The sequence below is a fragment of the Ranitomeya imitator genome, chromosome 2 (genome assembly GCF_032444005.1).
Source record: "Ranitomeya imitator isolate aRanImi1 chromosome 2, aRanImi1.pri, whole genome shotgun sequence".
NCBI lineage: Eukaryota > Metazoa > Chordata > Amphibia > Anura > Dendrobatidae > Ranitomeya > Ranitomeya imitator.
This window is the reverse complement of record NC_091283.1, coordinates 756,226,481-756,514,838: the sequence shown is the minus strand read 5'-3', so window position 1 is coordinate 756,514,838 and position 288,358 is coordinate 756,226,481. Positions and strand designations below refer to the sequence as shown.

The window sequence follows — 288,358 nt, the reverse complement described above, 5'->3', positions numbered from 1 at the left end:
ATCCAGCGGAAAAAAACGGATCCGTTTTCTTCAAAACTTGCCGGATTGTGCCTGACGGCAAAAACCTGATGTGTGAAAGCAGCCAGATATATGGATAGATACATTTATCTACTATATAATTGTCTAAGGGTCACTTCCGTCTTTCTGTCTGTCCTTCTGTCTTTCTGTCTGTCTGTCACGGATATTCATTGGTCGCGGCCTCTGTCTGTCATGGAATCCACGACCATTGCCACGACCAATCAGCGGCGGCCAGTCCGGTGGCAATATGGCCGCTCTTTCCTCCTCGCAGTCAGTGCCCGCACCATACTCCCCTCCAGTCATCCAGTCAGCCCTCACACAGGGTTAATGCCAGCATTACCGGAGCGCGGTGTAGCACACTCCGGTTACACAGCTATTAACCCTGTGTGACCAACTTTTTACTATTGATGCTGCATCAATAGTAAAAAGATCTAATGTTAAAAATAAGAATAATTAAACAAAAGGTTATTCTCATCCTCCGACGTCGCGTCCCGTCCTCGGCAGTGCAAGCGGCAGGTTCCGGTGCTAAGGATGCTATGCGAGAAGGACCTGCCATGACGTCATGGTCATGTGACCGCGATGTCATCACAGGTCCTGCGCTCATACCAACCCTGGGACTGGAAGCTGCCGCGTGCACCGCACACAGGCGACAGGACTACAAGGGGCCCTCGGAAGGTGAGTATATGTTTATTTTTTATTTTTGAACCTGTTACATACGTGGCTGGGCAATATACTACGTGGCTGGGCAATATATTACGTGACTGGCCAATATACTACGTGACGGGGCAGTATACTACGTGTCTGTGCTGTATACTACGTGGATCTGTGCTGTATACTAGGTCACTGTGCAATATACTACGTGGCTGGGCAATATACTACGTGACTGGGCAATATACTACGTGGACATGCATATTCTAGAATACCCGATGCGTTAGAATCGGGCCACCCTTTAGTAGATATATAATAGAAAGGCCGATGTTTCTAAGTCTACTTTCACACTTGCGTTTTTAGCAATCCGTCGTTTTGGAAAAAAACGGATCCTGCAAATGTGCTCGCAGGATACTTTTTTTACCCATAGACTTGTATTAGCGACGGATCGCGACGGATGGCCACACGTCGCGTCCGTCATGCAACGTATCCCTCGTGTTTTGGTGGACCGTCGGCACGTAAAAACGTTCAAGTGAACGTTTTTTTTGTCTGTCGCATCCGCCATTTTCTACCGCGCATACGCGGCCGAGCCTCCGCCCCCTCCTCCCCGGACTTCAGAATGGGCAGCGGATGCGTTGAAAAACTCCATCCGCTGCCCACGTCATGCACAAATTTCACAACGTGCGTCAGTACGTCGGCCCGACGCATAGCAACGGACCCGTCCTGACGCAAGTATGAAAGAGGCCTTAATGTGCATTTAAAAAAAAACAGAAAAAAATGGCCTGGGCTCCTGCAGGTAGGAATAGGCAGTGGGGTGGCCCATAGGGAAAAGGGTGGCATCTGTTCCCCACATCACTGACAAGCGTCAGGTTCCTAGGCCAAGAGTTTGGTGATCCCCAATCTGGCGCTTTTTTAAAGAAAGTGTGGATGATAAAAGAATGGTCATTTGGAACCTGTGCCATATGAAGGTGAGAACGGGCCTGACCACTGCCAGCTTGACCACCACCAGCATGCTCAAGCACATGTCATCAAAGCATCCAACTAGGTAGACCGAACACCTGGGTCCACGATCAATGTCTGTGGGTGACACCACTACCTCTTTCACTGCCTTGGAAATGATGCCGTTTAGGCTTGTGAACGCCAAGGCTTTCCATAACGTCATGGCGGCGGTCCCCAGCTGCCACTATTATTTTTGCCGTCCCCACCTTACACCAGCACATATCCCATATCATCACACATGCCCTGACCAACGCAGTTACTGTAAAGGTCCATTTAACATATGAAGCTTTCCTTCATAATATTTACAGGATGTGTATGAGGCCTACCTCTACAATTCTCTTACATATATATATTCCCCAAGGAGTAAATCTTTCAGCAATTGCACTTAGTGCATAAGCTTTACCAGTCTAGGAGTCCCACTTCTTAAAAATGGGAGAAAAAATGTTTTCTGAGGCCCTCCTCTATGCATCTTCCAGGGTGTATTGCAGTCCCTCCTTCTAATTTTTGGCAGCTCTTGTACTTAAAACATATGCACTATGAGTCTAGGACTACCACTACCTAACAATTTTAAGAGAATGTGTATGGGGCCCCCTTTATGTCTAAACCAGGGTGTATCGGAGTCCCTCTTGCTTTTAATTTTTGGCAGTTCTTGAATTTTCCGCCTAGCCTTTGTGAGTTTCAGAATCCCTCCTTCATAAATGAAACAGGATGTGTCTGACCATGTCACACACCCCACATGCCCAGGTAAGGTAGTAAAATGTTAAAATTACATTTACCGATGACTACTGGTAGGTGTATTTTTATTTCCCCCTCTACTATTGTACCTACTGAAGTCATAGCCAATGGGAAAATAAGGTGAGAGATGGTCTGGCTATTAACCCCTTTACGACCTATGACATGCCTATATGTCATAGGTCCCCTCCCCCTGTTTGATGTGGGCTCCTGCACTGAGCCCGCATCTTTCCAGGCACATGTCAGCTGATCTGAAGGAAAGCAAAAAAACAAAATGCAAAACCGGAAAATCTCAATGTGGTAAAGGGGTTAAGGCGTGGAGGAGGCTTTATTTTTCTCTTTTTAATTTTTCATTATATACAAGTCATTATACAGGAAATAATGCTTCCTTACATTTTTTCCTGTAAAATCCATTTTATCTTTTGCTTTTGGATTTTTTATTGTCAGTCCATTAAAGTGGAGTAACACTCTGTCACCATTGTTCCCAGCAGTCAGAGTCAGGGAGTCAGAGATGTGTCCAGGCGTCATCCCCATACTGTTCCCATTCCATGTGAGCACTCTTTCCATCCCTTTCAGTGGTTTTCATGCCTCCCCCAAACCACTTCCATTATACTCGTTACTTTGGTTGAGCCCATCCCAGAGTAATGAGCACTTGAGCATTTTATTACTTGATCAATTCATCACTAGTTCTGACGTATATCTCTGACATATAGTTTGACAGATTTTGTCATATAGATGACATAAATACAGATCTTCAGCATTTGAAATTTACATAGCTGCCAACAAATGTGCAATGAATTTCACAATTCCCTGCCGCATAAACATGGTATTGCAACCAATGACCTTTGAACCAGATACAATCCTTAGCCCTTTTCATTCCCCCTCTATCTTGCCTGAACAATATGATGTTGATGTTCTTTGTGCATGTCTGACTGTGGAATGGCGACCATTTATATTCATCTGTTTCTATGCTTCTTTTTCCAATCTTTATACTAGACACGGAAATTCAATTTTTGTGTTATGTTATGTATGAAAATTATGGTAATTTTGTATTTTGATGGAAGACGTCAGGGTGAGCTTAAAGGCCTGTGTCGAGTCAATATATATATATATATATATATATATATATATATATATATATATATATATATATTTCTATATTAACCCTTCATACAACATTTAAAAATAGAAAGTGTGCCTTTGAAGAATTTAAATAAACTACACTAACATCAACACATATCAAGGGCAAATTAAACCATATTAGCATAGAAGGTAATTAGCACATAATGAAACAGTTCACGCTGGTAAATTAATGGCTGGGTTAAATTAATTATCTGTACATTAATTAGAAGCATCAAAATGCTTGTAGAATAAAGAAATAATGAAATCTCATTGTTGTAATCCTTTTTGCGCTTTGGTAGGATGTATCATGTCGCACACTACCAGAAGGTGTAGGGTTTAAACACAACCCCTTTCATAATCTTGTTCTGATATGTAGTATTACCAGTGGCGTAACTAGAGTTTTTATAGGCCCCGATGCAAAATTTGGACCAGGCCCCCCATCCTGGTATTTATATGCCCTCCATCGTGATATTTACAGTATATCCCTCGTTCTGGCCCCATCCTGGTATATATATCCCAATACTGGTATATGTCCCCTGTTCTGCCACTGTTCTTCGCTGGTCTTTAATGTATAGAAAAGTGTAAACCATCATACTTACCAGGGGCGAATACAGAAGTCATGGTGAGCCATAGCAGAAGTATAATGTACTCCCCATAGTCCTCCCTATAGTATAATGCAAGCCCATAGTCCTCCATGTAGTATAATGCACAGCACATAGTAATACATGGAATATAATGCACACAAAAAAACTGCAAAATCCCCAAAGAGTATATAAAGCCTCATAAAAATACTTTTTTATTTAAATATAATTAAAATTGATCATGCACAATAAGAAATGATACAAAGGCTGCTGACCTCATAGCAGGGATATGCAAACATATATACACAGAGTGATACATGTCCATCACTGTGTCCTGTCAAAACAACCTTGTTGGTGACAAAAGGGCATGGGAAATTAACAGTATGGTCATAAAAGAGGATGGAAATGGAACATACCCCTGTACTTTATGTCTTGGGTGGAAAAATCCAAAACTTTAATTGAGGTACTTCTATTCTTATATGTGATTAAAGCTGACTTCTGAGGGTCTTCAGTCGCAGGACCCCTTGTAATCATCATTGTCTGGTGGCCACCTGAATAAAAGGGATTGTTTAAGTGGACATTTACATTTTAAACATCTAAGTCTCATTCTGTATTGGAAAAAAAACCATAAAGAGATGACAGCACATGGTGTACTTCGCTTGGTATGAGGACCCTCTAACCAACCTACATGGTAACATAACGCCCATTACTGAAATTAACATGAATAACAAACCTTCTACATTGTAAATGAAGACAATGCACTGTTATTTGCAATGTTTATTAACCCTTTCATGATGTATGATGTAAACTTACGTCATATGCAGGGCCGGACTGGCCATCTGGCAATTCTGGCAAATGCCAGAAGGACCTGTTTGGTCATGGGCTGCCTTGTCTACTGCGTTGTTAACAGAATCCGTTTTCTCAAGATACCCATACTGTTAACAATTGTGATGGAGCACAAAGTCGCTGACTCCATCACTTATCCCAGCAGGCCACAGGTATCATTAGAAATATTGGTCTTGTAGAAAATCTTCCTTTCCTCCATCCAGGGTCATATTAGTAATATATCTCATCTGTTTCATGGGGACGGGGACAACATGGGCCTGTGTGATTTCAAATGCCAGGACTGAATTTCAGCCACTGTCCGTACCTGGCCATATGTCTCGTCCTTGCCTTTGATATGAGCCCGTAAGTCGAGCCCGCATCTTTCCCACCAGATGATGATCATCTGCCTTTGACAGCTACTGGTGGAGCAGACCTCTGCACACAGCTGTTAACCTGTTAAGTGCCGCTGTCAATCTCTAAAAGTGGCATTTAACACGCATGGCAGTAGATGAACATGGAACGCCTATGGGTTGCCATGACAGTCGGACGTCTGCTGAAGACCTCCATGCCTGTCATTACGATCCTCCTGTGAAAGCAGGAGTTTTGCTGGCGTTCATAGGAGACCATGATTTTAGCAATACATAGCAGTGGTGAAGCTCGGTTAGACATAGCACAAGCGATTGGATGATTGCAGCTTCAAGTCCTCTAAGAGGACTAACAAATACATTATACACAGCAACTAACATAGGATGTGACTCTCACTAGTTCACAATAGTACAGCAATTATGTGAGAATTGTAAAAACTACTTTTTTTGGTTATTCCTTTAAAAAGTGTGTGACCAATATCAACAAAGAGAGGACAATAGAGTCTTAAAATAATTGTCATGTCCAAAAAAATACGACAAACAAACAATACTTAGTGCCGTCTGTAGTATCCAAAGCACTGACAAAATGTATAAAACAATGTAGGAATCTACAATGACCATTATCCTTTTTTTAGTCATTATTGTGAGGTATCACTCTGCAATCTTAATTTATATAAAAGATATATTACAATTTATAAGTATAATCTGCTATATCTATATATACCTGAGAGCTCTCCTACACAATATATCTAAGAGAAAACTGGCTTTAGCATCTGAGTATACATATCAGCAGTGGTTAATCCAAAAAAGTCTGGATTATTACTGTTAGACGTCTTTATATCAACCAACAGTGGATGGCAATCAATATACAGTGCCTTGCGAAAGTATTCGGCTCCCTGGAACTTTTCAACCTTTTCCCACATATCATGCTTCAAACATAAAGATACCAAATGTAAATTTTTGGTGAAGAATCAACAACAAGTGGAACACAATTGTGAAAAAGAACAAAATTTATTGGTTATTTAAAATTTTTGTGGAAAATCAAAAACTGAAAAGTGGGGCATGCAATATTATTCGGCCCGTTTAACTTAATACTTTGTTGCGCCACCTTTTGATGCAATTACAGCTGCAAGTCGCTTGGGGTCTGAAATTCTTGCCCATTCTTCCTTGGCAAACAGCTCGAGCTCAGTGAGGTTTGATGGAGATCGTTTGTGAACAGCAGTTTTCAGCTCTTTCCACAGATTCTCGATTGGATTGAGGTCTGGACTTTGACTTGGCCATTCAAACACCTGGATACGTTTATTTGTGAAACATTCCATCGTAGATTTTGCTTTATGTTTGGGATCATTGTCTTGTTGGAAGACAAATCTCCGTCCCAGTCTCAGGTCTTTTGCAGACTCCAACAGATTTTCTTCAAGAATGGTCCTGTATTTGGTTCCATCCATCTTTCCATCAATTTTAACCATCTTCCCTGTCCCTGCTGAAGAAAATCAGGTCCAAACCATGATGCTGCCACCACAATTTTTGATAGTGGGGATGGTGTGTTCAGGGTGATGAGCTGTGTTGCCTTTATGCCAAACATATCATTTGGCATTGTTGCCAAAAAGTTCGATTTTGGTTTCATCTGACCAGAGCAACTTCGTCGTTTAAACTCGTGTTTGGTTTTCCTGATGTATTCTAATCCACAGGTGCATGTGCAATTGCCACATCTGTAGCACCCTTTGGTGTTTGATGTCAACCATGCTGAATGTATTGGTGGGCTCTAGTGACTGTGAACCAATCTATCCTTTACCATTAGGGTATGTTCCCATGGTCATTAAACGCTGCAGGTTGGACTCTGCGTACATCAGAAGTGTCCAACCTGTAGTGTCCAGATGTTACAGCATAGTGGATGGGATTTCAAGAAATCCCATGCCACTATGCGTGCACCGGCATCCGCAGCTTACCTGCGGTGATAGACATGCGGCGCGTCTTCTCAGACCACAGTATGTCAATTTATCTTGTGGAAACGCGAGTCTCCGCAGGATAAATCTCACCCATACATGTATTGGATGTGATCATTCCACACGGTTCAATGAACACATGCAGAATCACCTGTGTTCAAAAGCCGGCAGCGCTTTGGATGCAGCAGACATGTGCTGCGTCCAAAGCGCTGCCTAATACTGAACGTCTGCACATACCCTTATGTATGTGATTTGAGGTCTTGAGGACAATTTTCCATTACTATCATCAGTAATATCGGCCAATTTCTATTGAGGATGTCTCTCACTTTACTCGTGACAGTACTACTGCTTTACTATTGACTAACAAATACAGTATAAAGTAAAAAATAGAAAAACATTTTTTATAAATGAATCCGATCGGTAAATGGCGCAACAAGATAGAAAATCAAAAAGCCAGAATTAGTTTTTCGTCCACCGTATAATTGAAATAAAATACAATAGAAAATTATCAAAATATCATATCTATCCCAAAATGGTATCAATAGAAACATCAGGGCAAAGGGCAAAAATATGCCTTCAAACAGCCCCATATCCCTAAACATGAAAACATTATAGGTCTTGGAAAATGGTGACACAAGTAAACATTTTTTATATATATATTTCCAATTTTTTTTTACCACGTAAAAAAATATATACATGTTTTGTTATCTGCTTACTCGTCCTGACATGGAAAATCATATCGCCAGGTCAATTTTACCATATAGTGAACAAGGCATAGACAAAAAGCCCAAATAACAATTGTGGATTTTTTTGGGAATTTCAACACTCAATTTTTTTTCCCCTTTCCCAGTTCATTATGTGGTAGATTGAAAGTACAACTTGTCCTGGAAAAAAAAAAGCTTTGATGAGAGCTAAAATAGAAAAATAAAAAAGTTATAGCTCTTGGAAGAAGGGAACAAATAATGAAAACGCACCCCCCCCCTTTCCCCCGGAAAATAGCCCAGTCATGACAGGGTAAAAAGGTTACTAAAAATAATATAATAAATTCTGAAATAATCACCATAAGTTTTAATCATTAAATAAACCAAGTCTAATCAGCATTAGCAAGGTGACTATGCCTAGCTTAATAAACACCGTGACGATTTAAAGTAACAGTTAATGGGGTTTCATCTCTTTGTCTTCCTGCAACTACCGGGAACGACCCGAACTCGCCTTTTTTTTACAGTAAACATCCTTCCTGCCAACGGGCCACTGACCAATAAGATTGAAGAACATCATCCCACTCAAAGGGAAGATTCTAAAACTGGTCGGTACCATTAAAAATAAATGGTGGGGGATAAAATAGTGGAATAATGTTATATTAAAGGGAACTTGTCACCAGGCTTTCCCCATATAAAGTAGGGCCAGCACCTGTAAGCCTTTACATATAGTATTTTAGTGTGCTATAAGTCACCAATCACCATTGTAAAGGACAAAAAAGAGCTTTTATTATGCTCAGAGACACCGCAGTCTGGTCCAATGGGCGTCTCTGGTCTTGATCCGGCGCCTCCTCTCCTCTTACTATCGCCGTCATCCTGCACGGCTTCCTGTGGATATTCAATGAGACAAGTTCCCTATATCAGTAATATGATTAGTTATTAGGAGAATGCATTTGAATTGATAAATCTAATGTTCATAGGCTGAATAGTTGATGTTGGTGGGTTGCATATTTGTATTAGTATTCCTCTCACATAAGATTTGGTTTCTTGATGTCGCTGCTTTATTTGCATATAATGGAGCTGACACAGAAAATTCAGCAGCCGGAATTTCTTTCTATTTACAAGATCTAGACATGCTTTTTCTCTGTGCATCGTTTATATTGTATGTCACTGGAATCCTTGACTACATATGGTATAGTCAGCAAGAGACCCAATGCCGCCACACTCAGCAGCTTTAGGCAGATCTAGTGAAGTATAGTGCAGCTTGATTATATACTTGCTAATGTATCTTTGGCACAGAAAGCTACAACTCAACAATGCCGCTGACAGAGGGAGGACAGCTTTGCTTTCACAGTCTACATTGATTGTTTAGCATATTCTGGTAGTCATCATTGTGTAGATTTCTCATGAAGATTTCATTTTAGTTGACTTTCAGAATAAGCCATTACAAGAAGTAACACTGTATCTGGTAAATAAACTGTACCCAGGGAGGTAGCTAGGGTTTTGGTTCTGGAGGGGGGCCAAACATCTGAGTGGGCCCCTAACCAGGTAACCTTGATCATAACTCAGTGACACACCTTAATAGTGGAGGAGAACCTCTGCAGATGACCGCGCTGCTACTGAAAATAATCTCTATACAAAGACCAGCTTAGATATTACCGCCATATGGTCAGTGGTAGATACCAGCCCTTACAGAACATATAAGAGATCACAGCACAGTTATAGATGGTGACTTACTGCTGATGTTCTTTGTAATGGAATCGTTCACTTTTCCCATCTTTTCCATCTGGCCCAGACCGACATGACAACTTCTTCCAGCCAGGACTCAGCAGCAGAGATTACAACAAAGACACATTTCATGTCTCATATTTTCAGCACTGTCCCCAATGGGACTATTCCCAACCTGCACAAACTCTTTATCCTGCTGATACCCCAATGCTGAGTCGCTGATGCCGTATGTGTCTATTACTGCACTTGCTGTGTGGTTCTGTGTGACTCTATAGTATAATGCACTCCCCATAGGCAGACTCTATTTAGTATAATGCACCTCCCATAGGCAGACTCTAGATGGCATAATGCACCCTCCATAGGCAGACTCTGTATGGTATAATGCAGCCCCCATAGGCAGACTCTATAATATAATGCAGCCTTCATAGGCAGATTCTATATAGTATAATGCACTCCCTGTAGGCAGACTCTATATAGTATAATGCAGCCCCCCACAGGCAGACTCTATATAGTATAATGCACCTTCATAGGCGGACTCTATAGTATAATGCTGCCCCCGCATAGTCAGACTTTATAGTATAATGCACCACCCATAGGCAGACTCTATAGTATAATGCACTCTCCATAGGCAAACTCTATAGCATAATTCATTCCCCATAGGCAGACTCTATAGTATAATTCAACCCCCCATAGGAAGACTCTCTAGTATAATGCACCCCCCACAGGCAGACTCTATAATATAATGCAGCCCCTTAGGCCTCTATAGTATAATGCACCACAATAAATAAATAAATACAATACTCACCTCTCTTCCTCCTGGCTCCCCCTCTGCTCCGAGCACCCGCACATCTCCGGACAGCGGACGCCGAGTACTGAAGTCGTTGCACCGGCTGTCAGTGTCTTCATCAGGGACATCAGACACTGAGAGGGGGATATGGGAGAGGGAGCATAGCGCTCCTTGTCTCATCAATGCGGTCAGCTGTATCATTATCCAGCCGATACAGTTGAACTTGCAATGGCAAGTGGGGTCCCACTGCTAGCACCAGACCCTCCTCCTGCTCAGGGGCCCAATAGCGGCCGAGTGGCAAAGCAGGGAGATCGATTCTTCCTGCTCTGCCACAGAACATAACTGTATGGGCGCACTGCACATGCTGACACAGTTACCGTAGCCGAGCTTGGGGTGGGCCCCCTCAGACCTCGGGGGCCGGGGCGACTGCCCCCTCTGCCCCTGGTAGCTACGCTACTGACTGTACTGTTATATAATTTTCATCTTGCATTTTCTATAGTTTTTCCCATTGCAGACGTATATTTAATTTTCAGTTTCGTCTACTGGCTGGGGACTAGTTGCTCTTATTTTCCCTATTTTTGGTATACAGATTTATACTCTCCTGTATCTATGTAGCACATGTTCAAAAGCAGCAGCAGAATGGAAGACATTATTCAGCAACATTGAGCAGTGTAGCTGTGAATTCATCCCTGAGGTGAGAAAAACACTTACTAAAAAGCTATAAACTTGTCTGTGTGAGTCTGAACCTCTCTTACTGTTTATCACGCTGCTCTTCTGACATGCAACTCCCTTTACTGTCACAAGATTACAATAGGCAGCTGTAATCTGATACCTCAGTGAGCTGGCAATGTGTCTTCACTTGGGCATGTGTAGGAGTGGTGGAGCTGATGGTTTGCTCCCTGACACTCTAGAAGGGAGCAAAAACTCCTGACTTCTATGGAACTTGGAAGTTACCTTGGGAAGATAAACCGATTTCAGAACTACTCTTCTAGGATCTGTGTAAACAGGATTAACAGACAAAGCTTGAATGTCACTAACTCTCTAAACCAAAGTCACAGACCTTCTCCCCCAGCACATGCGTAGGCCTGGAACAACTCGGCAGCCGGCAAACAAGTCAGTTACTATGTCCAGCGATCACTCACCTGCTAGTCGATGCTGACAACTTCCTGTTCCATTATTGTGTTCAACATTATATCCATCTGGGAAGCAAATAGTATTGAATGTGTGCCACCAGGCGGGGTAAGGACTGGTGCCAGCATCAGCACTCGGTCTTCCTGACTCAACTATGTTTTTAAGGAGTTTATTTCATCACTCCATGAATGAATCTATGAATTTATCCAGGGCAATATCCATTGGTTCATGGACTACAGAGGTAGCCTTTGCAGTAGCTATTGCATTTTTTGAGAGAAGAGAGACATTCTTGATGGGTTTCATTTCCATTTTAGTAGGCACTGAGAATCTGTATGAGAAGCTGAAGAAAGGAAATATGGAAAATGTACTTGTGTCCTCAAAATTATATTGTGAAAGTAAGACCTGTTACAGATGGTTAGGCATATGGTAGTGGCATATAATACCTGAAAGGGGCCTAAGTTTATCTTTTTTCATGGGGCCCTCTAATTATATGTTCACACTGCTGGTGATCTGTAAGGATTTTGTATATTCTCCATGTGTATGATTTAGATTCCTGCAGCACTTCTAAATTGAAACAACCATTGATATTCCACAGTATTGCACACAGAATGAATTTATACACATGTGGTCAAAATTGTTGGTACCCCTCGTTTAATGACAGAAAAACCCACAAGAATAATAACTTGAATCTGACTAAAGTAATAATAAATGAAGAATCTATGAAAATGAACAAATGAAAGTCAGACATTGCTTTTCAATCATGCTTCCACAGAATTAAAAAAAAAAATAAAACTCATGAAATAGGTCTGGACAGAAATGATGGTACCCTTAACTTAATATTTTGTTGCACAGCCTTTTGAGGCAATCACTGCAATCAAACGAATCCTGTAACTGTCAATGAGACTTCTGCACCTCCCGACAGGTATTTTGTCCCACTCCTCAAGAGTAGGGTTGAGCGACCTTGACTTTTTTAGGGTCGAGCCGGGTTTTGCGAAACCCGACTATCTCAAAAGTCGAGTCGAGTGAAATCGGCCGATTATGGCGAAAAGTCGAGGATCGACCGAAACACGAAACCCAATGCAAAGTCAATGGGAATTTTTTTTTTTCTCTCTCTTTTTCTCTCTCTCTCTCTCTCTCTCTCTCTCTCCGTCCCTGAACTGAAAAGCTGGTGTTACACAGTGCAAATCGCTACAGCGCACAAGCGACAACATGACGATAGGCGTCCACGCCCCTAAGACCTCTGTCATCACTCTGCCCATGCTCCTTCATTGGCTGAAAAAAATGGCGCCGAGCGCGTCATACGAAACGCGACTTTGGCACGAAAGTCGCGTACCGCATGGCCGACCCCACACAGGGATCGGGTCGGGTTTCATGAAACCCGACTTTGCCAAAAGTCGGCGACTTTTGAAAATGAACGATCCGTTTCGCTCAACCCTACTCAAGAGCAAACTGCTCCAGTTGTCTCGTGTTTGAAGGTTGCCTTTTCCAGATGACATGTTTCAGCTCTTTCCAAAGATACTCAATGGAATTTAGGTCAGAGCTCATAGAAGGCCACTTCAGAATAGTCCAATCTTTTCCATTCATGGGTGTTTTTAGCTGTGTGTTTTGGGTCATTATCATGTTGCAAGACCCATGACCTGCGACTGAGACCAAACTTTCAGACACTGGGCAGCACATTTCTCTCTAGAATCCCTTGATTGTCTTGAGATTTCATTGTACCCTGCACAGATTCTAGACACCCTGTGCCAGATACAGCAAAGCAGCCCCAGAATATCACAGAGCCTCCTCCATGTTTCACAGTAGGGACAGTATTCTTTTCTTGATATGCTTCATTTTTCCGCCTGTGAACATAGAGCTGATGTGTCTTGCCAAAAAGTGCTATTTTTGTCTCAGCTGTCCATAGAACATTCTCCCAGATGCTTTGTGGCTTGTCAACATCTAGTTTGGCAAATTGCAGTCTGGCTTTTTTATGATTTTTTTTTTCAACAATGGTGTCCTCCTTAGTCGTCTCCCATGAAGTCCACTTTGGTTCATACAACGACGGATGGTGCGATCTGACACTGATGTTCCCTGGGCTTGATGTTCACCTTTAATCTGTTTAGACGTTTTTCTGGGCTCTTTTGTCACCATTCGTATTATCTGTCTCTTTGATTTGTCATCAATTTTCCTCCTGCAGCCACGTCCAGGGAGGTTGGCTACAATCCCATGGATCTTACATTTCTGATTAATATGTGCAACTGTAGACACTGGAACATTAAGCTGCTTGGAGATGGTCTTATAACTTTTACCTTTAACATGTTTGACTATAATTTTCTTTCTAATCTCCTGAGACAACTCCTTCGCTTCCTCTGGTCCATGTTGAGTGTGATACACACCATGTCACCAACAGCACAGTGAGTATCTGTAGCCCTATATACAGGCCCACTCACTGTTTCCAAGACTGTAGACACCTGTGATGCTAGTTAGTGGACACACCTTGATTTTACATGTCATTTTTGTCACATTATTTTCAGGGGTACCATCATTTCTGTCCAGGCCTATTTCATGAGTTTAATTTTTTTTTTAAATTCTGTGGAAGCATGGTTGAAAAACAATGTCTGACTTTCATTTGTTCATTTTCATAGATCTTTTATTTGTTATTTCTTTTGTCAGATTCAAGTTATTTCTGTGACCATTGTGGGTTGTTCTGTCATTAACCCCTTCCCGACCTTTGACGCCACGTAGGCGTCATGAAAGTCGGTGCCAATCCGACCCATGACGCCTATGCGGCGTCATGGAAAGATCGCGTCCCTGCAGATCGGGTGAAAGGGTTAACTCCCATTTCACCCGATCTGCAGGGACAGGGGGAGTGGTAGTTTAGCCCAGGGGGGGTGGCTTCACCCCCTCGTGGCTACGATCGCTCTGATTGGCTGTTGAAAGTGAAACTGCCAATCAGAGCGATTTGTAATATTTCACCCATTATAACGGGTGAAATATTACAATCCAGCCATGGCCGATGCTGAAATATCATCGGCCATGGCTGGAAATACTAGTGTGCCCCCACCCCACCCCTCCGATCGCCCCCCCACCCCCCCGATCTGGCCGGTACACTGCTCCGGCTCCCCTCCGCCCTGTGCTCCGCTCCCCCCCGTGCTCGTGTCCGCTCCCCCCGTGCTCCAATCACCCCCCCGTGCTCCAATCACCCCCCCTGCACTCCGATCCACCCCCCCCGTGCTCCGTTCCACCCCCCCGTGCTCCATTCCAGCCCCCCCGTGCTCCGTTCCACGCCCCCCGCGCTCCGTTCCACCCCTCCCGCGCTCCGATTCCCCCCCCCCGTGCTCCGATCCCCCCCCCCGTGCTCCGATCCCCCCCCCCGTGGTCCCCCCCCACCCTATCATACTTACCGATCCAGCCGTGGTCCCGTCCGTCTTCTCCCGGGCGCCGCCATCTTCCAAAATGGCGGGCGCATGTGCAGTGCGCCCGCCGAATCTGCCGGCCGGCAGATTCGTTCCAAAGTGCATTTTGATCACTGAGATATAATCTATCTCAGTGATCAAAATAAAAAAAATAATAAATGACCCCCCCCCTTTGTCACCCCCATAGGTAGGGACAATAAAAAAATAAAGAAATTTTTTTTTTTCCACTAATGTTAGAATAGGGTTAGGGTTAGGGGTAGGGTTAGGGTTAGGGGTAGGGTTAGGGGTAGGGTTAGGGTTAGGGGTAGGGGTAGGGTTAGGGGTAGGGGTAGGGTTAGGGGTAGGGTTAGGGTTAGGGCTAGGGTTAGGGGTAGGGTTAGGGGTAGGGTTAGGGTTAGGAATGTGCACACGTATTCTGGTCCTCTGCGGATTTTTCCGCTGCGGATTTGATAAATCCGCAGTGCTAAACCGCTGCGGATTTATGGCGGATTTACCGCGTTTTTTTCTGCGCATTTCACTGCGGTTTTACAATTGCGATTTTCTATTGGAGCAGTTGTAAAACCGCTGCGGAATCCGCACAAAGAAGTGACATGCTGCGGAATGTAAACCGCTGCGTTTCCGTGCAGTTTTTCCGCAGCATGTGTACAGCGATTTTTGTTTCCCATAGGTTTACATTGAACTGTACACTCATGGGAAACTGCTGCGGATCCGCAGCGTTTTCCGCAGCGTGTGCACATACCTTTAGAATTAGGCTATGTGCACACGGTGCGGATTTGGCTGCGGATTCGCAGCAGTGTTCCATCAGGTTTACAGTACCATGTAAACATATGAAAAACCAAATCCGCTGTGCCCGTGATGCGGAAAATACCGCGCGGGAACGCTGCGTTGTATTTTCCGCAGCATGTGAATTCTTTGTGCGGATTCCGCAGCGTTTTACACCTGTTCCTCAATAGGAATCCGCAGGTGAAATCCGCACAAAAAACACTGGAAATCCGCGGAAAATCCGCAGGTAAAACACAGTGCCTTTTACCCGCAGATTTTTCAAAAATGGTGCGGAAATATCTCACACGAATCCGCAACGTGGGCACATAGCCTTAGGGTTAGGGTTGGAATTAGTGTTGTGGTTAGGGGTGTGTTGGGGTTAGGGTTGTGATTAGGATTATGGCTACAGTTGGGATTAGGGTTAGGGGTGTGTTGGGGTTAGTGTTGGAGTTAGAATTGAGGGGTTACCACTGTTTAGGCACATCAGGGGTCTCCAAACGCAACATGGCGCCACCATTGATTCCAGCCAATCTCGTATTCAAAAAGTCAAATGGTGCTCCCTCACTTCCGAGCCCTGACGTGTGCCCAAACAGTGGTTTACCCCCACATATGGGGTACCAGCATACTCAGGACAAACTGCGCAACAATTACTGGGGTCCAATTTCTCCTGTTACCCTTGTGAATCTAAAAAAATGCTTGCTAAAACATAATTTTTGAGGAAAGAAAAATGATTTTTTATTTTCACGGATCTGTGTTGTAAACGTCTGTGAAGCACTTGGGGGTTCAAAGTGCTCACCACATATCTAGATAAGTTCCTTGGGGGTCTAGTTTCTAAAATGGGGTCACTTGTGGGGGGTTTCTACTGTTTAGGCACACCAGGGGCTCTGCAAACGCAACGTGACACCCGCAGACCATTCCATCAAAGTCTGCATTTCAAAAGTCACTACTTCCCTTCTGAGCCCCGACGTGTGCCCAAACAGTGGTTTACCCCCACATATGGGGTATCAGCGTACTCAGGAGAAACTGGACAACAACTTTTGGGGTCCAATTTCTCCTGTAACCCTTGGGAAAATAAAAAATTCTGGGCTAAATAATTATTTTTGAGGAAAGAAAACGTATTTATTATTTTCACGGCTCTGCATTATAAACTTCTATGAAGCACTTGGGGGTTCAAAGTGCTCACCACACATCTAGATAAGTTCCTTTCAGGGTCTAGTTTCCAAAATGGGGTCACTTGTGGGGGGTTTCTACTGTTTAGGCACATCAGGGGCTCTGCAAACGCAACGTGACGCCCGCAGAGCATTCCATCAAAGTCTGCATTTCAAAACGTCACTACTTCAATTCCAAGCCCCGGCATGTGCCCAAACAGTAGTTTACCCCCACATATGGGGTATCACCGTACTCAGGAGAAACTGGACAACAAATATTGGGGTCAAATTTCTCCTGTTACCCTTGGGAAAAATAAAAAACTCTGGGCTAAATAATTATTTTTGAGGAAAGAAAACGTATTTATTATTTTCACGGCTCTGCATTATAAACTTCTATGAAGCACTTGGGGGTTCAAAGTGCTCACCACACATCTAGATAAGTTCCTTTGGGGGTCTAGTTTCCAAAATGGGGTCACTTGTGGGGGGTTTCTACTGTTAAGCCACATCAGGGGCTCTGCAAACGCAACGTGACGCCCACAGAGCATTCCATCAAAGTCTGCATTTCAAAACGTCACTACTTCACTTCCGAGCCCCGGCATGTGCCCAAACAGTGATTTACCCCCACATATGGGGTATCAGCGTACTCAGGAGAAACTGGACAACAACTTTTGGGGTCAAATTTCTCCTGTTACCCTTGGGAAAATAAAAAATTGCAGGCTAAAAGATCATTTTTGAGAAAATAATTTTTTTTTTTTTTTTCATGGCTCTGCGTTATAAACTTCTGTGAAGCACTTGGGGGTTCAAAGTCCTCACCACACATCTAGATTAGTTCCTTTGGGGGTCTAGTTTCTAAAATGGTGTCATTTCTGGGGGATCTCCAATGTTTAGGCACACAGGGGCTCTCCAAACGTGACATGGTGTCCGCTAATGATTGGAGCTAATTTTCCATTTAAAAAGCCAAATGGCGTGCCATCCCTTCCGAGCCCTGCCGTGCGCCCAAACAGTGGTTTACCCCCACATATGGGGTATCAGCGTACTCAGGACAAACTGGACAACAATATTTGGGGTCCAATTTCTCCTATTATCCTTGGCAAAATAGGAAATTCCAGGCTAAAAAATCATTTTTGAGGAAAGAAAAATTATTTTTTATTTTCATGGCTCTGCGTTATAAACTTCTGTGAAGCACCTGGGGGTTTAAAGTGCTCAATATGCATCTAGATAAGTTCCTTGGGGGGTCTAGTTTCCAAAATGGGGTCACTTGTGCGGGAGCTCCAATGTTTAGGCACACAGGGGCTCTCCAAACGCGACATGGTGTCCGCTAACAATTGGAGCTAATTTTCCATTCAAAAAGTCAAATGGCGCGCCTTCTCTTCCGAGCCCTGCCGAGTGCCCAAACAGTGGTTTACCCCCACATATGAGGTATCGGCGTACTCGGGAGAAATTGCCCAACAAATTTTATGATCCATTTTATCCTACTGCCCATGTGAAAATGAAAAAATTGAGGCGAAAAGAATTTTTTTGTGAAAAAAAAGTACTTTTTCATTTTTACAGATCAATTTGTGAAGCACCTGAGGGTTTAAAGTGCTCACTAGGCAACTAAATTAGTTCCTTGGGGGGTCTAGTTTCCAAAATGGGGTCACTTGTGGGGGAGCGCCAATGTTTAGGCACACAGGAGCTATCCAAACGCGACATGGTGTCCGCTAACGATGGAAATAATTTTTCATTCAAAAAGTCAAATGGCGCTCCTTCCCTTCCGAGCCTTACCATGTGCCCAAACAGTGGTTTACCTCCACATGTGAGGTATTGGTGTACTCAGGAGAAATTGCCCAACACATTTTAGGATCCATTTTATCCTGTTGCCCATGTGAAAATGAAAAAATTGAGGCTAAAAGAATTTTTTTGTGAAAAAAAAGTACTTTTTCATTTTTACGGATCAATTTGTGAAGCACCTGGGGGTTCAAAGTGCTCACTATGCATCTAGATAAGTTCCTTGGGGCGTCTAGTTTCCAAAATGGGGTCACTTGTGGGGGAGCTCCAATTTTTAGGCACACGGGGGCTCTCCAAACGTGACATGGTGTCCGCTAAAGAGTGGAGCCAATTTTTGATTCAAAAAGTCAAATGGCGCTCCTTCCCTTCCAAGCCCTGCCGTGCGCCAAAACAGTGGTTTACCCCCACATATGAGGTATCAGCGTACTCAGGACAAATTGGACAACAACTTTCGTGGTTCAGTTTCTCCTTTTACCATTGGGAAAATAAAAAAATTGTTGCTAAAAGATAATTTTTGTGACTAAAAAGTTAAATGTTCATTTTTTCCTTCCATGTTGCTTCTGCTGCTGTGAAGCACCTGAAGGGTTAATAAACTTCTTGAATGTGGTTTTGAGTACCTTGAGGGGTGCAGTTTTTAGAATGGTGTCACTTTTGGGTATTTTCAGCCATATAGACCCCTCAAACTGACTTCAAATGTGAGGTGGTCCCTAAAAAAAATGGTTTTGTAAATTTCGTTGTAAAAATGACAAATCGCTGGTCGAATTTTAACCCTTATAACTTCCTAACAAAAAAAAATTTTGTTTCCAAAATTGTGCTGATGTAAAGTAAACATGTGGGAAATGTTATTTATTAACTATTTTGTGTCACATATCTCTCTGGTTTAACAGAATAAAAATTCAAAATGTGAAAATTGCGAAATTTTCAAAATTTTCGCCAAATTTCCGTGTTTATCACAAATAAATGCAGAATTTATTGACCTAAATTTACCACTAACATGAAGCCCAATATGTCACGAAAAAACAATCTCAGAACCGCTAGGATCCGTTGAAGCGTTCCTGAGTTATTACCTCATAAAGGGACACTGGTCAGAATTGCAAAAAACGGCAAGGTCTTTAAGGTCAAAATAGGCTGGGTCTTGAAGGGGTTAAACGAGGGATACCAACAGTTTTGACCACGTGTGTATGTTCATACTTATAAGAATAAATCATAAAAGATGAAATATGTGACATAATAGTTACATTGTGTCTTTATTGTATCCTGAAACTAAGAGATCATCAGCCACTTTTCCACTGTCAGCATTTCCTAAGCTGTTCATTTTCGGTGCGGGGGCACTTTTTAATGACAGTCTACAGGAGAAGCTTAATATTTCGAGTGCAGGTATGTCATACTAACCGTTCCTGTAATTAATGAGTGTCACTCACTGTATTATTAGGAATGACAGACTGTACTCTCTGTTCATTACTCTACGTATACTTGGCAAAGGATCTAAAGCTATATATGACTGTGATTGTTACAATAACACTTACCTACATATTTCCTTTGGCCCTAAAAATCTAATTTAGCAGATTTAATATGACAGTTCTCCATTATTTTTTTTCCAAAACATTGAAACACTTTAAAATACATTTGGAAAACGCCGAACATTGCAGATAGAGAATACACAATACATCATTTTTCATGCTGTGCTTGTGAGCCAAGTAATTTAATGGATTTATAATTAGTGAAGTGAATAGACATAAAGAGAAGCGAGTGAAATGATATTCTCATTAGTATAACCCATCATGCACAGTTCTTGGGCTTCACATATACAGCCCTGCTGCATTTAGTAAGATACATGTTTCATTCATTACAACTGAATATAAAAGAAATATAATATGTGTCCATGTAATGATTTGGGTAAATATTGCCTATATGGGTTGATATATTGGGATATTACACAGTTACCTGCCATTGATATTAACAACATTCTTAGATCAGACATACGGTGGAACACAAGGTATTCTTTGGCATGCTTTGATAATAGAAGTTAACACTGCATCTACCTGCAATGCTAATCACAAAGGGAAAGTTATCATATCTTCATAAACACCTATGGAAACTCCACATAAACTCTATGTTCACAAATGCAAAAATGAGGCATACAAAGAAAAGAACATTGTACCAACTGTGAAACACGGTGGAGGCTTGATTATATTTTGGGACTGCTTTGCTGCATTGGCACATGGTATCTTGAACTTGAGCAGAGTACAATAAAATCCTCAAGACTAAGGCATTCTGGAGCAAATTGGGCTGCCCAGTGTCAGTGACCTTGGTCTAAGTTGCAGAATATGGGTCCTCCAACAGGATAAGGACTCAAAACACAGCTAAGAACATCCAAGAACAGCTAAGAACTGGATGATTCTGAAGTGTCTTCAGTGAGCCATTATCTAAAACCTATTGAACATCTGTGGAAGGAGCTGAAACCTACAGTCTTGAGAAGGCACCATCCAAAACTGAGACAGCTGGAGCAGTTTGCTCATGAGGACTGAGACAAAATACCCGTGGACAGGTGCCGAAGTCTCCCTCAGAGTTATAGAAATAGTTTGCTTACAGTGATTGCTCCAAAATGTTTTACAGCAAAATATTAAGTTGAGGGTACCATAATGTTTGATGAAGCCATTTTCATTAGATTCTAATTATATTCTGTTGAACCACAATGTAATAACAACGTCTAATTGTCATTAGTTGATATTCAGTAAATTTAATTTGAAATTTCTTTTGTCAATTTCAAGTTATTTCAGTGACTATTGTGGGTTTTTCTCTCTTTAACTGAAGGGTACCAATATTTTTTTTGCCCACATCTGTACTTTTAGCAGTCTTTTTACAACCCTGCACTAACTAGTATTACTAAAGAACATTTAAACAAAAATATTCAACAAGGGTATGTGCACTTTTCCATCTATTTATAAATATCAAGAGAAATAATTTTGCAAATAATATTAACGCCTTTACAACCTTGGACATATAGGTACTTCCAAAGTTGCCTCCCTGTTTGCTGCGGGCTCTGGTGATAAGCCCGCAACTTTTCAGGCACATGTCAGCTGATTCTGATCCTGATATACTGTATTAATATATAAAAAGAATTAATCCAATCGGTAAATGGCGTCACGAGAAAAAAAACAAAATGTCAGAATTACATTTTTTTAGTCACCACAACATTGCATTAAAATGCAATAACATGCGATGAAAAGATTGTATCTACACCAAACATTAAAAATGTCAGCTCGGCACGCAAAAATTAAGCCGTCACCCAGACCCAGATCCCAAAAAATGGAGACGTTACTAGTCTCGGAATTTTTTTTGTTTTTTACAAACTTTGTATTTCTTTTCACCTCTTAAATAGAAAAGAACCTATACATGTTTGATATCTACAAACTCGTAATGACCTGGAGAATCATAATGGCAGGTCAGTTTTAGCAGTTAGTAAACATGATTAAAAAAAAAACACAAAAAGCAAATGGGGTTATTGCACTTTTTTTGAAATTTCACAGCACTTTGATTTTTTTCCCCATTTTCCAGTACGCTATATGGTAAAACCAATGGTGTTTTCAAAAGTACAACTTGTCCCACAAAAAAATAAGTGCTCACATGGCCATATTGATGGAAAAATCAAAAAAGCTATGGCTCTGGGAAGAAGGGAAGCACAAAATGAAAACTCAAAAACTTTTCTGCCCAAGGTGGTGAAGGTGTTAAAGGGTAACTTTACTTTCAAGTTACTTTTTCAGAATTAGTTGGCATAGGTGGGCACATGAGGAATAACGCTATATCTGGCCAGTATATGAGTTGTCATGCATTTTCACCAGTTTTCCCTTCTGCAGGCGCTGTTTCTGGTTGGTGGGAGGACACTAGCTGCTATGATGTCTGCCATACACTACCCAACACACAGAGAGTGGTTCCTGGATTTATTTTTTATCACACAGAGATATGCAGCACAGTCATGGAGGATATGATACAGCAATGCTCACCTGTCATAATGTGAATCAGCTGCAGGGTGAGGTAAAAGTCTTGATAGAAAGCTCAGCGTGTCTCCCTCTACCTGTTTCCTCACTCTGCTCCCCTCTCTCTTTCCCCATTTCCTCTCCATAGAGTATAATCATGTGTTACATGTGAGCCTGCAGTATATCTTGTCTGAGCAAGATAAATTTGAGTTTGTTTTTTATTCAGAATGCATGAAAAGTTCAAGAGAGAGGGTGGAGTAAAAGAGGGGAAGGAAGCAGATTTCTCTGATAAGATATATTACAGAGTGTCTTATATTTGCTTGTGTAAAGTTTGTTGAACACACATTTCCCATTTAAATAAAAATCTCCTGTTCAGATCTATCTTGCTATCTTCCCTGAAAATCTTGGTGCAGTCAGTGATAAGCGAGATGACCGATTCCACCAAGAGTTGAAGGTCATGGAGGGAAGGTATCTGGGTATGTGAGATGTACATAACTGACTATTGTTGGAGCATCAGGTGAGATTGTCAACATATTGAACACTTCAAGAAAATCTATAGGCGTACATTTTTACCCTACTGCTACCTAACTTCACTAATTGCACACAATTTGACTTACAGTAACAATATATCCTTTGAACAAAATAGCTTTAAATAAATATTATATTCAGGCTATTTTTTGCACTGAAGCCGGCACCCAGAGGAGGGAAGGACTATGGGCGTGGGGAATATTCATCTTCTTTAATAGCAGGCACACTGTTAGCCGCAGCCGTCAGCTTCCTGAATCAGCTGGGCAAACATTTGTGCCCGTGTAAGGGGTGTACCAGGACTGACATGTACCTCTTCCCCTTTTCAAGTTACTGCAATGTATAAATGTGAATTGTTATGCATGTTTTACTCTGTATATATTGTTATGTGCCTGTATGCTGCTATATGTATATGCTGTCTATTGTACAGGTAGGGAAAGTGCAGTATGTAAGACAGTCCACTAGATGGGGACGCATTAGTATACAGGGTAGAGTAAATAGTTAAAGGGACTCTGTCACCTGAATTTGGAGGGAACAATTTTCAGCCATAGAGGCGGGGTTTTCGGGTGTTTGATTCACCCTTTCCTTACCCTCTGGCTGCATGCTGGCTGCAATATTGGATTGAAGTTCATTCTCTGTCCTCCATAGTACACGCCTGCGCAAGGCAATCTTGCCTTGTGCAGGCATGTACTACGGAGGACAGAGAATGAACTTCAATCCAATATTGCAGCCAGCATGCAGCCAGCGGGTAAGGAAAGGGTGAATCAAACACCCGAAAACCCACCCCTATGGCTGAAGATTGTTCCCTCCAAATTCAGGTGACAGAATCCCTTTAATATAGGAGGGGCCAACTGTGGGATAAGATAGGGAGCATTATCTGTTTTGAGGCAGTGAAGCCAGGGAGCTGAAACAGCTCAGGAGGGCCACAGAGACCAGACAGTCCCAAAGGGCTCTAGAGCCCGGGGCTGCACAGTAGGCCTCGCAACATTTAAGGCAAGGAACCCAGCCATCCAGGGCCCAGTGGGCCAGAAGTACAGCATAGCAGCAGCGTGACAACAGTGGTGGAGTGGAAGCTACAGTGAAGGTCACAACAGTACGGGGACGCAGGTGGCTCTATGATGTGGCAGCTCACCGCATGGGCTGTTGCCCTCAGATCCAGTGCGAAACAGATAAGGGAACTCCTAGGTGCAATGAGTCTGAACAGGGAGGATGCTGCATTACCGCTAGAGGCGGTACGACCCGGGCACATAATTGTGGCCGTAGGAAGAAGTGCAGGGAAAGTGGAAAAAGAGGTCTGTATGGAACCCTATGCTTAGGGTGTATTTAATAAGGATGTGCTGTGAAGAGAAGAAAGTAAAGTTATCTGTTTAAAGTTGAACATGAACTCTGCCTCTATTTGTGCAACAACACCAGCAGCAGAATTTCGGCCACTCAGATGGGACCCAGACAGTGCAGATGATGTAACTGAAGGTATGCTAAAAAGTGGACATTGTTTGTATGTGGCGGGAGGCCAGGGTGCGAGTAAACAGATATGCTCAGCCACGACTACGGCCATGGCGCTCCTTCACATTTGGCATAGTCGGCAGGATCCCGCAGCCTTGCTAGGTGGGGATGCCGTGAAAAAAGATGCTGATATTCCAGAAGTGACTAATGTATTGGACGTGACTGAAACTTTGGATGTGACCGATCCTTTATTCGTGACCAAGATGGCGGCCCTAATGATGACGAAGAATGGTGCCAAAGAGGAGAATGACGGCCAAGATGTAAGCTTTCGTGGGCGTCCCGACTCAGAGATGGCGCAAAAATCTTGCTGGTGACATCCCCCGGTCCGCTCATTATGGGTGCATCTAAGCAGAAGAAGGCCTCACCCCTGCCTACAGGATACAGAGAAATGGGTGGAGCGGCCAGAGGGGACCCCACCTTGGAACAGGTGAGATCCAGAAGAAAACTCTGTGTGCAGCATGTCATCGCATGCCGGAGGAGGTCAGCGATCCGGAAGAATGTGAATTGGAGAAAGAAAAGGCCCGACCCAGATAGCAGAGGAGAGTTGCCGACAAATTGGAGACGTACTGATTCCCTGTATCTGGGGAGGAGAGCTACCGGCGGCCGCCGGAGCCAGAACACTGACCTTGGGAGCCGGGACTTCTTCGTCCGGAGCCAGGGTTATCACACCATCGGGGACCGGAGATAACGACAGCCCCGGAGGAGCTCGCGCCAGAAGTAAAGACAGAATAAATGTAAATGTAAAGTAAAGGCAGAGCTGGAACTTCATCATTGGGCGCCGTAGTGCGCAGCAGCGTCAATGGAAGAATCCAGCGGTCGCGGGATGGGTGCGACCAGGATGCTGGTACAGGAGCAGTGCAGCTCAACCCCTCATCCCAGAAGCCCCACCCATCCCTCATCCTCCCATCCCAAGGAGCGAGCCCCTGTGCAGAAGACTGCGCTCGGCAGCATTTCAACCCTCGGTCAGTCCCATTCCCATCCGCAGATGGAGGGCCCATTTCCATCTCCCAGGCAGGCCGCCTGGATTGCGGGAGTAATTGTCCAGAAGAAACAACATGAGAAGGAGGTCTGGGTGGAACTGCGCCAAATTAGAGGGGGCATTAAGGCCGGATAGCGCACCAGTGGGCAGCTGGTGTACACGGACATAGTCTGGGGCTACGTTTTCATACATGAGAAAGAGAACACTGCGAAAGTCTATGTAAATGCCACCTCTGTGAAATTTGGCAGACCCTTACAGGAGGGAAACTGGGTCAATTTTTACAGGGAAGTTGGCTCTCGTGGATATTATGCTGTGGCTGTAAGTCTGCGGTCAGACACCGATTTAGAACTGTATGCAGGCCCGGAACAGGCTCAGTCGCCTCCCTGTTCCCTGGCCACTGCCTAGCCAGGCCCTGCCTCTGTCATGTCCTGGCAGCTCATGACATCTGCGACTGCAGAGTCATCGGCCCGAACTTAAGCCCGGGATCCAGAAGCTGACAAAGGGACACGAGACGCGTGTCATTGAACTGGTATAGTGATTTGCTGATTTAAGGACGCTGTGCTCATTGCACTAAAATAATGTACGGGACTGTTCCGGGTCCCTGCGGGCAAAGGAGCCCTGGAGCACTCCCAAAGATGGGTGCAGTGTAGCCGGCGTGGGCCATAATGTTTAGTTAAAAGTTTTATCCTACTCACCCTAATTTTGTTGCGCCTGTTGAACCTCTTCTGCGGGATGGCCGAACTGTGCCCTTAAGGAGAAACATAGTAACATAGTAACATAGTTATTAAGGAAGAAGGAAGACTTTAAGTCCATCTAGTTCAACCCATAGCCTAACCTAACATGCCCTAAAATGTTGATCCAGAGGAAGGCAAAAAAAACCTATGTGGCAAAGAGTAAGCTCCACAGTGGGGAAAAAAATTCCTTCCCGACTCCACATACGGCAATCAGACTAGTTCCCTGGATCAACACCCTAACAAGGAATCTAGTATATATACCCTGTAACATTATACTATTCAAGAAAGGCATCCAGTCCTCTCTTAAATTTAAGTAATGAATCACTCATTACAACATCATACGGCAGAGAGTTCCATAGTCTCACTGCTCTTACAGTAAAGAATCCGCGTCTGTTATTATGCTTAAACCTTCTTTCCTCCAGACGTAGAGGATGCCCCCTTGTCCCTGTCTCAGGTCTATGATTAAAAAGATCATCAGAAAGGTCTTTGTACTGTCCCCTCATATATTTATACATTAACATAAGATCACCCCTTAGCCTTCGTTTTTCCAAACTAAATAGCCCCAAGTGTAATAACCTATCTTGGTATTGCAAACCCCCCAGTCCTCTAATAACCTTGGTAACTCTTCTCTGCACCCGCTCCAGTTTAGCTATGTCTTTCTTATACACCGGAGACCAGAACTGTGCACAGTATTCTAAGTGTGGTCGAACAAGTGACTTGTATAGAGGTAAAATCATGTTCTCCTCATGAGCATCTATGCCTCTTTTAATGCATCCCATTATTTTATTTGCCTTTGTAGCAGCTGCCTGACACTGGCCACTAAATGTGAGTTTGTCATCCACCCATACTCCCAGATCTTTTTCATTGACGGTTTTGCCCAGAGTTTTAGAATTAAGCACATAGTTATACATCTTATTACTTCTACCCAAGTGCATGACCTTACATTTATCCCCATTAAAACTCATTTGCCATTTATCAGCCCAAGCTTCTAGTTTACATAAATCATCCTGTAATATAAAATTGTCCTCCTTTGTATTGATTACCCTGCAGAGTTTAGTGTCATCTGCAAATATTGAAATTCCACTCTGTATGCCCCCTACAAGATCATTAATAAATATGTTAAAAAGAAGAGGGCCCAATACTGACCCCTGTGGTACCCCACTGCTAACAGCGACCCAGTCCGAGTGTGCTCCATTATTAACCACCCTTTGTTTCCTATCCCTGAGCCAGCTCTTCGCCCACTTACACATATTTTCCCCTATCCCCATTATTCTCATTTTATGTATCAACCTTTTGTGTGGCACCGTATCAAAAGCTTTTGAAAAGTCCATATACAGTTAGGGCCAGAAATATTTGGACAGTGACACAAGTTTTGTTATTTTAGCTGTTTACAAAAACATGTTCAGAAATACAATTATATATATAATATGGGCTGAAAGTGCACACTCCCAGCTGCAATATGATAGTTTCCACATCCAAATCGGAGAAAGGGTTTAGGAATCATAGCTCTGTAATGCATAGCGTCCTCTTTTTCAAGGGACCAAAAGTAATTGGACAATGGACTCTAAGGGCTGCAATTAACTCTGAAGGCGTCTCCCTCGTTAACCTGTAATCAATGAAGTAGTTAAAAGGTCAGGGGTGGATTCCAGGTGTGTGGTTTTGCATTTGGAAGCTGTTGCTGTGAGCAGACAACATGCGGTCAAAGGAACTCTCAATTGAGGTGAAGCAGAACATCCTGAGGCTGAAAAAAAAGAAAAAATCCATCAGAGAGATAGCAGACATGCTTGGAGTAGCAAAATCAACAGTTGGGTACATTCTGAGAAAAAAGGAATTGACTGGTGAGCTTGGGAACTCAAAAAGGCCTGGGTGTCCACGGATGACAACAGTGGTGGATGATCGCCGCATACTTAATTTGGTGAAGAAGAACCCGTTCACAACATCAACTGAAGTCCAGAACACTCTCAGTGAAGTAGGTGTATCTGTCTCTAAGTCAACAGTAAAGAGAAGACTCCATGACAGTAAATACAAAGGGTTCACATCTAGATGCAAACCATTCATCAATACCAAAAATAGACAGGCCAGAGTTAAATTTACAGAAAAACACCTCAAGAAGCCAGGTCAGTTCTGGAAAAGTATTCTATGGACAGATGAGACAAAGATCAACCTGTACCAGAATGATGGGAAGAAAAAAGTTTGGAGAAGAAAGGGAACGGCACATGATCCAAGGCACACCACATCCTCTGTAAAACATGGTGGAGGCAACGTGATGGCATGGGCATGCATGGCTTTCAATGGCACTGGGTCACTTGTGTTTATTGATGACATAAGAGCAGACAAGAGTAGCCGGATGAATTCTGAAGTGTACCGGGATATACTTTCAGCCCAGATTCAGCCAAATGCTGCAAAGTTGATTGGACGGCGCTTCATAGTACAGATGGACAATGACCCCAAGCATACAGCCAAAGCTACCCAGGAGTTCATGAGTGCCAAAAAGTGGAACATTCTGCAATGGCCAAGTCAATCTCCAGATCTAAACCCAATTGAGCATGCATTTCACTTGCTCAAATCCAGACTTAAGACGGAAAGACCCACAAACAAGCAAGACCTGAAGGCTGCGGCTGTAAAGGCCTGGCAAAGCATTAAGAAGGAGGAAACCCAGCGTTTGGTGATGTCCATGGGTTCCAGACTTAAGGCAGTGATTGCCTCCAAAGGATTTGCAACAAAATATTGAAAATAAAAATATTTTGTTTGGGTTATGTTTATTTGTCCAATTACTTTTGACCTGCTAAAATGTGGAGTGTTTGTAAAGAAATGTGTACAATTCCTACATTTTCTATCAGATATTTTTGTTCAACCCTTCAAATTAAACGTTACAATCTGCACTTGAATTCTGTTGTAGAGGTTTCATTTCAAATCCAATGTGGTGGCATGCAGAGCCCAACTCGCGAAAATTGTGTCACTGTCCAAATATTTCTGGCCCTAACTGTACACTAGGTTCCCTTGGTCCAGTCCATAACTTACCTCTTCATAGAAATTGATGAGCTTAGTCTGACAGGAACTGTCCCTAGTAAACCCATGTTGGTATAGGGTCATGATGTTACTCCTCTTCAGATACTCCAGTATAGCATCCCTTAGAATGCCCTCCAGGTTTTTATCCACAGTAGAGGTTAAGCTTACTGGCTTATAATTACCGAGTTCAATTTTGGCCCCTTTTTGAATATTGGCACCACATTTGCTGTACGCCAGTCCTGTGGTACAGACCCTGTTATTATGGACTCTTTAAAGATTAAAAATAATGGTCTATCAATGACTGTACTTACTTCCTGCAGTACTCGGGGGTGTATCCCATCTGGGCCTGGAGATTTGTCAATTTTAGTGATTTTTAGACGCCGGCGTACTTCCTGCTGGGTTAAGCAGGTGACACTTAATGGGGAATTTTTGTTATCACTGATCATATTGTCTGCCATGGAATTTTCTTGTGTAAATACTGATGAAAAAAAGTCAATTAGCATATTGGCTTTTTCCTCATCCTCATCCACCATTTCACCCAGACTATTTTTAAGGGGGCCAACACTATCATTTTTTAGTTTCTTACTATTTACGTAGTTAAAGAATATTTTGGGATTATTTTTACTCTCTCTGGCAATGAGTCTCTCTGTCTCAATCTTAGCTGCCTTGATTTGCTTTTTACAGAATTTATTTAATTTTCTGTATTTATTTAATGCCTCATCACTACCTACTTCCTTTAATTCTCTAAATGCTTTCTTTTTGCCCCTTACAGCTCTATTTAGCCATATTGGTTTCCTCCTATTTCTAGTATGTTTATTCCCATACGGTATATACTGTGCACAGGTCCTATCCAGGATGCTAATAAACGTCTCCCATTTTCTTTGTGTATTTTTATGTCTCAGGATTATCGTCCCAGTTAATTGCATCATCTCTCATCCGTTGGAAATTTGCCCTCCTGAAGTTTAGTGTCCTTGTAACCCCTCTACTACACATCTTATTAAAGGATACATGAAAACTTATTATTTTGTGATCACTATTCCCCAAGTGACCCCCAACCCTTATATTTGCTATGCGGTCTTGCCTGTTGGTTAATATTAGGTCTAGCAGTGCCTCCCTTTTTGTTGGGTCCTGAACCAATTGTGAAAGGTAATTGTCTCTCATAGTTGTCAAAAACCGATTACCTTTGCTGGAACTGCAGATTTCCGTTCCCCAATCTATTTCAGTGTAGTTGAAGTCCCCCATAATAATAACTTCTCCTTGAGTCACAGCTTCATCGATTTGCGTTATGAGGATATTCTCCGTTGCTTCCATTATTTTTGGAGACTTATAACAAACCCCTATCAGTAATTTATTATTTTTTTCCCCTCCCCTTATCTCCACCCACAGGGACTCTATATTTTCATTAGATTCACCTATATTATCACGCAGGATGGGTTTTAAGGATGATTTTACAAATAGACACACACCTCCCTCTCGCTTATCCGTTCGGTCATTTCTGAACAGACTATAACCCTGCAAGTTAACAGCCCAGTCATGGCTCTCATCCAGCCACGTTTCAGATATCCCCACCCTGTCATAATTATGCTCCAAAACCATTAATTCTAATTTGTCCATTTTGTTGGCAAGGCTTCTAGCATTAGTATACATACATTTTATGTATCTCTCTGCACCTCTATTCTTTCTTAAATTATTAATTGATCTAACCCCACCCCCCATGCCACCGCCACCTTCAGCTTCCTTATTTATGCCCAGGTCTCTATCCGCACTATCTTCCCCTCCTATAAAATGAATACCCTCCCCCCCATTCCCTAGTTTAAACACTCCTCCAACCTTCTAGCCATTTTCTCCCCCAGCACAGCTGCACCTTCCCCATTTGGGTGCAGCCCATCCCCAGCGTAGAACCTGTAGCCAACTGAGAAGTCGGCCCAGTTCTGCAGGAGCCCAAACCCCTCCTTCCTACACCAATTCTTGAGCCACTTATTAACCTCCCTAATCTCCTGTTGCCTCTCTGGCGTGGCACGTGGTAAAGGCAGTATTTTGGGAAAAACCACGTTGGAGGTCCTTGCTTTCAGCTTGCAGCCTAATTCCCTGAAATCGTTTTTAAGGACCTTCCACCTACCTCTAACTTTGTCATTTGTGCCAATGTGCACCATGACCGCTGGGTCCTCATCAGCCAGTCCCAGTAATCTGTCCACCTGATCAACGATGTGTCGGACTCGAGCGCCAGGTTGGCAGCACACCGTTTGACGATCCCTGTCTTTGTGACGGATTGCCCTATCTGTTCAACTAATAATTGAGTCCCCCACTACCAGCACCTGTCTGGCCTGCAATGCTCTCCTATTTCCCTCCTTACTGGAGCAGTCACTCCTCCGGCTTTCAGAGGACTTGCCTGGCTGCAGCAGTGCTACCCCTGTTCTGGCATCCCCCTCATCTGCCAACGGTCACCCAGCTTGCTTCACTGTCCTGCAGCTCCATCCTACCATCCCCGCCTCATCTATCCAGTTGAGCGTCTGCTCAGTGAGCAGAAGACTCCTTTCCATATTGTCTATGGATCTCAGTGTTGCCAGCTGCACATTTAGATTTAGAATTTGGGCTTTCAAATGCACAATATGCTCACATCTCGCACAGCAGTATGCACCCTCGACCGGCTGCTCAAGGACTGCATACATGTGGCAAGATGTGCACTGGATGGCATTAACAATAGTGGAGCACATTTCCTAATGGGGATTGCACCAGACAGAAACATTAAATAAGAAATAAATGCAAAGTATCAATAAAATACAAACAGCAATTCAGTAATTCCTCCCTTGGAAACTCCCTGAATCCAAAGTCACTGAATCACAAGTCACACTTACCGCTGTTCACACTTACGCTCAGGTCACACTCAGCTCGTTCACACTCGCTAAGCTGAAGATTTAAAGAATTTTTTTTTCTCTTTCTCCTCAATCCACCTTGCTGTTCAATGCACTTCCAAAAAAAAAGAAAGGGGCCTTGGACTAATGGACCATGTGCGACTGTGGCAACAGACTGTGTTTCAGGACCAGGCAGCCCACGCTCACGGAACCGTACTCTGTACAAAGGGAGGAGGAGGAAAAACTCCCAAGGACTACGGATCTAATGGACAGGTCCCGTCTGTTACTCTTTGCACACTCGAGTCCTGCATGTGGACAGGACCGATGCATATAGGACACGCATTTGAAGTTGTTTAACAAGAAACAGAAGGAAAAAAGTGTGTCTTATAGTCCAAAAAATACGGTACCTGTTTTATGTTTTGGTGCTTTTACACAATAAAAACTATAAAATGGAAAAAATAAATATTTTTGCATCACTTTATTCTGAGAGCTATAACTTTCATATTTTTCCGCTGATGGAGCTGTATGGTGGCTTCTTTTTTGCAAGACAAGATGAAGCTTTCAGAGGTGCTATTCTTATTTACATTTGTCTTTTTGACTGCCTTTTATTCGACTTTTTGTTCGGCAGTATGATGAAAAAGCATGTTTTTGACACTTTTTTTGTTCATTTTTTTACGGTGTTCACTGAAGGGGTTAACTACTGAGACAGTTTTATGTAGCAGGTCGTTCCGGATGCAGCAATACAAAATGTGTACTTTTTTAACATTTTTATGCATAAAAATACCATTTTATAAGTACAATGTATTTATATTTTTTATTAAAATAAAAAATTTTTATAAAAATTTTTTTTTTTACTTTTTTTTAATCTTTTTTACTTAGTTACTCCATGGGACTTTTAGCAATCTGTTTGCAGTTAAAAAGCATAGCAAGGCAGGAGCATTGTCAATTGTCAGTTCTGCACTGACACAAGTTAGTTAGCTCATGCACTGTGCGTGATCTAACTATCTTGCTAGAGCCTGGCGACCCAGATGTAATCATGATTATATCGGGTAGCCATGGCAACAATCGGGCTCCCGTGATGACGTTGCACGGGTTCCGATATGAGTGCAGAGGGGGCCACATCCCTCTGCCTGTCTTTAGGGGATTAATTTGTCACCATTGCTCCTGAAAGTGAGTGTGGGGTGTCAGCTGTGAGAATTGCATAACGAACGGCGGCACAAAATCACCTGTACATAGTCAGTACGTCCAAGGTCGGGAAACACTACCCAACTGAAGTACTGAGTGCGTCCAGGGTCTGGAAGGGGTTAAGCCTTCTCTGATTCGATAAAATCTGTGTGTTATTGTACAATACAGAAAAAGTCACAGAGGCTGAATATAAAGTGTTTATTGTTTCATATCATCTATATACACTACTAGCTGAAGAGCCCGGCATTGCCCAGGAATAGTAACTAACTGTGGTTAGTTCTAACAAATTATAATGCTTATATTGCACATACAAAACATTTCACATCATATATTCAACACTACAGATTTGCAACACAAATTAACTAAATGATTACCCAAGTATTGATGGTATTTTATTTTCAACTCATTCAAGAGCCTTATCTACTATTTTGGTTTTTCCTTCCTGTGCAAAGATGCTTTTGGCAGTTCCAACTCTTGAACAGGCCACATAAAGTTGACCATGAGAAAAGCATGGAGATAGCAAATCGATCCCTACTACTTTCAAGGACTGTCCCTGAGCCTTGTTAATGGACATTGCAAATGCCAGTCGAACTGGAAGCTGGAGGCATTTAACCCCTTTCTGACATCCAATGTACTATCCCGTCCATGTGCCCTGGGCCCGTCTGACCATGGATGGAATAGTATGTCATGGCTGATCAGCCACGCACACGGATGGTGTGCGGCCGATGGGGGCCGGGTGTCAGCTGATTGTCACAGCTGACACCCGGCACTAAGTGCCAGGAGCGGTCACGGTCTGCTCCCGACACTTTGACCCCCAGAACACTGCGATCAAACATGATCGCAGCGCTCCAGAGCTGGCACAGGGGCTGACAGCCCCTCTGTCTTTGGATCGGAGACCCTGCAGCACGCCGCGGGGTCCCGATCACTGCCAATGTCATCATGATGACATCCGGGTCTCCAGAGTTGAGAGACTTCCTGTAATGCGTAGTGCATGTCAGGAAGTCTCTAGGGTTAGTGTACAGAGTCTGCAGCGCTGACAGCTTCTATAGCATGCAGATCTGCAGAAGCGATCAGCCTGCACAAAATGATTGTCCCTTAGTGGGAAAAAGCGTAAAACTAAGAATGAAATAAAAATTTTTTTTTTAAATAATTGTAAAAATATTCAAAAAACTAATAAAAAATAATGATAAAAAAATCAATATTTTTTCCATCAATAAATTAATATTTGAATGAAAAAAATCTAAACAATAAAAGTACACATATTTCGTATCACTGTATCCGTAACGACCAGATCTTTAAAACTGTCCCACTAGTTAACCCCTTTAGTGAACACATAAAAAAATAAAAAAAACAATGCTTTATCATCATACCGCCAAACCAAAAGTGGAATAACACGCGATCAAAAAGACAGATATAAATAAACGTGGTACCTCTTAATGTTTTATCTTGTCCTGCAAAAAACAAGTTGCCATATAGCTCCATCACTGGAAAAATAAAAAAGTTATAGCTCTTAGAATGAAGGGATGCAAAAATAATTATTTTTTATATAAAATAGTTTTTATTGTTTAAAAGCGCTAAAACATAAAAAAATGATATAAATGAGCTATTGCTGTCATCGTACTGACCCGAATAATAAAACTGTTTTATCAATTTTAACACACGCAGATCGGTGTAAATGCCCCCCCAAAAGAGATTCATGAATTGCTGGTTTTTGTTCATTCTGCCTCCCAAAAATTGGAATAAAAAGCGATAAAAAAAGTCATGTGCCCGAAAATGGTACCAATAAAAACGTCAACTCGTCCCGCAAATAACAAGACCTCACAAAACTCTGTGGGCCAACATATGGAAAAATTATAGCTTTCAAAATGTGGTGATGCATAAACTATTTTTTGCAATAAAAAGCGTCTTTTAGTGTGTGACAGCTGTCAAACATAAAAACCCGCTATAAATAGTAAATCAAACCCCCCTTTATCACCCCCTAGTTAAGAAAAAATAATAAAATTAAAAAAATGTATTTATTTCCATTTTCCCATTAGGGTTGGGGTTAGGGTTGGGGTTAGGGTTAGGATTGGGGCTGGGTTTAGGATTGGGGCTGGGGTTAGGGTGGGGGCTAAAGTTAGTGTTAGGGCTGGGGCTAAAGTCAGGGATAGGGTTGGGGCTAAAGTTAGAGTTAGGGTTGGGGCTAAAATTAGGGTTGTGGATAAAGTAAGGGTTAGGGTTAGGGTTACGATTGGGATTAGGGTTAGGGTTGGAATTAGGGTTAGGGTTGGGATTAGGGGAAGGGGTGTGTTGAGATTAGGGTTGGAGTTAGAATTGTGGGGTTTCCACTGTTTAGGCACATCAGGGGCTCTCCAAACGTGACATGGTGTCCGATCTCAATTCCAGTCAATTTTGCATTGAAAAGTCAAACATCACTCCATCCCTTCCAAGCTCTGCCATGCGCCCAAACAGTGGTTTACTGTTGTGAATTCTGTGGCAGAGTTCACTCCTGTGGTCACAAGTGGTACTTCGGCTGATTCTCTCTGGGAGCTTCCGTTTGTGGAGGAAAGTGGTACTGCAGCTTCTGAGTTTCCTCCCTCAGGTGATCTGGTGAGGTCGTTAGCTGCTTCTCTACTTAACTCCACCTAATGCTTTGATTCATGCTTCCTGTCAATGTTCCAGTGTTGGACTTGTGTTTCTCTGGATCATTCCTGTGGCCTGCTGCTCTGCATAGCTAAGTGCTTCTTTGTTATTTGTTGCTATTTTTTCTGTCCAGCTTGTCTATTTGTTTTGCTGGAAGCTCTGGGACGCAAGGGGTGTACCTCCGTGCCGTTAGTTCGGTACGGAGGGTCTTTTTGCCCCCTTTGCGTGGTTTTCTTTAGGGTTTTGTGTAGACCGCAAAGTTATCTTTCCTATCCTCGTTCTGTCTAGAATATCGGGCCTCACTTTGCTGAATCTATTTCATCCCTACGTTTGTCTTTTCATCTTACTCACAGTCATTATATGTGGGGGGCTGCCTTTTCCTTTGGGGTATTTCTCTGAGGCAAGGTAGGCTTATTTTTCTATCTTCAGGCTAGTTAGTTTCTCAGGCTGTGCCGAGTTGCATAGGGAGCGTTAGGCGCAATCCACAGCTGCCTCTAGTTGTGTTTGGAGAGGATTAGGAATTGCGGTCTACAGAGTTCCCACGTCTCAGAGCTCGTTCTGTTATTTTGGGTTGTTGTCAGATCACTGTGTGTGCTCTGATCGCTATGTACATTGTGTTCCTGAATTGCCTATCACAACAGTACAGGAAGCCAAAAGTACTAATGTTTCTCAATAGAGGGAAAAAAAGTTCTGAGACCATTTTTTTTCCTTTGCACTGTGTTTTGTCTTTTTTTTCCCCTAGACATTTGGGTGGTTCAGGACACAGGTGTGGACATGGATATTCAGGGTCTGTGCTCTTCAATGGATAATCTCGTTATAAATGTACAAAAGATTCAAGACTTGGTGGTTCAGAAGCCTATGTTAGGGTACCGTCACACTATAACATTTCGATCGCTACGACGGTACGATTCGTGACGTTCCAGCGATATCGTTACGATATCGCTGTGTCTGACACGCAGCAGCGATCAGGGATCCTGCTGAGAATCGTACGTCGTAGCAGATCGTTTAGAACTTTCTTTCATTGCTGGATCTCCCGCTGTCATCGCTAGATCGGTGTGTGTGACACCGATCTAGCGATCTAGCGATGCGATCCAGCGATGCGTTCGCTTGTAACCAGGGTAAACATCGGGTAACTAAGCGCAGGACCGCGCTTAGTTACCCGATGTTTACCCTGGTTACAAGCGTTAAACTAAAAAAAAACAAACAGCACATACTTACATTCTGGTGTCCGTCAGGTCCCTTGCAGTCTGCTTCCAGCACTGTGACTGCCGGCCGTAAAGTGAAAGCAGAGCACAGCGGCTGTGCTTTCACTTTCACTTTACGGCCGGCAGTCACTGAGTGCGGGAAGCAGACTGCAAGGGACCTGACGGACACCAGAATGTAAGTATGTGCTGTTTGTTTTTTTTTAGTTTAACGCTTGTAACCAGGGTAAACATCGGGTAACTAAGCGCGGTCCTGCGCTTAGTTACCCGATGTTTACCCTGGTTACCCAGGGACCTCGGCATCTTGGTCGCTGGAGAGCGGTCTGTGTGACAGCTCCCCAGCGACCACACTACGATTTACCTACGATCACGGCCAGGTCATATCGCTGGTCGTGATCGTAGGTAAATCGTATAGTGTGACGGTACCCTTAGAACCTAAAATTCCTATTCCTGATTTGTTTTTTGGTGATAGAGTCAAGTTTATGAATTTCAAAAATAATTGCAAGCTGTTTTTGGCCTTGAAACCTCACTCCTCTGGTGATCCAGCTCAACAAGTGAGAATTATTATTTCTTTTTTGCGTGGGGACCCTCAAGACTGGGCATTTTCCCTTGTGCCGGGAGATCCTGCATTGGGTAATATTGATGCGTTTTTCCTGGCGCTCGGATTGCTGTACGATGAGCCTAATTCAGTGGATCAGGCAGAGAAAAATTTGCTGGCTTTGTGTCAGGGTCAGGATGAGATAGAGGTATACTGTCAGAAATTTAGAAAGTGGTCTGTACTCACTCAATGGAATGAAGCTGCGCTCGCAGCGATTTTCAGAAAGGGTCTCTCTGAAGCCCTTAAAGATGTCATGGTGGGATTTCCTATGCCTGATGGTCTGAATGAATCTATGTCTTTGGCCATTCAGATCGGTCGACGCTTGCGTGAGCGTAAAGCTGTGCACCATTTGGCGGTATTACCTAAGATTAAACCTAAGCCTATGCAGTGCGATAGGACTTTGTCCAGAGTTGAACGGCATGAACACAGACGTCTGAATGGTCTGTGTTTCTACTGTGGTGATTCCACTCATGCCATTTCTGATTGTCCTAAGCGCTCTAAGCGGTTCGCTAGGTTTGCCACCATTGGTACAGTACAGTCAAAATTTCTTCTGTCCGTTACCTTGATATGCTCTTTGTCATCATATTCTGTCATGGCGTTTGTGGATTCGGGCGCTGCCCTGAATTTGATGGACTTGGATTATGCTAAGCGTTGTGGGTTTTTCTTGGAGCCCTTGCAGTGTCCTATTCCATTAAGAGGAATTGATGCTACGCCTTTGGCCAAGAATAAGCCTCAGTACTGGACCCAGCTGACCATGTGCATGGCTCCTGCACATCAGGAGGATATTCGCTTTCTGGTGTTGCATAATCTGCATGATGTGGTCGTGTTGGGGTTGCCATGGCTACAAGTCCATAATCCAGTATTAGATTGGAAATCCATGTCGGTGTCCAGCTGGGGTTGTCAGGGGGTACATGGTGATGTTCCATTTCTGTCAATTTCGTCATCCACCCCTTCTGAGGTCCCAGAGTTCTTGTCTGATTACCGGGATGTATTTGATGAGCCCAAGTCCGATACCCTACCTCCGCATAGGGATTGTAATTGTGCTATCAATTTGATTCCTGGTAGTAAATTCCCAAAAGGTCGATTGTTTAATTTATCCGTACCTGAGCACACCGCTATGCGCAGTTATGTGAAGGAATCCCTGGAGAAGGGGCATATTCGCCCGTCATCGTCGCCATTAGGAGCAGGGTTCTTTTTTGTAGCCAAGAAGGATGGTTCGCTGAGACCTTGTATAGATTACCGCCTTCTTAATAAGATCACGGTTAAATTTCAGTACCCCTTGCCATTGTTATCTGACCTGTTTGCTCGGATTAAGGGGGCTAGTTGGTTCACAAAGATAGATCTTCGTGGTGCGTATAATCTGGTGCGAATTAAGCAAGGCGATGAATGGAAAACTGCATTTAATACGCCCGAGGGTCATTTTGAGTATCTAGTGATGCCGTTCGGACTTGCCAATGCTCCATCAGTGTTTCAGTCCTTTATGCATGACATCTTCCGAGAGTACCTGGATAAATTCCTGTTTGTGTACTTGGATGACATTTTGATCTTCTCGGATGATTGGGAGTCTCATGTGAAGCAGGTCAGAACGGTTTTTCAGGTCCTGCATGCTAATTCTTTGTTTGTGAAGGGATCAAAGTGTCTCTTTGGTGTGCAGAAGGTTTCATTTTTGGGGTTCATCTTTTCCACTTCTACTATCGAGATGGATCCTGTTAAGGTCCAGGCCATCCATGATTGGACTCAGCCGACATCTCTGAAAAGTCTGCAAAAGTTCCTGGGCTTTGCTAATTTTTATCGTCGCTTCATCTGCAATTTCTCTAGTATTGCTAAACCATTGACCGATTTGACCAAGAAGGGTGCTGATTTGGTCAATTGGTCTTCTGCTGCTGTGGAAGCTTTTCAAGAGTTGAAGCGTCGTTTTTCTTCTGCCCCTGTGTTGTGTCAACCAGATGTTTCTCTTCCGTTCCAGGTCGAGGTTGATGCTTCTGAGATTGGAGCAGGGGCTGTTTTGTCGCAGAGAGGTTCTGATTGCTCAGTGATGAAACCATGCGCTTTCTTTTCCAGGAAGTTTTCGCCTGCTGAGCGAAATTATGATGTGGGCAACCGAGAGTTGCTGGCCATGAAGTGGGCATTCGAGGAGTGGCGTCATTGGCTTGAAGGAGCTAAGCATCGCGTGGTGGTATTGACTGATCATAAGAACTTGACTTATCTCGAGTCTGCCAAGCGCTTGAATCCTAGACAAGCTCGTTGGTCGTTGTTTTTTGCCCGTTTTGACTTTGTGATTTCGTACCTTTCGGGCTCTAAAAATGTGAAGGCGGATGCTCTGTCTAGGAGTTTTGTGCCCGACTCTCCGGGTTTATCTGAGCCGGCGGGTATCCTCAAGGAAGGAGTAATTGTGTCTGCCATCTCCCCTGATTTGCGGCGGGTGCTGCAAAAATTTCAGGCTAATAAACCTGATCGTTGTCCAGCGGAGAAACTGTTTGTCCCTGATAGGTGGACGAATAGAGTTATCTCTGAACTTCATTGTTCGGTGTTGGCTGGTCATCCTGGAATCTTTGGTACCAGAGAGTTAGTGGCTAGATCCTTTTGGTGGCCGTCTCTGTCGCGGGATGTGCGTACTTTTGTGCAGTCCTGTGGGATTTGTGCTCGGGCTAAGCCCTGCTGTTCTCATGCCAGTGGGTTGCTTTTGCCCTTGCCGGTCCCGAAGAGGCCTTGGACACATATCTCTATGGATTTTATTTCTGACCTTCCCGTTTCTCAAAAGATGTCAGTCATTTGGGTGGTCTGTGATCGCTTTTCTAAGATGGTCCATCTGGTACCCTTGTCTAAATTGCCTTCCTCCTCTGATTTGGTGCCTTTGTTCTTCCAGCATGTGGTTCATTTGCATGGCATTCCAGAGAATATTGTTTCTGACAGAGGTTCCCAGTTTGTTTCGAGGTTTTGGCGAGCCTTTTGTGGTAGGATGGGCATTGACTTGTCTTTTTCCTTGGCTTTCCATCCTCAGACTAATGGCCAGACCGAACGAACCAATCAGACCTTGGAAACATATCTGAGATGCTTTGTTTCTGCTGATCAGGATGACTGGGTGTCCTTTTTGCCTTTGGCTGAGTTCGCCCTTAATAATCGGGCCAGCTCGGCTACCCTGGTTTCACCGTTTTTCTGCAATTCTGGGTTCCATCCTCGTTTCTATTCAGGACAGGTTGAGTCTTCGGACTGTCCTGGTGTGGATACTGTGGTGGACAGGTTGCAGCAGATTTGGACTCAGGTAGTGGACAATTTGACCTTGTCCCAGGAGAAGGCTCAACTTTTCGCTAATCGCAGACGCCGTATGGGTCCCCGACTTCGTGTTGGGGATCTGGTTTGGTTATCTTCTCGTCATATTCCTATGAAGGTTTCCTCTCCTAAGTTTAAACCTCGTTTTATTGGTCCGTATAGGATTTCTGAGGTTCTTAATCCTGTGTCTTTTCGTCTGACCCTCCCAGATTCTTTTTCCATACATAACGTATTCCATAGGTCATTGTTGCGGAGATACGTGGCACCTATGGTTCCATCTGTTGACCCTCCTGCCCCGGTTTTGGTGGAGGGGGAGTTGGAGTATATTGTGGAGAAGATTTTGGATTCTCGTGTTTCAAGACGGAAACTCCAGTATCTGGTTAAATGGAAGGGTTATGCTCAGGAAGATAATTCCTGGGTTTTTGCCTCTGATGTCCATGCTCCCGATCTTGTTCGTGCCTTTCATGTGGCTCATCCTGGTCGGCCTGGGGGCTCTGGTGAGGGTTCGGTGACCCCTCAAGGGGGGGGTACTGTTGTGAATTCTGTGGCAGAGTTCACTCCTGTGGTCACAAGTGGTACTTCGGCTGATTCTCTCTGGGAGCTTCCGTTTGTGGAGGAAAGTGGTACTGCAGCTTCTGAGTTTCCTCCCTCAGGTGATCTGGTGAGGTCGTTAGCTGCTTCTCTACTTAACTCCACCTAATGCTTTGATTCATGCTTCCTGTCAATGTTCCAGTGTTGGACTTGTGTTTCTCTGGATCATTCCTGTGGCCTGCTGCTCTGCATAGCTAAGTGCTTCTTTGTTATTTGTTGCTATTTTTTCTGTCCAGCTTGTCTATTTGTTTTGCTGGAAGCTCTGGGACGCAAGGGGTGTACCTCCGTGCCGTTAGTTCGGTACGGAGGGTCTTTTTGCCCCCTTTGCGTGGTTTTCTTTAGGGTTTTGTGTAGGCCGCAAAGTTATCTTTCCTATCCTCGTTCTGTCTAGAATATCGGGCCTCACTTTGCTGAATCTATTTCATCCCTACGTTTGTCTTTTCATCTTACTCACAGTCATTATATGTGGGGGGCTGCCTTTTCCTTTGGGGTATTTCTCTGAGGCAAGGTTACCTTATTTTTCTATCTTCAGGCTAGTTAGTTTCTCAGGCTGTGCCGAGTTGCATAGGGAGCGTTAGGCGCAATCCACAGCTGCCTCTAGTTGTGTTTGGAGAGGATTAGGAATTGCGGTCTACAGAGTTCCCACGTCTCAGAGCTCGTTCTGTTATTTTGGGTTGTTGTCAGATCACTGTGTGTGCTCTGATCGCTATGTACATTGTGTTCCTGAATTGCCTATCACAACAGTTTACCTGCATATATGGGGTATCAGCGTACTCAGAACAAATTGTACAACAACTTTTGGGGTCCAATTTCTCTTGTTACCCTTGGTAAAATAAAACAAATTGGACCTGAATTTAATTTTTTGTGAAAAAAAGTTAAATGTTCATTTTTTTTAAACATTCAAAAAATTCCTGTGAAGCATCTGAAGGGTTAATAAACTTTTTGAATGTGTTTTTGAGTACCTTGAGGGGTGCAGTTTTTTAAATGGTGTCACTTTTGGGTATTTTCTATCATATAGACCCCTCAAAGAAACTTCAAATGTGATGTGGTCCCTAAAAAAAAAATGGTGTTGTAAAAATGAGAAATCGCTGGTCAACTTTTAACCCTTATAACTCCCTAACAAAAAAAATGTTGGTTCCAAAATTGTGCTGATGTAAAGTAGACATGTGGGAAATGTTACTTATTAAGTATTTTGTGTGACATATCTGTGTGATTTAAGGTCATGAAAATTCAAAATTGGAAAATTGCAAAATGTTTGCCAAATTTCCATTTTTTTCACAAATAAATTCAAGTCATATCAAAGAATTGTTACCACTATTATGAAGTACAATATGCCACGAGAAAACATTGTCCGAATCACCAAGATCTGTTGAAGCGTTCCAGAGTTATAACCTCATAAAGGGACAGTGGTCAGAATTATAAAAATTGGCCCAGTCATTAACATGCAAACCACCCTTGGGGGTAAGGGTTTAAAATTAAAAGGCAAATTAGATGGAAATAATGGAATTCTTGGAATGAAAATGTCCTCTCCTTTGGCACATCCTGTCAAAATGGTTGCTTCAATTACATGTGTAAACATGTTCTTAATGAAGAGTCTTGTTCCATTACACAGCTTTGGTGGATCTAAATTTCTCAATTTTAGAAAGAGTTTATGTGGAGGATGCGCCTCACTCTACTCTATAAATAGCCTCATACTGCAGCAGCACCTCACTTCTCTCATTTACCCTCACTCCTCTCATTTTCACCTCACTCCTCTCATTTTCCACCCCACTCCTCTCATTTTCCACCTCATTCCTCTCATTTTCCACCTCACTCCTCTCATTTTCCACCTTACTACGCTCATTTTCCACCTTACTTCTCTCATTTTCACCTCACTCCTCTTTTCCCCTCATATTTGCACAGCAACTTCCCCTCATACGTGCACAGCGGTGTAATCCATGAGGCTCCTCCCTTTCCCTTGACTTCATGCTTCACAGGAGCAACTTCATCCTAAACACGATGAAGCTAGATGTGGCTTGTGCCTGCCGTGCACTGATACTCTGAAGGCGGCAGCCCTGATTGTAGCTCGCAGCGGCTGGGACGTCACAGCCGGTGAGTTTTTCAGGGTGGCTTTCGAGGTGAATGTGTCTCCGCCCATGAACGCTAACAAAGTGGGCCGTGTGGAAGAGGCTTTGTGTGTGGATTGAGTGTGGCTATGCGGATTGGGCGGGGCTATGTGGAGTGGGCGTGGCTTGATACATACACACACACATATACACACTCAGCTTTATATACAGTATATAGATTTGTGTATCTTGTATGTATTATAGTTGCTATTGAACCAACAGAAAAACCAACCCTTTAAAATATACCTTTTAGTAATTCTAAAGAAGCATTTCTATAGATACATCCTGATAGGGATCTCTTAAAAAAAAGCTACCACCAACACCCGTTTAAAGTGCTTACGTGCTATACCAAAATTTCCTGAAACCTGTCGCTATATGTAGCTGTGTGAGTGCTCGTTCTTGAGATGCATGAATATCAGTCTACCGGACACATGCGTTCTATCTGGCAGGAGCCGCTTTTGAGCCCCTCATTCCTTCCCCTGATGAATCCCTCACGGCATTGAGGAGGGGAGAAACGTGTCGGGTGGGGTATTCTGCTGAGACAAAATATCAGTGACAAGAACATTATATATGAGGAATTTTCCTATATGCCCTTTATGCTTTTAGTCTTTATTCTATGAAGCCTGCTGTGACTATATATTGATTTAGGCTGTGTGAGGGGGTTTCTTACAATGCTTTATATGCCCTAAAGGTGACCTGGCTCACTATATATTTCCACCTTCTAACATGAGGAATATTATCATAAGATATTAAGGGGCTTTCAACCCCCCTCATATTATAATTAAAATGAGTGTTATCTCTGAGCGGTTGGTCACACATAGGTGCCTATTAAAGAGAGGGTTACACGTGTGAGGATAAGTCAAGCAAAACCCACTATCGTATGGTCATATCTGTGAGCAGAACATCTTAATTATCCATTACATGTTTAATTGCCACAGTGTAAGTAAGCCTATTAAAAAGAGATTCATCTAGTACACCAAGTGAGCACATATGTATTATTGTACTAAGCGCGAGCACTCACACAGCTACACACAGCGACAGGTTTCAGGAAAGTTTGGTATATCACTTTAAACGGGTGTTGGTGGGAGTTTTTTTTAAGGGATCCCTATCAAGGTCAGTCAGGGCGTGCCGAGGAGGAGCGGGGGCGCCACAGCAATTTCCCTTAGGATGTTAACCTCAGGTAGGAAACGGAGAATCAGCCTCTTTTGCCTAGACTTTTCTATTGTGAATACTGACCAATTCTAAATAAGAGCAGAGTTTATTATTTGCTACCTGACCTGGATGTATCTATAGGATGTATCTATAGAAACAGATGCTTTTTTAGAATTAATTAATAAAAAGAATATTTTAAAGAGTTGTTTTTTCTTTTGGCTCAATATTTATAATTAGACCCTAGCTATTATTTTTGGTTGTTCTATGTATTATAGTATTATAGTTGTTGACTACATCTTTTGATATGTTACATCGTATATTACACTAATATGAGCTTTTATGACATCCCATTCTAAATTTTAGTCTATATTTGCATCTAAAACAGCTTCAAATCTCTTGGGAAGGCTTTTTACGTGGTTTTGGAGTGTCTGTGAGAATTTTTGCACATTCATCCAGAAGAGCATTTGCAAGATCAGACACTAGTATTACATGAGAGGTCCTAGCATGAAATATCTGTTTCTACTTCATTCCAGAGGTGTTTTGATGGGATTGAGGACATATCAAGTTCTTCCACACAAAACGTATCTAATCATGTTCTTATAGACCTTGCTTTATCAGAAAAAGGCCTTCCTCAAACTGTTTCCACTGATACTAAGGGACCTATGCCAAAGCCTGAGAGACAACCCCATTACCTCTCCACCAGTGGGCCCGAAAGTGTCAGTCAGATAACGTCCTCCTGGCATTTGCCAAACTCATTATTCCAGTTATAGAATTCTGGTTCATCACTGCCCGGTTTCCATTGCTCCAGAGTCCTGTGGCCTGGTCATTTTGACCACTCTGATACTTGACATTGTGTTTGGTGAAGGTTTGTAGCTGGTTGGCCAGGATAACCCCCACCCTGAAGCTCTTGTTGCACAGCTTTAGTGTTGCTGTTAAAGTTGGAAAAGGTATGGACTGTTTTATGATATTTTTTTGCACATTGTATGCACCCCAGCTCTTGGCCACCCTGTTCTGTAGCTTTACATGATTTGTACTTTGTGGCTGGGTTGCTTTGGTTGCTAGATGTTTCTACTTTCAGTAATATCACTCACAGTTGACTGTGGAATATTTAGGAGGGAAGAAACCTCACAAACTGTTAAAACAGTGGCATCTTATCACAGTATCAAATTCAGAATGAGCCATTCAGAATGAGCCATTATACAACTATAGTAATGGACTGAATTATAAGCCCGAATTCAATTATTAAGATGTGGGTCCTGATAAAGTGTAAAAGTGTATGTTACGATACTGGTGGAACAGTGGAAATCCAATGGCTGGAGGAACATGAACAGGGTACTTCAAGCGGTGGTAGAAGTTCTTGGATGTAGCAATGGGAGTTGTAGACACAATCTGGGTAAGACAGTTTAGCAGCTGGAGACTGGAACTAGACAACAGCTAGACACAATACTCAAGCAATGGGTGAATGTTCCATGTGGCTTTAAGTAGGCCCAAACAGGAAACAAGATTGCTTGCATAGGTTCAATATAGGCCATATTGGTAAAGGGCAATTGTAGAAACACAATAACAGCCTCCAATGGTATGGAGTGGAATTGCAGCACAATTTAGCAAAGTAAATAATAGCAACCATTAGTGGTCAATCTACAGAAGGACAACAGAATCCTGACAGTGTATCTTGAATATATTTGCCTTTTTTTGCCCTACTTAATTAATAATTATAATAGTTTAATTGTGACACTATATGTAAAACTGCCGTTCTTCCTGAGAGATCAAGTTATGACAGACGGTTATTATATAAAATATGTTATAGGCTGTAATGAAATATGAAGTTTACTGTTTTGGTAGCAACTTAGACTAAACTAAATGAAACTAATGGTATTATATTTTTCACACAAAGTTTGTTTCTTTTTATAACATACAACTAAGTAGAAAAGTGAGAAGACAATTTTCTATCGTCTTTTTGTCAGAATATTCTCCAGAGACATGATGGGCATGATGTATCTTTCATGACAACACATCTTTACATCTACACAGTCTTAGATTAAATCGGCAGACAACATTCCTTTTTCTTCACGTTGTTGTCTAAGTATTAATATAACTGCAAAGCGGACATTTTTTGGCTCCCAGTACACAGAAGATTTTTTTTCCCAGAAATATTTAGAAAAATTGCCAGTTGTGTACTTTTTGAACTACATGCTGACTGCACTACATAAAAAGAAAAGAAATGAAGTATTGATTGTGTGAAGGTGGAAATAAACTAGTTTCTGGAGAGGCCGAGAGTGATGCTCATAATATCTTACTTATGCTACCTGCCTCTAGCATCCTTGTCATTTTTCTCTTAGCCAGAACCAGCAATATGTGATATGTGGCTTAGAAACGTGAATGCAACATAATGATGATGACACTGCCAAAATTTCATGAATATCTTGCTTTTGCTATTAAGGGTTTGTGCACGTGACATCTTTTTCAAGCTGATTCTGCCAGGATCTCACCTGAAAAATCGCAAAGAAAAGTGCCAAAAATAACGAGAACATATGCAAAAATGACTTGCTGTGCATGTGATCCATGTTATTTTTTAACTGCTTCAGCTCTCGAAGCAGCTACAAGAACTGACCTTACCATTCTTCAAGCAACTTCCACTTGGAAGTCGCCACTATACTATATTTAGAGTGTAAAAAAGGACGATGGTGGCAAAGTCACCTAAAAAATGATGCAAAAAAAAGTCAAACAAGACCCTTCAGGTAGAAACACTGCTAGCGTTTTCCTAAAGCTTTAAAAGCGATGTGGGTACACAGGTATCTAAAAAACGTCATGTGCATATAACCTAAGACTTCCATTTTTCCCATAAAGAGGACCTTTCACTGGCACTGGCACTTTACATTAGGATATCTCAGTAAAGTGCCAGTGCAATATTATCATATAGATGGTAAGAATGCCCCTCAAATAACATATAAGGTGACGTTAGTGAGCAAGAAAATCATAAGAAGGGCCAAACTTACCAAAGTCCGAGCAAGAAGGCACCCTGGGCCAGGTGTGGAAAGACCCCGATGCACGTTTCGTGTGTCAAATGCACCACTTTATCAAGGGGAGTGTAAGTATGAAGCATACAGGACCTTTTATGGCCATGTGATAGAACATGTGATATCCGACTGGCCAATGATGGTGGTTATCGCAGCGCATGTACACCGCCCAACTCCAGCTCCAGCAAATACACCGGAGCGTCAAGCATTCCTGCGCACGCGAGGGGAGAGCAAAGATCCCCCGGGACGATTTCAGGGTATGTGGGGGCACATTTTATAAGTGTTTATTTCAGCGTATGCAGGCATCATAACTAAAAGAGCCACCTTGTCAGAATGCAGCATTAGTGCTGCACAAGGTGGCTCTTTTAGTTACAAACGCCTGAGGGGGGTGACAGGTTCCCTTTAAAGATAATCTTTAGGTTTTAAAGGGGTTTTTCCATGAACAAAGTTAATTTCAATCAACATTTTAATCAGAAGATCTTTGAATAATAATACTTTCCACAATCAGATGTGTTTAAATAAAATGTTCCTGTGCTGAGATAATCTTATAAATGTGTCCCTGCTGTGTACTGTGTAATGGCTGTGTCTGACTGCACACAGCTCCTGGGCAGGGGGGAAGCAAAAGAATATACAGACATTACAGCATGGGTTCACAGCTGATTCTTTCTTTGAGGTAAAACATTTAAAAAAAAGATGTTTTACCTCACAAAATGTATCTCTATATAGTATACCAGTACATAATACCTGTAATGAAGAGCATTAGGCAGAGAAGTCCTCCTCTATTCAACGTGTGCTGCCAGCTATGCTGGAGGTTCTGAGCTTGAATGGCAGGGAGCACCTCTCTACAAGAAAAGAAGAGGTGGCCTATTCCTCGATATCCCAAATCCATGTCCGTAGTTGGAGGACGGTAGAAAGCAGAAAAAGCACATGAGTGTCCTGACTGAGCAACATGCCATGTGAGTGGACTCTTCTCCACCACAGGCTCATGTGTTCACCCCTGTGACAAAGTGATAACAGCTGGTTCGAAGTCCAGTGGTATGGATATATTTCTGCCAAAGCATTACACTAGACTATTTCCTATGTTTCAGTATATTTATACCAACAATAATTCTTTAAAAATCTTTATTTAATATGACTATAATTACATATTGTCTCTAGCCTTGATAATAGGGTTGCTCACCTCCGCAGCTTTGCCACTGAAACCTTCAGTTCTGTAATAGGTGGACACTTGATTTTATGAAATAGCACTAGACTTCACATTCTGAGACAAATGTGTTTGCAAAAGGAATGCAGTTAATAATTATTTTTATTCTTAAGAAAAATTATAATGACTAGTCCAAGCAATTGGATTTATTGAATTGAGTGAAACCTAATGGAAAAGGCTTTTTATTCAGTGTAGTTGCTCTTTGCTTTCAATAAACTGGTTATAAAGGAGAAGCTGTGAACGTTTGATCTTTAAGGAATGGCTGCTTTTGTATGAATGCACTGTATATTTATGACTAGAAATAATTTTGGCAATGCGATTTTATTACATATTTTGGAATTTGTGGTTTCTACATACCTTTATGAATCATTGTACATAGCAAACTGCTGAATGAGTTAACAGCCAAAGTTGTCCAATGCTTCTCACTTCCACAATGGGAGGTGACATTTTGTCGAAATGTGTCTGCCTTGGCACATGCGTGGCTGTCAGTTATTGTGCATGATACCTGACAGCCAACCATGCATCTTGGGCGACACCTGTAAGGGCATTGGAGAAACCACTTCAACTTTTATTTGGTCATGTATAAGCTTAGAAAATAGTTCAAGAGCAGAAAGATAAGGGGTACAAACCATGACATCAGATGGCCTCACTGGCAGATTTGATTGTTAACACATTCTGCATTTGCTATGTACAGTAATAGATTGAGGCTGAAGAAGCCAAACTATTCGGAATTTTTAATAAAACCATACTACAAATATCATTGTTCTTCAAAAATATTTTAGTACAGAAGACTGCATTCATATGTATGTATAGAAACAACAGTTTCTATACATCCTCGGTTTGGGTAAGTGACAATCCATGTATGTATAGTCTAAGGAGCTGTCATGGCACACGTACATACATATATGTATGCAGCCCCCTCTACAGCACCACATTGCCTCCCACAGCCCCCTCTACAGCGCCATACAGCCTCCCGCAGCCTCCTCTACAGCACCACACAGTCTCCCACAACCCTCTCTACAGCGCCACACAGCCTCGCGAAGCCCCCTGCCAGGCCCACACAGCCTTCCACAGCCACCTCTACAGCACCACACAGCCTTTCGTAACACCCTCTACAGCACCACACGACCTCCCGCAACCACCTACCAGGCCCACGGACTCCCACAGCCCCCCTGCACTGATGCCTGCAGCCCACCACAGGCTCTGACAGGCTCCCACAGCCCCACACAGGTCCTGACAGACTCCCACAGGCCCTAACAGGCACCCACAGACCCTGAAAGGCCCTCCACAGGCCCTGATAGGCCTCCCACAGTTCCCGACTGGCCTCCCCCCACAGGCTCTGACTGGCCCCTCCAGCCTCCCACAGGCTCTGACTGGCCCCACCATCCTCCTGCAGGCTCTGACTAGCCCCACCAGCCTCCCACAGGCTCTGACTGGCCCCTACAGCCTCCCACAGGCTCTGACTGGCTTCCCACAGGCTCTGACTGGCCCCTCCAGCCTTCCCCAGGCTCTGATTGGCCCCTCCAGCCTTCCACGGCATCCCACAGGTGAGAGCACAGACTCTCCCACAAATTTTAAGACCCACCTCGACCAGCTGATACTTGGGATTCAAGAGATATTGGCCCCAAACAGGGACACCCCCAACCGCATACAAGACTTCTCCTGTGCTTGCCCTATACTCTGGAACTCTCTACCCCAACACATCAGACTCTCGTCTGCCACGGAAACCTTCAAAAGGAACATGAAGACCCATCTCTTCTGACAAGCCTACAACCTGCAGCGAACCTCTGTCTGCTGAACTGCCGCATGACCAACTCTACCCTCTCCTAGTGTATTCTCACCCATCCCTTGTAGACTGTGAGCCCTCATGGGCAGGGTCCTCCCTCCTCCTGTACTTGTGTGTGCCTTGTATTGCTCATGTTTATTGTACTTGTCTATAGATGCCCCGTTCACATGTAAAGCGCCATGGAATAAATGGCGCTATAAAAATGTATAATAATAATAATAATTATTATTGTGTGCAATGTCTGAGCTATTTTATGACCGAGAAAAGTAAATCTGCGACTTTTGTAACAATCAGATGAATCATGATAAAAAGAGATAACTCACGGTGAGAGAAATCAAATGACATGATATTGAAGGACATTGGCATCCATGGTCACTAGTGTTGAGCGATACCGTCCGATATTTGAAAGTATCGGTATCGGATGGTATCGGCCGATATCCAAAAAATATCGGATATCGCCGATACCGATATCCGATACCAATACAAGTCAATGGGACACAAATATCGGAAGGTATCCGTAATGGTTCCCAGGGTCTGAAGGAGAGGAAACTCTCCTTCAGGCCTTGGGATCCATATTAATGTGTAAAATAAAGAGTAAAAAAAAAAATATTGATATACTTACCCTCGGACGGGCCCTGGTTGTCACCGCTGCAATCGCCATGCTTTTCTTCCTAAGAATGAGCGCTTTATTGACCTTCGATGACGTCGCGGCTTGTGATTGGTCGCTGAGCGGTCATGTGACCGCTCACGCGACCAATCACAAGCCGCGATGTCATCGAAGGTCCTTAACGCCTCATTCTTAGGAATGAGCGCGTTAAGTACTTTCGATGACGTCACGGCTTGTGATTGGTCGGGTGAGCGGTCACATGACCGCTCAGTGACCAATCACAAGCCGCGACGTCATCGAAGGTACTTAACAAGCTCATTCATAGGAAGGAAAACATGGCGATTGCAGCGGTGAGAACCAGGGCCCGTCCGAGGGTAAGTATATCAATATTTTTCATTTTTATGCTTTATTTTACACATTAATCTAAATCCCGATACCGATTCCCGATATCACAAAAATATCGGAACTCGGTATCGGAATTCCGATATCGCAAATATCGGCCGATACCCGATACTTGCGGTATCGGAATGCTCAACACTAATGGTCACTAAGACTAGCTTTAAGCAGGACATATTGGGATACAATTGTATTTACCTTATTTATCTGGTGTTCACTGGGTTTTTCAATAGTCAATGACAGACATATTTGACATCTAGCTACCCTCCCGCTATCTTTCCACATGTAATCTCCGGTCCTTCCAAGACTTCGTTCTCACCTCCACACTCATACGTTCCTCATCCAATCGCCTCCAAGGCTTCTCCTGAGTATCCCCCATCCTCTGAAATTCTGTGCCCCAACACGTCAGATTATCCACTACATTCGGAACCTTCAGATGGAATTTGAAAACTCATCTCTTCAAGGAAGATTACAGCCTGTAATCAACCCACTGCCATCTCAACACCACCCAAGCTGAAAAATCCGCCAAGTCACTGTCTCTTTCCCCATTATCCCGTAGAATGTAAGCCCGCAAGGGCAGGGCCCTCTCCTTTCTATTCCAGTCTGTCATTGTTAGTTTATCGTAATTTATATCTTGTATGTAACCTATTTTCACATATAAAGCACTATGGATTAAATTGTGATCTAAAAATAAATAATAACCTTATGGGAGTATTGGAGTATTGTTGCATGCGTCATATAGAAAATTGTCCTGCTGAACATGTTGTTAACCTCTACACTCTGGTGCTGGCAGAGGTAATGTCTCATGTGCCTGAGTGCAAAGTTACATTTCTAACAACTGTTTTATTTGTCCACTCCACAATGCAACGACTGCTCAATAATTACTAGAGGTTTATATATGTATTTAAGAGAATAGAAGGACTCTATCTGATAATTATTTTTACAATCTATTACTTAATAACATCTTTTTTTGTGCTAAATGATGTCCATGTTCAAGGCCATAGTCTCCAATATAACTTAGCACTTGTCATTTATGGTAACAAATAATACAGTCTATCCTTTTATTTCCGCACGTTCATCATTTCTTTCAATGTCTTGTATACTTGACCTTGAAACCTACATATATTCATTTAGTTATCTCCAAAATAACAGTTCCAATGCATTTTGCAAATATGAGAAAAATTCTAGATTTTGTTTGTTTTTTCTTTTCTTTTTTTGTTATTTGTGTTTCCAACTCGATCAGCTTCCATCTGACGTTCTGTTGCTGCCACAGTACCGATTACATTGAGCAGGAGGCTGCCACTAACTGCCTCTCTATCTCTTGCTCAGCAGGACCCAGAAAATGTGATTGCTCCAAAATAGAAAAAAATGATTGATGAAAATGCCAGAAGTTTGAAGAACCCATCACGTGGGCGCAAGTAAGTGACCTGCCATTGTAATTTCAAACTTTCTAAATTCTGAACTTCGCATTATCTATATCTATGTTGTCAAATGCATGGACTTTCTCATGCAGTGAGCTACCGGTCAAATGTGATTTTCCTTTCTGCTATGAGAACTAGGACAGTATTTCTCAAAAGTGATTGGAAGTGTTGTATTTAATCATTTCTAGATGTCCTCATTAATTACAATTGTGTCATAGCAGCCTAAGTAGATACTTTTTGAGGGCGGTAAGAAGATATAAGGATTTTTTTTCCAACCATTTTACACTATTAAAAAAGTAAAGCTGGCCAAACATAGTAATTTAATATGGCCATTTTCAGAAAGATTTGTTGTGAAAGTTGTTATTTTGGATGCTACAAGTTAAAATGATTTACTTACCAGTAAATCTCTTCCGTAATCTGTGACCTGGTCTGGATCATCCTTTGATAGGATGCAGAAATGTCATTTAGCATTAGTGACACTTAAACTAATCTACAGAACCTGAAAATGACAAAAAAAAAGTCAAACGTGAGATATAAACTTTAATATCTGAAAGATATTACACTTATTCGTGTGACAAAATAATCTTACTGGCCATTAGAAAATGGTTCAAATTGGCATTTTCGCCACACAATGAGCTTGGCCATATTAAAAACTAACTATCGTTTGTCTGACTGTCTGACTAATGGGCAATCGCAGGCAGATGATTTTACTAAGTGACATATACTAGGAAAAAGATCAATTTTGTAGCAAAAATCTGTTCTGAACGTCTGGTTGTAGGATCCAACATCCCTCCATAGTCAACCAATTTTTGAAAACTAAATAGTAATGTTTTAGCTGATTAAAGACAACACGGCTTAAAAGGGTTTTCCATCCCAGGCCAAACCTTAGGCAAGCAGCTCAGCTTGCTAAATACTAGCAATGTGTAATAGACATTCTGCTGGGATTTGGCTCTGCTAGCAGGTTAGAGTGGTTGTCACATAACAGAAAGTGAATTGCATACTGATGGTCACATGCTGACTAGCTTCTTATCTGCTTCTCTCAGTTTTGCATTGAGACAAGAAAATGACAAGTATGCAAATGACACACTTACCGTTATGTGACAACCGCTCAAACTCGCTAGCAAAGCTGAATCCCAACAGTGTGTATATTACACACTATTAGGCTACTTTCACACTAGCATCGGACTCGGCCTATCGCAGTGCTTCGGGACGAGGTTCCGACGCTAGCAGTGAATGCGCCACACAATGGAGGCAGCGGATGCATTTTTCCTGCGCATCCGCTGCCCCATTGTAAGGTGCGGGGAGGTGGGGGCGGAGATCCGGCAGCGCATGCGCGGTCGGAAAAAGCAGTCCGTCGGCAGCAAAAAACGTTACATGTAACGTTTTTTGCTCCCGGCGGTCCGCTACAACACAGCGCAACCGTCGCACGACGGTTGCGAAGTGTGTCAATGCGTCGCAATGTGTCGCTAATGTTAATCTATGGGGCAAAAACGCATCCTGCAAACAACTTTGCAGGATGCATTTTTTCCCATAAACGACGCATTGCGACGTATTGCAAAAAACGCTAGTGTGAAAGTAGCCTTAGTGTACAGCGAACAGCTAACAGATTTAAAGAGTAGGCTAGACACAATTTAACAGATGGGATACAATTGCATCCACTTATCAGCTGAGAGTAGGACTAGCTATACACAGGCTTGCAGCATCTTAACATGAGTGTCCTAACGCAAATGTTTTGTTTGTATATAGTGATTCATTTTCATTTATGTAAAGGTGAAAAATACATTTACTAATCACTTGAGCTCTTGAAAATTCCGTTTATCGGAGATCATCTATTCTCACATTTCTCTGAAACGTCCTTTCTGTTGGATGTCCGGCACAATGAACATGCTCACTCTTTGGGTCAACGCGTTGTGTAGTGACAGTTCCAAGAACATACAAACATTCTTGTCTCTTGACTTTCCAGAAGGTACTTCCATAGATAAGTCCAAATATGAGCAGATCTGGATATAACCCAAGCCGAGTTTGGCCTCTGATCTTTTTTTTCTATAATTTACTGATTGAAAACTCCCCAAACTTTAAATTGTGATACTTTAGTGACTTACTTAGTACCTATGATTCTGGTGGTCTTGTTATTAATGGATCTTATGTCTAATTCTAATTCTGTCAAGGTATCCGGGAAATGAGCCCCATGGATATCAATAATTTCTCTAGAGGTGGGCTCTGATGCTTCAGTCCTACGTGCATCTCACTCAGCATGACGACAAGTGATGACAAGAGAAAAATGTCTACACTTCATTATTGCTGGATTCTGTCCCTTCGAAGGTTGTTTACTAAAGCAGGAAAACCATCAGATTAGTGTATCTGTCACTGCACGCAGAGAGAGGACAAGCTTAGTCATGATCTTACACCAAAGCAAAAAGTCAATGATTTTTTATTAAAAGATTATGAAAAATTCTACTCAACACTTGAATATCTGCTGATTTCTCTCTGTTTACTGCTAGGCTTGCTCATTTTTTTCTTCAAATATAAATTGTATGAAATCACCAGTACACAGAGGTACATTATTAACTCTGACTGGGTTCTGAGAGCAAGGCTGCTCTTATGTTGCATGTTTTTTTACACTACTTTCTTTTAGTACACTTCCCATAAGATGCAAACAATCATACCACACAATACCTAATTGTAAACTCTACAGACACCCGCCCCACTGGGCATATTCCTGGTGGGCTGTTTCTTGACCACACAGTTGACCACCTCCCACTGGTGGCTAGTGTTCAAAATGACATCTCCAGGAGATGCTTTGCTGTAGACTTGCAATGTACCTGTCAGTCCATGAATGCACCCAGTTAATTCCAGCACCGCAGGGAAGGAGGACAAGTCATGAAGCCTAGTGCTTTAACACTTATGCCCAATTCCTGACTTTGTTGACAAGACAATAAATCTTTTGTCCTAGTTAAATATGAGTAGAGTTAGGTGCCTAGTCCGGGGTCTGTATTTTTGGAGGTCTGAGGGCTAAATTAATTTGAAGGTCTGTTCTAGGGCATTAATTTATCTGTGCATTTGTACACCAGAATTGCGATTTCATGGGTAATACAAGTATTTACTATAACAGGCATGTCAGCAAAAGTCCCTGGAACGTACAAGAAACTGCATGCACCTTTCTGCTGTTTGTTGGCATATGTCCACTGCATAAACCTAGCGTGCATACTATATATCTGGGGAAAATGCACTTTATTGGTCAGAGATAAAGAGGCCTATTTACCAATACCAGGTCACAATACTAATGTACTTACCCCAATGATAAAGGCAGATGCAGAAACAGCCACTCACACACCGACCATTCATGGAGGAGGTGACTGCATAGTATTATAAGGCTTGTATAGGGTGGCAGTCACAGAGATACAGTGGGGCAAAAAAGTATTTAGTCAGTCAGCAATAGTGCAAGTTCCACCACTTAAAAAGATGAGAGGCGTCTGTAATTTACATCATAGGTAGACCTCAACCATGGGAGACAAACTGAGAAAAAGAAATCCAGAAAATCACATTGTTTGTTTTTTTAACATTTTATTTGCATATGATGGTGGAAAATAAGTATTTGGTCAGAAACAAAATTTCATCTCAATACTTTGTAATATATCCTTTGTTGGCAATGACAGAGGTCAAACGTTTTCTGTAAGTCTTCACAAGGTTGCCACACACTGTTGTTGGTATGTTGGCCCATTCCTCCATGCAGATCTCCTCTAGAGCAGTGATGTTTTTGACTTTTCGCTTGGCAACACAGACTTTCAACTCCCTCCAAAGGTTTTCCATAGGGTTGAGATCTGGAGACTGGCTAGGCCACTCCAGGACCTTGAAATGCTTCTTACGAAGCCACTCCTTCGTTGCCCTGGCGGTGTGCTTTGGATCATTGTCATGTTGAAAGACCCAGCCACGTTTCATCTTCAATGCCCTTGCTGATGGAAGGAGGTTTGCACTCAAAATCTCACGATACATGGCCCCATTCATTCTTTCATGTACCCGGATCAGTCGTCCTGGCCCCTTTGCAGAGAAACAGCCCCAAAGCATGATGTTTCCACCACCATGCTTTACAGTAGGTATGGTGTTTGATGGATGCAACTCAGTATTCTTTTTCCTCCAAACACGACAAGTTGTGTTTCTACCAAACAGTTCCAGTTTGGTTTCATCAGACCATAGGACATTCTCCCAAAACTCCTCTGGATCATCCAAATGCTCTCTAGCAAACTTCAGACGGGCCCGGACATGTACTGGCTTAAGCATTGGAACACGTCTGGCACTGCAGGATCTGAGTCCATGGTGGCATAGTGTGTTACTTATGGTAGGCCTTGTTACATTGGTCTCAGCTCTCTGCAGTTCATTCACTAGGTCCCCCCGCGTGGTTCTGGGATTTTTGCTCACCGTTCTTGTGATCATTCTGACCCCACGGGGTGGGATTTTGCGTGGAGCCCCAGATCGAGGGAGATTATCAGTGGTCTTGTATGTCTTCCATTTTCTAATTATTGCTCCCACTGTTGATTTCTTCACTCCAAGCTGGTTGGCTATTGCAGATTCAGTCTTCCCAGCCTGGTGCAGGGCTACAATTTTGTTTCTGGTGTCCTTTGACAGCTCTTTGGTCTTCACCATAGTGGAGTTTGGAGTCAGACTGTTTGAGGGTGTGCACGGGTTTCTTTTTATACTGATAACAAGTTTAAACAGGTGCCATTACTACAGGTAATGAGTGGAGGAAAGAGGAGACTCTTAAAGAAGAAGTTACAGGTCTGTGAGAGCCAGAAATCTTGATTGTTTGTTTCTGACCAAATACTTATTTTCCACCATAATATGCAAATAAAATGTTAAAAAAACAGACAATGTGATTTTCTGGATTTTTATTTCTCAGTTTGTCTCCCATAGTTGAGGTCTACCTATGATGTAAATTACAGACGCCTCTCATCTTTTTAAGTGGTGGAACTTGCACTATTGCTGACTGACTAAATACTTTTTTGCCCCACTGTACATATAGTGCATAGCCTATTAGTGATGCCAAGGGTCGGCATCAGGGCATTACTGCCTTTACTGGTGTATGGGACCCTGTGAGCAGAAGCAAAGAGGGGGGCTCAGACTGGGTGAGACACACAGCGCAGCCTGTAGTGAACCAGCAGAGCCGAGCCACTGTAAAAATGGCCTGGCAGACTGTGCGACATGCTGGGGCGCAGGCTAGTTACTTTACTTTGCTTTATTAATTCCTGGGGCCCCAGTCACTCGCAGCCCCAGCAACTTACATTGTATGGCAGAGGAGCCCCGCTGCATCTGACATCAGTGACGTCAGACACTGCCATCCCGCTCTCTGTTCCTAAACTGCTGGCACCCTGGGCCCTTGCGGCACATTATATGAAGGAGTTGAGGGCTCGAAATTGATGAGCCTGCCCACTCGCCTGGCAACTCGCCCGTCCAACCTCCCATTCCCCTATCCTGCCTCCAATTCGCCCACCAGCTGCTCTTCTTGTGCTCCCCTCCCTGTTTGTGCGGTGTGAAATTGGAGGCCATCTCTGTCTGCTGCCTGAAAACTACTAAGTTCTACTAAGTTCCACCCTATTGACTGCTGCCTGTCTGTCTGCTATAAGGTACAGTTACCTTTCTCAGCTGCTCCATTTATTTCAGGGGGCAATGAGTTTTATGGGAAGAGATTTTTATCAGTAGGAGGGTCCCAGAAGTAGAACTCCCACTAATCCCAAGAACCACCCCTGAAATGAATAGATCAGCTGGTAAGACATGCGTACTGCCACTCCTTTCATTTGACTGTGAGTTCCGGAAATAGCTGGGACTCCCACTGAAATTAATGTAGCGACTGCACACATGTCTGACTAGCTGCTCCGCTCATTTCAGGGATCGGTCGAGTATTTTTTTTGTAATTTGTTTATCATCATAATTCAATAGCTATAACTTTTTTGCCATTGATGTAGCTGTATGTGCATTGTAAGTTGTAGCTTTTGACATCACTATTTTAAAGTACACATAAATTACAGATTCATTTATTAACTATTTCTGAGGGCTTGGGTTTGGGAAAAAAAGTAATACCATCACTGATTTTTCACATTGTAAGTTTAGCAATGTTACTTTATTCTCTGGGCCAAAAGAGTTCTCCTCGTTGTGGTGGCAGTCATAAAAAATCTTTTGGCCAAAACAAAAGCTGATGGCTATGTATGTGAACAGGTGTTCGATGGAAACTGTTAATGTGTGCTTGGTGAGGACATGGTGGAGAAGTGGAGTTTTCCAAGAGCGGGAGGTGGGACTTTGGAGAGTTCGATGGGTGGAGGTGGAGCCTGGGCAGAGTACCAAGGGGTCCCAAAAATTATGCCAGTAGGGGACACTGAATTTCCTGGTGGCTGCCTTGGTGACACCCATACTATTAGATCAGGTGATCTGCACCCTACAGGAACAGACTCCCTATTTCTCCAACTAACATTATAAAACCTGGCTGCATCCTGCAAAGATGAAAAAATAAATGAGACAAAAGTTGGTATTTTAGACAAAATATGTTAGCCCACAACCCACCTGAACGCTCCTCATTGTCTGTATGTTCTTTCCAATGAATTGATTTTAATTTTAGCGTAGGGACTCACAAGACAATGATGGCCCTAAACGTGGGTTGCAAGAGTGCATATTTTAACCCAAATGTCAACCACTAATACCGAATGTATTTTGTCATCTTTTAGGGTGTAACCCAGTACTGTAATGTTGGTGGCGAAATAAGATGTTTGTCCTTTTGGGGTGCACTTATACAGCGATGGGCACTAACAGTATGTATGTGACCAATAGACTATAAGCTGGTGTGATGCATCACACGTATCTGTGTGACTTGTGCCCTATATATGCCTCATCTGTCTACATTTATAATACTAAACAGATGCTCTTGATGAATGGTCGTTGTGTGAGTTGTTGTTCATCATCAGTATTTTGTCCCTCTGCTGCTTCTGTGTTTTCTCAGGGTGGGTCTGCAGTGCATTAGTATTATGATACTCGTATCCATTCTGCCCATGCCCAGTCTTGCTCCTGATCTGCCTGAACTTGCACCTATGTACCTGCATCTGTGATCCCAAACCTGTGGCCATCCTTGTGTTTCTGTTCCTGTCTTGCCTGAGCCTGATTCCTCAACTGCCTACCAGCCTTATCTCTCCCGTGTAACCAGTTACTGGCCCGTCATGCTTCCCTTCCCCTTTGGGGTCAGATATCACGGCTCCAGGGTTCATCCTGGAGAATCACCTGGCGTCCATCTGGAGCCAAGTATAACCCCGCCATCAGAGGCTCTAGTTAAGAGTCAGATGTTTGCCTAGTTATGCCCCTCCAGGCTCTACTCGGACCTTGGCACAGTAGTTCTTCAATCAAAAGCGTAACACAAAGAACATTTTAATTAATAGATCTTGGAATAAAAATAAGTTCCACAGTTGGATGTGTTCATTAAAAATGTTCCTGTGCTGAGATAATCTTATAAATGTGCCCCTGACTGTGTCTGGCCATGGGAGAACATGGTCTGATCATACCACATCTCCCGAGCAAGGTAGAATGTAAAACAGTATACACACAGAACAGCACGAGATCACAGCTGATTCTTTCTGTGAGGTAAAACAAGTTTTTAAACAGGCAGGGAAACGTTTTCCTTACAGAAACCAGCAGCTGAGATTCCGTGCTGTCCTGTCTGTATACAATTTTTGCTTCCTCCCCTGCCCAAGAGCGTCTGATACATTCTTGTCACTCTTCTTTCCACTGCCATTTGCTGCTGCCATCCTCTTCCTGACCTCCATTGATCCTCTGCTGCTGTTGATCCATATATTGGCTTCTAACCTCCTAAATGTTTAATTGAAACAATTGTCTCTCCTTATCAGACAATGCCTGAGTGGAAAAGGCTTTTTTTTGTAGTGTGTAAAGGTGTTCCTGAGCTTGCCCTGTCTGACTGTGCTTTCTGTCTTCTGCTTTGCTACCATGCATTTCAGTCTTCTATAGATTAGTCACGGAGACTACTCTGGGAGCAGCGATCTAAGGAGTCCCCAAAGGGAAATCCACATCAACATATGGAGGTTACAGGGTGAAAACCAGGGAATGTCTTAGACATCACTACTCAGTTTAGTCTAACAGAAGCCTCGTAGTAATCCAGTGGATCCACATCATCCCAGCTAGGTCTTCCCAGCTACCCTTAGATCGGCTCCCTTTATGGGAGCTGTACTCTGGATTTGTACAACATGGCACACAAGAAATGAGTGGCATCTATGGAGCTACAAGAAAAATGTTATATTGTGAAGATTATCTCATAATTGCATTTTCCTAATGTCTGTACTGTACGAATCCAGAAGCTCAAAAAATCTCCAAAGGAGGATTATAAATATCACCGTGTTTGCGATTGTAATTGTAAAATAATGGATTCTACCATTCTACAATGTTTGCTTGACTTTACCTTCAACAGATACATAACATTCATCTAAGAGTGAAAATTGTTGTCTATGATCGCTGCTTGGATACCAGCTTGTGCTATGAGCCTGAAAGTGCCTTTTGACAATTTGACATTGTTATAAGACTGAGACTTACATAGAACACGTCTTCCATAAATGTTTAGTGTTATATAGGCTGGAGCTGTAAGGGGTTGTCTCACCATGACCGACAAGATCTGCAAATGAAGATGACATGGGCCGGAAAAGTTGTGGGCTCATCGCTACAGCCATAAACAGCGGGAGGCCATCTTAGCCGTAATTATACATCTAAGGAGGGAAAGGGGTAAATGGAGGGGTTGGTTGCCTAGTGTTAAAAATGCACTTAGATGAAACTTGCATAGGACGTCAGTCGCACAGATATGTGTTGTGAGTTCTGTTTTTGGGCTCCCTCTGGTGGTTACTGATGGTACTGGGTGACTTGTGTTCTCTGCGGTCTCTGGTGTCCACCTGTTCCATCAGGTTATGGGAGTTTCCTATTTAACCTGGCTTTTTTGTCATTTCCTCGCCGGCTATCAATGTAATCAGCGTGTCTTTTTACCTCTGCTCCCTGCGTCTGTTATCTTCAGGACAAGCTAAGTTTTGATTTTCCTGTTCCACGTTTTGCTTTATTTTTGTCTTTGTCCAGCTTGCAGATATCTGATTCCTTGCTGCTGGTTGCTCTAGTGGGCTGAAATTACTCCTCATGTTCCATGAGTTGGCACATGAGTTCAAGTAATTTCAGGATGGTTTTTTGAAGGGTTTTTCGCTGACCGCGCAGTTCACTTTTGTATCCTCTGCTATCTAGCTTTAGCGGGCCTCATTTTTGCTGATTCTATTTTCATAACTACGTATGTGCTTTCCTCTCATTTCACCGTTATTACATGTGGGGGGCTGCAATTTCTGTGGGGTGTTTCTCTGGAGGCAAGTGAGGTCTGTGTTTCTTCTAATAGGGGAAGTTAATCCTTCGGCTGGCGCGAGACGTCTAGGAATCATCGTAGGCACGTTCCCCGGCTACTGCTAGTTGTGTGTTTAGGTTCAGGATCGCGGTCAGCTCAGGTTCCATCACCCTAGAGCTTGTTTTGTTTTTGTGCTTGTCCTTTTGTGATTCCCTGCCATTGGGATCATGACAGATATGTGTGATGCACAGTGTCTGGATAACAGCCCTATTGATGACACCCATACTATCAGATCAGGTTAGCTTCCCAGCACTACAGCTCTGACAAAAATTAAGAGACAACTGCATCAAAACCCTGTCGTGGGCAGCCCAATCTCCAGACCTGAACCCCATTGAAACCCTCTGGAATGTAATCAAGAGGATGATGGATAGTCACAAGCCATCAAGCAAAGAACTGCTTAAATTTTTGCGCCAGAAGCAGTGTGAAAGACTGGTGGAAAGCATGCCAAGACGCATGAAAGCTGTGATTAAAAATCATGGTTATTCCATAAAATATTGATTTCTGAACTCTTCCTGAGTTAAAACATTAGTATCGTTGATTCTAAATGATTATGAACGTGTTTTCTTTGCATTAGTTGAGGTCTGAAAGCCCTGTTTTTTTTTAAAATTTTGACCATTTTCTTTGTCAGAAAAAAATACAAAAATTATTGCTTGGAAATTTGGAGACATGTTGTCAGAGGTTTATAAAATAAAAGAACAATTTACATTTCACTCAAAAATATAGCTGTAAAGAGAAAAGTCAGACAAACTGAACATTTTGCAGTGGCCTCTTAAATTTTGCCAGAGCTGTATATACAGTGGGGAAATTAAGTGTTTAGTACACTGCTGATTTTGCAAGTTCTCCCACCTACAAAGAATGGAGAGGTCTGTAATTTTTATCTTATGTACACTTCAACTATGAGAGACAGAATCTTTAAAAAAAAATCCCGAAAATCACATTTTATAATGTTTACATTATTAATGTGCATTAATGTGCATTCTATTGCATGAAATAAGTATTTGATACAATAGAAAAAAAGAACTTAATATTTGGTACAGAAATCATTGTTTGCAATTACAGAGGTCAGATGTTTACTTTAGTTCTTGACCAGGTTTGCACACACTGCAGCTGGGATTTTGGTCCCCTCCTCCATACACATCTTAGAATCATAGAATGGTAGAGTTGGAAGAGACCTCTAGGGTCATTGTGTCCAATCGCCTGCTCAATGCAAGATTCACCAAACCATCTCCGACAGATGTCAGTCCCACTTCTGTTTGAAGACTTCCACTGAAGGAGAACTCACCCCTTCTCATGGCAGCATGTCCCACTCATTGATCACCCTCACTGTTAAAATGTTTTTTCTAATATCTAATCTGTATCTTGTCTCTTTCATTTTCATTCTTCTTGTGTTTCCATGTGCAAATGACAATAAGGATGATCCCTCTACCCTGTGATATCTCTACAGATATTTGTAGACAGCTATTAAGTCTCCTCTTAGCCTTCTTTTTTGCAAGCTAAACATTCCCAGATCCTTTAACCATTCCTGATAGGACATAGTTTGCAGTCCGCTCACTATCCTCGTAGCTCTTCTCTGAACTTACTCCATATTAGAAAAGAAGATAAGAATTTTCTGGACCCATTATACTTTTGCCTGAGAGTGATTCTGAACAAATATCTGGATAGTTAAAATCTCTCAAGATCACTATGTCATACTTTTTTGAGAACAGAGACATCTGATGTAAAAAGAGTTCATCCATATCTTCAGTCTGTCTAGGTGGCTATAATAAACACCTACTATAGTGGCCTTTCTGTTCTCTCTCCAGCATTGTGACCCAAACAGTTTGTGCAGAGTTACCATTCTCTGAAGCTTGGATCTCTGTGGAGATATACATTTTCCTAACATACAATGCAACACCTCCTCCCCTCTTGTTAATCCCGTTTCTAATAAATAAGTGATAGCATTCAAAGTTTGTGTTCCAATCATGTGTATCATCCCAGCAAGTTTCAATGTTGCCTATCTAACTATATAATCGTCTAAGGGTCACTTCCGTCTGTTTGTCTGTCTGTCACGGAAATTATATATTCTTTCCTGGCAGTACATTTCGCATTCAATATTGCTCTAATTTAAAGCTCTCCTAATGAGAGTAGCAGGGCATCTGCCAAATATGTGTTTTCTTGTTTTGTAAGATGCCCATCTCTAGAAAGGAGTTCATAATACAGGTAATTCACTCCATGGTCAAGAAACCCAAAACACTGCTCACGGCAACAATTTTGTAGCCAGTTGTTCACCTGTAAAATCCTGTTCAATCTCTTTGCTCTATGTACATCCACTGGGAGGAAGATTTTCTACAGGTCTTTCAGGTTTCGGGGCTGTTGTTGGACAACAAAATACTCAAGATCGCAATCCTCATCAAAGGTCCCCATACTTGTGAGTCCTTATAGTAAAAATAAAAACGGCTCACCGAAAAGGACAAAAAATATCACAAAATCGAAACCAGCCTGACCAACACAAGGTCAGATTACCAATGCACTAACAGGATGCATCAAAACCCCAGGATAAAGGCGGAGGCAGCACAGGTGCAAAATACTGATGGAAACAGCCACTCATAAACCTGCCAGTTCATGGAGGGGGTGGCTGTGTAATATTAAAAATGCAATCAGATGAATATGTCCCTCATCCTTGCCCCTTCCTGATGTACATCTATGTCCCTAGTCTTGGGTCACATCCTGGTATATATGTCCCACATCCTGGTATATATGTCCCTTGTTCTGGGCCCTATCCTGGTATATACAGTACATCTTCATCCTGGTATATTTCCATTGTTCTGCTGCTCTTTAATGCAAGGAGAAAAAAAGATCATGCTCCCCTGCTGCACGACATCCTCGCGGCTGACTTCAGCTTGAAAATGACGGAATTGCATGACGTCAGTGCCATGCGCCCCAAATCCCGTGCACTCTGACATAAGCAGCTTTCCTCTGCTTGGATGGCAGCTTGTATTGCAGTGCATGGCCCCGGCGAGTCCCCTGAGATTCCTTACACTTCAGCTGCATGAACCTCCAAGGCTTCTCAACACCCGCACGGGCCCAGCTGTGATGTCTGCAACACGGTCGTTACGCCTCTGGGTTTAAGGTATGTCAAATCTGGTCATAATTTTCAAAGGTGGACTTTGCTACACTCTTTTCCTTCCTATGATCCACTCATTTTGGCGAAGCTGGCTATAACTGGGTGAAAATGGAGAAAGTAGCAAAATGTTGTGTATTTACAGAATGCTTTGTGCCAATTTTCTGGCGTAAACACATTGATGTATCTGCCTCATACTTCCTGTTTTGATAACTTTTCAGTCTAATTAGCCCCCTTATTTACAGACGATAACACAGGATCCACTATTCACAATAGGTGATCTCAAAGATCGCTTCTGACTTGTTTCTCAATTACCTTTGCCCAGATTAGTAGGTAATAGTATATGGTAGTCTGAAGAGATGGGTAGGTGCTTGGTTATGGTTCCAATCGGTGACAGTAGGTGGATGAAAACTCGGCACTAAAATGGATGAAATTAAAAAATAAATATTTATTTATTCATTCATGCAATCCAATAAATCCAGAATATTAACATTTTATACCTATATCCAAACGTTCATCAGAATGATCTGGATTGTGTGGCGTAAAGAGGAGGAACCATGCGCAGCGATGTGGAGAGTGTCACTAACCTTGTCAGCTCTCATTGCAGGGGAATGATAGAATACAGAAAAAGTCAATTGCAAACTTGCTTATTTTCATGCTGTCTAGCTAAAGAAATGTAATAACATGAGAATACCTCTTTAAGAATCCAATGTCATTTTTGTGGCAGGGAGCTAGTAAGAAAATACAGTGCCTTGCGAAAGTATTCGGCTCCCTGGAACTTTTCAACCTTTTCCCACATATCATGCTTCAAACATAAAGATACCAAATGTACATTTTTGGTGAAGAATCAACAACAAGTGTAAGTGGACCCGTGGAAGTGCGGTAGTGCGAAACGGCCATTGTCCGTCTTTTTTTCACATTCTCCCTGGCTAAAGCTATACATGTCCCAATAAAGGACTGATTTTATCAGGAGCGGTGAGTGCGTTCCATTTTTTTCTTTTGTGTTTGGACAACAAGTGTAACACAATAGTGAAGTTGAACGAAATTTATTGGTTATTTTAAATTTTTGTGGAAATTCAAAAACTGAAAAGTGGGGTGTGAAATATTATTCGACCCCTTTAACTTAATACTTTGTTGCGCCACCTTTTGATGCAATTACAGCTGCTAGTCGCTTGGGGTGTGTCTCTATTAGTTTTGTACATTGAGAGACTGAAATTCTTGCCCATTCTTCCTTGGCAAACAGCTCGAGCTCAGTGAGGTTTGATGGAGATCGTTTGTGAACAGCAGTTTTCAGCTCTTTCCGCAGATTCTCGATTGGATTGAGGTCTGGACTTTGACTTGGCCATTCTAACACCTGGATACGTTTATTTGTGAACCATTCCATTGTAGATTTTTCTTTATGTTTGGGATCATTGTCTTGTTGGAAGACAAATCTCCGTCCCAGTCTCAGGTATTTTGCAGACTCCAACAGGTTTTCTCCAAGAATGGTCTTGTATTTGGCTCCATCCATCTTCCTATCAATTTTAACCATCTTCCCTGTCAGTGCTGAAGAAAAGCAGGCCCAAACCATGATGCTGCCACCACCATGTTTGACAGTGGGGATGGTGTGTTCAGGGTGATGAGCTGTGTTGCCTTAACACCAAACATATCGCTTGGCATTGTTGCCAAAAAGTTCGATTTTGGTTTCATCTGACCAGAGTACCTTCCTCCACATGTTTGGTGTGTCTCCCAGGTGGCTTGTTGCAAATTTTAAACAACACTTTTTATGGATATCTTTGAGAAATGGCTTTCTTCTTGCCACTCTTCCATAAAGGCCAGATTTGTGCAGTGTACGACTGATTGTTGTCCTATGGACAGACTGTCCCACCTCAGCTGTAGATCTCTGCAGTTCATCCAGAGTGATCATGGGCCTCTTGGCTGCATCTCTGATCAGTCTTCTCCTTGTTTGGGATGAAAGTTTAGAGGGACGGCCAGGTCTTGGTAGATTTGCAATGGTATGATACTCCTTCCATTTCAATATGATCGCTTGCACAGTGCTCCTTGGGATGTTTAAAGTTTTGGAAATCATTTTGAATCCAAATCCAGCTTTCAACTTCTCCACTACTGTATCACAGACCTGCCTGTTGTGTTCCTTGATCTTAATGCTGCTCTCTGTGCTTCAAACAGAACCCTGAGACAATCACAGAGCAAGTGCATTTATACAGAGACTTGATTACATACAGGTGGATTATATTTATCATCATTAGGCATTTAGGACAACATTGGATCATTCAGAGATCCACAATGAACTTCTGCAGTGAGTTTGCTGCACTGAAAGGAAAGGGGCCAAATAATATTGCACGCCCCACTTTTCAGTTTTTGAATTTCCACAAAAATTTATAATAACCAATACATTTTGTTCAACTTCACAATTGTGTTCCACCTGTTGTTGATTCTTCACCAAAAATTTACATTTGGTATCTTTATGTTGGAAGCATGATATGTGAGAAAAGGTTGAAAAGTTCCAGGGGGCCGAATACTTTCGCAAGGCACTGTATGCAATTCTGTACCTTTAAGCAAAGTGCACTCCGAGTTTTTGATGCAGCCAAAAACTACAAGTTTTCAAGTGAAAAAGCTTTTTAAGGGAAGTGCACATGAAGCACTAAAATAGGCAAAGATAATGAAAATATGCATTGGAATGTAAGAATGACTTGATGTCAGGTATGTTCAGACTTCTCTGGAATCCAAAGCTGGGAAGTGGTTAATAGAAGCTGATCACTATTAATATGTAGAACTAGGCCAGGGCCGTAGTCGTGGCTGAGCTACTCAGGCTTCGCATGCCGTGGCCTCCCTCAACATAAAAATCATGTTCCCTTGTCAGCTTACCTGCTACTCCACTCGGTGCGCTGGCAGGTCTTCTACTCTGCTCCAGTCGGACTGCTCCAGTCCCTTTGGAAATAATTGAGACACAGTCCAAGTACAACTTCAAACACAACACTTTACTTTCTTTTCTTCGCAGCTTATCCAGTTCCATTACAGCAGTTACATCAAGTTTCACAGTGTACGTCATATCAGCTTTCAATTTAATCCTTTCCTCCTCACATGGCTCGTGCCTGGGTCCTACGATCTCATATGGCATTTCAGTATCCTACCTGTCTAGATTCCTTGCCTTATGTAGGGGTTGTCAGCCGTTTCGCCCCAGTTCTGAGGGAATCAACCCACGCAAACATCTGCCACATGGCGAGCGACCTGCCCGTCGTTCCTGCTGTGTCTACTTTTAAATTAAGCTGCCATCCAGAAGCTGGTGACGCTTGCATGGCTTTGGGCCAAGCTGGTAATGTGGGTGCTGGATGGCTGGGCACTATGCTTAGGCCCAAACGTGGGGTATTTATATTGTTCCTGGTCACTTAAGCCCTTCTGAGCTTTATGGGCGCCCAGGCCCTTCTGACTACAACCAGAAAGCTCTCCTACCCTTATCACAGTGACCCCTCCTACAGTAAACTATTAACAATAAAATGCCCCATCTAGTGGTCTATTCCCAACACTGCACTTTCCCTACGTACATTGCAGTCACAGGAATAATAAATACATTACTTATGTACATTCAGCAACATTAAAATATACATTACACATATGTTAAACTGGGAACGGCACAGGGGTTCAGAGGAATTCCCGCAACCCCCTTAGGCTGGTTTCAGACTTTTGTACGGGAGAGCTGCAGATGGCAGCATACTTCCTCCCTTCTTCCTCCCTGAAACCCTGCCTACTGTCCACCTACTTCTCCTTGTGTCCTGCGGTGCCCTGCGTACCTATATTTGTATTGTATGCATGGATCTTTTTCTCCTCTCCACCTGCGTACCTATCGTTAACATTGGGTACGCAGGCACGTACGCTGTATACGGATGTCTCCGCATGTGCCATATGGACGCTGCGCCGACCGCAACAAAATGCAACATGTTGCGTTCGGTGCAGTTCGGTGCAGCGTCCAAACATACGTCCCTGCATACCCAATGTTAAAGATAGGTACGCAGGGCACCGCAGGACGTAAGGAGAAGTAGGCAGAGCGTTGGTGTGGTTTCAGGGAGGAAGTACGCTGCCATCCGCAGCACTCCTGTATGCAAGTCTGAAACCAACCTTACATTTACATACAATTTAAAAAAAGTGTTAAAGATACCACAGAAGACTTCATAGAGATGTAAAAAAGACTCTTCAGGGAAAACACTGCAGTTTTCCAGCATTTTCCCGAAGCGTCTTTTGGAGAAAAAACTCAGCAAGTAAGGCTGCAGCTAAAAGACACTGTGTGCACTTACCCTTTGTGAGTTGTTTCTTGCTGCATCATTGTTGCAGTGTGACGCATATATGAAGTTGCGTTAATCAAAAGGAGGGTGCCAGGAGGAAAGAGGCAGTACTGGTGATTAGCCAGGAGGAAAGAGGCAGTACTGGTGATTAGCCAGGAGGTAAGAGGCAGTACTGGTGACTAGCCAGGAGGAAAGAGGCAGTACTGGTGATTAGCCAGGAGGAAAGAGGCAGTACTGGTGATTAGCCAGGAGGAAAGAGGCAGTACTGGTGATTAGCCAGGAGGAAAGAGGCAGTACTGGTGATTAGCCAGGAAGAAAGAGGCAATACTGGTGATTAGCCAGGAGGAAAGAGGTAGTACTGGTGATTAGCCAGGAGCTAAGAGGCAGTACTGGTGATTAGCCAGGAGGAAAGAGGCAATACTGGTGATTAGCCAGGAGGAAAGAGGTAGTACTGGTGATTAGCCAGGAGGTAAGAGGCAGTACTGGTGATTAGCCAGGAGGTAAGAGGCAGTACTGGTGATTAGCCAGGAGGTAAGAGGCAGTACTGGTGACTAGCCAGGAGGTAAGAGGCAGTACTGGTGATTAGCCAGGAGGAAAGAGGCAGTACTGGTGATTAGCCAGGAGGAAAGAGGTAGTACTGGTGATTAGCCAGGAGGTAAGAGGCAGTTGTGGTGACTAGCCAGGAGGTAAGAGGCAGTACTGGTGATTAGCCAGGAGGTAAGAGGCAGTACTGGTGACTAGCCAGGAGGTAAGAGGCAGTACTGGTGATTAGCCAGGAGGTAAGAGGCAGTACTGGTGATTAGCCAGGAGGAAAGAGGCAGTACTGGTGATTAGCCAGGAGCTAAGAGGCAGTACTGGTGATTAGCCAGGAGGAAAGAACCAGTACTGGTGATTAGCCAGGAGGAAAGAGGTAGTACTGGTGATTAGCCAGGAGGTAAGAGGCAGTTGTGGTGACTAGCCAGGAGGTAAGAGGCAGTACTGGTGATTAGCCAGGAGGTAAGAGGCAGTACTGGTGATTAGCCAGGAGGTAAGAGGCAGTACTGGTGATTAGCCAGGAGGTAAGAGGCAGTACTGGTGACTAGCCAGGAGGTAAGAGGCAGTATTGGTGATTAGCCAGGAGGTAAGAGACAGTACTGGTGATTAGCCAGGAGGTAAGAGGCAGTACTGGTGACTAGCCAGGAGGTAAGAGGCAGTACTGGTGATTAGCCAGGAGGTAAGAGGCAGTACTGGTGATTAGCCAGGAGGTAAGAGGCAGTACTGGTGATTAGCCAGGAGGTAAGAAGCAGTACTGGTGACTAGCCAGGAGGTAAGAGGCAGTACTGGTGATTAGCCAGGAGGTAAGGGGCAGTACTGGTGATTAGCCAGGAGGTAAGAGGCAGTACTGGTGACTAGCCAGGAGGTAAGAGGCAGTACTGGTGATTAGCCAGGAGGTAAGAGGCAGTACTGGTGATTAGCCAGGAGGTAAGAGGCAGTACTGGTGACTAGCCAGGAGGTAAGAGGCAGTATTGGTGATTAGCCAGGAGGTAAGAGGCAGTACTGGTGATTAGCCAGGAGGTAAGAGGCAGTACTAGTGACTAGCCAGGAGGTAAGAGGCAGTACTGGTGATTAGCCAGGAGGTAAGAGGCAGTACTGGTGATTAGCCAGTAGGTAAGAGGCAGTACTTGTGATTAGCCAGGAGGTAAGAGGCAGTACTGGTGATTAGCCAGGAGGTAAGAAGCAGTACTGGTGACTAGCCAGGAGGTAAGAGGCAGTACTGGTGATTAGCCAGGAGGTACGGAGGAGGACTGGTGATTAGCCAGGAGGTAAGAGGCAGTACTGGTGATTAGCCAGGAGGTAAGAGGCAGTACTGGTGACTAGCCAGGAGGTAAGAGGCAGTACTGGTGATTAGCCAGGAGGTAAGAGGCAGTACTGGTGATTAGCCAGGAGGTAAGAGGCAGTACTGGTGATTAGCCAGGAGGTAAGAGGCAGTACTGGTGACTAGCCAGGAGGTAAGAGGCAGTATTGGTGATTAGCCAGGAGGTAAGAGGCAGTACTGGTGATTAGCCAGGAGGTAAGAGGCAGTACTGGTGACTAGCCAGGAGGTAAGAGGCAGTACTGGTGATTAGCCAGGAGGTAAGAGGGAGTACTGCTGATTAGCCAGGAGGTAAGAAGTAGTACTGGTGATTAGCCAGGAGGTAAGAGGCAGTACTGGTGACTAGCCAGGAGGTAAGAGGCAGTACTGGTGATTAGCCAGGAGGTAAGAGGCAGTACTGGTGATTAGCCAGGAGGTAAGAGGCAGTACTGGTGATTAGCCAGGAGGTAAGAGGCAGTACTGGTGATTAGCCAGGAGAAAAGAGGTAGTACTGGTGATTAGCCAGGAGGTAAGAGGCAGTACTGTGGTGATTAGCCAGGAGGTAAGGCTACGTTCACATTTGCGTTGTGCGATGTTGCGTCAGAGACGCAACGCACAACGCAAAAACGCAACAAAACGCACGCTAAAACGCAGCGTTTTGCGACACATGCGTCCTTTTTTGCCGAAATTTGGATGCAAAAAAAATGCAACTTGCTGCGTTTTCTGCGCCCCACGCTTGCGGCAAAAAACCCCGCATGCGTCGCAAAATGCAGCACAACGCATGTCCATGAGCCCCCCATGTTAAATATAGGGGAGCATAATGCATGCGTCGCCGCGGCTGCGCCCGACGCAACAGCGCAAAACGCTAATGTGAACGTAGCCTAAGCGGCAGTACTGGTGATTAGCCAGGAGGTAAGAGGCAGTACTGGTGATTAGCCAGGAGGTAAGAGGCAGTACTGGTGACTAGCCAGGAGGTAAGAGGCAGTACTGGTGATTAGCCAGGAGGTAAGAGGCAGTACTGGTGATTAGCCAGGAGGTAAGAGACAGTACTGGTGACTAGCCAGGAGGTAAGAGGCAGTACTGGTGATTAGCCAGGAGGTAAGAGACAGTACTGGTGATTAGCCAGGAGGTAAGAGGCAGTACTGGTGATTAGCCAGGAGGTAAGAGGCAGTATTGGTGATTAGCCAGGAGGTAAGAGGCAGTACTGGTGATTAGCCAGGAGGTAAGAGGCAGTACTGGTGACTAGCCAGGAGGTAAGAGGCAGTACTGGTGATTAGCCAGGAGGTAAGAGGCAGTACTGGTGATTAGCCAGGAGGTAAGAGGCAGTACTGGTGACTAGCCAGGAGGTAAGAGGCAGTACTGGTGACTAGCCAGGAGGTAAGGGGCAGTACTGGTGATTAGCCAGGAGGTAAGGGGCAGTACTGGTGATTAGCCAGGAGGTAAGAGGCAGTACTGGTGACTAGCCAGGAGGTAAGAGGCAGTACTGGTGATTAGCCAGGAGGTAAGGGGCAGTACTGGTGATTAGCCAGGAGGTAAGAGGCAGTACTGGTGATTAGCCAGGAGGTAAGAGGCAGTACTGGTGATTAGCCAGGAGGTAAGGGGCAGTACTGGTGATTAGCCAGGAGGTAAGAGGCAGTACTGGTGATTAGCCAGGAGGTAAGAGGCAGTACTGGTGATTAGCCAGGAGGTAAGAGGCAGTACTGGTGATTAGCCAGGAGGTAAGGGGCAGTACTGGTGATTAGCCAGGAGGTAAGAGGCAGTACTGGTGATTAGCCAGGAGGTAAGAGGCAGTACTGGTGATTAGCCAGGAGGTAAGGGGCAGTACTGGTGATTAGCCAGGAGGTAAGAGGCAGTACTGGTGATTAGCCAGGAGGTAAGAGGCAGTACTGGTGATTAGCCAGGAGGTAAGAGGCAGTACTCCTGCTCCTGTGCAATGGCCACAGATAATTGTCGTGGCTGATGGAATTAGACAGTGCAAGTCCTTTCACACCAACCCTAGACGCATTGCCTAGAAATATTAATGCTTAGTTTACCTTTATAGCCATTTTGTTTCCATTTCCCCAGTGCATCTAAAATGAAAAATTAAAGGGAGTGTCACCCCCAAAATGTCTTAGCCTGCCAATCTAAACATTCATTTTTGGGGCCTAGCCCCTATTTAAATCACGCTAGGCAAGAATGGCTTAACTTTATAATTAAAAATCAACTTTGATTTGCTATGTAGATTAGGGCTGTTTGGTGCACCCTTGGCTTTGGCCTATGCCTTGGAGCACCATCACGCCCTCTTATTTGCATAATAATGCCGATACCTCACATTAATTTGTCTATACAGTAGCCAGTGGAGGAATTGGCTTCATTATGCAAATAGGATTATTATAAAAATGAACATGCATCAACTCATAGGCCCCACCAAGGAGTCCCAGTGCACCCTCCTTTGCATATCAAATAACAGTTGATTTTAATGTTAGGCTAAACTATGGTTCAAATAGGGGCTAGGTCCCCTATAAAAATGTTCAGGAAGTTTAAATGCCATTTTGGGAGTGACAGACTAATTTTAAACAACTTTTAATCCACAAAATAGTCTGTTTCTGCAGCTCCTATACGCATCTATGCGTTTCTACTGTAACAGACTACAAACCAACCCATTCACACTCACCTCCATCTGTCACCTAACTGACAAAGGAAAGGTACATTAATGCAGCATTAGGCTTCTCAGAATTGTTTATAATCTGTAACCATGGAGATATATAGGTCTCCACAGGAGCTGTATACCTAAACCAAGTGACTTTTATATTAACACTATTTTAAGTTGTTTCTTTTCAAATGCACTCCTAACCTCTGTCACGTATGAGAAACAATTAGGCTATGTGCACACGATGCGGATTTGCTGTGGATCCGCAGCGGATTTTTCCGCGCAGAAACGCTGCAGATCCGCACTGTGATGTACAATACAATGTTATTCAATGGGAAAAAAAAAAGATCTGCAGATGGTGCGAAAAAATCAGTGCGGAATTGCTGCGGATTTCAAAGAAGCGCATGTGCACTTCTTTTGTGCGGATCTGCAGCGTTTCTGCACCCCTCCATGTTAAAAATCCGCAGTGGCAAAAACTGCAGAAAATCCGCACAAAATCTGCAGCAATTCCGCATAAAAACCGCACAAAAACAGCACAAAAACCACATAAAAACCGCGGCAAATTCGCGGCTGCGGATTCTGCCAGGAGATGCGGATTTTGTGCAGAACGTTCGGCACCTCTTTTCTTACGTGTGCACATAGTCTTAGGGTTTACGCTGGGATCCCTTCCTGCCTACGACAACACTTGTAAATCATATCACATCGATCGGAAATGCACAACAGATATTTCACTGATTGAAAACGTGTCATCCTGCAAAAATGTATAAAACCCCCCCTCACTAGTGTTTGTCTTTCCCCAAACACATGGATGACACTTGTCATATAGCAGTAGTGGAGGCATCTGAGGGGTTCCCAGTATCTGAGAACAGGGATGTGCCCCATTGATTTCCCGGAGACCTATGTGGTCCATCATGGCTCAGGATGGATGTGGGGAGGCACCTGCTCTGGGCACATGATGTGGAGACAATGGCGATGATGTGCAGCCAGTGCTAGGAGCACACTGTCACCCAGTGTCGTCAGGCAGGTGTGGACCCACAGCACCCACTCCCATCCCCCTCCTTCCTGTGCTGTGGCGCAGGCTCCGTGCTCCCCTCCATCCATCCATCCTGTGCAGTCTCTCTCCAGACGGTGCCTGTGCTGTCTGCTCCGGGGCTCTCTCCAGTCTCCAGCCCAGCTCCTCCATCCTGCAGCCTGCCAGCATGAGGCACCCCTGCCTGCTCCTGCTGCCCCTGCTCCTGCCCCTAGTCTGCACCCAGGGAGACGGCAAGGAGCTGGAGAACGCCGGCAATTTCATGGAAGATGAGCAATGGCTGTCCTCCATCAACCAGTACAGCGGCAAGATCAAGCACTGGAACCGCTTCAGAGATGTGAGTCCTGCGGACGGGGGCGCGGAAAGGGTTAAATGGAGGCGATTGCAGAAATGATGGAGGATGCAAGGGCTGCATCATGTGTCTGTGGTGCTCCGTGAGAGGGCATGAGGGTCTGTAGGGGTCTGCAATGTCAGTCTGCTCTGCCCCCGGGGGCAAGTGGCCCAGATACCTGGGCAGGAAGCAGGAGCTTGGTGCATAAGGGAGGGGGGTAAGGGGTTAATTAGGTAATTTGAAGGGTTTGAGACATTAACAGTGGTATATAGTGTGTATAGCAGCAGTGCTGAGATCTGGAGCAGGAGGGGTTGATGAAAGGGTCTGAGAACAGGTCAGCACATGAGAAATAATGGGGTTTCATAGAAGAGGTTGTGGTGCAAGGCTGTGCTGGGGGGTATGGGGGCTGAAGCCGGGGGGCTAGTGCTGGGGGTTAGACAAGAAAGTTGTTTCTCTACATTATCTATCTATCTACCTACAGTATCTATCTATCTATCTGATATATATACTGTATATATGTTTGTGTCACTGACATCTATATTTATATATATATTCTATGTGTATATAGCTATTCTATCCTATTCTAAGTTGTCAGTCTGTGATTTTACTGTACGCGGCACATGAATTGCTGGCTTTTATTCTACATATATCTATCTATCGATCTATCTATCTATCTATTATGTATATATCAATCATCTATCTATCAATCATCTATCTATCTATTATCTATCTATCTATCTATCAATCATCTATCTATCTATTATCTATCTATCTATCATCTATCTATCTATCTATCTATCTATCACCTATCTATCACCTATCTATCTATTATCTATCTGTCTATTATGTATATGTCTATCTATTATCTATCTATCTATCTATCTATCTATTATCTATCCATCTATAGATCTATCTATCTATTATCTATCCATCCATCCAGCCATCAATCCATCCATTAATCCATCCATCCATTTCCAAGAAAATATAAGTGTTGTATTCCACAGAGATAGGACAAGTTGAGACAGAATCTAGCTGGTACATTTCGTATAAAAATGCATGAAATATTAATGTCACTGATATAGTTGTACACATTAATTGTAACTGTGTAACATGGCTGGTGCAGATAAATGTCTAGAGCCAGCACCAGGGAGAAATGTGCATAGGCTGGACATGATGCCAAACTTAATAGAAAAATAGCGAGAGATTTGTTAGAAGAAGCAGCAGGGCTCCTGCGTGATGTAGTGTGTGATGTGGGTTGTATAAGGTAAGGCAGTGAGCTGAATACATCAGCTGTGGTGTAGGACAGATGGGTGTTGTCATCATAAAGCTGATGGATGTAAGATAAGTGGTTCAGGGGCCTTTGATGAAGGAGGACGGTGGTGCTGATGTAAGGGGAGTGCAGGGCTGCTAGTAGTATATGTAGAGCTGGAGGATATGAAGGAAGAACACAAGTGATACTTTGTACTATGGTGGTGATGACCTGCTGTACTCTGCTCTTCAGCCAGGACTGACTCGTATAAGGTGAAAGTCGTAGTCGGTTTGCCACGTAGCACTATACACTGTGTTAGGGGAGCAATATGAAGCCCAATGGGGCAAAAGGAGAAGGCCGGGCCTGGGGCATGGTGTCCTAGGGACATTACATCAGAACTGTTTCCTACCTACATTTGCTATGGAGTGGAATACCATTTTATAATTGTTCTTTGTTATCTGTCACATTGGCAGAGGAAAGGTCTGGTGTGCAAGAACTGCAGTCTGAGAGCTCATCATAATGCTTTGTAGGTAAAGGTGGACCCACTTATTGCTCGGACCCCTGTGCGGCTGCACGGGTGGCATCAATGATATGTCTGCCCCTGACCTGTCATTTCAGGCTGGGTGAGCCTGGTCGTAGAGTTCTTGTAAAGGGCCACCGACACTCACAAAAAATCTGCCTTCATGATCACTACTTTTTCTCACATCTCTACAGTTCTGGGAACCTTGTAAAAAATGGCTATATCTATATAGGAATGCCAGCAGCTGGATATGCAAGCTGTAGTTTGGGTTTCACTGTTATTTTCTTATTTAAACGCAGGCAGAGTAATGGGATTCATTAATTTAAAGAGAGACAGAAAAGTGATACGGCACAAGTGTGTGTGATACTGAGTGTGCGGAGGTGTGGACACTTGGAGATGAGTTTTAGAACTAAAGCAGAAGAAGTAAAGTCCTCCCGGAGACAGTATGTCTATGATGTATTCATAGGCAATCAATATATCTGAAAAGTGCCATCAGGGGTTAATATGGATACATTCTCAGTGCAGCTGACATGGGTGGCCTATAACAGTATTTCCAAGAAATGAGTTTGATTATTCCTGCAGCAGTTGTGTTATTCTATAAAACTCTACTGTTGCATTATTTCATTGGAGCTATTCCCGTATACCTATATAATTAGCGTTATTGTAGCATGCGCATTTGTGGATGGATAATGATAATGAACGGTCTCACAACGTTGGGTAAGGATGCTCTACAGATCACCGCTGCGGATGGGGTTAATGGATAAACTAACACCTCATTCCGTAAATATCACTAATGAGAGAACAAGAAAAGATGCAGATTTGTTGTTGTTCGTAGAGAAATCTGAAAGGGGTCAAACAGCAGGATGAATCTGAAGCTATTCCCCAGCCGGTGCCTCCCGGAAACCTCTACAAGGAGAGCCTTCGTTCTGTGTCCAGTGTGTCAGTCAGATCTGCTGCTTCTCCGTAGAGGATGCATGTATCCGTGGAACGTGTCCGTCTCTCTGCACATAGGCCGCCTGGCATTATTGACAGCCTTTCTGAACATATAATGCTGCATCTACTCTCAGGGGATCTTTGATTTCAGTCTAAGCAGCTGGCGCCGCATCATCACATATCATTATAATATTACATTGTTTCTCATCATCTTCTAGAGTAAAACAGACGAGAAAATTGGAAATCAGTGGTAGTGCCATTGCAGACGATGCAAGTGCATTCATTAGGCATCATGGTTTTTTTTTATAATGTATGCTAATGAAAAAAATAAGTCATTTCTGTGATATTGTTGAATCACCAGGAGTAAGTAAATGCACCCATTCCACCATTACTGGAATCCCTGCCCCCACCCCGATTAGCTTATTGGTACGGCACATTAGTCATATAGTTGGCTTTGTAAATAAGACTGCTGGTATGGCCATACACAGGATGGGGCTCTGGGGGGAGCATTGGTGTCCGCTAATGATCCTCCCACCCATCCGCAGAACTGGGAAGAAGCTTGTTAGTGGAAAAGACCCTGCATATTGTATGAGGGGCTTCGGTTGTTTGAATAGGCAATAAATTGGGCCTTCTGTTTCTTCCCTCTGCAATTCCAGGACTGCGGTATAGCTGATCCGCCCCTCCCTTCAGCACCTCGCCACGCACTGCACTGTATAATAAAGGAGATTGCCTTCTGCCTACTTTATTGAGCGGCACAATTAAGAAAAAAGTCAATAAATCTGAAGGAGGAGTTTCTGCTTTCTGCATGCTGTAGTGGTTATGCAGATCTCCAGCCCCATTCCTCCTGTAATTTATTCCGAAGGGTAAGAATAAAATGATATAACATAAGACAACAGCCAATGTATCACCATCGCATTTGGATTTATCCAAACTAAGGAACATCCAAAAGTACAACTTTGAAATTATATGTCATAATGAATCTTAAAGGAAACTTGGAATGTTAAAATGTTATCTGATCTTCAGGCAGGATCTTGTAGAGCAGGAGGAGCTGATCAGATTGATATACATTGTTGTGGGAGACGCTTTAGCATAACTTGTATTTTATTCGTTGAAGTCCCTGGTGAGTCCAGCGGGCGGTCCTATTCAGTGACTGACAGTTTTCTCCGTATGTCTGTGCATGCAGAGATATCACTAGTAGGATACAAACGCCAGGGGTTTCAATAAATAAAATACAAGTTCTTAATAAATCTTTTTCTTAAAACCTACAGGTGCATCTCACAAAATTAGAATATCTTCAAAAATTTAATTTATTTCTGTTCTTCAATACAAGGGTGAAGCTCATATATTATATAGAATCATTACAGAGTGATCTGTTTAAAGCATTTGTTTCTGTTAATGTTGATGATTCTGGCTTACAGCCAGTGAAAACCCAAAAGTCATTATCTCTGTAAATTAGAATACTTTATAACACCAGCTTGAAAAAATGATTTTAAAATCCGAAATGTTAGCCTACTGAAAAGTATGTTCAGTAAATGCACTCAATTCTTGGTCAGGGCTCCTTTTGCATCAATTACTGCATCAACGCGGCGTGGCATTGGAGGGGGGGGATCAGCCTGTGGCACTGCTGAGGTGTTATGGAAGCCCAGGTTGCTTTGATAGCAGCCTTCAGCTCCTCTGTATTGTTGGGTCTGGTGTCTATCATCTTCCTCTTGACAATACCTCATAGATTCTCTATGTGGGTAAGGTCAGGTGAGTTTGCTGGCCAATCAAGCACAATGATACTGTTGTTTTTAGGCCAGGTATTGGTACTTTTGGCAGTGTGAACAGGTGCCAAGTCCTGCTCGATAATGAAATTTTTATCTCCAATAAGCTTGTCAGCAGAGGGAAGCATGAAGTGCTCTAAAATTTCCAGGTAGACGGCTGCACTGACTTTGGTGTTCATAAAACACAGTGGACCTACACCAGCTCCCCAAACCATCACCGATTGTGGAAACGTCACACTAGGCCTTGGAAATCAAGGTCCCAGAGTCTGGAGGAAGAGTGGAGAGGCCACAATCCAAGCTGCTTGAGGTCTAGTGTGAAGTTTCCACAATCAGTGATGGTTTGGAGAGCCATGTCATCTACTGGTGTAGGTCCACTGTGTTTTATCAAGACCAAAGTCAGCGCAGTCGTCTACCAGGAAATTTTAGAGCACTTCATACTTCCCTCTGTTTGTAATCTGTTTGTAATGACTCTATATAATATATGAGTTTCACTTTTGTATTGAAGAACTTAGTTCAGTTAATTTATTTCAATTAACATTTCGATGATATTCTAATTTTGTGAGATGCACCTGTATATATCATTCTGCTCGGTTTCTCCTGCTCTATACCGTGGTGTCCACAGATCGGACTGCATATACAAAATGACAGGTTCCCTTTAAATATGTACAAAAAGTGCAAAAACATACTCTGATCCCATTGTATGAAATGCAGCATGTATTGGGTAACTCTCATGCCACATAATCAAGCTTTATCCTTATTTGTCGGTATGGAAAAGTGGGAAATCTTTGTTGTAGCAATGTGCTCAGCTCTTTCCAGACGCTCTGCGTCTATCACAGCTCCAAGCATGAAGCCATGGTGGGGGTACAATGATAAAGAGCTAACTTAAAGAAGATCAAAAGTGGCAAGTTTATCCTCTTATTTTATTCCTGCTTTTTCCTAGACTATTTTTTTTTCCAACAGTTCAAAAAATATTGTCTTTTTTATTTATTGAGCCAAATATGGAAAATATGGCTCACATGATTCTCAGAGGTTGGGGCTTTAGGCTGCTTTGCATATTTACCTTGAGAGCAATGTCCCCTTGGTAAAGGATAAAAACTAGCGTATTGGATTCACAAAATAGAAGGCCATATTTCTTGAACATTTCTACTGAGCTTCTCTAATTGTTTTATATATACAGTACATATATTTATGTGTATTTATATATTTATATAGACAATGGTAGATCAATTGCTGAAAAGGCAGAATGCTTTCAATAATAGACGTGTTAATAGTTTATGTTTTATGAATTAGCAATATGCAAAGTGAATGAACAAAAGGGAAATCTAAATCAAATTCATCTTTGGTGTGAACACCCTTGGCCTTCTGAAAATGATACATTTTTCTTGATACATTTGTACTTAGGTTTTGGCAAAATTTGACAGAGAAGATGTTCTAAACATCTTGGAGAACTAACCACAGATCTTTTGTGGATGTTGTGTTAGTAAATCCTGTCTCTTCCTGTGATCCCAGACCGTCTTGATGTTGAGATCAGGACTCTGTGGGGCCATGTCATCACTTCCAGAACTCCTTGTTCTTCTTTACATGATAATTCTTAATAACATTAGCTGTCTGTTTTGGGGTCTTTGTCCTGCTGCAGAATACATTTGGAGCCAATCAGATGCCTCCCTAATGATATTGCTTAATGAATAAGTATCTACCTGTATTTCTCAGCATTAAGGACACAATTAATTCTGACCAAATCATCATCTTCATTTACTAATATTGGCTCCCAACTTGCGAAGAACCTGCTCTACACTTCCCTCTTACCCACAGAAACTCATTACTGTTCTGCTCTCTGGCCTGTCTGCAAACAACCTTCCTTGTGTTATAGCCAAATATTTCAAAAGTTGTTTAGCCTTGTTTCCAAATTGAAGGTATGTCTTTTGATTACTTCTGGTCAGGCATCTTGAATCAGTAGATGGGTGTGCCTGGGTCCCACTGGTTGTCTGCCAGTTCAGAGCTGATAGCACTGATGGACACTTTTGTTGGATTGTAATCATGATGTGTCTTTCTTTTCCTTGGTCGTCCACTGCATCTGTAGTTCTGAATGTTGCCCATTTCTTCTTTCTTTTTTTTAAATAAGCTTCACTATCACATCTTGAATTCCCAGTCTGCTTTGAAATTTTTGCTTGGCAGAGACCTTGCTGATGCATTATAATTACCTTGTGTCTTGTTGCTGTGCTCAGTTTTGCCATGGTGCATGTGCTGAGATATGACACTGTCTTTCATATCCTCACCTTTATAGCAGAGATTGTCTGTTCCTCACCAAGTTTTAAGCCTCCTGCACTGCTGTGTCAGCTCCAGTTAATGACTCTTCTTCAACCTACATATGAAATGGTGATCATTATCACCTGTTTGGTATAATTGGTTATTCATATGTCTGAATATAAACCTAGAAAATCCCTGACTTTTTGCATGTGTACTGAGAAGAACTGATGCTGTTTTGAAGGCATTGGGCAGTCACTCAAAATATTGATTTTATTTAGATTTCTCTTTTATTCTTTAAGTTTGCATTCAATTAATTTACTTAATTGATATAAATGAATTATTAGGACTTCTATTTTGTAAAGCATTCTGATTTTGCAGCATTTTCAGAACACCTGCCTAAAACTTTTGCACAGTGCTGTAAATAGATGAGTCACCAGCCAGGGCCGTGGGGTACTCTGTACCGGGTCCGGTGTTCACAGGGGAATGTCACGGTAGCGACCCGGTCCGTGGCACAGGGTGCCCATGTAAAAGGGAAAGGTCTTTAAAGGGAATAAAGTTTATGTTTGTGACGCAACCTGTGGTATTCGTTCAGGGTGACCGACGCTGCTTTAAGGGGTCCTCTGGGCTGATGTTATGGCAGCTAGATGGTATACCTTCCCACAGGTGAAGTATGTCCCCAGGGCTTCCCAGTGTGTAGATGGTAGAATGGTTAGAGGTGCAGTAAGGAACGAGGACACAGGTTTGCAGTCTCTTTACCTCATTTACTGAAGACTTCAGCAGCCACAGTCCAGGGCACTGGATCACAGGGCAGGTAGAGTCCGGCCAGTTTGGAGGCAAGTCCATAGTCCCAGTCCCCTTATACAGGTGGAAAATAGAAGCCTTCCTTTGCGCTGTAGTGGTGTAGTCCCTTACTGCTAGAAGCTTCACATAAGGTCCTCACAGATGTTATCTCTTTCTCTCTGTCCCCCGGATAGGACATAACCCGTATGACTGGTGACTTGAGCCTGTTTATAGGGTCTCTTAGATGACCCGGCTCTGAAGGGTGTCACCGTGCCTCCTGGGCGTTGGGTCGGACAGGGAACTTGAAGTTCAGCTGTCCTGCCGGTCTCTGATGTAAGGCATGGAGGTCCTTACAACCTCTGTGTTCCGGCTACCGGATTTCTGCGCCTCAGAAGTAGACAGCCTGCTCAGGGCTGGTCTCCCTCTGGTATCCTTTCCTGTGCTTCCTCTCCTGCACGCTCACTGCAATCAATTTGCCTTTTAAATGTCTCTTTCCGGGAGCTGCAGCTCTGTGGCATTCACAGCTCCGTAAACCCTCTGTCCTCCTCAGACTGCTGTCTGGAACTGACTGACTTTCCCTACAGACTACCAGTTATATATATATGGGGAGTCACTTAGTAAATAGGATCAAAAGCTCCCCTTGGTGGCCTGGAGTATGAATGTGTTGCATGTTTGTGGTACCTGGTTACAGTTATCCTTTCTTGCCTCCAAACGTAGCATCACTCTCCCCATGAGGAAAGCGACATTACTGTGACGACCAGGACCCTGGAGTGCCACATTCCCCCCCCCCATCCCCATTAAATCCAGTACTCCCAGACTGGGAAAAGAATAACAACAATACATGTTAATGCAAGGAGACATACAATTTTTTAAATGCTATAAAAATAAGTATACAAGTTAATGCAAACTGGTGCTTCCCTCTATGGGAGGTAAGGACGCTTGAACGTTGCAAAACATACTTACATTGAGGGCCCATTTTGATAAGAATAGAAAACATATAACAACTACTAAATGCAAGTACCCTCTAAGGGTATACTATCTTTTAAGTGCTACATAAACATTTTCTTTATCTTCTAAGTGCAAAACTTTCGACTAACCCCCACGGGTTTACTGCATCTCGTTCATTTTATTCAAAAGTGGATGATCATGATTTATCTTTATAACTATCTGTCTAAATTCAAGTCTTTCAATGCTGAGATAGTGCAATTAATACTCAAGTCAATCATTAACTTTAGAACAGCAGTAACGATGCGAGGGACCCGTAATTAACCCCCAACGTTGGCTTGGGCGGGCTACAAGGCGTGTATCCAGACCTGGAATCCTGCCGCACCAAACGGGTTTTTCTTCAGGTCTCTGGAAAGCAAACAACTTTCAAAGCAATATTAGACGCAGTCTCTTTAAAAGCTTCTTTGGAAAACCAGTAGGAAGCACCTTTAAGATGGTGCAAACTATTTACATTTGAGAGTTTTTGAGCCATTCACTGTCCATAACTTGAGTGTCTTTAAACGAAATGCAACTTGTGCAAAACATAGGATCCTTTTTAAACGTGGGACCCCTTTAAGTGTAAACCTGGTCAGGTTTAATAAAGTTCTAAACAGCAACAGTCATTTTAGTAACTTGTAGCAAAAAAGTTAACTTAACTATTTACAGTCATTTTCAAATTGGTTTTGTTTTACTCTAGTAATTTCCAAGGTACCAATCGGCATCGAACACTTCCTGGCCCGAAAAGATTGGTATCTGAATTCACGTCTGGTACCAGATCGACGTCATAGGTTTGTTCCTCATGAACAGTCAAGTCATTAGCTGCTTTCAAAGTTTGTGTGTCATGAGTACGTATGTCAGCTAGTGCAGTTGCCACAGCAGTTGTCTCACTGGTGGTGGTTATGCACACAGTGGTACTGGTAAGGGTCTGAGGGGTTGTTTGCTATTCAGCTGGGGTAGTAGTGGTGGTAGTTTCTTTGGTGCTAGGTGGTACTGCTGTGGATACGCATTTCCTAATGTTCATGGCGTACCAGCCTTTTTCACTCCAGTGATGGGTGTAGGTCACATGATCCCCTCGGCACAGATCCCGGTCAGGAGGTCCCTCCTGGAGATGAGATTCCACATCACGGCGGGTGACATAGACCTCCACCAGCAGTCCCGATTCCTTAATGAAATCCAAGCCCCTTTTTGGGTGGAAGGCCACTACCACACCCCGTTTTGCTGAGCTCTTGTTACATCGTTTGCTTTTATGGGCCTGCGCTTTGTGTTGGGCCTCACTCCCTTTTTCCTCCTTCCTTTTTAGCACCAGACATTGGTTATATTCCTCCCAGGTGAGAGCTTCAACATGGGACCCTTCCGGTTGGGCCTCCCCATGGGACCCGATGGGTTCTGCTCTCGGATTGTCCCATTGGAAAACCACCCCCTTGGGGCTCACCTCCAGCGGTGTGCCTATGGGTGTTGGAAGCAGGCCCGTCAATGTCTCGTCGGTGGTGGTAATACTAGCTGGAGCAGGGCCTTCATTTGGGGCAGGAGCTGTTACTGGAGCAAGGTCAGTGACTGGGGGAAGAGCGGTCGCTGGAGCAGGATCGGTCACCGGGGCAGGGTCGTTTTCTGTACCTGCGTCTGATGTGGTTCCATTGATGCCGGTCTGCTCTGCTGATGAGGCTGCTGGAGTCGGCTGCTTCACGGACCGCGACTCCTCCAGTGCATTCTTCCTACACAGGGCTGACTTCCATTTCTTCACCGCTGTCAGCTCGGTGTCCAGGAGCTGGCGACTCCGCCTCCACCTGCGGTTCCAGGAAGTCCGGATCCTCCAGTAGCGGTGAGTTCGGGTCCTCCTCTGGTGGCTTGGGATAGTCCCGGGTCACTTCGTCGTCTTTCGGGTACCCGCTGGTCGCCATCTCTTTTTCCGGATCTGCAGTCACACACGCTCGCTGCTCCTCCATCTCTCGGAGGCAGGGCTCCTTCTCCTTGTTCCCCCCATTGCAGATCAGGAGGCGGACTTCCTTGGCTGATGGGCACGTCCTCATCATGTAATAGCATTCGTAAGGGGCGTTCATCACTGTTCGCACCACTCCGATAGTCTCCTCCCATGATGGCACACCCTTCTTCTCCGGCGCTCCTCCTTGCGCTGTAATGGCGGCGGTTTTGGCTGTATTTTACGATACACAGTCTCTCAGCACAAAACAGGCACATTCTTTTAGGCGCACATGACCCAGTTTTCATGGTCGGTCCATCCTGTTTGTGACGTCAAGATAAGTCGCCCGCCAGGGCCGTGGGGTACTCAGTACCGGGTCCGATGTTCACAGGGGGATGTCATGGTGGCGACCCAGTCCATGGCCCAGGGCGCCCATGTAAAAGGGAAAGGTTTTTAAAGGGAATAAAGTTTATGTTTGTGACGCCACCTGTGGTATTCGGTCAGGGTGACCGACGCTGCTTTAAGGGGTCCTCTGGGCTGATGTTATGGCAGCTAGATGGTATAACTTCTCACAGGTGAAGTATGTCCCCAGGGCTTCCCAGTGTGTAGATGGTAGAATGGTGAGAGGTGCAGTAAGGAACGAGGACACAGGTTTGCAGTCTCTTTATCTCGTTTACTGAAGACTTCAGCAGCTACAATCCAGGGCACTAGATCACAGGGCAGGTAGGGTCCGGCCGGTTTGGATGCAAGTCCAGTCCCCTTATCCAGGTGGAAAATAGAAGCCTTCCTTTGCGCTGTAGTGGTGTAGTCCCTTACTGCTAGAAGCTTCACATAAGGTCCTCACAGATGTTATCTCTTTCTCTCTGTCCCCCGGATAGGATAGGACATAACCCATATGACTGGTGACTTGAGCCTGTTTATAGGGTCTCTTAGATGACCCGGCTCTGAAGGGTGTCACCGTGCCTCCTGGGCGTTGGGTCGGACAGGGAACTTGATGTTCAGCTGTCCTGCCGGTCTCTGATGTAAGGCGTGGAGGTCCTTACAACCTTGGTATTCCGGCTACCGGATTTCTGCACCTCAGAAGGAGGCAGCCTGCTCGGGGCTGGTCTCCCTCTGGTATCTTCACTTGTGCTTCCTCTCCTGCACACTCACTGCAATCAATTCTGCCTTCTAAATGTCTTTCTGGGAGCTGCAGCTCTGTGGCATGCACAGCTCCATAAAACCCTCTGTCCTCCTCAGACTGCTCTCTGGAACTGACTGACTTTCCCTACAGACTTTCCGTACAGACTACCAGTTATATATATATATATATATATATATACATACATACATACATATATATAGCGAGTCACCTAGTAAAGAGGATCAAAAGCTCCCCGGTGGCCTGGAGTATGAATGTGTTGCATGTTTGTGGTACCTGCTTAGAATTATATCCTTTCTTGCCTCCAAACATAGCATCACTCTCCCCGTAGGGAAAGCGACATTACTGTAACGACCAGGACCCTGGGGCACCACATATACACTCCTCAACATTGAAAGTACAGGTATTTCTACGTGTGCCATTCAAACTTGATATTGAATAATATGTCTATCCATCGTGTGATTGTTTAGCTTATGTGCTGAGATATGAGCTTCTGTACAAAAACACAAGGTTGCATAACTGGTAGAAATGGGTTACATCATTTCTTGCTTTGCTTTTAGTAATGTGTAGTAATGTCATAGGGGCCTTGTGTGGATGCCTTGTCCTTTCATGTATGAAAATGGCTGCAAATTCTTATGGAGATGCCTTTCTGTATCCTGTATTAGATGACTAAAATAAAAAAAACTTTAAGGGGGTTTATAACTTTTTATTAAAGTGGTCCCTAAATGATGAGACTCAATTAAATAACAATAGCAGATAGTCCTCCCCCTCCATGGTTTAAGGACTGGGAACTGCTTCTGTTTGTGTTTTGGCTGCATTAGTGAAGTCACATTGGCAGTACACATCACCACTGCAGCCAATCACTGAGTGCACATCACCACTGCAGCCAATCACTGAGCACATATCACCACTGCAGCCATTCACTGAGCTCAATGGCTTGTGTCATCTAAATTAGCAGAGAGGAACTGAGTGAGTTATCTGATTTTGTTTTTACATGAATTCTGTCGTTTGAGCGCCACTTTTTTTATAAGTGGAAAACACCATTAATCATAAAGAACTCACGTAGATAACAATGCATTGAACTTGTAAAAAAAAGGGAGTGCTGTGTAGTGAGCAGAACGGAGGAGGCAGGGGAAGCACAAACCATTCTGTATATCTCTGAAACCTTTGTAATCCTGTGAAAAAATGACTGATCTAAAAATGTGCAAAATGAACCTACAAGTAAACTACATTCACCCAGTTAAGTAAGAAGAGATATGGAAACATAAGTGCGAGCAGCTAGAAGAAAATGTATCACAGTAAAAGAACAAAAAAACTCAGCATTGCAGAATGTAGGTTTTTAAGAATTTCTTTTCTATGTAATTTATTAGATGGTAGCTTTTAATTGTTTAAAGAAATTTTTTAAAAATGATTAAACGGGTTGTCCAGGATTAAATAACTATTAATCTATCCTAAAGGGTAAAGGTACCTGTGCTTTCAAGTAACTTTTCAAAATAAGGTGCCCTATGTGAGTATATGAGAATTAACATGATTTGACCATTATACAGCAGAGCTCAGCTGTGTTGATCTGAATGAAGCTCAGCTCTACACTTGTTACAGAGCTCTGCACACTATTTTTCTGTCTACCTCTGCCTGTTCCTTTCTTTGTTGCTCACCCTTCTTTCCTTCCCCACTCCATGGAAGATAATGGACTGTTTCCCGTTTCCTCTGAGCAAGAAAAGTAGAAAAATAACTGATTTCTATGATAAGATATATTACAAAGTTTCCTACAATTGCCTCTAACATTGATTTATAGAAAATTGGTTGAAAGTACAGTTTCTATTTTAAAATAGGAACACAATATGAGATCAGTATAGTCTGACAATCAGCACCCCCACAATCAACTGAAATCTGCTAGGGCAGTTGCCAGATGTAAGCAATTTATGGGGCGGACTATAACAGCCCTGTACATTGTTGATGACATCTGCCTGGTATGGTGCCTCATCTTCTATCATTTGTTTAGTCCCAGACAACCCCTTTAATCTGATCACTGACACAGAGAGCAAAGACAGTCTATGAATTGGAGCCACCTATTGCTTCAACTCTGGCGGTGAGTAGAAATCGCAGAAATATGAGTGCCATAGGTTCCCTTCCAAAATATTATTTTCTGACAGTTATTAAAAATGTATAAAAGGTTAGCTAAATATTGATGCTAACTGATGATTTGGGGATACAGTCAATTCTCTAAAAACTGTATAGTACATAAAAGATGAGGATCGCATTAAACTGCAACCCATTACATTCTAATTTCCAACTTAAATGGCTTGGCCCTGCAGTAGCAAACACAGGGCAAGGTCAGACATGGTGCTATTTGGAGAAAGAAGCGCCTTTTTATTCTACTCACCTACCCATTTTACATTTTTTCATCATGTAAATGATTTTTCCATAAGAATGAAAAACTTGAGTCTTTCTTTCTTGAAGTTATATCTTATATGGCATCCATTTTTATTAGCCGGCAGATCAGTCTATATTTCATTTGCACACTAGATTTTGTAACATTTTGCATGGAGAAGCTTCAGCAATTTGGAGCTTGAAGGAGGTGGATCGTCAATAACAAGCAAAAAGAAATGCATTATCTGATCAATGGAATTTATATTTCCACTTGGTGTTCAGATAATGGGTTATGGATTTACTGGCTAGTTGTATGGTAATCTGTGCGAATAACGCATTGATTTAGAAACGCTATTTCACCTCAAATGTAGCCTCAAGGTATGTTTACTCTTGAGAAACAAAATGGCCATTCATGTAAAAGCCATCGTTAAAAGTGATAAAGTCACATATAAATGTAGAAAATAGAAAATGATTGCCCGTTATACATCGGCTGGCTAATAAAAGTTGTAGCTATGGCTTCCTTCACCAAATATAATTTTCTGGCCTATCTCTGTATCTAACTTCCTCTTCCAAGTCAGTGTACATTGCTGGTGCACCCTAGCACTTAGGCTATGTACCATATTTTGCTGACTATAAGACGCACCAGAACATAAGACGTACCCCAAATTTTGTGGCGGAAAATAAGAAAAACATTTTTTTTAATGTGTCAAATGTGGGTTCGAATTTAGCTTACCAGGGGTGGGGGAGGGTGGCGCTCATAGCAATCCGGCAGTGACAACCATAGAGATCTGCTGGAGACCTCTGGTTGTCATGCTAACCCATCGGTGACCCGCGATCACGTGACAGGGTCACCGATGGGTGAGATTTTGGGTGCACTTGCTGGAAGCGCGCGTTAAATGCCGCTGTCAGAGATTGACACTGCGAATCCACCCGCGGTTGTTAGAGGCACATGTCAGCTGTTCAAAACAGCTGACATGCGCCAGAAAAGATGTGGGCTCAGTACCTGAGCCCACATCAAAGGAAGGGAGTCCGACATCGGCGTCTAGAAAAGCCCAAAGTGGACAGTGTGAATTTTGAAAACATTTATTTTTTTTCTTCAAAACATATTATAATATGAAAAATAGAAAAAAAACATTTTTTAAATTGCATTTAACACAAAAACCTAATTTAAACAGCAGGTCATGCTCTGCATATATACACAGTATATTAATTGATCATATACAAATGGGACCGCAGTCTCTAAATTTGTGTGAAGCAGTGGTGGGATTCCTAGTAGTTATAAAGATGTCACCTATTCAGCTGATAGATGATAACTTGTTAACTTCGTAAAACCCCATGGTACTGTTACCTATTCAGCGTTTTTTCTCTTTATCCCTGTTCATGTTGATTTTTCCTAGATCCCTAGAACATCCAACTTGACTTCTTTAGTTGTCTAACCACCTTTTTGACTCTCCAAATTCATCATTCCATTAAATGACTTGTACGCTACTCGGACAATCCCTGCTAAAATACTGTATTCTAGAGTATAAAAACACAGAAAAGTTAAACCCCTCCCCCACTGGTATTGTACCTGTAGTATCAGCACTGGATCTCCCAGGGCTCGCGTGACATTGTTATCCCACAGCCGCTAATGGGTTGCAGTTGTCACGCTTCGTTCTGATGAACCTGAGTGCAGCAGATTAGCGACCTCTGATTGACTGCAGTCCACATGTGCTATAACATTGTCACAGAGACCCAGCGCCAACATTGCTGGAACAGCGCCAGTAAAGGACATACCATAAGTATCTGTTATTTTTATTTTACAGCCCCTTATAATAATAGCTCAATTCCGTGGGAACTTGCAGAAGAACAATTGGGTCTAGGATAAAATTTTGCGACTTATGGATTTCTCACAGGATTTTCGCCCAACTCCGACAAAGTGGACATGACTTTGGCAGGATAACCCCATACTCAAGTTCATGGGGCGGCATTCCTTATGCCACAAATCTCACCCCAGTCCTCGACAGGAGAACAATTAATGGTGAGGTGCATATGGAGGCACACACCCCTTACCAGATGCTCCTGGTTCATTAAGAGGCATACGGCTCTTAAAGGGGATATTCAGGACTTTTAAAAAAAGGAATGTATTTTCTAACAGAGGCAACTACCTGCCTGTTTTACCCAGTGCCGATCATTGACCGCTCCTACCAGAGATTCATCTACTCCCTGTCAACAGAGCAGCAGTTTTTCTTCCTGTTGACAGGGCGAGACTACTGGTGTCATGCTGATTGACAGCCGGCTTCTGCTGCCTAATTGGGGGAAGATGGCTGTCAACCAGCATGACACCAGTAGTCCCACCCTGTCAACTGGAAGAAAAACTGCTGCTCTGATGACAGGGAGAAGCTGAATCTCTGGCAGGAGCGGTCAATGACTGGCGCAGGGTACAACAGGCAAGTAGTTGTCTCTGTTAGCAAATACAAGCTTTTTTTTCTAAAGTCCCGGATATCCTTTTTAATGAAATAGGAACATCTGACTCCAGCATGGCTCCTCATCACGACCAGCATAAGCAATGCTAGTCTTGATGAATCGTGTCCTTTTTCTTTTTGCATATACAGTTAAGACGTTTTAATATCCGTTAAAAAAACCCACACTGTTAGCTGATATGTTGACATATACAGTATTATCGGTGTAATTATTTCTGGCTGAAAAAGTAATACAGTATAAAATACCCTAAACATTTTTAGTTATGTTCATACTGTAAAAAAAAAAGAGGACACATATGTCTAAAACATGTGTCTGAATGGGGCCTTAGTTTAAAGCCAGTTAATATGTGAACAAGTCTAAGTTTACTTTCAAGCAAGTAGTCTCAGCTGTTCCTTGAAACTGTCTTCCTTCCTGCTCATTCTTCAGCAGACACGGATAATTTAATCTGCACGGATGCTGAGTCTGAAATATTGACTTCAAATAATTTCTCTCTACCAAATTGTATGTGACACTCATTTAAAGTTTATTGTCACTCACATAGTCTCACATGCAACCATCAAACATAAAGTTCTCAGCTGTTTCTAAGACGTAAGTGCGGGGCCTATAATTTAAACTGCATCATCTGCACTTTGTGCCTCTCAATGGATTTTCTGCAGGGTCCTGTCTAGCATAGTTTACTGCACAAGTCGTTCAGACTTCAAAAAGGTATTATGTTTTTTTATGTGCTCATTTTTTTAGTGGTTACATTGAGTCCAGAGCTCATGGTAGTTTTTTCGCCTGTCCATGCATTCATAGGCTTAAAGTGAAGTGATGTAATGACATAAAATGAAGCTCTGTATTCTTGAATCCGATGGTTGAAAAGTAATGAAAACTGAATATTGACTCATACAGACTTCAGTGAAACTTGGTCCATGCACGACCACAATGCATCGGCTGTCTGCGGGTTTCCTGCCTTATGTATGCCTATGAGGCTGTCGATCTTGGGTTTGCAGAGAATCCATACATTGTGGGTCGTGCTTGGACCGAGTTTTAGAGATATCTGCATGAGCCCAAAACAGAAATTTGATCTGCCACAGAATTTAGCTCAAATGTGTTTTGTTGAACTAGTTACAAATGAAGCAAATTCTCAGCTGTGAACCGGTCTCTGAGTGTAGAACAGAATGCATCTTTTTATCTATGTTGCACACCTATCCTGGGTATACTGGGCTTTGCTCCCTTCTAATAGGTCTGTTGAAGCGCCAGGAGGGCGCGAAACGGCCGTCGTTCGCCTGCTGCTCTTTTTGTATACACCCCCGTGCCGTGAAGTTACGAAATAAATACCTGTTTGAAGACCGGTGAGTGCCGCCAAGTTTCTTCTTCGTTGCTGTATCGTTGATGGTCGTTGTTCTGGCTGTAGCACCTAAGGTCTGCCGGCTGGCTGAAAGCTGTGAGTTCTATGCACTCTGGTCGGAGTAGCGGTGGTGCGGTCAGCTGTTCTCTTCCCCGCACGTAGCTTCTAATAGGTCTGCTTCCCTTTGTTGTGCTCCACGTCGGTTTTACAGGTTGCCCGGCATGGATCACTGACGTCATCTCCCGAGACCTATTTAAAGCCCATTTACACACTAATGTCTTGGGTTTGAGCTTGTAGACTTCTATTTGGTGTGCTCCACCTTCTGTGCATTGTGTACTTTACTTTCATCCCTGTTGGATTCCACTTCATCCGTTCTGTTGCTCCTGAGACTCCACAGTGTGCTAACTCCTCGCTGCCACGTGACTTCCAGCTTCCTATATCAACGCCCGGGGTCCATGTGCCCACCCAGACTTGAGGCTTAGAGTATCCACCTCACCTGATGAGCCTGACTATTTAGAGCAAACAGACATTGCACAAATATTAAGCTACTAGATGGTAGCCCGATTCTAACGCATCGGGTATTCTAGAATATGTATGTAGTTTATTTATGAAGATTTTAGAATAATACATTGAATACACAGGATTTGGCCGGCCGCGACATAGTTTATTGCACAGCCCACGTAGTATATATTGCACAGCCCACACAGTATATTGCACAGCCCACGCAGTATATTGCACTGCCCACGTAGTTCATTGCACAGCCCACGTAGTACATTGCACAGCCCACGTAGTACATTGCACAGCCCACATTGTATATTGTACAGCCCACGTAGTACATTGCACAGCCCACGTAGTATATTACACAGCCCAGGTAGTATATTGCACAGCCCACGTAGTATATTGCACAGCCCACGCAGTATATAGTACCGCCCACACAGTATATTGCACAGCCCATGCAGTATATTGCACAGCCCATGCAATATATTGCACAGCCCACATAGTATATTGCACAGCCCACGTAGTAAATTGCACAGCCCACGCAGTATATAGCACAGCCCACACAGTATATTCCACAGCCCATGCAGTATATTGCACAGCCCGTGCAGTATATTGCATAGCCCCCATAGTATATTGCACAGCCCCCGTAGTATATTGCACAGCCCCCGTAGTATATTGCACAGCCCACGTAGTATATTGCACAGCCCACGTATTATATTGCACAGCCCATGCAGTATATTGCACAGCCCACGCAGTATATTGCACAGCCCATGCAGTATATTGCACAGCCCATGTAGTATATTGCACAGCCCAGGAAGTATATTGCACAGCCCACGTAGTATATAGCAATGTGGGCAAAATATCCCTGTTTAAAAAAAGAATTAAAATAAAAAATAGTTATATACTCACCTTCCGTTGGCCCCTGATTTGCACCAATGCTCCTCGCGCGCTTCGGTCTAAAGAGTGCATTGCGGTCTCGCGAGACCACTACGTCATCATCTCACGAGATTGCAATGCATGGAGCGGTTACCGTCCCAGGGTTGGTATGAGCGCAGGACCTGTGATAACGTCGCGGTCACATAACCTGACATCATGGCAGGTCCTTCTCGCATAGCATCCTTTGCACTGGAACCTGCCGCTTGCACTGCCGAGGACAGCCGGCGACGTTGGAGGGTGAGAATAACCTTTTTTTAAAATTATTTTTATTTGTAACAGATCTTTTTACTATTGATGCTGCATAGGCAGCATCAATAGTAAAAAGTTGGTCACACAGGGTTAATAGCTGCGTTACCGGAGTGCGTTGCATAACACCGCGCTCCGGTAACGCTGGCATTAACCCTATGTGAGGGCTGACTGGAGGGGAGTATGGAGCGGGCACTGACTGCGGGGAGGAAAGAGCGACCATTTTGCCGCCGGACTGTGCTCGTCGCTGATTGGTCGTGGCAATGGTTGTGGGCGTTTTGCCAATCAGTGACTTGGATTTCCATGACAGACAGAGGCCGCGACCAATGAATATCCGTTACAGACAGACAGACAGAAAGGCAGACGGAAGTGACCCTTAGACAATTATATAGTAGATTGAGGCACAAAATGTCTTAGAAATATGCAGAAAATTTCACTATAGATTTATTGAGCTCTAATTAAGACTATAGATCACATTTAAAGAGAACAATATGCCAATATTGCCCTAAACATAAGAAGCATGATTTAATGGCAGATGACCTCATTATATTAAACGTTGTACTCCTAAAGCACAGTTATTTAGGAGGTCAACATTTTAGTAAGTACCAGACTCTGGGAGAAATGTCTGCTGCATTGCTTCCCTCTGGCTCCTTCTTACATTGCTCAGTTTGATTGATAAGCCTTATCCTACACAGCCAACAATCCGTCACTTAAGCTGAGCCAGGCAGGAAAAATTCAGAAGGGAAGCCTCCAAGCTGTCATTGTTTCCAGATCCATGATTTTCCTAAAATGTTGTAGAATTTCATGGTATAAAATACCTTAAAGATAACTTATCAGGGGACAGGTGATAAGTTATAGATCGGAGGGGGTCTGGCGACCTGCATCTGGAACCTGCACCGATGGGGAACTTTCATCCCTATTAGAATGAAGCAGCAGTTTGCATACTGCATATACAGACATTCATTCTGTGCGGGACTGCTGGAAAAAGCTAAGTGAAGCTCTTGGCAGTCCCTTCAGGAATGAATGGCAGCATTTGGATACGCACGTTGCCGCTCTATTCTAATACGGTAAAAATGTCCCCTTCTGCAGATCAATGTAGGTCCCAGGGATCTATAAGTTATCACCTATCCTGTTTTTCATTTAATTATTGATAATCAATTGCGGGGTTATACAGTTTTTTTTAAAAAACATCATAACCTTATTTTGACATCTTCTCTCCCAAACACCATGTTTCAGAGTTGTTTTAAATGCTTAGTTTAAGCTCCTTAAGAATTTGCTTTTAACCGCTGCTCAGCAAAAATACATTGCTTATTTACAGTCTATGTAAGGGACTTTCTGTCTGAGCCTTTCTGCTCCCATCAACCTAGCTAGACAGGGAAAATCTCTTACATAGTTTGTGTATATGTAGAGTGCTGCATTCTTACTGAGCAGCAGTTAAAAGGAGATTCTCTTATGGAGCTAGAACTAGCCAGCTAAAGCAGCACTGCAGCATGTTTGTGAGAGAAGGTGTCAAAATAAGGTAATGAAGTTGTGAAGATCTGAGGTTGTGGGTTTTAATAATAACCTAGGCAGGTTAACAATGTAACTATTTTTATTCCTTATATCCACAGTATTATAGCGATTCCAGGTAGATGGTCACAATGCAATGTCCCCTAGACAGTGTCCCTTAGAGCCATGGATTCCATTCTATTCATATTGGTCCAAAAGTCTTTAGAACAAGGCCAGCTGCTCACAGAAATATTACAAAAATTCATACATTTGGAAAGGTTGATATAATAATAAAAAAGTTTAGTTATTCTTTACTGAAATTAGTTCACATATCACAAACTTACCGTAGATTCTTACATGTTTGCCACTTCATTAAGACTGGCATTGCATACTGCAGTCTGTAACGCTATTTTCCAGGCCTCTGCATGGTTCCCCTATCTCCTCCATGCTGAGATACTGGCATACTCTCTGTCTCCTGGTGTTGTGCAAGGCACAGATCCCTGCACCACGCTTAGTATGTGTGCATTTAAAGGGGCAGCACATGCACATAGTGAAATGCCCCCAGCCAATGGCTGGGAAACATTTAGTATTAGAGTGCATCTGCAAGATGGCTCCCAGCTAATAGCTGGGAGGTATCTTGTTTAACAGGCACCCTCCCCAATAGGGAAGTGTCAAGCAACCCAATTATCATTAGGTAGTGTGGTAAACCACTAATGAGTTGTGAAGCCTCCTGGTCCTGGTGTGGCAAATGTCCTTGACCTTGTAGTTCCTGGTCCTTGTGCGGCCTGTTCTTAACCCGTAGTCTCTGGTCCTTGTATGGCCAGTCCTGAATCTGAAGTCCCTAGTCCATATGTATGCATGTAGAAAAGCCGCGGAAACACCATCACGTGTTTCTCAACGCAAGCAATAAATAGCCAGGTCTTTCACCGGGAAGGAACATATTTATTGCATATTTCCCATAAGGGATGGGGGCAAATGCATGTAGAAAAGCCGCGGAGACACCATCACGTGTTTCTCAACGCAGTGATCCAGAACACTGCTCCCATCCCTTATGGGAAATATGCAAATGCATGTAGAAAAGTCGCGGAGACACCATCACGTGTTTCTCAACGCAAGCAATAAATAGCCAGGTCTTTCACTGGGAAGGAACAACCACGGGAAGGGCAGCATCCAAAAAGGAAAACCACCTATGCCAAAACATGGTATCCATCCACAGACAGCTGTTTCTGGGTATTTGCCCTTCATCAGTGTGGAGTAGGAAACTGGCTATTGGGAGTGAAAGACCTGGCTATTTATTGCTTGCGTTGAGAAAAACGTGATGGTGTCTCCGCGGCTTTTCTACATGCATTTGCATATTTCCCATAAGGGATGGGGGCAGTGTGCTGGATCACTGCGTTGAGAAACACGTGATGGTGTCTCCGCGGTGTTGGATGTTTTGATCTCCCCGAGGTCATTCATCCTTATGTTTATGCTCCTAGTCCATGTGTGGCCAGTCCTGGACCCTGAAGCCGCTCTGTCAGTACCTGAATCTATATCCGAGACCCGAGTCTGAATATGTGCCTATACAAGTATTACGTGTATCTTGATTGCTAAAACCAGTCTCTGAATCAGCCCTGTCTGAGACTCCATGTCAGTAACCGTTCTACCCATGGATCCTGAACCTAGTTGTCTGAACGAAGCCCAAGTCTGTGTCTGTGTCAGTAACCATTCTGCAGGGTATCCAATACCTATTAGTCTGAATGGAGCTCTAGTCCTTTTCATGTATGCACGCCTGACCCCTGGGGTCAGCAGCTACAGTACTAGGGACTGCCTTGGAGTGATACCTGGTGGCTACCTGCAGCTCAAGCCTGACACCACCACCAGGAGCTCCAGTGAACACCAGGTAGCCGCTTAGCTATGCCCCTCCAAGGTAAGCCTGGCCCCATGGCACAGTGGGTCCACGAACCATGTGTGCAATCTATTTGTGTAACACAGTCATAATGAAGTGACAGTGTAAGAGGAGCCAGCTTCATTAGCAGGTTCAAATTACCTAATGAATTAGGCACATCTTCTCAGTGGTATGGTTCTCCATGAACCTTGCAAGAAATCTTTCTTCAGACATGGAATGGAATAAGACTAATCTAGTAATGAATTACACATCCAGATTATTCCATTCCCACGTTCCTCCTGAACTCTGCTCATTGTGCAGAGCTTGCTAGGACTGGCATTAAAGGAGTTATCAAGGCCTATATTATTTTTTAGCATGGGCATAAGAACTAACAGGCAGATAGTTGCTAAGTACCTGCCTGTTGTACGCAGTGCCGATCTCTGCCGGTGCAGAGGGGCCACAGACTACTCCTCCTGGCTATTCAGCGGCTTCTCTTCTGCTCAGCTTTGTTGATATGGTGTGACTGCTGACTTCATGCTGCAGGGTGCTGGCTTTCAGTCAGCATGACATCAGCAGTCACGCCGTGTCGACAGAGCAGCCCGAAAGAAGAAAGCTGCTGTTATCATGAACAAAACCCAAAATAAATTAACTGGAGTATAAGTTGGTAGACATGCAACAAGCAGGAGCATGTTCACACTGGCAACCAGTTCATTTCTTCCGGTTTTACAGCAAGGGTGTAGAATCCATTTGTCACGGGGCTACCGCGACAGAGCGGTTCAAGAGAATCGCAGCGAGCTGGGCCTCGTTCACACACAGTGAACAGAAGCTCTTCTCCTGTATTCTGACCTGGCTGCTTTGTGCCAGCAGTGCAGGAGTTAATCTTGTTGCTGAGTTGCTGTGAGCTGGGTCTCTCAGCTGAAGGTGATTTTGTAATCTCCTCCTCTATATAGACCCAGCCTTGACTTAAGCTATTGTCAGTGATCAGTTCAGCTGCCTGGCTTGGAGGTTGAAGGAGCGTGGTGTATTAGGAGCTTGGAGGTTTATTTACAGAGATTGGTGTCTGCTGTTTTGGTTGCATGTTAAACCTGTTTTCCTTCCTAGTTTTTTCCTTCTCTTTCCTCCTATGTGTGACCTCTGTGGTTGTGTGAGCATTTGGTGAGTTTGAGACTTTGTTACCTTGTCTGTGTTCCCTGGTTATTGTTGTATTTATACACTGGTGCAGTCCACCTCCTTTGGGGGGTGAGGGGGCCATTGATAGGGCCTGCACAGGAGACAGGGATACGCTGGCAGCTCATGCCTCCTAACCATCATAGGTACCCCTGAGATAGGGGAAAGTCAGGGCCCCATTTAGTGGCAGGGACAGGTGCGGGTCCCAGTACGCTGTCCTGCCCCTTTATCGCCGTTTACGGCGTGACACCCTTTCTTTGAGCTGGACACTATATTGCTTCCTATTGCTAGGTGTCAGTAGTTGGGCCCCAGTCCTGCTTGTCCATTATTTCACATTGTCATCACCTTAACACATGGTATGGTTTCAATACTAGAGTTTAGGACCGTCCCGAATGGGTAAACCTTGGCACTGGTGGAATGGCTTTTACACTTTTTTCCATCAACAACAGTGTTTACTAAGTATTCTATGTTATTTATATGCACTATTGATTTTTACTTATTGCTAGCAGGGTATATTTCATTTTGTTTCTATCTTGGGTTTTGTCTGTTGACATGAAGCAGCTGAATCGCCGGCAGGAGCGGTTGGTGACCACTCTGAGCTGGCATTGGGTAGAACAGGCAGGTAGTTGCCTTTGTTAGTATCTACCTGTTTGTTAGTTTGTAGGCCTATATTAAAAATGTAGTAGTCTTGGACAACCCCTTTAAAACCTTTCTAAAGTGTTTTATGCCAGAAAACTGATGTAAACACTTTGAGGTATAGATTGCTTAGGTGGAGAGAGAATTTATAGCATGTCCACAACCAATTTTATATAAAACTACAGGGCTGCTGATTACAGGCTTTCTTTATCCTGTTAGTTTATTGATGGGATTATACAAGCATTTGTAGTCTCCCTTTATCTTTGCAGACTATTACTGGAATGTAGTGATAATATAATATTAGTGACTATATATTCAGGCTCACTTGGAACATCCCTTAGAGTAATCATATCTACATGACTACATATCTGACAGTGCCGCTCAGTATAAGTTTTACCGCTGTTTATTCAGTGCTGCTCAACCAAGATTTTGCAGAGACTTATTCCATTTTATGTAATGATCTCTCAGAGTTTGAATTGCAAATGATTAGATCCTGTCGTGCAGACATGCAAATAGGATTTCCTGCTTTCAAATCTCCATAAAAGTATTAGTAGAATATCACAATTTCCACTTTAAATAGAATTTGCAGAAACTAATTGTGGTCTAATGAGTTTAAAAATCTTGAAACTGAATACTTGAGCAGATTACTGACTTGGTAACTTTGCGGCTCACACTGTTGCAGGTTGCGAATTGAAGCAGTGTGGGGAATTCCTTGTAAAATATTCACTTCAAAAATTAGGCATTTTCTTTGATTTAGAAAGTTAAAATTTTCCAGTAGGTGAAACTTTCTTTTCACGAAGGCATAATGAGCTGCCAGACATTTTGTGCTTCTTCTTATAGTTTTAGAAATTAGATAATTCCACCGATTTCCAATAAAGGCTGAAAGATTTATAATCAATAATCAGAGAATTATAGTCGATCAATGGACATCCTGTTGTCTGGATTAATATATGTAATATCTATTACATTCTGGTTCCGTCAAACGGACTGAATTTTTCTTGGTGAAATATCTTTGTTGTTTTATTATAATGTTCTTATAAAATGTAATCTGTATCAGTCATAGAAAGAGCAATGAAATGTTAGGTTTGGCGGTCTTCTTTATCTCATCCAGTTTTCATGCTTTATCTAAGCATGGAAAGAATGTCCTTAAAATGCACATATTTATATTTCAATCTTGGCAGGAATTGACTTTTACTTATAAAAAATCTTCAAGGCGGTAGGCTTTAGATCTGAATGTCTGATAGAAGCAGTGACCTTGGAAGCACCTTAAGGTTTACTTAAACTTTACAAATAATGTTTACCATGGAATTGTTTATTCTGTTACCTGCCACTGCAATTCTTTAATTAAAAGCAGTAACTTAGTGTTTCATATGGAATCCATAAGTGTGGCCAATTTCTTTTTCATCAGACATTCTACAATATTGGTCAGATGAAGACAAGTAAGCAAAAATTATGTTTAGAGCCAATTTCCCCAAAGATCTTCTAAAGACTGGTCCTGTGTAAAACTGGTACGTGTATAAAATATAATCAAAGTCGTACACCGATTAGGCCAAAAAATTTGTATTTTTGAGCAATTTATTCCTTTCCGCATGTAAAGGTAAGACTCTTAAAATGAACTAATCTTAAGAGAAGTGGTTTTCAGATTACTCTTTTTTTCCACTGTTACAAAGATTGTGTGAGAAGATCTCATGGACATTAGATATAAATCACTTGACAGGTTACAAATTGGAGAAATTACAGTATGAATAATAAAGCAATGGAGAAGCAAACGACAAACTCTAAACTTCTGTAGAGAAAATAGCTTTTTTTATCAAAGGGCAAGAAGACTTGGAAACTGTTGTGAAAGCTATTGCAAAGCTAAAATAACAACAAAAAAAACACGTCTAGATGAAAAACAAAAATATATGGAAATGATAACTGAGTCACAGTTCAATCACAACAGAAGATAACTAGGATGTGTTAGATGTTAAAAGAATTTATATCACGGAAATTGACAGCAGATATAGAAATACCCAACACTTTCAGAGTTAAAATATTGAGTCCTTCAAAAATGTTACGATCTTGGGCTTTAAGCCTATAGACCAGGGGTCCCCAACTCCAGTCCTCAAGGCCCACCAACATGTCATGTTTTCAGGATTTCCTTAGTCTTGCCCAGGTAATAATTGCATCACCTGTGCAATGCAAAGGAAATCCTGAAAACATGACCTGTTGGTGGGCCTTGAGGACTGGAGTTGGGGACCTCTGCTATAGACAATGGTGGACCTCAATTGGCTGCTTTATAAAATCATATTTATACCACAACCATATAAGATTCAGTGACTCTTAAAGCCTGATAGGAATTGTTGGAAAGCTCATTCCTGATTATCATCTCATCTAAACAGACTGGCAAGCAGTTGATAATCAAACATAACATGATATCCTAGGCACACTGAATGGTTATATTGATGATTGTTCTGTAGACATAGAATTCTACCCAATCTATTTAAACAGCCAAGTAAATGGCCACAGATAAGCTTGCGCGTGGCCGATCAGCAATTAACGACCGTGGCCAGCTTGTGCAAATGGGTCATTTATTACCTCTCTGACCACCTAACAGTCCAAGCACTCTTGCTACATGTCAGATTGACTGTATTTCAGAAGCATGGCAGAATATAATGGCTGCTACAGTCATATAAAGGGTCTTTTTCAGACTGGCCATATGAACAAGAATGATTGAAAATCCTCAGCCACCATTCCATCTAACATTGCGGATGATGTGAACTAATGAAAAGCAGAAAATAAATTTTGCAAAGAGTAATTTAGCAGTTTTCTGTCTGGTATTTATGGATGTTTTGGTCCCAATCATTTTATGTAATCAATCTTAGAAATCATAAATGTCAAGAAGGTTCATTAAGAAATCAGCTGCAAGTACTGTCGTCCTATGTGCTGCCCTTTATTCTGGTTCCCTGATGAGTCCTTTGTGAATTCCTTGTGCAAGTGGAACATCCCCCTTCTCTCTGAGAGTTATTAGAGTACCCCAAGGAATAAGGGTCTTTTCTGTCCTCTAATGGCTTAATACCACAGATGTTCTTCTCTATCCATATATGATGGTAACATTTATACATTTTATAATTTTCTTACCGAGATTGTTTTCTAATTACCCAATCGTTCCTTGGATTTTAGATGAAGCGCTAATGCAAGATTTTGAATTTCTTTCCGACCTGTGATCTTGGGTTTGCGAATCTTCTGATTGTTCTTTTGCTTATATCGTTTATATTCTCTTCAATGTGTGATAATTCTATATAGCATCATTTATAATCACTCGATGGATATCCTAAATTTGTTTCTTCGAACAGATTTTTCTCTATTACAGCGTTTGTTGTCATTCCAATTTTAGTATATAGAGTAAAAGGAATAAAAATGGTGGGGGCAGTATCCATTTAATGTATAAGGAACTGTACACTAGTACTATATGGAATTTGAGAGACTGAGATAATAATGTAAGACAATTACCTGTCAGATCATATCTTCCTTTGTGAACTCCTTCCTGTATTATGTCCATAGACGTTCTGTCCACTGTCATTTTTGACCTTTTGGCAGCTCTTTAGAAATTGCTTGTTGTAAAACCAAGCTGAATGGTTCTGGTAACTGATTCAAATTGGTAATATGCGAAGAGTTGAATTGATATAATTGGCAGATTATTGCCTGTCTACATATTTAGTGCTGAAAACTGTTTGCTTGTTACAGGGGTTTTTCAGTACTTTGATATTGATCAATATAAGACCGGTGTATACCCAACAACCAGTTATCTCCTCTAATATGCTATTTGCAGCACTGAAGCTGGATGTAAGTGTATGGAGCTAAACAGTACAGCCCCATCACGGTTTAGGGACCGCTGCCAGGTACTGCACATCATCTCCTGTTATTTGAATAGAAGCTGATCTGGGTACTTGTCAACAGTCACTAAATAGTGTGAGAGAACTGTGCTGTTTCACTCCATACACTGTTTACAGCAGCCCGATGCAATAATCTGTAGATTAGTGGAGGAGCAGTGTGCTGGACCTCCGCAGATCTAATTCTTGTCTAAAGTCCACTTTAAGGGAGGATATTAGCGAAGGGAATGAGGATGTCGAGTCCATATGGGTCGAAATTCATGGAGGGAAAAATGGTAACAAAATTCTCATTGGGGTCTGTTACAAACCCCCAAATATAACAGAAATCATGGAAAGTCTACTTCTAAAGCAGATAGATGAAGCTGCAACCCATAATGAGGTCCTGGTTATGGGGGACTTTAACTACCCGGATATTAACTGGGAAACAGAAACCTGTGAAACCCATAAAGGCAACAGGTTTCTGCTAATAACCAAGAAAAATTATCTTTCACAATTGGTGCAGAATCCAACCAGAGGAGCAGCACTTTTAGACCTAATACTATCTAATAGACCTGACAGAATAACAAATCTGCAGGTGGTCGGGCATCTAGGAAATAGCGACCACAATATTGTGCAGTTTCACCTGTCTTTCACTAGGGGGACTTGTCAGGGAGTCACAAAAACAGTGAACTTTAGGAAGGCAAAGTTTGACCAGCTTAGAGATGCCCTTAATCTGGTAGACTGGGACAATATCCTCAGAAATAAGAATACAGAAATAAGAATACAGATAATAAATGGAAAATGTTTAAGAAGATCCTAAATAGGCACTGTAAGCGGTTTATACCTTGTGGGAATAAAAGGACTAGAAATAGGAAAAACCCAATGTGGCTAAATAAAGAAGTAAGACAGGCAAATAACAGTAAAAAGAAAGCATTTGCACTACTAAAGCAGGATGGCACCATTGAAGCTCTAAAAAACTATAGGGAGAAAAATACTTTATCTAAAAAACTAATTAAAGCTGCCAAAAAGGAAACAGAGAAGCCCATTGCTAAGGAGAGTAAAACTAATCCCAAACTGTTCTTCAACTATATCAATAGTAAAAGAATAAAAACTGAAAATATAGGCCCCTTAAAAAATAGTGAGGAAAGAATGGTTGTAGATGACAAGGAAAAAGCTAACATATTAAACACCTTCTTCTCCACAGTATTCACGGTGGAAAATGAAATGCTAGGTGAAATCCCAAGAAACAATGAAAACCCTATATTAAGGGTCACCAATCTAACCCAAGAAGAGGTGCGAAACCGGCTAAATAAGATTAAAATAGATAAATCTCCGGGTCCGGATGGCATACACCCACGAGTACTAAGAGAACTAAGTAATGTAATAGATAAACCATTATTTCTTATTTTTAGGGACTCTATAGCGATGGGGTCTGTTCCGCAGAACTGGCGCATAGCAAATGTGGTGCCAATATTCAAAAAGGGCTCTAAAAGTGAACCTGGAAATTATAGGCCAGTAAGTCTAACCTCTGTTGTTGGTAAAATATTTGAAGGGTTTCTGAGGGATGTTATTCTGGATTATCTCAATGGGAATAACTATTTAACTCCATATCAGCATGGGTTTATGAGAAATCGCTCCTGTCAAACCAATATAATCAGGTTTTATGAAGAGGTAAGCTATAGGCTGGACCACGGTGAGTCATTGGACGTGGTATATCTCAATTTTTCCAAAGCGTTTGATACCGTGCCGCACGAGAGGTTGGTACACAAAATGAGAATGCTTGGTCTGGGGGAAAATGTGTGTAAATGGGTTAGTAACTGGCTTAGTGATAGAAAGCAGAGGGTGGTTATAAATGGTATAGTCTCTAACTGGGTCGCTGTGACCAGTGGGGTACCGCAGGGGTCAGTATTGGAACCTGTTCTCTTCAACATATTCATTAATGATCTAATAAAATGTTTACACAGTAAAATATTGATATTTGCAGATGGTACAAAACTATGTAAAGCAGTTATTACAAGAGAAGATAGTATTCTGCTACAGATGGATCTGGATAAGTTGGAAACTTGGCTGAAAGGTGGCAGATGAGGTTTAACAATGATAAATGTAAGGTTATACACATGGGAAGAAGGAATCAATATCACCATTACACACTGAACGGGAAACCACTGGGTAAATCTGACAGGAAGAAGGACTTGGGGATCCCAGTTAATGATAAACTTACCTGGAGCAGCCAGTGCCAGGCAGCAGCTGCCAAGGCAAACAGGGTCATGGGGTGCATTAAAAGAGGTATGGATACACATGATGAGAGCATTATACTGCCTCTGTACAAATCCCTAGTTAGACCGCACATGGAGTACTGTGTCCAGTTTTTTTTTTGTAAATATATTTTTATTAAAGAGAAGAGAATTTTACAAGAAAAACAGTAGTTAAAAACTACGACAATGAGCAAAGTACTTTTCCTTATAATATACAATTCGAGAAGAGTAACACAAAAAACACTCATTCACAAACCTTGTATAAATCTTACATAAAAGAGAGAAAATAAAAAAAAATTAGAGGGAGTAAACCCTCCAGAATGACTACGGTAACTTTAATTTATAAGCAAAAACTCCTTGCCCCCGCAACAGGCGAGGACTTTCAAAACCGTAACTAAAAGAAAGCATACCTAAAATCAGATCGCCCATGTCCCCAAGAGGGAGACATGTACGCAAATAGTATTATTATAATTATAAAAGTAACTGGTAAATCATGGTACAGACCTATCACACCGAACTGGTGGAAGGAGAACAGCTCACCCAGGGGGGAGATAGAAAGAGGAGGAAATAGAGGGGGGAGCCCAAGTAGGTGGGGCTCAGGAAAAGAAATATAAAATGAGAATAAGAAAAGAAAAGAAAAATAGCTTAGTAATCAACTGTAGAATAGACAGGCGTATCAGGTAAACAGGTCAGGGAAACGAGCAGAATCTTTAAATAAAATCCATTCAGTCCAGATACCTAAAAAGGAGACCCTTGTCTGTGAAATGTCTGCATCAATTTCCTCCAACCTAAAGATGGTTTCAAATTCTGAAAACCACTCCACAACATTGGGGGGAACCGGGTCTCGCCATCGGCAGGGGGATCACTGTCCTAGCAGCCGGTAGGCAAAACTTGAGGATATCCTTTTTTTGGGATCCCACCGAACCGGGAATCATGGAGAGCAATGCTATCTCCGGAGTACCGGTGATGTGCTTGCCTGTGATCAAACCATAATTTCGGAACACTTGGTCCCAGAATGTTCTAATCAAGGGGCAGTCCCACCAGATATGCAAAAGGGAGCCAATGCCATTTCCACACCTCCAGCAGCAGTTTGAAATTGAGGGAGAAAATTTGTGTAACCTGTCAGGAGTGTGGTACCACCTATATTGCAGTTTATAGCCCTTCTCCGAGGCCTCACTGGAACTCGGTAGTTTATGGTTCATCAGGAAGCAACGCTCCCATTCCTCATCCGACAAAGTCCGCCCCAAATCCTTCTCCCAAGCAGACTGGAAATAGAGCCTTGTGTCAGAGTCAGGTGTTGAAAGAATTGAGTAGAGGGAAGAGATTCCCCTGCTCGGGGCGTCTCCACCGGCAAACAACAGTTCCAAGGGAGAGAGTCTACAGTGCGAACCCCTTGGCAAATTCAAAGAGGCCAGGAAGGACCGGACCTGCAAGTACTCCCACCAAAGAAGTTTAGTGGAGGGAGATTGGGTTTGGAGGGAACAGAGGGTGGGAATCTCGCCACGCTGTAAGATATCACCAACCCGTATGTCATCCTTGTATTTCCAACCCATGAAGGCTTTCCTGTGAATGCTACTGTGTCCAGTTTTGGGCACCGGTGCTCAGGAAGGATATAATGGAACTAGAGAGAGTACAAAGGAGGGCAGCAAAATTAATAAAGGGGATGGGAGAACTACAATACCAAGATAGATTAGCGAAATTAGGATTATTTAGTCTAGAAAAAAGACGACTGAGGGGCGATCTAATAACCATGTATACGTATATAAGGGGACAATACAAATATCTCGCTGAGGATCTGTTTATACCAAGGAAGGTGACGGGCACAAGGGGGCATTCTTTGCGTCTGGAGGAGAGAAGGTTTTTCCACCAACATAGAAGAGGATTCTTTACTGTTAGGGCAGTGAGAATCTGGAATTGCTTGCCTGAGGAGGTGGTGATGGCGAACTTAGTCGAGGGGTTCAAGAGAGGCCTGGATGTCTTCCTGGAGCAGAACAATATTGTATCATACAATTATTAGGTTCTGTAGAAGGACATAGATCTGGGGATTTATTATGATGGAATATAGGCTGAACTGGATGGACAAATGTCTTTTTTCAGCCTTACTAACTATGTTACTATGTTATCTGTAACCATGTATGTAACCCCTTTTCTCATGTACAGCACCATGGAATTAATGGTGCTATATAAACAAATAATAATAATAATTATAAATGAAAGTCGTCTGCAAAATACTTTTGAACAATTGCTTTTGCTACTGACATTGATGCACGTGTATGTAGTGTCTTGGACATTATAATGTAGACTATACACTGTGGTTTCTTAACCCCTTATGTACTATTCCATCAGTTGGCAGTATTCCCCGCTTTGAGGTGGGCACCGGCGGTGAACCTCAAGGCCGCGACATATCAGCTGTTTTTAACAGCTGACATGTGCCTGCAATAGGCACAAGCAGAATCGCAATCTGCCCGTGCCTATTAAGTAGTTAAATGCCGCTGTCAAACTTTGACAGCGGGCATTTAAATGCACTTCTGGAAATACGCGCAGCGACGACCCCCGTCACGTGACTGGGGGTCATCGCTGCATTGCCATCATAACCAGAGGTCTCCTTGAGACCTCTATGGTTGTTGATGGCAGATTGCTGTGAGTGCCACCCTGTGGTCTGCGCACATATCAAGCTTGTTATTCTGCTGCATAGAGGTAATCTGAGCATCACCTCTATGTAGCAAAGGCGATCGTGCTATGGCAGCTTCTAGCCTCTTATGGAGGCTATTGAAGCATGCCAAAAGTAAAAAAAAGTGTTTAAAAATATAAAAAATAAAAAAACATAACATTTCAAATGACCCCCCTTTCGCCACAATCAAAATAAAACAAAAAAGCAAACCTATTGAAGCATGCCAAGCGTAAAAAAGTTTTTAAAAATATAAAAAAAAATTAAAGTTCAAATCACCCCCCTTTTGCCCCATTCAAAATAAAACAATTAAAAAAATCAAACAGACACATATTTGGTATCTCCGCATTCAGAATCGTCCGATCTATCAATAAAAAAGAATTAACATGATCGCTAAATGGGTAGCAATAAAAAAAAATCAAAATGCCAGAATTACGTTTTTTTGGTCTCTGCGCATTGCATTAAAATGCAATAACGGGCAATCAAAAGAATGTATCTGCACAAAAGTGGTATCATTAAAACGTCAGCTAGTCCCGCAAAAAATAAGCCCTTACAAGGCCATATTGACGGAAAAATAAAGTTATGGCTCTGGATAGAAGGAAAGAGAAAAACGAAATTGAAAAACGGAAAAATGTGGTCATGAAGGGGTTAAAAACCTTACGTGATACAGACTTTTGGAGCACAAATTCCTGTTCAGCATATGAAAATCTATAAGATACAATAACATTTTCTCAGGGGACAAGAACTTCCCTGAAATTTGTTGCGCAGTGTAATCCGTGTTTTTAGAATTATAACACAATATTATAATGTTTCTTATCATTTCCCGAAAACCTTACGTGATAGGAAAAATCTGAAGTCATTTCTGAAATCAGCATGGAAAAATCTATCAGGAACACTCAAAATTGTTCGAGGGACAAAACCTTTGTAACACAGTGTATCGATTAGCTGGATGATGCTGTTTCTCTTTTCTTGAGAAACCTTCATGGCTGCTCCTCTATTTGAACCAGTGATCTTGTAAAGGGAAGTGCCCCAGGTTGTACATGTATATATGTATTTGCATGCTAGCTATGCATGCAAATACATATATTGGTGTATAAAATGTGCATCCACATCTCCCCATGTGTTCCTCCATACATTAATATATGCCAACATATGATTATTATTATTATTATTTATTTATATAGCACCATTGATTACATGGTGCTGTACATGAGAAATACAAATCACAGATATCACTTACAGTAAGCAAACTAACAATTACAGACTGATACAGAGGGGCGAGGACCCTGCCCTTGCGGGCTTACATTCTACAAGATGGTGGGGAAGGAGACAGTAGGTCAAGGGTTGCAGGAGCTCCGCTGTTGGTGAGGCGGTAGCTCCGGTAGTGGTGAGGAGGCAGCGGGGTCAGTGCAAGCTGTAAGCTTTCCTCAAGAGGTGGGTTTTCAGGTTCCGTCTGAAGGATTCGAAGGATCCGAATGTGGTTGACAGTCGAACGTGTTGGGGCAAAGAATTCCAGAGGATGGGGGATATTCAGGAGATGTCTTGGAGGCAGTTGAGTGAGGATCGAATAAGTGTGAAGGAGAGGAGGTCTTGGGAGGTCCGGAGATTACGTGAGGGAAGATATTGAGAGATTAGTTCGGAGATATATGGAGGAGACAGGTTATGAATAGCTTTGTAGGCCACTATTAGTAATTTGAACTGGATACGCTGAGGCAATGGGAGCCAGTGAAGAGATTTGCAGAGGGGGGAAGTGGAGGAGTAGAAAGGATAGAGATGAATTAGTCAGGCAGCAGAGTTAAGGATGGACTGGACAGGTGCAAGGGTGTTAGCAGGGAGGCCACAGAAAAGGATGTTGCAGTAGTTGAGGCTGGAGATGATGAGGGCATGCACAAGCATTTTAGTAGATTGAAGGTTGAGGAAAGGATGGATTCTGGAGATATTTTTGAGTTGGAGGCGACAGGAGGTGGAAAGAGCTTGGATGTGCCGTTTGAAGGACATGGCAGAGTCAAGGGTTACTCCGAGGCAGAAAACTTCCGGTACAAGGGAAAGCATGATGTCGTTAATTGCGATAGATAGGTTAGGTAAGGAAGATCTATGAGATGGAGGAAAGATGATGAGTTCAGATTTGTACACATTGAGTTTGAGGAAGTGAGAGGAGGATGTGGCTGATAAACACTCTGGGATTCTGGACAGCAGAGAGGTGATGTCTGGGTCAGAGAGGTAGTTCTGAGTGTCATCAGCATAAAGGTGGTACTGGAATCCATGGGACTCTATGAGTTGTCCCAGGCCAAGTGTATAGATTGAGAAGAGTAGGGGTCTTAGAATAGAGCCTTTGGGGACACAAACAGAGAGTGGGTGGGATGAGGAGGGAGTGGGAGACCCTGAGTGTGCGGTTGGAAAAGTATGAGGAGATCCAGGATAGGGCGAGGTCTTTGATGCCAAAGGAGGAGAGGATCCGAATAATATACAGTTGAAACTAGAAGTTTACATACACTATATAAAATGACACATCTGCATGTTTTTCTCAATATCTGACATGAAATAAGAATAAACCTTTCCCGTTTTAGGACAATTAGGATTACCATAATTATTAATGTTTGCCAAATGCCAGAATAATGAGAGAGAGAATGTTTTAGTTTCTCAAACTACAGACTCTAATGTGCTTGTCTTGTTGCTCAGTTGTGCAGCGGGGCCTTCCACTTTTCTTTCTACTCTGCTTAGAGCCTGTTTGTGCTCTCCTCTGAAAGGATTAGTACACACCGTTATAGGAAATCTTCAGTTTCTTGGCAATTTCTCGCATGGAATAGCCTTCATTTCTAAGAAGAAGAATAGACTGTCATGTTTCACATAAAAGTTATTTTTTTCTGGCCATTTTTAGAGTTTAATGGAACCAACAAATGTAATGTTCCAGATTCTCAGCTAGCTCAAAGTTTGGTCAGGTTTATAGCTTCTCTAATCAGCCAAACTGTTTTCAGCTGTGCTAACATACTTGCACAGTGTTTTCAAGGGTATTCTAACCATCCATTAGCCTTCTAAGGCTGGTTTCACATTTGCGTTTTTTGCCGCTGCGTTTTTCCGCAAAAAAACGCATGCGTTTTTTTTCCTATGCTTAACATTAAAAATGCATGCGTTTTTTGCATGCGTTTTGCAGCGTTTTGCCACCGCATGTGTCTTTTGCATGCATGCGTTGTGTTGCAGAAATGCAACATGTAGCATTTTTTTAGCCGCGTTTTTTTTGCCGCAAAAAAAATGCATGCTTTTTTTGCGGCAAAAAAACCTATTGATGTCTATGTAAACGCAAGCGTTTGTTTGCGTTAAAAACGCATGCGTTTTTATAAAAAAAAAACAGAAAACACACTATTATGCCACCCCCCACCATAAAGGTGATAAAGGGATCCTAACCCTAACCCTAAGGCCACATTCACACGTTCCTTTTTTATCCTGCGGGTTCTCCCGCAGCGGATTTGATAAATCTGCAGGGCAAACCCGCTGCAGTTATCCCTGCAGATTTATCGCGGTTTGTCCTGCGGGTACCGCTGCGGGTTCCGCTGCGGGATTTACCCCTACTATTGATGCTGCATATGCAGCAATATGCAGCATCAATAGTAGTGTTAAAAATAATAAAATCATGATGATATACTCACCCTCTGACGTCCCGATCTCCTCGGCGCTGCAGGCAGTGGTCAGGTTCCAAAGATGCTGTGCGACCAGGACCTTCGGTGACGTCACGGTCATGTGACCGCGACGTCACCGAAGGTCCTGGTCGCATAGCAAACCTGAGACCGGACGGCCGCGTGCAGCGCTGAGACTTCAGACGTGAGTATATCATGATTTTTTATTTAAAATTCTTTTTTTTTAATACAAATATGGTTCCCGGGGCCTGGAGGAGAGTCTCCTCTCCTCCACCCCGGGTATAACCCGCACATTATCCGCATTACTTCCCGCATGGTGGGCACAGCCCCATGCGGGAAGTAAGCGGATCAATGCATTTCTATGTGTGCAGAATCGCTGCGATTCTGCACAAAGAAATGACATGGTCCTTCTTTTTTTCCGCAGCAATTCTGCGCGGTTTTTGGGGGTTTTTCCACATCATGTGCACTGCGGTTTCTGTTTTCCATAGGGTAACATTGTACTGTACCCTGCATGGAAAACAGCTGCGGACCCGCAGCGGCAAAATTGCCGCGGTTCCGCAGTAAAAACCGCATAGTGTGAACATGGCCTAAAGCAGGGGTCCCCAACCTTTCTTACCTTGAGAGCCACATTCCGCTATGAAAGTTGGTCGAGAGCCACAATGCAGATAAAGACGTAGTCAAACCAATTTACTAGTAAAAAACAAGAAACAAATGGAAGCTAACATGTAGTAGAACTTCAACAGTGCTATGAAACTTGAAAATGTCCAACTTAATAGTTCAGTGTGAAATCTGGCACTGCATGTTTTCTGCCAGTGTTTCAAAATCTGGGTTGTAATTAGTGAGAGCCATGCGCATGCAGTCATCCAGGTGTTCATCAGTCAAGCGAGATCTGTATTTAGATTTTAATATTTTCAGAGCTGAAAAACCTGATTCACAAAGATATGTTGATCCAAAGCAGGCATGCAGTCGTTTCGAAACAGATTTCAGAAGAGGGTACTTGCAGCGTTCAACTAATCTCCAGAAGTTATCCTCCTGAGACCTGGATTTGAGCAACAGATCAGTGTTCAATGTTATAATCTCATTTTCAAGTTGAGAGGTGTCCATTTGAAAAGCAGTTGCAATTTCTGATGAAATTACAGAAATATCAGTGGTCATAAATGGATTGGACATAAATAAAGCTATGGCTTCAACACAATGAAACTCTGAAAAACGTTTCTCAAATTCTTTGTTAAGTTTTTCACAACTTTCAAGGTAGACATTTTTATCAAATGGGGTGTTCTCCTTTAACAAATGTTGCAAACTTGGGAAATGATGAAACACACCTTTTTGTAGCTGAGTTTGGCACAATTTTAGCTTTTGTGTAAAAGCGTTTACTGCCCCAATCATTTCAGTTATTGTTTTGTCTTTACCCTGAAGCTCACGGTTGAGGTCATTTAATTTTGATGTTATATCAGTTAAAAATGCCAGGTCTGCCTGCCACTGGGAGTCTGAGATTTCAGCACAGAGGTCATCTTTCAGTTCTAAAAACTGAATGATTTCTGGTAAAAGGCTCTGAAAACGTTCTAACAGTTTCCCTCTGCTTAGCCAACGTACTTCAGTGTACAAAAGAAGGTCTTTGTATTGGCTATCAAGCTCTTCAAGAAAAGACTTAAAGAGTCTATGCTGAAGTGGTCTAGCTCGTATAGAGTTCACAATCTTCACAACTACTTTCATAACATGCTGGAAGTTAATGACTTTGGTACATAGAGACTCCTGGTGAATAATGCAATGATAATTAAGAAAGTGAGGAAAGTCATGGTCATTCCTGCATAATGTGACAAAACCAATTTTAGACCCAATCATTGCAGGTGCACCATCAGTTGTAATGGATACTAGCTTCTGGAGAGGTATGTTGTGCTCTTGTACATAAGTCTTGAAAGCAGTGTAAATATCTTCCCCTCTGGTTTTCTCCTTTAATGATATTACTGCTAGCAAATCTTCTTTTACACTCAGGTCTTCAAACACCATTCGTATATAAATGTTAAGTTGAGCTGTGTCGACTACATCCAAGGATTCGTCAAACTGCAAGCTGATGAAGTCACACTTTTCTAAGTCTCTCTTCAGCTGGTGACGTATATCTTCAGACATAGATTCAATTCTCCGAGTTATAGTGTTTCCAGATAGTTGAAGGCTTTTTATAGCAGAAATAATATCGGAGTTTTTCTTAAAATCTTGGAATAGTGAATCTGCGGCTGCAAGCATGGCATCTTTAACTATTTCTCCATCCTCAAATGGTTTTTTCCTTTGGGCAAGAATATGTGCAACTTTAAAGGATGCAATTGTAGCTGCTTTAGATTTATTGCGTGGCTTTCTAAATACAGCTTGTTGGGCAGTCAAAGCACACTTCAAATCTTCGACTTTTATCTTTCTTAGATTAGTGCCCTTTGGATATTCCTGGTCAAACTTCTTGTGTGTTGTTGTGTAATGACGCTCGACATTGCACTTTTTCCCAATGGATACAGTGGCCTGACATATAAGGCAGATACACTTGTCCCTAAAATGAGTAAAAAGATATTGTTCTTCCCATTCTTCATGAAAACTGTATGAGTATGAGCGCTTCTTTTTTTGTGAAGGACCTTCGTTAACAGAAGCCATGATTTGGATGGGTTCTGAACCTGAAATGTGGATGATAAATACTATCACAATGTGTAAGTCTCTGGTTAACCTATAAATATAGCTTTATAGCACATACTTTTGGTTCGGGTAAGGATCATTATTTCTTACCTCTGTAGAGCTGTTCTTTGCACGTTTCTATGCAGGAACTCTAGTCTTCTTTTGTAAGTGCTGCTGTTCACTGCCTCTTCCCCCAGATGCAGACCTTAAAAAAATTTGGATCCTGTAGCAGAGAGACAAGAATTTGTGTTATGAGTGTCCAAAACTGCACATTTAGATGAGCACTTCCCACTGCAATTAATACTTACCTCTGTAGTGCTTATTGCTGTCCTCTAATTTCCCAGTAATGGAGGGAAGTTGTTTCGACAATGGCGTCATTTTTTTTTTGTGCTTTTCATATTCCACGGCCATAGGAAAACCTAGAGAAGGCACAAATAATAACATGCAGATTTTCACTTTCACTCTGGTAACCAGGGTAAACATCGGGTTACTAAGCGCGGCCCTGCGCTTAGTTACCCGATGTTTACCCTGGTTACCAGTGAAGACATCTCTGGATCGGTGTCACACACGCCGATCCAGCGATGTCAGCGGGAGATCCAGCGACGAAATAAAGTTCTGGACTTTCCTCAGCGATCAACGATCTCCCAGCAGGGGCCTGATCGTTGGTCGCTGTCACACATAACGATTTCCTTAACGATATCGTTGCTACGTCACAAAAAGCAACGATATCGGTAACGATATCGTTATGTGTGACTGTACCTTAAGGCTGCATTCTATGAAGGTGGCTGTTATGTTTTTTTATCCCTATTACCCCAGAAATACTGACTTTTATAAATTTCGCGCCATACCTGTTTTGAGTCAGGGAGGTGTTTTCTCTCCGACTCAAGCACCTTGCATCCATTCATCATGCCCCTCTGGCCCCCGGGAGCCTCTGTGTCTCCTCAAGTCAGCGGCGCCTGTACTGTACAATCATTATTCAGGCATGCGCCATCCACGCTGCCCTGGAACTTACATCCACTGATGTACTGATATCGCACCTGCGTGTAGCAGAGACCCCAGATCCCACCCTGCAGTGTGTTATGATTTTTTCACACTGCGGGGCTGGAAATCTGGTGCCTGCACAGCGAGTCTCTGCGCCTGTCCCCATCTCCATCCGCCTATTTCCGACGTATTACAGGTGCAGAGATCTGCACTAGACAGGCAACAGATTCAGCCCCGCAGGAGGCAGATGAGGACAGCCGCAAAGAGACTTACTGCGCAAGCGCCAGATTCCCAGCCCCATAGTGTGCATAAATCATAACCCACTGTGGGGTGGGATCTGGGGCCTCAGCTACATGCAGGCCTGATCTCCATACATCAGTGGATGTAAGTTCCAGGGCAGCGCGCACGGCGCATGCCCGAAAAATGATTGCACAGCGTAGGTGCCGGTGACGTGAGGAGACAGAGGAGGCGGCGCCCGGGGGACTGAGGGGGATGATGGATGGCAGCGAGGCGCTTGAGTCAGGGGGAGAAAACTTACCTCCCTGACTCAATACAGGTATGGCGCGCAATTATATTTGTATTTCTGCATTACTCGTGATAAAAAAACATAAGAGCCACCTTCAGAGAATGCAGCCTTAGGGTACCGTCACACAGTGGCATTTTGATCGCTACGATGGTACGATCCGTGACGCTCCAGCATCGTAACAATATCGCTCCAGCGTCGTAGACTGCTGTCACACTTTGCAATGTACGACGCTGGAGCGATAATTTCATGACGTATGTGCGATGTAGAAGCCGTTGGTTACTATGCGCACATCGTATACGATATCTGTTACAGTCGGAAATGGCGGACACAACACTGCAAAAAACGTTACATGTAACGTTTTTTGCAGCCGACGGTCCACCGCAACACGACGCAACCGTCGCACAACGGTTGCGAAGTGTGGCAAAGCGTCGCAATGCGTCGCTAATGTTAGTCAATGGAGAAAAAACGCATCCTGCTAGCAATTTTGCAGGATGCGTTTTTTCACCTAAACGACGCATAGCGACGTGCAGTGCACAACGCAAGTGTGAAAGTAGCATAATACGCGATTCAGCACTTGATATTGGGGGGTGATGTCTGTTTCGGTGTCTGCCCGCACTATCTTCCCCTCAAATAGAATCAGCGCCCCTGGGGAATGAGATTATATGAAATGCAGACGTCTGTGATCCCGGAATCCTACAGGACAGGTAATGTCATTATATTGACATCCAACGAAACTACTGGTGACCCTGTGCCATAAACTAATATTGTGCGGTCATGTGACAGGCTCCAGAGATAATGAGGCTCCCTGCACATTTGGAGGCCAGCGCACATAATATGGGGGCCAGGAGCATGTGAAGTACCTGTATCAGAATGTCACACAGACCCGGACATTGCAGCGATTAATGGTGCAGTACAAAGTCTTGCGAGATTTGTGAAGTCTCGCGAGACTTTGTGCGACTTTAACAGATCACAGTGACCTGCTTCACTGCCCAGGAGTGAATGCAGTTGCTGACGCAGGACAGGGCAGGTATTGCAAGCGGCGGGGCGGCTCCTTTCTCACATAGCAGGAGCAGGTGGCGGGGCGGGTATTATACACAGCGGGGCGGGTATTACAGCCGGCGGGGCGGCTCCTTTCCCCACATACCAGGAGCAGGTGGCGGGCGGGTATTAACGCAGCGGGGCAGGTATTAAAGCCGGCGGGGCGGCTCCTTTCCCCACATACCAGGAGCAGGTGGCGGGCGGGTATTAACGCAGCGGGGCAGGTATTAAAGCCGGCGGGGCGGCTCCTTTCCCCACATACCAGGAGCAGGTGGCGGGCGGGTATTAACGCAGCGGGGCGGGTATTACAGCCGGCGGGGCGGCTCTTTGGGGACCTTTTTTTCAGTGACCATCGGCGAGCCACATGCCTGGAGCAGGCGAGCCACATGTGGCTCGCGAGCTACGGGTTGGGGACCCCTGGCCTAAAGGGATCCTAACCCTAACCCTAAAGGGATCCTAACCCTAACCCTAAGCCTAAAGGGATCCTAACCCTGACCCTAACCCTGAAGGGGTTAGGGGTAGGGTTAGGATCCCTTTAGGGGTAGGGTTAGGGTTAGGATCCCTTTAGAGTTAGGGTTAGGATCCCTACCCTTAACCCTACCCCTAACCCTAATCCTACCTATTTCTGTTTATAGTGGGTTTTTTACTTTATTTTGATGATTGCCAGCTGTCACACATTTCTCAGCATGCATTTAAAAAATGCAAACGCATGAAAAAAACGCATGTAAATGCATCAAAACGCCGCGTTTTTTTCACCACATGCAAAAACGCATGCGTCTAAAAAACGCAGCATTTGCACGCATTTACATGCGTTTTTTCACCATGCATTTTTTTTAAAAAACGCATGCGTTTTAAAACGCAAGTGTGAAACCAGCCTTGCACAGTTAGTAAATGCAAAGTACCATAAGAACACTGGAGTGATGGTTGTTGGAAATGGTCCTCTATACACCTATGAAGATATTGCATTACAAACCAGATGTTTGCAGCTAGAATAGTCATTTACCACATTAACAATGTATAGAGTGTATTTCTGAATCATTTAATGTTAGCTTCATTGGAAACAACTGTGCATTTCTTTCAAAATAAGGAAATTTCTAAGTGACCCTAAACTTTTACACGGTAGTTTAAATGTTTCATATCACCAAACATATTTAAATATTAGGCAAAGATAACACAAGTAAACACAAAATGCACTTTATAAACTAAGGTCTTTACTATTAAGGGAAAAAGAAATCCAAACCTACAGGGCCCTATGTGACAAAGTCCCTGTGTGATTGATTATTGTCACACCTATTCTCAATCTAAAAAATACCTAAATAGGACCTGTAGACAAAAAGTTCCTGAAAAGCTTGATATCATGCCACGATCCAAAGAAATTCTGAAACAAGTGAGAAAAGTTATAAGTCATTTTTTAAGCTTTGGGACGCCAGCAAAACACAGTGAGAGCCATTATCCACAAATGGCGACCACATAGAACAGTGATGAACATTACCAGGAGTGGCCGGCCGACCACAATTACCTCAAGACCACATCGACCACTCATCTAAAAGGTCACAAAAGACCCCACAATAACATGCAAAGAGCTGCAGGCTTCACTTGCCTGAGTTAAGGTCAGTGTTCATAACTCCACCATAAGAGAGACTGGACAAAAATGGCCTGAATGGCAGTTTCAGAAAGAAAACCACTGCTGAGCAATAAGAACATAAAGGCTTGTTTCAGTTTTGCAAGAAAACATCTTGATGATCCCCAAAACTTTTGAGAGAATATTCTGTGGACTGACGAGACGAAAACTGAACTTTTTGGTAAGTGTGTGTACCATTACATCTGGCATAGAAGTAATACAGCATTTAAGAAAAGAATCATCATACCAACAGCAAAAAATGGTGTTGGTAGTGGGATGATCTGGGGCTGTTTTGCTGCCTCAGGATGACTTGCTGTGGTAAATGGAACCATTAATTTTGTTGTCTACCAAAATATTCTGAAGGAAAATGTCGGCCCATCAGTTTGTGATCTCAAACTGAAGCACACCTGGGTTATGCAGCAGGACAATGATCCAAAACACACCAGCAGTCCACCTCTAAATGGCTTAAGAAAAACAAAATTAAAACTTTGGAGTGGCCTAGTAAAATTCCTGACCTTAATATGATTGAGATGCTGTGACATGACCTTAAAAAGACATTTCATGCTAGGAAAACCTCCTATGTGGCTGAATTACAACAATTCTGCAAAGCTGAGTTGGTAAAAATTCCTCCAGCGTGTTATAAAAGAATCATTGCCAGTTACCGCAAACGCTTGATTGCAGTTGTTACTGCTAAAGGTGGCCCAACCATTTAATAGATATAGGGGGCAATTACTTTTTCACACAGGACCGTGTAGGGTTGGATTTCTTTTTCCCTTAATAATAAAGACCTTTATTTAAAAACTGCATTTTGTGTTTACTTGTGTTATATTTGTCTGATATTTAAATTTGTTTGGTGATCTGAAACATTGACAAACATGCAAATGAATAGGAAGGAGGCAAACACTTTTGCTGTATATAGAATATGTACATATGGTATAGTACTACACAGTAAATATATATATGTATATACATATATATATATGTAGATAAATAAATTTATATACTGTACATTACTACTTCTGGTTTCCTGTATAATGGATGTTGTTCTCAGTATCTGATCTTATTATGTTTATAGACAGTATATGTGTAAGATAGGGGAGCCAGGATTGTAGTAATGGCCGATAGCAATCCCTTTATCACTCTCTGGCCTTCCCCCTCCATACAAACATGTGTACCTCTCTGAGTACCTCGGTGCTGCTCCTCTGCGACATCACAGTTTTCCCAACACGGGAAGTTACCTCTGCAGACGATTCCAAGAATAAAGAGTCACAGTCCGGTTTTGCTTCAACATCAACTTGTTTACTCAGCAACTTGTCATCCAGGGCACACACTGTTACATCATCAGGCACCGATATCTCTGACCCTTGCCTGTCGCTAAGCCTGCGTTCGGGACGGTCCGTACTATACGGTAACACAGTGTCCTCAATGTCCAGTATTTCAGCCTTTTGTGGGGGCATTCCCTGCTGTTTTGCCCTGGTCCTGAGAATAGCGGCCCACGCAAAAACCTGAAGCATCTTGGTGCACTTTCTCCCAGTTTGCACAGCCTTCTTCTGTCCAGCAGCCAGGGCTGGACTGGGACTAAAATTCATCCCTGGCATTTGAAGTTACACAGGCCCACTTGTCACATGGTGACTGTATAATATCTTTGTAAACTTGTAGGCAGGGCTGGTTTTAGGCAAAGTGGGGCCCCAGGCAAAGTTTAAAATGGGGCCCCAAATGCTAACATATTGCACATCACACAAAAGCATTTCGGTTGTATTTACATGCGCTGATCTCAGGCCGCTAAATGAGTTTGATCGACAATACTGAAGTTGTTCAACACTTGTTTCCCGGCCTCTTTCCACCAGCTGAGGAATAATGATGGGACAGAACCATCACTAACAGATCACCATACAGGATCATGTTATCAGCAGCACATCTACAGTTTACACCGGCGATGTGCTGCTGAGAACAAGGATTTTTGTTCTGGCAAAAACAATCTGAATATGCAGCATTTTACTTGTTTAGTAAAATATACCCCATAATCCTCCATATATTATAATGCGCACCACAGTCCTCCATATAGTATAATACACTCCCTATAGTCCTCCATATATTAAAATACACTGCTCAGTCCTCCACATAGTATATTACACTCCTCATAGTCCTTCATACAGCATAATATACTCCTCATAGTGCTCCATATACTATAATGCTCCGCCATAGTCATCCATGTAGTACAATTCACTTTCCATAGTATAATGCACCCCATAGTTCTTCATATAGTATAACGTATTCCCCATAATCCTCAATACAGTATAATGCAGCCCACATACAGTATAATGCAGCCACCACCCTACAGAGTATAATGCAGCCACCCCAGAGTATAATGCAGCCACCCAAGAGTATAATGTAACCCCCCCCAAAGAATATAATGCAGCCCCCCCATAGAGTATGATGTAATCACCCCTCATAGAATATAAATATAATACAGCCCCCCATAGAATATAATGTAGCCCCGAATAGAACAGAATACAGCTCACCTCCCCATAGAATATAATGCAGCCCCATCAAAGAGTATGATGCAATTATCCCTCATAAAATCTAATACAGCCCCCCCATAGAATATAATGCAGCCCATCTCCCCATAATATATAATGTAGCCCCCCTTAGAATATAATGCAGCCCCCCATAGTATATAAGACAGCCTCCCCCATAGAATATAATATACCCCCCATAGTATATAAGACAGCCTCCCCCATAGAATAGAATATACCCCTGCAATAGTATATAACACAGCCACATAGTATATAACACGCCCCCCCATAGAATATAATATACCTCCCATAGTATATATCAAAGCCCGCATATAATATAGCACAACTTGCATAGTAAATAGCACAGCCTGCATAATATAGCACAGCCCGCGTAGTAGTATACAGCACAGCCCGCGTAGTAGTATATACAGCACAACCTGCGTAATAGTATATACAGCACAGCCCGCGTAGTAGTATATACAGCACAGCCCGCCTAGTAGTATATACAGCACAGCCCACACAGTGGTATATACACAGCACAGCCCACACAGTGGTATATACACAGCACAGCCCACACAGTGGTATATACAGCACAGCCCACACAGTGGTATATACACAGCACAGCCCACACAGTGGTATATACACAGCACAGCCCACACAGTGGTATATACACAGCACAGCCCACACAGTGATATATACAGCACAACCCACATCTCATCCCCCCGATAATGGCTCCACAGTCCAGTTAAAAAAACAAACACTCCTCACCTTTCCTCTTGCCCGCGCTGCTCCTGGCTCCTGTCTCTTGTCTCGGCGGCTGCAGTCTGCCCGGGACACAGCAGGTACGCGATGATATGACGTCATCGCGCACCCGCAGTGTCAGAGGCAGAGCGGGGAATGATGGGAGAGGGAGCGTCAGCGGACGCTCTCTCCTCCATCATTGCATTGAACTATACCGGCGTCATAGATGCCGGTATAGTTGAATGCGGCGGCGGCACTGGCAGGGGGAGGGGGGGAAAGAGTGCAGCGGCCCTTCTGGCATTTGCCAGAAGTGCCTGATGGCCAGTCCGGCCCTGCCAGCAGCTGTAGTCCCACTATTACTGCACTGCTGATCCTGTAGTTGCTGTACTTTCTGTTCTTAATTCTGGCCCCCTGGATACTACTGCTGGGTCCACTCTTAGAAGAATGTTACGGGATACGAAGTGACCCAGGTTAGCTAGCCCTCTATGAGCTGTACGGCTGCCCAGGCCCCAACTGAACTAAACCAGGAAGCTCTCACTAACTTATTTCCACCGTGCCCCTCCTATTTACTATAATATACCCAATTTCTATGATGCCCCCGTCTAGTGACAAACTTGGGGTACCGCTCCCCTAACACTATACGTGCCCGGGGCACTTACTTTCCCTAACCAACATTGGTGTACATGAGACAAATATATCATGAGTAATACGCTTTATGCGTAGCAGTACTCAATATAAGCAGTGATAATACATTCATATGATGTAGCAGTATCAATGATTATATGCGGTAATACATTTTTCATGTAGCAGTACCGCAATATATCAGTAAATACATAACAACTAACACTATATTATTAACAGATGGTACGGGACTAGGGCATTATACCATGTCCCCTACATATGGATACTGTATTTAAAGAGAACCTGTCACTTGCCATAATTGTTTTTGGGTGTTTTTTCCTCTTGTCTACATTGTGCTGCACTCCTGAATCTAGCATTGTGTTTATTTTGTTCCTGCCCCTTTTTAGCCAAGGGGGCATGGTCATTAACTTTTCTCTATGGGAGTCCATGTCAGCACCATGCCGAGTTGGTTGAAAAATTTAGAATTTTATATAGGGAAGAGAGGGCTTCATCTTAGGAATGAAGAGGCACAGCAGCAAAAAATATACAATGCAATTAATAATTCTCATGCAGATCAATGTCTGGTCTATAGCCCTGAACAGCTCATTTACATATAAGAAAAAAATGGATTTCTCTGGAATAAAACATCGGATCACAGATATAAATATATCACTTTATTCAACTTCCTATGACGTGCGTGCCCATATAGACGGTTTAGGAGGGTTGATTCTACTGACAGATTCCGTCTGAAGGAGGAAACCTTTCAATACCCAGTGATGACATGACCTTTATATAGAAAGACAAATGAGGACTATAAAATGCACTTTATAATGGACACTTTTATTATGCTTTGCTGTGGAGCATCAGAAAAATTTTCATTGATGGCCTCAGGTCAGTGACGGATCAATGTTTATAACATTATGCATCATGAAGAATATTTGATGTTGATTCTATTATTTAATCCTAGGGTATGTATAATCTCACATTTTCAGTCTTAGTTATGTGCCAGTTTCATTTTGTAGCCTGCCAGTGATGTAATCAAATGTATCTATCATAACAAAAAGCAAATATGGATAAATATGGTTTAGTAAACTGGTGGCCAAGGTATAGTTCTATATCTGATGTATGGCATTTTGTTAGCACCACTGTAGTGATTCATGAGTGTTATAAGATACATAATATTTTGTGAGCCTTCTAAATGATCAGCAATAAATACATGTATACTTTTAAAAACACCAAGTGAGATTTCTATCTGTACAAACTATTGAGCCAGTTAAAATAATAGACTTAAAGACCAATTATGATATGAGTTCAATTATGGTGTATATCAGCACGGAAGCAGAACTGAGCCAGATAATTGTGGAATTCACGAAGGCTTGCCAGGATAGCCATTTCAGAAATATGAGGAACATCTCCTCCATGGCTGTCATACAGAGTGCCGCTTCCTAGCTTCAGAATCCATTGTGAAGTAATGTCTATTGTCTACATATCGCATAGTAAAAGGAGATTTGGGAACCAAGAGACCACTGAGATGGCATAATATTGAGCATTATGGAGTAATAAATGTTTTAAAGAAAACCTGTCCCCAGATAAAAAAATAAAATAAAAAATCCCGGTTTTTACCCTTACTTGATTCCCTCTGGTCCATTTTTTTTTTTTTTTCAAATCTGCCATACGGCTCCAGAGATACTGCCTTTTATATAGTGCTAATTTTCATTTTTTTTATTGTGTATTTTGAAATAAGTCAACCATAGCATGCAATTGTTACATTTTAACAGGTGTCCTAAATTATTTCCATTCACAGAATATTGTTTGCCTTTTTAGATAGATGTTTTACTCAAGGGCGTAATTATAGTAAGTGCAAGGGTTACAATCGCATCCAAGCCCTGGAGTGTTGGGGGCTCAAAAGGATCTATTGGCAACTATGAAAACAAACTATTAGTATTAAAGACCTGTGATAGTTTGGGGCCCTGATGTAGATTTTTTAATGAGGCCTATGAGCTTCAAATTACGCCACTTGTTCCATGTCTTAAAGGGAATTTGTCAGCAGGAGTTTACACTATAAAGTAAAAATATGGCCATAATGGCACTACTACACTGATTAAATTCATACCTTTGTTGAAGGAATCTGATCAGTGGTTCTTTTTTAATCGGGGTTTTAAGTTTTATCCTGATGATGTCTTCTGTGCATCAAGGGAAGCCTGGTGGGGTTGAGTCTTCTGCTCTGGCGCCTCCAACTGCCTCCTGTCTTTCTACAGGTCACTGATTACTCAGTGACCAGCCTCTGTTTTGAAATTTTGTGCCGCCGTAATTGGGTGGGTGGCGTATGCACAGTATGAGATTCCACTTCTGGTCTTCAATCAAATTGGTGCAGGCGCAGATCGAGATCTCAGCTTAGATCTCAATCTGTGCAATCGTCAACTTCAGCCCCATTTTATTGAAGACCCAAACGCCAGAAGTGGAATCTCACTCGGAGCAGCACACGCTCACCCAATTTCAAAACGCAGGCCGGTCAGTAAATCATCATTGACCTGTAGAAAGACAGGAGGGAGACAGAGGGTCCAGAGCGGAAGAAGACCCAATCCCCCCAGGCCCGTCCCGATGCAAAGAAGACATCATCACAAGAAATTTTAAAACCATGAATAAAAAAGAACCACTAATTGCATTCCTTCAGCAATGGTATCAATTTAATCAGTTTAATAGCGCCATTATAGTCATACCTTACTTTGTAGTGATAAATCCTGCTGACAGGTTCTCTTTAAACAAGGGTCCCCATTTTGCCATGCTTCCTTGGCTCCTACCGTACCTCTAGTAGGCTTAAATGCCTACTATTCAAATGCCTCTCTATTCAATTAACGAATGCTTCACCTAGAATAATGGAGATGAGGGGACCCTTGTTTTGCTGATAAGTGTTGGGTTAGGAGTGACCCACCTATCATACATATATGGTATATCTGGTGGATGATGACAATCCCTGTTTTAAGTATTGTACCCCTTTATAGCTCCATTGCAGAGAATGAGGATGAATCTATAAGTGAGTGTCTCTGTTTAAAGAAGTAGCAATATTTTTTAAAACCTTTAGAACCCTTTTAAATGAATTAAACAGGACTAACAAATGTATGGTGCTGTGCCTGGTAAATCATAAATGGAAACCTGTGAGAGTTGTACCCCCACTAAAGGGAAATCCATCAATTTTGCCGTCTTGGAGAACCCCTTGAAGTCCAAAATAGTATGCAGTAATAGCTTAAGCTTGATTAGTTGCCAAAATCTTAAAATGCCAAAAATATTAGATTGTCACCTACCATACCATGTGTAGGTTAAACGATGACCAAAATTACCACCCAAAAATGTCATGTCCAATAGAATGAACTCATCACGAATCACGAATCTTCTGTATGGGTAATTCTTTTTGTTATTCCAAGACAGACATATGGCTTTTAGTTTTCTATCACGCTGCATGAAATCTTTTACATTCAGGCAGAAATACTATATCCAGGATTAGCGGTTTAAGGCAGACGGGTGAAGCTAGATTTTAAATATGCGCTGAATAGAGGATTGATATTATTTCATTAAGTGAATGCAGTCTTGGTGAGCGCTAGGTATGGATAAAAAAGCACTCAGTAGACAGCTGTTATTATTATCAGTGGGGTTTTTCCTCCTGTTTTTCTTGGCATAGCCTAGTAATATAGTGCCCACTGTATAAGAGTGGAAGGAGGTTGTCATCTGCTAGCAAACGACAGAATGTCTGCTAGAAATATGGATCTCGTATGCAATAGCTTCCCATAAAGAGAAGCCATATTTCCCAGTGAACTGTGGAGCTAACAGTCTAGCCAGGGAAGCAGGTGAAGGCAATTTGTGCTGATTCTGTAATTTTTGGCAATTTAATTAATTCAGTGGCAATGACAGAATCCTCCAAACTACAGCTGGAATATTCTCACAGGAGGGATAAATGTGATATACTCAAAATGACGGAGGGCTTCCTCCGAGACATAGAGACATAGGGAACTGGCGAGATAACAAAAGGGATAAGTAAACCTCATTGCTTGAAGTGAAAACGTGTGATAACATATTAGAACACGTTAGGTTATTTATCATGTGCCGGTGATGACTCCTGTGAAATCAGTCTTCTCAGTGTTGTATCTGTATACCACAGGGATCGAAGATATTCCAAAGACTTTAGTGATTACTAAAGGTACCATCACACATAACGATATCGTTAACGATATCGTTGCTTTTTGTGACGTAGCAACGATATCGTTAACGAAATCGTTATGCGTGACAGCGACCAACGATCAGGCCCCTGCTGGGAGATCGGGGAATGATCAGGACTTTATTTCGTCGCTGGATCACCCGCTGACATCGCTGAATCGGCGTGTGTGATGCCGATTAAGTGATGTCTTCACTGGTAACCAGGGTAAACATCGGGTTACTAAGCGCAGGACCACGCTTAGTAACCCGATGTTTACCCTTGTTACCATTGTAAAAGTAAAAAAAAAAACACTACATACTTACATTCCTGTCACGTCCTTCAGCGTCAGCTTCCCTGCGTCCCCCAGTGTCAGCGCCGGCCGGCCATAAAGCAGAGCACAGCGGTGACGTCACCGCTCTGCTTTCCGGCCAGCGCTTACACAGTGCAGGGAAGCTGACGCCGGGGATGCGACAGGAATGTAAGTATGTAGTGTTTGTTTTTTTTTTACAATGGTAACCAGGGTAAACATCGGGTTACTAAGCGCAGCCCTGCGCTTAGTAACCCGATGTTTAACCTGGTTACCCGGGGACTTCGGCATCGTTGGTCGCTGGAGAGCTGTCTGTGTGACAGCTCTCCAGCGACCACACAACGACTTACCAACGATCACGGCCAGGTCGTATCGCTGGTCGTGATCGTTGGTAAATCGTTAAGTGTAACGGTACCTTAACAGATCCAATATTGTAGTAATTAAAAGGTTTGACCACCAATATGTTCCCCAGGAGAGTTAGAGCTCTTGGGATATGTTCACATATTGATATGTCCCAAAATCCCATAATAAAATGCTTCAAGAAGCTTCCAAATTCATTTGCATGAGAAAATGCTTCTAAAGTGCTTGTCGCTTTTTTCTGCATTTTTCATAAGGGTAAGTTCACGCAAGGCTTTTCTTTCAGTGTTTGTTTATTCTGCAGCAAAACCTGATCTCTTGGCAGAAGAGAAACTGCACAAAAAAGTACCGTATGTTTTCCTTGGTTTTTCTTGTGTTTTTGTGTGCTTTTTGCATGCATTTGTCTCTTGTGCATGCCGATAAAGTTAAGTGTTGAAAAAAAAATTCCGATTGCATAGAATCAGGTGTTGGCACAAAAAACGCAGCAAAACCTGATACCTGCGTTTTTGGTGCCTTTTTTCAGCGTTTTTTTCACCACCCATTCAAGTCAATGGGTGAAAAAGCTGAAAAATGCTCCTACAAAATACGTCTTTTGCAAGAGTTTTTGTGTGTGGAATTATCAGCTATACATTCACATGGTGATGTGGATGACAAGTTTGCTTTAAAATCCACATAAAAAGCACTTTGATTATCCTTTGATGGGGATTTTAAGCATGTCCACGTTAAAATCTCTGTGTGAACATGCCCTTCCTTGAACAACCAATCAGTACTGAGCTGCTTAAAGCTCCAAACGCCCGCTGTTGACTGATGAGAAATGCAAGTCAGTACTCAGTGACTAATCACAAATTAAAGGTAATATGTCAGCAGGATTTACATGCTCATGTAGCTCATTCAAAGACATTTGCATGGTCAGTCCATTCCTCCGTTACTGAGGAATCAATGTTTGAATTGATATGTATAAATTAGACTGTAGATCTGAATCCTCTGTCACTCCAGCTCTATTCCCTTCCCAGCACTGCCTCCGTCTCCTTGACTGATAGAAAATATGCTGTATGACTCCAGGAGAAGAAATCCTCCCTCAGGAAAGCAGGAGGAGATGGTGCTGGGTAGGGAATAGAGCTGGAGTGAGAGAGGATTTAGGTCTAAAAATAGATCTACAATCTCATTTGCATATCAATTCAAATGCTGATTTCTCAGTAATGGAAAAACAGACCGGCCATGTAAAGGTTTTGCTGGACTTGTTTTTAAAAGAGTGACATACACATATAAATAGTCTTGGGGGTAAAATCCTGCTGACGGATTCCTTTTAAAGAGCTTATCCAGTTGAAAATATTACAAATGTGTTTTAAATAGCAAGATAAGCGGCTTTCTAATAAACATCAAGGGTTCCCGACCTATATATATATATATATATATATATATATATATATGTATATTAGTATATATGGTATATAGTATGTACCATGACTGTCTGCTGTGGTCATGGTATATGGCTAAGGGCGATGTTTGCTATGTCACCACATCATCAGTGCAGTGGGTGAAGGGACAGGCCAGTTGGCTCATCTCGGAAAAGTCAGTCCCTTTCTCTATCCTGCCAAAAAAAAGACAACGGAAGGGGCTGGCTTAGCCAGGAAGGAGGAGCTGGTCAGTCAGCCCCTCATAAAGAACCCTGATGATGTGCCAGCACAGTAATTGCTCCATTGCGGCTACCACAAACCAGAAGAACTGTCAGTTCCAGAACACACATGTTGGAAGATTGAAGCAGTATAAATTCCTATTTGAGGCATATTTAAATATATGTTTTAACTGAAAAAATGTGGCTTCGGTCATTTAGATAATTGTGGGGAATTCTCATACGCAATAAAAGGGGAGAAGCCAGTTCTGCTTATGGTCAGAACGCAATAGAAAAAGTGCACATGCATATATTAATTTCTAACTGTATATCAAAATGAGACATTTAGCAAACAATTGATCAATTCTTTGAGCCACCCCGCCACGCCAAGGCATTCTCATAATGGGGCAGTCCTACTCTACGATATTTATATTCACTGTGCCATTCCGGCCTCCTAAATGTGTTGGAAGCAAGGACCACATTAATCCCACTTTACGTTTTTTTATATTCGCTGTGCCATTACAACTCCTGAATGTATTAAAAGTGAGACCATATTGAATGCAAACTGTACCTGTAGCGTTTCAGAATCACTCCCATGGCGCCAGAAAGGGTACGCGCAGATAAAGGTCGACCAGGTCCAAACATAGACATTTCAGATCTGACCTCCACACTGCCTGACCAGCACCACAGATAAAGAGCGAGACAGGCCCAGGCACTGGTGCCTCATACGCACCTATGGGCATTAGCAAACCTCTTTAACCACCTTTTCTTTTTCTCATGAAATTCTATAAAACAACTGAACCTTCAATTTGATTTATTTTGTATATTCTTCATAAGGGATTACGTTTCCATTGCGAGTAGCCTTCCACAGTTGTATTTATGATCCTGATTTTGTCCTGGCTGGACTTGGGTTTTTAGTTAACCGCTCTGAGGCAAAGATGTATGATGGTGACCTCCTTATGGCTGTATGTGCCATAAAACTTCAGTCTGTCCCCTGACGTCGTGCTCTGAAATGATGCGGAGCACACGCTGTGTTGCATCAACATATTTGGCTCTCTTGATTCATGATATGTAGTATTTTTTGCTGTTTAATAATAGATCTGAAAATGTCAAGTACTTTTGTTAAGCAAGTTCTAAAGGAGAAGTAAGAGAACATAAGTTTGCAAGAATTTCTAAATCATCCAACTTGTAAGGAATTCTAGTCTGAATGTCATGTTATCCTGCCCAGATTGATATGCTTTCTTCTAGAAGTGATGCAGCTCTATATTAACTTGTGCATTGTTAGCAATTCGTAGATTTAATAAAATGCACATAAAGGGAATCTGTCTGTAGGGTTAAGCTTTCCAAGCCTTCTATATGGGCATGTAGGTCATGGGAACCTGAATAATATGATACATTGATAACTGATATCTTATTCCAAAGAAATCCATGTTTTTCTTATATGTAAATAAGCAGTTAAGATCTATGGGCCGGACATAGATCTCCCTGAGAATCTGCCTCCAGAGCTTATTTCAAATTAAAAGGGGCATTACCATACAGATCTGTGTCCGACCTATAGATCTTAATAGCTCATTTAAATATTAAGAAAAACGTGGATTGCTCGGGAATAATATGTATGTATCTGTTTTTGCTCACAAACGGGAATTTGGAGCTCTCCCTTTATTATATCCATATGCCTTAATCAAGTTTTTGTAAAAAGAAAATGTTTTTTGAGACAACCCAGCTTCAAATTCCTTTACACTTTAGGTGCTGCAATAACTGATGTTAAGAAAAAAAAAACTGGAAACACTTTGGTCCATAGGCACCTATACATATTAGATTAAATTTGGCTAAACCAACGGGACTAGCCGACCATCTATTACGGGGACTTCTGACTCTTTCTTGATAGGAAATGTCCCGAGAGAGAAGAATTGGCTGCTGCCAGATGTATCTGTAAGGCCTCTTTCACATGTCAGTGTCTCCGGTACGTGTACTGACAGTTTTATCATGTACCGGAGACACTGACACACGTAGACCCATTCAAATGAATGGGTCTATGCACATGTCTCCGTGTTTTCATGGACCGTGTGTCCGTGTTGAAAAAACGGAGACATGTCCGTTTTTCGCCGGCAGCACGTACCGCAATACGTCCTGCACACGTGCACACGGAGAACAGTGTGCACTCTCCTTCGTGTGCACATACCGCCCGCAGGAGAGACAGCGCTACACTAAGCGCTGTCCCCCCGTGTGGTGCTGAAGCCAGCATTCATCTCTTATCCCCCCGCAGGAGAGAAGAGATGAAAGATCAAGTTTTTGTTATTTTTTGTTAAAAATAAAGTTTGCTGGTGAGCTCCCGCCTCCCATCCCCCGTGCGCCGCCCGACCCCTTGCATAGAAATACTCACCCAGCTCCCGCGATGTCTCCTCTCTCCTCTCAGCGCTTCAGCACCACACAGGGGGGACAGCGCTTAGTGTAGCGCTGTCTCTCCTGCACGGTCCGTGTGGTCCTCAGGCGGCACACGGATGCGGCACGTGTGCCACACTGATGTGCTACGTGAGCACACGGACACACGGACACGGATAATTCCGGTACCGATTTCTCCGGTACCGGAATTATCTGGACGTCTGAAAGAGGCCTTATATGGAATCTGACACTGCAGTACTTTGGGAAAAAAACATTGATATCAGCATGGCTGTGCTGTGTATGCGATCAGAATTAGTGCACTGAATTCATTTGAACTGGAATATCACATTGACTGCCATTATAATTTGGTAGATCATGTTTACTACTAGTGACTTCATCTCATTCCATAGCTTAGTGGATAAATGTGCAATTAGATTATTTTCTGGTCATATTTTAGAGATGGACCGTACTCTATATCAAATTGTGAAAAAAGTATCATCTCTCTCGAATATTTGCCAAAGGGACTCTTACAGGCCATTATTGTGTATTTTTTTTATTTATTCAGATTCATCCAGTGTAAACTAAAACAGTTTGGATACTGACAAAAGCCCACAATTTTATTAGAGATGTGACTAATTCAATGTAAATGTGTCTAATTATTAAGAACTCACTGAATCCGGCGAATTCAAATAATGTTATGTATAAAAGCAAAGGCTGGGAATGCAGCAGCCATTTTGGGGTGAATCTGAATAGTGAGAGGTTGTCACAGCTTACAGCAGCTTAACATTTGAGACAGGAAAAAAATCTTTTACATTTCTACAGATAGTGTTTATCTGAGAGCATAGAAGTGAAGAACGGTTACCATTCGTTTACTCATAGCAATATACGTTCAGATGACTTCGACATTGCTAATGCTGTGTTTGCATTAATGAGACCTCAGAGTACTTCAATCAATTTGCCACAAATATCTTTTTTTTATAAATGTGCTGAAGCTAGCAAATTTTACTTTTAAAAGATTTACATACCTCTAAATGTAATATATCCAAAAAGCAACATTTCAGTAAAAATGAGGTTTAGTGACTGAGATAAAGCGTCTTTTCTTGCAGATCCTCGTGCTCTGTCTGCACGTCTCTTTTTTTATATGAATAAATATCACAGATGAATTCTCATTTTTTATCCCGTCTTCTTCTCCTAGCGACGCACCTGCCCACCGGCTCTGTCTGCTGCAGTCTTAGCAAGCATGACACAGGATGGGCGGTTATTGATTGTAATGAAAATGCCACTACAGACAGATAATTCATTGTTGTATTCTTAGCACAGGACTCGGGCCGCAGTGCTTGCCTATCATTTGTCTTTCCCCAGATGGACGGACATAGCAAAAGTACTAACAAGAGCCAATGAGATCGTACCCTGAAAGGCACAGGAGACAATTGAGCTTGAATATGTTGAATATACACAGGCCATGTTTTTAATAGTAAAATGCAAATTGTTCTTTTAGTCTATAAACTACTGACAACATGTTTCCGAATTTCCAAGCAATACATTTTGTATTTATTTTCTGAAAAGGAGAAATGGTCAAAATTTAAAAAAAACAGTGCTTTCAGACCTCAAGTAATGCAAAGAAAGCAAGTTCATAATCAGTTAGAAACAACAATACTAATGTTTTAACCCAGGAAGAGTTCAGAAATCAATATTTTGTGGAATTACCATGATTTTTAATCACAGCTTTCATGCGTCTTGGTATGCTTTCCACCAGTCTTTCGCACTGCTTGTATACGCTTATGTATACAGTATATATCGAGCTTGTGTGATGTGCATAATTGCAGCAGCAAGAAGAAAAAAAAGTGGAACTATGGAAATCACTAGATGGATAGACATGACAATAATCTGCAAATGATGAAAAAATGGAAATACAATTTTTAAAACATGTTCATTTATTCAGTATCAAGTAGTAGTGTCATGCACAGAAATCCCCGCACTTAGATGCCTTGGCTGATATCAATAATGTTATTAATGTTTGAGGAGTATTATACTATGTCATGCTAAATGCACTGAGGCAAATCATCAAGATCCTCTGCTGGCAGCTCACTTTGCAATTGCTGACCAGTGATGTCACAAATGTGCTTGATTGGAGACAAGTCCAAAGGCGCTGCAGGTTACGGTGGCCTGTTTAGGCCATGCAGCCTGCTCACTTCACCACTGGTTCCACAACAGAATCAATGTAATACAAAGTTATTAGTGTACTTGAAATGAAGAGAGTAATGGGATCCTGCTATCATACATTATGGCATCCCACACCATAAATCCCAGGAGTAGTTCTTTTCCTGTTAATACCCACATGGTTTCTAGATATTGTTGCAGCTAAGTCTACTTTCACACTAGCGTTGGTGCGGGGCTGTCGCCATGCGTCGGCCCGACGTACTGACGCACGTTGTGAAAAAAATTAACAACGGGGGCAGCGGATGCAGTTTTTCAACGCAAATGGGAGGAGGGGCGAAGCTCTGGCCGCGCATGCGCAGTCGGAAATGGGGGACTCGACGCACAAAAAAATGTTACATGTAACTTTTTTTGTGCCGAGTGTCCGCCAAAACAAGACACATCCGTCGCACGACGGATGCGACGTGTGGCCATACGTCGCAATGCGTCGGCTAATGCAAGTCTATGGAGAAAAAACGCATCCTGCGGGCAACTTTGCAGGATGCGTTTTTTCACCAAAACGACACATTGCGACGTACGTCACACAACGCAAGTGAGAAAGTAGCCTAAGATAAAAGCACGACTCATCGCTGAAGCATATAGACCTGCATTAGAGGCCTCCATTGATCCAGCCTCCTGTCACAATCTGGAGACAACGTGGGCAACGTAATGAAGAGGCCTCCACTAGGTAATGCCACACTGATCCTACTTCTGGGAGGGATTATGGTGTAGAGTAGCATAGTGTACATTTTCCAGATCTTTCTAGCCTTCACACCTTCTTTATTTGGTCATGGACCATTTCTTCAAAGTGTCCCAGGAGTTGTTTTTTCAACACAGCAACACCAAGCTGCATGTTTCTCATGCTACAGTGACAGCCTGCATGTTCTAAGTGTGCTAACATGACCTACTACAAGTCCTGATTTGTCTCCTATCAAGCACATTCGAGAGGTCTTTGGTCAACAGTTGCACAGGAAGCTGCCAGCAGCGGATCTTGATAATTTACTCAAGTGCATTTACCATGGCAGAACATTCCTCAGAGAATCATTAAATAACATGCAACACAAAAAACCCACTTGAAATAAATCTTGGGTAGGTAAACTCATATAGATTAACACTAAGCCCAAAAAACAGTTAAATAGATAACCAGAGAGTATATACCCATTATACCAAAACATCTTTTTTATTTAATGCAACATATTTAAAAGCAGAATAGAAACAAACAAGCAAACCACTGGACAGTAAATGTTGGGGACGCTAAATAGTGCAAATAGAGCATAGTAAAGTGCTAGTCATGTAAATCGACAAGGGTAATAAGACCATTACTGCAGGGGGGGGCGCTTTTATAATCTAAATTCTATGTAAGTAATGCTCTCATGCGGTAATCTATCTGGCTAAATTGTGGTGAATGTTTTACCCCATGTACTATTGCCCTTGTTGAATTACAGAGAGACCCAGTGCCTGCGCACTGCAGTACTTTGCTCTGCCCTCAACAGGGCAGATAAGAACACCTGAGCAGGAGCGTGATGCCGGGGAGCCTGCCTGTGTGGATGATGCAGGAGGGCGGCATCGCAAGAAGATGAGAGGTGCCGGACCAGGATCTGCGACACCCATCGGACCACCCCACAGGTGAGTATAATAAAAGTTATTTTTCTTCTCTTGCAGGTCGGATCAGGGGCTTATCTACAGCATTATTGAATGCTGCAGATAAGCCCTGAAAGGCGGTGGCCGTAACAAGCATCGACCAAACCTGGTGACAGGTTCCCTTTAAAGGTAATCTGTCACCTCATTTTGGCCCTATAAGCTGCGGCAATCGCCATTAGGGGCTTATCTACAGCATTCTGTAATGCTGTAGATAAGCCCCTGATGTAACCTGAAAGATATGAAAAACAAGTTAGATTATACTCACCCAGGGGCGGTCCGGGTCCGATGGGTGTCACAGGTCCGGGTCATCTTCATGCGATGACGTCCTCTTCCTTGCTTCTGTCGTGGCTCCTGCGCAGGCATAATTCTCTGCCCTGTTGAGGGCAGAGCAAAGTACTGCAGTGCGCAGGCATCGGGAAAGGATAGAGAGGCCCGGAGCCTGCGCACTGCAGTACTTTATGCTGCTCTCAATGGCAAATCAGTACGCCTGCGCAGGAGCCGCAACAGAAGCAAGGGGGATGACGACATCATATGAAGATGGGAGGCGCCGGTCCCGGACTTGCGATGCCCATCGGACCCAAACCGGGACCGTTCCTGGGTGAGTATAATCTAACTTGTTTTTCTTATCGTTCAGGTTACATCAGGGGCTTATCTACAGCATTACAGAATGCTGTAGATAAGCCCCTGATGGCGGTGGCCGCAGTTTATAGGGCCAAAATGAGGTGACGGATTCCCTTTAAGGTAGTAAAGCTACATAAGTCTCGTCTTAACATTGGAGCACAAATCAATAGTTGGTGACCACTTCTTTGCCTTGTGCTAGCAGCTTTAAACTCTTCTTATCAATTCTATCTATAGTTTTAACATTTCCGAAGGAGAAAGAATAATGGCGTTTGCAATGTAAGAAATTGCTGTTTCTTTTGCTGAATGTGAAATCCTCAGAGAAGTGAAGAGGGCATCTATAGTTGAATTATTATTTTTTTCACTGTTTTCTTCACATTTAGATGGTGCTATCAAGCGACGCTAAGGAATTCTACTTCTAGGTTGTACCCAAACAATTTTATGCCTGAATAAAAGTAAATCTATTTAATAACTATCACTTCATATCAAACATTTGATAACTTGAATTCCAAGAAAAAAAACATTGTGACTGAGATCAAGTAAGGAATGTTCTGAAAAGGAATGAAAATGCTGCAGGCGACTGAATCAAACATGCATTTTCTAGGATTCCGAGCTTAAAATCTCATTTCCTTGTGAAGCCAGGCTGATTGTTGAGTTCTTTTATGATAGGAAATTCTAAAATATCCCCGTTGGCATAATCACGTCTCCATACTAAAGAAGCACTCACATCAAAGGTTTTATCCTCTTAATATATCACAGTCATCATATTATATAGCGCTGTATACTTACAATTGCTCATTTTGCCTTTCCACCCAGTTACTTCTTCTCTTTTCCATTAAGTCTATGACATCATGTGATAACTGACTAGCTGAATCCTTCTAAGCTCTATATAGAGACAGGAATTAGCTTTTTCCCTGCATGAGTCATAATTAGAACTAACATTCAGCAGATCTCCACCTCCTCTTTAACTTCTGACCCAACTGCTTACTCCCACCTTGCTATTATCTCTGTTCCTTGTTTCATTTTGCCAGTGATTTGTAGTTCTAATGATGACTCATGCAGCGAAAAGAGACTTCTCGTTTCTACGTTGTTTAAAAGGATTCCTCTAGTCTGTTTTTATTCACGCGATGTCATAGACCTAATGGAAAGACAAAACAAGCAATTGTAAGTAAACAGTGGTATATAATATGATGACTACAGTATATTAGGAGGATAAAAACTTTGAAGGGACTACTTCTTTAAGCTGGCCATAGACATACCGGTCATCATTAACAAAACAATAATTACTAAATGTTAAGTACTAAAATGTTATGTTTTCAACCAATGGGAATTTACTTTATTGGTTGGAATATATGAGTCATGCTTCGATGATGTAGTCAGCTTTTAAAGCAAAATGTTTAATGGCTCCTTTTATTAGCTGACTTAATGGGTAAGAATTTTCTAAATATTTTCCAGCAATATTTGCTTATTTTAAAGTCTTGAAGATTTCAGAATTCAGTTACATTGCCACGACATACAAGGAGGGAAGAGAACCAATTTAAATGACCTCTCCGCCATTTTTTTTCTAATTTCACCACCACAGTGGTATCACAAATGTAAGTTCCCTGCCCCTAGTAAAATATGTACCAACCACCTTCTTCTTGGTGCTGCCCCAGTTGTCTTCTGAAGTTTGTGACCTACCAAATCACTCCAGTGTTTGGTGGGCGAGCTGTAAGTCACTTCTCCAAGTCTATGAGAGTCAGAACTAGGCCAGAACGAAGCTCTCACGTCCATGTGGTGCTTTGATGTATCTGTCTCACCCCTGTGAAAGCAGAGGGGAGACATGCAGTAACAGTAGCCTGCACCATAGAGGAGCTATAAACTTACACTAATCACTAAAAAAATAAGTTAGTAATTTGTAGTGATAACGTATAGTCACCTCTGTGTGTGCCACTATCTCTCATGCTTGTCAGATTTCCCATTTAGAGAGGACCTGTCACATTTACGTTACTGTGAAATAACAACTCTAGATCATATTTTTAGATCTGTGCTGTTCTTCTGCTATTCCTAGAAATTTATGAACAAAATTCACAACTGTGTGTCAAAGGGGTGTGGCCCTTCCCAGTCTGATACTGACATCACTGACTGGACAGTGTCATACCCCCGGCCCTTAAAACCCAATTTATACATACATTTCAAGCAGGAATAACAGGGGTAATCACAAGTTACCCATAGATGATCCAGAGAAATGGTAGATAATCCAGAATTGATGTATTATATGGAATATTATTTACTAAGAGCAGGGTTCTCCAACTGCGGTCCTCAAGAGTCACCAACCGGTCAGGTTTTCAGGATTTCCTTAGTATTTCCCAAGTGATAATTGCAATGCGTCGGCTAATGCAAGTCTATGGAGAAAAAACGCATCCTGCGGGCAACTTTGCAGGATGCGTTTTTTCACCAAAACGACACATTGCGACGTACGTCACACAACGCAAGTGAGAAAGTAGCCTAAGATAAAAGCACGACTCATCGCTGAAGCATATAGACCTGCATTAGAGGCCTCCATTGATCCAGCCTCCTGTCACAATCTGGAGACAACGTGGGCAACGTAATGAAGAGGCCTCCACTAGGTAATGCCACACTGATCCTACTTCTGGGAGGGATTATGGTGTAGAGTAGCATAGTGTACATTTTCCAGATCTTTCTAGCCTTCACACCTTCTTTATTTGGTCATGGACCATTTCTTCAAAGTGTCCCAGGAGTTGTTTTTTCAACACAGCAACACCAAGCTGCATGTTTCTCATGCTACAGTGACAGCCTGCATGTTCTAAGTGTGCTAACATGACCTACTACAAGTCCTGATTTGTCTCCTATCAAGCACATTCGAGAGGTCTTTGGTCAACAGTTGCACAGGAAGCTGCCAGCAGCGGATCTTGATAATTTACTCAAGTGCATTTACCATGGCAGAACATTCCTCAGAGAATCATTAAATAACATGCAACACAAAAAACCCACTTGAAATAAATCTTGGGTAGGTAAACTCATATAGATTAACACTAAGCCCAAAAAACAGTTAAATAGATAACCAGAGAGTATATACCCATTATACCAAAACATCTTTTTTATTTAATGCAGGGGTCCCCAACCTTTCTTACCTTGAGAGCCACATTCCGCTATGAAAGTTGGTCGAGAGCCACAATGCAGATAAAGACGTAGTCAAACCAATTTACTAGTAAAAAACAAGAAACAAATGGAAGCTAACATGTAGTAGAACTTCAACAGTGCTATGAAACTTGAAAATGTCCAACTTAATAGTTCAGTGTGAAATCTGGCACTGCATGTTTTCTGCCAGTGTTTCAAAATCTGGGTTGTAATTAGTGAGAGCCATGCGCATGCAGTCATCCAGGTGTTCATCAGTCAAGCGAGATCTGTATTTAGATTTTAATATTTTCAGAGCTGAAAAACCTGATTCACAAAGATATGTTGATCCAAAGCAGGCATGCAGTCGTTTCGAAACAGATTTCAGAAGAGGGTACTTGCAGCGTTCAACTAATCTCCAGAAGTTATCCTCCTGAGACCTGGATTTGAGCAACAGATCAGTGTTCAATGTTATAATCTCATTTTCAAGTTGAGAGGTGTCCATTTGAAAAGCAGTTGCAATTTCTGATGAAATTACAGAAATATCAGTGGTCATAAATGGATTGGACATAAATAAAGCTATGGCTTCAACACAATGAAACTCTGAAAAACGTTTCTCAAATTCTTTGTTAAGTTTTTCACAACTTTCAAGGTAGACATTTTTATCAAATGGGGTGTTCTCCTTTAACAAATGTTGCAAACTTGGGAAATGATGAAACACACCTTTTTGTAGCTGAGTTTGGCACAATTTTAGCTTTTGTGTAAAAGCGTTTACTGCCCCAATCATTTCAGTTATTGTTTTGTCTTTACCCTGAAGCTCACGGTTGAGGTCATTTAATTTTGATGTTATATCAGTTAAAAATGCCAGGTCTGCCTGCCACTGGGAGTCTGAGATTTCAGCACAGAGGTCATCTTTCAGTTCTAAAAACTGAATGATTTCTGGTAAAAGGCTCTGAAAACGTTCTAACAGTTTCCCTCTGCTTAGCCAACGTACTTCAGTGTACAAAAGAAGGTCTTTGTATTGGCTATCAAGCTCTTCAAGAAAAGACTTAAAGAGTCTATGCTGAAGTGGTCTAGCTCGTATAGAGTTCACAATCTTCACAACTACTTTCATAACATGCTGGAAGTTAATGACTTTGGTACATAGAGACTCCTGGTGAATAATGCAATGATAATTAAGAAAGTGAGGAAAGTCATGGTCATTCCTGCATAATGTGACAAAACCAATTTTAGACCCAATCATTGCAGGTGCACCATCAGTTGTAATGGATACTAGCTTCTGGAGAGGTATGTTGTGCTCTTGTACATAAGTCTTGAAAGCAGTGTAAATATCTTCCCCTCTGGTTTTCTCCTTTAATGATATTACTGCTAGCAAATCTTCTTTTACACTCAGGTCTTCAAACACCATTCGTATATAAATGTTAAGTTGAGCTGTGTCGACTACATCCAAGGATTCGTCAAACTGCAAGCTGATGAAGTCACACTTTTCTAAGTCTCTCTTCAGCTGGTGACGTATATCTTCAGACATAGATTCAATTCTCCGAGTTATAGTGTTTCCAGATAGTTGAAGGCTTTTTATAGCAGAAATAATATCGGAGTTTTTCTTAAAATCTTGGAATAGTGAATCTGCGGCTGCAAGCATGGCATCTTTAACTATTTCTCCATCCTCAAATGGTTTTTTCCTTTGGGCAAGAATATGTGCAACTTTAAAGGATGCAATTGTAGCTGCTTTAGATTTATTGCGTGGCTTTCTAAATACAGCTTGTTGGGCAGTCAAAGCACACTTCAAATCTTCGACTTTTATCTTTCTTAGATTAGTGCCCTTTGGATATTCCTGGTCAAACTTCTTGTGTGTTGTTGTGTAATGACGCTCGACATTGCACTTTTTCCCAATGGATACAGTGGCCTGACATATAAGGCAGATACACTTGTCCCTAAAATGAGTAAAAAGATATTGTTCTTCCCATTCTTCATGAAAACTGTATGAGTATGAGCGCTTCTTTTTTTGTGAAGGACCTTCGTTAACAGAAGCCATGATTTGGATGGGTTCTGAACCTGAAATGTGGATGATAAATACTATCACAATGTGTAAGTCTCTGGTTAACCTATAAATATAGCTTTATAGCACATACTTTTGGTTCGGGTAAGGATCATTATTTCTTACCTCTGTAGAGCTGTTCTTTGCACGTTTCTATGCAGGAACTCTAGTCTTCTTTTGTAAGTGCTGCTGTTCACTGCCTCTTCCCCCAGATGCAGACCTTAAAAAAATTTGGATCCTGTAGCAGAGAGACAAGAATTTGTGTTATGAGTGTCCAAAACTGCACATTTAGATGAGCACTTCCCACTGCAATTAATACTTACCTCTGTAGTGCTTATTGCTGTCCTCTAATTTCCCAGTAATGGAGGGAAGTTGTTTCGACAATGGCGTCATTTTTTTTTTGTGCTTTTCATATTCCACGGCCATAGGAAAACCTAGAGAAGGCACAAATAATAACATGCAGATTTTCACTTTCACTCTGGTAACCAGGGTAAACATCGGGTTACTAAGCGCGGCCCTGCGCTTAGTTACCCGATGTTTACCCTGGTTACCAGTGAAGACATCTCTGGATCGGTGTCACACACGCCGATCCAGCGATGTCAGCGGGAGATCCAGCGACGAAATAAAGTTCTGGACTTTCCTCAGCGATCAACGATCTCCCAGCAGGGGCCTGATCGTTGGTCGCTGTCACACATAACGATTTCCTTAACGATATCGTTGCTACGTCACAAAAAGCAACGATATCGGTAACGATATCGTTATGTGTGACTGTACCTTAAGGCTGCATTCTATGAAGGTGGCTGTTATGTTTTTTTATCCCTATTACCCCAGAAATACTGACTTTTATAAATTTCGCGCCATACCTGTTTTGAGTCAGGGAGGTGTTTTCTCTCCGACTCAAGCACCTTGCATCCATTCATCATGCCCCTCTGGCCCCCGGGAGCCTCTGTGTCTCCTCAAGTCAGCGGCGCCTGTACTGTACAATCATTATTCAGGCATGCGCCATCCACGCTGCCCTGGAACTTACATCCACTGATGTACTGATATCGCACCTGCGTGTAGCAGAGACCCCAGATCCCACCCTGCAGTGTGTTATGATTTTTTCACACTGCGGGGCTGGAAATCTGGTGCCTGCACAGCGAGTCTCTGCGCCTGTCCCCATCTCCATCCGCCTATTTCCGACGTATTACAGGTGCAGAGATCTGCACTAGACAGGCAACAGATTCAGCCCCGCAGGAGGCAGATGAGGACAGCCGCAAAGAGACTTACTGCGCAAGCGCCAGATTCCCAGCCCCATAGTGTGCATAAATCATAACCCACTGTGGGGTGGGATCTGGGGCCTCAGCTACATGCAGGCCTGATCTCCATACATCAGTGGATGTAAGTTCCAGGGCAGCGCGCACGGCGCATGCCCGAAAAATGATTGCACAGCGTAGGTGCCGGTGACGTGAGGAGACAGAGGAGGCGGCGCCCGGGGGACTGAGGGGGATGATGGATGGCAGCGAGGCGCTTGAGTCAGGGGGAGAAAACTTACCTCCCTGACTCAATACAGGTATGGCGCGCAATTATATTTGTATTTCTGCATTACTCGTGATAAAAAAACATAAGAGCCACCTTCAGAGAATGCAGCCTTAGGGTACCGTCACACAGTGGCATTTTGATCGCTACGATGGTACGATCCGTGACGCTCCAGCATCGTAACAATATCGCTCCAGCGTCGTAGACTGCTGTCACACTTTGCAATGTACGACGCTGGAGCGATAATTTCATGACGTATGTGCGATGTAGAAGCCGTTGGTTACTATGCGCACATCGTATACGATATCTGTTACAGTCGGAAATGGCGGACACAACACTGCAAAAAACGTTACATGTAACGTTTTTTGCAGCCGACGGTCCACCGCAACACGACGCAACCGTCGCACAACGGTTGCGAAGTGTGGCAAAGCGTCGCAATGCGTCGCTAATGTTAGTCAATGGAGAAAAAACGCATCCTGCTAGCAATTTTGCAGGATGCGTTTTTTCACCTAAACGACGCATAGCGACGTGCAGTGCACAACGCAAGTGTGAAAGTAGCATAATACGCGATTCAGCACTTGATATTGGGGGGTGATGTCTGTTTCGGTGTCTGCCCGCACTATCTTCCCCTCAAATAGAATCAGCGCCCCTGGGGAATGAGATTATATGAAATGCAGACGTCTGTGATCCCGGAATCCTACAGGACAGGTAATGTCATTATATTGACATCCAACGAAACTACTGGTGACCCTGTGCCATAAACTAATATTGTGCGGTCATGTGACAGGCTCCAGAGATAATGAGGCTCCCTGCACATTTGGAGGCCAGCGCACATAATATGGGGGCCAGGAGCATGTGAAGTACCTGTATCAGAATGTCACACAGACCCGGACATTGCAGCGATTAATGGTGCAGTACAAAGTCTTGCGAGATTTGTGAAGTCTCGCGAGACTTTGTGCGACTTTAACAGATCACAGTGACCTGCTTCACTGCCCAGGAGTGAATGCAGTTGCTGACGCAGGACAGGGCAGGTATTGCAAGCGGCGGGGCGGCTCCTTTCTCACATAGCAGGAGCAGGTGGCGGGGCGGGTATTATACACAGCGGGGCGGGTATTACAGCCGGCGGGGCGGCTCCTTTCCCCACATACCAGGAGCAGGTGGCGGGCGGGTATTAACGCAGCGGGGCAGGTATTAAAGCCGGCGGGGCGGCTCCTTTCCCCACATACCAGGAGCAGGTGGCGGGCGGGTATTAACGCAGCGGGGCAGGTATTAAAACCGGCGGGGCGGCTCCTTTCCCCACATACCAGGAGCAGGTGGCGGGCGGGTATTAACGCAGCGGGGCGGGTATTACAGCCGGCGGGGCGGCTCTTTGGGGACCTTTTTTTCAGTGACCATCGGCGAGCCACATGCCTGGAGCAGGCGAGCCACATGTGGCTCGCGAGCTACGGGTTGGGGACCCCTGATTTAATGCAACATATTTAAAAGCAGAATAGAAACAAACAAGCAAACCACTGGACAGTAAATGTTGGGGACGCTAAATAGTGCAAATAGAGCATAGTAAAGTGCTAGTCATGTAAATCGACAAGGGTAATAAGACCATTACTGCAGGGGAGGGCGCTTTTATAATCTAAATTCTATGTAAGTAATGCTCTCATGCGGTAATCTATCTGGCTAAATTGTGGTGAATGTTTTACCCCATGTACTATTGCCCTTGTTGAATTACAGTGAGACCCAGTGCCTGCGCACTGCAGTACTTTGCTCTGCCCTCAACAGGGCAGATAAGAACACCTGAGCAGGAGTGTGATGCCGGGGAGCCTGCCTGTGTGGATGATGCAGGAGGGCGGCATCGCAAGAAGATGAGAGGTGCCGGACCAGGATCTGCGACACCCATCGGACCACCCCACAGGTGAGTATAATAAAAGTTATTTTTCTTCTCTTGCAGGTCGGATCAGGGGCTTATCTACAGCATTATTGAATGCTGCAGATAAGCCCTGAAAGGCGGTGGCCGTAACAAGCATCGACCAAACCTGGTGACAGGTTCCCTTTAAAGGTAATCTGTCACCTCATTTTGGCCCTATAAGCTGCGGCAATCGCCATTAGGGGCTTATCTACAGCATTCTGTAATGCTGTAGATAAGCCCCTGATGTAACCTGAAAGATATGAAAAACAAGTTAGATTATACTCACCCAGGGGCGGTCCGGGTCCGATGGGTGTCACAGGTCCGGGTCATCTTCATGCGATGACGTCCTCTTCCTTGCTTCTGTCGTGGCTCCTGCGCAGGCATAATTCTCTGCCCTGTTGAGGGCAGAGCAAAGTACTGCAGTGCGCAGGCATCGGGAAAGGATAGAGAGGCCCGGAGCCTGCGCACTGCAGTACTTTATGCTGCTCTCAATGGCAAATCAGTACGCCTGCGCAGGAGCCGCAACAGAAGCAAGGGGGATGACGACATCATATGAAGATGGGAGGCGCCGGTCCCGGACTTGCGATGCCCATCGGACCCAAACCGGGACCGTTCCTGGGTGAGTATAATCTAACTTGTTTTTCTTATCGTTCAGGTTACATCAGGGGCTTATCTACAGCATTACAGAATGCTGTAGATAAGCCCCTGATGGCGGTGGCCGCAGTTTATAGGGCCAAAATGAGGTGACTTCTCCAAGTCTATGAGAGTCAGAACTAGGCCAGAACGAAGCTCTCACGTCCATGTGGTGCTTTGATGTATCTGTCTCACCCCTGTGAAAGCAGAGGGGAGACATGCAGTAACAGTAGCCTGCACCATGGAGGAGCTATAAACTTACACTAATCACTAAAAAAATAAGTTAGTAATTTGTAGTGATAACGTATAGTCACCTCTGTGTGTGCCACTATCTCTCATGCTTGTCAGATTTCCCATTTAGAGAGGACCTGTCACATTTACGTTACTGTGAAATAACAACTCTAGATCATATTTTTAGATCTGTGCTGTTCTTCTGCTATTCCTAGAAATTTATGAACAAAATTCACAACTGTGTGTCAAAGGGGTGTGGCCCTTCCCAGTCTGATACTGACATCACTGACTGGACAGTGTCATACCCCCGGCCCTTAAAACCCAATTTATACATACATTTCAAGCAGGAATAACAGGGGTAATCACAAGTTACCCATAGATGATCCAGAGAAATGGTAGATAATCCAGAATTGATGTATTATATGGAATATTATTTACTAAGAGCAGGGTTCTCCAACTGCGGTCCTCAAGAGTCACCAACCGGTCAGGTTTTCAGGATTTCCTTAGTATTTCCCAAGTGATAATTGCATCACCTGCACAGGCAATAATTCCATCATCTGTGCAATACTACGGAAATCCTGAACACATGACCTGTTGGTGGCTCTTGGAAACTGGAGTTAGGGATCGATGCTGTAGAACATACAGTAAAGGTGGCCAGGCCGAGTAGGGCACATATACTGGACACTCCGCTGATGTGCGCTTACATGGGATGTTACACACCAACACACTTTGCGTGTTGCCCTTGTATTACATGCCAGTTTTATATTACTATTTTGTTGTGCTCATTATGCCATTGACATGTTCGTTTTGTAGTTAAAGGTGATTTCTATTTACAAGTGGGCCATGTAGGCAAAAAGGTGTACTTGGTAGTGGGCGGTGGTGTGGCATTGCGCAGGCTGTGTTATGGAATTAGGCGGTATGCTGGTGGGATTATAGTATTGTGTGAGTGATATTAATGCTTGTAAGGCCAAGAGAGAATGATACTGTGTGCGGAATCAGTGTTCGCTGGAGAGTTCTTGGATCTGCCAGATTTTGTCGTTGAAAAAGCAGCATGTACTAATTGGGTTGCTGGGATTTTCTTGGTAATTGTCATGCATCTGTGCTAGTAGATCGTAGAGTTGAGCAAAAAGAGTCACAGGACCCTGGTCAAGTGGACACATCAGTAGCCCGAGGCTGCTGAACCAAAGCCTCCTATTATCTGCACCATCCCTGTCGTCATTTTTTAATAATAGGCCCAGATATGACACCATGCTGGCTACCGATTAGACGAGGGGATGCTGCATGAGATTCTAGGTGCTCTTGTTTGGCGGCAATGGACTACAGAGGTGGCTGCTACACTGGGTACTGCAAATACTTTAGCTCAACTTTAGTAGATTGTAACCATTCAGTATTTGTACCATAGACTGTAACCACCAAGCATTCTACCAAACTTTGAGTCTTATCTTTTGTAAAATTATTTTTTTGTACAAGAATTGAAAGCACCACTCCAGTTTTTTTCTATTGGAGTGGTGCCCCTAATCTAAGGTCCCTGCCCCTGGTCTCATACTTACCAGCACGCATCTTCTTCATCTTTTATCAGCGTCGCTCTGTTCATTTTCTGCAGGTTTTGACCTACCGGATTGCTCCAGTGTTGGCTGGGTGACCCGGAAGTCAGAAATCAATGTAAGTCTATGAAAGCCAGAACGAGGTTCTAATAGACTTAGGCTAGGGTCAGACCGCCGTAGATTTTATCATACGAAAGAATCGTGGCGATTATGCAAATGTCAGTGTGATCAAACTCTGAGTGTCAGCATAATGTGAAACTATTTTTTCAGATCAAAGAATCTGACCAGACTGTGAGAAGAAGATGGCGAACAAAATTTCTTCATCTTCTCCAGAGTGTAGTCTGATGATTTCCACGCACTCATTGAGTTGGATGGCCAAGTGAGATATGAATACCAGCTCAGCAGAATGAAAATAATCAGACTTGTTCGCGACCCCATACAATAATGTTGGACTGACTGCTATCCGATGTTTTGCCAGATTAGAGTGCTGTGATGAGCCTTTACATTCAGATCTTCTGACCATTACCACTTACTTCTAGTCAGTCAGAAGTTGCAGTCACAAGATGACGGCGCGGGGAGTTGCGGAAAACAGTGGCTAGTAAGTATAATACTTGGGCAGGGAACCCAGATTAGTGACACCACTCCATTGCTGAAATAATAAAAAAAACTGGAGTGGCGCTTAAGGCGGCCATTGGGTACAGCACCATCTTTGAGCAGGTACCTTGGTAAAGTTCAGGAGCCTAGTTATATTGTTTTGTGATACAAAATCTTTGTGTTTATCTGGTCAGAACAATCATTGGTTTGTCAGAGTATAAATGTAGCAGTAATAAAATATAAGTCATGATACATAATTGGGCGTGGTAATTATCTTTCTATTACTTGCAGTCTCCTTACGAGATACCATTGGTCGCCATGATATTTGACTCGTGTTTGTGTAAAATGAATTCATGCTTAATGACTGACAATACGTCATTAAGGCTCATACAGGACTGCAGACAAATGGTTTCGCAGGTACCTGACCAAGTGGCAGGGCAGTTTGCGCTAACCTTCAAATCGGCTTCATTTTAATGTGAAATCTTCATCCAGCCGTCAAAAAACATGAATCAAACATGATGAAATACTCAGGATTCATTGATCTGAGGAGCGAGATGAGTAATAAGAACAAAATCAGAACAAGCACAGTAAACTTTGATTTTTTTCTGACATTTTTATTTGGAGTGCTGCCCAAGACGAGACATCAAGGTTAGAAATAAAGGAAAATACGTTTAATTGCTTGATAGCACCAGACCTTCACCAGAGAAGATTGAAGTAAGGAAATGTGATATATTGTTATTTCATCTCACTCCTCCATAAGTGAAATACTCCTTGTTGCACCACGGCAATGTGATTTCACAAAATTCCAGCTGATAATATTCAGCAAATTAAAGAGGCCGCAACTTCTAACCGAATACAACATCTAAATTGATTGTCTGAGCTATTCATCAATAAAAGGTGGTTGCTGCTAAGGCGAATCAGGTGGTATAAAAATTGCAATTCTTCTGTATTGACACCGTCTGTTTATACCCAGTTATTCTGAAAGTCACTTTGTATATTAATTTGAAAGGCCGGGTCGTGACTTATAGATCATTGATTATTCTAAGGCAGGAGCAGATGACCGTATTATCGAATCATACTCGTACCACTGTTATGAAATGGGGACGTGCTGATATGTCCGAGGAAAAATATCACTGCTTGTCCGAGTTTGACTCAATATTCGGAACGCATTCGGGCCATGCACGTCAATGAGTGTGTGAAAACCATCAGACTGCACTCACATGACATGAACGCGTGCTCTGACGTGCATCATGTTTCGACGTCTACGCCTACTAGAGACAAACATCCAGACGCAATCAGTGTCCGCCTCCAGTAGGTGTATATGCCTGAATATGATGCAAGACAGATTACACATTCACTCTGTCGGCACCATTATAGTCTTTGGCCCCGTCGGCAGATACCATACTTCCGAATCCTGTTTTGTGAAGATTCCAGATACAAACCCCGACGGGACCACTGAGAGTACGCAAGAACGCAATGTGAAGGGAGCTTAATAGGTAATTGGAAATTAATAGATTGAGTCCCCTATTCAGGACAGGATACTAATTTACAATCTAGCATGGAGAGCAGCTACATTTGCAGTACTTCATTTCTCCAGTGGTGGCACTGTAGGGAATCTGAATACTTGCTGCCCTGTTTTACACCATAATCCAGCTGTTTTCTAGCATCACCAGCAATGGCCGTCTTCCAGTGCCTTTCTGCTCCATTATGTACCCGTTTTTGGCTGCAGTTAGGTGCTGATGACACAAAAGTGTATAGGAGAATAGAAAGATAGGTAAATTATAGACCTGACATGAATTCATGGTGCTCTGGTATTTTCTAATCTATGTGATACATACACACGTGGTCAAAATTGTTGTTTCCCCTCATTTAAGGACAGAAAATCCCACATTGGTCATAGAAATAGCTTGAATCTGACAAATGTAGTAATAAAAGATCTATGAAAATGAACAAATGAAAGTCAGACATTACTTTTCAACCATGCTTCTACCCATTGTGGGTCTTTCTGTCATTAAACGAGGGGTACCAACAATTTTGACCACGTGTGTATATATATATATATATGTATATATATATATAATTTTTCGACTACGCTATAAAGTGTGTATTGCTCATTGACGACACGTAGAGGTTTATTAAAATTAGGAATATAATTGTCTATATGGCATAATTATATAAAGAGTGCTCTACACTCTATATCATCCTCTGCTTATCAAGTACTGATTTATATGACATTTTGTTTCCAGTCTCATAGCAGCCAAATTTAAGAATGCAGATCCATCAATTAACTGTAAATTATCTAATCAGAACTGCATGGAAACACAAAGGCATGAATCTGAAAATATTAACCAGGGCACACAGCATTTCCTGCATATTGATTATGTTTTCGCACCGTACCTTACTTAAGAGTCCTTGGAGAATAGTTGTTAGAATTATGTTCCTGAATTCCAGCTGAGTTATATCTAACACGTTAGTGATTCTGTACATCTATGATTATTAGCACAGTGGCAGATGACAGTGGCAGATTATATGAGTCAAGGAAAAAACTCCAGAGTGCAAAGAGAACAGAATAAATAGTTTATTCAAATCGCATCATGGTCATAAATGCCCGAAAAGCAAATCAAATATGCAAAATGGGAGAAAAAGTAATAGAAAATAGGAGAAATCCAAATAATAGAAAATGATTCACTATTCTTAAGACTTCAGCTTGCTGTGAGTAGGTGGAAACCCTGGCATTATGAGTGCCATGAAGAGAAAAAGGTTAAATAGTCCAGCTACCTCCCAAACATTTTTTTTAGAAAAACAAGAAAAAACATAGCTTTAGGTCTACACGTTTCGAGCGCTACCATGCTCTTAATTATATCTGATCTGATATGATTGAGTGATAGCACTCAAAATGCGTAGGTCTAAAGCTATCTGTTTTCTTGTTTTCAGAGCATTTAAGTAAATTATCTTTTTAACAATATTTTTTCATAACATTTTTTTTTGAGCAGTAGCTGGACCTTTTTTGCTTTTTTTTATTTTCACGTCTACTTACATGAGTCAGGATTTGGGCATGCACCGCACCCTCTGTGGATCATTGCCTACACTGGTGAAATGATGTTAAATTTATATCTTACTTTTACTATTACGGAGTGCCGCCTTCTTGAGTTATTTTTTACCTTTAGAGCTATTCACTCACAATCCGCAGAGATTGGAAATTTGCATAACTGTTATCATCTAATATGTAAGCTTTAGACCTCATTCAGACAACCATTGTTTTTCTGGTTTGCAAAAACCTGTCTGAGTTTCAAAGTTTTGGATCCGATTTTGTCATTTTTTACTCTCCTCGTTAGCCAAGGAGGGTCTTCATTTGGCCACCAGCAGATGATGGATCGGCTCATCCGTAGATTAATCTCTGCAAAATTTCTGCAAGATTGAATATTTGAGAATCACACAGAAAATGCGGAAAATTAGCAAAGAGTGTTTCATTTCTAGGTTAAAGGAGTATTGTCATCCCATCTCCAACATCCTATCTCAATATGTAGTAGGTGTAATAATAATATTAGCAAATGTCTCCAATTAGAAATGTAGTACAGTTTTTCTGATTCACTGTCCCTTTCCTCATGTGCAGGCATTGCAGGAACTTAAATATCCATGGGTACGACCACGGATACAGTGACCATTACTTAGCTAGTTGCTAATGGTCATAACCATGGATACTTAAGGTCCTGCAATGCCTGCATAGAAAAACTATACAACATGTCTAATTGGGGGTATTTGCTAATATTATTATTACACCTACTACATATTGGGATAGGATCTTGGAGATGGGAATACCCTTAACTGCTTTTTTGGGAGTCAGTGAGCCTATTATGGTCATAAAAAGTTATAAGAAAATCACAGTTGCAGAACTGTCATGATCCCAATGGCAGGGGATCACAAAAGGACAAGTACAAAAAACAAAACAAGCTCTAGGGTGATGGAAACTGAGCTGACCGCGATCCTGAACCTAACACACAACTAGCTGTAGCCGGGGAACGTGCCTACGATGATTCCTAGACGTCTCGCGCCAGCCGAAGGACTAACTTCCCCTATTAGAAGAAACACAGACCTCTCTTGCCTCCAGAGAAACACCCCACAGAAATAGCAGCCCCCCACATGTAATGACGGTGAAATGAGAGGAAAGCACATACGTAGTTATGAAAACAGATTCAGCAAAATGAGGCCCGCTAAAGCTAGATAGCAGAGGATACAAAAGTGAACTGCACGGTCAGCGAAAAACCCTACAAAAAAACCATCCTGAAATTACTTGAACTCATGTGCCAACTCATGGAACATGAGGAGTAATATCAGCCCACTAGAGCAACCAGCAAAAAGGAATCACATATCTGCAAGCTGGACTAAGACAAAAATTAAGCAAAACGTGGAACAGGAAAATCAAAAACTTAGCTTGTCCTGAAGATTACAGAAGCGGGAAGCAGAGGTAACAAGACACACTGATTACATTGATAGCCGGCGAGGAAATGACAAGAAAGCCAGGTTAAATAGGAAACTCCCATATCCTGATAGAACAGGTGGACACCAGAGACCGCAGAAAACACAAGTCACCCAGTACCGTCTGTAACCACCAGAGGGAGCCCAAAAACAGAATCCACAACAGTACCCCCCCCTTGAGGAGGGGTCACCGAACCCTCACGAGAACCACCAGGGCGACCAGGATGAGCCCTATGAAATGCACGGACCAAATCAGCAGCATGAACATCAGCGGCAACCACCGAAGAATTATCCTCCTGACCATAACCCTTCCACTTGACCAAATATTGGAGTTTCCGTCTGGAAACACGAGAATCCAAGATCTTCTCCACAACATACTCCAATTCTCCCTCCACCAGCACCGGAGCAGGAGGTTCAAGCGAAGGAACAACAGGTACCTCATACCTCCGCAACAACGACCGATGGAACACATTATGAATAGCAAACGATGCCGGGAGATCCAAACGAAACGACACAGGGTTAAGAATTTCCAAGATCCTATAGGGACCGATGAACCGAGGCTTGAACTTAGGAGAAGAGACCTTCATAGGAACAAAACGAGAAGACAACCACACCAAGTCCCCAACATGAAGTCGAGGACCCACGCGGCGACGGCGATTAGCAAACTGCTGAGCCCTCTCCTGGGACAACTTCAAATTGTCCACCACATGACTCCAAATCTGATGCAACCTATCCACCACCATGTCCACTCCAGGACAATCAGAAGGCTCCACCTGACCAGAGGAAAAACGAGGATGAAACTCCGAATTACAAAAGAAAGGAGAAACCAAGGTAGCAGAACTAGCCCGATTATTAAGGGCAAACTCGGCAAGTGGCAAAAAGGTAACCCAGTCATCTTGATCAGCAGAAACAAAACACCTTAAATAAGTTTCCAAGGTCTGATTAGTTCGTTCCGTCTGGCCATTCGTCTGAGGATGGAATGCAGACGAAAAGGACAAATCAATGCCCATCTTAGCACAGAACGTCCGCCAAAATCTAGACACAAACTGGGATCCCCTGTCAGAAACGATGTTCTCCGGAATCCCATGCAAACGAACCACGTTCTGAAAAAACAGAGGGACCAACTCAGAGGAGGAAGGTAACTTAGGCAAGGGTACCAGATGAACCATCTTAGAAAAGCGGTCACACACAACCCAGATGACGGACATTTTTTGAGAGACAGGGAGATCCGAAATAAAGTCCATGGAAATGTGCGTCCAAGGCCTCTTCGGGATAGGCAAAGGTGACAACAATCCACTGGCCCGAGAACAGCAAGGCTTAGCCCGAGCGCAAACTTCACAAGACTGCACAAAAGAACGCACATCCCTCGACAAGGAAGGCCACCAAAAAGACCTGGCCACCAAGTCTCTAGTACCAAATATTCCAGGATGACCTGCCAACACAGAAGAATGGACCTCGTAGATTACTCTACTGGTCCAATTATCCGGAACAAACAGTCTATCAGGCGGACAACGATCAGGTTTATCCGCCTGAAACTCCTGCAAAGCACGTCGCAAGTCTGGGGAGACAGCCGACAAAATCACCCCATCCCTAAGGATACCAGTGGGCTCAGAATTTCCAGGGGAGTCAGGCACAAAACTCCTAGAAAGAGCATCCGCCTTCACATTCTTTGAACCTGGCAGGTATGAAACCACAAAATCGAAACGGGAGAAAAACAGTGACCAACGAGCCTGTCTAGGATTCAGACGCTTGGCAGACTCAAGGTAAATCAGATTTTTGTGATCAGTCAAGACCACCACACGATGTCTAGCACCCTCAAGCCAATGACGCCACTCCTCAAATGCCCACTTCATGGCCAAAAGCTCCCGATTACCAACATCATAATTCCGCTCAGTGGGCGAAAACTTTCTAGAAAAGAACGCACATGGCTTCATCACTGAGCAATCGGAGCTTCTCTGTGACAAAACCGCCCCCGCTCCAATCTCAAAAGCATCAACCTCAACCTGAAAAGGAAGCGAAACATCTGGCTGACGCAACACAGGAGCAGAAGAAAACCGGCGCTTAAGTTCCTGAAAGGCCTCCACAGCCGCAGGAGACCAATCAGCAACATCAGCACCCTTCTTAGTCAAATCCGTCAAAGGCTTAACAACACTAGAAAAATTAGTTATGAAACGACGATAAAAATTAGCAAAGCCCAAGAACTTCTGTAGACTCTTAAGAGATGTAGGCTGCGTCCAGTCACAAATAGCCTGAACCTTGACGGGATCCATCTCAATAGTAGAAGGGGAAAAAATATACCCCAAAAAAGAAATCTTCTGGACTCCAAAGAGACACTTTGAACCTTTTACAAACAAAGAATTGGCCCGCAGGACCTGAAACACCTTCCTGACCTGCTGAACATGGGACTCCCAGTCATCAGAAAAAACCAAAACATCATCCAAATACACAATCATAAATTTATCCAGATATTCACGGAAAATATCGTGCATAAAGGACTGGAAGACAGAAGGAGCATTAGAAAGTCCAAAAGGCATCACCAAATACTCAAAATGGCCCTCAGGCGTATTAAATGCGGTTTTCCACTCATCACCCTGCTTTATCCGCACAAGATTATACGCACCCCGAAGATCAATCTTAGAGAACCATTTAGCCCCCTTAATGCGAGCGAACAAATCAGTCAACAATGGCAAAGGATACTGATATTTGACTGTAATCTTATTCAAAAGACGGTAATCTATACAAGGCCTCAAGGAACCATCTTTTTTGGCCACGAAAAAAAAACCTGCTCCCAAAGGGGACGAAGATGGACGGATATGTCCCTTTTCCAAGGACTCCTTAACATAATCCCGCATAGCAGTATGCTCTGGCACTGACAGATTGAACAAACGTCTTTTAGGAAATTTACTGCCAGGAATCAAATCTATAGCACAATCGCAATCCCTGTGAGGAGGAAGCGAATTGAGCTTAGGCTCCTCAAAAACATCCCGATAATCAGACAAAAATACAGGAACCTCAGAAGGACTAGATGAAGCGATAGAAATCGGAGGTGCATCATCATGAACCCCCTGACATCCCCAGCTTAACACAGACATCGTTTTCCAGTCCAAGACTGGGTTATGAGTTTGTAACCATGGCAGACCAAGCACTAAGACATCATGTAAATTATACAGTACCAGGAAGCGAATCACCTCCTGATGAACGGGAGTCATACGCATGGTCACTTGTGTCCAGTACTGAGGTTTGTTCATAGCCATAGGTGTAGAGTCAATTCCTTTCAAAGGAATAGGGACTTCCAGAGGCTCCAGACTAAACCCACAGCGGTTGGCAAATGACCAATCCATAAGACTCAGGGCAGCGCCTGAATCCACATAGGCATCGACGGAAATGGCTGATAATGAACAAATCAGAGTCACAGACAGAATGAACTTAGACTGTAAAGTACTAATGGCAACAGACTTATCAACCTTTTTTGTGCATTTAGAGCATGCTGATATAACATGAGCTGAATCACCACAATAAAAACACAACCTATTTTTCCGCCTATAGTTTTGCCGTTCACTTCTGGACTGAATTCTATCACATTGCATTGTCTCAGGTGCCTGTTCAGAAGACACCGCCAAATGGTGCACAGGTTTGCGCTCCCGTAAACGCCGATCAATCTGAATAGCCATAGTCATAGACTCATTCAGACCTGTAGGCGCAGGGAACCCCACCATAACATCTTTAATGGCCTCAGAAAGGCCATCTCTGAATCTTGCAGCCAGGGCGCACTCATTCCACTGAGTAAGCACCGACCATTTCCGAAATTTCTGACAATATATTTCTGCTTCATCTTGCCCCTGAGAGAGAGCCAATAAAGCTTTTTCAGCCTGAATCTCTAGGTTAGGTTCCTCATAGAGCAAACCCAATGCCAGAAAAAACGCATCCACATTGAGCAACGCAGGATCCCCTGGTGCCAATGCAAATGCCCAATTCTGAGGGTCACCCCGCAGGAAAGATATAACGATTTTGACTTGCTGAGCAGGGTCTCCAGAGGAGCGAGATTTTAAAGAAAGAAACAACTTGCAATTGTTCCTAAAATTCAGAAAACTAGATCTATCTCCAGAAAAAACTCTGGGATAGGAATTCTAGGTTCAGACATAGGAGCATGTACAACAAAATCTTGTATATTTTGAACCTTAGCAGCAAGATTATTCAGGCTGGAAGCCAAACTCTGGACGTCCATGATAAACAGCTGAGGTCAGAGCCATTCAGGGATTAAGAGGAGGTAAGACGCAGCCAGGCTGCAATTAAGGCTAGGCAGCAAACTCTGAGGGGTAAAAAAAAAAAAAAAAACTTCCTCAGACTACTTTTCCTCCTACTTCAGCCAATACGATTACCACTTTTTGGCCGGCTATACTGTCATGATCCCAATGGCAGGGGATCACAAAAGGACAAGCACAAAAAACAAAACAAGCTCTAGGGTGATGGAAACTGAGCTGACCGCGATCCTGAACCTAACACACAACTAGCTGTAGCCGGGGAACGTGCCTACGATGATTCCTAGACGTCTCGCGCCAGCCGAAGGACTAACTTCCCCTATTAGAAGAAACACAGACCTCTCTTGCCTCCAGAGAAACACCCCACAGAAATAGCAGCCCCCCACATGTAATGACGGTGAAATGAGAGGAAAGCACATACGTAGTTATGAAAACAGATTCAGCAAAATGAGGCCCGCTAAAGCTAGATAGCAGAGGATACAAAAGTGAACTGCGCGGTCAGTGAAAAACCCTACAAAAAAACCATCCTGAAATTACTTGAACTCATGTGCCAACTCATGGAACATGAGGAGTAATATCAGCCCACTAGAGCAACCAGCAAAAAGGAATCACATATCTGCAAGCTGGACTAAGACAAAAATTAAGCAAAACGTGGAACAGGAAAATCAAAAACTTAGCTTGTCCTGAAGATTACAGAAGCGGGAAGCAGAGGTAACAAGACACACTGATTACATTGATAGCCGGCGAGGAAATGACAAGAAAGCCAGGTTAAATAGGAAACTCCCATATCCTGATAGAACAGGTGGACACCAGAGACCGCAGAAAACACAAGTCACCCAGTACCATCTGTAACCACCAGAGGGAGCCCAAAAACAGAATCCACAACACAGAACTATGCCTACAAGAATAAAAAAGGTTTGGTTTGAGAACAGATAATAGAAGTTTTGCATGACAAAGAATAGTAGAAAATAAAATGAATCCATTCTTTATGTCTTAATTAGTGATGAGCGAGTTTGCTCGTTACTCGAGTTTCTCCGAGCAGGCTTGGGTGGTCTCTGAGTATTTCAGCGTGCTCGGAGATTTAGTATATGTCAACGCAGTGCATGATTTGCGGCTGCTAGACAGCTTGAATATATGTGGGGATTGCCTGTTCAAGCACGCTGAAATACTCGGAGACCACCCGAGTATGCTTGGAGAAACTCGAGTAACGAGCATACTCGCTCATCACTAGTCATAATAGATTTTCTAGAATTGTCTGATGAGCTGATATGGTGACTACAACCCTGGTACACCATGTAGCCATGTATTCAGCCTTGAACAAGCCCTGCTCAGTCTCTGATTCGTATTCTTGCAACCATTTCTAATATGAAGCTGCCAGACTTATCATATGCTGCTCTTCAGTTTTTGTTGCAGCTCCATTCACAAGCCTTGGCTCGTCAGGTTTTATATGTCTGTGAAGGACAGCTACATTAGCTCATAATCCCAGACAAGCCCCTGACATTTACAGCACAGATGCTATCAACCATTGTGCTTCATGAGACATTTCTTCTGACTCTCGCTTTAATTTTTTTCTGCTTTATCCAACCCTTTCTTTTTCACAAGACCCTTGTTCAATTCTAGAGGAATAGGTCTTATAGATATCATATCATTCCAGGCTTGTATACAGTATATATACTGCTTGGTGCTGGGTACCAGAGGGAAAGCTCAGTTGTGCCTTAGGCCGAATTCACACATCCGTGTGTCACTGTCCATGTGTGGTAGGGAGGACAGGTCAGCCATGGGTCTCCTGACCCAAATTTGAGTCTATTATTATAATTATTATTATTTATTGTTATAGCGCCATTTATTCCATGGCGCTTTACATGTGGGGAGGGGTATACATAATAAAAACAAGTACAATAATCTTAAACAATACAAGTCATAACTGGTACAGGAGGAGAGAGGACCCTGCCCGCAAGGGCTCACAATCTACAAGGGATGGGTGAGAATACAGTAGGTGAGGATAGAGCTGGTCATGCAGCGGTTTGGTCGATCGGTGGTTACTGCAGGTTGTAGGCTTGTCGGAAGAGGTGGGTCTTCAGGTTCTTTTTGCCTATGTCTCATAGGCATATATAATGATGCTGTCAATTTGGGGTTAGAAGATCTGCAGCCAACCCGTGCATCAGGTGTCATACGCCGACGGTATATACATATACTGTTCAGGTGCTTCTCACAAAATTAGAATATCATCAAAAAGTTAATTTATTTCAGTTCTTCAATAGAAAAAGTGAAAGCCGTATATTATATAGAGTCATTACAATCACAGTGATGTATTTCAATTGTTTACTTCTGTTAATGTTGATGATTCTGGCTTACAGCCAAAGAAAACCCAAAAGTCTTTACTTTATAACACCAGCTTGAAAAATGATTTTAAAACCCCAAAAGTTGGCCTACTGAAATGTTTGTTCAGTAAATGCACTCAGTACTTCGTCGGGGCTCCTTTTGCATCAATTAATGCATCAATGTGGCGTGGCATGGAGCCGATCAGCCTGTGGCACTGCTGAGGTGTTATGGAAGCCCAGGTTGCTTTGATAGCAGCCTTCAGGTCTGGTGTCTCTCATCTTCCTCTTGACAATACCCCATAGATTCTCTATGGGGTAAACTTCAGGCGAGTTTTCTGGCCAATCAATCACAGTGATACTGTTGTTTTTAAACCAGGTATTGGTAATTTTAGCAGTGTGGACATGTGCCAAGTCCTGCTGGAGAATGACATTTCCATCTTCAAAAAGCTTGTCGGCAGAGAGAAGCATGAAGTGCTCTAAAATTTCCTGGTAGAAGGCTGCGCTGACTTTAGTCTTGATAAAACACAGTGGACCTACACCAGCAGATGACATGGCTTCTCAAACCATCACTGATTGTGGAAACTTCACACTAGACCTCAAGCAGCTTGGATTGTGGCCTCTCCACTCTTCCTAAAGACTCTGGGACCTTGATTTCCAAATGAAATGCAAAATTTACTTTCATCTGAAAACAACAACTTGGACAACAGACCAACAGTCCAGTTCTTTTTCTCCTTGGACCTTGGTAACACATTTCTGGTGTTGTCTTTTGGTCATGAGTGGCTTGACACAAGGAATGCGACACTTGTAGCCCATGTCCTGGATACATCTTTGTGTGGTGCTTTTGAAGCAATGACTCCAGCTGCAGTCCTTGTGAATCTCCCCTAAATTTTTGAATGGCCTTTTCTTAACAATCCTTTCAGGGCTGCAGTTATCCCGGTTGCTAGTGCACCTTTTTCTACCACACTTTTTCCTTCCACTCAACTTTCCATTGATATATGATTGGATACAGCACTCTATTTACAGCCAGCTTCTTTAGCAATTACCTTTTGTGGCTTACACTCTTTGTGGAGTGTCTCAATGACTACATTCTGGACATCTGTTATATCAGTAGTCTTCCCCATGATTGTGGAGCCTACTGAAACTGACTTTTTTAAACACTTAGGAAGCCTTTACAGGTGTTTTTTGTTAATTGAGAAAATGTGGAAGTGGCGCAAGGTGTCAAGAAAAGCTATGTCCTGCAGCGAATAAAACAATCACCACAAAAATTGTCACAAGGTATCAAATAAAGGAAAATATATATTCGTGCTGAAAAAAGCAAATAGAATAAAAGATAAATATGACCACAAAAAGCACCCAACTATGTATATAGGTACAGTCAGCCGGTGAGATCTGTTAGATAAAATGAGTATTCTAATTTTGTGAGAAGCACCTGTATATGAATGTCGCCTTTATAGGGGAATATAAAAATATATGTTCGAGAGAAATGGGAAGCAGGAGAGTGATTGATATGCACGTATATCTAATCTCCTGATCCCAGATATCTTTCAGTCTGGTTATTTACAAGGCAGCCAGAATGTCAGTTGTAATGGGTTTCCTGTCCTCACTAGTAAAGTGTGACAGCGTATCTCATAGGCCCTCCGCATAAAATGCCAGCACCAGTCAGACCTGAAATTGCATTAGCTGTGGGTACCTGGCATTCTCCCAGGCTGCGTCGTCCTGTAAAGCATTAATCCAGTGCACTGTGAACCTTTATGATGCTAAGATTGTAATAGCCCTTGCAGCAGTTTAGATTGTTTGTTATGTCATGCTCACCTAGCCATCCCAAATTAAATGTGTTAACGTGAGTGATGCGGGCATGCTGAGGCGCTCGTTTGTTAAAGAAATCACTGGTGCTTGGGAATCCTCTGAGGACAATTCTGACAGTTTTAAGTTTTTGGAAAAGATAAAATGTGTTTTTTTAAGTACCGTATATTATTGACTGTGTGTTTTCCATCACATTCAATTACATTTGATCTGATCACTGAACATGTGTGTTAAAATAAAAAAAAAGCTGCTCCATGCCTTTCACTTATAGATTAACTAATATTTACAGAACTGAGTTAATTATAAATCTTGTAAAGCTGTTCAGGTTTTATACACTTTGGAGGTGCAAAAGTGATGAGATGCAAATCAGCGGAGGCTTGGAAATTCTAGCATACTTGTGGTTGCCCTTAAATCATGAAAGTTGCCCATGTTGTCACGAGTGTGTCATGTTCTCATTTGAGAACTGGGGTTAGAAGACCGCTACATATTGTGAATTGTAGACCTTCCATTTAGCCTGTGTTTTTGTGTCCCATGTTAAATGGATTTGGTTTCCTATGGTGCTGAAGTGGTTAACAACTCTTTCTATGCTGGTCTGAAACTTGCGGCTGCATTTTCATCTGCTTTTGTTCTGGTCATTACCTCTTCCTATAAAACCCAGCCAGACCATCTCTGTCTTGACAGAGAAAGCTTTGCTTCCTAGCTCCTTGGAGACGCTGTGCTGAATAGGAGTTCATTGTTGCTACTGGAGATTGTTGCGTGCTCTTTTTGGGTGTATGCTTTCCTCATTATCCTATTCCCATTTGGTTGGTTCATTCCTATCCTTCCCTATATACCTCCTTACCTTTGGTGAGTGTTTGTATGCTTGTTGCTTTCTGTTATCCATGTTTTGCCTTTCTGTCTTGTTTACCTTATATTTCTGTCCCAGACTGTTGTGAATTCTGCTCTTGGGCTCCCTCCGGTGGTTATGAGTGGTAGTGCTGCTGTCTTTGGATCGCAGCATTTATCAGGTGTGTCCACTTATTGCAATTTGGACTGGGCTATATAGTCTTGCTTGATCCTTTAGTCAGTGCCAGTTGTCCATTGTTTTTGGAGGATTCACATCCATACCTGGTCTCTCCTGTTTTGCTGTTCATTTCAACAAAGATAAGTTCTGGCTTTGTTTTTGCTGTCCACATGCTGTGGATCTTATAGTTCAGTCCATTTTCATGTTTTGTCTTGTCCAGCTTTGTCTGTGAAGGATTTTTTGCAGCCAAGCTGTGTCTCTGGAGATGCAGATATACCCTCCGTGTCTTTAGTCAGATGTGGAGATTTGTATTTTCTGTGGTGGATATTTTCTAGTGTTTTAATACTGACTGCATAGTACTCTGTCCTATTCTTTCTTTTTAGCTAGAATGGCCTCCTTTGCTAGATCCTGATTTCAGTCTGCGTATGTCATTTCCCTCTCCTCTCACAGTCAATATTTGTGGGGGGCTGTCTATCCTTTGGGGATTTTCTCTGAGGCAATATAGTTTTCCCGTTTCTATCTTTAGGGGAAGTTAGTTCTAAGGCTGTGTCGAGGTGTCTAGGGAGCATTAGGTACATCCCACGGCTACTTCTAGTTGCGATGCTAAGTTCAGGTTTGCGGTCAGTACAGGTACCACCTTCTCCAGAGTACGTCTCATGCTGCTCCTCGGCCACCAGATCATAACACCAGGCCTCATGGGGTGTGGGAGGGGACAAATCAGGGGTTAACAGGAGTGCGGTAAGGTCAGAGACTCGGGCCTCTCTACTTTCAAGAGTATCCCCAGGACAGGGATAGTTAGGGTCTTAGGGACAGTTTGAGGACCCCCTTCATTACTGAAGACAGTCACAGCATGATAGTTGCCATCTATCTTCCCCAGTTCCAATACCCATGAATGCCATGTCAATGTTTTTTCAGTGGAAAGAAGGAGAAAGCCGATGCCAGACAACCCTAGTGGTAACTTATCTCCAAGAAGACCAAAAGGATCAGGTGTTTAGGTTCATGTCCCATCATTCTCTCCCCAGACATCATCTTCCAGGAAAGAGTCGGGAAGCCTTGAAATATATCAGATGCTCGTCAGGTCCCATCAAAATGAACCAGCTTGGCTGACTTTATTCTATTGTGTATGGCGGTCTTAAGTTATAAACCATTTATGGCATCTATATACTACCAATAGAGAAGCCTTAGAGGAGCGTATTTTGTATAAGGTGGTGTTAAGATCCTAAATAGGGAAAATGGTATCATTCCCGTAGCCTATAATTACTTTTCTACATCAAGGAGAATTGACTACAATGGTTTTTTGTACTTTTGAGTCCACTATAGTCATAACATTTATTGCATGCTAAAAGTTTTCTTAAAAGGAATATTCAGTCTTTTGGGTAACCACTTTACTAAATGATGACCAGCTGGCAATCAGCAGCTACAGCTCTTTTCTGCAGCAGCTTTACCAGAAGTATACCGTAATATTACATGCAGCATTTATATTATTAGGGACCGACCATGAAATACAAGATTGTGCTAAGTTCTTCAAACAGAGCTGTTTTTAGCTACAGATCGTCTCTCTGTTTAAGGCCTCTTTCACACGTCCAGATAATTCCGGTAGCGGAGAAATCGGTACCGGAATTATCCGTGTCCGTGTGCTCACGTAGCACATCAGTGTGGCACACGTGCGGCAGCCGTGTGCCGACTGAGGACCACACACGGACTGTGCAGGAGACAGCGCTACAGTTAAGCGCTGTCCCCTGCGTGTGGTGCTGAAGCCGGTATTCATCCCTTCTCCCCAGCAGTTCGCTGGAGAGAAGGAATGAAAAATCCATGCTTTTTTATTTATTTTCCCTTAAAAATATAGTTTGTGCGTCCCCTCCCGCCTCCCATCCCCTGTGCGCCCCCCCCCCCCCCCCCCCGCTTGCCTGCCGGGAAAGGTCTTAAATGAGGGAAGCATCTCTATGACATCCACATCATCTGAGTCTTGAAATATGGGATCTCCTGTTTACACAACCCATGCAACTTCTTAAAGTGTAACAGATTTTCATTAGTAAGATAGGAGATGACAGTTGGTGCTTCTAAAATTCAATTAAGAGGGAGGAGCAGGTTCTGCTGGAATTACAGTTGCAGTTCTCCATAGAACATTATCAGCACCAACTGTCATTTCCTATTTCAGTCATGGGAAAATCTGTATTCACTGAAGACAGATTTTACCCATGAATTGAGAATTTTGAGAAAGAATGATCAGTCCAAGAGAAGAAAGAAGCCAATTTCTCTGAAAAGATATATCATAAAGCTTCTTATATTCATGTCTTAGTTTCATAGATTTAGAACAAAAAATAAAACAATGGTTACTCTTTCAGGACTTGTCCTTCATATACATAGGCGTGGTTTAAACTGACATCCCAATTGATCCGGCAGCTGAATGTCAGGTGCTTGAAGACCCTAGAGATAGGACAAAAGTGGTTTTTAATAACCTTTAATTACAAATTCACTTTCAGGTTGAGGGTGATACTCACTGAATGTGCTAGAAATGCTGACATTAGCTTTTCACCAGGGAAACCACTAAGTTACTAAATTACCGTAACTTCTTTCATTTTCTGAGTTGAAAATAAAAGAAGGCAGAAAGTTATTAAAATCTTCAACTATATTAGTTGAAGATTAGTTAGATATATTAGGAAGTGTTCTATGCCCCGTCAGTTGTCATGGGGACAATACAGAAATTGGAATTGTTGGCTATGCTGATTGCAGACTGTCTGCGATCTCAGGGATCTTGTACAACGCAATGGGCAGAGACAGCCTCGGGCAAAGCTACGGGCACATTCGGTGTCAGGGTCAGAAAAGAGACTGGCACGCAAATCATAGGTAGGCATTAAGTTGCCGAGTGCTTTGTCTGTGTTCTAAGTAACAGCTAACAAGTAATATCAAACTAAAATAACGAATGAGAGAGACAGAAAAGAGACAACAAACAATCTGAGGGTCGTCTGATAGTCAAATATAGAAAATCATATTTCTGTTAATAAGATGAATATCAGGTATATCAAACAGAAAATGGTTAGATTGAATATTTGTAGTTCATAATTTTAATTTTTAGTTAATAAATGAATAGTATACGTGAAAACAAGAAACTTTGTAACATATCTTATCAGAGAAATCTGCTTCTTTCTCCTCCCGGACTGATCATTCATTCTCAAAATTCTTAATTTATGGGTAAAATCTTAAATCAGATTTTTACATTAATGAAACAAGAGATGGCAGCTGCTACTGATGGGATTCTTTGTATAGGAGAGAGAGGAGGAGCTACAGGCAGAGCTCCTCCCTCCTCCTAACCCCTCCTATTTACATAGAATCTTATCAGCACTAATTGTCATCTCCTATCTCAGTAATGTCGTAATCTGTCTTTACTTTACCCATAAAATGAGAATTTTGAGAATGAATGATCAGTCCAGGAGGAGAAAGAAGCAGAATTCTCTGATAAGACATATTTCAAAGTCTCTTATTTTCATAAATACTATTTATTTCTGAAATAAAAATTAAGATGATAATTACACTTTAAGAGTCTCCAATTTGGGGATTGCAGAAACATATTTTCACCTACATTAACTGGTCTGATATAATTAGTGCAATATTCCAAGTCAGACGTATACGTGTAACATATCTATAAGACTTCGGCAAATATTATTTTTCAATTCTGGAAAAATAACGTAAAAGTCAGGACGCATGGACTCTTTGTGGGCTTTGTACTGTGGGAATATAGTGGCTCTTAGTCTCTTTTTTAGGTTCCTATCGTTACTGTGACATTTGATCCACACACATTAGGTAGCTGTCGGCTAAATAACCCTCCCATACACAAACCCACTTGGCTTGACTGATCTTGCTTATGTGCTCAGTACCTGAGGGGTGTAAGCCATCAACAGACTCCTCTTACAGAAGCTTATTTCTCTGAAAAAGAAAAAAAATAGTAATTTTGGGTCCAACTGCTGGATCTTTATCTTTTCTGACACCTGCGCTAGTCGGCTCTCATACATTCCTGCCAATCACATTGAAATTAACAGGTTCGGCTGATGTACATTTCCATCAGTCTTTCACCAGAACACAGGTCGCGCAGGCAATGATTGCTCTGCGCTGCTCTTACAGCATGATGTAGGTGATTGGGGCTGCATTGTGACTTACTATATACTGTGACATGCAAGTCACAAAAAGTCAGAACCATTTTGATTTGTTGTGACTTGTTTGGCATGGTTGCTTTATCTTCTGTGTTGCAATGCAACCCTATTCTTCATTATGTTGTGTGATGTATTGTGACTAAAGTTGTCCTTAGGATAGGTCCTCAATGTCTGACCAGTAGAGGTGCAACACCCAACAACCCCGCTGATCAGCCATTCTTGGTGTTGGTGGCAGGAGGAACTGCTTAATTCCGGAGCTTCACAGCGTACAGTTGCACACAATCATCGTAACTGAGCATTTCCTGCCACCGCTAACACTAGGAACAGATCGGCGGGGGTGCCGGGTGTCCCACTCCCACTGATCAGGTATTGATGATCTATCCTTAGGATAGGCCATCAATGTTAAAAGTATCGGACAACCTCTTTAGCGATACAAGAAGTACGCAGTATAGGATAGGTAAGAAACTTTAACAAAGCTATTGTATTTTTGGATCTTGGAAGTATTTTGGTGAAGGTGATTCACAATATTGGTAACACAGTCTCTTGTAGATGATCAGAGTCAACGGTACAAATGAAAGTATACGTAAAGTTCTTTAAAATGAACCAAAATTTGGTTTTCTAGCGATGACCTTCTTTAAAAAGAGGGTCAAGACACATATTATGGAAAGGAATTGTAGATCCATAGCAGAAGTTTTTGCTTTCTCAAAAAGGTTATACCTTGGAAATGTCTCGCTATTTAGATTTCAACATCTGGACCTCAATGTAATTTTCCCACTAAAATGATAATTCTGTGATATTTGGAGATTGGACCATCAGAACAAACCGAAGTTGTCTATCTTTTGGTGTAACGCATTTGCCTTGGGTTGGCAGGGCTTCATCATCTTCGCCTATAGTCACTGCCCTCTGCTGTGCTCCACACCAGGTTTTACAAGTGTCCCAGCATGCTCCCATGTCATCATCACCCTATGCCTGTATAAGGCCCACTAACGCACACAACTGTGTCTTGGTATTAAGACTCTTGGTTCTGATTGCTTTTCTGTGCATCACTACCTTGTCCTGGTCTGCTGCAGCATGCATTGTCTTAGGCTTTCAAGTGTGCTATCTGCCTTCGGCCTCCAGTACTTCTTTCTCTTGTTCCATACCTGATTTTATTGTGCCCTGTCTGCCTACGGTCTCCAGTGCTCCGAGTCCCTGCTCCATACCTGCTTTCCTGTGTCCTGTCTGCCTGAGGCCCCCATCCTTCTAGTTCTTTCTCCATACCTGTTTTTATTGTGTCCTGTCTGTCTGTGGCCTCCAGTGCTCCAAGTCCTTGCTCCATACCTGCTTTCCCATATCCTGTCTGCCTGTGGCCTTCAGTGCTTCTAGCTCTTGATCCATACCTGCTTTCCTATGTCCTGTCTGCCTGAGGCCTCCAGTGCTTCTAGTTCTTAGACTATACCTGTTTTTATTGTGTCCTGTCTGCCTGAGGTCACCAGTGCTTTTAGTTCTTGCTCCATACCTGTTTTTATTGTGTCCTGTCTGCCGCTCCTAGTGCTTCTAGTTCTTGCTCCATACCTGTTTTTATTGTGTCCGCCTGTGGCCTCCAGTGCTTCTAGTCATCACTCAATCAATACATGCCTTCCTGCTGTTGTATCATTGACCAGATCCATGTGCTCACCTGGACTTAGATGTAGAGGATCTGCATCACTAATTGAGCCCTGAACATTGGGTTTGTCCTTTATTTCAGTGATAACAATTCTGAAATGTTGGAAAGAAGTAAGACTAGTTGACACACTCATTGCATTGGTGCAATCATAGCCTCAATTATCTTGCTCCCACAGCCTCCTGCCAAGCACAGTGATTTACTCAGTAACATCAGGCACATTGGCACGGTTATACCACCCATTTTAGACAGTCTCAACGTCTTGTATGTCTTTGAATCAGGTATGCTACCATATTAAAAAAGAAAACTGTAAGGGACGTGTAGGGGTGGCATATGTATGGTCTGAAATGTATCATTCATGTACGGTATATAACTGACTTTCTGCATATCTAGTAAAGCTTCTCCCAGGAGGCCAACGTTTAGCAGCTTCACAGCAGCATTACTGCGGTGTAGAAATTTTAGAACTGCAGGAGTCACTTAAAAATAAAAGCAATGTGAAAATGTAAGCACTTGTATTAAAGTTTTCTATTTCTTCTTGTGTGATGGGAGTATATAAAAAAATATCCTTTTAACTACTAATTGGAATATCTACTTGGTTGGCATAATTTCTGACAAATTATTAACTCTTCCCTTTCCTATGAAAGGCAAGATAAACCAAAAATGGTTCAATTTCATGGTGCAGAAATGTACAAAGACTCTTCAGAGAATAGTCCGAGAAAAGCATGAGAAAATAAAGTTACAGATGTGAATCCAATTTTACGGGAAATCCAAATACTTTGTTAAAAGAAAAGAAATAGCTTTTGAAGATCAGTGATTCTGAAAATTAGCTTTTTGTGTTGAAAAATTACTGACAAGAAAAAAAAATCTTTGTAAACCATGAAGATAATTTATTTCCAAATAGGGAACGATTTAACTTTTAACTAGCGCGGTTTATGAGCTGTTGATGTACTATATGGAGCTTACGTCAGAGCCAGTATTTAATTGGATGTCTTCTTTTTCACTATCCTTCACTATCCTTTATGATTTATCTCCATGGTTACTTCGTTTACTTTATGCTAATGATGGAATCTGTGCACATTTTTACCCTTTGTTTATACTATATTGATTGTTATAATTTAATATCTTTTTGCAGGTTTTGCATTATTACAATTCTGTGATTAAGCACCTAAGAGCTTAGAAGATCGTGACAAAACTTAGATATCACCTTTAATTAAAAAATCTTTATCTTTTCACCGCCTGTTTTCTTGGTCTGATACAATTTTTCCCTACATGGACCATTGTCAGTGTAAAAGTTTATCCCATCTATGTGCTTTGCATTTACTCATTTTGCTTCATCAATATCTGCACCTCGTCTTTAATCAAGCACTCCTCCCATCAAAGTTTAGATCCTCTTAATTTATTGCAATCATCATATTATATAGCACTGTGCCCTTACAATTGCTTCTTTCGCCTTTCTACCCAATGAATTCTTTTCTTTTCTCTGCTCTAGGTAGAAACAGGAAGTCTCTTTTCCCTGCAAAAATCATTCCCCTCTTCAACTCCTGACCAATCTTCTGCCTCCTCCCCCCCCGCCACAGATGTTTGCAGTGACTGATGAGTTATACAGTGAAAATTGACCTTCTATTTCTACATAGAGCTTAGAAGGATTCAGCTAGTCACTTTTTAATCATGTGATGTCATAGACCTAATTGAAAAGAGAAGAATTAACTGGGTAGAAAGGCAAAATTAGCAATTGTAAGTACACAGTGCTATATAATATAATGATTACAACACATTAAGAGGATACAAATTTTGATGGGAGATGTGACTGGGTCTGCTACTTTAGCATTTATTGGCTATGTTTTTTTAGGTGGGGAATATTGAGAGTTTCTAATATTCAAAAATTCTAATATTGCAAGCAGTACTTAAAGAGGTTGGCCACTACTTTTTAATGATTACCTATCCTTAGGATCGGCCATCCATATCTGATCAGTGGATGTGTGACACCAGGCACCTCTGCCGATGAGCTGTTACCACTGGCAGCCAGAAATTCTCGGATACTGCCAGTAAACAGCAAATTCGTCATTTTTATAGTGGCCGTTAGCAGGTATTGTAGATGAATAGGGAGTGGATATATAGTACCTGGCCATGTCAGCTATAGTTTTGATGGAGCTGCTGTGCTGTGGCAGCATCTGTGAACTTTCAACTGCTACTAGCATCAGATATAGCTGATCGGCGAAGTACCCACACCTGTCAGATATTGATAGGCCATCAATAAAAAAAGTAGTTGCCAGCCCCTTTAACTTGGTTGTGTATGGGTTTTTGCCATTGAAGACATATCTTTTGACCGGTCAAACATTGATTGGTCTGTGACTTCAAATATTTGCAAGAAAGGAGTGGTTGTAGTCGCATTCACAGTAGGAGTGTAGATCACATATAAGCCGCCTCTCATATTTTGAATAAATGGGAATTACGGGAGCTACTAAAGACTCATTTAATTGATCATACATTTACTGGGGGGAGACCTATGATTAAAGGGTCTTCTCTGATTTTTAAAAGTTTGCAGAGATTATTGAATGTTATAAAACTAGGAAATATGCATTATATATCTCTTGAGTCCACTGCCTCTTCGACACTTATTCACTGATTATTCCTCAGGCCCTTCAGTGTACGCATCCATATATCAATTACTTGATTTCTGCTGCCAATTCCTTTCCTTAGATAGTGATGTTTGAAGGTAAGGCAAGTGACTGTGAAGCCAGTGATTAGCTGCAGCAGTCTCATGAAGAAGGGGACAAGATATTATCACTGCAGTTTTTCGCTGTGCAGGGAGAGGCACTCGTCTCCGCCTTTTATATTCCGATGCACCACATGAAAGTATGGGTCATGGCTGGGTGTTGATGTTAGTGCTGTGAAGGTCTTAGGCTCATGCAGGCCACCTGTAGGCCGTGATGTTGGCTGGCCAGGACCATAGGTTCCGCAGTTCAATATAGGCTCCCATTCTAAAACACAGTATTTACTGAACGGTAACTTGTTAAGGGTTTTGTGCAAGGGATAAAGATTTTAAAGTCTTATAGACGTTTCCTTTGCAGCATAAGACATTTTCATACACACAGTATCCTTCAACTGTAGTCTACTCCAGGGCCTGTGAAGCACACTGTTTAGCCTTACTTTGTCATAGCCTAACTTATCACCACAGTTCTGATCAGCAAGTCTCTAGACTTGCTTAGCGGTTCCACATACTATTTCCTCTACTACTGGTGCCCCGGATCTACCACTTGGGAACCCCACTAGTCCTGTTTAGATCTATTACGTTTGTAGTTTTGCAAGCTCAGGGTTTCTTGTCACACGTCGTCCTATCCAAAGGCCACTTTTCTGGAAGGTCACTCTGTCTCGTCGGTCACTTTAGGATCTCACTATAACCTTGTCCCTTAGTCTCCTTTTACTGTAGTTCACCCAATATGGAAGCACTGCTCACAGAACACTACTTTTAATTGACTTCAATCTATCTTAACTATCTACAGGAAGCAGTTACTTGCCCCAACACCAATCACATCCCACTATGGGCTAGTCCCAAACATTAACTCTATCTTGCCATAATGTCACTACTTAAACTACAGTCAACTATCTTATACTACTTACCTTATGTACTAAGTCCCAAACTATAAGTCCCTACCTTACCTATACACTATACATATTACACTTCACATGACGCAATATATATAAAGATGCAAGACATTATACACACGTAGCGATTGGTGTCTTCTGCGGCAGGGACACAACAGTCATTGCCCACCACCCTTACAGCAGGACCACAGATGAGGTGCAGTTCTTGATAACTGTTGATGATGAAAAGTTAATGAATGCAAATCACATAGAAAGGATAAAAATTCACTGGAGCGGCAGTTCTAAAGTGACAAAGGACTCAATGGGTGTGGCAGCACTAACGTGACAATTTAAGGGGAGTGACAGGGCAACGTTGGCAAAAAAGTTAATGGATAAGTAATAGACATGAGCGAATGTGTTCTAGTGGAATTGAATTTTCCTTAAGTCTTACAAAAAATTTTTGTATTCTCCAGAGTACAGATTTTTTTTCCAATTTGCTTTGTGCTAATGCAGAAAAATGGTGGTCAATGGCATCCACCATTTTGCTGAACCAGAGACAATGGCATAATGGTTAAAAAACAATAATACCTCATCAGTCATCTGTGCTGTAGTCCCCAGAGCCTGATATCTGTCCTTGGCATCACTCCTTTTCTGTTTTTCCCCATAGTGCACACTCTTTTTCCTTCTTCCCTCTGGTTTTCGACACCAACAATGTCTATGACTGGCATAAAAAAAACCTTTAAAACAGATTTCTCCGGTGAAGCAGCAGTGGGCATGTGACTGCAAGTATTACATTTGAATACAGATGGAGAAGGAGAGTGATGGGGTGCTATGCCAGATGACCTGGCCTCCACAGTCACCAGACCTGAACCCAATCGAGATGGTTTGGGGTGAGCTGGACTGCAGAGTGAAGGCAAAAGGGCCAACAAGTGCTAAGCATCTCTGGGAACTCCTTCAAGATTGTTGGAAGACCATTCAAGGTGACTACCTCTTGAAGCTCATCAAGAGAATGCCAAGTGTGTGCAAAGGAGTTATCAAAGCAAAAGGTGGCTACTTTGAAGAACCTAGAATATAAGACAAAATTTCAGTTGTTTCACACATTTTTGCTAAGTATATAATTCCACATGTGTTAATTCATAGTTTTGATGCCTTCAGTGTGAATGTACAATTTCCATAGTCATGAAAATACAGAAAAATCTTTAAATGAGAAGGTGTGTCCAAACTTTTGGTCTGTACTGTACATGCGATCACTTGCTGACTAGACATGTGCAGTCTCTGTCAATGCAAGTGCATTGAGTGCAGCCGGACACATCTAGTTGGAATGTGGCCGGAAGTATGCAAATCACATACTGGCAATCACATGACCTGACGCCGGCACCGGAGAAATCCTCAAAGCAGCGCAAGATGTGAGGATTCACAAGTCTGCAGTCACATAGACAGTACCCCCTTTAAGTTATCAAACCTCCATTGTCAGCATTGGAAATGTCTTGCTACTAGCTCATAAAATTATAAAATTCTTGTTTTTGTTGTCAAATAAAGTCCTCCATGTTTTCATGAATAGTTGTCATTCAAGATTTAATGGTGACTGTAGCCAGCTCCCTTATTCTTTCAGTCTTGTATTCTTATGCCACGACCCAAGAAAGTGCTGTTTTATCGTATTTTAAAATATCAAAATTGCCAATTGTTATTCATACCATGAAAATAATATTTTCTACTGCATAGTCCTTCATTCTTACTGGCTAGGTCTCAGGTTTGGCAAGACTCCCAACTATCAAACTATCACTAATAACCTAATGTGTCATAAATCATTATAGGAAAATTCCTTCAGATTATTTTATTAAAACAGCTCTGTGTAAAGATGAATGAACAGTAACAATTTTATGATTCCCTGGAAAGTGTGAAGGAATGGAGGCTCGAGACCGCTCCTTTTTTTTCAGTGATCAATGTGGGTCCCTGCAGTATAGAGCTCTAATGATCATTTATTTATCACCCATCCTCTGGATCAATGGCTATTGCTGTGCTGTTCCGGCTCCTTATACTGTTAACATCTGGCTTCCCCTTCCACTGCAAACAGCTGTTTGCCCGGTGTTGGACTCTCAGCGATCTGATATTGATGAACTATCTCCGAGATTGGTCATCAAAATGTAACTAGTGGACAACCTCATTATCAATTCTGTCTGCCTACTGTCACCACTAGGGGGAGCTTACTGAAGATCGAATTAGGCACTTTTCATTTACCCCAACAATTAATCCGTGTGCAGTAAACTCCTAAAATTCCCTGAGTGGCTGCAGCTGGTGGCCTAAATTTTAATATATACCTGTGTGTACCCTTGAAGGGAAGCATGGGTTCACACCTGTCTTATGTATTGCGAAATTAATCCGCCTTGATTTTGCATAGTTTTAATAGTTTTAAGATAAAATAAAGATTCCATTTTCTGAATACTTCAAAGTTCTAAGGAAATTAATGTTTCACAAGTGCTATAGCATTTGGTACCAACAGGGTTGGCTGTATTACAATGGCCGAACTGTTTGTTTTAAATTAACATTTTAGCTCCTCTTGTTGGGAAACAACAGACTATACAGAATTTTAGACATTTTATTTGGAAACTTAACAATGTAATCCTCTCAACCCATGTTGTTATTCTGCTGCTGATTGAATGAAGTGTTTTCTAGTACACATGTAGCATGCCTGCACTCAATGTGAGCAACTTAGTTCAGAACAAAAAATAATTGCAGCAGGGAATTTGACGGCGTTATTCCATCCTAATCCTTATCCTTTCATTACTTCACTGCTCAGTCTGTTGCATGCAGATTTAATTGGATATGTATCTGCCAACTGTTTAATCATCAAGGTTTGGTGTTCTAAATGGGTCAGCGTATATTTTGTTTTTTTGCTACATATTTTCAACAAATGGGTCTTGAATTTTCAATTCCTAAATTATAGCTTGAGGCTTACCCGTGACCAAGAATAGTTAGATTTTGCCCAAGTTATGGCATTTTTGTGAGTAGCTATTTGTACAGAACGTAGGCGTTATGGAACCTTAGAAGCTGAATGTATGAAATACTTGCTGCTGCTTTTCTTATATGGGAATTAGGGGAGAATTACGGAGTCTTTGTATCAACGTATTGGAAAAATTGCTGACATTTTACATCTCTATTGGAGACGTTGTTTCTCCATGTTTCGTTAACTCTAAGTTGCGTTTATTTTTTTCATTAATAAAATGTAGGACTGTTGCACATATTAGGCTATTTCTTCTACCCCATAAAGTTTTCCACAGAACATTTTTTAGTATGTTCTCTAGCTTTATATGATCGTTTCTTACAATTTTCAAACTCTGTCAATGAATGCTCTTGCAGAATAACCAAGGTGGAGTACGAGGGTCGACAGACCACCAGCAACTTGCCAGAACTTGTCATTAGTGTGGATACAGCTATAGCTGGGGAATATATTTAGGTTTGTACCCTGCCACCCTTCGGTTCTGGAAGCCGGATATCATTTTAGCAACTTCTTTTGAGAGAACCAGCTACATTCCACCCCTGCTCTAAGACCTAAACACATCTGCAACAAAACTTCCATTATGACTGTTTGCGTAACAGCTTCTGGAAATTAAGAAATCCCAAGAACACGTAGGTGCTACCAAGGGTTGGTACATCTGTACTAGCTGTGAATTCTTGTACAAGTGGATTGTCTAGGCTCACCATAAAGTGTTGTTCTGTATAATGCCATGGGGGACAGAGAAAACAAAGGCACTCACCATAAATGTCTTGTGTCTTGATTTTGTATAAAATATGTGGCAGCTATTGTACAGAGGGAGGAAGCTGCCATGTAGGTGACAACCGTTTTGCATTGCTCTGTGCGTCTGTCCGCCCTATGATACCAAGATTTTTTAGCTGTCAGACCAAATATAAAGTCAAATTTAAAGGTCATGCTGTTGGACATGAATTTTTTTATCAATTATGATGTTTTAAAGTCTAAACCCCAGTCAGTTCTTACTAGGTACACTCGTCTAGACCACAGATGACATGTGGACAGATCTGCGGTTCCCAAGAATGGACTCTTTCCAATATATGGAGCTGTGGAGTACAGTAAAAGCTATTGGACCTACCAACAGCTCATCAAATTATATATCCGTAAATGATATTCTTTCTGAAACACCGGAGCGTTTTAGAAAAAAATAAAAATATACCTGGGTGCATTCATGCCACCTGGCACTGATGCATACTGCGCACAATTTGGGCAGCAAAAGTCAGGTGACAGGTACCTTTTAAGCACTAACTCCGCTAAAGCCCGCTTTACTTCTGGAAATTTACAGCATTCTTTACACATTATTACAGTAATGATTGATTGTTTTGATTGTACATACAAGTATATGTTTTGTTTGGTAGCAATGATATTTTGTACCCAGGCCTGCAGGAACTGGCACCCCTGATACTTTTTTTCTTTTTTTAAATTAGTTATTGATTTGCATGCTCTTTCATACTTTAAGAATGGGACTTACATTACCCAAAGCTCATTGTACTATTGAGACTAATAAATTACTAAAAACTCTTTAATCATTGCCTTTTTGGTCTGAAATTTCGCACCAAATGGTCTCCAGAGGTGGTCTCCATGTATTCCTAGTTTTCAACTTCTGGATATAAAAAGTATCTCCTTTAATAAATGTCTTTATGGCCCTAATGTGCCTCTGTATGTCATGGATTAGTGACATAGTCCACTAGATGCTATATCATTAAGATGTCCTCTTTGTTTTATGAGGCCACCACAGATCTATGAGGCTTTGAACCAGAAAAGAAAAATGGACCACCGTTGTTTTTAATAAGATTCTTCTTTTTCTATATTGGATAGTGTATGTGGCTAACAAAATGGAAACCCGATGGACTGAAAGATGCCTGAAGCCAATGATGGCATCTTACATTAAAAAAAAACTAAAAACTTAAATTAAAGATGGATGTTAAAGAGGAACTTTAACTGGAATTTTTTAATTTTAACTTTTCCATTTGTGGCTTTTGTACTGCTTCTGGAACAGCTTTTCTTTCCCCTCTATGCCCCTCTGTTCTAAATTTATTCTCCCTGGTAATAACACTCAACTTCTCTGTGGGTTTAGCCATGTTTTGTTTGACCAGCATCAGAGGAGAAGAAGCAAACGCCCCCAAAGAATCTCTGTAGGATATTGCCCAGATGGTTGAAGGGAGAACTGGAAATAGAGGCGCACAGAAGAAAAAGGAAAACATGTTACGGAATCAATGGAGCCTCACAAATTGGAGGAGGTAATCAGTTTAAAAAATAATCCAGACAAAGGTCCTCTTTAATGTAATTTAATTTAAAAGTAGACTCAAGCAGAATCCAGTGTGAATAGAGAGTTTATATGTTTTGATGAATCACATGCACTTTAGTGTGTGGAGACATAAATGGGCCTTGTAGGTTTCGAAACAAGATGTTAAAAGATTATTTTACTGCTTTTACAAGAAACTGCAGCTTTATCTCTAGGGAAGAATTATTCTATAATTTTTTGTAATTCCCGGTGGGTTAAATTCTATCCCCAGAAGCAAGTCTGTGGGGTTTTTTCTAGCGAATGAAAAGTTGCCTGTTAAATTAGCTTAACACTTTTCTTTTATTTATGTTGGATAATTATTTCTATAAGGAGACAGTGAAAGTGTTTTTTCAAAAAGTAGAGTTACACATGAAATGCTCTCGACGTAAAGGAATACCGGTAATTGAAAATAGGAGTTATTCCATTGCACATGATGAAATATTCCATTTTTTTTTTACAGATAATATCATATTGAAGTAGCGCTGGTAAATAAATGTGTTGGCTACTTGTTATTTCCCTGTACAAACACATCCCAGAGTCCCGAGAGGCAGTGAAGCATTGTTCCCGGCAATGACTTCTGCTGGGTCTCTGTAGGTCATTAATGTCTTTCTGCCTCTATCTCGTCTACCAGAAGGACGTGCTGGATAGAATACTGTCCTTTACTGTCAGAATATTCCTTGTGGCATTTTCCATTTTTGTAGACACAATTATTTTATGTGTATGTTTTTCCACTTCACCTCTGTAATAACCACTTGCATAATTTTTGTCCTCTATCATATTTGCTTAGCTGTTCAAGCAAAGATTTAAATCGGTTTTATGAACTGCGTTCAGTGACACATAGGAGTAAAATGTGAAGCAAATAAAAAAATAATTGCGTAATTCTAATTTTATTGAGTGAAACTTCATTACTCCCTGTGTGTCTATTGGTGCATGCTGGGAGCAGGCTTGTGCTTCGCTGTCATTGAGGAAGAATCATTAGAGATTGGTTCATGGCAGAAAGATGTAAATGAAATCCATTATATCTCTCTAGTGTTCCTGCATCTTGTTTCCTGTGTTACTTAATTTTTACTGCTGTAGACACAGCACTGCATGCTTCAACAATTTTCTTTTCTGAAGAAATTAGGTGAATACTGTATATTTATATATTTTTGCAAATAAATAATATACTTTGTGTCCATGGTGTGTATCTGATATTGCGTCTGAGCTCCAAATGGAAGAAGATTCAATAAATATTAAAATACTAAAAAACTTATTGTACTAAAAACTTGAGTGTCACGGGGACACCGTAACAGAAAGGGGCCAGGAAATCCTGGCATCAGGTTACCCGTACTCCTGCACTTATTAAAAATGATTCACCATCTTACTAAACAGTGCAGGTTTCTTTGCTCTGGCATTGCTAGGGTTAACCAGTTCATTTTATCTCCTGGAGCTCTCTATCATGAATTGCCTCAGCAATTCTGTGTTGGACATACCCTTTGGTATATATGCTTGCCACTGGCATTTGGAAATTGCCAGTGATAGGGTTCATTCTGCCTGGTTTGGAGTTGGTTGTTTGTAGTTGGCATTTGGAGAGATGTTCCAGAGATTTCTGCTTGGAGTTTGTTTGCATGTTCAGCCTCATCCTCTTCTATTTGGTTTCACCTACCATAGCTTCCCCGTGTTCCACTCTATTGTTTGGGGAATGTATTTTGTATGATTGCAGTTTTCATTTATCCCTATTTATCTTCTCTTGTTTGTCTGGTTAATGTAATACTATACACTTTCGCCTCACACCATCCTAGGTTGGGGAGGTAACAGATAAGGGTAAGTCAGGAGCATAGCAAGGCATGTTACCCCGATGTCTCCACCTTCCGGGTTACTCCTGGGGACAGGGATAGACTAGGGTGCCCCCTAGCATGAGTGACAAGGAAGGAGCCACTTTTCCCAAGATATCCTACAACAGTATTGTGACATTGTGATTATTGAACCATTGTAAGTTTTTAGCTAATCAATAGCAGATGCATATCTATATATTAGTGCTGTGAAAATGTATCTGTAACCTTCTAGTAATCGTCCAATATTGCATATGTATCATAATGAATGGTTCATTATCTGTAAATTATACTTGTTAGCAGATTCATGTTGCTTGAACCACAGGTAGTATGAAGGATGAGTTAGACACAGATTGCGTGATTACAGCCATGTATATTTTACTCTGGTGACAATGGGCACAATTCATCCTTTGTGGGGGGGTTTAAGTCACTTTTCTTTTTTTTATGTTTTTTCTGCTGCCTTTTTTTGCTCCAAATTCAGCAAAATGGGGCAGCGATTCATGATTTTTGTGTAAAACCTTAAGTTGTCTATTTTTTTTGTCTTTGTTATTGTGACTTTCTAGCAGGAAGTGTGGCATATTTCACAGAATGTTGCATAAAATATTCTAGAATACATCAAATCACTCATTCATTAAGAGGTCCACATCAGTTAATTAATTTGGCACATCTTCAGTATGGCAAGCGTTTCCGTGCTCCACGCCAGAGACTGGAGTAACACTTCTAGCGCACAAAACGCTACGATGGCACTTTTAATGAATTGGATAGGCAGGCATGGCTACGCATCGATCGACCCCAATTCCATCCCCAGTTATGCCCATTTTGATTGAGCTGACTCGTCATGATCTGAAGATGCCAAAAGTAACAATTCTTTGTGGAATTCCACATTGTGCAAAAAAAAAAAAAAATGCGACTTTTCAAAGCATTTAAGCCAGTTTGCTGGTGAAAAGCATTGGTGAAATGGACCCATAGTCCCCAGACGGCTTTTTAAATTATGTATACTCTGAAATGCTGCAGCGTTTCAGAATCAAACATACCCGGCTGAAATCTCTCAGCCAGTGCCTGAGCCATGTTAATTAAAAATCGAATTCCCGCTAAACAAATCGTAATAATAGCAAAGAGAACTTCTATAACTGAATAACTCCGTGTTACCGTAATTAGTTATTACACCTAGTCTCCATCACTATTTGGGGATTTTAGGCTGCTCTTGTTCACAGAACTACATTACTTGTGACACCGTTGTTGGTTTTCCTTCATGATCTGCTCATTTTTGTCCTTGCCCCAATAATATTGGGTTTTTCATGGCTTTATCTTAGCTGATCCAACTCTTCATCTTTCCTCTGCCATTCGGAAGATTGATCTTTCTGCATAGCCCAATTGCACTTGAATTTTAGTTTATAGACCGATGACTGTGAATTCTAAAAGGAGACAACCCCTTCTAAATACCCACAGGGAATATGAAAGTGACAGACAGAAGCTTCTGCTTGGAGCACATAGCTATTTGTCAGAGCAGGGTACTACTGTAAGTGCTTAAAAGAGTTTTTCCATGACGGCCATTTGTCAGCTATTCATAGGATAAGTGATACATATATTTGTGGTTCAGTCTCATAGACTTCATTCCATCCCAACCTCAGCTAGAAGACGTGCAAGCTCAGGACTCCTGTTCTAGTTATAGATGGTGGGACCTCCAGTGATGAGCTATTTGATAAGGAATAGGGAATAAATGAAATGTTGGGAAATCTCTAATTTCTCCTACAAGGTTTCTGAGAGGAAAAGTAAACTAATCTACCTTTTCCTAAAAAATATATTGCGAATACTTTCAGTTATAGCTAAAACCAGCTAAAATTTAGCTTCATAAGCAAATAAAATCACACTTTTTTTGTCTTAGCAATTAAAGGGAACCTATCATCAGATTTATGGTGTCTGAACCACGGGCAGCATGAACCAGAGCCTGATCGCACAACTGCATCTAGGTAAATTTTACTGTGAAACGTGTGGCGTTACACAGAGAATGGAGTTTGAAAGACCGGCTTGGGACTATGTGCCTTGGCTGACCTGTCTGACTTCTTCCTAAGGCTGGGGTCACATTGCGTTATGTGACCCCGTTTAACAGACTACGTTACACTGCGGCATAACACGGTGTAACGTAGTCCGTTAACGCCGCCATTGCTAGTAATGGCGAACGCATCGCTAGCGCACGCCCACATTGTGCCATCATTTGAGTGACGATGTGCCGTGATTTGAGTGCAAGCAGCGTTCGCGGTCCGTTCCTCGCTAGCGCAGATCGGGGATCTACGCTAGCAGGATCGGCTAACACGATCCCTTTTGGGACATTGCGTTAGCGCAGTCTGTAGCGCTATGCGCTAAACGGACTGCCCTAACGCAATGTGACCCTAGCCTAACCTGTTCCAGTTGATTTACAGGTCTCTTCCTATAGACATAGTCAGATCTCTCCTTACAGTCCCCACCCAGCTTCTCAAACTATATTTTCTATGAAACACTGCAGCAACATACTTTTTTGTGCAGCCAGCCTCCAATTCATGCTGTCTGAGGTTTGGGCAGAATTAATCTACTACTAAACTGTTTATAAAATGGGCCTATATAGTTTTACCTGTATAAAAGAAATTACACTGGCAAAATACAGCTTGGACAAAAAAAATCATAAAGGGATAAAATCTTTGGCTTTGGGAACCTGTCATGTAAAAAAAAATGCTATCAGTCTGCAGCTATAGGCTTAATTTGCAGTTTAATAGCATTCTGAAGCTGCCCAATGCCTGCACTGAGAGCCCCGCTGCGGGGAGCAAATTAACTTTATTCCTTCCAGTAGCATTTGGCTTTCAGTCATAGGTGAGCCGGTTGTCAGTCAGTGCTGGAACGTAGTTATACTCGCCACTCACTATACACAGCATGGAAACTGAGGCTGCAATGGCCCATCTCTGTGACTGCCTGGAGGAATAACGTTTATTTCTTCCTGGCAGTGGGGCTCTCAGTTCAGGCTCAGGGCAGGTTCAGAATGCTAGTAACCTGCATATTAACCCCATATCTGCAGGTTTATGGTGTTATTTTAATTGACAGGTTCCTGTAAAAAAATTAGCTCTGTACATTTGCTCATATCAGCCGAACCAGAGACTTTTACAGAAGGAAGAGATTAGTACTCAGCAATGTTTTAGGGCACGGAGCTGGGTACATGGTTGGCTGGATGAGATGCTTTAAGCGTAGCTCAGGGACATTCTGGCTATCGTTAAGGAGATGCAGTTCTGAATGGAGACTTATTGAAAAGCAATGCTCTGTGGGAAAAAGTAGGCAAGATTGCGACTAACTCATAAACCAAGGATTGTCCCCAAAGGAAGAAAAAACCATATGGTGGGAGAAAAAAACCAAAACAACTATCCTTGCCCTCTATAACCTTTCAGTACTGGATGACTGAGCTATTCAATTACATGTTACTTCGGTCATCAAATTTCTCTTTGACAAAATATGTTTTGAGTTTCTATATGTAGTAAATAATACAGTAGTAATAATAATATTATAGATATAATTAAGGATACATATGTTTGTTCATTATTGTCTTTCTTCAGTGAACACTGCCATACTATCTCTACTGGAAAGGTTTCCCCACATTGTTACATTGTTTTCTTGACCATGCCACTTGCCGCTTTCCTACAGAGATTTATTTTGAAAAAATAGTTACAAGAACAAAAAGAGGGTCTACATATCATTCAATCAGGAAGCTGCTTCAATTGTTCAGCTTGGACTATTGGTGTATGTGCAGATGATCAGTAAAAGCTGCGGATTGGATGCCGCGTACTTATACAGCATCCAACCTGCAGCAGCCAGATGTTACAGCATAGTGGATGGGATTTCAAGAAATTTCATGCCCACTATGTGTGCACAGATGCCCGCTGAGACAGACATGTGGCACATCTCTCCTGACCACAGCATGTCAATTTTTTTTTGCAGAAACGCGAGTCTCCACAAGAGAAATTTTATCCACAGAATGTATCGGACACGGTGAGTCTGCACAGTTCAATGAACACATGCGGATTCACCTGCGTTCTATAGCCGGCAGCACTTTGGAGGCAGCGGACATGTGCTGCATCTATAGCGCTGCCTGTTCCGGATCGTCTGCACATACGTTTGGGCGCCATGAAGATGATGACGGTTTATATAAATGTCCTCCTCTTTTTAAAGGCCGTATTTTAGTTGTGGCAAACTTTAAATCTGTATCCTGCTTTGTAAATGGTCGGATACTCGTCTAGAAAACGATAGTTATATAACAAACAGTGTTCATGAAGAGAAGGAGCTGAGAACTAAACAACTGTCAATGTGTAGGTGGGGAAAAGAAATGACTTTTACAAAGTGTATATTCAGAACTGGGAGACAGAAAATATATTGTTATATCAGTAATTCAATTTTACAACAATAATCTGTATTCCCCATTGCTAGACCTAACAAGTTTACTAGCTGTATTATGTTCTATTCTAAGGTGGCAGTGATTACTGAGAGACTGTGCAGATATAATGGCCACAAATATCATGTTGTCTATAAATGTCATCACTTATGTAAAAGGGAATGGGATTAAGATCCCTTATGAGCCACAATATTAAAAAGCAATAGTTGGTTCGTAGTGAATGATTTGGTATTGCTAGGATTTAATAAAATTTTACTTATCCTTGCCTAACCTACTGAATGTGTGTGAGCGTGATGTAGAGGACATAAGAAATGGAGCATGCCATGTGATTAGACTACGAAGTGTTGGTTTGTAGTCTGTTACCATAGAGACGCATAGATCTGCAAAGGATCTGCAGGAAAAAAATAGTAGATTTTAAACCACGACTCTGCAGAGCCATTTCTTGTTTTGTTTTAGTTGCGTTGTAATGATGGAGATAAAGGTGCTGAATAAACAAGCTAAAGTCTGTATTTAGTAATATCCAATTTGTTGAGAGATTTTAGGTCAGATGATGTATTTTCTTACCTGCTTCTAGAGCTGCAGACTCTGTTCCCACCGGTGACGTCCGTCCTGGGAGAGACGTTGTGTGGCTGTGGTCCTCTGGATGCTACGTTCTAGACTCTTGGTGATGGGCACCAAATTGTTGAAGAGGTTATCACACTAGGGTGTGAATCTTCTTAATTGTCTGTGGCCAAATTGTATCTCTGAGAGGGTTTTTATTAATATTCATTAGCTTTTATGATTGTGTTTTTCTCTTAAGTATTATTTCATTCTTTATTAGCTGAGTGGATGCGTTGTCATATCAGAGTCCACTTGAGTGTTGTATAATATGTTGACAGTTATGACTTAGATCACATATACACACATTAATATCTGTGATTCTTATAGACATTCAGCAAACCGTCCATTTTATCTGTAGGCATCCATTTTGAATATCTTCATAATCAAATACATATCCTTAACAGGGGCATCCCGACTCTCCACCAACAGCACATCAGGGAAAGTAGGATTGGGCATGATGGACATTAACATGCCAGGTTTCCATTGGAGATACGTAGAGAAATCTGGTCATGGCTTGTTTCCATTTTGCCTTTCAAGACACATGCAAGATGGGCCAAGAGTATGTGACTAATGAAATAGCTGACAGCTAATGGGTTGGTCTGGTACCCAAAATGTTCTTCCTACATTTCTACCTTCATACCTTAAGCACTTATATAACCATCTTTGGCTTCTTTTACACTTGCCGTGTTTTTGCAGGCCGTTTTTGCAGCCAATAGGTTGCTATGGGGCCACAAAAACGGGCCGTAAGAATTTGTTGGAACGCCGTATGGCCGTGAGGGCCATATTTATGGCTGTGAAAAAATACTGAGCCTGCTTGATATTTTTCATGGCTCATGGACATGGCCCCATTGAAATCAATGGAGCCACAAAAACAACGGAAGCTTGCCCAGCGTGTTGTTTTTGCGGTACACCGTGAAGACCGTATTTGCAGAATGCCGTATTTTTACTAGGACACCCCCATGTACTTCCTTTTTATCACTTCGAAGGCCTGCAGAGACAAGAGATGGACCTATTCCAAACCAGAAAAATGGCGATCCGAGAAGATTTTTGCGGTCCGCAAAAATGGGCCTCAAAAAACACGGCAAGTGTAAAAGAAGCAGGAAGAATCAAGAAAATAGTAGCACATTGGATGGCAGGCTGCAACGGTGGGACCGATCTGGCTCTATACAAGTTAGAAAAGTTTTCTGAAATTTTGTTAAATTTGCGTCAAGTGAATCTAAAAAAAACTCAGATGTAGGAAAATATGTTTTTTGTAAAATTGGAGGCGAATCCTATTTGCTTCAAACAAATACATTCATCCCTAACATTGATGTTCATGCTGATTACTTTGTGGTGTGGATATCAATGTGCCTGAGCTCCCTTGGCCCTTCTGAATTTAACCAAATTCTGTATTTCACCTTTAGTATTCACCAGCACTGCCTGTTTACAGCGAGAAAGTTATGTTCTATTATTAAACTAGAAAACAGTAAACTGTCAGGTTATTTCCCTCAAATGTACCTTCACAGATTATCCCATAATAGCTAATGTATGTGGCATTTTATAAATCTCAGCCATTTCTGTGCATCACAAGTTTTAATTACTTCTGCCTGTGGAGAGCAGACTCTTTAGCTGAAGAGTCAAAGTTCTTCTTCATTTTCTGCCACCATCAGGATTGAAGCAGAGCCATTGGTGTGATCGGGCCTTCTGCAGAGCATCTGGACACAATGTGGGAAATGTCGATAAGGACTTAATGCATCAACTTGAATAACCACAGGCATTTTATATGTAGAGCAGTAGAATATTAAGCTGTGGTCACAATCTGCAACCCCCCAAACAAGGCAAAGCAGAATTAAATTAACATATTCTCATTACACAAGGTGAAAAGCAAGAAATATTAACTCATCTGAATGCTAATATTGTAATAGGTGGCACAGACACCACCTGTGTCTATGCAGGATCTTGCTTTCTCTCATTGAAATCACTTGGCTGAATGACTTACGTCATTGGAATTTGCCTTGTTTTAAAGGCAAACGTATAGCTGAGAAAAATTCTGTCCTCACATTGTGTATGAAATGCAAGAGCAGCAGACATTGTATGAGTCTATGTTTAGTCATCACCAGGGGAGAAGGAGAACCTAAGCTTTCTGCAGCGATTAGTTGTGCAGTCCATCAAGGCCTGTCATTCATAGTTAAAGGTAAAAAAAGTAATTTGGAAAATTGTGTTTGCATGTTATATTACAATTCTTACAGTCCGAAAGCAAATTTTGTACCAGAGAAGCAACTTTAAAAAAGCCATCACACATGATAGATAGCTATCTACCAAATGACAGCTATGTCTCCAGAGCCCTCTAAACACAGGAAATCTCAACTTGGCCAAGCGCTCCTGTGTTCTCTAAGAGAGGACCACTGTCTGACTCCTCTAGAAGCAGCGTATCTCTGGAGAAGAAAAGAATCGGTTATCGTAATTTTGATGTGCTGAATTTTTTTCTTCCCTAACATCATCTGCCAGGGGAGAGTCCTGAAGTCCATTGTTGGACTACAATGTCAAAGCCCTACCAGTAACTGGACTCTGGGGGGCCACTGTTCAGCTGCATGCAATTATTACATGACCCACATTCACAAATGTACCTTTATTCCATATAATAATAAAGTGAGTAGCTTGTTAAATAAATAATGAGGTGTTGGCTTTATCTCTATATAGTGAATCAAATGTCAACTTACGGTCATGTAGAGGGTAGGGGGCTCCCTCCAGCACAGGGGCTTACCGTGAGACGCTCCTGTTCCTCTGTGGACCAGTTCGAGCCTGGGAAGGCCCAAATACCCCTTACAGTATACTGGTTGTTGATGCCGTCGATGTTGGTAGACTGCCAACGTTACTCTAATGTGCATGTAGGATGCTAGCAGGTGTGTAGGATGCAGTGACACACAGGACACAGAGCAAGGGTTAACAGGTTCTATATATCAAGCAGTGATTGTACAAGCAGGGGGGTAAAGGTAGTGAACTTGCGGATGGGGAAAGTCAAATGCAGAGGATAATAACAGGTTAACTTATCAGTCTCTGTGCACTGGAGGCAGGTGGCTGGAAGATCCCTTGGTGGCGCCGCGAACAGGGCGCGAGATGCCTCAGATCCGGTCCTGCAGAAGGGCAATGCATTGCCTCCTTACAATGACAAATCCTCCGGGTCATTTGGCATGTGATCTCCTGATCCGGGCACACGGTGGGGTAGAGATGAAGGTCGGTGGCACAGTGGAAGAAGCAGAAAGTTCAGTAGACAAGGCAGCAGTAGAAGCACACAGTCCAGCGGACACAGCCACAGGCACGGGCCAGTCCTTAGCAGGCACCGCAAGGATGGGACTAAGCGGTGCCTCCACGGTGGTGAGTGGTCCGTCGAGAGGGAGTCAACCGTCTCACTGCTCACAAGCTCGTTCTCCGCCAAGTGTGTCGTCTTCCCATTCACACCGCTATTTATATCGAACCCACCCCACCAGTCAGGTGTTCAGAACTGTCGCAGTGAGGAACCTCTTGCTCCTGGAATATTGGTGACAGTCCCGACCGTTCCGGCCCAGACATGCCGTTGACTCTGTACACCTCCCTACATGCATAGGAACTTTAAGGACAAGATAACAAAATAAAGCTATCATAGTGGGTGGGATTGTGCCTAAAACTGCTTATCTTGTAGTTTAAAGCATTTCTTGTGCAGCTTCTAAGTTTTCGCTTCTTAACAAGATTTTCTGTTTTTTCTATATCTCTAAAGGTGTCCATACTAGAGTTGTGTCAATCTATGATACCCATCACTTTAGTAGGGATTTGATGACCATCCAATGTGTCTGACAGATACAGATGATATTTAACATGCTCAATCGCTTTTCCCGACATAGATTAAATGAATATAAACATGCTCATTCCTTTGTTTTCAGGGAAGATAAGCTTCTGCCACTGCTTCCAGTGGCTTATACCTTCCCTCCATTTAGAATAACATAATGACTTACACTTGGATGAACCTGGCAAACATGTTTATGTGTTAGGATTAGTTGTTCAGTTGTTTGCTCGTCATTTATAGAATGTGTATGACCAGACTTGGACTGGCCCACAGCAGAACAGGAGAATCCTCCGGTAGGCCTCTGTGAAGGAGTGCTAATAAGTAATGCTATTATACTTGATTCATAATTTGCAGAAAAAGTGTAATCTAACCATTAATGAAACAAGCCGGGCAAATTCATATTACATCGCAGCAAAACTAAATATGTGCACTAGAGTCATGCAACTTTTGGATGTGGCTGAACAGTGGACCCAAAAATCAAAGTTACTGGTAGGTCATTGCCAACCCAGTCCGACACTGTGTATGACCACCTTTGGGATGGTAACAGCAGGTACAAAGTGAGATCTTGTGAAAGTTGCAATCAAGACTCTTCAATGAGAATGGTCTTTTAAGCTTTGTTTGCAGTTGTAATACTGCGCATTATTATATCATGCAATATAAAATACTTTAATTCTGTAACTTGACTAACACACATTATTTTCTTTCTTTTCATGCTTCTGTATTATCTGCACAAAGGAGGTGGAGGTTAGTAATAATTGTCCATTATTTGTCATTTTTGGTTAAAATTCTAATTAATTTTGCTTCCTTTTAACGCTTGGTAGTAATACATTGAACTTTTAGAACTGATGTTTTATTTAGTGTATAACTGACATACTATTTTGTATTAAGCTATGGTACAGTAGTAGAACGTTCACCAATGGTAGATACACATTGAAAGTCAACAAATGGCATTATTATGCAGGGATGCAATGTGATGTAGGTTATTTGCCACCTGAATAACCCTGGCACATGAACTGGTTTCACTGATGATTTAAGCCCTGAGTGTGTGGAGAAATATATCAATTGCTACTCTATGGCTTTCATTATCAGTGCTGATCCTAGGTCTTTTTCCCCTCTTCCATTCTGTTGGGGAAACATTGTAGGCGATTGACAACACATGACATGATTCCTGCGTGCCCAGCATGTCATCCTTGACTTTTTATGTTAGCGCTTATGACATTAATTTTCCAGAAACTGGTCACCCTCTTTAATATATTAAAATATTCACTTTGTAACCGATAGCTATGTGATCATGCATTCATTCGTCCCATAGTATGTCTTTGGCGCTGTCCGTTCAGCACCACACAGTCAGGCCCTGAATACATGTAATATTATGTGCTGCATATTTGTCCTGTGGATGAATGGTTCTTATCGGCAGCAATAAATATGATAATTTATCAGTATACCCGCTACTGTCTTTGCTGTGTGTGAGATAATTTGCTTGAAATTCAGATGCAGACGGGACTATATTCTGCAAAGATTGCATTTTATTGTAATATCTTGCTGTGTTTGCAGTCTGACTTTCATCTGTGAAACCAGTTGTGTTTCCCTATAACATCCATTGAACTTTCACCTGCTGAATTTATTTCTGGGTGAATAAAAGATGAAAAAAGTGGTGACTATAAAAGATATTGATTCATAAGCATTATACAAAAATATCAATAACTATTTATTATGCATTGCTTATATAGCACCAACATATTCAATAGCGCCTCACTTTACGGATATTATTCTCACTGTCCTCTTTGGGGCTCACAATCTAGATTCCTTATCAGTTTGTCTTTGGAATGTGGAAGGAAACCAGAGAACCCAGAAAATCCACGCAAACACGGGGAGAACATACAAACTCCTGGCAGATGTTGTCCTTGGTGGGATTTGAACCCAGGAACCCAGCACTGCAAGGCTGCAGTGATAACCATTTAAATGCTGGTGCCTGCAATGTGTAAATCCTTTCTTTAAAGCACCACTCCAGCATTTTTTTATTTTAGTGATGAAGTGGTACTACAATCCCTGGCAAAAATTATCGAATCACTGGCCTTGGAGGATGTTGATTCAGTGCAGATCACAGACATGGCACAAAACTAAAGTAATTTCAAATGGCGACTTTCTGGCTTTAAGAAACACTAAACGAAATCAACAAAAAAAATGTGGAAGTCAGTAATGGTTACTTTTTTTTAACCAAGCATAGGGTAAAAATTATGGAGTCACTCAATTCTGAGGGAAAAATTATGGAATCATGAAAAAAAAAAAAACAAAAAAAAACGCTCACACATCACTAGTATTTTGTTGCACCACCTCTGGCTTTTATAACAGCTTGCAGTCTCTGAGGCATGGACTTAATGAGTGTCAAACAGTACTCTTCATCAATCTGGCTCCAACTTTCTCTGATTGCTGTTGCCAGATCAGCTTTGCAGGTTGCAGTCTTGTCATGGACCATTTTCTTCAACTTCCACCAAACATTTTCAATTGGATTGAGATCCGGACTATTTGCAGGCCACGACATTGACCATATGTGTCTTTTTTCAAGAAATGTTTTCACAGTTTTTGCTCTATGGCAGGATGCATTATCATCTTGAAAAATGATTTCATCATCCCCAAGCATCCTTTCAATTGATGGGATAAGAAAAGTGTCCAAAATATCAACATAAACTTGTGCATTTATTGAAGACTAGCTGTTTCCAGCCAGCTAACGCTCGGCCCGCTCATTGCTATCTAATTAACGCTGCTGGTGATTAAGCTAAAGTAAATAATAACAACATTCAATTTCAATAGCGCTTATGCAGGTGGTAAATTAACTTAAAATGAAGTTAATAACAATAATAATCATTAAGAATCTGAATAATACTAATAATACATTTTATTCACAGTGTTAAATAAAAAAAACTGGATTCAGTAAGATGTGCGTTTTTTATTCATTCCAGCATCTAAACAAATTTCATAACGAAACATAAATTAAGTTAAAATTTCTCTGTAAACACAATCACATGTGCGGGGACGGAGCCTTGTGTGGTAATGTGTGGGGACGGAGCCTCGTGTGGTAATGTGTGGGGATGGAGCCTCGTGTGGTAATGTGTGGGGACGGAGCCTCATGTGGTAATGTGTGGGGATGGAGCCTCGTGTGGTAATGTGTGGGGACGGAGCCTCGTGTGGTAATGTGTGGGGATGGAGCCTCGTGTGGTAATGTTTGGGGACGGAGCCTCATGTGATAATGTATGGGGATGGAGCCTCGTGTGGTAATGTGTGGGGACAGAGCCTCATGTGGTAATGTGTGGGGATGGAGCCTCGTGTGGTAATGTGGGGGGACGGAGCATTGTGTGGTAATGTGTGGGGACGGAGCCTCGTGCGGTAATGTGTGGGGACGGAGCCTCGTGTGGTAATGTGTGAGGACGGAGCCTCGTGTGGTAATGTGTGGGGACGGAGCCTCGTGTGGTAACTTGTGGGGACAGAGCCTTGTGTGGTAATATGTGGGGACAGAGCCTCGTGTGGTAATGTGGGGGGGGCCGGATTATGTGTGGTAATGTGGTGGGGGGCGGGATTATGTGTGGTGATGTGGTGGGGGGTGGGATTATGTGTGGTAATGGGGTGGGGGGCGGGATTATGTGTGGTGATGTGGTGGGCAGGCGGGATTGTGTGGTGATATGGTGGGGGGGCAGGATTATGTGTGGTGATGTGGTGCGGATTGTGTGTGGTAATGTGGTGGGGGACAGGATTGTGTGTGGTAATGTGGTGGTGGCGGGATTGTGTGTAGTAATGGGGTGGAGGAGGGATTATGTGTGATGATGTGGTGGGGCGGAGCTACTGTGCAGGGGGCGGGATTAGCGAGTAATCACGATGCCTCTTATATATATAGATGTAATGACAGCCATCTCCCCAGTGCTTTTACCTGACATGCAGCCCCATATCATCAATTACTGTGGAAATTTGCATGTTCTTTTCAGGCAGTCATCTTTAGAAATCTCATTGGAATGGCACTAAACAAAAGTTCCAGCATCATCACCTTGCCCAATGCAGATTTGTGATTCATCACTGAATATGACTTCCATCCAGTCATCCACAGTCCACGATTGCTTTTCCTTAGCCCATTGTAACCTTGTTTTTTTCTGTTTAGGTGTTAACGATGGCCTTCGTTTAGCTTTTCTGTTTGTAAATCCCATTTCCTTTAGGTGGTTTCTTACAGTTCGGTCACAGACGTTGACTCCAGTTTCCACCCATTCATTCCTCATTTGTTTTGCTGTCCATTTCCTGTTTTGGAGACATATTGCTTTAAAGGTACCGTCACACTAGACGATATCGCTAGCGATCCGTGACGTTGCAGCGTCCTGGCTAGCGATATCGTCCAGTGTGACAGGCAGCAGCGATCAGGCCCCTGCTGTGATGTCGCTGGTCGGGGAAGAAAGTCCAGAACTTTGTTTCGTCGCTGGATCTCCCGCTGACATCGCTGAATCGGCGTGTGTGACGCCGATTCAGCGATGTCTTCGCTGGTAACCAGGGTAAACATCGGGTTACTAAGCGCAGGGCCGCGCTTAGTAACCCGATGTTTACCCTGGTTACCATCGTTAAAGTAAAAAAAACAACCACTACATACTTACCTACCGCTGTCTGTCCCCGGCGCTGTGCTTCTCTGCTGAGCACAGCGGCCGGAAAGCACAGCGGTGACGTCACCGCTCTGCTTTCCGGCTGACCGGCGCTCACAGCCAGAGCAGAGAAGCACAGCGCACTTGTTGCATTTTCTTGCATCCGACGCTAGCGTCGAAAACGACGCACATGTCGGAAAACGCTACCAAAAAAACGCACGCGTCCCCCATGTTAAACATAGGGGCGCGTCGCCGCTGCGTCGCCGCTGCGTCACCGACGCAACAGCGACGCACATTAGCGAAACGCTAATGTGAACGTAGCCTTAGATTCTCCTGTAGGTTTTTCCTGCTTAGTGTAGGTCCCTATGCCATACATACAGTAGATACTTCAAGACTCATTGAGCTAAATAGATATATAATATGGAGAGGATGATATGGCTGGCATGGGCAAAGAGGCTATTGGTGTAGGCAGCCTATGTCTCCAAGGTTGGAGGCCCCTAGATGTGTGCCCCTTGTGTTTCCCCTATACCCCTATATGAGCCCAATCTTTTTCTTGTCCTTTGGTTGTTATTTTTAGTGAAATGCTCCCAAATCACCTTCGCATGAAGAGGATTTATTTGTGGAAAAGAGCCACATGGAGAAGTTGCCCTTTGCAGCTGTGATTAACAACATGAGCATTTATATTTGGAAACTACTTTAGTAATGGAATTCATAGGAGCGCCTGGACTCCACAAACAGGCCTCTGAAAATTAGACTTGAACAGAGAAATCACAGCCGCACATTGACTGTTCTTGATAAATCTGGAATAAACTAAAATATATGTTGTCAATTTCCATAAAAGAAAAGAAAATATCATTAGAGACGAAAAATAATGTGCCCAAGTAACAAATCACGTAACATCTTTGGATGATGATGGTAGAATTATTGAATGACATGATATGTAGGTATGAAGTACATGTTGTCAGATAACTGGTCAACGCTTCTATTGGGAGAAACGAGGTTTTCGTCAACATTGCATATCCGGATACTTTAGACAAATTCATGAAATGTGACTTTTATCAAATCTCACATTTTTTTGGCTCAATTCACTCCAGTCCCTGCCTGGAGTAGGGGTTATAGAGTAGTTATCAATTTGATGCATTTTTTTGCAACTTTTTAAAGAATTTTAGACTTTTAGTGCTAAAAAGTACCAAAAACTTACTAATGGGAACATGTCATGTCCCCCAAACCTGCAGATATGGGATTAATCCTCAGGTAAGTAGCATTTAAAGGGAATCTGTCACCTAAATTTGGCCCTATAAGCTTCGGCCACCACCATCAGGGGCTTATCTACAGCATTCTATACACCTGCACAGGAGCCTCCTTGCTTCTGTTGCGGCTCTTGTGCAGGTGTACTGATTTGCCCTGTTGAGAGCAGCATAAAGTACTGCAGTGCGCAGGCGCCGGGCCTCTCTGACGCCAGCAGCAAAGAAGAGGGCGACATTGTATGAAGATGGGAGGTGCCGGACCTGGACCTGCGAATCCCATCGGACTGGACCACACTGGAACGCCCCTGGGTGAGTGTAATCTAAAGGTACCGTCACATTAAGCAACGCTGCAGCGATATAGACAACGAGCCGATCGCTGCAGCGTCGCTGTTTAGGTCGCTAAGAGACGTCAAACACCGGCAACAGCAGAACGATGCAGGAGCGATCCAGTGACGTACTTATCGTTCTCGCTGGTTGTTGCTCCATGAAAAAACATTGCAGGCATCGTTGCTTTTGCTGTCAAACATGACGAATCACGCCGACCTGACGACCAAATAAAGTTCCGGACTTTCAGCGATGACCAGCGATGTCACAACAGGATCCTGATCACTGCTGCGTGTCAAACACAACGAGATCGCTATCCAGGACGCTGCAACGTCATGGATCGTTGTCGTTCTCGTTGGAAAGTTGTTCAGTGTGAAGGTACCTTAACTTGTTTTACTTATCTTTCAGGTTATATTGGGGGCTTATCTAAAGCATTACAGAATGCTGTAGATAAGCCCCTGATGGCAGTGGCCGAAGTTTATAGGGCCAAAATTAGGTGACAGATTTAAAGCTGCCTTTCCACTGCACTGAAAGCCTGACAACTGGGAGTAAATTAACTTTATTGTTCCCAGAAGCCTATGGCTTTCAGTTATAGAGATGTGTCGGCATGGCTTCTGTCACCGCGCAGTACATAGTGAGGGGCAGCTGTAAGTAGGCCCCGATAGATTAACTGACTCCCCCTGTCTGTCTAATATGTTAATGTGTGGTTTTGGTGACTGAAGCCACACTGACACATCTCTATAACTGAAAGCTGAAGGCTGCTGATAGGAATAAAGTTAATTTCCGTGCTTTCAGTGTGTCTGATGGGCAGCTTTAGAATGCTATGACAGGTTCCCTTTAAAGATAAAAATTAAGAGTATTTTTTAATTTTGCGCCAAATTCATGAAATGTTTATTTCAACTATACTTTAAGTTCTTAGTTTGACACAAAATATCAGCAAATAAAACAAGACAAAAACAGAAAAGTGACTGCAATAAGTTTCAAATAATGAATCAGGGCAATAGCTTCATCAGAGCACCGATACCAATCAATTCTTTTATTCCATACACTTGGTGGTATATCATTTGCTATGAAATTACAATAGATATTCACTTTTAGTATAAGTAAATATGTTTGTCATAGGTTTACCTATAATTAACTTGGCATTATTATTTAGATTGAAGCTTTCCAGCTTTTCCCTCAGATCTTTTCAGCAGCTAGAGATACCAGATTTGTACTTGGATCAGATAGCATATCTCTTCTCCTGAAAGTCTTGCTGTGGGTGTTTAATTACATTCACATCAGAGCTGCACTAATCAGCTCTTTCATTCCCTTGGTAGATGGGTAAATTAGGCAGATTCAGCAAGGACAGAAGGATAAAGGCCCCTTCACATTAAGCGACGCTGCAGCGATACCGACAACGATCCGGATCGCTGCAGCGTCGCTGTTTGGTCGCTGGAGAGCTGTCACACAGACAGCTCTCCAGCGACCAACGATGCCAGAACTTTATTTCATCGCTGGACTCCTGCTGACATCGCTGGATCGGCGTGTGTGACACCGATCCAGCGATGTCTTCACTGGTAACCAGGGTAAACATCGGGTAACTAAGCGCAGGGCCGCGCTTAGTAACCCGATGTTTACCCTGGTTACCATCCTAAAAGTAAAAAAAAACAAACAGTACATACTTACCTTCAGCTGTCTGTCCTCCAGCGCTGTGCTCTGCACTCCTCCTGTACTGACTGTGAGCACAGCGGCCGGAAAGCAGAGCGGTGACGTCACCGCTCTGCTTTCCGGCTGACCGACGCTCACAGCCAGAGCAGGAGGAGTGCAGAGCACAGCGCTGGAGGACAGACAGCTGAAGGTAAGTATGTACTGTTTGGTTTTTTTTACTTTTAGGATGGTAACCAGGGTAAACATCGGGTTACTAAGCGCGGCCCTGCGCTTAGTTACCCGATGTTTACCCTGGTTACCAGTGAAGACATCGCTGGATCGGTGTCACACACGCCGATCCAGCGATGTCAGCAGGAGTCCAGCAACGAAATAAAGTCCTGGACTTTATTCAGCGACCAACGATCTCCCAGCAGGGGCCTGATCGTTGGTCGCTGTCACACATAACGATTTCATTAACGATATCGTTGCTACGTCACAAAAAGCAACGATATCGTTAACAATATCGTTATGTGTGAAGGTACCTTAAGAGCCTATGTTACTTGCAAGACTCTGAAAATGACCTCACAACATTGAGAACAAGTCACTTTTTTGTCAGGGTTGTGAGAGGTCTATTCTCCGTCACCCATGTAGTATAATGCACAGCCCTTAGTCCTCCATATAGTATAATACACAGCCCACCATCATCCATGTAATATAATGCACAGCCTATAGTCATCCATATAATGCACAGCCTATAGTCCTCCATGTAGTAGTATGGCCACCGTGTACTCACTGATTTAAAAAAAAAAAAAATAGATAAATACTTTCCCTCTGCTCTTCTACCGCTCAGTGTCCTCTTCTCAAGCCGGTAACTGACTTCAGCGTGTAACGACAGGAGCGCACACGGATGTCAGCTGCCGGCAGCATGTATTGTCGCTCACGGACTTGGTGAGAATACACTTCAGCTGAATGTGCATCCATCTGAAGTATTTGCTGCCGTCATCAGGCCCCTCACTTGCTGGGCCCTGTGGCGACCGCAGTAGTCACACCCCTGCTGCTTACTAATATTTATATCACTTAGAAATAATGAATGTGATTTAAAGAGGACCTGTCACCATGGGGAAAAGTGGACAGTTGTTGTTATTATTCTATTTCTGTTGCTCCTCTGAGTAATCCATTTATTTATTTATTTTTAAATCTACCAGAGATATTGGGCCCTTTTGTTTAATGCTAATATTTATTGTCTTTACAAGGTGGCAAGGCTCCCAGGATCCTCTGGGGCGTGTCTTTAAGTTTGTTTGCTTTATTACCCTGTGAGTCATGCTCCCTTGTAAAGACCAAAAAATGAGCACTACGTTAAATGGCCCACATTTGTGAAACTACATGGTGTTAGGGCTGGCGGAACACACCGAGTAAATATAGAGATAGTATAGGTGCGTTCGCAGCCTGGGGTCCACCGTGCAGGAATGGAACCCGCTGCTAGTAAATGGCGGCACTATATGGCGGTACTACGCCTGAATAGACATGGGTTCCATTACCCGGTCTGTGTAGGAGCAAACTCTGTTGCTTCACAGAGTTGCCGGGATTAAAGGTAACGCTGTGCTCTGTTAACCTCACAGAGGATAGAAGCTCACTAACAGAGCAGGTAAAATACAGTGGTCATACAGTCAGCAACAGCACTCAAACAACTCCTCTCCGGAGGTGCCGGAATTCTAACGGCTTATAGGCGACCCTGAGCACATCCTGACATAGACCACAAAGTAGCAAAGCTCATACACTCATGAACATAAGTTGATACTAGTGCATGGCCGTGCGGCCATGCAAAGCTTTTATAGTAGAAGCTCTCCAGGACCTTCCTAGTGGTCCAATAGGAACTGCTACAGGATCTGAGCATGTGACCCCCGACCTCCAATGAGAGGTTGTCCCTTGGGCATGCTCAGTAGAAGAAAAGCAGGACTTAGTCCCAGGAGCATCTGCTCGCCGCAGAACAGTGCTGGCTACAATGGCTGAGCCTGGAAAATCAGCAGTAACCATGCGCACAGTATCTGCCTGAGCCAGACGCTGGGATCGACGTCTCCGCTGAGCAGGCTCCACTGTGGCTGAAGAAGAATGGGAGACCACAGTGGAGATGGTTCGAGATTCCCCCTGTGTAGTGGCGGGAACTCGACACCTAACATTACCCCCCTCCTAGGGCCCCCCTTCTTGGGCCTCGCTACGCCTGAAGGCAGCAATGAGTTGCGGAGCCCGAATGTGCTCAGCAGGCTCCCAGGACCTGTCCTCTGGGCCATAGTCCTTCCAATCCACCAAATAAAATTTTTTGCCACGTACCACCTTACACCCCAAGATAGCGTTCACCTCATAATCATCCGTAGATGAACCCGATGTCCCGGCAGATGACTCAAAAAACCGGGACATGTGAACGGGCTTTAGAAGAGAAACATGAACTGTGTTGGTGATACCTAGGCGTGGAGGAAGGGCCAGACGGTAGACCACAGGGTAACCTGTTCCAGGACCTTGAAGGGACCCAAGTAGCGAGGTGCAAACTTAGTGGACTCAACTCGCAGCCTGATATTACGGGCGGAGAGCCACACTAAGTTGCCAGGAGCAAAGGTCGGAGCGGGGCGCCGATGTGCATCAGACCTCAATTTCTCCTTGGAAGCCCGGATAGCATCCTGAGTGCGGTCCCAAATGTCACGTGCCTCCGCAGCTCAGTCTGCCACCCTGGAATCGGCAGAAGGCACAGGCATTGGGCACAGGAACCCGCGGATGCTGGCCGTAGTTAAGGAGGAATGGGGTCTGTCCAGTGGAGTCGGTTACAGCATTGTTTAGCGCAATCTCCGCCCACGGTAGCAAGGATGCCCAGTCATCCTGCCTAGCAGAAACAAAATGTCGCAGATATGTGACCAGGGTCTCGTTGGCCCTCTCTATCAACCCATTCGATGCTGAATAGACGACAGAGCTCTCTCCAGAACTGAGATGCAAACTGGGGACCCCGGTCACTGACAATTTTGTCAAGGAATACCTTGTAGGCGGAAAATGTGTTTAATAAACAACACTGCCAAGGCCCGTGCAGAAGGTAACTGTGGAAGAGGCACCAAGTGCACCATTTTGGAAAAATGGTAGGTAATTACCCAAATGATGGTGCAGCCACGGGACTTGGGCAAGCCCACCACAAAGTCCATCCCGACCATCTCCCAGGGCCTGTCCGCCACCGTCAGGGGGTAAAGTAATCCAGCTGGCCGTTGTCGAGGAGACTTATTCTTGGTGCAGGAGACACATGCCCGAATATAGTCTCCAACGTCACGGGCCATATGCGGCCACCAGTACGTCCTCGCCAGAAGCTCCTTTTGGTCCCAAAGTGTCCACCCACTCTGGATGAGTGAGCACAAGAGAGAACCTCCGGTCCCAAATTTGATGGCACAAAAGTCTTACCGGGGCACACACTCTAGCGAAACCGGGGCCACGGTCCTCAGGCTCTCAGAAGGGACAATAAGCCGAGGTTCCTCCTCCTCCGCTGATGACACTACAGAGTGGGAGAGATCATTGACACGAATGTTCTTTTCCCTGGAGAGAAAATAGAGGGTGAAATGGAACCAGGAGAAGAACAGGGATTATCTAGCCTGGCGAGAATTTAGCCACTGGGCAGTCTGCATATAGACCTAATTTTTGTGGTCGGTGTAAACTTGGAAGGGAAAGCGAGCCCCTTCCAGGAAGTGTCTCCACTCCGAGAAAGCCAACTTCATGGCTAACAACTCCCTGTCCTCATAGGAATCATTCCTATCCGCTGGTGTAAAGGTCTTGGAGAAGAAGAAGCAAGGATGCTTCCAACCTTGAGTATCCTTCTGGAAGAGGACTGCTCCAGCACCGAGGGAAGAGGTTTATCAACATCGGGGCGATGTAAAATGGGAGCGTTAGCGGTGTGACTTAATTGAGAGAAAGGCTTTGGAAACCTCCTCCGACCACAATTTGGTATTTGCTCCATTTTTGGTGAGGGCAACCAAGGGAGCTACCAAAGTTAAGAAGTGGAGAATGAACTGGCGATAGTAATTAATGAACCCCATAAAGCACTGCACCGCTTTGAGAGAATGGGGTTCCTGCCAGTCCATCACAGCCTGTAGATTGGCAGGATCCATAGCCAATCCCTGGGCAGAGATGATATAGGCAAGGACTCCTGCTGAAACACACACTTCTCCAACTTGGCATAGAGGGAGTTTGCCTGTAGGAGGTCGAAGACTTAGCAAACATCTCTCCGGTGGGAGACTATATCTGGAGAGTAGATGAGAATATCATCCAGATAGACTACGACCGAGGTGGAGAGCAAATCCCGGAAGATATCATTCGCAAAGTCTTGGAAAACGGCAGGGTCATTATAGAGACCGAAGGGCATCACCAGGTATTCATAGTGCCCATCCCTGGTGTTAAATGCCGTCTTCCATTCGCCCCCCTAACGGATGTGAATCAGGTTGTAAGCACCCCGCAGACCTAGTTTAGTAAATACCCTCGCTCCCCGCAACCTGTCGATTAGCTCTGATATCAGAGGCAGAGGGTATTTGTTCTTAACGGTGATGGCGTTAAGACCCCTGTAATCAATGCATGAATGTAGTTCTCCGTTCTTCTTCTGCACGAAGAAGAACCCAGCCCCTGCAGGTGACACTATAATGAATCCTCTTGCCAGATTCTCCTGGATATATTGGGTCATCGCCTCCATCTCCAGGAGAGACAGGGGATAGACTTGACCCCGGGGAGGCTCTGCACCAGGCAAGAGGTCAGTAAGACAGTCATAGGGGCAGTTGGGTGGAAGAGTCTCCGCAGCCTTCTTGGAGAATACGTCCGCATAGGGTCAGTAGTGCTTAGGGAGAAAGGAAAGATCTGTGGGTACATCAGTAGTAGCAACTTGAACGCACTTCCTCAGATATCTGCCCTCACAAGATTCACTCCATCCCAAAATTCTCCCTGAGGACCACTCTGTGTGAGGGGAGTGATAATGTAACCAGGGTATCCCTAGCAGGATCTCGTCTATTCCCTCGGGGATGACAAGGCGGGAAATAATCTCCTGATGGGATGGAGACATAGATAATGTGAATGGGATGGTTTGGGGTGTAATTTGTGAGGGCAGTGTCAACCCATTCACCACTCGTACAGTCACCGGCTTGGCGAGCATCACCAGGGGTATTGCGTGGCGTTGGGCGAAGGCTGAGGACATAAAATTCCCCTCCGCCCTAGAATCCACACGAAGCTCTACTATAAGAGTGGAAGGGCCAAAGATGATTGTCCCCTTAAAGGACAGTTTGGAGGAAAACGCCGCTGTGTCTAGTAAACCTCCACCTATGGTCACTAGACGCGGTCGTTACTGGACCGCTGGGGACATTGTCCTATCTGCTGGCAGACATTACAGACCACGAGTATTCGAGTGGCCCGGGACTTAGGTCCTGCTCGAGATACCTCCATGGACTCATGGGACTCGGACACCTGAACAGGAGATTCCAGAGGAGTGACGAAGATAGGAGCCAACCGGAACCTCTGCCTACACTGGGTTTGCTCCAACCTTCAATCGTTAAAACAAAGGTAGATGCGGGAGGAAATACTAATAAGCTCTTCCAGTGTGGCAGGAATCTCCCTGGTGGCCAAGGCATCCTTCACATGGTCTGCCAGTCCCTTCCAAAATACCGGACAAGGACTTTATCCGGCCACTCCAGCTCAGAAGCCAAAGTCCAGAAGTGGATGGCGAATTGGCTGACCTTGGACGAGCCCTGTGTGAATGCCAGCAGTTGGAGCGCCGTTTCATGGGTGATACGAGGTCCCATAAAGACCTGTTTCAGGGAGTCCAACAAGCGAGAAGCACTCTTCACCACACGATCATCGCACTCCCACAGCGGCATTGCCCACTCCAATGCCCTGCCCAACAGAAGGGATAAAATAAATCACACTTTAGCCCATTCTGTGGGACAACGTGCAGCCAGGAGCTCTAGATGTATAACACATTGGATCATGAATCCCTGACACAGCTTACTGTCACCAGCAAACTTGTCTGGTAATAGGAGATGGGATAAAGTCATAGCAGGGATGGCAGTGGACAAACTGGCTGCAGCTACGCTAGCAGCCTGAACAGCGACTGCGGTGACATCCACAGCCGAGGTTGTGCGTTCAAGAGCCGCCAACCTACCCTCCAGCTGCTGGATGTACCGTTGTAGGCGCTGATCGTCCGCCATTACTAGCCAGACCCTGGCGCTAGTATAATGTTAGGGCTGGCGGAATGCACCGAGTAAATATAGAGATAGTATAGGTGCGTTCACAGCCCGGGGTCCACTGTGCAGCAGTGGAACCTGCTGCTAGTAAATGGCGGCACTATATGGCGGTACTACGCCTGAATAGACACGGGTTCCGTCACCTGGTCTGTATAGGTGCGAACTCTGTTGCTTCACAGAGTCATCGGGATTAAAGGAGCAGGTAGCATACAGTGGTCATACAGTCACCAACAGCACTCAAACAACTCCTCTCCGGACGGGCCAGAATTCTAGTGGCTATATGCCTGCCCTAAATTCATACACACAAACTCCTCTCCGGAGGAGCCGGAATTCTAACGGCTTACAGCCGACCCTGAGCACATGCTGACACAGACTACAAAGCAGCAAAGCTGATACACTCATGAACATAAGTTGATACTAGCGCATGGCTATGTGGCCATGCAAACCTTTCATAGAGGAAGCTCTCCAGCACCTTCCTAGTGGTCTAATAAGAACTGCTACAGGAACTGAGCATGTGACCCCTGACCTCCAATGAGAGGTGGTTCCTTGGGCATGCTCAGTAGAGGAAAAGCAGGACTTAGTCCCAGAAGCGTCTGCTCGCCACAGAACAGTGCTGGCTACAATGGCTGAGCCTGGAAGATCCGCAGTAACCACGCGCACAGTATCTGCCTGAGCCAAGCGCAGGGACTGACGTCTCCGCTGAGCAGGCTCCACTGCGGGTGAAGAAGAATGGGAGACTGCAGCGGAGATGGTTCGAGATTCCCCCTGTGCAGCAGCGGAAACTTGATACCTAACACATGGCATTTAAAAAAAATAAGCAAAAAATAAGCAAACAGAATAATCCGGGGAGCAGCAGAAATAAAATAATAGGAAAAGCTGGCCGCTACTACTGGTGGGCGAACTAGCTCGGTTAACGTCTTATCCGATCATGCTCGGGTGTTATCCGAGTATGTTGGGTGTGCTTAGACAGCCTGAATACATGCAGGGATTGCCTGTTTGTTAGGGGATTCCAACATGTGCTCAGGCTAACAACTGCAAATCATTCAGCTGCGGGGACGCAAACATGATATACGAGCATGCCCAGATGCTTGGGTAACACCCGTGCATGCTCGGATAAGACGTCATCCGATCACCGTCAGCCATCACTAGCCATTATCAACCACTTGTGATATTACATCTTTAATTGTAAGGGATCATGCGCAAAGTCAATGACACAAAGTATTGTGCAACTCCTTTGTGCTATGTATATGCATGGTGTTAAATGTCAAATATAGAGACTGTCTTAAAAACTTTCCCCATGACCTTCTGTAGGGTCCAGTGCTCCTTTGTGGGTTCCATATTACTTCTCCATACAACACAAAGGGTTAATACAGACTTGTGAATAAGGTATCCATTATCACATGTGAGGAAGTGATCTACATTCAGTGTTAAAGTGGTTGTCCACTGTGATTGTTTAAAAACATCCACATGATCTAATATAATAAAGTGTGCTTACGTTACAGATGATTGACTGCAGCGGTTACATCCCTGTCCAATGGAACAGGATGTGCAGAGACTGTCAGGCAATCCAGTTAGTGTTTTGAAAAGCAGCAACTTGCAATTAGTAAAGGCAGTACATTTTATTGTAGTATTGTGAGCATGCTGGGTGTTTCTCTTTGAATTTTTTTAAGACTGGACAACTCCGGCCACTATCAGAAGATGGAGCAGCTCCACAATTGAGTATTTCCAGCTGCCGCCAACACAGAGAACAGCTGATTGGCAGGGGAACCGGGTGTCAGACCTCGACCGATCAGACATGGATGACATAGCCTAAAGATAGGTCATCAATGATAAAATACAGTAGTGGACAACCTCTACTTCAGAAGATGTGCGAGCAACTAGAAGAGAATGAAGCAGAGCTCATGGCAATATTAGAACACAATTACTGTACTCTATGGCATAAAAAAAGAGTCAGACAAAAAGTATCATTCATATTCCAACTTTTAATTTGTTTAAGGCAAGGCTAAAAATTAAAGACATTATCTGTTACATTGCTTAGTACAACACTGACCATTAGAACAGTTTCAAGCACTTGATCCAATATTATGGTAGACTGCATCTCTGCTTTATGCTTTGAGAAGAGCATCTCCAAGGTTAACATGGCATTAAAAAGTACACAAAGGCATGGTCTGTGTTCTAAGAAGGTCCTTTGGTGTTGGTTAACACTAAATTGAAAGGCTAAAGCAATACGATACGAGACAAACTATGGTAATTTCTAGGGACTTGCTGCTTGAGAACATGACAAAGACCATAGGAGTCAGTTTATCCAGAATTACCGTGACTGCCATCTTTATACGGACCTACACTATAGACAGATTCCATGCACTAAATGACTATATGATATATGCCTTCAAGTTGGTGTTAGTTTGTATTTTCTAGTATAATATAACACATTTCATTGAGATAATTTGTTTTATTTCAGACAATAATGATTTATACCATGGTAGATTTCACATTTGATACTATTTAGTTGATGTGAAGAGGATTTGCCGCTGTTGTGAAATTATACTGGAAGTGGCGAAATAAAATTGTAACAAGAGCATTTTGTTTTTTAACATCAAGGGGTACCTTAACAATAGGAAAGTCACTAGCTCCCTCGGGTCAGTGATTTCAGCCCACTGGCACTGTGATGTCAGTTAATTGCACACATGCAGCCGACCACTGACCGTAAAAAGTAGCAGGATGAAAAGAAAATTAATATAATCTACACGGTAAATTATTGCTGTGAACTGCTGTCTTCATGGGGCAAAAAATGTATCTCCATTGATTGGATGGCACAGTAGCTCAATGGTTAGACTGTTACTTTGCAGCGCTGAGGTCCTGGTTACAAATCACACCAAGGACAACATCCCCAAGGAGTTTGAGTGGGTTTTCTCCAATCTCCTCCCACACTCCAAAGACAAAGAAGATATAGATTGTGAGCTCCATTGGGGAACGTGGTGATGATATCTGTAAAGTGCTGTCTAATGGTGCTATAGAATAAAAAGAATCTGTAGGCCAGGTCCTGAGTCTACCTAGTTACCTAATATTCTTTCATTTAGGTACATTTGTCCAACTCTTCTACAATGGAATAAAATGTTCATATAGATGACAATTTATATCAGCAGTAGAATGGATAAAATATGACATGAAGCTGTTTTACAAGACTTGATAATAGCACCTCTTATAACATGACAACAGCCATAACTGAGAAGCTTCTACCATATTCTCCTTAATTTCCAAATCAGATTTAACGTGTACTCCTAGGTCCCTGGAGGACAAGTGAGCAATATTTTATGGATGAACACGTTGACATTGTAGCAGCTGTTCTGTGGCCAATCAATAACCTATCATGCCAGAAAAGCTATGATCTTACTGGTGTTTAAGTATGTTCCTATAGCAATAACAAGCTTGAGCAAGTGGCAAAACACTGTGTGAAATGCGGCTGCAAATAAACGAAGCGGACAAGTGACAGACACCACTGCTCCACTCCACTCTAATACTTCTACATAAATAACAATAAAATACATCTCTGTGTGTAAAATGTAAAAATACCCAATTTTTCTATATATTTGATTTTCAAAAAGGTGCCACAATCTGCACCGATCCCAGGCCCCAGCATTTTCAATTCCATTTGTTAGCAGCCCAGGAGAGTGCTTCCTGGATCGTTGTAATAATGTTGCTGTCACGGCCAATGCATAGACGAACAAGGGGCCGGGCTTGCCTAGTGAAATGAGTAGTCCGCCATCCCCCTTCACACAGCACTGGTCACATACTGACACAAGATGCTCTTCTCTGTGACAAACAAATGCTAAAAGTGGAGCTGCTGGGACCGGACTAATATACTACATGGGCAGAAGTATTGAGACACACCTCTTAATAATTAAATTCAGTTTTTTCATTCCACAAGTGTCTCTTTGGCACAGGTGTATAATATCCAGGCCCTCGCAATGCGGTCTGCCTTTACGAACATTTATGAAAGAATGCGTTGACCACTCTGGTCGTCTATTTCGTTGCCACCATTGTAACAAATCAGTTTGTAAAATGTCTTCTCTCTTAAATATTCCATGATCAACTATGAGTGATTTTATTGAAATGTAAAAGTATTTAGGAACCACAGCAACTCACGTAAAGTTACAAGGTCTGTAACTTGTAATACTCTTCTGCCAATAACTTCAGCACAAAAACTGTGTGCCGAGAGCATCATGGCATTATTTCCCAATGCCAAGCAGCTGCATGCAAGCCTTATCTCACTATGCTTAATGCCAAGCTTACAATCAGAGATGTAAAGCCGCCACCATTGGACTCTGGAGGAGAGGAAGTGAGTTATTATTAGTTGTGTTTCTCTGGCATCTGACAGACGAGCCTGGGTTTGGTGAATGCCAGGAGAACGTTACCAGCCTGACTGCATTGCGCCCACTGTAAAGTTTGGTGGGGGGAGGAATAATGTTGTGGGGTTGGTTTTCAGGTGTTTTTATAGACACGTCAGTTCTAGTACACCAATTTGAGAGCAGAAAGAGTTCACTTAACATAAATGGTTGAATTCCAGAAGAAACCTGTAGAGCACATAGAATTACTAAACAATTACAAGTGCAAAAACTCAAAATGTAACGAGTTAAATCTATAGAAAAATAAAGTTCAAGAGCACAGAAGTTAAAAAAATGAAAGACTATATTAGTAATAGTGATGGACAAATTAGTTAAAGTGGAACTTAATTCTATTTTACAAAAATCAATGTCTGACCTCACAGATGCTCTTCTGGATGAACGTCACACTCCAAAATCTTATAAAAAGCCTTCCCAGAATAGTGGAAGCTGTTGAAGCTGCAAAGGGGAAACCAGCTCCATATTTATACCTATGGCTATAGAATGGGATGTCATAAGAACCCCTGAGTGTATAATACATAGATTTCCCAATACTTTTGTCCATATAGTATATCGAAGAATGGGAGATTGGGACACCTTTCTTAATTCAAGTATGTTACTAAGTTATATATATTTGATTTGTGAAATATTTTTTTCCATTGGAGATTTAACGTCATATCAATGACAAAATAAATGGAAGAATAGAGTTAATTAACTCACACATTCAGGATAAGTCTTCATACAAACGTGTCCTTACAGCAGCACAAGGAGATCCTAGAATGACCATAGTCATTACATTATGTGCTCTGTTTTGCACTAAAACAATACAGTGTAGTACATCAAGGGGTGTCTCATAGTGCATATGCAAATATCCTGTTCAAAGTGGAAGAGGACAGGGACTCTAGCACTACCTATTGGAGGTAGTAGTCCTAAAAGTCAAAGGGCCTTGACACTTGTTTTGTACTGATGAGGGGCAAAAGCCCTAAAACATATCTGCAGACCGAGGTTCTGGTTTAGCTTTCTATTCTAAGTTATGAGGCAAGGCTCTTTAAAGGGTCGATAGTGATTTTTCGAATTCTTACCTCATAGGTGGCACTAGGGTTCCTCTCCTCATTCTCTTTGAAGAGGCTATTTACATATTTAAATTCCCTGAAATCCCAGAGGACAATTGCATGGCCAATAAGTCTCCTTATGCTGACTTTGGACTCTCCACAAGGAGAAATTTTACCCCTTAGTCTCCATACACCATACTATGAAAAATGGCATTTTTTTTCCTGCCTGATTCTCTATGTTCTTCAGAATGAAATCAGAGGTGTTGGGGGTGCAGTAAGTCCCTATAGACTATGTAGAACTACAGCTCCATATAATTCAGAGGTTCTAATATGAGCTAATTTCAGTTTGGTCCCTCTGCTAAATAGCAATGCTAATTCTCATTTTCCCTGCAGTATCATGCAGCACTCATTGCAATCAATGAGCCTCACTTGTTTTAATGGCTCCCGGAATGCTTCCAGAGATGAGTCTATCAGTCTATCAGGTCAATATGTCCTTTTAAGGTTTTAAAGAGGCTGTGTGACCCTGATAACCCCTTTAAATATACTGAGGAAAAATAATGAATATTTGTTGAGAAACGTCAGCGGAAAAATATACCTAAAACCAAATCAAAATAACGTTTCATTTTGACTATACTCAAACGTAGTATCTTCTAGCTATCGCTTTGTAATGACTCAAACTGGGAGTTGAGTGTATGTCTATAAACCAAAAATGACAAAATGTAGCTAGAAGAATTTAAGGTACCGTCACACTAAGCGATGCTGCAGCGATACCGACAACGATCCGGATCGCTGCAGCGTCGCTGTTTGGTCGCTGGAGAGCTGTCACACAGACAGCTCTCCAGCGACCAACTATGCCGGTAACCAGGGTAAACATCGGGTTACTAAACGCAGGGCCGCGCTTAGTAACCTGATGTTTACCCTGGTTACCAGCGTAAAAGTAAAAAAAAAACCAAATACTACATACTTACCTTCTGCTGTCTGGAGGGACAGACAGCGGAAGGTAAGTATGTAGTATTTGGTTTTTTTTTACTTTTACGCTGGTAACCAGGGTAAACATCGGGTTACTAAGCGCGTCCCTGCGCTTAGTAGCCCGATGTTTACCCTGGTTACCAGCGAAGACATCGCTGAATCGGCGTCACACACGCCGATTCAGCGATGTCAGCGGGAGATCCAGCGACGAAACAAAGTTCTGGACTTTCTTCCCCGACCAGCGACATCACAGCAGGATCCTGATCGCTGCTGTGTGTCAAACTGAATGATATCGCTAGCCAGGACGCTGCAACATCACGGATCGCTAGCGATATCGTTTAGTGTGACGGTACCTTAAGAGTATCAGTGCTGACATTCAAACTATCCCATCAATACCTTTTTCAAAAATTATTATCACTTTAAACAGAACTCTGTAGATTTCCATACATTCATTGTGAGGGTCAGGCAATTAATAACATATCTTCAATTCCATCTGAAGAGTTAAAGTTGGGACTTTGCAAGACTATTTTTCTGGAACTTCTCATGACAAAATAACATGTCCCACTATTAGTCCGGGTTAAGACAAGCATATGAAATATCAAGTTTCATCGATATTATCATTCGTGAGTTCATTTTTTATGTCCGTGTGCCATACATGTGGAATCGGTTTTTATGCTTCAACATTTGTAAATGTGCATAATCAAATTCAGTTTGTTAGGTTAATTATGGAAATTTATCTTTAAAAATCGGATATTAGGCTAGTTTCACATTTGCATTTTAAACGCAAACGCAGGTGGTGAAAAAAACGCATTTAAATGCGTGCAAACGCTGCGTTTTTTAGACGCATGTGTTTTTGCATGTGGTAAAAAAACGCGGCGTTTTGACGCATTTACATGCGTTTTTTCCTGCGTTTGCGTTTTTGAAACGCATGATGAGAAGTGTGTGACAGCTGTCAATCATCAAAATCAACTAGAAAACCCACTATAAACAGAAATAGCTAGGGTTAGGGTTAGGATCCCTAGGGTTAGGGTTAGGATCCCTAGGGTTAGGGTTAGGATCTCTAGGGTTAGGGTTAGGGTTTGGATCCCTTTATCACCTTTATGGTGGGGGGTGGCTTATCAGTGTGTATTCTTGTTTTTTTCTATTGAAACGCATGCGTTTAAAAACGCAAGCAAACGCATGTGCTTAAAAACGCATGCGTTTACATAGACAGCAATACGTTTTTTGCCGCAAAAAAAGCCTCTAGAAATTACTACATGTTGCATTTCCGCAACAAAACGCAAGCATAGAAACGACGCATGCGTCGTCAAACGCGGCAAAACGCATGCAAAAAAACCGCATGCGTTTTTAATGTTGAGTATAGGAAAAAACGCATGCTTTTTTTGCGCTAAAATGCAGTGGCAAAAAGCGCAAATGTGAAACCAGCCTTACACATACAGTATGATTCATATGGGATCCTTTTTTTTAAGCACATACAGACTTGAATAGGCAAATCTCATGCGATGCTCAAAAGAGAATAGTGTAGACTGCTAATTTTTTCCCCATAGACACTTGGTCCAGATCAGAAAATTCTGGTGTGGTCTTCTTCGCTTTGAGCAGTGATACTTACCTGCTTGTAATTGGTCAACATTATACAGGGAGAAAAAGCACACGCTGTTAGGGTTGGCGGAACGCACTGAATATATATTTATTAGAAGAAGTTGGTGCGTTCGCAACCCGGGATCCACCATGCAGGAAAGCACCTGCTGCTAGATATGGCGGTACAATAAAGTAGTATAAACAGACTCGTGTTACTTCACAGAGTCTGTTAGCAAAAATAACGCTGTGCCCTGTTTGGCTCACAGAGGAACACAGCTAATTAGCAGAGCACATGGTGGTCATGCAGTCAAATGCAAACATGAAACTCCTCGCCGGAGGTGCCAGCATTCTAGGGGCTTATTTCAGCCGGGTCCCTGACTGCATACAAACATGACCACACTGGCGCTGAGCTCATACATAAATTGATACTAGCGCATGGCCGTGCGGCCATGCGAACCTTTTATAGCTTCAGCACGTACAGGACCTTCCTAGAAGGACCAATGAGAGGCTGCCACAGAGCCTGAGGAACTTCAGGACCTTCCTGGAGAACCAATGGGTCTTGCTGCAGTATCTAAGCATGTGATCCTCAATCTCCAATGAGAGATCTTACCCTGGGCCTGCTCAGAAGGGGAAAAGCAGGACTTAGTCCCAAAAGCGTCTGCTCGCCGCTGCCCAGCACTGGCTTCAATGGTAGAAGCTGGAAAAGCAGCAGTAACCCTTTGCACAGAGTCAGACTGAGCGAGACGCTGGGACCGACGTCTCCGCTGAGCAGGCTCCACTGCGGCAGGAGAAGAATGGGAGACTGCAGCGGAGATGGCCTGAGATTCCCCCTGTGCAGAGGCGGGAACTCGACCCCCAACACACGCCCCGGTGAAAACTCTGAAAATACCCGCTTGGACATAAAAAAAGTTAACTTATTAAGTTTCAAATACTTTGATTGTTAATATCTCCACAGTGGAGAAGTGAAAATAAATAAAAAATGTAATTTTGCTCTATAGTCATTATTACATCCTGTGTCCATTTCAACATGAAAAATTTGAAAATAACAACACATCCCTAAGGCCATGTTCACACAGTGCGTTTTTTACTGCGGAACCGCAGCGGTATTGCCGCTGCGGTTCCGCAGCAGTTTTCCATGCAGGGTACATAACAATGTAACCCTATGGAAAACAGTCACTGCTGTGCACATGGTCCGTAATTTCGTTTAAAAAGCCGCGCAGAATAGCTGCGGCAAAAAAGAAGGAGCATGTCACTTCTTTTTCCTGAACCGCAGCGGTTCTGCACCCATAGACCTCCATTGTGAGGTCAAAATCGCAGTAAAACCCGCAGATCAAAAATATATCTGCGGGTTTTACTGCGATTTGATGTGCAGAACTGCTGCAGCAGGAAGTGCGGGGGAGCGGGCGGAAGTGCGTGGGCGGAGTGTGGCTGCCCCCCCGTGCTCCGATCCCGCCCCCCCGTGCTCCGATGCCCCCCCCGTGCTCCGATGCCCCCCCCAGTGCTCCGATGCCCCCCCATGCCCTAATCTCCCCCCCTTATACTTACCCGGCGTTCCGGTGTCCGTCCGGCCGTCTTCTCCCTGGGCGCTGCCATCTTGCAAAATCGCGGGCGCATGCGCAGTGCGCCCGCCGAATCTGCCGGCCGGCAGATTCGCTCCAAAGTGCATTTTGATCACTGAGATATAACCTATCTCAGTGATCAAAATAAAAAAATAGTAAATGATACCCCCCCCACTTTGTCACCCCCATTGGTAGGGACAATAAAAAAATTAAGAATTTTTTTTTTTTTTTCACTAAGGTTAGAATAGGGGTAGGGGTAGGGTTAGGGGTAGGGTTAGGGGTAGGGGTAGGGTTAGGGGTAGGGTTAGGGTTAGGGGTAGGGTTAGGGGTAGGGTTAGGGGTAGGGTTAGGGGTAGGGTTAGGGGTAGGGTTAGGGTTAGGGGTAGGGTTAGGGTATTTTCAGCCATTTTAGCCCTAAAAAGCTTCCTAGGAAACACACAGTCTCTGCATAGAAAACTGCATAAAAAAAGGATAAAAAAACGCATCAAAAAACGCATCAAAAAAGGACAAAAAAAGGACCAAAAAAAGGACCTGCGTTTTCTGCCAAGAGCTGCAGTTTTTTAAAAAAACTGTCCTGAAAAAAAAAGGATGGAAATCCTGAACGTGTGAACATACCCTTAATATAGCATTGTTTAGGGAGAAAGAGGATCCATTGTAGAAAAGTATTTTTTAAAATCACTAAATTTTAATTCATATTATTAAAATAGTATAAAAACTCAAGCAGGTTAAACAGAAAAGTGACATGTACATGTAATAACATGATGAGTATGTCTTGTTTAGAGTCATCATCACGGGCAACAGCAAATATATGATACGGTGACCCAAACAATCCTAGCCTTGGACTCTTCACTTTCAGGATCAAATACAAGTAAATCCACTGCTTTACATTGTAAAGTGCATGTGCATGTATCAGAAAGCTTTGAAAATACTAATTTTATTGCTGAAGCAAAAGGATGTCTGTGAAAGCACAAGGAAGACAAAGGATCAACCTAAATAGATAGATATACTTACAAAAGTACTCAGTGCTTATGAGGTAGACTGTAACATGTCACCACCAGTGCACATGCACTTTACAAAGTAAAGCTGTGGATTAATTTATATTTGAGTTTTGTCAATGACTGGGAAGTATCACGAACAAAGCAGCACTATTTAAAACATGACATCCCAAAAAGAGAAAAAAATGCAGGTTTAAAAATGCAATAAAAACATATAAAAAAGTTAAAAAAATTAAAATAAAATCTTAATTCACCTAATAGGTGTAGAAATGCTGCAGAAAATCAGCAACATCAAAAGCTCTCCTAATACTTTTTGTCGGAACGTAGCCTTACTGTATTAGAAGTTTAACACTTGATTGTCACATTACTATTAGTTTTTTTTTACTTGATATGCTGTTGCCAATAGATGAAACTGAAATAATTGAACTTGTTAATTCATAATTAGCATCCAGGTCCTTTTTATTATGTATTGTTTATAAATAACATAAAACATCTCAGCAAGTACACACACTCTCTGAGGCTGTCATACTACACGTGCAGGTGTGAAGTCAGCAATTTACACGGTAGCTTCTTCCGCGGATGGTTTCCTGTTACTTTATATGAGCAGCCACGTTGTCAGTTCCCGTCGCTAAGCCCTGGTGTCATGCTATTGTGATATTACTTGGATATTCCTATGTAGATATTTTGTCACCTCTCGCTGCTGTTGCTGATCTCATTTTCTCTTGCTCCAACCGTTCCTTTCTATTCCTCACATATTTCACTGAGCCTCTGACATTTATTAAAAGTCATCTCTTGAGTGAGTGACACAAACCAGTCCAGGTTTGAAGAGATGCCCAATCCTAGCTGGCTCACGAGGTAGAAAGCTGATAACTTGGGATAAAAGCAAACATTTCATAATATACTGATACTGGTTTCCTTCCTCCATGTGCGTTGTCTTATATGCAACATTTATCAGACGTCAGACATTCATTCCCTGCAGATGGATTGGTCGGCTTTACTGGTACGTTGGCAGCTTTGCACTTTAATACAAAATTACCCATGATGCGGAGAACATGCAAAATTCACATAAGCCTTAGGGCTCGTTCAGACGAGCATATTATATTGATGCGTGCTGTGTCCGTGTGTGTGTCACAGACCACACACAGAGTGCACAGGCACTCATAGCCAGCGTGGCCAGTGCATATGGCTGATATAGCCAACGTGTCTAGTGCACATGGCTGATATAGCCAATGTGGCCAGTGCACATGGTTGATATAGGCAATGTGGCCAGTGCACATGGCTGATATAGCCAACGTGCCAGTGCACATGGCTGATATAGACAATGTGGCCAGTGCACATGGCTGATGTAGCCAACATGGCCAGTGCACATGGCTGATAAAGCCAACGTGGCCAGTGCACATGGCTGATAAAGCCAACGTGGCCAGTGCACATTGCTGATATAGCCAACGTGGCCAGTGCACATGGCTGATAAAGCCAACATGGCCAGTGCACATGGTTGATATAGGCAACGTGGCCAGTGCACATGGCTGATATAGCCAACGTGGCCAGTGCACATGGCTGATAAAGCCAACGTGGTCAGTGCAAATGGCTGATATAACCAACATGGCCAGTACACATGGCTGATATAGCCAGCGTGGTGAGTGCACATGACTGATATAACTAATGTGGCCAGTGCACATGGCTGATATAGCCAGCGTGGCGAGTGCACATGGCTGATATAACCAACGTGGCCAGTGCACATGGCTGATATAGCCAGCGTGGCCAGTGCACATGGCTGATGCAGCCAATGTGGCCAGTGCACATGGCTGATTTTCCACACTGTCCCATGGTCTTCATGGAAAAAATCGCAGCATGCACTATTCTGGTCCAACTCACAGATCACACTAGTGCAAGCAGCTTCTGCACTGTCCGATATACAGCCGTGCACCCTGAACTGCGGATATGACTAGTCCGAGCTTAATTGGGGCAGTCTAAACCTGGCTGTGTTCCCATGTTGAGTATTTTGTGTGTTTTTGATTATGCACCTTTTCTCCAACAATTAGCTAATTTAGGCTATTTACATTCTATTATTGCATTTTTTTTTTACATTTTGCTTTTGGTCCCTTTTTTGCATTTTTTTCAGCTGCAGTTTTAATCTCTTTTTGGTATGTCAAGTTTTAAACCCTTCCTGACATGCGCCGTACATGCATGGCCCATGTTGGAAGCTGGTATATGGAGCATACTCACGGGGTGATCCCGCCACGTATCTGGCAGGTGATGGCTGTGTGTTACAGCTAGGCCCTTCCTCTAACAATCACAGATGAAACGGAGTCGGTGATTGTTAACTTGTTAAACTCTGACAGCGGCATTTACCACGCGCCAGGATGAGGTTGCATCATTCCGAGATGTGATCATGGATCACCAATGGGTTGCTATGACAACAGAGGTTCTGCTGAAGACCCCAGTGCTTCTCATTATGGAGCTCCATTGAAACCCTGTCTGTGTCGAGGCTTCAAAGGAGACCGTGATTTTTGCTACATGCAGTGGGAAACGGTGACACAACCCAAATTTTTTGTAAGCTTTTCATTTTTTTCACCACTAAAATAATAATTAAAAAAAAACTGGGCATGTTTGGTATTGCCATAAACGTACTGTTGAACAAAACCATATTGTAAAGTCATTTTTACAAAAATATGTACACTGTAAAAACAGTTCCTCAAAAATAATGTCAGAATTGCATTTTTTTTTCACAATTTTTCCCCACCTGGAATATTTTCCTTGTTTCCAAGTACACTGTGTGGAAAAATGAATGGTGTCATTCAAAAGTACAACTTGTCCCACAAAAAAACAAGCTGTCATATGTCTATGTGGACAGATACATAAAAACGTTATGGCGCTGGGAAGAAGGGGAGGAAAAACCAAAGATATAAAAACGGATATGAGGTTCACTGAAGACTTTCTTCATCTCATTCAAGATTCAATATTTTTGCAAAAAAGAAAAAAAAAAAAAATATATATATATATATATACAGTGGGGCAAAAAAGTATTTAGTCAGTCAGCAATAGTGCAAGTTCCACCACTTAAAAAGATGAGAGGCGTCTGTAATTTACATCATAGGTAGACCTCAACTATCGGAGACAAACTGAGAAAAAAAAATCCAGAAAATCACATTGTCTGTTTTTTTATCATTTTATTTGCATATTATGGTGGAAAATAAGTATTTGGTCAGAAACAAAATTTCATCTCAATACTTTGTAATATATCCTTTGTTGGCAATGACAGAGGTCAAACGTTTTCTGTAAGTCTTCACAAGGTTGCCACACACTGTTGTTGGTATGTTGGCCCATTCCTCCATGCAGATCTCCTCTAGAGCAGTGATGTTTTTGGCTTTTCGCTTGGCAACACGGACTTTCAACTCCCTCCAAAGGTTTTCTATAGGGTTGAGATCTGGAGACTGGCTAGGCCACTCCAGGACCTTGAAATGATTCTTACGAAGCCACTCCTTCGTTGCCCTGGCGGTGTGCTTTGGATCATTGTCATGTTGAAAGACCCAGCCACGTTTCATCTTCAATGCCCTTGCTGATGGAAGGAGGTTTGCACTCAAAATCTCACGATACATGGCCCCATTCATTCTTTCATGTACCCGGATCAGTCGTCCTGGCCCCTTTGCAGAGAAACAGCCCCAAAGCATGATGTTTCCACCACCATGCTTTACAGTAGGTATGGTGTTTGATGGATGCAACTCAGTATTCTTTTTCCTCCAAACACGACAAGTTGTGTTTCTACCAAACAGTTCCAGTTTGGTTTCATCAGACCATAGGATATTCTCCCAAAACTCCTCTGGATCATCCAAATGCTCTCTAGCAAACTTCAGACGGGCCCGGACATGTACTGGCTTAAGCAGTGGGACACGTCTGGCACTGCAGGATCTGAGTCCATGGTGGCGTAGTGTGTTACTTATGGTAGGCCTTGTTACATTGGTCCCAGCTCTCTGCAATTCATTCACTAGGTCCCCCCGCGTGGTTCTGGGATTTTTGCTCACCGTTCTTGTGATCATTCTGACCCCACGGGGTGGGATTTTGCGTGGAGCCCCAGATCGAGGGAGATTATCAGTGGTCTTGTATGTCTTCCATTTTCTAATTATTGCTCCCACTGTTGATTTCTTCACTCCAAGCTGGTTGGCTATTGCAGATTCAGTCTTCCCAGCCTGGTGCAGGGCTACAATTTTGTTTCTGGTGTCCTTTGACAGCTCTTTGGTCTTCACCATAGTGGAGTTTGGAGTCAGACTGTTTGAGGGTGTGCACAGGTGTCTTTTTATACTGATAACAAGTTTAAACAGGTGCCATTACTACAGGGAATGAGTGGAGGAAAGAGGAGACTCTTAAAGAAGAAGTTACAGGTCTGTGAGAGCCAGAAATCTTGATTGTTTGTTTCTGACCAAATACTTATTTTCCACCATAATATGCAAATAAAATGATAAAAAAACAGACAATGTGATTTTCTGGATTTTTTTTTCTCAGTTTGTCTCCCATAGTTGAGGTCTACCTATGATGTAAATTACAGACGCCTCTCATCTTTTTAAGTGGTGGAACTTGCACTATTGCTGACTGACTAAATACTTTTTTGCCCCACTGTATATATACGGTATATATAAAATATTTGAACATAACACTGGGGAACGATATTGAACATAGTTATTATTGAGTTTGATTTTTCTGCTGATTTAGGTTTGCTGATTTCCAAACTGCCTTACTCTAGGCCGGATCGAGGGTAGCGCTAGTGCTCTCCCACTGGCCGGGAGCGGACCACCCTGTATATAGTGTACTATACATCTAGTGTAATGAATATGTAGTGTTCTTTTCATTGTACTTTCTTTAATTCTTTAATTAAATGGTTGGAGTCTTTTAGGTAGATTTGTAGAAATGCTACTTTTTCCAGGTAAAGAAATAAGTGACTCGTAGTGGAGTTACGGTAAATCCGAACATGATTAAACTTCCATGTGGATTATATAAAGGCTTGTGTATTTTTGACAGGTGGAAGAAAAATGGATTGTCTATGATCAAGAATTTCTTTCCATTTTTATTGAGTATCCCTTGAGAGGAAGCTGGGCTGATCATAGCAGGAGAGGAGAAATTTACTATCCCAAAAGGATCTGTGGTGACTATATTATATTGGTCCAAATTGGATAAAATATTGATGGCCTCTCTGGTATAGTTCTTGTAATTTTGAATTATAATCCCCCCCATCCTTATCAGCCTCTCTAATATCTATATTTCTATTGTTGTCAAGTGTGTTAATGTCCACCTGTTCTTCGGGTAAGATTATATCCTTAGAAGAGGATTAGAGCGTTTTGGAATCTCGCATTACTAGAAAAAAAAAGTTCTTAAATTATGTCCTTGGTCTTCTATAGGATAAAATTTAGATGGTGCTTTATGGTTTGTAGGAAAACTGGATGAGAAGTCCAGTGTGGATGGTTTTTCTCCTTTTATTTTATAATGTCTTTTTAGAGTGAGCTTTTGTATAAATGTGTGAAGGTCGAGGAATAAAGAAATTCATCTGGTTTAATTGTGGGGCAAAGGATATTATTTTTTCCAGTGGTTTTATATCAATGTTATTTAGTGGATAATTAGACAAATTGAAGATGTTTGGGGAGTCTGAGTGGTTGGAATTTAAAGTAGAGTTTTTTCACTTTTTACAGTCTCTAATTACCCCTTCTTTGTTTTTTTTTTAATTTTTGTGGGTTTTGGTTTGAAGTAGTTTGTGATTGAGGGGTAGTTTGCGTCTGACTGTGGTGGAATTGACATTAGGCAAATAAAGGAACTATTAATTGTTGCCTGAATTTGTATTTTCAACCAGAACAGTGTTCCCTATCTGGAGAGAGGTGATACTGTAGGTGAAGTCTCATAAATAGAGAAATGCAGTTTGGGGTGTAGGTGTGAGGAGTTAGCTTAAAAAAAATAATTTGGCACTCCAAGATAAATGCCAAAAAATGTGATTTTAATTTTATTTATACAGGTAATTCACTGTATATAATACGGTATATCTCCAGAACAGGTGTGCATTTCTCCAGCGCCGTTCCCATTGTTATAGGCTATCAATAGTTTCATTAAAGTATCACTGTTCTGATGAAGGCCACGTGAATGGCTGAAACGTCATCCGCATTATATACAGTGGATTACCTGTGTAAATAAAATTCAAATCACGTGCTTTGCATCTATCTTAGAGTGTCAAATTTATTTTTTACGCTATCTGCGGAATGCTATTTGTGCACCCAAATATCAGGCGTGCCACACAGCCTTTTTAGGTGTAAGGGGATAGGGGATGCTCATGTGGTGAAGTGGTAAAGAAAAATTGTAGGAGATTGGGTATAGTTGGAATATCTGTGCACTCCTGAGTGGCTGAAGAAGATAAAACTTCTAAGGGGGGTATTCACCCTAGGATGGGGTGGGATTCTTGTCGAGAGTTTGCATCTCTTTTTGATCCTTTTGATTTTTTTCATGAATTTCCCAAATGTGTAAGTCAATGGTTGCTATTGTTGGGATCTCTATGGGTGGAGGATATACCCATAGTATGTGTAGTTTTTTTGTTTTTGTTTTATGTAATGTATCCACTATGAAATGTTATATATATATATATATATATATATATATATATATATAAATATATGTATATATATATATATATTTTCAGAACTTTTAGTGTCGTATTTTTACTTATCAATTACTGGCAGAGCCAGTTCTGTTTCTATTGAGTGTATACCTAATTTTCACACTCACATTACATCTGCTGCTGCTGAACATATTGAGCCCAATTCATTAGGGCGTCAATGTCAGCAATTTTTTTTCCACCTATTCCGATAGCAGCATCATATACAGATATAAACCCTGATTTCAATGTTGTGTCACTCACTGGGCTGCTTGTTTCAGATTTGAGAAAATCATTGTTTTATCAGTTGGAAATTGGCATGATTCTGGATTCGATCCCTTGAGTTTGTGTTCTTTGGTCGGCTTCAATTTCTTCCAAGCCACAGGAGACACACTTTTTCTCTGGCTGTCTGGGTTCTGCTTTTCTGGCTGCAGTCTGCTTAGCATAACACAGGTGTTTTCATTTTTCCGTCTATCACCTTTTGGGTGCAGATTTATTTTCCGTCTATCACCTTTTGGGTGCAGATTTATTTTCTGTCCCTCTGATGGCATTTCCTGCTGGTGATAGATTCATTTGGCTGTTCTGACATTCTATTGATGTTTGGAGCCAGTCTGTGAGATTCCAGTTAAGGGTTTTTCCGCTTTGCTGTTTATTTGCTATACTTTGCACCTATCTTCTGTTTATCATTAGGAAGTAGGCAGTGTGCTTGGTTCCTATCTCCTCGTCTGTGGTTAGGTCTATCGCTGCACCCGCGGAGTCAGGATATCTCTTCTGTACAGGAACCGGCAGGGTCAGTTGCAGTTTTTAGTGTATAACCTATTTTTTTTCAAGGGAGTTGCTACACAGTCATAGCTAATAGCTATGCTAGGAGCATTCAGGAGGGGCGCCGTCGAGTGGGGGAGCCATTGTATTATCTTAGGGTGCAAACCTCCATGGTCAGGTAGGGACAGACCAAGATCAGAGTAGGGCTTTTACGAGTCTGAACATGGATCTGTCAGGTTCAGGTATTTGTCTCCCTGGTTTGTACGCAGTTATTACAGAGATTCTAGGACTAGTAAACCTGCTTCCAGGTAGTCAATCATAATCATGAGCTCTGTATAACTCCGCCCCCACCACTGATTGGCAGCTTTCTGAGTACAATGTACATTGGCAGAAAGCTGCCAATCAGTAGTATGGGTTATACAAAGCTATGCATCCAGATAAATACAAGATGTGGAGCAAATAAAACAAGGATTGTATCAAAATGACATTAAGCCGCTGTAAGTGACACATTGCTCGAATGAAGGTCTCTGTACCTACCTTATGATGCTCTCAGCTGGGGTAGCAAACAGATACAGAAATGTATCCTTCATCTCATTTTAAATGACTCCTCAATGTTATGATTACATTTTAACAAACCAATTTTAATTATTTGGCTTTTAACAAAGAAAAACTTCCTAGAATTTTTTTTGTTTGCATTTTCTAGCCATGGTTTGATTTTTATGAGAGTATCTAAAACGGAGGGGTATATACAGTATGTGATGGCATAGCGATGGTCAAAGATTAGGCAGATAGAGAGCCTCAACTGGAAGTGTTCAGCCCAGTAGTGAAGAATGGAGTACAGCAAGGCCCTGGGGGTCCGCATCACTTATATTTGTACATACCAGAATATTGTGTTCTGACTTGTTCTTTATAAGCCCTGAGCACTTGTAGTCTTATAAAGAAAATAAAAAATAACGTTCCCGGGCACCAGTAGGAATCTTGCTGTATCTGCTGAATGTCAGAAGCGCTCGTTCTATTGTGCTATGATTTATGCATGTTACGGATGCTGGGGGGCAGGTCAGCAGGCAGATGGCAATAATGTACTAGAACGGGAAATTCATTACAACATTTGTAGATCAGCACAATTACCTCATCCGCAGATCATAGTTCTCAGAAATCAAGAGCAGCACTGATGAGAATGAGGAGGCTCGGGATGTCTCTTAACCTGCGGGTAATAACATTTACATCGGATTGTTATAGTAATGTAAATAATTGGACATAACACTTACATTGCCTGGAGGTTACAATTGAGATGTGGAGGAGATAGTTATCAGGAGGACAATAACTTATGACGATTGTGTGTATCCTACAAAATTGCATCATTGATTGAAGTCACTGGACTGTTACGTCTGCATGTTCCCTGTGTAATCTGGTAATCTAACATTGGGGTGAAACATTGCAGAGTACCTGTGTGATATGTGCAAAATTGGAAAATATAACATGCTGATTTATTTTCTGTATCTTCGGAGAGCCGCAAGGAAAATAATAGTAAAGCGCTTTTGGAGCCAATAATAATTTAACATCAGAGTAATAAACTTCATTCATGGATGATGAAACCTCTTGTGATACGCCCGTAGCCACATACAACATGGGCCCGATTCATCATTTGCAGGGGTTTTAAGTCACTTTTCTTTTTTGACATGTGATTTTCGCTGACTTTTTTTGTGCCAAATTTATCAAAATGGCCCAGGTGATTCATGAATTGTGCGCAAAGCCCCAAATTGTCTTTAACTGTTTTCGCAGCTGTTTAGTAGTAAAAGTTGCCAAAAATGTGCCAAAATAACTGGCGTAAATAAAATCACTCAGGCGGAGGAGTGGAGTAGCAATGCACCAAATTTTACAACTTTTTCAAATAGTCAGGTTCATGAATCTGTTTAAAACATCTGTAAAAACCACATTAAAGTACAAATCAGAAAACTAAGCCAGAAAAAGAATCTTGAAAAAAGGCGCAAATTAATTTGTCGCAAATCAAAAAGTCACTGATTGAGAGGAATTTATGCCAAAAAACTGGTCAGAAATGCAATGATGTATCAGGATGAATGTGTGTTGCTTCACCTTAATGAAAAGATGTCAAAGGTGCCATCAGTGGTGGTCAACCCATAACATAACAGAGGCTCCAGATTCTATTTCAGGGCTATAGACGTAATTTATTGGCCCTGTGTTTATATTAGTAAGTAAGTAGCTGTGTGGCTATCATTTACCAGTGAGCACAAATGTATATGGAAATAGGTAACTGCAAGCTTGGAGCACATTTTGTGTTCTGCCTTTTAAGGTGCTTTTGTTGCCCTTAATTGTGTCTACCTGTCATAGCATCTTATATAGTGATAGCTATAAATATAGTGTCAGATATGTACATTGTGCATCTATACAGCCTCCCCATACAGGATTGTTCCATATGCCCTCCAAATACCATGTATACGCATATCTTTTAACAGTGCCAATCACAAGCCTGTCATATACAGTGAAGCCTACTGCTTTTACTTTAGACGTTACACTATAGCTAGACAATTAAGCTACATGTTGGAAAGAGGGATTACAACCGGGGTCACCACGTCTCTATATTTATAACCACCGACCTCTAATCCATATCATGTTGTTTTTCACAGGATGACTACATCAAGAGTTGGGAAGACAACCAACCAGGAGAAGAAGGTAACATTAAGGACCATTAAAGAAGTGTATATATGTGTATAAAGTATGTCTGTATTAATATACTTACCTACCTCCACCTTGTCCAGGATCCAGCTCTGCTCCGCTCCTCTTCTCAGTGACATCGTCGCCTGATCACTCTATACTCTATTTGTGAACTGTGATTCTCTTTTACAATGAGATTCTATGTGGCCTTGTTTTGGTACTCTATAGATTTACGATGTAAAAGCCACTTCGGGGTCACGCAGAGCGCAGCGTGACCTGGCGAGTCTGTGACGTCACTGAGAGGAGGAGCAGAGCAACACTGGATCCCCTTAAAAGGCAGCAGTAAACACATACACACTATGCTACTGTACATACACATATATATAGATTTAGTTAAAAACAATCTTCATGGGAGGGCTTCTTTAAAGATTGAATATTTCACTATGTTAGTACCAATAGTAAAAAAAATATTGTGACCTAAAGGACCTAATGGTAAAATGTATCATTTTCAGAAAGGTAGGGAGATAAAGCAATAATAGGCAAATAATAATCTTTATTTATATAGCACCAACATATTCCGCAGCGCTTTAAACAGTTTCAAACACAACAGTCATAAGTAACAATGTTGACAATACAACAATTAAAGCAAAATAAGACGACCTTGCTCGTGAGAGCTTACAATCTACCATGAGGTGGGGGAGATACAAAGTACAGGAGCTTATTTACAATGATGGTCCAGCCATCTTCAGGAGGTGGGGGATAGATGTAAGTAGTAAATGGGCTACACACACACACACACACGCACGCACAAACATAAAATGACTTTGATTAGTGAACGTGATAGGCCGCACTGAACAAATGTGTTTTGAGAGAGCGCCTAAAACTAGGCAAATTGTGGATAGTCCTAATATCTTGGGGTACAGCATTCCAGAGGATTGGCGCAGCACGGGAGAAGTCTTGGAGTCGGGAGTGGGAGGTACGGATTAGTGCAGAGGTTAGTCGAAAGTTGTTTTCAGAGCTCAGCGGTCGGTTAGGCCGATAGACCGAAATGAGGGAGGAGATGTAAGGGGGTGCCGCACTGTGGAGAGCTTTGTGGGTGAGAACAAGTACTTTGAAGTGGATTCTATAATGAATGAGTAGCCAGTGTAACGACTGGTGAAGAGCGGACACGTCCGAGTAATGATTAGCCGGGTGGATCACCCTGGCTGCTGCATTAAGGATGAACTGGAGAGGGGAAAGTCGAGTAAGGGGGAGGCCAATTAATAGAGCTTTACAGTAATCCAAGCAAAGTCAATCACTGATCTCATTCTGTACAAAGCTAAGTAATTGACGGCAGTGGTCATGTGCTCACCATCGCTGCAGCCAAGTGAGCAGAGAATGGTGGCAGGCAGGGGGAGAAGGCTGGAATATCGAGGGATGTACCAGGAAAGTACTGTGTGCAGAGAACAAATTGGGAACCCATTTTTATGTCAGGTGTTCTGTTGTCAAGTCATTGTTCTATGAAAGGTTGTCTATTCTTATCTGGAAGTTATAAGAATATTTGAACCTATTTAGCACTAAAATACAGTTGCCGATAGAGATACCTTACATACTTATCTCTGATATCTAATATATAATTGCCTAGAATACTACTTCCTGCAATTTGTGCCAACTTCCGTGGCTTTGTCCGGAGGTAATGTCCGGAGCTAATGTCCGGAGCTAATGTCCGGAGCTAATGTCCGGAGCTAATGTCCGGAGATAAGTGACGTCAACAGTGTCCAGTGTCTGATTGGTTGCCGCCTGCTGCGAGCGACCAATCAGAAACGTGCCGTACTGTGACACACTCCGCCCGCCATTTTGGTGTGATTTTTGAATTTTTACCTCACAGCAAGTTTCTACTGCGTGGAGGCGGGCCCAGTGACGTTGCTCTTCAAGCTCCTGCCGAATTTCGTCAAAAAAATGATAATACCATTTACCAAAACTATATACAGTGGGGCAAAAAAGTATTTAGTCAGTCAGCAATAGTGCAAGTTCCACCACTTGAAAAGATGAGACGTGTCTGTAATTTACATCATAGGTAGACCTCAACTATGGGAGACAAACTGAGAAAAAAAAATCCAGAAAATCACATTGTCTGTTTTTTTTATCTTTTTTTTGCATATTATGGTGGAAAATAAGTATTTGGTCAGAAACAAACAATCAAGATTTCTGGCTCTCACAGACCTGTAACTTCTTCTTTAAGAGTCTCCTCTTTCCTCCACTCATTACCTGTAGTAATTGCACCTGTTTAAACTTGTTATCAGTATAAAAAGACACCTGTGCACACCCTCAAACAGTCTGACTCCAAACTCCACTATGGTGAAGACCAAAGAGCTGTCAAAGGACACCAGAAACAAAATTGTAGCCCTGCACCAGGCTGGGAAGACTGAATCTGCAATAGCCAACCAGCTTGGAGTGAAGAAATCAACAGTGGGAGCAATAATTAGAAAATGGAAGACATACAAGACCACTGATAATCTCCCTCGATCTGGGGCTCCACGCAAAATCCCACCCCGTGGGGTCAGAATGATCACAAGAACGGTGAGCAAAAATCCCAGAACCACGCGGGGGGACCTAGTGAATGAACTGCAGAGAGCTGGGACCAATGTAACAAGGCCTACCATAAGTAACACACTACGCCACCATGGACTCAGATCCTGCAGTGCCAGACGTGTCCCACTGCTTAAGCCTGTACATGTCCGGGCCCGTCTGAAGTTTGCTAGAGAGCATTTGGATGATCCAGAGGAGTTTTGGGAGAATGTCCTATGGTCTGATGAAACCAAACTGGAACTGTTTGGTAGAAACACAACTTGTCGTGTTTGGAGGAAAAAGAATACTGAGTTGCATCCATCAAACACCATACCTACTGTAAAGCATGGTGGTGGAAGCATCATGCTTTGGGGCTGTTTCCCTGCAAAGGGGCCAGGACGACTGATCCGGGTACATGAAAGAATGAATGGGGCCATGTATCGTGAGATTTTGAGTGCAAACCTCCTTCCATCAGCAAGGGCATTGAAGATGAAACGTGGCTGGGTCATTCAACATGACAATGATCCAAAGCACACCGCCAGGGCAACGGAGGAGTGGCTTCGTAAGAAGCATTTCAAGGTCCTGGAGTGGCCTAGCCAGTCTCCAGATCTCAACCCTATAGAAAACCTTTGGAGGGAGTTGAAAGTCCGTGTTGCCAAGCGAAAAGCCAAAAACATCACTGCTCTAGAGGAGATCTGCATGGAGGAATGGGCCAACATACCAACAACAGTGTGTGGCAACCTTGTGAAGACTTACAGAAAACGTTTGACCTCTGTCATTGCCAACAAAGGATATATTACAAAGTATTGAGATGAAATTTTGTTTCTGACCAAATACTTATTTTCCACCATAATATGCAAATAAAATGTTAAAAAAACAGACAATGTGATTTTCTGGATTTTTTTTTCTCAGTTTGTCTCCGATAGTTGAGGTCTACCTATGATGTAAATTACAGACGCCTCTCATCTTTTTAAGTGGTGGAACTTGCACTATTGCTGACTGACTAAATACTTTTTTGCCCCACTGTATATTTAGTTGTGAAGTGGTTCAGTGACATTTTCACACCAATTTTGAACTTTTGTTTGGTGTTTTCTCCATATACTGCCTATTATTTTTGTTCTTTCTTACTATTATTTATTAATTGTATTATTCTTACATTTGAATAAATAAAGTATATATGGATTCTAGACTCCCGATTCTTTAGAATCGGGCTGCCATCTAGTATACTTATAAAAAAATATAGAACAAAGGAATTTTGAACAGAAAAGAGCAGAGAAAGCTTAGAATTTTCAGTCATGGAGATGAGTAGAAAAGACAGGCATTGTGTAAAAGACTAATTAGTAATCCTCAGCATGAAGGATGCTCGTCTAGTGAAGGACTTCTAGCACAGGGAGCAAGTTGTGCTGTTTCTTAATAAATTAGATTCAATTGCTGAGCCGGTACTAAACAAACAGCTCTGGAGCCTTCTGGAAATTCAATCTATTTTGTACTGGGCTGTTATAGATGATTAGAAAGAAGCCTCTTTGTATGCTGTGAAACAGCCGCAATGTTTCTGGTCGTATTCAGTGCTGTAAGGTTCTCTAATGGTTTACTCATTGATATATTGCATGCTAATAATCTAGCTATCGTCTGATCGTTATAAGTTTCATTGGATTACCCTTATCAGCATAAAGTAGACTGGAGTAATTAAATTGCAGAAGTACAGAAATACTTCAATGCTATTGCTGAAAATTAGAAATGGTGCGTATCGATTCTTAGGACCCGGTCCAGTGATCATATATAATAATAATAATAATAATAATAATAATTTTTATTTATATAGCGCCAACATATTCCGCAGCGCTTTACAAATTATAGAGGGGACTTGTACATACAATAGACATTACAGCATAACAGAAATACAGTTCAAAACAGATATCAAGAGGAGTGAGGGCCCTGCTCGTAAGCTTACAAACTATGAGGAAAAGGGGAGACACGAGAGGTGGATGGTAACAATTGCTATAGTTATTCGTATCATATCATATCATCTAACTGTGGTTGTCGGATGGGAACCCGGTAAATTGCCTCTTACTCAAGAACAACCCTGGCTCCTTTTTTGATTAGTTGGTCTGTGACGACGTTATCAGTGCAGTATGATGCACATGCGCCATACCAGGCCAGTTAAAAGAAAAGCCGCAGATGCTGGAAAATAGGAGCAAGGAAAGAGCTCCCTTCCAATGGCAGCAGAATACTGGCCTGGCTGGTCAACTGGGTTAATTCACACCACCTCTAATGGCAATGCATTGCTCTTATTTATTTTATGAATGGCATGTTGAAGAAGATAATACGTTTTATTAGATTGTGTCATATATTTTAAATTCTAGTCATAAATAGTAGTCATAAAGAGGCCCCAGTATTTTTATGTGACTTTTCATTAAACATATCTTGCTAGAGTTCACACTTGCTACTGCAGCAGAATACAGTAGTCTGGCTTTTTCTGTACCTTATATTAAAAGCTTTGCTGTGTAGCCTGGGACAATGTTATCAGAGTCATCTCATTATACAGTCATGGCCAAAAGTATTAACACCCCTGCAATTCTGTCAGATAATACTCAGTTTCTTCCTGAAAATGATTGCAATCACAAATTCTTTGGTATTATTATCTTCATTTAATTTGCCTTAAATGAAAAAACACAAAAAGAATTGTCCTGAAGCCAAATTGGATATCATTCCACACCAAACATAAAAAAGGGGGTGGACAAAAGTATTAGCACCATTCGAAAAATCAGGCGATGCTTCTCTAATTTGTGTAATTAACAGCACCTGTAACTTACCTGTGGCACCTAACAGGTGTTGGCAATAACTAAATCACACTTGCAGCCAGTTGACATGGATTAAAGTTGACTCAACGTCTGTCCTGTGTCCTTGTGTGTACCACATTGAGCATGGAGAAAAGAAAGAAGACCAAAGAACTGTCTGAGGACTTGAGAAACCAAATTGTGAGGAAGCATGAGCAATCTCAAGGGTACAGGTCCATCTCCAAAGACCTGAATCTACCGTGTCTACCGTGCGCAGAGTCATCAAGAAGTTTAAAGCCCATGGCACTGTGGCTAACCTCCCTAGATGTGGACGGAAAAGAAAAATGACAAGAGATTTCAACACAAGATTGTGCGGATGTTGGATAAAGAACCTCGACTAACATCCAAACAAGTTCAAGCTGCACTGCAGTCCGAGGGTACAACAGTGTCAACCCGTACTATCCGTTGGCGTCTGAATGAAAAGGGACTGTATGGTAGGAGACCCAGGAAGACCCCACTTCTTATCCCGAGACATAAAAAAGCCAGGCTGGAGTTTGCCAAAACTTACCTGAAAAAGCCTAAAACGTTTTGGAAGAATGTTCTCTGGTCAGATGAGACAAAAGTAGAGCTTTTTGGGCAAAGGCATCAACACAGTTTACAGGAGAAAAAAGAGGCATTCAAAGAAAAGGACACGGTCCCTACAGTCAAACATGGTGGAGGTTCCCTGATGTTTTGGGGTTGCTTTGCTGCCTCTGGCACTGGACTGCTTGACCGTGTGCATGGCTTTATGAAGTCTGAAGACTACCAACAAATATCGCAGCATAATGTAGGGCCCAGTGTGAGAAAGCTGGGTCTCCCTCAGAGGTCATGGGTCTTCCAGCAGGACAATGACCCAAAACACACTTCAAAAAGCACTAGAAAATGGTTTGAGAGAAAGCACTGGAGACTTCTAAGGTGGCCAGCAATGAGTTCAGACCTGAATCCCATAGAAAACCTGTGGAGAGATCTAAAAATGGCAGTTTGGAGAAGACACCCTTCAAATATCAGGGACCTGGAGCAGTTTGCCAAAGAAGAACGTCTAAAATTCCAGCAGAGCATTGTAAGAAACTCATTGATGGTTATCGGAAGCGGTTGGTTGCAGTTATTTTGGCTAAAGGTTGTGCAACCAAGTAATATGCTGAGGGTGCCAATACTTTTGTCTGGCCCATTTTTGGAGTTTTGTGTGAAATGATCAATGTTTTGCTTTTTGCATCATTCTCTTTTGTGTTTTTTCATTTAAGACAAATTAAAAGAAGATAATAATACCAAAAAATTTGTGATTGCAATCATTTTCAGGAAGAATCTGAGTATTATCTGACAGAATTGCAGGGGTGTCAATACTTTTGGCCATGACTGTAATTAGAGTAGTAGATTGAATTACAGTTAATAGCACTATGCCACTGCTAGAGGCTTTGATAACACAAAATATTAGCCTATTTCCACACAGATAAACCTTTGTATACTACTTCTTTGTAACTCTTTAGTCTATAGAGGGAAGCATATTTTCTCAAAGAAGACTGCATTACTTTATTAACCCAATACTTGCCAAATTAAAATTTTTACAAGTACGGATTTATCTGAAAAGGGCGTCCCAATATTCATTTAAAAATGACAATGACATGATTTCCTATTTTTTAAAACATTCATTTTACAAACAACACAAAAAATTGGACCTAATTATAAAAATTATAAAATCTTAGTTGCTAGAAGCTAAAGATTAGGCATCCGCAAAAAAGTACATTGGTAGATAATGGGTTAACCCTTCTATAAACTACGTTTTATGGAAAGACTTCTGATTTGCAAAGAAAAATGGTCAAAATTTCAGCCTATAGACATGCAAAACTGGTAGAGACATACACCAAAAGACTTGCAGCAGTAATTGTAGCGAAAGGTGGTCATACAAAGTATTGACTCAGGGGGGCTGAATAGAAATGCACAGCACAATTTTCAGATTTATATTTTTAAAAATTCGAAAACCGTGTATCATTTCCTTTACACGTCACAAATGCTTGCTACTTTGTGTTGGTATAGCACGTACAATCCTAATAAAATACACTTAGAACTTTGTGGGTGTAATGTGAAAAAATGTGGAAAAGTTCATGGGATATGAACAATTTTTCAAGGCACTATATACACATCGGGTATTCTAGAATATGCATGTCCCCGTAGTATATGTACAATGATGATTCCAGAATTCGCGGCAGACTGTGCCCGTCGCTGATTGTTCGAGGCAACCTTTATGACATCATCGTCGCCATGGCAACCATTATGACATCTATGTCGATACTGTGCCCGTCGCTGAATCAGAAACGTGGGATTTCTACTTCCTTTATGACATCATCGTCGCTGTGCCCATTGCTGATTGGTCGAGGCCTGGCGGCCTCGACCAATCAGAGACGCGGGATTTCCAGGACAGACAGACAGACAGATGGAAAAACCGTTAGACAATTATATATGTAGATATACTAGATTGTGGCCCGATTCTAACGCATCGGGTATTCTAGAATATGCATGTCCCCGTAGTATATGGACAATGATGATTCCAGAATTCGCGGCAGACTGTGCCCGTCGCTGATTGGTCGAGGCAACCTTTATGACATCATCGTCGCCATGGCAACCATTATGACATCTACGTCGATACTGTGCCCGTTGCTGATTGGTCGAGGCCTGGCGGCCTCGACCAATCAGAGACGCGGGATTTCCAGGACAGACAGACAGACAGACAGACGGAAAAACCCTTAGACAATTATATATATAGATACACACACACACATTAGGGGGAAATAACTATTTGATACACTGCAGATTTTGCAAGTTTTCCCACCTACAAAGAATGGAGAAGTCTGTAATTCTTATCTTAGGTAAACCTCAACTGTGAGAGACAGAATCTAAAAATAAAAAGCAGAAAATCATATTGTATGATTTTGAAATAATTAAATAGAATTTTATTGCATGAAATAAGTATTTGATGACCTACCAACCAGTAAGAATTCTGCCTCACAGACCAGTTAGTTTTTCTTTAAGAAGCCTTCCTACTGTGCTCTCATTACCTGTATTGATTGCACCTGTTTGAACTCGTTACCTGTATACAAGACACCTGTCCACAAAATCAATCACACTGTAACCTCTCCCCCATGGCCAAGACCAAAGTGCTGTCTAAGGACAACAGGGACAAAATTATAGACCTGCACATGGCTGTGATGGGCTACAGGACAATAGGCAAGCAGCTTGGTGAGAAAGAAACAACTGTTGGTGCAATTTTTAGAAAATATAAGAAACACAATATTACTGTCAATCTTCCTTGGTCTGGGTCTCCATGCAAGATCTTGCCTCGTGGGGTAAAGATAATTCTGACAAAGGTCACGAATCAGCCCAGAACTACACGGGAGGACCTGATCAATGACTTGAAAACAACTGGGAACACAGTCTCAAATAGTACCGATAGTAACACACTATGCCATCATGGTTTCAAATCCTGCAGGGTAGGTCCCCCTGCTCATGCCATCATATGTACAGGCCCATTTAAAGTTCACCAATGCCAATGACCATCTGGATGATCCAGAGGAGGCATTGGAGAAAGTCATGTGGTCAGATGAGACCAAAGTATAACTTTTTGGTATCAGCTCCATTCGCCATGTTTGGAGGAAGAAGAAAGATGAGTACAACCCAAATAACACCATCTCAATCGTGAAGCATGGTGGGGAAACATCATACTTTGGGGGTACTTTTTTGCAACGGGGACAGAACAACCGCACCATATTGAAGGAAGGATGGATGGGGTCATGTATCACAAGATTTTGGCCAACTTCCTTCCTTTGGTAAGAGCATTGAAGATGGGTCAATGCTGTGTCTTACAGCATGACAATGACTCAAAACACACAGCCAGGGCAATTAAGGAGTGGCTCCGTAAGGAACATTTCAAGGTCCTGGAAAGTCAAAGTCATTTCAAGGTCATGGCCTAGCCAATCTCCAGACCTGAACCCAGAGGGAGCTGTAACTGAATGTAACCCAACAACAGCCCCAAAACCTGAACTATCTGGAGATCTGTATGAAGGAGTGGGCCAAACTCCACTCTGTAGTGTGTGCAAACTTGGTCAAGAACTACAGGAAACATCTGACCTCTGTAATTGCAAACAAAAGATTCTGTACCAAATATTAAGTTCTGTTTTTACATTGTATCAAATACTTATTTCATGCAAAAAAATGCAAATGAATTATGTAAAATCATACAGAGTGATTGAGAATAATATTTGAGCTATAATTTCTAGTTAATCATTTGTATCCTATTTGGCATGTGATTGTAAAGCTCCCTTTCTTTGTACAGCTGTAACAAGACACCTAGCTGCAGGTGGTCAAGCCTCAAAAGGCTGTGAGTGACAGATCTCACACCTGGTGCCAGCTAAGCTCAGGACAAAAGGTTTGCTTGCAGTAATGGACTCCATGCAGTGTAACTGCTTTTTTCAACCAGCTAGGATTTCATAATGTGAATATGGACTTATCATATGGCCTATCCATACACTGGTTACATTTTAAAGATCTCTGGAAAGGACCAAACGCCTTCAAGGGTCTCAATATGCTATAGCATACCCTTGTGGGGAGTTGGCTATTAGAAGCAAGGTAGCAAAGCTGTGTTTGGTCTCCACGCATAAAAGTTGCTCAGCCGGATCCGTTGGTGCCCAAACCATCTCCCTAGGACCATCCATTAAGGAGTTATGACCCATTATAGGTTTTGGAGTTTTTAGCTGCCAGAGGCAAGTAGAGGGGATTTAGGTTCAGCCCAGATGGCTGGAAGGGAGGGACCTAAGGGGGTTAAATGTTCATGTAAAGGATGGCCTATTGCCTTTCTCTGGGGATGTTGCAATGACATATCCTGTGGGAGAAGTCAAGGAACAGAAGGGACCACCAGCCCCCCATGTGGCAGCCCCTCCCCCACAAACCAGACCTTTCATCTGACTGGTAGCTGACACTCATATTCTGCATACTTTATCCTACCACTATGTATTTGCATATCTGACCATTGTATATGTATATCCATTGTGTACATATATATATAGTGTTTTGTCTAGTGTGTCCTTAAGGCGATTAAATATATCATGTAACATTGTGCTGCTCTTTTAACTTGATCCACGAATGCACACGTCCCTGATCTTGGCTTTACTTTCAATGCTACGAGGGCTGGATTCTAGCCCCATATAATCCCACTAATGGACCGGGTTATATGTAACGAGAAACTGGTGGCAGTCTTACCGGGCTGACAAGGCGCTGTTTAACTGGTGCTAGTGAAAGGGGCCTCTCAGAATGTCAGGGTTGTGTAGTGCCATGTCAGTGACTGCGTGAGCCACATTCTCTCACTTCCCGTGTCTTCCTGGGCCTCTGTGGACGGGGGTCTTGGTAAAACTGTGCCAAGCTGACAACGTGTCCCCAGGGGGTGCAGAATGGCTTGTTGGTGCAAGTAAGGAGAGTGTATGTGATCCACTCGGACCTAATAGTGACATCAGGCTGGGTGGTGCTGTGAGCCTGTGAGAGTTCTTCCCATGTGGTGGCAGCGGTGGGATTCTTCGTGATCTCTCTGGTGCCATCCTTCACAGTAATTTTCTGGATTTTTCTTTACGATTCTGTCTCCCACAGTTGCAGTGTACCTACGATAAAAATTACAGACCTCTCCATTCTTTGTAGGTGGGATAACGTGCAAAATCGGCAGTGTATCAAATACTTATTTTCCCCACTATATATAGATATATATACACACACCATATATATATAAGTAGAAAAAGAGGAACAGCACCAGAAAAAATGACTTAAAGCGTGCATGCTTCCCTGACTAGCATTCCAATGGCCTTTCAGACAGTAAACATAAAGGAAAACAGCACAAAAAGATGTAAAAAAGAGGACTTTAACCCCTTCATGACCATGGGATTTTTCATTTTTCCGTGTTCGTTTTTCACTCCCCTCCTTCCCAGAGCCATAACTTTTTTATTTTTCCGTCAATTTGGCCATGTGAGGGCTTATTTTTTGCGGGACGAGTTGTACTTTTGAACGACATCATTGGTTTTAGCATGTCGTGTACTAGAAAACGGGAAAAAAATGCGGTGAAATTGCAAAAAAAGTGCAATCCCACACTGGTTTTTTGTTTGGCTTTTTTGCTAGGTTCACTAAATGCTAAAACTGACTTGACATTATGATTCTCCAGGTCAGTACGAGTTCATAGACACCTAACATGACTAGGTTATTTTTTATCTAAGTGGTGAAAAAAAATTCCAAACTTTGCTAAAAAAAAAAAAAAAAATTTGCGCCATTTTCCGATACTCGTAGTGTCTCCATTTTTCGTGATCTGGGGTCCGTTAAGGGCTTATTTTTTGCGTGCTGAGATGACGTTTTTAATGATAGCATTTTGGTGCAGATACGTTCTTTTGATCGCCCGTTATTGCATTTTAATGCAATGTCGCGGCGACCAAAAAAACGTAATTCTGGCGTTTCGAATTTTTTTCTCACTACGCCGTTTAGCGATCAGGTTAATGCTTTTTTTTAGTTGATAGATCGGGCGATTCTGAGCGTGGCGATACCAAATATGTGTATATTTGATTTTTTTTTTTTATTGATTTATTTTGATTGGGGCGAAAGGGGGGTGATTTAAACTTTTATATTTTTTTTATTTTTTTCACATTTTTTTTAACTTTTTTTTTTTACTTTTGCCATGCTTCAATAGCCTCCATGGGAGGCTAGAAGCAGGCACAACGCGATCGGCTCTGCTACATAGCAGCGACCACAGGGTGGCGCTCACAGCCACCGCTCATCAGTAACCATAGAGGTCTCAAGGACCTCTATGGTTACAATGGAGACGTATCGCCGACCCCCGATCATGTGACGGGGGTCGGCAATGACGTCATTTCCGGCCGCCCGGCCGGATGCGGTAGTTAAATGCCGCTGTCTGCGATCGACAGCGGCATTTAACTAGTTAATAGGTGCGGGCAGATCGCGATTCTGCCCGCACCTATTGCGGGCACATGTCAGCTGTTCAAAACAGCTGACATGTCCCGGCTTTGATGCGGGCTCACCGCGGAGCCCTGCATCAAAGCAGGGGATCTGACCTCGGACGTACTATCCCGTCCGAGGTCAGAAAGGGGTTAATGCCCTGTGGCGTGGCAACGTTTCGGATAAAATAAATCCTTTCTCACGCTTGCTCAAATATATATATATATATATATATATATATATATATATATACAGTACAGACCAAAAGTTTGGACACACCTTCTCATTTAAAGATTTTTCTGTATTTTCATGACTATGAAAATTGTAAATTCCCACTGAAGGCATCAAAACTATGAATTAACAGATGTGGAATTATATACTTAACAAAAGAGTGTGAAACAACTGAAAATATGTCTTATATTCTAGGTTCTTCAAAGTATCCACCTTTTGCTTTGGTGACTGCTTTGCACACTCTCGGCATTCTCTTGATGAGCTTCAAGAGGTAGTCACCGGAAATGGTCTTCCAACAATCTTGAAGGAGTTCCCAGAGATGTTTAGCACTTGTTGGCCATCTTGCCTTCACTCTGCGGTCCAGCTCACCCCAAACCATCTCGATTGGGTTCAGGTCTGGTGACTGTGGAGGCCAGGTCATCTGGCGTAGCACCCCATCACTCTCCTTCTTGGTCAAATAGCCCTTACACAGCCTGGAGGTGTGTTTGGGGTCATTGTCCTGTTGAAAAATAAATGATGGTCCAACTAAACGCAAACCGGATGGAATATCATGCCGCTGCAAGATGCTGTGGTAGCCATGCTGGTTCAGTATGCCTTCAATTTTGAATAAATCCCCAACAGTGTCACCAGCAAAGCACCCCCACACCATCACATCTCCTCCTCCATGCTTCACGGTGGGAACCAGGCATGTAGAGTCCGTCCGTTCATCTTTTCTGTGTCGCACAAAGACACGGTGGTTGGAACCAAAGATCTCAAATTTGGACTCATCAGACCAAAGCACAGATTTCCACTGGTCTATTGTCTATTCCTTGTGTTCTTTAGCCCAAACAAGTCTCTTCTGCTTGTTGCCTGTCCTTAGCAGTGGTTTCCTAGCAGCTATTTTACCATGAAGGCCTGCTGCACGAAGTAACTTAAGTATCTTAACAGTTATTTTAGAGATGTGTCTGCTGCTAGAACTCTGTGTGGCATTGACCTGGTCTCTAATCTGAGCTGCTGTTAACCTGCGATTTCTGAGGCTGGTGACTCGGATAAACTTATCCTCAGAAGCAGAGGTGACTCTTGGTCTTCCTTTCCTGGGGCGATCCTCATGTGAGCCAGTTTCTTTGTAGCGCTTGATGGTTTTTGCAACTGCACTTGGGGACACTTTCAAAGTTTTTCCAATTTTTTGTACTGACTGACCTTCATTTCTTAAAGTAATGAAGTCCACTCATTTTTCTTTACTTAGCTGCTTTTTTATTGCCATAATACAAATTCTAACAGTCTATTCAGTAGGACTATCAGCTGTGCATCCACCAGACTTCTGCACAACACAACTGATGGTCCCAACCCAATTTATAAGGCAAAAAATCCCGCTTATTAAACCTGACAGGGCACACCTGTGAAGTGAAAACTATTCCCGGTGACTACCTCTTGAAGCTCATCAAGAGAATGCCAAGAGTGTGCAAAGCAGTCATCAAAGCAAAAGGTGGCTACTTTGAAGAACCTAGAATATAAGACATATTTTCAGTTGTTTCACACTTTTTTGCTAAGTATCTAATTCCACATGTGTTAATTCATAGTTTTGATGCCTTCAGTGTGAATTTACAATTTTCATAGTCATGAAAATACAGAAAAACCTTTAAATGAGAAGGTGTCCAAACTTTTGGTCTGTACTGTATATATAGTGTGTATATTCATTGGTAGAATTTATTTATTGAAATCTGCGGACTGGATTTCTACTTCCAACTTGTTAACTTGTTCTGTATTAATACTTGTGAGGGCCTTAAAGATGATCTGTAATTTTTTAAATATTTTCTCCCTTTAATACAACTGCTACAGGTCGGTGAGGTTTTGGTTTCTGATACCCCCACCGATCACTGCTTAGCTGGCAGGCCCTCTGAGCTCCTCCATGAGCTCCTGCACAGAGCGCTGCATGTGCTCATGGACTTTCTGTCTGCATTGATCTGCAGCGAAAGGAAAATATAAAAATATAATGATAGGTGCCCTGCAAATTTCTTTGTATTGCTTTTTATACCATTGACATGCTGTTCTCCTCATTTCAGGTCTGGACACCACAAAGGACCCTTGCCAAAAAGTGAAATGCAGTCGACACAAGGTTTGCATAGCTCATGGATATCAGAAAGCAATGTGTATAAGTCGAAAGAAGTTGGAACACAGGTAAATTTGGTATAAAAGACTATCTCCCAACTAGCTCCCGCTGTGTTTTCTCTTCATTCCCATGTAAGGAAATATGTTCTGTAGACTTCTGATTTCTTATGAAAATAAGGTATTTCCCATATGTTCTCTCCACTCTTAGTGGCTGGTTATTTGCAGACAACATATGAACAACGACCAGTTTTTGGTCATGTCTTTCTGTTCAGTTGTCACATAATACATACAGTAGGTTTAAAAGACACCGGTCCGTCAAATTCAACCGTTCTCAATCAATTATATTATACATTCTCTGTCACTTTGTTAACACACAATGACCTTTATTATGTGAAAAGCATCCAGCCCTTTAAATGTGGATATATTGTTACTACATCTTGGCATGGGGCATTCCACAGTCTGACTGCTTTAACTCTAAAGAACCCTTTCCTATTAGCTGGAATATCCTTTCCTCCACCGCCTTTCCAACTGAAAAATGAAAATGCTATAGGTCTCAGAAAATGGCAACACAAGACATTTTTTTCTTACAGTTTTTTTCACCATTTAAATAATTAAAAAATCCTTGAGGAATGTGGTATCGCTGTACTTGTACTGACCTAAAGAATCATGATGCCGGATCAATTTTACTACACAAAGAACACTGTAAAACCAAATCCCCAAAAAATAATGTCGAAATTGTGGGGTTTTTAGCAAATTTCATGGCATTTGTAATTTTTTCCTGTTTTCTAGTACCGTATATACTCGAGTATAAGCCGAGATTTTCAGCCCAAATTTTTGGGCTGAAAGTGCCCCTCTCGGCTTATACTCGAGTCAAGGTGGGCGGCAGGGTCGGCGGGTGAGGGGGAGAGGGCGCTGAGGCATACTTACCGAGTCCCAGCGATCCTCGCGCTGTCCCTGCCGTCCCACGGTCTTCTGTGCTGCAGCTTCTTCCCCTCTTAAGCGGTCACGTGGGACCGCTCATTAGAAAAATGAATAGGCGGCTCCACCTCCCATAGGGGTGGAGCCGCGTATTCATTTCTCTAATCAGCGGTGCCGGTGACCGCTGATAGAGAAAGAGGCTGTGGCACCGAAGACCGTGGGACAGGCAGGGGCAGCGTCAGGATCGCTGGGACTAGGTAAGTATTTTATATTCACCTGTCCGCGTTCCAGCCGCCGGGCGCCGCTCCATCTTCCCGGCGCCTCCATCTTCCCGGCGTCTGCGCTCTGACTGTTCAGGTCAGAGGGCGCGATGACGCATATAGTGTGCGCGGCGCCCTCTGCCTGATCAGTCAGAGCGGAGAGAGACGCCGGGAAGATGGAGGCGCCGGGACCGGACGCCGGGAGCTGCAAGCAAGAAAGGTGAGTATGTGTTTTTTTTTTTTTTATTGCAGCAGCAGCGGCCATGGCACAGATTTATGTGGAGCATCTATGGGACAAAATGAACGGTGCAGAGCACTATATGGGGCACAGATATGGGACAATAATGAACGGTGCCGAGCACAGTATGGGGCACAGCTATGGGGCAGTATGAACGGTGCAGAGCACTGTATATGGGGCACAGATATGGGACAATAATGAACGGTGCCGAGCACAGTATGGGGCACAGCTATGGGGCAGTATGAACGGTGTAGAGCAGTGTATATGGGGCACAGATATGGGGCAATAATGAACGGTGCCGAGCACAGTATGGGGCACAGCTATGGGACAAAATGAACGGTGCAGAGCATATATGGGGCACAGATATGGGGCAATAATGAACGGTGCAGAGCATATATGGGGCACAGATATGGGACAATAATGAACGGTGCAGAGCATATATGGGGCACAGATATGGGACAATAATGAACGGTGCAGAGCACTGTATATGGGGCACAGCTATGGGGAAATATGAACGGTGCAGAGCACTGTATATGGGGCACAGATATGGGACAATAATGAACGGTGCCGAGCACAGTATGGGGCACAGCTATGGGGCAGTATGAACGGTGCAGAGCACTGTATATGGGGCACAGATATGGGACAATAATGAACGGTGCCGAGCACAGTATGGGGCACAGCTATGGGGCAGTATGAACGGTGTAGAGCATTGTATATGGGGCACAGATATGGGGCAATAATGAACGGTGCCGAGCACAGTATGGGGCACAGCTATGGGACAAAATGAACGGTGCAGAGCATATATGGGGCACAGATATGGGGCAATAATGAACGGTGCAGAGCATATATGGGGCACAGATATGGGACAATAATGAACGGTGCAGAGCATATATGGGGCACAGATATGGGGCAATAATGAATGGTGCAGAGCACTGTATATGGGGCACAGATATGGGGCAATATTGAACGGTGCATAGCATATATGGGGCACAGATATGGGACAAAATGAACGGTGCAGAGCATTGTATATGGGGCACAGCTATGGGGAAATATGAACCGTGCAGAGCACTATATGGCACAGCTATGGGGAAATAATGATCTATTTTTATTTTTGAAATTCACCGGTAAATGCTGCATTTCCACCCTAGGCTTATACTCGAGTCAATAAGTTTTCCCAGTTTTTTGTGGCAAAATTAGGGGGGTCGGCTTATACTCGAGTATATACGGTATATTAGTATTATATGGTAAAATGAATGGGGTAATTTTAAAAAAATGAGTCGTCATACAAAAATCAAGCCCTTATATGACTATATGGACAGAAATATAAGAAAGTCATAGTTCTTGGAAAAAGGGGAAGAAAAAACTAGAACACAAAAATGAAAATTTTCCTTATCAGGAAGGTGGTAAAAGTAACCATTATTTTGATTTACTAATCAATAGTTTGTATACCCATGGTAAAGTCTACACACCTCTATTAAAATGCCAGGTTTCTGTTATGTAAAAAAAATCATACCAGGAATCATTTCAGAACCTTTTCTATCTTTAAAGGGAATCTGTCACCAGATTTTTGCTTCCTCATCTGAGAGCAGTATAGTGTAGAGACAGAGACCCTGCTTCCAGCCATGTATCACTTAGTTTACTGGGTGCTGCAGTTGTGACACAATCAGATTTCTTAGATGTAGAAAGTAGCAGAGCTCAGAAAGCTAACCCCGCCCACACCAGGCTCTATATGTACATTGTCCATTAGTAGTGAGTGACTTATCAGAGGAGGAGGCGTGGTCAGACCGGTGCTCACAGGTACACCAGTCCAGCAGTGATAATGTCCTGGTGTAAGTAAACAACAGGGAGCAGCCCAATAAGTGACACATCTTTCAAATCTGTGTCTCAGCTCCTATCTCCTGCTGCCTTCAGATTACATAGCAAAAACCTGCTGACAGATTCCCTTTAACCATCTGTGTATCAATGTCTGATTAACTTACTGTATGTGCATTACTAAAAAGAAATATTAACTTGTCTATTGCACCATCTTTCCCTCAGACAAAATGTCTGTGTCTGCCTCTATCTCCACCTCCATTCAACTTAATGAGCAGCAACTTTCATCTCCTCTTTTGGGAATGAGACAGTCATATTCTCTGAATACAGATTTTACAGATTTCACCCATAAATTTAGAGAGAAAGAATAGTCTAGGAGGAGAAAGAAACAAATTTCTATCATAACATACATTACAACATTTCTTCTTTTCAAGTATTCTATTGATTTTTAAAATAAATATTTGGGGGGTGGATCTGTTTTGGAAGTAGAGGTGGCCTACAACCCTCTGCTGTTTACTTAAATAGGCTGTCCACCACTTTAGCATTTATGACCTATCCGTAGGATAGGTCAACAATGCTTGATCAGCCGGGGTCCAACACCCGGCACCTCTGCCGACCAGCTGTTACGGTGTCAGCGACATTCGGCCGTAAATACAAGCTGTCTGTCTTCTGATAGTGGCCGAGGCTGGGTACTACATATTCAAATCAATAGGAGGCGGATGTGTAGTACCCTGCGGAGGCCACGATGAGAAGGCGGCCATTTCCACTAGTAACTACCTGCCGCCAACACCAATAACAGCTGATCTTAAGAGGCGCCGGGTGTCGGACCCCGACCGATCAGACATTATCACCTATCTTAAGGATAAGTCATCAGTTCTAAAGTAGTGGAAACCTTTTTAATTCTACAAATTGCAGACTGGGTGGCAGGGGCGCTCTGTTCTCTCTACAGATGGGTACTGAAGTGGATATTCCATAACTGTCTAGGAAATGACCTGTGATTGATGCTCACAACTGAATTTGACTTTTTATTCTACTCATACAATGACGTACAGGCAAAAGAGATGGAAGTAACAGTTTTCTTTATCCGTGAATTATTTGATTGGAAGTTAATATAATTACTCCTTCTGCATTCTACATTCCAGCAACCTGACAGCTGCTAACTAGAGTCCCTCATCCGCACCATCTGTTACGCTATCCTGGTAACATCAGTGTAGATGAAAGCTGTTTGTTGATCCCCTGCATCCATACCGACTGCTATGAGGACAGCACACTTACACAGACATGTTTATTCACTGCTTTAGGCTACAATTGAAAAGTGTAAGGCCTTCGATCTTGATACCAATAGGAACACAATATTTCATTTTTTATTGCCATTTTTTTCTTCTCCAGAATTAAACAACCCAACCTCAAACTCCAGGGGAACAAGGATAACCTTTGCAAACCATGCCATGTAACTCAGCCGACACCAGTCTGTGGTTCTGATGGACACACGTACAGCTCCGTGGTGAGAAGTAATTGCATTTCATAGTAGATATGATATGATACTGACCAGTGAATTAATAAAGGGGAATTTGCTACATAGCTTATTCATTTCTAGAGAAATGGAGTTATGGGCAATTTGCAGCACTTTTGCACCACCGGGTAATTTATTATCTGTGATGTTAGAAGTTGTGTGTTGAAGAATTAATATAATTAGTACTTTCATGACTTAGGGTACCGTCAAACAGTGGCACTTTGATCGCTAGGACGGCACGATCCGTGACGTTCCAGCGATATTGTTACGATCTCGCTGTGTCTGACACGCTACTGCGATCAGGGACCCCGCTGAGAATCGTACGTCGTAGCAGATCGTCTGAAACTTTATTTCATCGCTGGATCTCCCGCTGACATCGCTGAATCGGCGTGTGTGACGCCGATTCAGCGATGTCTTCACTGGTAACCAGGGTAAACATCGGGTTACTAAGCGCAGGGCCGCGCTTAGTAACCCGATGTTTACCCTGGTTACCAGCGTAAACGTAAAAAAAACAAACACTACATACTTACCTTCAGCTGTCTGTCCCCGGCGCTCTGCTTCTCTGCACTCCTCCTGCATCCTGTGTCAGCGCCGGCCAGCCGGAAAGCAGAGCACAGCGGTGACGTCACCGCTCTGCTTTCCGGCTGACCGGCGCTGACAGTGCAGAGGAAAGCAGAGCGCCGGAGGACAGACACGGAATGTAAGTATGTAATGTTTGTTTTTTTTACGTTTACGCTGGTAACCAGGGTAAACATCGGGTTACTAAGCGCGGCCCTGCGCTTAGTAACCCGATGTTTACCCTGGTTACCGGGGACCTCGGGATCGTTGGTCGCTGGAGAGCTGTCTGTGTGACAGCTCTCCAGCGACCAAACAGCGACGCTGCATCGATCGACATCGTTGTCGTATCGCTGCAGCGTCGTTTCAGTGTGATGGTACCCTTAGCATATGTACACACAATCTAATCTACTTTTAAGATTGACTATCTGTTCTTATGTATTTGCTATGCTTTGGCAATGCATTTACATAGCAGGCATTTTACCTACATTTATATTTAGAACTTAAAATAGGAGGGTCCACGTGAGGCACGCGCCCCCCATTAGTTCACAGTGGAGAGGTGGAAACGTATGTTTGGTCTCTCCTAGGCTTTAATAAATTATCGCTTTATGATCAGTGGCAGTCCGACCTCTGCAATGCCAACTAATCCTGAGAATTAATGGGGCTCCTGTCTGATGTAGCATTGTGTCCCTTTCTAATCTTTTCCTGCACAGAGGGGCTTCCAGACACCCAAAAGTATAGTAATCTGTAGTGCAACCCCAAACAGTGAGGGGAAGACTGTATTTTTTTTACTTTCTTAAAGGGAATCTGTCATCAGGTTTTTGCTAACCCATCTAAGAGCAGCATTATGTAGAGGGAGAAACCCTGATTCCAGTGATGTGTCACTTCCTACTCAGCATGCTGTAGTCTTTATAAAAATTCACTCCCTGTTTTATCTGCTGCAGATGTTATGTGAATGTTGAGCTCTGTATATCCCCGCCCTCATCACTGATTGGCAGCTTTCTGTACACAGCGGCGAATCAGTGGGGGGAGCTTATAAATGTGGAGGACTACCTTGCAGCAAGTTTGCTAGTCCTCTAGTGATAATCTCATGCTAAAAAACAGTGATTTTATGAAAACTACAGCAAGCAGACCAGTAAGTGATACTTCACTGGAAGCAGGCTCTCTACCTCTGCATTATGCTGCTCTCATATTAGGTGGCAAAAATCTGGTGACAGATTCTCTTTAAGAGACAGAGGGGGTTTGAGAGATCAGATCTCAACTGATCAAAAAGGGATTACATATCATAACTTCATATGTCATCACTTTTTTTTTAAATTGAGAAATCCCTTTAAAATCTAAGGGCAGCTAAGTGAACGAGGCTGTTTTTTTTCCTTCTATATCCATATACTATAACGTGAGCGTGATGATGAATGCATTGGTCCCTCTCCACCTTGGATGGAGCCACCACAGATCAGATATTTAAGGAACACCCTATCTACTGTATATGTCAAAAAGAATTATGATAGGAAACCATTTCATGAGAACAGAAAATATTATATACCGTACTTTCAGTAGCCAATAAATACTTAAAAATAGTGGAAGACTAGTTTGGACGGAAGTGCGGCTCCTTAGAAGCATGTGTACATAGGTGCAAATTAATACTATGTCCAAGATACTTGTCCTTATACATACTAAGATGTGTGCAAACTTCTATTGCCACCATTATAATATTGCTAGAATGCATTATTCCAACTAGTGACCATGGAGTGATGATATTGTACAGCTCTGCGCCTTCTGGGAATGATATTGAAATCTACACTTCCAATTGCTGGTTCTAAAGCAAGTCAGGTTGTGAGAAATGGCTGCCGGCAAGTTCACACATTTGTCTGTAGGGATTGGCATCGCAGCCCACTGATCATGATTCTTTCTCCTTTATTAGTGTAAACTGGAGCAGCAGGCATGTCTTAGTAGCAAACAACTGACTGTTAGATGCCAAGGCTCATGCCCGTGCCCAACAGAAAACACTCCCACAACGACGACCTCCACCACTGTGGACAACAAGCAAGGTGAAGATCTTCCGCTACAAACGGAACCCTCTGAAATATTTGTAATAACTTCATTGCAGGCACAAACGCACAGCTGGAGTGGTGCAATTAACGCGAAGGTACCTGCACCCAATATTATACTTATCAGCGGCTCCTCAACTGTTCCTGGCACCGCTCCGGTCCCTATCTGCCATCTTGTGACCCCAACATTTAACTGATCGGACGTCAGAAGTAACGGTAACGAGTTCTTAATGTAAGTCTATGAGAACCTCGTTCTGTCCCTCATAGACTTACGCTGAGTTGTGACCTCTGGATTAACCAGCAAACCCTGGAGGGATCCAGTAGGTCATAACCTGCAGAAGATAACCAGAGCAGCATTAAAAACAGATGAAGATGGTAGCTGGTGAGTATAATACTAGGGGCAGGAGCCTACATTAGTGGCACCACTCCAGCGCTGCAATATAAAAAAATTCTAGAGAGCTGCTTTAAAAAAAAGGAATAAAAATCTAGCATTGTATCAAAGCATTGACCATAACTCTAGTAGTTGAGATAGAAAGCAGGGTTCTTAACTCCAGGCTAGACAAGTATTTTACTAGAATCGAAAAACACTACAGGCAGAAGGTATGATGGAAGGCAAGTGGTTAGTTGGAGCATTGCAAATCATGTAAAAATCTGGACTAGGGTCAGGAGCGTACACAGAAATCATGGGGCCCCGTACCAAAAATCCTAATTTCCACCCCCCAAAAAAACAATATATTCTGTGGGGTCACAAAAGAGCATATCCCACAACTTTGCACACCTTACAAAGTAATTCTGTCTATCTTGAAGCCTCTTAGTGTTCCCACACACCAAGATACCACTTTCATGGCCCCCAAAAAGTATGCCAATAAATGTGCCATCAAACACAGTAGGATACCCCCACAGTGAATTCCTCCATAATACCCTCCACACCACATTATGGTGACACTACAGTACCCCCGCAAAGTATGATGCCTCTGCAGTGACCCCCAACATAGTAAGATGGTCCCCATAGTCCCCTGCACACTGTATGATGGCTCTGACACAGCCTCTACACAATATGATGACTCCCACACAGCCCTCCATACAGTATGATGGTCTTCCATACAGTATAGTGGTTCGACACAACCCTCCTCACTGGATAATGGTCTGCACACGATATAATGGCCCCCACAAAGTCCTCTGGACAGAATATTGGTCCGCACACTGCCCTCCACACAGACCCAACACAACCCTGCCAACAGTATAATTGGCCCCTACACAGTTCTCCAAACAGTATAATTGGCCCCCACAAAGCCTTCTAAATATTATATTGGCCACCACACTGCCCTCCAAACAGTATAATCACCATCAGACAGACTTCCAAACAGTATAATTAGCCCCTACACAGCCCTCCAAACAGTATAAATGCCCCCACATGGCCCTCTTGACAGAATAATGGTTCCCACACAACCCAGCACACAGAATAATTTGCCCCCACACAGCTCCAGACAGTATAATTGGCCCCCACATAGCCCTCTAAATATTTTAATGGCCACTACACAGCCCTCCAAACAGTATAATGACCATCACACAGACCTCCAAACAGTATCATTGGCCCCCACACAGGCCTCTAAATAGTATAATTGCCCCCACATTGCCCTCTTGACAGAATAATGGTTCCCATACCACCCTCCACACAGTATAATGACTCCACACAACTCTGCACACAGAATAATTTGACCCCCACACAGCTCCAGAGAGTATAATTCGCCCCCACACAGCCCTCTAAATATTTTAATGGCCACCACACAGGCCTCCAAACAGTATAATGACCATCACAAAGCCCTCCAAACAGTATTATTTGCCCCCACACAGGCCTCTAAATAGTATAATGACCCCCACATAGCCTTCCATATAGTATGAAGCCACCCATATAGTGTGATGTCCCCCATATAGCCCTACAAATAGTATGATGGCCCCCCAAGTAGCAAGATGGCTTCCAAATAGCACTCCAAATAGTATGATGCCCTCAAATAGCACTCCAAATAGTATGATGATCCTCCACATATCACGCCAAATAGTATGAAGACCCCCCAAGTAGGATGAGACCCCCACATGGGACTTAAAATAGTATGATGGCCTGAACATAGCATGATGCGCTCCCAAATAGTATGATGGCTCCACATATCACTCCAAATAGTATGATGGCTCCCCACATAGCCCTGCAAATAGTATGATGGCTTCCAAAGTAGCATGAGACCCCCACATAGCACTTAAAATAGTATGATGGCCTACACACAGCACTCCAAATAGTATGCTGACCCTAAAAATAGTATGATGCCTCACAAATAGTATGATTTCCCCACATAGAACTTCAAATGGTATGATGCATCCTACATAGTCCTGTAAATAATATGATGGCCCTCCAAGTAGCATGATGACCTACACATAGCACTCCATATAGTATGATGGCTCCACAAATAACCCTCCAAATAGCATGATGACCCCACAAACAGCTCGCCAAAAAGTATGATGGCCTCACAAATAATAGTATGATGGCCCCACAAATAGTTTTCTAGCCCCTGCAATATGCTACTAGCAGTATCCCACAATTGGGATTAGTTATAGTAGGAAGAGGAATGTTACAAGATTATAAGGTTACAGTAATCACAATGGGAAATGACTAGCCTCAGTGAATATTGGTAGCAGCGGATACTGATGGCTAAAAGACAATTACAGGTTTCTTTTCATCTAAAAATTCCAGGCACTTTTTTGTTTTGTCCATAAAAAACCTTTAGGCTGTGTGCACACGATGCAGATTTGGTGCAGAATTTTCTGCATAAAATCTGCACTAAATCTGCATCTCCTGGCAGAATCCGCAGGTGCGTTTTTTGTGCGTTTTTTGTGCGTTTTTGATGCGTTTTTTATGCGTTTTTTACCAATGGATTTCTGTTATGGAGGGTGCAGAAGCGCTGCAGAACTGCACAAAAGAAGTGACATGCACTTCTTTGAAATCTGCAGCGTTTCTGCGCAGATTTTTCTGCACCATGTGCACAGCTTTTTTTTTTTCACATTGATTTACATTGTACTGTAAATCACAGTGCAGTTCTGCAGCGTTTCTGCTGCAGTTCTGCACTAAATCTGCATCGTGTGCACATACCCTTAAAGTGTCCATCATTTTTTGAAGTTGAAGAAACTTATACAGATTGAACTGACTGTAGTTATCTTCATTTTACAGTTCACAGTGAATGCAGCCGAAGTCTTCATATCAGAATTATTGGCAGCAGACTTGTATCACTGATAACCTTAATAATTTATTATGGTTTTCCAATGTGTCCGTAAAAAATATTGTCTGCCTGTGATATTTTCGATAAAGTGTCCAGAAAAAAAAGTATAGTTGGAATCCCTGAAGAACAAGGTTTTTCGTCATCTGACTGCACTATCAGACATAGTCCAGACATGTTGTATAGGATTCATGTCATGTGAAGCTTCCAGTGGATTTTTCTGCCTGCCCGTCTTGGGTCTGTTTAGAAGCATAGCATGGAGCTCCATATTCCATGAACAGAGTGGATGTTTTGTTTAGCGTTTTGTTAGATGAGTTTCTATAGTCTTGTATTTAACGATTGGTGTAAAGGTTACATTTGTGGCAATATGGTAATGTGTGCATATCATTGCCTTCTTCAGGAGCAACATGTACTGGCCAGGATTTAGCGGATCTTGGGGATCGTTTGCGGGATTGGTTCCAACTGCTTCATGAGAATTCAAAGCAGAATAACACAGCAAATCCAGGAGGAAAACAAGTGAATGGTACGTTCTCTCATTGCAATCCTGCCTGTGATGGTAATGAGACTTTTGAAAAGTCTTCTGTACCAAGCAGGAAGCGGAAGTCTTGTATAAGGCATGTACAAAAATTGCAAGATTTCAGATTTAATATAAAAACCTATTTTAAACAATAGGCTATGTTCTGATTTTCTAATATGCTCCCTTTAATGAGTCAGCCCCAAATCTTCCATTTGATTGATGGGTATTTTAAATGACTAGGAGCTTTGAATTTCCTTGGAGGAGGTCTGGATTTAATTGGGGAAAAGGGGACCCAATCATGTACTATTTTACCAATTAGAAATGTATATGACACTGCCATAGATAATGCATAAATGTTTAATCACTGTCATTTTGGCATATGCTCAGTTCATTCAGAGAATATCGCAATGAAATATTCAGCTAACCAAATAGGTGCAGAATGTTGGATTTACTATGACTATATTATTATAACCTTAGTCTATGAATTTCTAGGATACATGATATATATGGTCTTCCTTTTTTTGGGAAGCCAGAATAAAGCAATTCATGAATATGGTTGAGACATATGCAACAAACAGTGCGGGTGTCAATTAAAAAATTCAGATGAAGCATCTGGCCCTATTCGAGAAGCAGTTTGAATGAAACTCAGGCCAATAATTTATTGGAGCACTTCACATTCCAAGAGAGCTTGATCGGTTCTTTAGAGAAATGATTCACTGCTTAATTAGCACCTCGTTAGTAAAGCAAAACATTTTAGAAGTTAATTATCAGAATCTCCTGGCATGACACTGGGACAATGGTGCCACCGAGTGATGTTGACAAACAGTTTGACATGGTCCCGTCCAGGACATAAGCACATATGGAGTCTATTTCACATGGCATCTCACAGATGTTACACAACTGAGTCCAGACCTTGGAAAATTTGCTTAAACCCAAGAAAAATGCTAATCTTCTGCAGATTGAACACAAAGTCTTAATAAATTGGACAATGTATTTTCTGTCCCAGTAATTCATATCCCTATTTGTTCCTCCTTACTTTGGCACAAGATAAATTGTCGTGTGCAGAATAAATAGCCTCCTTTATTGAATATTAATTATTTGTAAGTGGCTTTAGCCCGGAACGGACGTTGTTGTGGAACGGCTAAATCCGTAATCGACTGATCAGATTAGAATGGGAACAATTTTGACTATAGAATCCCAAAACAATTAACAACTGATACTTATTTATTATCACTTTATATAATGATTTTGAAGCGCTTATCACTGAGGACATTAAGATATTGGTGACTAAGGCCAGTTTGAGTGACTGGAGATTAATTTGTTTTTCACATTAATTGGGGTGTCTTGGACTTATATATTGATGTCCTCCCCTTAGAATAGGTAATCAATATCATATTGGGAGGAGCTGACACCCAAATGTACAGTGAACAGCTCAGCTCCATTCACTGTGTAGTACCCATTCTTGGGTACTGTAGCCCAGCTATCACTCTCTTCGACAGGATTGGAGTTGGAGTCCCCGAGAATGACCACTACACAGTAAACGAAGCTGTGGTGTCCCTGCTCCATACACTGGTTACTCCTGGCCACCTTGGAACCTGCAAAGAGAAGAGCCAAGGGGGTGCTATGCTTTGGCCCCCACTGACCTTACTGTATATCCATGACTAGCCTAAGGATTGGTCATCATTATACAAGTCCTGGGCAACATCTTGAAAAGTATAGGTGGAACGGGTATGAATCTTGGGTATCCAATTGCTAATATCCCCATCCATCATGAGACTAGGGATTCCCCTGTGTGAATGATATAGAAGTGCGTATGTGTGATCACTATACATGGAAGTGATGGAGCTAGCCAACTGTTATACCCTTAAGCACCACATGTAGTATCAGCAATCATGCATGTCCTCAGTGAGAGGAAGCAGGGGTTTGAGACACCTTTTCTCATAACCACTGGGGGTCTCAGCGATCATACATTTTTTTTAAGACAACCGCTGTCTATATGTCCTATTACAGCATATAGACATGACAGAAACACCCTCCGTTAAGATGGAACCAGACCACACATGCATTACATAGTCACTCATATATTGCGATAGCCACTAGGCAATATGATATTTACCCCATCACACTTGCTGTGGGGCAATGTTTGGCCAGCTGGTGCATTCCCCAGCAATAACAGCTCACCGTTCGGAGATTCAGGAGCTGGACCTGTGGCTGAACATCTGACCGGTATCTGTAGAGAAGCACAGGTAGTTGCCTTCATGGGAAAACCCTTTAAAGTGTATTTTCTCCACAATTAATAGAAGGACAGTGTTGTCCAGTTATGAAGATGACTTTCAGTTGTCCTTTTCTGTGTGACTGAGGTTTTCTTTTGTAACTCAGATCCGTGGCAGATTTCCTCTAATGTTGCTGTTTAGAATTTATACATTTTATAGAAGTGATTTACTGAAGTTGTTCTTTATACAGTGCTAGACAAAACCTTGGTGGCCAGCTGCAAAGACTCAATAGGCTGGATGTTCTCTAAACTAGACACCAACAATGACCTCTTTCTGGACCAAGCAGAGCTGGCAGCCATCAACCTGGACAAGTATGAGATCTGCATCCGGCCTTTCTTCAACTCCTGTGACACTTACAAGGATGGGCGAGTATCCACTGCTGAGTGGTGCTTCTGTTTCTGGAGAGAGAGTAAGCAAGAGCTTGAAAAAGGACTTTATCACATTATTGTAGTGGCATTAAATGGTACAATTATGTAACATCTCAGAAAAGAAATGTGAACAAATCTGTAATTGATTTATTTCTGGGGCTGCAGTGTTTCCTCAAAGACCAGTAGTCCATTACTTCATTCATTCATTCATTTATCTGAGTTACAGTTGGTCTTTTTCCTTCCACCTAAACATCTAAATAATTATTCACAAAATTTCAACCTAATGGCATACCATTAGGTTGAAATTTTGTGAATAATTATCTTATATAGGCAAGATGCAAAATCTACATTTTTGTATGCATAAACTTAAAAAAACAAGAAAACCCAAATATTTTCACTATGACACAGTGCCATAGGTTCATCATTGTATAGCTTCACCTTATTTCAATAAGTACAGTGCTTAACAGCTCCAGTAACTGTAGTAACAGCTGTGTTAATGACCTAAGATGGTACTTACATGCTAAGACAATCCTATATGCCGGATTAAATACCGTGAAAGCTCCAAGGCAGCCAACTTTTTTTGGGCCCCTCCAGCTAATTATTGCCTAATGCGTTTTTATGTTTACTAGCAACTATATATTAATGCACCAATTAAATTTTAGTAAACAAAATAAAAATGAAGTTAATCAAACGTCATTATAACCCAGAAAAGCTAATTAACTAATGTTGACCTCGGGTGTAGGCCTTTATATACTCGTCTGTTTTCCTGAAGTTGCTACTCATGATGAATGTTCTATTATGATCTAGAATCGGCTAAAAAACTCGCGACCATTTATCTCTCCACCACTCCCACTACCTGTTCTGACCAATAACACAGTTGCCACACCTGATCGCATGGATACCCCTCCTGTACTATGCATGAATTCTTGAATATATCTGGCAACAGCCAAAACATTATTTCACTCCCGCTAGCTGCATTGTTTCCATTGGAGCTGTGTTGCCACAGCTGGCCTCCATTGTCAGCCGGCAATACCGGCATTCTAATTGTAACTTTCATTCAATATCAAATCAATATTAGCTTTCATCTGTTGCAGGGGGCACTCAAAAGACACAGGGCCCATAGGCCAGTGTGTACTATACCTATTTGGTAAGCCAGCACTGTTTAAAGGCGCAGTAACATTTCAACAATCCAGTTTTGTAGAGCCCAGGCTAGTGACTGACATTCTTTCTGTTACTACAGATGCGGTATAAAGAATACAGTTTGTCTAAATTAGGACAACTTGTGATGATGAGTTAGCACAGGCAACTGTAGAATGGCCATTATCTCCACTAAAGATCTTGTTTGTAAATTTTATATCTACCGATACAGGATACCCAACTCAAGCAGGCTAAAGTACCCCCTGCACATTAGACTAACGGCAGCCGAACCCGCCAATATCAACAGATTGGGATGACAGTCTAATGTGAATGAGAGTCCCGGATAATTGATTGTTGAGGCAGTTAAGGTTCTGACATGATTTCAGATTGCTGATCCTTTTGTTCTCTGAGAGATTAGACATGTCTGTCAGTGGCTCTCTCATAGAGAACACAGGAGGACCCCGCCAGAGGGATGAAATAGCTGCTGGCCAGATGGCCAAACCATCGTTCGGTCAACAGCCATCTACGGTATATGGCGGGCATAGAGCTAATTACATCACTTCATGGTATTCCTGTCCTAAAAATTGAATGATCCTGCCGGAAGTAAAGGTCCCTCCCTTACCTATAGCAACCTCTGTTTCTGACTTCATGTTGCTCGTTGGCTCATACTATTGATGTTGTGTTCTCCATTTTTAGAGCCTCCATGTCTTGCTGAACTTGAAAAAGTACAGATTCAAGAAGCAGCAAAGAAGAAGCCTGGTAAGCAGCATATGCCGTGGTCCTCTCTATGTATGGTATCTGCTTACACATTGTGTGGCACCACTCCGCAGGCACTATATAGTGTGTTATCATTGCAGTATATGGTGAGGGTTCAGTATAGCATTGTTATTTAGGTAATGGCAATTAATTTTGGTAACATACTGTACAGTTTGGCACTTTTAATCAGATCTTGCTCTGGCTTCTTAATTCCCCAATGAACTGCTGTATTTGACAAAGTACACCATGTTTAGTCCCACACTTCCCTTGCAGGCGCCTCTGAAGGAAAAATCATGTTTTCCATTCTTACACATAAAAGTGGTTCTCAAGCAGGTAAGCTCTCCATGACCCCCATATGCCATAATGAGTTTTATGGACAAGTCCTTTCACATGATACAATATTGCTGTGTGTCTCCTTGTGCTGTAAGGTTTGATAAACCCTTATTATAAATGTTTCTTCTGGAAACCTGGGTTAAGGATCATGCACACAATAGAGCCCTGCACATGGAGCCTGTACAGCAGTTCATGAAAGCTTTATGTCTCGTTAATAAAAAAAATGTACAATGATATTTTCCCCCAGAAGCCAAGGGATAATTGAAGTGTACATCTGCCATCCGATAGAGCGTACAATGTACAGAATCTGACAGTGTAAAAACAACTGTATGGAATTGGAGGCATAAAGAAGTATAGCAGAAGTTTCATGGAACTTTATGGCTGCTCTGTTATGGAGCAAAATGAAGCCTTTTCTATAATCACTGAGGTTATATATACAGTTGTGCTCAAAAGTTTACATCCCTCGGCAGAATTTTTGCTTTCTTGGCTTTTTTTCAGAGAATATGAATGATAACACCATAACTTTGTCTCCACTCATGGTTAGTGGTTGGGTGAAGATATTTATTGTCAAACTACTGTGTTTTCTCTTTTTAAATCATAATGACAACCCAAAACATCCAAATGACCCTGATCAAAAGTTAACATACCCTGGTGATTTTGGCCTGATAACATGCACAGAAGTTAACACAAATGGGTTTGAATGGCTACTAAAGGTAACATCCTCACCTGTGACGTGTTTGCTTGTAATCAGTGTGTGCATAAAAGCTTACTGGGTTTCTGGGATCCAGACAGACTCTTGCATCTTTCATCCAGCCACTGACTTTCTGGATTGTGAGTCATGGAGATAGCAAAAGAATTGTCAATGGATCTACGGGAAAAGGTAGTTGAATTGTATAAAACAGGAAAGGGATACAAAAAGATATCCAAGGAATTGATAATGCCATTCAGCAGCGTTCAAACTGTGATTAACAAATGGAAAATCAGGGCTCTGTAAAAACAAAATCATGGTCAGGTTGACCAACAAAAATGTTATCCACAACTGCCAGGAAAATTTATCGGGATGTAAAGAAAAACCCACAAATAACATAAGCTGAAATACAGGACTCTCTGAAAACTAGCAGTGTGGCTGTTTCAAGATGCACAATAAGGAGGCACTTGAAGAAAAATGGGCTGCATGGTCAAGTCGCCAGAAGAAAGCCAATACTGTGCAAATGCCACAAAGTATGTCGACTACAATACGCAAAACAGCACAGAGACAAGCCTCAAAACTTCTGGAACAAGGTAATTTGGAGTGATGAGATCAAAATGGAACTTTTTGGCCGCAACGCTAACTGTTACATTTGGAGAGAGGTCAACAAGGCCTATGATGAAACGAACACCATTCCTACTGTAAAGCACAGAGGTGGATTGCTGATGTTTTGGGGATTTGTGAGCTACAAAGGCACAGGAAACTTGGTCAAAGTTGAAAGAAAGATGAATGCAGCATGTTACAAGCAAATACTGGAGGCAAATTTGCACTCATTAGCCCGGAAGCTGCACATGGGACGCACTTGAACGTTCCAACATGATATTGAGCCAATGCAAAAGGCCAAGTCAACTTGTCATTGGCTACAGCAGAACAAATTGAAGGTTCTGGAGTGGCCATCTCAGGCTCCTGACCTCAATATCATTGAGCCACTCTGGGGAGATCTCAAGCGCGGAGTTCATGCTAGACAGCTCAGGGATTTACAGAAATTGGAACCTTTTAGCAGCTTTACCATCTGAGAAAATAAAGAACCTAACCACAATTACCCAAACAACTTCTAGCTGTCATTGATGTTAGAGGGGGGCAATACACGGTATTAAGAAATGGGGTATGTGAACTTTTGATCAAGGTCATTTGGATGTTTTGGGTTGTCATTATGATTTAAAAAGAGAAAACACAGTAGTTTGACAATAAATGTCTTCACCCAACCACTAACCATTTGTGGAGAAAAAATGTTGGTGTTTACATTCATATTCTCTGAAAAAGGCCAAGAAAGCAAAAATTCTGCCGGGTATGTAAACATTTGAGCACAACTGTCCCTGAGCATTGCGGCATATATGGGAATTTATAACAGTCAGTCATGTCTGTGTCATAGGAGTGTTTATTCCCAGCTGTGATGAAGATGGATATTACAGGAAGATGCAGTGTGACCAGGCCAGTGGGGAGTGTTGGTGTGTGGATCAGCATGGCTCCGAGCTAACAGGCACCAGAATACACGGGAACCCAGATTGTGGTAAGAGTAACTGAGGTATTGTGCTACGTCCGACACTTACTGTTCTCTCCAGAGAACACATCATATCTTAAACACGAAAATTAAAATACTACTGATAATTTGGGTTCATTTTAAAGAATGATGGTATTTGCCCAGGACTGCATCTGCCACAGGGCCTGTGAGCATCTTGCCTCAGGAAGGGATCTAAGGTACCTCTGAGGGGGGCGCACAATCCTTACACTCTTGACGCCAGCCAGCCAGGGCCACAGCATCCTCATCCAGCTGATACATTGTGTGGCCCGTTGAGAGATACCACTTAGTACTGCAGTAATGTCTGGTCACAGTCACGGGGAGGAATATTTGCCTCTGCCAAGGGTCAGCAGTGGAGTGACAGTATCTGATTCCTACCCTTTAATGGGGTCACAGCTGTCAGCCTTTGCAGAGAGCCATCGATGTAGTCAGGAAATGTATGAAGGGTGGGTGCAGTGCCAAATGGAGGAAGGAAAGAAACAAAAGAGATAGAAGAAAAGAATGAATGACTGACAAGATAGGAGACAAGATGGAAGCTGAATAGACTTCAGTCAACTCTGAGATGTGAAGTCCAGGAGACCAGGTCAGCTATGATAGATCTCACATGGGTTAGCCCCTACCAGGTCCGATCACCCCCTTGTGACAGTCATCCTACCCCTACTCAGATGCAGGAACAAATAACATCACTGCTATAAACTTGTATCTATAGTTCATCTTTACAGGTGCAGCCTTTAAAAAACCTTCCTACTTTTAGATCACTGTGGTTTGCATATGACAGCAGCTAAAAGCACTTTCAGTGTTAATGGCCATGCGGTGAATTACCATTTTATTGAATATCTGTATGGCCACAAACAACTAAAGTAGAAAGTCATGAATAATGATTGTCATTTTCAAAATATAATGATCTATATGTATGTATTCTGCTGAGGTTTGCGTTTTGGGACTGTCTTTTAGTGTTAGGCACCAATTCTTCAAAGCCAGAATCCTGGCGTAAATCACTTTGAAAAGTGGCAAAATTTTTGCTCAACACACAGTTGCTCCAAAATTTTTTAACATTTGCCGTTTTCACAAGAGGCCAAAATGGTCAGATCAGGGGTCGGGGCGGGGGCGCAACGTAGGAGTGACCCCACAGCATGTCTAATTTATAATGAGCTGTGACATTGCTTATGCAGAAATTTGGCAGGTGTAAGATTTGTGGCGAGGAGCACACCGCTTGCCAGACTCTCCTCATTCATTAAGAGGCATGCACCTCCTAATGAATCGTGAGTGACTGACTCCGATACACCCCCTCGTCAGGGCAAGCATGAACATCACTGATCATGATAAATCTCGGCGTAAAGGTACCTTCACACTAAGCGACGCTGCAGCGATACCGACAACGATGTCGATCGCTGCAGCGTCGCTGTTTGGTCGCTGGAGAGCTGTCACACAGACAGCTCTCCAGCGACCAGCGATCCCGAGGTCCCCGGTAACCAGGGTAAACATCGGGTTACTAAGCGCAGGGCCGCGCTTAGTAACCCGATGTTTACCATGGTTACCAGCGTAAACATTAAAAAAACAAACACTACATACTTACCTTCAGCTGTCTGTCCTCCGGCGCTCTGCTTTCCTCTGCACTGTCAGCGCCGGTCAGCCGGAAAGCAGAGCAGTGACGTCACCGCTGTGCTTTCCGGCTGGCCGGCGCTGACACAGGATGCAGGAGGAGTGCAGAGAAACAGAGCGCCGGGGACAGACAGCTGAAGGTAAGTATGTAGTGTTTGTTTTTTTAACGTTTACGCTGGTAACCAGGGTAAACATTGGGTTACTAAGCGCGGCCCTGCGCTTAGTAACCCGATGTTTACCCTGGTTACCAGTGAAGACATCGCTGGATCGGTGTCACACACGCCGATCCAGCGATGTCAGCGGGAGATCCAGCGACGAAATAAAGTTCTGGACTTTCCTCAGCGACCAACGATCTCCCAGCAGGGGCCTGATCGTTGGTCGCTGTCACACATAACGATTTCCTTAACGATATCGTTGCTACGTCACAAAAACAACGATATCGTTAACGATATCGTTATGTGTGAAGGTACCTTAAGTCCATGGGATCCTCAGACCCAAAGGGTTGATATTATCCTTTACATGTACAGGAGGGAACATGTCCTTCTGCCCCTTGTCCCTGCCCATCCATGTGCACTTTCCTCCTTTTCTTTAACTTCTTTTCTCTGCAATCCCCCTACTGCTATCTGTAATACTGAGATGAGGAAGCAGTAAGGAGCAGGAGAAGACGTTCTGACAAATTTGTAACATTTTTATAAAAGCACACAGCAAGATAAAAGGACTTAACAAATGTTTAATGTAGAGTATTTGTAAAGTTGCAAGTTGTCTAATGAGATATGGGTGTAGCGTTCTACCTTCTGTCAATGGTTAGTGTTTTAAAGGGAACCTGTCACCAGGTTTTCTCCAAATATGGCAGGACCAGCACCTGTAAACCCTAATATAAAGCATTTTAGAATGCTGTATATACAGATGCTTCTCACAAAATTAGAATATCATCAAAAAGTTAATTTATTTCAGTTTTTCAATGCAAAAATTGAAACTCCTATATTATATATACAGGAAAGATATATATCTTGGTACCGTGTTAGCCAGTAGATAGAAAAATATTTAGAATTGAGAGTCCTCAGTGGTTGATACCTTTTAATGGCTAACTGAAAAGATGGTAACAAATTGCAAGCTTTCGAGACTACACAGGTCTCTTCATCAGGCAAAGACTAAAAGAAATTCTGAAGAATCACATATTTATGCACAACATAGTATAGAAAAAAAGAAAAAAGAAAAAAAAGGAAAAACCATGGATAAGACAGGTGACATGAAGCAGAATTACCATGAGTGATAAACAGTTATGTCCATAAATATTGGGCCAGTTCTTAGATAAGGAATGTTTTATTGTTCTCTGATTGGGGTTTCCCTCTTTCCCTGCTTTGTGTGACTGTCTCGTCCTATGTAATCCACACAGTGTCCTCCATTGTGCTCCTGCGTAAGTGCACTTCTCTCTGCTCTGCCAAGGATGGAGCAAAATATTGTAGTCTGCATGTGCCGGCAATTTTTGGCCTTTCCCCGAGCATGCGAATTACAGTACTTTGCTCTGCTCTGGGCAAGGCAAAGATAATTATATCTGCGCAGGAGTGTGATGGATGACACTGTGTGGATGAGTGAGGATGGCGATCACAAGGCGCCGGATCAAGACCAGTGATGATCATCGGACCGGACAGCGCAGTAGGTGAGTATAATAAAAGCTATTTATTTGCCTTGCAGAGCGGATTGGGGACTTACATATGGCATTCTAGTGTGCTGTATATGAGGGCTTACAGGTGCTGGCCCTACTGTATATGGGAAAAACCTGGTGACAGGTTCTCTTTAAGGTACAAAGCAATGTGAGCATTAATTTCTGCTTTCTTGTGTCCTGCAAACAATATGCGTGTTATTGGCGCATTTTTTGCTTGCATTTTGGATGCATTTTTGCTTCTATTTTTTTACCCCATTCATTTGAATGGGGGAAAAATGAAGAAAAAATTCTAAGAATGGACATGCTGCAGATTTAATAAAACACATTGAGGGCTCAAATCCACAAGGAAAAAATGAGCAACAGATTTCAGAAATCTCAATCACTTTGCAGTTTTTTTTGCCGCAGCTAGAACGCATGGAAAAAAAAACACAGTCAAAAAAGCAGCATGTGAACAAGCCCTTAGTGCATTAAACTCAATGATGGATCAATGTATGGTAACCTTCTAAGTGGTGGAAGTTGAATCTTAACAAAATATTGAAGCTACAGTATGTAGATAAAAAATATAATGGCAGATTTTCACTTTTAACCAATCAACTAATATCAATCATGAAACTAAACTGTTGTACGTGTTTTTGGTACTAGATGACGTTGGATTCTCTGGAGATTTCGGTAGCGGCGTTGGCTGGGAAGATGAAGAAGAAAAAGAAACAGAAGATGCAGGCGAGGAGGCAGAAGAGGAAGAGGGAGAAACAGGCGAAGCAGATGATGGAGGATACATTTGGTAGACCCTGAGCCGCACAGTCCTGTACGGGCCATGCCACCAAGTTCGGAAGACTGCAGTAAATAGTAATCAGATGCCACAGTGATCAGGAAACACAGCTGAATGTACATTATATTTCCACCGAAATTATGTGTGTGAGCATGCAAGTGTGCCTGTTGACTGACTGCTTTGAAATTGCAGCTCATTTTCTCCCCATAATCTGAGATCCGTGCTACAACAGACAAAAGAATCACATTTATTCCTATTCCTTTAAATGACATGGAGTTGTTGGCATATAATCTAACATTATTTGTTATTTCCAGAATCAAGCACACATGTCCGGGACGCTCTTCCTTGTTGGGCGAGGAGCTAGTTTTTAGCTGCAGGAGAACAAAAAAGACATATTAAACAGTGTTTCTGTAGTTTACAGATGAGAAAAGAATGTGCGCTTCTGTAGATAGACCATAGGAACACATATCTCTGTGTATCTTGGCGTTACAACTTTTCTCTAGCTTGATGACCAGTGTTCACTGGGGCTTAAGACATTGACTGTACATTAGACATTTATGTAAAATTTGTGCTTGGTGATAATTAAATGTAAACTCCCCAGCACCTGTAATATAACGTCACAATGTTTTGGGACACTATCCTGATTTGTAGGTTACCATCCACAGTTGTTTTCTCTCCATACGTGATATATTGCCGATGTCTACCTATACAGACGCATTTATCTTGAGCTTTCATTAACATGTGCAGCTTGTAATCACAATTACTGAATTATTTCATTAGATCCACTGTGCTCTGTGTGTTTGCCCTCTATATTATGAGATCCTTTGACAACAGAAAAATTAATCAACATATTCAACAGCGAACGTCTTATGAAAAAAAGAAATACTTGACGGCCAGAAACGCGCTGCAAGTGTGTGAAGAACACTGTCACGAAATCGGGTACATCTACACAACATTTTTCTATAAAACACAACAAAGACAGTTACATTTATGCATTTTTTACCTATGTGAATTGTGTACACATTTACTGAGAATACATGAAGAACAAGATGGCCTGCCCCACCGCTTCCCCATTCTGTTGATAGGCTGTGTCGGGTACTGTAGCTGTGTCCTATTCAAGTTGTGGGAGTTACCTGCAATACCAGTCACAGCCCACAAACAAGAGTGGTGTTGTTTTGGGGGGAGAAATGTAGAATATTTTTCTAATTTAAAACATGCCCTTTATACACTATAGCATGTGCTATACATGATTGGTAATTACCAGTAATAGAGCTTTTCCCAAAAGCCCCCCATACACATTAGATAACTACTGCTGTCTCTGCCGACTACCCCAAACAGAAGAACACTTGTTTTGACTGAGTGATCTCCTCTTCTTTATAAGAGAGTCACCGCCAGACTCTGGCAGCGGCTTGTCACCAGGGAGAACAAAAGGATCAGTTGCTGAAATTCAGCAGGCGAGATCTTTCTCTCCCCGATGAGAATCGGATCAGAAGGACAAGTTTATAGTAGATTTCCGTCCCACAGTACCTTAAATCCACGCTCTCTTGGGGCAATTCCTCACCATATTGCCGATAAATCCATCAAAAAGTATCCAAGGCAGCAGGGTTATTCCTCAATAAATTTATTTATTGATCACAACTTACAAAATTAAAACCTCACTGTTTTGGCCACAGAAGGCCTTTATTGAGCTACAATTTAGAAAAAGTAAAATATTTATACAATGATAAAGACCATCTGTGGCCAAAACAGCTTTAACTTTATACGTTGCGATCAATAATGAAGTCTGTTAAGGAATATACCCGGTGCCCTGGATACTTCTTGCTAAAATCAGGAAGACCCATAAACCTTAGGCCACGTCAACATGTTCAGTATTTTTTTTCAGTATTTCACATCAGTATTTGTAAGCCAAAACCAGTAGTGGCTCAAAAACGCAGAAGTGGTGTATAAATGTTTCTTTTATACTTTTTCTATAATTGTTCCACTTCGAGTTTTGGCTTATAAATACTGATGTGAAAATACTGACCAAAATACTGCCGTGTGAACACGACCTCAGACTGTTGGCTGATCTCACCGACATCTGTGATTCTGACTTTAGTCTAATTTGTATGTGGACCTTTGGATACAGGCATATTTTTTGGTATGTTTGTGTAGACATTTCCACCAACTCTATTGAATCTACCCTACCTGATAGGCAAAGCAAATAGGCAGACGTTTTAATCAATATCAACCTAGTATCTTCCTCACTACTTTTCCATGAACCGAAAACACTGTATAATAAATATATGTGCAGATATATATACATATTACATATATATTCTCTCGAGGTTGTTAATTTATTAGATGCTCTACATTTGTATGCTTCATCTTATAAAGATCCGTATCAGAACAAAAAAAGTTGGTGATCAGTCTTCAAAGTAGAGCAACGCTGTAGATCTATTAAAGGATGTATAAATTAATTACTTTCTATGGGACTTACTTTTTTTTAACCACCCCCGGTGGCTTAGCAGCTTGTTAACAAAAGAATCCATTTAGTCTTATGACTTTTCATCCTGCCAGCTAAATATTGCAAAGTCCTGGCAGACAACTGTATTGGGAGCCTTGTTAAAAGTTGCTTTATAATATTCACTCTGCCTCCAAGAATATTCTGCCATTGGGACTGTTCTCTTGTTCTTTCTACTGCTTCAAGCCGTACGCTGTGGTGTGAAATGTGTGAATATATGAGCCTGATGGAAATGCCCAGCCATAAATTGGTACCATATCAATTAGAATATTTCAGAGAATTATACATTGATGCCAGTTCATAACTCGTGGCTTTCATCACAATTCTCAGTCTGTTCAGATCATTCCTTTCTGCAGCTATTTTATTTTCCATCAATAATCCTCTCTCTGCAGATTTAACTAGATTGAAGGGTTAGAAAAACATGGCTGTTAATTTTTCCAGAAACGGCACCCCTCTTGTCCATGGGCTATTTCTAGTAATGCAGCTCAGGAACGTTTATTTGAATAGGCACAAGCTGAAAAATCCAAAGTCCATGGACCATAGGATGGTGCTGTTACATGGCTTTCTAAGCTCACCCATCCAATTCATTTCCGAGTAAAACATTTGGACGTCTATATCAACAGTATATGCCATAAATATCTTGTAGATATGTGGGCCTTTCTATGGGACTGGTACCTGGAGAATAGGATTTCCACAAATCCTAACCAATATGTTGAAGCATCTACTAGCTGCCACATCCAGGCGAAAAATGTACGGTGAGATGCCAGTATATGTTGGGCACCACTGTAGCTCCAGGACTCAAAGTTGCTATAAAATTTACAAGATACGAATATCCCTTCAACTAAATGAAGGCATATGTGAAATAAAGTCACCCAATTATGTACCAATTTGGTTAATTGGAATGGAAAATAAAATCATCTGGTCCGTTGTAATTTATTGCACCTCATAAGGGTTTCTTTCCATCCCGACCCTAAATATTTTACGTTTAGGCTTATATGAAGAATTTTGAATGTGATATTTCTATCTCCATAAAGCAAAATGATTACTTACATACTATTACAATCTATTAATTATGCTAGAAAAAACTAACCTAAAGTGTCTATCATATCCCATAAGTTAATACTTTGGAGAATGTAACAGTAACAGATTAGGATATCTGAAATTGGAGGCAATGTAAGAGAAGAGAAGTAACCACTGGTGAGGCCAAGAAGGAGATTGTGTTTTACAGAGCGCTAATATAATATGTTCTGTTCTAAAAGTCCTTACACCATTATACACATGCGCTCTTGGCACTGGAGTCTACATGGAAGTTACAAGCAGAATATGCACTGGCATTTCAGTGGACGTAAACTGGACAAAAAAGATAACTTTTATAACGTATTTCTGGAAATCATGGCAACCTCTTTTCAATATGCAATGTTTTGCTGATTTAATTCAAAAGAAAGCTAACAGATGTCTGGATCAGGCAAAATTTGAATTCGCCTGTTTTCCCAGACTTTTCCAGGAAATTCAATTCTCAGAGAAGTTAATTTCCCTTATTATTCACTGGGGTCTCTGTAGATCCCCTAGCGCAATAAATGTAAGATATAAAAATATGAAAATACTTAAACTCAGTTGACCACTCACTTCTTGGCCCCTCCGCTCCTCTCCAACACTGCAGTCGCATCCTATCCATGCTGTGAGCACTGAATGCATGGTCCACTTCTTGCTAGCCTATGACTTACAGCTTTGATGAGGTCCTAGATGGTTCTGTGCAAGCATGTGTAAAGTCATGACATCACGATGAACGCCTTGACATTGCACCCTTTACGGAATGGGAAGAGACATGGGAATTCAGCGCATGCGGCGGTGATAAGAAAATGCATTGAGGACTAGACAAGTGATGGGTGAGGAGCCGAAGAACTGGAGAGGTGAGTAGTAAGATGAGAATAAGTGTTTTTTTTTTTTCATTTTGAACCTTTATATGGCTCTTTCCTGAATCCATGATGGAGTGAATTACAAAAAAGCTGCTTTTTGGTGAATGTCGAGTAATGGAAAATTCGGGTAGAATTCAATTCCAGTTGAATGTAGTCTCTCATCATATGGAAACTATATTTCATAGGTGTCCTGCTGGATGGAGCATTATAATTATGGATTACTACTTTGTAAGTCAATGGGTTTCTTGAACCCTTCCACCACTGGGCATATCACTGGCATTGGTCAGCCATTGATCACACTTCGTCTTCTCTTTGAATACATAGTGGAGCTTTGACTTAGCCACAATGGACAAATGTCATGGGTGATATTATTAAGTTGAGGAATAACCCAATATCTACAGATTACACCAGTTGACTAGTTATTACACTCAGACATTGGAATATTACTCCCAGTTCTGAGATCTGCATTGAATAGTGAATGAATGTACTGCTCTTTAAGGCTCTCGACTAAAAAATCATGTGGAAGAGCTCTAAGTGTGTCGTATTATAAAGGCAATGTCTAAAATAGGTCTTGTGTGCTTGATTCTTATTTTTTATGTACGGACCTGTTGACATAGAAGGTGTGTCTATGGAGGTTGCTGAACAATTGCATGCATGTATCCATACAAGCCTTTAATATACATAATTCTGTATTTTGAAGGTGTTAATCTTTTTCTTTTATTCTGTGCTTAAAAACTAAAGTCCTGAAAGATTAAACAAATACTGCTTTAGTCTAAAAACAACGTCTTACCATGTGCAATACCTTTTGAAGTTAGAATAAAAACCATGTGTAGGTACTAGGACTTCAGTTTGTATATTTATAAGTGCTGACATTGTATCTCTCGGTAATTTTAGATGTAAAACAACAGTGTTAGAATGTATATGTACTAATAGGGCGCCAAGTTCAAATGTTTAATGATTCTTGCTCGCCGATATAATTCATCACAGTCCCGGCGACCCTCACAGTGTCTTTAACTGCCTATTACCTATGAGTCAGTGAAACTGATATACACTCGCAAAAGTCGAAACATATTTTTAAAAAAGAAATAAAAAATAATTTAAAAAAAGTTGTGTTTCAAGGTTCCTTGAAATTAATATTTCTGGGTCTGATAGTATTCAATAAAATAGGATCAGATATCCTTTGACAATTAAAAGGTATGTTTTGTGTTGTATTTTTAATTAAAATATTGATGCCGTGTCTTAACAATGATAATTTTGGCGCACATTATATATTACTTATGATAAATGTCCCATGGAACAAACACATGGAAATAGATGTTATGTAATTGACTTTAAGACTTTATTATAAAGCATATAATACAGTCTTGGCCGAAAGTGTTGGCACCCTTGAAATTGTTCCAAACAAAAAGAAATATTTCTGCAAGAAAATTATTACAATCACACATGTTTTGTTATACTCGTGTTTATTTCTTTTGTGTGTATTGGAACAACACAAAAAAAAGGGAAATTGGACATAATTTCACACAAAACCCAAAAATGGGCCGGACATTGGCACTTTTCCAATATTGTAGGTAGACAACTTTGTTTCAAGCAAGTGATGCTTATTCAAAATCAACTGTGGCAAATAGATGTGGGCAATATGAAAATCACACCTGAAATCAGATAAAAAGGTGAGAAGTTGATTAAATCTTTGCATTGTGTGTGCCACACTAAAGGCCCCTTCACATTTAGCGACGCTGCAGCGATACCGACAACGATCCGGATCGCTGCAGCGTCGCTGTTTGGTCACTGGAGAGCTGTCACACAGACCGCTCTCCAGCGACCAACGATGCCGGTAACCAGGGTAAACATCGGGTAACTAAGCGCAGGGCCGCGCTTAGTAACCCGATGTTTACCCTGGTTACCATGCTAAAAGTAAAAAAAAACAAACACTAGGTACTTACCTACAGCCGTCTGTCCTCCAGCGCTGCGCTCTGCTTCTCTGCTCTCCTCCTGTACTGTCTGGGAGCCGGAAAGCAGAGCGGTGACGTCACCGCTCTGCTTTCCGGCTCACAGCCAGTACAGGAGGAGTGCAGAGCACAGCGGAGGACAGACGGCTGTAGGTAAGTATCTAGTGTTTGTTTTTTTTACTTTTAGGATGGTAACCAGGGTAAACATCGGGTTACTAAGCGCGGCCCTGCGCTTAGTTACCCGATGTTTACCCTGGTTACCAGTGAAGACATCGCTGGATCGGTGTCACACACGCCGATCCAGCGATGTCTCCAGGGAGTCCAGCGACGAAATAAAGTTCTGGACTTTATTCAGCGACCAACGATCTCCCAGCAGGGGCCTGATCGTTGGTCGCTGTCACACAGAACGATTTCATTAACGATATCGTTGCTACGTCACAAATAGCAACGATATCGTTAACAATATCGTTATGTGTGAAGGTACCTTAAGCTTGAAGAACAGAAAGAGGAGAAAAGAACTGTCTGAGGACTTGAGAACCAAAATTGTTGAACAGCATAAAAAATCTCAAGGTTATAAGTCCATCTCCAGACATCTTAATGTTCCTTTGTCCACAGCGTGCAACATAATCAATAGGATTACAAACTCTGGTACTGTAGCTAATCTCCCTGGACCTGGACAGCAGAAAAAAAAAATGATGAAAGGCTGCAACGCAGGATAGTTTGGATGGTGAATAAGCAGCGGAAATCACATTCCAAAGAAATTCAAGCTGTCCTGCAGGCTCAGGGTGCATCAGTGTTAGCCCGAACTATCCATCGACATTTGAATGAAAAGAAATGCTGTGGCAGGAGACCCAGGATGACCCCACTGCTGACATTGAGACATAAAAAGCTATACTGCAGTTTGCCAAAATGTACGTGAGTAAACCAAAAATATATAGGTATAGCACTTCATTATACTGCTTACCGAAAACGGAATTAGGCCTACAAAGGAAAGAACATAGTACTTACAGTCAAATATGGTGGAGGTCCAAAGATGTTTTGAGGTAATTTTGCTTTCCCTTGCACTGGATGCATAGACTCTGTGCAAGGCATCATAAAATCTGAATATCACCAAAGTATTTTGGGTCGCAATATAGTACCTGGGTCGAAAAGATTGGTTTGTGTCCTAGGTCATGTATTTTACAGGAGGACAATTGCTTCAAAGATAAACACCCAGAAATTGATGGAAATACAGCGCTGGAGAGTTTGGCCAACAATAAGTCTCGATATAAATCTTATTTATCACGTGTGGAATTATGTTAAAATTGCTGATGAGGGAAATGCACCCTTCAAATATGAGAGACCTGGAGCAGTTTGCAAAAGAGTGATCCAAAATTCCAGTTGAGAGGTTTAAGTAGCTTGTTGATGTTTATGGGAAGCTGTGACAACACAGCATTTGTTCTTAATTATGCCAGACAAAAATTCAGTAGGCTCAGAGACATAGGCTATTGTCTGAATGTTGATGAGTGAATTTGTATTTTTGTCTTCGGTTGGTCAAGAAACATGGACAACTGTCATATTGTCTAAATGTTTACACTTGAATTGATGTTTGTTTTAACTTATTGTCTGTTATCTCTGGAGGACATGTATGCAGGGTCATGGAATAATAGATGTTTTTTAATATGTTGATTACACATTACACCAGGCTATCTAGTTTTTTGACCTGCAAAACAGAGAAGGACAAACTATGCAAATTGATAAAATACTCTAAAAATGAGAGTTAAGGTACCGTCACACATAGCGATGCTGCAGCGATACCGACAACGATCCGGATCGCTGCAGCGTCGCTGTTTGGTTGCTGGAGAGCTGTCACACAGACAGCTCTCCAGCGACCAACGATCCCGAGGTCCCCGGTAACCAGGGTAAACATCGGGTAACTAAGCGCAGGGCCGCGCTTAGTAACCCGATGTTTACCCTGGTTACCATCCTAAAAAGTAAAAAAACAAACGCTACATACTTACTTACGTCACCGCTCTGCTTTCTGGCTGCCCGGCGCTCACAGCCAGAGCAGGAGGAGTGCAGAGCACAGCGCTGGAGGACAGACGGCTGTAGGTAAGTATGTAGTGTTTGTTTTTTTACTTTTAGGATGGTAACCAGGGTAAACATCGGGTTACTAAGCGCGGCCCTGCGCTTAGTTACCCGATGTTTACCCTGGTTACCAGCGAAGACATCGCTGGATCGGTGTCACACACGCCGATTCAGCGATGTCTACGGGGAGTCCAGCGACGAAATAAAGTTCTGGACTTTCTTCCCCGACCAGCGATCTCCCAGCAGGAGCCTGATCGCTGCTGCCTGTCACACTGGACGATATCGCTAGCGAGGACGCTGCAACGTCACGGATCGCTAGCGATATCGTCTAGTGTGACAGTACCTTTAAACTCATCCCATCTCCCCCCCTGACCTGTGAATGATGACCTTAATCAAAGCTGTGAGTATAAAAAGGGAATTATATTGCTATGCAAGTAGAATCGGAGAGACTTTACAAAACCACAGCCAGAAACATTCCACAGGATGTCAGCTTAAGGGACCACTGCCCCAGCTGGAAGAACACAGATCTCTATTGACCATCACTGAAACCTCTGAGACGTCTTGAAAGATCCTGGTTGGGACAATCAGGACACCTGGCCACGTATCTCACTGCTCTCTGTCAGATTCTTAAGCTTGTCATTACATGCTCTCTGTAGGTGCCCATCAAAAGCGGGGTGCCACTGGTCGGGGTAGCCCAGGAGTCACAGCTGCTCTACTCCAGACGGGTAAGCAGAAGGGTGAGATTCTTTAATTTCTCAGGGACTGTTCTATATGTTATTGTCTGTTATGTGGTTCAATAAAGTATTGCCACACTGTTTTAACTGTTTTACCCTCACCCTGTTTTGTCTAAATAGTACTGTGCCCACAGGAAAAGAGAGCGGATGTTCAGTGGGATGAACCCTGGTCCAGGCAGTCTTGGGCCAGCGAAAGAAAGCACACACTGACCCCTCATGTCTCAACAGAAGCAAATGATTTCAGTAATTTATTCCAAAGGATGTGTAACCAAATATTAAGTTGAGGGTGCCAACAATTTTGTCCTGACCATTTTTGGGGTTTTGTGTGAAATTATGTCCAATTTGCCTTTTTTTCTCTGTTTTTTTTGTGTTGTTCCAATACACAGGTCATAAACGTGTATGGCAAAACGTATAAGTACAATAATTTTCTGGGAGAAATACTTCATTTTCTGGAACATTTTAAAGGGTGCCAGTGCCAACACTTTCGGCCATGACTGTATACAGCAATGGTGATGTCTACAAACCTATTTACTGTATAGAAGGACGAAGGCCAAATTCATCAAAATGGGCATTGAATGTGTAATGAATTGGTGCAAATTCAAAGGTGCTTATTTTTTGGAACCTATTTTTGAGTATAAAGTTTCATCAGCTCAATTATCTTTAACATTTTGCACATTAATCTTCAATTGTGCACAAAAAGAAATAGATTTTGTATCTGATCAGGGTACTGGAGTACAATTGCGAAAAAAAGTTTTGACATTTGAAAAGTCACAAATGATGAATTAGGCTAAAACTAAGATGATATTCATAACCTAGGAGCAAAAAAAGAAGACAAAACCAAGTAAAGGTAACTTATGAAAAGGTGCCAATTTTTTAAAAAATCCCTTACAGCTCGTTCACACAACCATATTTTTGTTCTGAATGCTGTCTGGGGAAAAAAATGGGCAGCACTCCAACCAATGTTATTCAATGGGGATTTTTTATTTGTTTGTGTTAACCTACCCTTCGAGACATTTGATTCCAGAAGAAGTGAAATATCAAATTAGCATAAAACATAAAAACACACATGCATACTGTTTTTCTATTATGTTATGACAAGAATAAAATAGTGCCCATACACCTTTGGTATTAAATTAATATACACAAATACCTTATGTGACCAATATACAAACTTATACATGAACAATGCTGACGCACACTGAAACTAATGAATAGATGAACTCCAATATTGCTATATATGTTAAAAACGTAAGGTATTTGATGTGGTTCGATGGCTTTTGTACTTTATGATCAAAAAATGTTCACTAGGCACCTTAGGGTACTTTCACACTGTGTTCTTGCCCATATTCAATGATCCCACCAGGGCTTGTGTCTGAATTCCCCACAAAAAAGGATTCAGGCTTACGTGCCAATGAGGTCATTGTCTGCAAAGTGCCATCAGTGTCAACGTGCACTCTGTCGTGCAACATTTTTGGGCATTTATGCTTACAATAGGCAGACATTCAGATGCAGGCTACTACGTCTGAGTGTCCCCCTCCTGTAGGCGTACACTCCCAAAAATAATGCATGTCAGAGAGCACTCTGACTCTGCCAGCACCATTTTAGTCTATGACCCCGTTGCTGCATATACCTGAATCCTGTTTTGCAAGGGGTTCAAACATAAGCACCAACGTGACTAACTAATTTAGGCAACAACTCAATATGAAAGGGGCCTTAACATATATGACATGTATGGCAAAATTGGAGTTCATGTATTCATTAGTCACAGTGTGTTGATGTGTAGTATATGTATATGGTTCTATATTATGATCATGCCAAAATTGGAAACCTTATGCTTGATATGGAAGAACAGATGATGCAAAAAAAGGAATAATATTCATACTGAGCGAAATCTCTTGACAAGTGCTAGAAGACATACTGTACCAAGACCATCATGCATAAGCATTTGTTGATGGTTCTTGTATCAATTGAATATCATCACCATGGGATTTATATTACGGGAAGAGATACTCACATGTCCGTGTAACTATAGATTTTAGAAGACAAGGAAGAGCAGGTGATCATCCTGACTTCTAGTACTTTGTTTGCTATCTGAAGTATCCTGGGGAGCAGGGCAAGCTAGTGCACCCCCTAGTGTTAGCTCAAGCTCAAATAGTGTTTTCCAACGCTTAAGGGCTCATTCAGACGTCAGTGATTTTTCATCAGTGTTTGAATGTCAAAGCCAGGAGTGGAACATAGAGAGAAAAAACATAACTGGAAGATTGACACTAGTGATAAGCAAACATCCTCTGATAACATGTTGTTCGAGCATCTTGGACATGCTTGAATAATAATACACGAGCATAATAATAATAATAATTTTATTTATATAGCGCCAACATATTCCGCAGCGCTTTACAAATTATAGAGGGGACTTGTACAGACAATAGACATTACAGCATAACAGAAATCACAGTTCAAAATACATACCAAGAGGAGTGAGGGCCCTGCTCGCAAGCTTACAAACTATGAGGAAAAGGGGAGACATGAGAGGTGGATGGTAACAATTGCTTTAGTTATTCGGACCAGCCATAGTGTAAGGCTCGGGTGTTTCATGTAAAGCTGCATGAACCAGTTAACTGCCTAAGTATGTAACAGTACAGATACAGAGGGCTATTAACTGCATAAAGTGTATGAGAACATGATACGAGGAACCTGATTATGTTTTGGTTTTTTTTATGATGGGTCACACAGGGATCGTTAGGTTAATGTGTTGAGGCAGTAGGCCAATCTGAACAAATGAGTTTTTAGGGCACGCTTAAAACTGTGGGGATTGGGGATTAATCGTATGCTTGGATAACACATCCTAGCACGTTCGCTCATCACTGATTGACATTTGTTCTGTGTTTTGGAGACATTCCTGCTTTTGGTATACAAACGCTGATTAAAAATCACTGATGTCTAAATGAGCTCTAAGGCAAGTTCACACATTCAGCATGCGTAATTCCCCTAAGTCCGTGGGGTCCCTGTGTGTTTTCTCCAGTATTTGTAACACCTTGTCAAAAGTGTCCCATTCTCGAGGGGGTAGTAGCATGACGGAATCACTTGCTTCTCCGTCTAAAGCCATCATGGCAACCTCCGCCTCTAATGCAGGAGGTCATGGGGTGCATCCTCATCATACCCCTGACCCACTCAGTCCAGCTCCATAACATAGTATTGCTCCCATTAAACTTTGGAAGGTTGCTCAACATCACCCCGAGGGATATGCTGGATCTTGGGCCCCCCCAATTGCTTGGTCTGCTGCCTCCATGCTGTAAGACTGCATCCTGCTGACTATGCCAAAGGTTGGTCTGAGTTTCTAAGCTTTCCCCTGGACAACAGAGGAGACAACCCCAACAGTTCTGGACCCGGCGCAAGAGAGATACCCCAGCTCTGGTCCTTCTTCTTACACATGCAAAGGTTATATTGTTATTGCAAGTCAAATTGTGTGCAAGCAGTAAAGTTAGGTTGCAGTTAGGGTAAAAATGCACACATAACTTTTCCTAGAGTGTTCAATCTGTGGACAATCTTGCATGATGCATCATATGTACAGCCATCATATGTACAGTGGGTACTGAAAGTATTCAGACCCCCTTTAATTTTTCACTCTTTGTTTCATTGCAGCCATTTTGTAAGTTGCAAAAAGTAAAAAAATTTTCTCATAAATGTACACTCTGCATCCCATCTTGACTGAAAAAAACAGAAATGTAGACATTTTTGCAAATTTATTAAAAAAGAAAAACTGAAATATCACATGGCCATAAGTATTGAGACCCTTTGTCAGACACTCATATTTAAGCCACATGCTGCCCATTTCCTTGTGATACTCCTTGGGATGGTTCTACTCCTTCATTGAAGACCAGCTGTGTTTAATTAAACTGATAGGACTTGATTTGGAAAGGCACACACCTGTCTATATAAGACCTCACAGCTCATAGTGCATGTCAGACCAAATGAGAATTATGAGCTCAAAGGAACTGGCCAAGAAGCTCAGAGACAAAATTGTGGCAAGGCACAGATCTTGCCAGGGTTACAAAAGAATTTCTGCAGTACTCAAGGTTCCTAAGAGCACAGTGGCTTCCATAATCCTTAAACAGAAGTTTGGGACCACCAGAAGTCTTCCTAGACCTGGCCGTCCAGCCAAACTGAGCAATCGTAGGAGAAGAGCCTTGGTGAGAGAGGTAAAGAACAACCCCATGATCACTGTGGCTGAGCTTCAGAGATGCAGTAAGGAGATGGGAGAAAGTTCCACAAAGTCAACTATCACTGCAGCTCTCCACCAATTGGGCCTTCATGGCAGAGTGGCCCGACGGAAGCCTCTCCTCAGTGCAAGACATATGAAAGCCCGCATAGAGTTTGCTAAAAAAAACATATGAAGGACTCCCAGACTATGAGAAATAAGATTCTCTGGTCTGATGAGATGAAGATAGACATTGTTGGTGATAATTCTAAGTGGTATGTGTGGAGAAAACAGGCACTGCTCATCACCTGCCCAATACAATGCCAACAGTGAAACATGCTATGGGAGTGTTTTTCAGCTGCAGGGACAGGATGACTGGTTGTCATTGAAGGAAACATGAATGTGGCCAAGTACAGAGATATCCTAGATGAATCTTCCAGAGTGCTTTGGACCTCAGACATGGCAGAAGGTTTACCTTGCAAAAAGACAATGACCCTAAGCACACATAACAAAGGAGTGGCTTCAGAACAATGTGACCATTCTTGACTGGCCCAGCCAGAGCCCTTACCTAAACCCAATTGAACATCTCTGGAGAGACCTGAAAATGGCTGTCCACCAATGTTCACCATCCAACCTGATGGAACTGGAGAGTATCTGCAAGAAAGAATGCCAGAGGATCCCCAAATCCAGGTGCATCATTCCCAAGAAGACTCATGGCTGTACTAGCTCAAAAGGGTGCTTCTACTCAATACTGAGCAAAGGGTTTGAATACTTATAACGATATGATATTCCAGTTTTTCTTTTTTAATAAATTTGCAAAAAGTTAGAGACTCTCAGTAACCGCGCTAGGCGGGTGCACAACTAGGTAAATTACAGTATTGTAGTCAACATTTCCAGGCCTTTTGATTGACACAGCACAATGGTCTAAGTAAGTCCTAACTGAGTGTGTGTGAGTTACCTTGTTTCACTTTGTTGCTTGTTGGAAACGCACTCTATCTCAATTTAACAGTAAAAATTCATTTGGCAACTTTGGTGTTAGCTGCTTTCCTTGTCCATGGCTTTGCTGTCCTGGGAAGCCCATCCCGGTATATGGATTACATTAGCAAGATGGCTATGCAGAGGTTTATGTTGCAAACAAGCATTTTGTAGCTCTCCAAGAATTTCTGGCATATTTCAGTGTGATTGTGTGAGCATGTATTTCCAAGAAAGTCCTTGACAAGGTCTTTGAATGATAACCAAGCGTTATTTTGGATTTCTGATATTGTCCCAATGAAATGTTCATCTTTGATGAGTTGCCGAATCTGTGGACCATCAAACACTCCAGCTTTTATTTTGTCAGATGACAGGCTGGGAAATGTCAAAATAAGGTACTTGAAACAGGCTCCTTCAGTTGGCAAATCTCTGATGAACTACTTCATTAGACCCAGTTGCATGTGCAGAAGTGCACAGGGTGGGCCATGTATATGGATACACCTAAATAAAATGGGAATGGTTGGTGATATCAACTTCCTGTTTGTGGCAAATTGTGGTGCTGAATTGCAAAATGGGCAAAACAAAAATTGGAACAGGACCCTCAGTTTATACAGAACATTATGTTCAGTGATGAGGCAAACTTTTTTGGGTGGGCCATATATATGGATACACCTAAATAACATGGGAATGGTGACAGTTTTCTTGCGTAGGGTGTCTTGTATTGAAATCTGCTGCAATGACAGGATACTGCGTTCACCAGACATCAACACAATTTCTATCAGCTCCTCACGTGTTAACCTTTGCGACATGTCAAAGGCTGTAAACAAAGAGAAACTTTTAAATAACTCATGAATGAATAGTTACTTTAAAACCAAGCACGCTATTGTTTTTCTTGTGAAATTCTCAATAAGTTTGAAGTGTCACATGACCCTCTTCCCATTGGAAAAAATAAAATTGGATCCAAAATGGCCGACTTCAAAATGGCCACCATGGTCACCACCCATCTTAAAAAGCTTTCCCCCTCCCATATACAGTACTAATGTGCCACAAACAGGAAGTTGATATCACCAACCATTCCCATTTTATTTAGGTGTATTCATATACATGGCCCAGCCTGTAGAATGTGATTCATGTAGAATGTTAGGCTCATCAGGCTTGAGGTCAAATCTTGGAGGCCAATTCCTTTCTATCCAATGCTTCTCACGAGCTCTGCTGTCTCATATGCACAGAAAACAAAGATACTTGGTGTAGCCGCATTGCTGACGAAGAAGTAAGCACACCATTTTAAGTTCAACACAGTTGATCCAACTGTATGTGTGATATTAAAACAACTCATTGACTCTCTTTATGTCTCCAGGTTGTTCACAAACAAAAACTGAATAGCTTATTCGGACTGCTGTTGTGAATTCTGTGGCTGAGTTCACTTCTGTGGTCACAAGTGGTATTGCAGTCTCTGGGCTTCCTCCCTCAGGTGTTTTGGTGAGCTCGTTGGCTGCCTTGCTATTTAGCTCCACCTGAGTCTGTCTTCCTTGCTCCTTGTCAATGTTCCAGTGTTGGATCTGAGCTACTGCATCTTTCCTTGGGCCTGCTGCTCTGCTAGATAAGTGCTTCTAGTTTGTTTTCTGTTTTTTCTGTCCAGCTTGTTATTATCTTTTGCTGGAAGCTCTGAGAAGCAAAGGGGTGCACCGCCGTGCTGTTAGTTCGGCACGGTGGGTCTTTTTTGCCCCTTTGCGTGGTTTTCGTTTTAGGGTTTTTTGTAGACTGCATAGTTCTCTTTGCTATCCTCGCTCTGTCTAGAATATCGGGCCTCACTTTGCTGAATCTATTTCATTCCTACGTTTGTCTTTTCATCTTGCTAACAGTCATTATATGTGGGGGCTGCCTATTCCTTTGGGGTATTTCTCTGAGGTAAGTCAGGCTTGTATTTCTATCTTCAGGCTAGTCAGCTCCTCAGGCAGTGCCGAGTTGCATAGGTAGTTGATAGGCGCAATCCACTGCTGCTTCCAGTTGTGTGAGGACAGTTCAGGTACTGCAGTCTACAGAGATTCCACGTCTCAGAGCTCGTCCTATTGTTTTGGGTTTTTGCCAGATCTCTGTATGTGCGCTGATTAGTGCACGCTGTGTTGCCTGATTGCCAGCCATAACAGTACAAGGAGCCAATTCAATGATTTCCAATAGAGGGAAAAAAGAAATCCTGACATCATTTTTTTTTCTTAGCTCTGTCTTCAGTCTTTTTTTTCCCCTAGACATTAGAGTGCTTCAGGACACAGCTGTGGACATGGATATTCAGGCTCTGTGCTCCTCAATGGATAATCTCGTTGTAAATGTACAAAAGATTCAAGATACTATTGATCAGAAATCGATGCTAGAACCAAGAATTCCGATTCCTGATTTGTTTTTTGGTGACAGAACTAAGTTCCTGAGCTTCAGAAATAATTGTAAGCTATTTTTGGCCTTGAAACCTCATTCTTCTGGTAATCCTATTCAACAGGTTTTGATTATTATTTCTTTTTTGCGCGGCGACCCACAGGACTGGGCGTTTTCTCTTGCACCAGGAGATTCTGCATTGAGTAATGTTGATGCATTTTTCCAGGCGCTGGGATTGCTTTACGATGAGCCTAATTCAGTGGATCAAGCTGAGAAAAATCTGCTGGCTTTATGCCAGGGTCAGGATGATGTAGAAGTATATTGTCAGAAATTTAGAAAATGGTCAGTACTCACTCTGTGGAATGAATCTGCACTAGCGGCTTTGTTCAGAAAGGGTCTCTCTGAAGCTCTTAAGGATGTAATGGTGGGATTTCCTATGCCTGCTGGTTTGAATGAGTCTATGTCCTTGGCCATTCAGATCGGTCGTCGCTTGCGCGAGCGTAAATCTGTGCACCATCTGGCGGTATTGTCTGAGAGTAAGCCTGAGCCTATGCAGTGCAACAGGACTATGACTAAAGTAGAACGGCACGAACACAGACGTCTGAACAGACTGTGTTTCTATTGTGGTGATTCTACTCATGCTATTTCTAATTGTCCTAAACGCACTAGGCGGTTCGATAGCTCTGCCGTTATTGGTACTGTACAGTCCAAATTCCTTTTGTCCATTACCTTAATGTGCTCTTTGTCATCATATTCTGTCATGGCGTTTGTGGATTCAGGCGCTGCCCTGAATCTGATGGATTTGGATTATGCTAAACGTTGTGGATTTTTCTTGGAGCCTTTGCGGTGTCCTATTCCGTTGAGAGGAATTGATGCTACACCTCTGGCCAAGAATAAGCCTCAGTACTGGGCCCAGCTGACCATGTGCATGGCTCCTGCACATCAGGAAGTTATTCGCTTTTTGGTACTGCATAATTTGCATGATGTGGTCGTGTTGGGGTTGCCATGGCTACAAACCCATAATCCAGTATTGGATTGGAACTCTATGTCGGTAACCAGCTGGGGTTGTCAGGGAGTACATGGTGATGTTCCATTTTTGTCTATTTCGTCATCCATTCCTTCTGACATCCCAGAGTTCTTGTCGGACTTTCAGGATGTATTTGAAGAGTCCAAGTCTGATGCCCTTCCTCCGCATAGGAATTGTGATTGTGCTATCGATTTGATTCCTGGTAGTAAATTCAGTAAGGGTCGTTTATTTAATTTGTCCGTACCTGAACACACCGCTATGCGCAGTTATGTGAAGGAGTCCCTGGAGAAGGGACATATTCGCCCATCGTCGTCACCATTGGGAGCAGGGTTCTTTTTTGTAGCCAAGAAGGATGGTTCGCTAAGACCGTGTATTGATTACCGCCTTCTTAATAAGATCACTGTTAAGTTTCAGTATCCCTTGCCATTGATTTCTGACTTGTTTGCTCGGATTAAGGGGGCTAGTTGGTTTACTAAGATTGATCTTCGTGGTGCGTATAATCTGGTGAGAATCAGGCAGGGAGATGAATGGAAAACGGCATTTAATACGCCCGAGGGTCATTTTGAGTATCTGGTGATGCCGTTCGGACTTGCCAATGCTCCATCTGTTTTTCAGTCTTTTATGCATGACATTTTCCGTGAGTATCTGGATAAATTCTTGATTGTTTACTTGGATGACATTTTGATCTTCTCAGATGATTGGGAGTCTCATGTAAAGCAAGTCAGAATGGTTTTCCAGGTACTGCGTGCTAATTCCTTGTTCGTGAAGGGATCAAAGTGTCTCTTCGGTGTGCAGAAAGTTTCATTTTTGGGGTTCATCTTTTCCCCTTCTACTATCGAGATGGATCCGGTTAAGGTTCAGGCCATCCAGGATTGGACTCAGCCGACATCTCTAAAAAGTTTGCAGAAATTCCTGGGCTTTGCTAATTTTTATCGTCGCTTCATCTGTAATTTTTCTAGCATTGCCAGACCATTGACCGATTTGACCAAGAAGGGTGCTGATTTGCTTAATTGGTCTTCTGCTGCCGTGGAAGCTTTTCAGGAGTTGAAGCGTCGTTTTTGCTGTGCCCCTGTGTTGTGTCAACCTGATGTTTCTCTTCCGTTCCAGGTCGAGGTTGATGCTTCTGAGATTGGTGCAGGGGCGGTTTTGTCACAGAGAGGTTCTGGTTGCTCAGTGTTCAAACCATGTGCTTTCTTTTCCAGGAAATTTTCTGCTGCTGAGCGTAATTATGATGTGGGCAACCGAGAGTTGCTGGCCATGAAGTGGGCATTCGAGGAGTGGCGTCATTGGCTTGAGGGTGCTAAGCATCGCGTGGTGGTTTTGACTGATCATAAGAACCTTACTTATCTTGAGTCTGCCAAGCGCTTGAATCCTAGACAGGCCCGTTGGTCGTTATTTTTTGCTCGTTTTGATTTTGTGATTTCATACCTTCCGGGCTCTAAAAATGTGAAGGCGGATGCTCTGTCTAGGAGTTTTGTGCCCGACTCTCCGGGGTTATCTGAGCCGGCGAGTATCCTCAAGGAAGGAGTCATTGTGTCTGCCATCTCCCCTGATTTGCGGAGAGTGTTGCAGAAATTTCAGGCTAATAAACCTGATCGTTGTCCGGCCGAGAAACTGTTCGTCCCTGATAGGTGGACTAGTAAAGTTATCTCTGAACTTCATTGTTCGGTGCTGGCCGGTCATCCAGGAATCTTTGGTACCAGGGAGTTGGTTGCTAGATCCTTCTGGTGGCCATCTCTGTCGCGGGATGTGCGTGCTTTTGTGCAGTCCTGTGGAATTTGTGCTAGGGCTAAGCCCTGCTGTTCACGTGCCAGTGGGTTGCTTTTGCCCTTGCCGGTCCCGAAGAGGCCTTGGACACATATTTCGATGGATTTCATTTCTGACCTTCCCGTTTCTCAAAAGATGTCTGTCATTTGGGTGGTCTGTGATCGCTTTTCTAAAATGGTCCATCTGGTGCCCTTGGTTAAATTGCCTTCCTCCTCTGATTTGGTGCCTTTGTTCTTCCAGCATGTGGTTCGTTTACATGGCATTCCTGAGAATATTGTTTCTGACAGAGGTTCCCAGTTTGTCTCGAGGTTCTGGCGAGCCTTTTGTGGTAGGATGGGCATTGACCTATCCTTTTCCTCGGCTTTCCATCCTCAGACTAATGGCCAGACCGAACGAACCAATCAGACCTTGGAAACATATCTGAGATGTTTTGTTTCCGCTGACCAGGATGATTGGGTGTCATTTTTGCCGTTGGCTGAGTTCGCCCTTAATAATCGGGCCAGCTCGGCTACCTTGGTCTCTCCATTTTTCTGCAATTCTGGGTTCCATCCTCGTTTCTCTTCAGGACAGGTTGAGTCTTCGGACTGTCCTGGTGTGGATTATGTGGTGGACAGGTTGCAGCAGATCTGGACTCAGGTAGTGGACAATTTGACCTTGTCCCAGGAGAAGGCTCAGCTTTTCGCTAATCGCAGACGCCGTGTGGGACCCCGACTTCGTGTTGGGGATCTGGTTTGGTTATCTTCTCGTCATATACCTATGAAGGTTTCCTCTCCTAAATTTAAACCTCGTTTTATTGGTCCGTATAGGATTTCTGAGATTCTCAATCCGGTGTCTTTTCGTCTGACCCTCCCAGACTCCTTTTCCATACATAATGTATTCCATAGGTCGTTGTTGAGGAGATACGTGGCACCTATGGTTCCATCTGTGGAGCCTCCTGCCCCTGTTTTGGTGGAGGGGGAATTGGAGTATATTGTGGAGAAGATTTTGGATTCTCGTGTCTCTAGACGGAAACTCCAGTATCTGGTCAAATGGAAGGGTTATGCTCAGGAAGATAATTCCTGGGTTTTTGCCTCTGATGTCCATGCCCCAGATCTTGTTCGTGCCTTTCATGTGGCTCATCCTGGTCGGCCTGGGGGTTCTGGTGAGGGTTCGGTGACCCCTCCTCAAGGGGGGGGTACTGTTGTGAATTCTGTGGCTGAGTTCACTTCTGTGGTCACAAGTGGTATTGCAGTCTCTGGGCTTCCTCCCTCAGGTGTTTTGGTGAGCTCGTTGGCTGCCTTGCTATTTAGCTCCACCTGAGTCTGTCTTCCTTGCTCCTTGTCAATGTTCCAGTGTTGGATCTGAGCTACTGCATCTTTCCTTGGGCCTGCTGCTCTGCTAGATAAGTGCTTCTAGTTTGTTTTCTGTTTTTTCTGTCCAGCTTGTTATTATCTTTTGCTGGAAGCTCTGAGAAGCAAAGGGGTGCACCGCCGTGCTGTTAGTTCGGCACGGTGGGTCTTTTTTGCCCCTTTGCGTGGTTTTCGTTTTAGGGTTTTTTGTAGACTGCATAGTTCTCTTTGCTATCCTCGCTCTGTCTAGAATATCGGGCCTCACTTTGCTGAATCTATTTCATTCCTACGTTTGTCTTTTCATCTTGCTAACAGTCATTATATGTGGGGGCTGCCTATTCCTTTGGGGTATTTCTCTGAGGTAAGTCAGGCTTGTATTTCTATCTTCAGGCTAGTCAGCTCCTCAGGCAGTGCCGAGTTGCATAGGTAGTTGATAGGCGCAATCCACTGCTGCTTCCAGTTGTGTGAGGACAGTTCAGGTACTGCAGTCTACAGAGATTCCACGTCTCAGAGCTCGTCCTATTGTTTTGGGTTTTTGCCAGATCTCTGTATGTGCGCTGATTACTGCACGCTGTGTTGCCTGATTGCCAGCCATAACAGACTGCACCAAATAGATTGCCATTGTGAAGAAGGACACACTTTAAGCTCTGCTTTGAGCTATTGATTAACAGTTACCATTCATTTCAGATATAGATTGGAATTCCCATTTCTTCAATTAAATCATGTATACTATGGCAAGACAAAAAGCCACTGACACTTCTAAAGTATTGTGGAAATGCACTTTCTCTGGATGGAAAGTACCTTTGCGCCTTTATCAAGCAATCTTGTCTCATAAAGTCTTAAATTCTGAAGCCCTTTTGCATAATCCCAAATCTCGTGCCAAAGTGTTCAACTCATGCTGGTCCCTTATGAACTGAAACATCTTCAATTTCAAAATCTTCATCATTGCTGTCACTTTGTTCACCATGTTGAGGCACTTGACGTGCAGCTGATGGTAGACTAGGATACACTATTTTATATCTATTTTTCTTGTTATAGCCTGAATGTTTCACTTTGCAAAAGTAACAGTCACTGAAATGATCTCTTGGCGCTGGCCAAAGCATTGGTATATGAAATACTTCATCTCGCGCTCCCTTCGTCCAGATCTGTAAACTCTAGACACACTGCTTGAGCATCTTGTGAAGGACCAAACACTTACCTTGATCACCAAGTTTTAATATGAAATATGCATAATAGGCTTGCTTGACAAATGTGCTGATGTTCATCCCCTGACTGGAAACGGTGAAACTGCCACAGATATAGCAAAAGGAATCAGGGCTGTTTAGGCACTTAAGATAAGAAATTGCAGAGACATAAATGATCTTAAAAAAAGGAAGTAAGTATGTAAATAAAAAAATAAATTCTGCTAATTCCTTCTGATAACCTCTCACCACACTGTCTCACATGTAACTGAATAGCCTGGAGAAATAACAACCTGTTGTCAGTCGCCATGGTCATGCTCCACTCGAGGGCAGTTCTCTCTCAGCCAGTAGGAAACCACTAGTACTACCCTCGATCCAGACTAGAGTATTTGCATTAAGATAAGCTGTAGAGAAAAAATGGCGTGATAGAAGAAAACCAAAGGTACCGTCACATTTAGCGACGCTGCAGCGATCTAGACAAGGATCCCGATCGCTGCAGTGTCGCTGTGTGGTTGCTGGAGAGCTGTCACACAGACAGCTCTCCAGCGACCAACTATGCAAAGTCCACTGGTAACCAGGGTAAACATCGGGTTACTAAGCGCAGGGCCGCGCTTAGTAACCCGATGTTTACCCTGGTTACCAGTGCTAATGTAAAAAAAAAAAAAAACACTACATACTTACATTCCGGTATCTGTCCCCCAGCGCTGTGCTTTCCTGCACTGACTGTGAGCGCCGGCTGGCCGTAAAGCACAGCGGTGACGTCACCGCTGTAATCTGCTTTACGGCTGGCCGGCGCTGACAGTGCAGGGAAGCAGAACGCCGAGGGACAGACACCGGAATGTAAGTATGTAGTGTTTGGTTTTTTTTACATTTACACTGGTAACCAGGGTAAACATCGGGTTACTAAGCGCGGCCCTGCGCTTAGTAACCCGATGTTTACCCTGGCTACCAGTGAATACATCGCTGAATCGGCGTCACACACGCCGATTCAGCGATGTCTGCGGGAGATCCAGCGACGAAATAAAGTTCTGGACTTTCTGCTCCGACCAACGATGTCACAGCAGGATCCAGATCGTTGCTGCCTGTCAAACACAATGATATCACTATCCATGACGCTGCAACGTCACAGATCGCTAGCGATATCGTTGTGAAGTTGGTCAGTGTGAAGGTACCTTAACAGCAGGTTTGAAATCAGCATGTCTATTTTAGTCTGAATCAGCAGAAAAACAACAAAAATGATGTTCAAAATTGTTCCCCAGTGTATTATGTACGGTACCTGTTTTTTTTTTCAGATATAACCTGATTAAAATTGTACCTCCCTTGATTATCCAATGCACATGTATAGTATATGTACATTACTTATGCACTGGGCCATGTATGCCATTATATAACCTGCTTTACAAGTTTGCACATTCTCAATGCTTGCTAGTTCTGCAAATGTGATGACTAAATATATCACATAGCGCTCTTCTTGCTTCACTCATTGATGACGGCTTTCTGAGTACAAGTAACTGATAATTGACACTACCAGGCTTTCATCTAGGTCAGACATCACAGTTCCACAGATTGCAGGTTTGAATTACACTTGAAATCAATTTTAAAGGTGACGGTAATACAGGAGCCGGTAAAGAGTATGGTTGATGGGAGATCAGAGCTCTTCTTTAACTCGTTGATTTTTTTTCTGAGCTCAAGAGAGCTCTACAGCACTAAGGATATTATTAGAGAAATCACAGAAGACTATTGTATGTGTCATATGGAGTTACAGCGAGTGACACCAAAGAGTTAGGAAACATGGTACGAATGCTAAAAGCAATGGGAACTAAAGTTACAGTGCTGACCTGTACAATACAATGCCATTTTGTTTCTTCTCCTTCATTTTCAGACAGGTTCACTTCAAAGAAAACATGTTCATCGCCAGTAATGAAACATTGTGGCCAGTTGACCATTTTTGAAGCAATGATAGCATGGGAATCTGGGTAAAGTATCTACTAGTACAAAGAAATATTATTTTTCAATGTCAAACGTATATAGTATGGGCCACACCGCAAAATATGTAAGTGCTCTTCTAATAATGGACAAAGAAAGCTTTTGGGTTCCCTTATGTTCCAGAGCTCAGGTGTGAACGCATCTCCTTTTCCCTTATAGTTACCACTTTGGTCCTCCAGTCACTTCATACTTGGGCTTTAGGAGAATATATTCAACATGAATGCATGCACCAAAATGGAATATATCCAGGTAACCAAAGATATGCGTACCAAAATAATAATAAATTCTCCTATGGGAAAACACAGTAACAATAGGGGCCCCTATGTGGGCCTTTATTGTGCAATTGTATACTTGGCAGTCACCCCCTCCAGGAGTGGGTATGTGGAGAGTGGCTGTTGATCTGGTATTTTGCACCTGTGTTGCTAGTATCTTGCTTTATGGGCTGGCTGCACCCTGCAGTGCATTTGTTCTAAGATCTGGGCAGGTAAGTGTTGCTGCCTTTTTTTCTGTTGTTGAAAATTGAATTTTTGTAGACCTTGAGTCTCTAGTGGCTTTGCTATTTAGTTTAGTTTGATTTTTATCAGCTAGCATTCGAATGACATGCGAATGTGATCGATATGCAATGCAATTTTAACATTAGCTTTACATAGAGTAATTCTCTGTCATTTAGACATAATTTTCAAATTAAATATTTTTCACAGCATAGATATATACAGAACATGGGTCACAAGGGCCCAGAAGAAACGACCTCCAAGTCCATATATATAAGTAATCTTTATTAACCATGTAAAATTCAAGGAATACAAAAAACAGGTGAGGTAGGGTGCCACATGATGTACACAGACACGGCACAGACGTGTAGTATACCAGAGGCACACGGAACCAGGGAAAGAAAATACCCGCATCTATCAATTTCTCATACAAGGACTAATGCTTCCTTAGAAAGGATATCTGAATTGCAAACAATATATATATATATATATATATATATATATATATATACAGAGCTATAACAGGTGCTAGATACAATATTCGGCCATAGCCCTGCATATAGTATGACAATAAAGCATAGTCTCACATTTTACAAAGAAAGGATATAATTGAGAGATTACAAAAGAACAACCCACCATTCAAGGAACAAGCTATATATGAATAGTAATCATAATCATAGATATAATAACATAAGCTCACCCGGGTGTCTTTTGAAATAAAGTAAAAGTGGAAACCACTTAACCCAGAAAAATGAAACCAATCACCAAAACAACGGATGCACCAGAAAGACCAATTTGGATAAATAGTATTACTTTATTGGTTTATTATCTAGCAGCGATACAATATAAAGAATGTTTTTTATTTAATATAAAAATACACATTAATTGTTACAAAAAAATACAAAAAAGTGTGCAGCACAGAACGGCATATGGAAATAAATACACGGATGCCCACACGCACATTCAAAAAAATGACATATATATCCGTGCAAGGTAAGTACTCTCCACAACGGGGGTATATTAATCCCCGAGAGATGAGTGAAACCATAAAAAAATATATAAAAACATATTTTTTTAAATAAAAAACTCCAAATTACTGTGCAATATGTGCAAAAAAGTGCTAAGGTGCAATATAAAAAGAAGTTATTATTAAATAACGGTATTTTCAGACCCTGCACAGTGTTGGTAAACATAAAGTGCTAAGCGTTGAAAATAACAACTCCCGGGAAAAATTATATAATGAATATTACCTTGGGGCACCGTGCTGTCCAGAGTACACGCACATAAAACTTCTTTTTATATTGCACCTTAGCACTTTTTTGCACATATTGCACAGTAATTTGGAGTTTTTTATTTAAAAAAAATTTTTTTTATATATTTTTTATTGTTTCACTCATCTCTCAGGGATTAATATACCCCAGTTGTGGGGAGTACTTACCTTGCACGGATATATATGTGATTTTTTTGAATGTGCATGTAGGCATCCGTATATTTATTTCCATATGCCGTTCTGTGCTGCACACTTTTTTGTATTTTTTTGTAACAATTGATGTGTATTTTTATATTAAATAAAAAACATTTTTTATATTGTATCGCTGCTAGATATTAAACCAATAAAGTAATACTATTTATCCAAATTGATCTTTCTGGTGCATCCGTTGTTTTGGTGATTGGTTTCATTTTTTTAAAGAAAGGATATAAGATGTATGTTACCTCTTAGTAGAGTGCAGGGTATAAATTTTCCCCGCGTCCGTGCACCCACCCCGACGCGCGTTTCGGTCGCACACCTTCTTCAGGGGGCATCTAGACATATACAGTATACATATATATATACTGTTCAAAAAATAAAGGGAACACTAAAATGCCACATCCTAGATATCACTGAATGAAATATTCCAGTTGCAAATCTTTATTCATTACATAGTGAAAAAGCAGACAACCGTGTTAGAAACACATCGCTTGTTGGCTATCCTGTCTTGGATTTTTTAATCTTAATTAAATAAACTTATTACACCTACATTTTTACCAGAAGCTGGAACTTCCCCTACCTTTTTACATATTTTCAACACGAGTGGTAGGTTCGTGGTTCCGTGCACACTGGACTTCTATGGTGAGCTGGCGTTACTTTCATTTTTGGCTACTAATTAATTAAACCTGATTTCTGATGTCATTGGGGAAGGTGTATCAGCTAGCCTTCACTATCTGTATTGTATAAAGGCAGTCTCACACGTCCAGATAATTCCGGTACCAGAAAAATCGGTACCGGAATTATCCGTGCCCGTGCGTTTCTGTGGCACATCAGTGTGACACATGTGCGGCACAAGTGTGCCGCCCGTGTGCCGACTGGGTACCACACGCACCGTGCAGGAGACAGCGCTAGAGATAAGCGCTGTCCCCTGCATCTGGTGCTGAAGCTGCCATTCATATCTTCTCTGCAGCAGCGTTTGCTGTAGAGAAGATATGAATAATCCTTTTTTTTTTGTTTCTTGTGTTTAAAATAAAGATCCATGTCCCCTCCCACCCCCTGTGCGCCCGCCCGCTGTTATTAAAATACTCATCCGGCTCCCTCGCTGGCGCTGCTTCCTGTCCTGGCCGCACCTTCTACTGTATGAGCGGTCACGTGGGGCCGCCCATTACAGAAATGAATATGCGGCTCCACCCCTATGGGAGGTGGAGCCGCATATTCATGACTGTAATCGGCGGCACCACGTGACCGCTCATACAGTAGAAGGTGCGGCCAGGACAGGAAGCAGTGCCAGCGAGGAAGCCGGGTGAGTATTTTAAGAACAGCGGGCGGGCGCACAGGGGGTGGGAGGGGGTGGGGACGTGGATCTTTATTTAAAACACGAGAAACAAAAAAAAAAGGATTATTCATATCTTCTCTACAGCAAACGCTGCTGCAGAGAAGATATGAATGGCGGCTTCAGCACCACATGGGGGGACAGCGCTTACTGTAGCGCTGTCTCCTGCACGGTACACAGACTGCACATGGACAACGTCCGTGTGTGGTATGTGTTTTACACGGACCCATTGACTTTAATGGGTCCGTGTAATCCGTGCGCTCCCACGAACACTGACATGTCTCCGTGTTTTCCAAACGGACACACGGTCCGTGAAAACACGCTGACATGTGCAGAGACACATTGATTTCAATGTGTCTACGTGAGTCAGTGTCTCCGGTACGTGAGGAAACTGTCACCTCACGTACCGGAGCCACTGACGTGTGAAACCGGCCTAAGCCTGAGAAAGGACCTGGATCAGCAAAGCAGCGCATAGCTCAAATAAAGAAGTTTTTGTATAAGCTTATTTCTCTCCATTTTTGGAGCCCAATTAATCCAAAGAAAAACTCATTTTTATTTTTTACCATTTTGTCCGGATCCTCATCCTCTGAGATCTAGAGGGGGTAGCTGCAGCCATCAGAGACTTTTTCCCTGCAATCATCAGTGTTGTGCCTGATGCTGCACAAGTTGAGGTGAGTGAAATCGCTCACCACTGCAATATTGTTTTACCTCATTGAGCCACACAAGGATTGTTCTCTTCTCTTTTCCTTCATACATTGTTAAAGAGTAACAGACGTGTTAATTTTTATTTAATCAATCAATAGTACACATGAATAAAAGAAACTTTGTGTCATATAATATATATGAGGGTCCATTCATTCCCTCCTTTCTCCTCTCTCTTTTCCAGTAGGAACAAGAGCTGACATTCTGAATCTCTTAAAAATAGACTTGTGCAAAGGACATAATGAGGTAGGAAATTATGTGTACCTGGCAGAGTGACAATCCTAAAAAAAATTGCAGGCAGCTCCTTTTGAACCAAAGGACCTCTGCCGTGCCAAAGCGGATGGCTATTTATTGTGAGTCAGGTCGAGATTTAAAGATTGGACAGGTAATTAGCCAGAAAAAGCATTTTAAAAGGAATCTGTCACCTCCCCGGAATGTATATGACCTATTAATATGGACATACAGGTAATAGAAATAGTCCTACCTCTATGCCTCATATTAGCGGTCTTGTTGTTGAGAGATGTTATATTCTGTCTTTATGTTAATTATTTCGTCCAGGCTCCGACCCTTCAGCGTCAGTTACGGCCCCAGAATCTTGTGCCTATGCCCTGCACCCCCTCAGAAATACATACCTCATCCTCTATTCTGCGGGTACTGCAGTAAGGGTTCTTCTGCTCAGGTCGGCAGCCATTTTAGCATTGGAATGGAGTATTCCGCAGGCAGGTAAGAATAATTTTTTTCCCTTCTTTTGTGGATGTGGGGCCAGGACCAGGAACATGAGACCAGAGGCATGGTGCCAGAACATGGGGCCAGGACATGGGGCCAGGAAATGGGGCCAGAACAAGGGACATAAGAGCAAGCACAAGGAACATAGGGGTCATGACCAGGGACATAGGGGCCAACACCAGGGGCATAGGGGCCAGCACCAGGGGCATAGGGGCCAGGTTGAGGGACTTAATTATTGTATGGAGGCCAAAATGAGGAACCTACATTATTAGTTTATGGTGGCAAGTGGACGGACATAATTACTGTAGAGGCCAATTAGAGACCAATACTGATGTAATATACCGTAATTAACTTTTTAGAATACTGTTCTC

At 42.5% G+C, this 288,358-nt stretch overlaps 1 protein-coding gene across 2 annotated transcripts; it reads left to right on the top strand.

Annotated features, from left to right (window-relative positions):
- Positions 1-75,720: 75,720 nt before the first annotated feature.
- Positions 75,721-261,731, top strand: SPOCK2 (SPARC (osteonectin), cwcv and kazal like domains proteoglycan 2). Of its 2 annotated transcripts, XM_069753316.1 has the most exons (11): positions 75,721-76,000; positions 222,299-222,344; positions 236,935-237,049; positions 241,598-241,712; positions 244,198-244,324; positions 247,988-248,110; positions 250,568-250,786; positions 252,579-252,641; positions 252,912-252,971; positions 255,092-255,229; positions 259,149-261,731. In XM_069753316.1, exons 1-11 carry the CDS (start codon positions 75,833-75,835, stop codon positions 259,289-259,291), a joined length of 1,317 nt encoding a protein of 438 aa, XP_069609417.1. In that variant the 5' UTR covers positions 75,721-75,832; the 3' UTR covers positions 259,292-261,731. The 2 variants fall into 2 exon arrangements, with proteins under 2 accessions (XP_069609417.1, XP_069609418.1); XM_069753317.1 differs by lacking the exon at positions 252,912-252,971 and having other exon boundaries at positions 75,724-76,000.
- The last annotated feature ends 26,627 nt before the right edge of the window (positions 261,732-288,358 follow it).

Bases quoted from the DNA above. Each gene is read 5' to 3' on its own strand.
- SPOCK2 (XM_069753316.1), top strand. From the start codon at position 75,833: ATGAGGCACCCCTGCCTGCTCCTGCTGCCCCTGCTCCTGCCCCTAGTC. The intron at 241,713-244,197 runs GTGAGAAGTAAT...CTCCTTTATTAG, and splicing joins GACACACGTACAGCTCCGTG to TGTAAACTGGAGCAGCAGGC. The intron at 244,325-247,987 runs GTGAAGATCTTC...TGCCTTCTTCAG, and splicing joins CACTGTGGACAACAAGCAAG to GAGCAACATGTACTGGCCAG.